Here is a 261,328-nt window from a genome sequence, read left to right as displayed (position 1 = left end):
AGGGAGCTCACCTCTCTCAGCCCTTTCAGTGCCCGGGATCAGAGGGGCTCTCCAAGGAAACAAAGAGTAGCTGGTGCTTAATTTAGAAACACCTGGAGGGACACGACTCATTTATCCTGGTCAGCACATGAACTTTAACTGCTAAAAGCTAATAGACATAAGAACAGATTTCAAAGTGTCAGAGAAAAGACACCTTATGAGGGAGCATTCACAAATGCAGTCATTTTTCTGAGATCTGAGATAAAACAGAAAAACAAAGGTTATTTTTAGGCAAAAGGATCTCTTCTTTCTACACCATCTCTCTCAGAAAAGACTCGGGGCAGAGTTTGAAGAATTTCTTGTGTAGGGAAAAGATGTTTCTGGCCTAAACTGCTGCCAGTATTGCAAAGCAATGAAATGACAGTAACTTACAGATACTTACTAAGAAGTTAGAACTTGTTTCTCCAAGCTTTTTCCAGTGCACTGGTTTTGGCTGGGATAGAGTTAGTTTTCTTCACAGTAGCTGGTATGGTGCTATGTTTTGGATTTGTGACAAAAACAGTGTTGATAACACAGGGGTGTTTTAGTTACTGCTGAATAGTCTATTTCTGTTTTGGAGTTGGAATGAAAGGTAATAATGTCCTGATAGCAGATAGCAACAAGCTACATCCCAGGCCATGAGCAATGTGATGGAGTTTCCTGGCAATTTGACATATGAAAAGTCATCTTTTCTGACATCTTTGAAAGGTATCAGATGGAAGTGTAATGTCTGAACAATCCTGCACCATCAGTGCATCCCTTCTTCCCAGGTTCAACTTCACTCCCAACTTCTCTACCTCCTCCCCACAAGTGGCACAAGGGGATGGCAAATGGGGAGGGTCATAATGCATTGTCTCTGCCGCTCCTTCCTCCTCACACTCTTCCCCTGCTCCAGCATGGGATCCCTCCCACAGTCCTTCACGAACTTCTCCAATGTGGGTCCTTCCCACAGGCTGCAGTTCTTCATGAACTGCTCCAGCGTGGGTCCTTTCCATGGGGTGCAGTCCTTCAGGAATGAACTGCTCCAGCGTGGGTCCCCCGCAGGGTCACAAGTCCTGACAGCAAACCTGCTTCAGCGTGGGCTCCTCTCTCCATGGGTCCACAGGTCCTGCCACAGAAGCCTGCTCCAGCACAGGCTCTCCACAGGGTCACAGGTGGATATCTGCTCCACCGTGGACCTCCATGGGCTGCAGGGGGACAGTCTGCCTCACCATGGTCTTCACCCCGGGCCGCAGGGGAATCTCTGCTCCAGTGCCTGGAGCACCTCCGCCCCCTCCTTCTTCACTGACCTTGGCATCTGCAGAGTTGTTCCTGCAGATTAATACAAGCTGAATACCCTCAGGATGCGTCATTGCAACATCCCTTACTACCGGAATCGCCAAAGCAATGGAAAGTCCCCTGAATAGAGGCGTGATGCGACAGGTTTGAACTGATAAGTGATTGCTTTCTTCTTCTCTTGCGGTTGGAGGAGATTGTCACCTAAGGAATATGATAGCAAGGCAGTGTGAGCTGGTTGAGGATCCAGGCAGGCAGCCCCTGAAGACCAGGGTGGGATGTCCAGACAGAAACATGCTTCAATTTATCTTCTGAGACTGAGACATCCCAGATAAAGCCCTTATATGGCTGTTCCTCAAATCAGTAATGATGCTTCAGTCTCATTCTCAGAGCACAGCAGGAGCAGGCATCTAGGGAACAGCTTTATCACATCATTCGCTACAGCCAGAGGAAGCTGGATTTCTACCGAACTCAAAGGTGAGTTTGGTAGGTGCAGTCACGTCCCAGCTGCATGTTGTCACTGCCAGGTTTTAGCTTTGTGGTGTGCCACTGCTCCAGGTAGGCTGAGGATGTCAGCCCAGCCAGCAAGCCTAGGCATGCCTGCAAGGGGGATGCATCGAGGCAAAGGTAGAAATGCCCTGGGCACTCTCCTGGGTGCTGTGGGGGCCGGTGGAGCCCTCAAACATTACACTGCGATTTTTCCCTCTCCACCCAGAGACCTGAAAGCATATTTACAACCGGTCCGGCGCCTTTTCTGTCTGCCTTTGGACAGGAGAGGGCAGCAAAACGCTCCTTTTAAAGGAAGGGAAAGCGGGTAGAAGAAGAGCGTGAGTTCTCCATTTGGGGATGTTTTGCTGTTTGCTGTGAAAAATTTAAGCCAGCATCAATTTCTGTTGCTCTTACAAGAAGGGCTTACTGCAACCAAAATTTTTGGAGCAGAGCCTCAAACCGTGAATCTGCTCCCACCAGATAGTCCCAAAAGTTGGGCCTTTTAAAAGATGTGATGCAGATGACACTCATGTTTTGGGTGCCAGAGGGAGTCCACAGCTCCCAGCCTGGCAAATACCAGTCCCCTACTTGAAGTGCAGCCTTGTGCTTCCATCTCCACTAGTAAATTAAGGAGCGTCAGATGTTCCTTGGCACAGGGACTCTCATCCTCAGTACTACATCATTTGAACAGTTTCCAGCATGTTTTTGACCATGCCATGCCATGCCATGCCATGCCATGCAAGCCAGCTCTCTGTCAAATAATTTCCAGGCACAGGGGAGGGACTGTTCCCAAGAGGCTCTGGCTGGGGACATCCTACTCTGAAGAGAGTTTAATGGCATAGATACAAACCCCACCATTACAGTTTAGCCTCCATACCTGAGAGTGGTCCCAGGCACGTTTAATTTTCTAATACAGATGTGCTAATCCCACTGCATCCCAGCGCCCATCCTCAGGAGCACTGTGATTCCTAGTCTGCGTAGAGCTGATTTCAGAACCTCAATGCCTCTTGTCACCCCTCCTGTAGGGATGCAGAAGCTCTGCTGAGCCCTCATCACTAGGGCTGTCAAGCCCACTGGTGAGAGTCATCTATCCAAATTTAGACAACCACAAAGTAGATGTCTCCAATGAGCTTATCAGTTTTTGGTCCCTTTACTACCAGTGGCAAGAAACAGGAATGACTCACACAGCAGTAGACTCCTGTCCCAGCATGAGCTGACTCACCTTCAAGAGGTGCCCCTTGCGCTCCACCACTGTACTGCTCAGGCACTGATCTCCAAGGTTTGGATGCTGAAATTCAAGCAGATGTATCCCATTCCCTGGAGCAACATGTCCCAGGATTGCTGACTGCTCACGTCCTTTCTGTGGAGTCTCAGGAACAGTCCTACGGATATGGGGTCCCCATTGACCCCATAACCAGGGCTTAATTTGCCCTCCATGACCCGCTCGGATGAGCTTCCCCAATCACACACCCCATATTTGTGCATACACCTCATTTTCTCAAGACAGGCTAAAAACTAAGGAGAAAATATAACAACCAGAAAGTTCAACTAAAAGTACTGCAAAACCTTTCTTAGATGGTGCAGCTGAAAATAGAGTTGCTCGCACACACAGGCTGCTCATGCTTTTAAAAAATCTTAACTGCCTTGAATGTATTTGTATTTATAGCTGAGAAAACACTGCTTCCCTTGCCGAAAGCCTGTGTAAATGCAACCGTTTGCTCAGTACATGTGATGGAGAAGCGTGAACCCACCAGGTGGCTGTAGCGTTGCCAGCACGTAGAGTTCATTCAACCCTCCGCATTCCTCCTGGGATTTCTGCAAGCGGGCAAGATGCAGAGCTGAGCAGCAGCAAAGACGGGCAGGTTGTATCCAACCCTACAGGGGACAGCACTCAAAACAGAGAAGAGCCCAGAGGTGGACTTTCAAATCCAGGGAAAAGCCAGCCTGAGGCACAGAGGTGGTTGGAAACTCATTCGTGAGGCCAGATCTCCTCTGGTTTTAGGCTGAAGTCAAGCTGATGACTGCAGCTGATCTCTGGATACAGATCTGTATCATACTGCCAGCACAAAGAGGCCAAATTTTCAGATCTGCAGATGAAAATTATGATTAGAGCTGAGACCATGCTCATCCGAGTGCTCTGATGTTTGTAGGTAAGTGCTAGTTCTTTCAGTGTTATTGCTGTTGTCATTTTATCAGCTTGCTGCAATCTGCTTTTTTTCTATATTTGACTGTTTATAATTAGCCCACTGGGTTTGCTATTCTCTCGGTTTCTTTATCTGTTTCCTGACAGTTTTGGAGATGGCTCCATTTTAAATATATACTGTGCTTTAAGCAAAGAAATTCTTCTCCAGCTCTCTTTGAAACTCAGCACTCTGGGGAGAGTGCCAGTAGACAAGCTTTCGACTCAAAGAATATGTGTAATAAGGGACAATTAGGTGGCAGCAAACATTTAATTATCAAATGTATTGGTGCTTCTCATACACTGCCTGAAGTTAAGCAGGTGCCTTATACACAGGATCCTTCAAGTATCAAATGTGAAAAATGTTTCAGAGCAAAACCAAATGAGCTGATGAATACATTTAGGCTATAAATTACACAGAGGTTTTTAGCAAAAGCCTGGAACAGGCTTCACGTTGCATTAGCATCTGCAGGGGGACAGCTTCATAGGTTAACACGGGAGACTGCACACCCTGTCCTGTCATAGAGAGGACCAGCTCCTGCCTGTACTGTGTTTGGGAAATGTACCAGTTAGATGCCACTGACCTCAAGATACCAGTGTCCTGCTCGTACCAGTGGGGTTGCCCAAACCCACTTCACTTCAATGGAGCGGATTAGCTGAGGCTGAAGCCACCAGAGGTGTCTTGCCTTGACCTGGTCATCAGTGCCGCTTGCTGTCTCTCACTAGGCAGCAGAAAACACACCAATTCCTGAGACCCCTAAACTTGTCTCAGCTGTAAAAAGCCACAGGCGCTCTTGTCAGTCTTTACTGATGAAGGGACACACTCCCTTCAGCTTGATGTGTAGGATAGGATCAAACCTGGTGGAGAAGCTCTGAGCAAATCTCCTGCAATCCTTTCAATGCCAGTGGGAAAGCAGGCTTGCTTAGGTGCTGTTCATCTGTTGGACATTCCCCTGAACTGTCTGACCCTCTCCGCTGATGGGAGAAATCCCAGCACCTGGATGGAGAGAAGCAAGCCTTCACCATCACGTGCCACAGATCCACCCCATGTTTTTCAGAGACAAGGCTGACGTTGCTCCCAGGGACAAGCCACGAATGAAAACTGATGTATTCCAGGAAAACAAAGACATGTTCCTAGATACAAAGCAGGAAACTGATTTACAAAACTCCTTGCAGCTCCATTACATGCCAAGTCTTGTACACCTCACCACCAGAGAGAAGGGTCAGGCAGACCCCTTGGAGAGGGGCCACAGCACCACCTTGTCCTTGTCCCTCACCAGCCTGGTCACAGAACAGCTTCTGAGCCTGCAATACTGAAGGCAAGCAGGGTTCTTCCTGAAAGCTTTACCAAGCGCTAGGTAGGAATACACTCTGCCAAAAAAAGGGGGCTTCTCCCGTTCTCCGCCCTCTGTTCTCCCACTCAGCTCTGTTACTCCAGACTCTACCAGAAATGACCATCTGCACTTGGGCCAGTCCAGCTTTCTGAAACATTTGAAAGAAAAAAAGGGTTGATAAACAGACTGAGAGCTGTTAAGGTTACTTCTTAAAACAATTTCCCATACATTTTGTAGTTCATCTAGGATCTTCTGTTCTTGCATCTTGCAAGGAACAGCACATCCCCTGGACAGAGGGACAGGCATTACACTTGCACACCCAGCCTCATAAATCTACACTGGCTCCCAGCGCTTCGTACTTTAGTAGCTCTGTGTCCCTTTCTGCACTTTCTTTTTCCAGTCTCAGGATGGAGATGTACTTCTTGTGCTCCAGCCCAAGCAAATGGTCTCCTCACTCCTTGCAAAACAGTCCCCATGCCTGGGAACCCCAGCTATTTTGACCCATCCCCCTCTCTGATTCTGCCTTCTTCATCATTTCAGGCACAAAACCTGGCCTGCGTGTCCCAACACGGGTGGCATGTAACAGGAGGGAGAGTGTCAGGGAATGCCTGGTGTGTGCCACCTCCCTGGAGCTCTCCTGCTGCTCTTTCATAGATGTCAAAGCTGAAGGCCTCTTTCCAATATCAGGTCTCCTGCGCATTGCGAGACAGCAAATCAAATCACATCCAGATCTTGTGTCATGTGGAGGCAGAGAGAGAGGGGGTTTTTTTCCACTAAGTGTCAACCTGAGCTTTAAAAACACCACCGTGGTGGGGAACACTCACTTACCTCTCTTCTGATGGAGCATGGCTGCTGCTTCCAACGCCTGATCTACCCTTCAACTTTCCAAACCTCCTTCCCAGGCAGCTTCTCTTCACCCACCTCCTAGGAAAAAAACAAACACAAGCCACTGCCTCACAGGTGGTCTCAAACCTTGCTTTTCAGACCCAGGTCCAAGTTGTCTGAGGCACTAAGGCCAAAACGGACTCCTGTTCCCGTGGTGCTCCCCTTGGTGCTGTGCACGCAGCAAGGTCTCTCCTCTGCCTGCTTTCTGCTCATTCAGATACACACAGTTCCCAGAGATCAAAATCCGTTGGAGACGGTGCACAAGGGACACTTGCTTGTGGCTGGAGAGCGCAGCTAAAGCAAACGTTAATTCCACTTACAGGATGAAATTGGCAGGAGAGCAACTGAATTTTCCATCCAGCTCTAAAGTGCTCTCAAAGTGATCTAATTTATCACTGCGGCAGCAGCAGCAGCCATTCAAATGCTCTCCCAGCTCCCCGGCTTTGCAATCAGGTGATAAGATGACTTCATGTTAGCAGATGGGTCCAAGTTCTTTGTCTGTCTCCAGTTCTCGGGTTCTCACCAGATCTTGCGGTTGCAGTTGGCCCTTTCAGCCCTCTGCTGCGCTGGTACACCGTGGGTGGCTCTGACAGGCATAGACTCTGGGCTTCATGGTTCAAACCACCACGCCTGCTTAGAGGAGACTTCTGTCTGCCCAGGGCATGTGGCTGTGGGTTTGGTCTTCAAGGAGAAAACAGCACTGATAGGTTGTGGTGGACTGTGCTTCTTTTCCTGTGCCCTGGTGAGAGAGGAACAGAGAGGAGCAAGAGATCTGCCTCTTTCCTTAAAGCAATAAAGATTCATATGTAGAGTCCCTGTCTCAGTCCCTGGGAGCAGACAAATGTCAAACTAGGAGAGCTGCATCTGTCCATGATGTGCCATACACTGCATATGGAAGAGCAGAGACTTCAGGGCACCTGTGGATACAACCAGCCAAGGAGGGGGCATGTGAGGTGGGAAGAGGGGATGTAGAAGTGTAGGATGGGGGGGGCGGGCAGACAAGGACTGAGTGAGGAAGAGGGAGGAGGCTTTGAACACTGAAGGCTGGGCTTTTTTGTGAATAGTGCATGGACCAAACATCTCAGTCTTTGTCCCTGGAACTCTGCTGATGTCGCTCGCACGCCCTTCAGTGGGAGCAACTGTTCACTAAGTCTAGCTTGAAGTGGGATTTAGCTTGTATAATTTTAAGTGTGGTTCAGCTGATCAGATGGATGTGTCTGACTACCAAGTGAGATGGCTCAACAGGTCCCGCTGACTGACACCCAGCACCCTTGGATATACCTTCATTTAGCCATGCAGAGCTAGATTCAGTTGCTGAAACATCAGCAGCTAGCCTCACTCCAAGTGCCTAAGAGTACCTGAGACATCCCCACCACGACAGCAGCTGGAGGTGTGAGCTGCACCGCTCTTTCTGCTTCTGCCAGACTCCTGCTACCCAATTTACACTGCAAGCTCAGAAGAAACACGCAGCCAATAGACAGGACAGGATAGTCCCTCTCACGCTCACAGGGGACACCAGCAAAATGTACCCACCACGTCCACATAACCTCAGTGCTCTCTGAGCTATGGAGTGAGGATGTGCTGGAAATCCAGTGCATAATTTCCAGCTTTCATCTTGAGTTTGCTCATTTTTACCCATATTTCTGCTTACATCTTTTGCGAAGGCAAATAAATGCCAAAAAAAATGGAGAGACGGATGAGCATTTGGGAGCAGAAACCACCAAAGCGTTAATGTCTGTCTTAGGAAAAAGGCGACTGGAAGAGATACAGAGGGATGATGAGATGCATGCAGACCAAGGGACACATGGCTCTGACTGGAGTCACTGGGGACGGGGTACCTCATCAACCCTCCCCATCCTCTGAACAACCTCCAACATACACACACAGTTTCTTACTCAGAAGTAAGCCTGAGCGTGGTCAAAATAACAGCATCCCTGCAGCCCAAGCGGCAACTGGCTTTTCCTGAGCATTGAACTCAGAAAAAGGATGAGACACAGAGACTACAGCCCTCTGGAGAAGTCTTGAGAAGAACCAACCAATGCTTCTGCCAGAAGTTACAGCAGAGATGAAGCTCCAGCACAGCCATGCTGCTCACACACAGACCACTGAAAACCAGCGTAAGTTTAACCATTGGATCATACCCTCTATGCAGAGCCCAAGACCGAATGCTGTGTGCCATCACTATCTTCCTAACTAGCAGGTAGGACATGTGGCTACCAGCATGGGGCTCACACAACCTAACATCAATCATCAACAGAGCAGACGTGCACATCTGGCCCCGGTGCTGGGGTCCCTTCATTGTATTGCACTTCACCTTGGGATGGCAGGATTCAATGCCTCCTGCGTATCTCTGTTGACTGTCACAGATGTTCAGGGCACAGATGGGGATGCCTCTTCAGTGGACGACTGTGAGCGGAGACATAAACCCACTCTTTCTGTGTGCTCCATCACCTTGAGCTGTGTGCACAACACCTGCAAGTCATCTATGAGAAGATAAGCCTAACTCCATCATCAGCCAGAGCTTTAGCACAATTATGAGCTGTTTAAGCCTCAGGTTCAGGCTTCAGTAATGGCTTTTGAGGGAAATAACGGTATATAACAACATGACTAATGATGCACTGCACTTAGCATATGCAAAGGACCTCATTTTGGGTAGCTACCTACAGCACCTTTTGGCAATGAGAACCTGTGTGACTGGGTATCTTCTACTAAGAGGACAGTATGTCTCTTATTTGTGTCCCAAAAGTTTTAATTTAGCCTACCTCAGAAGAGACCCAAAGGAAGGAGAACATTTTGCTGCCTTCAGGAAACCAAGTACGACCTTTTTGCACTGGTATGAGACATAAGCTCGGTGTGTGGGCGGTTCTGCATTTACCAAAGGCCAGGCATGATGATAAAACACCTGAGAACAGGCCGTGCACTTGGAGAGAGATGTCTTTTAGAGCAGTTTCTGACACGCGTGTAACTCCCTCAAACAGCATCTTGTGCCCTCTGGACACATGGGCCAAAACTCCCAGTCTAATTTCTCCTCTGACAAGAAACAGATAGAGAGGGAGACACTGCTGTGATAAATCACTGCTTCAGTGAGGTCTCTGTCACTGCCACACATGATGTCCTCATAAGCAAACTAAAGGAACAAGATCCAGCCAAAGGCAACACCATTTTATGAGGTCTTCCGGATGCTTGTAACAAGGTTAACCTGCCAGGATAAGTTCAGTGGCATCAGCTCTGCTCTTCCATCAAGATCCGTGACACGAACCGCAGCTGCTCCACAAAGATTAACAGAAATATAAGAAATATGGCATCTCCCTCAGGAATGCAAGAAGTAGCTCTGCTGCAAGACACCAGCAAAACATCCAGAGACAATGACCAGAGGCTTCTAATTATCCTAGTCTATAATAATCAATTGAAATGAGGAAGTACGAATGCAATATGAAAACAAAGGGATGTATTGAGGGGGATTTACCAGGACATCTTCCCCAGCTGTGGACAGGGACAACAGGGGAAAGTCTTCTCCCAGATGAACCATGCCTAGGAAAGGAGCAGGGAAGGAGTCCAGCCTCCAGTGGGAAGAGGGGCAGGGGTGGACCAGGCTGGTGTTACTCACTTGTGACTCAGCCACACTGACAATACAAACAAAAAAAACCCCAAAACCAAAAAACTAAAAAACCCCCACATGGCAAAAGCTGTGAGCAAAAAGCAAAGAAAAAGGGGGAGTTGTGGCGGTCTTGTTTGGAGAACCGAGGAGACGGTCTTCAGGGGACCAAAACCAACCACGAAGAAGATGAGAAGCTTGAATTTGTTTAGATGTCAGCCCCACAGCAGGGCCGGTGAAATGGCCATAAAGCTGTATTTCTATGATATGAACTAATTAAAACCCAACACAGAAGTGCTAGTGCTAAGGCAGTTTCCCTATTTCAGAGCCCCGTAGCAGACAGAGACCGCACAGATGCCTTCTGAAGGCCACAAGCACCATATTGACATTGCACAGCCATGGCACGGGGTGCTTACAGCTGACACAAGGAAACTGGAGGAACACACACATAGCAATGATAAAAGGAGCGTGCTACTCACCCCCATGTGAGGTCAGCTCGAAGTTATGGTGCACAATTCAAATAAGTAACTGTGACACCACAGGAGAATGCTGGAAGGTGGAGGAGACAGCCAGGCAGGACCACTTTCTGTGTGTCCCATTTCTTGCGCTCTTCTCTGGGGAGTGGGGAGGAGGAGAGAAAGATGAAGCTTTATTCAACACATCTTGAAAGTTTTCACAAAGGGAATCCTGTATTTGAACAGCTGTGGTCAAACAAAAGTGTGGGCTGGGCTCAGAAGTAACGCGTGGAAATACAGAACTGAGAAACACTGACCTTTGCTGGGTCCAGTGCTGCTCTTCGTCTTCTGCTTCCTCAAGCTGTTTTCTGTATTGCAGTAGCTGGGTGAGAGCTGCATGGACAGTATCTTCTCTGCACTGGCAGTTTCCAAATCTCTACTTCCTGCTAAATGGCATCATCAGTGCTTTCTTCATCTTACAGTTCTTCAATTTTTTCCTCTCGTTTTTGCCTCTTGTCACACCCAGTGTTGCTGTTGCCCATCCCCTTCAAACACCCATCTAGATTATGAGCGAAGGCAAAGATTTCCTGCTCAGCAGCAGGAGGTGGGAAGAGCACCCCAAGAACTGAGGGCTGGCCCTGGGTAGCAGGGAGAGGATGGCAATTACTGTACTCTTAGGCAGAAAGAAGGTGGGCCAGGCCAGGACGGTGCCAGATGGCTGGGGCATATTTTAGCAGCGATGCATTCCTCATTCTCATCCGTGCACCGTTCACAGCAAGAGCAAGGCATAACGAAACCCCACATGAAAGACCGTAAGAGTAGCTATGCTGGTGCAGAGGAAGATGACATCTCCCGCCATGGCTTCTGCACCTCTCACAGGGAAGAGGAGTAAGCCATCCCCACACCACCATCCCAAGACCTGCAACAACCCATCTCCCGCAGGGTGGGTGCAGCTGCCGCCCCCCTCCCACAGCCTGGAGGGGTGATTCCACCCTTGCACCCCCGGACGGGGCTTCGGAAGGGGCTGGGGGGGGAAGTCCAGCCTCCACCTCTTACTGCTGCTCTGCTACCCACCATGCCATCTCTTCTCTTTCTGCCCCCATGCTCATTTTACTGGGCGCTTTCCCAAGTTTCTCACTCCCCCCGCCACCTCCTTTGCCAGGTTCACCCAGTTTCCACCATCCTCTTCTGCAGTCTCCCTGCTCCTCCCACGCTCTCATGTGCATTTCTTCCTCTCTCCTATTGCCATCTTTCCTCAGACCCCATGTCTGTCCACACTCCCCTCCTCCTGCAGACAGAGAGATGCCACGCCACATCCCTCCTGAGATCTTCCCCCAGATGCTCACCCCCATGGGACACATACCAGCCTTTCTCTGTGCAGAAGCAGGGGAAAGCTGAGGAAAGGGGGTCCCTTACCCTCTTGCTAGCACATCTCTCCACCGACCACTCCTCCTTCAGCTCTGTGGCTGAGATGGTCACTGCCAGAGACCCCTGACAATTGGAAGACATGAGTGTTGGAGCAGAAGCCAGGCTGTGCCTTCCCTCAGGCACAAAGGTGGGACACAGAGACAAGGAACAAGGCTTTTTTTGCAGTAATGATGTGTGGGAGAGATGCGGTGAGAGGGGAGCTGGAGTGTGAGAGCTCAGAACTAGAGATTTCACTGAGGTCCTCCACTAGAAATGTATTCATCTCATGGTGATTCCTCATTTATAATTACACTGAGACCTAGCAGTTCACTGGGCTTACAGTAGTATTGCTGGTGCTCCAGTTGCTCAGTCATGTGATGCTCAGGCAAGTGCCTTACAGAAATTCATCAAATCACACTAAAGCTTTTAGCATTCAAGACTGCAATTTCAACAAGAAAAGAGAATACGCGGTGGATGTCGAAGGACAACTACGCTATCATCAGAGATGAGCCGTGGAGCGTACAGCCTTTGTGAAGTTTTCCCACATGGTGCAGATGAGACTGGATTTATTGTGGACCTTCGCTGCCCTAAGCCTTGTACAATGGCTTCATCCATCCAGACTAAATAAAACAGGTGCAGCTTGCCCTGGCTTTGATGGGGAAAGAGGGAGGTCCCCCTCTTTATTCTGGAAAAATAATGACGTAAGACTGCCAAGGTCCTGGAACAGAGACACCATGCCACAGTTTACACACTAAATACGATATGAGCTAATGTAGAGATTGCCTTCCTGACCTCGCTGACCACACAACACTGACTTCAAATGTCCTCACGTGTGTAAGAGGGTGCAATCATGCCTTCTATATACACCATCACACACCATTTTTCAGCAACGCCCCAATGTACAAACCCATTTTCTCCCTTTATCAACTTGCAATATTGAGGTGAAGTAGGCTCCTTGAGCCCAGGTGCAGGGTTTGGGGCACCCCCAGGTGAGGCTGGTCAGGGCCATTAAGGCCTGTTGGTGCCCTCAGGGCCCTTGCACAGACACGTGCTTTTCAAAAAGGATGGTCGCACAGAAATGCTGCTCAAAGGAAGGCAACAGCAAACATGCATGTCCCTTCTACATATGGCTAATATTTTTCTGCATTGTTATATCTTTTTTTGCAATGTATTGTGAAAGCATAGCTCATCAAACACTTTACATGTAGACAATTTTCAAAAATCCTGTCTGGCATTCACTGTAATGAAAGGCAGGATGTATCTGCTTAAACCTATTGAAACATTTAATCACAGATTGGCTCGTCTGAGAAACAGTATGCAAACTGGAGATGTTCAGATATCTACGCCTGTGTCTATGACAGGACTGAAACTGAGGCTGGGTGTGCACCCTTCATTTTGCCCCTATGTTTGTAATTTTAAACCCAGACAATTTTCATCCCTGTTCTGGGGCTGGCTACATAATCCAGACCTAGAGAAGCTTCCCAAGTCACTCTTAAATGAGGCATTTATCATGGTTCATCTGAAGCAGTTATTTTAGAGACACACCCCAGGGAGTGATTCAATTGGCTGTTTATAGATGCTTAAAATACAGCCACCTGCATTTCATCCAGGCACCCAAAGCTCCCTTTACTGTCAGTGGAGGTAATGGGTGCAGGTCATGTCATCCTAAAGTAGGCAGCTAAAATAGCTTAAATGAATCTTAAATGAACTCCATTCCCAGATGTAATTTAAAGATGCAAAAAGATAGCACATGTATTGCTTCCTTTAGATATGTTCTCCTGATAGATTCCCCTCCTTGTTAAATGTCTGAATCATATTTTGAGCCTGAAATTGCTTAAAATCTTTCATCCCTGAGTCTTAGTACATCTCTGCCTGTAATATTAAATATTCCTCCACTCACATTCTTTGCTAGGTACATAAATAGTGCATGCAGTCAAGTAACTTCCCAGCCTTCCCCTTGCATTGCCTCCTTTCCTTGTCATGCTAAATCCTACAGAGGCAACAGTGCCTGGAAGCTGTTCTTCTAATATGACGTTTCTTAGCTTTTTATTTGTTTGCTTTGGAAAAGTCAACATTGGACATGTAAAAGAAGGAGCTCTGGTCTCCACTACTTGGAAATTTTGCTAGCTACTAGCATTTGAATTGATTGGCCACCAAAAGGAAAAACCTGCCCCAAACCTCACAGCATAGAAGCAGAAGGCCAGAGAACATCTTTTTTTGTGCAAGAAAAGGATTTGCTAGAGGATACGAAGCAGGGGACTTCTTGCACAAGCACAGCTCTACCCTCTAAGCAAGCGTAAAGTCTTCTGTCCCGTCTTGCCTCACCATCTCCAGGCACGTCATATGCCTATCAGTCTGGTGACGCTATAAGATTTTATGGTCTCTGCCCTTGGCTTGGTCTGGGTCAGCACTTTAAATTTCAACTCCAATGCATGTCCATTCAGAGACAAATCATGCTGTTTATTTATGACACCTGGAAACAGGTGGACTGTTCCTGTTCAAAGTTCTAAATGGCTTTGGTTTTTGCCTTTTTTTTTTCCCCCTCCAGGAGGATTACCACAGAGCAATGCTTTCTGTAAGTTTTGATCCACACCAAAAAATTATCTGAATGGAAACCATCGTGCAGCTTTGGAGGAAGCAGACCCTGAGGTCGCTGCAAGATTAGCGATCTCAAGTCATCCTACCAGCCTGAGAAAAGCTGCCTGCCTCCAAAGTGTGGTCCAGCTCCTGCAGCGTTAGGAAATAGCAGCCCACAGCCCAGATGCAAACCTAACTTTGTGCCTTTAAAAAGCATGTGCAAAGAGGGATCAGACTCGAGGAATGCGGAAGGGTTTGGAGAAGAGACAGCAAGATGTCAGACCTTCTGAGAAGCAGGTTGCCATGGAGACTGGCTCATTTAACCCAATAAGGGTCAGGCAACCCTTCATGTTCAAGCTAATTTAATTAAAGAGGTGGGAAGAATGAGCAAAATAAATTGGCACAGACTTCACTTCAGGATGCTGTTCCTCAGGCTGGGCGGGATTCATGATGCCAGACTTTGGTTGGGCATCTCAAGCATCACAGGGCCATTTGTAACCAAAGCCAGCCCCCCTGGACAGGAACAAATTGGCGAGGAAGGACCAGATGCAGAGGACACCCAGGGGGTGGGGGGAGATGGCATTTGCAGTGCCTCTCCTCCCTCCACCAGGCTGCCACAGGCACATCTCGCCCAGCATGAGGGAGCTTCCAGCCACACTAGATGCTCTTCTCAATGGGGTCCTTGCCTGAGCCAGTGGTAATGTGGCTTTATCTCCCTTCTGAATTTGAAATGTGGGTAAAGCAATGCTGGCAAGGTAATTATTCCTCACTGTCAAACACTGCTCTTGGTTTGCTGTCTGCAGACAGCTGGAGAGTGATGAATCCCTTTGTGTTTGCAGCAGCCTTGGATTTGCTCCAGGAAAAGGTGCAAACAGGCAGGGAAGTTTTGCATTAACATGCCCCATCGGCATAGATTTCGCTGTTACTGCATCTAAGCCGGAGAAAGGGGCTCATCTAAAGTGAGAGGGCAGCTAGGGCCCAAGTGCGAAAACAGCTCAGTGCTGAAAATGCAAAGCTTCGGCACAGACTGCTGGTGTCAGACTCTCAGAAGACATCATCAGGCACCCAAAAAATGCTGTGCCCTATTGAAAGCCTGGTCCTTAACGGCATGACTTTGACAGCTTTCTCTGCTATAGCACGGTCACTGGGAGCTTTACATGTTACCACTGACCACGTCCTTCCTGGCATGCTGCCTGCAGCTCTTCACCTTCCATCTGAAGGTGTGCTCCACATACAAGGGTTAGAGCTGCCATCTGCTCATTCCCTCCCCTCCTCTCTGTATCTCTGCCCCCGATACCTGTTTCGGTTCTAGTCTCTACCCAGCAAGGTTGAGGTGGGTTGAGAAAGGCAGGGCACTTCTGGAGATCACCTAGTCCAACCCCGCTGCTCAAAGCAGGGTCAGCTGGAGCAACTGGAGTTGTTCTTGCTCCCAGCATGTCACCAGTGCCATCACAGGGCACAGCCACCCATGGTGGAAGGCTCAGGCATGGTCAAACTGTTTCCATTGCCAGAGTGGAAGGATCACCAGAGCATCTCACTACTGTTTATGGTCTCTGTCCCTCTGTTGATGGCCAGATGGCATGAGGGGATCCTGTGCTCTTGGATGAAAACACACACACACACACCCCCACCAGCTGAGCTCTCAACACCTTTAAACCATCACTAACTGGAAACAGCTCACTGAGTGGCTGAGGCCAGTGTGAACCAGTCCTTCCCGCCCCCCCCCACCCCATACAGATGTCAGCTTCAGGCAGAAACAAACCTGCACCCTCAACTCCAAAAGCAGCCCTGGGCCACCCACACATTTTTAGGGAGAAAAATCCCATCCAATACATACCTCTTCCCATTCATCAACCATAGGATCTAGTTTATTGCTTAGTCCAGTCTTTTGGCAGCTCAGGACCCGTTTCTGCAGCAGGAAAGGCTCTTTCTTGTTTTTTCTGTTAAAAAAAGAAAAATCTCTTTCCCTTTTCTGAATCTTGAACAAATTCATTCACTGGCCCTCTGCCTCTCTTCTGAATGACTCCATGGGAGTCCTTGAGTCTCAACATTATTATATTTTATTTATACAGCACAATAAACATACGTGGCACTTTTCAACATACATCAAACAGCAAGGTCCATTTTCTGATGAGTGTACAATTTGATTCAGAAAAACACTGTATATAAAAATGCAACAGTCTCCTGGCCTGGATAAGCCGAACTGTACTGGTGAGGAGCCTGAAGGCTCTTTGCTGTATTTCCTCAGCCCCTAAAACTGAAACAAACAGAAGAAATCACTGTCTGTAGATGAGCATTTTATTTCAAACGGTCCCTGGTGACAGCACCCCCTGGAGCTGTTCAGATTTACACTGATGTATCTCTCTGCTGCTTGTGCCAGGCATGTCTTTCAGGTCCTGATGGGTCCTCACAAGCAGCAGCAGCGATTCAGGGGTCCTGCTCCAAAGGTTTTCACCAGCCAGACCACATCAGGTACCAAGAGAGCAGCCACCACCAGGAGAAAGCAGAAGAGCACAGGCAGGAAAAAAAATGCAACCAGGAGAAAGAAGAGCTGCATTTCTTGGTGGAAACTGTTAAAAACCACTACCTTGGAAGGGCTGAGCACTCCGGGACAACTTCAGCAAAGCACAAAGCACCAAGCTGGGGAGTCCCTTGAGAGGGAAATGGTGAAAGAGAGGCCAAAAGCAGCTCTCCAAGCACCTGAGTGCTCTCTGCTGTATGCCTAGCAAAGCACAGTATATTCATTAATTAAATTGGATCATTTTGGAATCAGTCTACCTATTGATGAAGGACAAATAATTAGCTGTCAGCATCTCAAGTTTTCCAAAGACTACTTCCTCTGGGCACAGCTACACCTACATAAACAAGTAACAGTGAGTAAATGCAAGGCTCAGATAAACAAATAAGAAATGCAGTGCCTAGAGGCATTTGTGCTTCCCCACAGGTACACTAGATGAGCTTAATCCAAAGCCTTTTCCTCCCTCAAGCTGGTGAAAATCTCTCCCGGGGTTTCAGAAAACTTTAACACTAACCTGACCTCAGCACTGCTCTGAAAGCGCAAGGTGCCAGGAGTCAACTGGCGAGATTGCTGTGGCTTGTTTCCCCTTGGCTATAACAAAAGCTGCGGCATCAGTGCAGTTTGCACCATCGGTAAGATGTTAGTGCTGTGCAGCATCACAGAGGTGACAACGTTACGGCAGCCCTGGGATTGCCTTGCAAGGAATCATGACAGTTGTCCATTTCTGTGCCGTGCTGAATATATTCTCAGAGGTTGAAATGATAAGCCTAAATACATTTACATTTTCTAAACCACTTCTGGGCTGGGGAATTCCATACTTCTCAAATCACAGGGTTCAAATTATCTCATACCCAGGCAGATGGGGGGGGGGGGGGGTATTTTTTTACTAAGTGACCCAGTGTGGAAAGTTCAAAGATCCCCCATGACACAGAATATTCGTGCTGTTTAGGGAAACAGGCTATTGCCCCAGGCAGCAAAACCACAGGGGCTTTTAATGTTTTTAAAAGGACATCATTGATTGATGACTGAGTGTTACCTATAGAGGAGCAATCCTCAGAGGCCATCATGTACAGAAAAGTTATTGTAAGGCTGTTGGCACAAAGCACATGAACACGCTGCAGCAACCTGCCTGAGCAAGGTGTTCCAAGCACAAACGTTCCTTGGACACAACTCAGCCACTGCATCATGAGATTACCTGCACACTTTAGGGCCTCAGGTACCCCAGACTGGGTTCAGTCCTGCACACCTCAGCCATGTGCACCAGGGCATTTTAAGGGGCTCCTCACAGGGGCTGGCTCCCTCCTCTCCCAGAGGCACATTCTGGAGACCTTGCCCCACTACACACATCTCCAGTTGGGATACAAGAGCCCAGCTCAGTCACCTGGCCATAAGATACACTCTGCCAGAAACAGACCTCTCCTGGAGAGTTTTAGCGAAGGAAACTGGAATATAAGCACACTTAGGAACCAATCTGGCTGCTAAGGGACATTCATGCAAAGCTCGACCAGGAAAACCTAGTGCAGGAAGGAAGCCCACAGCCTCTCTTCCCCCACCTCCTTCCATGCAGACAGGGCACTGCTCGCAGGTCAGCCACCCTCACACCCACCCATGGGGAAAGACGTACCTGACCTTCTGCCCACAGAGGCTGCCCCCATAGGTAGAGGGGACCACCAGAACAGCATCCTCACGGACAGGGGGTGCCATTCCAAACAAGGTCAGAGCAGACCTGGAGCAGGTTTCCAGGGTCAGCCACAGCCCAGGGATCTCCAGACAAGTCCAGCTCAGTCCAAGAAGTCAGAGAAGGAAGATCAGCGAGGTGCATGGCCAGACACAGGTATACCTGCAGCAGAGCTCAGGCACAGACCAAGGGCAAGCATCTGAACCTCACTGCAGCTCCTCAGCAAAGGGCAGGAGCTCTTTCTCGCAGCTTATCTATTTTCCCAGCAAGCTGACCCAAGGTTACACAGCTGTGTCGTATTAGAGCTCGCCTTGAACCCAGGCAGCCAAGCCCCCGGGGTGGGCGTGAGGGTGTTACAGAGGCTTCGGTGCACTCAGGGCTCTGATGCTGCAGCTAGATCTGCATGTGAAAATAAAATTAGTGCATCACTACCACACACAATTTCAAACCCACTCTGCAAACCAGCAGCCCCAATCTGACACCAAGCTCCTGCACTGTCCTGCCACTCACAGATCACAGCCAGGCAGGCAGTTTAGCCTGCCACACGCGTCATGCAGCCTATAGGGCTCCTTCCTACTTGTTTCCAATTAAAAATGCTTCACACCTGCTGGACTGTGCAACATATCAACACTGCAGTGCCCCTGCCTGCAAGGTATCCCCCATTTTGGAGACCAGCAGGAAACCTGGGTATTGATCCTTCAGGGCTGAAATGACAACTCCAAAGACAGCTGCATGGCTGCTCTGCCAGTTCATCCCAAGTGCCAGGATGGCTGCTGCCCTCACCAAACAGCTCCATGGACACCCATGGTCACCCAGCATTTCCAGGAGGACCCAGCTCTATCACATTATTCGGGCAGTGCTGTGCTAGGCAGAGGCCACTGAGGAAGAGATCCAGTAAAAAGAGTGAGATGGAGTCACAAGGATCCCTTCCCAATCTTCACAAGTCTCATGGGGACTTCCCAGTGAACACATTTCCCTTTCACATCCACAGACAGGCATTAGCGGCTCTCCCTGGTAGTGGTGTGAAATGGGGTGAGAGCTGACAGCAGCAAGTATCTGAACCTTAAAAAATTCTCTGTTCATCTGGATACCTGGATCTATGCCACCATCCAGAAGGAAAACTGCTCGGACTGCTTGGGGCTGAGACCAGAGTGGAGGCGCCTGTGTCACCACGGTGGCCATTAATCAGGGCCATCTGCTGCTACGTGAACGTGGGACAGCGGTGCTCTCAGCGTTCCAGCAGACTGAGAGTTTGAACACATACTGCCAAATTAGTTACAGAAATGTAATCACATCTATACACCAGAGAGACTGCTAACGGCTGACGAGTACGAGGAAGGCGAGGACTGGAAGTGTGCAGGAATGCAGATGGACTGGGACAGATCTTTAAAGCAGTTCAGCATTAATTGTTGGGAGAACTCCCCAGCTGATCTTTTTACTAGTGCTGTAGAGGGAGCCGGTTAGAGAAGTTCATCTTCAGCAATTGCCACTTCACATCCTGCCTCCTTACTTGAGGAGGAGAAAGTATTTCATTATCTCTGTTATCAGGAAACATCTTCCTGCTGCTTTTAAAATGCAGAACAGGAATACCTATTACAATGCCTGGCTTTCCTCCGCTGAGACTGCCAAGTTAACTGCTTCCATGTGGGACTGAGTCTGTGCCAGTGCTCGTATTCCTGTTATTCATGGTAGAAATAAATAAACAAATAATCTCCCCTCATTCCTCCAGACAGACGACTGCTTCACAGAACTGTCAAGCTGTCACTCTCAGCAGAGTCTTCCAAAAGGGACAATGTCAAGTGGCTACATGCAGCCCCTGATACATTTTTGAGGCCAAACAGCACTGTTTAGCCAGCCACTCTGGGTTCCCAGATCAGAGACAGGGATGCTCCCCATGGAAATCCTTTGTCCTTTCTACAGCCCTGGGCTTAAATCATGATATTAGTGACACGTCGTGCTAGAAGGAAGTCTGTGCAGGAAGAAGGTTCACAGTGAGAACTGGAGCCTACATGGACCATGCATTGACCTCTTCCCCATGCAACCATCACGTATATCTCCATCCCCTTACTGCCACCGCACCATGATAGTAGGAGCTTGTGGAGGGGTATGTGTGTGTGTGTTGGTGCACTACACAACATCCATTCAAGAAGCGCTTGACCTCAGCAAAAGAAAGAGTCATAAATAGTCAAACTGTGTATGTCTCAGTTCTCCTTGCATGATCCTCTGTTAATAGACTTTGCACCTTGGCATCTGTTTGCAATGCTCTTGGGGAACCTCATGAAAAGCAGGGAGGGGAGCAGATGAGTAGCGTCTGTTGACCTGAGGCTCCAGGCTATTAGGAAATGAGACAGTGTTTAACACATTGGAGAAAAAAAGTGTGGAGGACACTCTGTGCAGCAGGATCACTCCCAGGCACACACACGCATGCCCACACATACTCAGATGTTTTATAGGGCAGCGGAATCAGCATTCACTTTACAACTGACCTGGATTGCTAATGCAATGAAGCCAAGGCCCCAGGCACTGCTCAGAGGGCATGGTAACCAGCGCACTCTCGGGGCGATGCACGCTCACGTCAGTCCCGTGTCCGCTCCAGTGTGTGATCTGAATGGGGTCAGACATCAGGTTTGGTGGATTTTCTGCAGTTGGCCAAGTCCTTTAGAAAGCAGCTTCAGAAAAGAGAAAGGAAACAGGATCCAAAAAGTGACTCATGAGGAGGAATTACTAACTCATTAGCTCTGGGGTTTAAGGGGAGAATTTACTGATCCTGTGGACCAGGGCAACATGCAGCTCATACTAATCCAGCCTCTTTCAAGTGGCAAGGGAAACCACCAAAAAGAGAGAAAAAACCCTTTCTGGATGGATTGACTCCCACCCAAGGGTGGGAGCTGCCGCTGGGAAAGCAGAAAGAGATGGTGTGCCCCACTTCAGAGGTTTGGTGGCAGTTGTGATTGACCGAGACACTCAGAGGAGGAATCAATCCTTATCTTTTACAGTATCTCAAGTTCAGATGTACCACGGCAGAGCATGTTCCACCAGCTTGGAGCATGAACTTTGAAATAAACTCCCTTTTTTCATTTTGGACACAGTTTGTTGCTGATGCTGTTGCAGTACTGCAAGTCCATGTTCTCCAGAATTTCTAATGGGCTCTGAAGCATGAGATTCAAGTCAACGAGGCAGGTTGTTGTGGTTATTGCTCTGCTACCAGGGTTTCGGCAGAACACACTGTGTTCAGGGCCAGGCATAAATATCACCTGAGGCCAGTGTAGTAACAGCCCAGTTGGGCTTTTGTTAGAAGTTCTGCGATACCACAGGAGATGCACTGTATGCCTCCCGAGATCACTGCAGGCCAGGCAGGATACTCCAGAGCATCTCAGCACCAAAAGCTTTAGCGTGAGCAGCTGAGCGCCAGACATCAACGTTACTATGAACAAATCACACCCCAAGGTCTATTCATAATATTGACAAGGGGCAGGCACCAGCTGCAGACTCCAGAGCCTTACACTTAGCAGACTGCACAACTGAGTCAAGGCCCAAGACAGTACAGAAGAGGGAGCATTGCATGTAACATAGGTGCAAAAGAAGACATGTTCTGTCTAGTGTCTGGCACTGTGAGCAGTGCTACCTCCCTCCAGCAGCCTGTCCAGAAGGTCTCTGGGAAGTCCTGTCCATAATGACCTTGGGGATGTCTTGGATACCCTCGATTATTTCAAATGGCTCTAAATGCCTTAGCTAATGAAACTCAGTCAGGCCCTGAATCCTCACCCCTCACCAGTGGACAAAAATCAGGTCAGGCCAAACCAGACATGGCATTTGTTGGGCTGAATCACTCTCCAGACCCCAGCAGCTGCATTGACTATGTCTCCATTGACTGCAGTAGAGTGTTCGGACACCCAGCAAACACACAGACAGCCTCAGCTGGGTGAGTGATTATAGGTTTCCTCATCTGCAAACTGAATGTCTCTGCAGAGCTCCCAATTCTGAAGGAAATTTAAGGCATCTACATTTACGTTGCCTACTCTTAGCAAGATGAATCCCTCCTCCAATGCAAAATGCAAGAGCCTTCACCTCTCTGCACGTATCTGCTGTATTTTTCACGAGCAGTCAGAGGAATAAAATGGGAATGAGTCACGAAGAAACTTCTTCCTGTAACAGTAACACATGAGCAGGGAGATGCACATTATTCAGCTTAGTTACTGGCATGCCAATGTCAAAAAAAAAGCAGCCAACCACACAAGCCAGTGTCAAAGGTATTTATGACCCTCACCCAGCAAAGGTTCATGGATGAACCTCTGCAGCATCCTCTGCTGGCTCAGCAGTAGGATGCTGCATGCTATGAAGCTCTCCTGACTCCACCTTTCTGCCCCAAAGCTGGTAATTATGTCTTTCTGCAGAGATATCCTCTATGGTTGCTGAAAACAGCTCTCAGCTATTCGGGATTTGCTTACTGATATCTTTATCAGGCTTTTAATACATTCAGCCTTTCCAAGGGTCTGAGTGTCTCACCTGTATTCCTGATCCTTACATCCATGCAGAAATTGTGTGTATTGTTTGGGATGTAACAAATAATTGTTGCCTGTAGGTATTCACCTTTTGCTAAATGAGTGCCCAGACATGAAATTGCACCAGATTACATAAAATAGTAAAACCATATAGAAAGAGCATAAGAAAGATACATCTTCATGTTAAATCCAATCTAATTCTGTATTTGGCGATCTGCTTTAGTTTTGCAAGTCGTGGTGACTCAGTGTCTGCTAGCCAGATCTAGGCAGATATCTGAGACAGTTCAGTGTTGTGGCACTGTGGGACTGCCTTTTCCAGTGCCCTGTTTTAACCGCATTTTAGTATATCAAAGATTTTTCGTCCTTTTATACAGAGCTGTTTGCTTTGCTGGCTGAATTCAACAGGAGGAGGGATGGAGGAATTTGAACTACTGAGCTTTTACTCAACCCCAGTGTCTCTGAGCCCAGAAAGGGACTTCTCACAGGCTGGTATAAGCAATGTTTCTCTCAGGTTTTAGTTCACTCAGTCTGGCTGCTGCTAAAGTTGGACATCAGCCTTCAGTCCCAAATAGGAGGAGTAAAGTTCTACCACTGAGTAGTTTTAGCAACAGTTTTACTTGTTTTTTTATCTATCCAGTGGTTTCTTTACTGCATACAAACTTGCAAAGCTTTCCCTTGTAATGTTTTTATAGTCAGCCCAAAGCTCCCTGATGTGTTTGTAATGAACCCCACGTATGTATAATTTAGGATATGTTTAATCTCTCTGCCTCTGTAATAAAAAATTTACTGTTTTGGTTGGTTTGGGGCTTTTTCTAAAATATCATCATTTTTGGTTTTTCCAGGCTGACCCAAGAATCGCATGTAGTTGAATCAGACTGCTCCAGTAGGGATAGGGAGTAATTGATGTACCAGAGATGATGACCTTTGCTAGGCTGAGACTGCATCTCTCTGTTATTCCTTTTTTTTTTTTTTGCTTGAAGTCCTATCTGCATGTGGTTTGTTTGCATCCAGCCTGTGATGGATGGTGCACGGATTTAATGAGGTCGTGTTTTCCCACCAGTTCCATTTGTAGCCATTTAATGTTCAGCTCTGAGTAGTAGATTGAGTTACAGGCTATTTAAAAGTCTATGAAGCAGACAAGCATTCTGCACAATTTTTATTCTTTTACATATTTGTTAATAAGCATCTCCAGGGTTAAGGTGAAGCCCATGGTTCACTTCTTGGAGAAGAAGCCAATTTGGTACTCCTGGATTATGCTGTCGCTGCCAAGATACTCTGAGATCCTGCTCCTGACATGCAGAGCAAGTGCCTATCCTGCACAAGGGTAAAAACATCATCACGGCAGTGTCGATGCTGTGAAAATTCAAGCAAACCTGCTGTTCTGCTGAAGCAGAAACATTTTACGGAGACATTGAGAATGGGATGAGCATCAGTAAAGAAGGGTGATTCTTCCCTACGCTGGTCATTGCGCACAGGGAAAGCTTGAGCTCAGGTTCCATCTTGCTGGATCTGAGATGAAAATTTCTGCTTGGTCGCTTGCACAGGATGCAATTCCCTGACTAAATGGAGATGTCAGGAGCTATTATGTACCTGTCCTGGTAGTTGCACAGAGAGAGATCTTCTAGCCAGGAGGCAGCTCCATTCGGATGAGTTTGGAGATGTCTGCATCTCCAGCATGTCAACCTACATCAGCTGTTTTGTAACCTTAAGGGATTTCTGTGGCTACCCTTGGAAATCACCTAGGAAAATTAATTCCACATAGACCTGGGAGCATAGACTATACAGGTGCTGTGTTGTTCCCCCAAGCACTGGCAGCGATGAACAACACGCACCTGAAAATCTGCATGCTTCCCCAGGAGGTTAGTACCTTTGCTGTTGAAACCATGGCTGTGGCAGACAACATCAACCCTCTGATGTTTGCACCATGGGCCCTAGTCTCTCTGTTACTCACATACGCCGGCACAGTCCAGCCTTATGTACTGTTTCACCATAGCAAAAGCATACCAGAAGTCAACAACTCCCAACCCATGCACAGCTCTCCACCTCAAAGCTAACAGCAGGCACCCTGCTGCACACCATACGCACCCAATGCTGCACCCAATGCACCCTGCTCCACACCATAATGTCCAGTTGTCCAATACTTGAGCCACACACCCTCTTCATCCCCCACATGGCTCATGAAAAATTGCACCTACAAATACTCCATGCAAACCCAAAGCACACAGCGTGTGTGGAGAAAGTCAAACGCAGCAGCAAGTGGTACAGTGACATGCTACACCGCTCTGAAAATCCTGACACCTGCGGTGCAGAGCTGAAGTACAGCATCCAGCAAAACACACTGGCATCCAAGCCACGGGGCTGAGGCACTCTACATACCCAGGATACCGCACGTACACACAGTACACACCTCCACACATGCACTCTTCCTACAGGGGAGTCAGGACTGTGAAACCAGCTATGACTATTCCCAGGAGTCTTTCGTTTAAAGGCACCGTAAAGGAAGAGCTCTCTGCGCATCACTTTGGGCTAACTGCCTTTGAAGCAATTTTACTCTAGCTTCCCTTTCGGCTACTGTCAGGTTATTCATTTTCTCTGTCAAAACCTTTTTATTCACTGCGAATCTCAGCAGGGTTCCTCACTTGTTAATATTGCTGATTAAATTTCATAGTCTCTAACGTAAATATTCAAAGAGACTTTCCCTCTTCCCACCATTTAAATAGCACAGACCGTGCATTTACATACGTCTCGTACAGGAGTGAATTGGACGGGACTAAATCAGAGCTGCTTGCACAGGGCACGCACAGCTAAGGACAGACATGATATCCAACATACATTCCCAAGCATGCTGGCAAGAACCCCAGACAGCCCTGCCTGGCAATGCTGTGCTTCCCAACCCCACGGGCACTGGTGACCTGCCTGCTTAGCTGCCCCTCCTGCCCCCTGTGATTGCTACCTATCAGAAAGGATGCAGGAAGCCTTGCGTCTGTCTCCAGGACATCCTGGCTGAACCTCACAAACCTCTGCAGGGAGGAAGCAAAGAAGGAAGAAGATGAGAAAACCCTCCTGTACATGTTGCATTTCATTACAAATAGCAAACCTCTGTGCTTCAAATGATGGCTGCAGGGCAGGTGAGGGCACCATGAATCAGGGCTTGGCACTTCTCCAGCCATTAGCATCTATTTCCTTTGCTAGCTCCAGACTCAGTCTTGGTAGGGGAGACCTGGGAAAGGATTGCACCCTCTGGCCCAACGAGCTGTTCTATGGCTGAGCTGGTGATTTCAGACTGGGGTCTCCTCCCCACCATCACCATCTGCTTATCTTTCTCCATTTAATATTTCATTCGTCTCCCTCCTGTAATGCAAGGCTCTGGTGTGTCTTCCCTGCCCTGAAGACCTGAGGTGGTGGGAGTGCCAGTGGTGGGAGAAGCCAGAGTTCCCTCAGACAGGAGCCAGGACTGCACGGGAGGGAGCCCTGTCCCAGCACTCGCATTGCAGGATTCATTTCTTTGCAGGCTACAGCAATAATTCCTCTCCTGCTTATAGGAGAAAGCTTGCAATCCTTGAAGGGCTTTACCTCTTGTGTTAATAGGAGTTGCTTAAGGAGAGCACTTCTAAAGAGGGACATAAATCTTTGATGAGGATTCATGAACACACCAAGCAACGCCCAGCCAGCTGAGAGTTAAACGGGCAGCAAGGCTGCGGGAAGATTATTTCCTCAGCCCCATCCTACTTCGTTGTTCAAAGTGCTGGGACAACAGAGCCCAGAAAGCAAGAGGGGTACTGAATTGAGCCAGAGCCTGCACCTCTTCTTGTTCCCTTACAGCATCTCATGATTATCATTAGTTTATTATCACCTGATCCAGCACTATATTTTCTCTCCTCTCCTTCACCATCAAGTGTTTCTCTGTTTCTGGACAGAAGGAATGGCATTCTTTTCCCTGGCATATGAGAGACTATAAAACCTGGTAAGTATCGATCTCAGCTTCAACATCATCAGCCAAATACTGACATTGCTTAAACAAAGGGGAGCGCAGGCACAGTGTGTCACTCCTGCTGCTGAGGACAGCCACAGGGAGGTATGGCGAGATGGAGAAAAGCTGTTATTGATTCAGCTCCACGTTGCAAAGCCCTTCCCCTTCCTGCATTAAGGGCTAATTTTAGGCTGGGATGATTTGATAATGTGGTAATGTTCATCATGTAAACCCACTTCATTTCCCATCCAAAGTGGACAGACATGGGGAGCAAGGCTCCAGTGGAGAAGAGCAGCACTGGGTGTTGGGCAGCAGCAGGGTAAGCACAGCTGGATGCCATCACAGCTTCATCTTGTGCCCTGTTGCTTCTCCCCTGGTGTCTCTCCCTCTCTCATCCTGCAGGCGGTCTGGACGTAGGCGATGACGCCTCCAGAAGCACCAGCCCCTCTCCAGCAGTGTTGCCTGGTGCAAGCGAGGCCCCAGGGGCCCGAGCATCCTGGCAGAGGTTGCCCAGACCACGGGGTGAGCTGACGTGCACTGGGGTGCTCTGCAGGTTTGCGGCCTTCAGTTTTCTTTGCACAGCAGCTAGGGCACGAGGTCAGTTACGAACCCAAGGCTTGTCCTGAAACCAAGTTGGGACTTGAATCCAGAGCAAATTCTGTCATCACAGAGCTGATTTCAGTCAATCTGTGTCTAACTAGAACAGCACATGCAGGAGTCTGGAGCCAAGACAAGACTGCCCTGAGCTGTTCCCTCGACAGCTGCGGAAAAGCAGGGCAGTACTTGAGACATTGCTCAATGAGAGGATAGAGCAGCAGAGCAAGCTTATCCCGGGGAGCATGCCCTTCCTTACCCGAAAAGAGATTTCACCAGTTAGAAACACCGCTCAGAGCTGTGCTGACAGTCCATGGTGTGGGTGGCACAGACCAGGCTAGCCACAATGTCCCAGCCCATAGTAGGAGCCTTGGATATCTGTTTATCTATATCAGGAGATGAACAGGTAGTGTTTGCTCCCTCTTTCCTGCTGCCACACCACAAGCGCTGCAGAGCAAATGGCTGCGAGAGATGTCGGGCCAAGAGGAGCTGCACAGAGCAGGAAATTATCCTCAGCCTTTCGCTGGACACACAGAAAAGATGCAATGCTTTATCACTGCAGGACAAATCGCAGTCCTTTCCACAAGCTCCTGGGAACAGCAGGGGAGGGCAATGTTCCCATCCCACCCCAGCATCACACCTTGGAGCCAGTGGAGCTGCAGTCACCCTCATCTGTATGGCTCTGCCTGATGCTGCAGCTCTGATGCCAACTGAGTCACATTCTCATCAGACCCTGACTTAAATGACGGTGCAGAGCCTTGATGCTGTCTGGTCTGAGCAGGGTGAGGCTGCTGGCACAAGCCCAGCCACTGGCCCTGCACACATCCAGCAGAAATACTGCAGATTGCCTGCAGCCAGGCAGGGGAATTAGAGATGATGGAGGAGCAGGGACTGGGCCAGAGCCAGGGGGAAGGGATGCGGTGAGCTCACAGCTACCTGGTGCAGCATCCCTCTGCTCAAAGGGAAGCACCAGAAACATGGGGGAAACATGTCCCTCTCTCATCCTGCCACGCTCACCCCAGCCCTGCTTCCCTCCCCACCACTGTCCTGGTCACTTCCAGCCCACCACCCCTCGAGGGGTACTCATAAGCCCATGCTTCTCCTTGCCTCAGAGGATGTGCATAGTAGGGGGCTGGGGAAACGACTCACAGAATAGACAATTGTCTCAAAAGTCTGTGTGAGCTCATCTGATGCTTTGCACACCCAGAGGTCCAGAGCAGAGCTGCACGGTCATCTCCTGGGCTAGGCTGCGGCTGTTGAGCCTGCATGACATGGGCTGCAGGCAGGCAGAGCGGGGTGGCTCCGCAACAGAAGGTGAGCCAGGAGCCAAGGGTGAGGACAAGGCAAGTGAGGGACTAGCAAGGGGCATGTGCCCATAACAGCCCAAGCAAGAAGGGCAAACCAAGCAGATTAGGGTCAGGACTGGCCGGGTATGGGGCTAGACACAGGCAAACCTGTTGTGTAGCTCAGTCAAGGACCAAGGGCAAGGGCTTGAGCTTAAATGCAGGTCCAATGGGTGCACGGGGAGAAAGCTACCTAGCAAAAGTTTCTTGCAGCTTTTTCTCAGAACTGAGCTGTTTTCCCTGCAGTCAGACCCAGCACAGTATGGATGGCTCAACCCCAAAGAGGGGGCAAAGAGGTTGCCCAGTTCAGTGCCATCCAGACCCCGACCATGGTGGATGCCCAGGGTCTGGAGGTAAAAGCAGGGGAAAGGGGCAGCAGTGGCAAACTGGGGATCCACTGCTGTGCATGTAACAAATGCCTGGCTCCAGGACTGGTCTCAGGGTTGTGGCAGCCCGTGCCAAAGCGATTCAGTCACTTGGACTGCTGTCCAGTCCAACGAGGCTGCACAGTCCCTGCACCCACCACGCTTCTCTCTGGCAACTCTTACAGCTTCCGCCTGCTCATTTACTCCAGTGCTAATGATAATGGCCTTGCAAGCATCACCCCATCTTTGCAGAGCTTTTAAAAATTTGGCATGGGAATATGGAACAAGGAAGAAACATGCAGGACAACTGGAGAGAGGCAGGTTACACCAGCATAGCTCCTTAGTGATCTGGCTGCTATCTTGTCGACACTGGATTGGTGTAGAGCCCATGTTCAGAAACCAGAGCAGTGTGAAGAGCAGCACTTTTTCCCCAGGGCTCTGTCCAGCCCAATCTTCAGCAACCACAGACCTGAGCATCAAACCCAGAGTCAAGTTTCAAAAGCTCTGCATTTTGGGGGTGAAGAGAGATTTGCTTTCATCATTGTTTGGACAGCCTTATTCTCAGCACTGGCTGCCCCAAGACCAACAGCATTTACCTTTCAGCAGTAATCTTCTTGACTCTTGGCATCTGGAGGCATCGTTCCCAGCCCAGGGAAGGTGGAGAGGCAAAAAGCCAAGCCTCTGTGCACTCAGGGCAAGCTGGGAAACCGCGATCTGAGCAAATCTGGTTAACCTGCAGCTACTGCAGGCAGCAGCGAGCTGTTTGCCTGAGGAAGATTTCCAGGACTCTCCCTCCCATCACCTTCGGTGCAGGGACCCCTGCTCAGGGACATCCACCAGCCGACACCATCCTGCTCTGCTCTCACTTTCCTGAGCTGCAAGGAGCTTTGTCCCCGCACAGTTTTCCGCACAGCTCCAGCTCATTGCACATGGGTTTGCAGCCCGCAGACAGACCTCAACCAGGCCTGGCGTTATTTTCAAGCTGAACCAGATTACACTAATGATTTGTCTTTCAGGAAACAGTACCAAATGCTTCAAGTACATTCACTATTTAATCTTCTGTCACTAATGAGCCAGAACCACTAACTTTTACTGTGCTCTGTAATTCCTTCTCCTACAAGTAGTTGCATGGAACAGCTAAGTTTGCAATTCGATATGAGAACACTTAATTATCATTACTGATAGAGCATCATGTGCTCTTAATTTGTGGAAATAACTTCAGAAACAAGCACCTTCTTCAGGGATGAAACAAATCTGCTATTCCAGCTCTTTAAACATGGTAAGAAGGAACATCCTAGAACATCTTAAAGCACATCGTTTGAGTCACGCTTCCTTTAATAACTTTCCCATTTTCAAATGGGATCAATAATTTTGGTTGCCCACCTCCAGCAAAGTGGGATATAAGTCTGCAACTCTTGTGCACAAGGGATCGACTTGCAGCAGGCAGTGGGAACAGAGGCAAACTCTCTGGAAACCCACCCCAGTCTGTTGAAATTTGTGTCCCTTGCCAGAGGCCATCTGAAAATGCAGATCTGTGTGGTGTCCAAACAAGCTCAGATAACATGCTGTCTTCTCTCAAACACTCAGGCTCATTCCTGGTTTTAATCTGATAGAGGAGAAGGAGTTTCACAGCAACAGTGGAAAAAGCAGGCTAGAAGTGAACTGAGCACGACAGGGGCTCCTACAGAGACAAAATTCTGGTTTTGAAGCAGCGGTGGCTCATGAGGATTAGTAACGGACTTGAAGAATTTAAAAACAGGCAGCTCTGGTCTGCCTATCACCATATCCAACAGCAGGCAGCAAGGGAAGGCTGTAAGAACAGGGAAAGCATCCCTGGCATGCTTTCTCATCCCCCAGTGACCTGTGGCTCAGGGATTTCCTAAGCCTGAGATGGTATCTTCAGGTTTAATGGCCCTTGATGCATTTTTCATCCATTAATTTGTCCAGCTGCTTTTGGAATCCACGCAGACTAGTAGCATCCACAGTGTCCTCAACTAACCCCCACACTAAGTCAAGTATTTCCTTCTGCTTGTTTACAAAACCAAGAAAACTTTGGAAACCAAAGCTCCCATCTCTCCTTAGACACCCTGGAGCAGAGCCACAGTGCAGCTCTGGATTCCAGTTTGATAGCAAAAGGGATGTACAAGTGATGGGAGCCAGCCCCTGGCTAAGCAGGGGCAACACGAGGAAATGCTGCTGCTTTAACTGCCAGAGAAATGCAAAGTGATTGCAGAAACACTCACCATTGCCCCTATCCTCAGCTTCGGTCCCCTGCTGCTACAGAGCTCCCTCGGAGGTGAGATTGCCTGGGTCTCCAGCAACGCCGCTCACACTGCATGTCCCGAGGTGTGCCACCCTCTCATGCAGCTCATCCACCCGCCTCCTTTCTCCAACCCACACAGACTTCCCTACATTCCACTCAGGTCTCGTTACTACAGACTCACATGCATCCCTGGAGCTCTCGGTTTCACTGCTGGCAATGGTCCAGACTCCTCTTCCAGCCACACTAAGGCCCCAAGCTGATCATCTCTCCAGTGATTTTGTCCCATAGCAAGGCATGGTCAGGTCTGGCATGACTCCGAGAGTCACTCCTCCTCCCATAACAGGCTTGGCTGAGTCTGCAAGAGAGGGTGTAACATAGCAGAGGACAGCAGGACGCTGGGGCGAGGAGGATTCATTCCCTTCCCTGGTATTTCCTATTGCACACTGTATCTTCCAGCTTTACAACCACCCTGGCTCTCTATTTATGTCAAAGGAGTGTGCAGGCAGGGAGCAGCAAACAGACCTGTTAGGGAGAACTAGGCTACTATAAATAGTCCTATCAGTAATTAGCTGCAGAACTATTCATTAAATAGGAAAGCATGCAAACAAGAACTGGAAACACTAGAGCTGAGGTACCCAAGCCATAGTCCATGCCCCACAAGGCCATGGGCTCTGAAAAATTTTAGAGTATTGCCAGGGAGCAAAAACGAGCCTTGTGTCCCCGATGGATCCCAAGGGGAGCACACAGCAAAAGCCAAGCAAGGAGGAACACACTGCACAGAGCTTGAACGCATATCTTTGGCTAGATGTCCGATTAGGTCCCCTTTCACCACCACCTCCATCCATTTCCATGGGCTGGAGAGCCGTTTTGCTTGTCAGTTTTTGACCCAGTGCATCATTTCCAGGTAAAAAGCCAGCTGCCCTGCTGTGACCCAGGAGCCTCTGACTCTGGGCCCATGCCTACAACAGGCTGGTGGTTATAATTTGTGCCTGCAGAGGACAAAAGTACTCCCCTGACTGATGATCAGCAGGCAGTGATCCCTATAAGCTGCTGTGCTGTCCTGAGCAAGGAGGGATATCTGAGCACAATGTATCCTATGCCCAGCAATGCCAGGACACGTCCCATGCCCTGCAGCAGTGCTGTCAGGATGGGACACGCAGGTAGTACCAGCTCGGACGAACAGTTCGCTCCTTGGCAGGGGCTGCCACCCTACCCTTGTTCCTAGTCGCTTTGCTCTCACACCTTGCTAGGTCGGCCCACAGCCAAAAACCATGCCTGCTCCCACAGTGTGGGACTGTCCACATCTGCTCAGCCCCAGGTTGTGGACATCTCCTTTTAGGTATCTACAAGGCAGGTATCTCCAGCGAGGACAGTTCAGACCGTGGGGAGTGATTTGCTCTCCAGCCCCAGTAAGTCCTAGGGGAGCTCAGGTCTCACGTAGACACGTTTGCTATCCACACTTATGTATTGTTGTCCACACACAAGAGCTGAATCCATCCCGCAACTTTTGCAACAGCTGGAGAAGAGCAGGCTCCCTTCGTGCCTTCATCTCACCCTGAGGTGCTGCCTGAAAGAGAAGGATATGTCACACCTTAGCACAGCATGGGGAGACAGGAGCAATTGGAGGAGTTTTAAGATTGCTCTGAAGCTGAGAAGACCTGCCTGGGAGCAGGAGCAGCCCCATAAGCAGTCACCCACCCTCCCAGCCTGCATGTGCCAGCCCTAGCCAGGCAGTACACAAGGGCCTGACTGTGCCTGAGGCACTGCACTCACTCTGCTGTGCTGCAGTAAATGTACATGTTTGCCTACCAGATTGGCAGCAGAACTGGGCTCCTGTGTGACTCAGACTCCTCTCTGGAAGCAACATGGCCCCAGTCCCCCATGGGCCCAACCCAAAGACCTCCTGGAGCCATTAGCAGTGTCCCTTCTGCGCTCCCCAGCCAGGTCAGCTGCACAGCCCTCCCACTCGTCCTTCCAACATGGGCACCAGCTCTGAAGCCATCAGGGCATAAATGACAGAAGAGACACGTTTGTGTCCTGCTCTTTACAGCCATTTCGTTAGTGCAATTATGGTCCTCAAGAAGACCCAGGATGCATGCAACACTGCTCAGGCAAGCGGGCATGATTTGCTCCCTGGAGATGCATCAGGCAGGTGTGAAGCCCCAGCATGGAGGCTCCCCGAGCCCTGGGTCTCTGCCAGCCCACCCACCACCCAGCACTGCGCTCCGGTTTCCATCCGGCTGTGTGCTCCCGGTTCTGGCCCCGTACTTGCACTGAGCAACAGATTGCTCTGCCCCCTTCCCTGCTGTTCCCCTGCTGCTGCTCCCCAGAAGCGCTGCAAGCATCGGCCTGGCCTGGTGGGGCCAGCTGAGTGATTCATGCTGGCAGGCTCGGGGGCTGCAAATGGGGGCTCTGCAGGGGCTCCCAGCAGACCCACAGGTGTCCTCCGTGAGAACCAGGAGGAAATCGCTCCCGTTGCCCCCCAGGAACATCACCTGAGTCAAGAATCATTGAGGAAGGGTGAAAACATGTGTGTTCAGGCAGGACCTGCCACCACAGCTTCTGTTAAGGCTTTAATTTCCCAGAGCCGCTCCAGACGCTACTTAGCAGAGCAAGCGAGGGAACATCAGCCCAGCTAAGCAGTTTGCATGCCAGCTGGCTGAGCATGTAGAGAGCTAACCTGGGCCAGTCATCTGCAGGACATCATGCTGGGCTGCTCCCCACCCTGCGGGGACCACTAGAGGGGAAGTAAAAGACGGAAGCTACGGCTGGAGAGCAGGCCCCTCATCAGCACTGTTTGATAGCACAAAGACTTTGGTGGAGGAGGACCTCACAGGGACGTGCAACCAGATGCAGGCTGACTGCCTGGTGGCGTAAAGTAGCAGCAGAGTTAAGGACACCGAGGGAAAGCCGTGCTGTACTGCTCCCCCAGTAAACCGTCAGCAAACTTAACGTAGAGACTAAGGAAAATTCCCTGTGCTAAGCAGCCTGACCTGCCTGTAGCCTGTGGACCACTCTGTTGGCTACAGCAAAGGGCTCAGCCCTAGCATCTGCATAAAAGCCAAAAATATCCCACGTGTGATACCCAGACTTTCAAAAATGGCAGGTATCTCCTTTGTCTGCAGGAGTCTGCAGCCCAGAAGGCTTGGAAGAGCCCCTGTGCCTTGCACTAGAGCCCTCAACATGCTTTCTAATGGCTTGCACAGCTTGTCCTCCCATTCCTGGATGGACATCGCTTGGTTCAGCAGTGCTGGACGGTGACACTTGCCTGCACGTGGGATAACTGACAGAGCACACACGTGGGATAATACACCAGAGCATCAGCCTGATGGAGAGACCAACAGGTCACCAAGAGCTGCCTGCTTTGCTGCCGGCTAGAGACAGTCAGGAAACATTTCCAAGGACCACAAGAGACCCACATGTGAGCACTATGAGGCAGAGATTATCTTGCCTGCATTTGGTAATCTTGGCCAGCAGCCTTTGCAATCTGATTTTGCCATTTGTTTTCTGCTCTCCTGTTGCTCTCTCTCTAAGCATGATATCCAAGAAAAGCCAATCCACACAGGCCCTGGGGTAATTTAGCTTCCCTTTAAGGCAACTTTCAACTGAGAAGGGTTTGCTGGAAGTACTGACCCACAAACAGTGCCAGAGAAGATGATGTTTAACTCCCAAGCCACTTAGTTTCATGGCACACTGTGGCCAGGAGTTCCCCAGATCTCCAGCTGTGACAGAAATCATTTCATTCTCTTCATTCCGAATTTGCTCATTTCAATGACTCTTCTTAAGGCACATTGCTTCCCCGTCATGTCAGGAGCTCACATCTTCGCTGTCTTAACTCCTTTCATATTCTCTCTGTCTCAGGCCAGTAATTCCAGTTTCCCGGACTCTCTTCCCCACAGCTTTGGGGAATCCCATGCACGTGAAGAGGCATTTTTGTCACCACCCTTTACAGTGCTCCCATTTTCAATTCTGCCCCCTCACTCTGAATTATCCCCACATGCAGCTCCCTAAAGAGCTCCACTCTGTTTGTCTGAAAGGTTTTCAGGCTCTGAGAGGGGCTCATCCATCAGCCAGAGATTTGGCAGCTTTCCTGGGACTGTCAGTTCCCAAGAACAAACAGCTGCAAAGGCACCATCCTCTTCCCGGAATTGGGGAGAAGCACACATGGCTTCAGCCCATTGCAGAGAAACAGCCAAGCACCAGAACTGCTGCCCTCGAGCCAGCAAAGCTGAGCTTACGGGCCGTTTCTGGACTGAACTGGTCCCCTGCTTGTGTGTGCTCAGCTTGGAGACAGCAACGCTCTCCAGGCAGCAATCTCCATGGCACGTTCGGACCCGGAGCTGAGCCAAGCATGAGATTGTGTGCTCCCATCAGGCACAGCCAAGGACACTGGACTTGTGTCCTAGGGGACACAAATGTTTGAAGCCACATACATGACAAGAGCTTACCCCTTTGTGCATCCCTCTGCACAAACCATCGCTGTGAATCCGTCAGCTGCCCGCCTCCATATGGAGGAGCCTGTATCTAAGGAGCCTCCAATGTCCACACACTTCTCCCATGAGTCCTGTGGCTGTGAACACACCTTGCTGCGTGCAGCAGGCACTGTTCCCACACCTGGCACCAAGCCTTTCACCAGCCCAGCTTTACAGCTTGTCCAGCCAGGATGTCTCTTTGTACTAGTAAATTAAATGCATCCAGGACTGTTCTCCAGCACTGATGTCAGCTGGCATCACCCAGCCCATATCCAGGCTATCAAACTCTCTTCAACCTCCACAAGTAGCTCAACACACAAATTGCTCCTGAGCACAGTCCCTGTCCAGCAAGACCTCCCCATGCTCATCCAGGAACAGTTTGGGAGAGCATGATTTGGCCTGAACCAACCCCATCTAGAGATGATGGCCATCCAGTGACAATCCCTTCACACTGTTTAACTCACTAGAGCAGGCATTTGGCCTCCATATCTGCAGGGAGACAGCCGAGTTTTCCCCCAGGGTAGAAGGGAGAGTGCTGAGCTGTGTCCTGGCAGGGGAGGCAGAGTGCGTATGTACCTCCAGGGACAGGGGATGCAGCCAGGGTGTCAGGGATCGGTGGCTCAGCAAGTTGGAAGCAGGAAGGTTCTGTTTACCTCCTCGTTGGGCAAGAGTTGCACACCCACAGAGGTCTTTAGCAGGTTCTTCTCACGGAGGAGTCATGCTTTTATATATTACGCATTTGACAAAAAACGGCTCGCTGTGTCCTAGAGGAGTACACCACAAGAAGCACCAGTCCCCTTGGCTTGCCTCTTTTCCATCCTTACAATAGCCCTGGTGCCTTGCAGACCCTCATTTGCCTCCCATCCCATTGCACACACTGCAAGCAGGACAGGGCCATTGCTGAGCTCCGCTTTCCAACAGCAGTTTGGTGGTAACAGTTTGCAAGTCCCTCCCTAAAGCACAGCAAAGTGGAGACAGACCAGAGGCCTGACACGAGCTCCGGCCATCGGGGAAGGTTGCAGCTCACAGATTCTCAACACAGCTTTGCCTCTGACCACTGGTGGGGAAGACAAGAGCTCGAGTCACCAAGAAGATCCTTCCTTCACAGCACTTTGCTTCCCTCCAGCTCCTGTTGTGCCTGCCAGGATGATTGCTTTGTTGTTTGGGTTTTTTTTGCATTCAACCCTGAGAAGTCATATTTAGCAGCTCTGTTATTATTCAGAGATTACACAGCAGAAAACTGTGCAGCCTCTTCACTGCTGGCTCACTGTCCGCCAAACACCGCAGGGCTTCTCCCTCCCAACATGAGAGGCCCTTATTTGCACAGACAGCTTGGCACAGTGCAAATGCATTCACAGCAACACCTTGGTCACCTCGAGTTACCGCAACCCCTGGATCTTCTGCACACTCCTGGAGGGCCTCTTCCTCTAGCTCTTCCCTGCTTCCAGTCATCCTCCTTCCATCATCTGGCAGAGGCATCAAGGAGAAGCCAGGCTGTGGTGCTAAGACAGCCAAGGGTGCTCCTGGGCTCTCCAGACAGCAAGAACAGACATCAAGTACACCGCAGACTGCTCTGCCATGGTTTTCTGGGGAGCTGCACCCATGAGTGAGTCAGTCTGGATACCCTTGACAGAAACAACACAGACTCTGGGAAGATGCACCATTGCTTATGGGGAGAGGGAAAAGCCCACAGAGGAAATAAAGGGCTGGAGCTCACTACCTGGAGGAGCTGGGCATGGCCTGGAGGTGGGATGTCCAAGTGTCCTTAGCGAAGAGCCACCACCAGCTCTGAGAACAGCCATGGAGGCTGTACCTGAGGCAGGGCTGGGCCTCTTAAAGGGGCTCCCAGCAGGCTGGCATGGATGCTGTTGAGTCAGAGCTGTTTGGCGAAGGCAGCCCTCACACAAAGAGCATAAGTCCTTTCTTGGAAAGACAGAATGACAGCATCAGCGGGTGGCTTACAGGTGCCCACACTGGGACTGACAGAAAGAGCAGCGTTGAGTAGTATTCCTTAAACACAACAGCTAGACAAATTTCCACCCACCTTTCCCTACATTCAGCCTGTCCATACCTACCCGGTATGGCTATAAGGATACTTCGTGATGTCAGAAGCCTTGCTAAAAATCAATATAAACAATATCCACTGCTCCCCCTTTTTCCATACAGCCAGACATCACATCATAGGAGGTAACTGAGTTGGTCAGGCACACTTGGTAAATCCCTGCTGGCTGTTCCCAGACATTTCTTGTCCTTTATGTGCCTTAAAACGTCCTCCAGGAGGTGAAGCTGAAGCTGACCAGCCTGTAGCTCCCCAGACCCTCCTTGCCCTTCTTGAATGATGGATCTGGGAAAGCAGGATCGCCTGGGGGAAGCAGACATCCTGCATGCACAACAAGCACAAGGGAGAGCTACTGAACCTCACTGAAGGCCCATGAAAGCCCCTTCCCCTCCCCTCCATGCACAGGTACCTCGAAGAAGTCTAGATCTTTTTTCCTGGAGCCTCTCTAGTCTCTCCCTTTGGGAACCAGGAACATTTTGCAGCAGACCATGTGTCGCCAATTGTGAGTATGCTGCAGGGACGAAGCGTCCTTCCCCACCATCCTCACAGACAAATCTTCATTGAAGTTCTGTCCACACTAACACAGGGAATTCAGAGCTGGCTAGCCTCAGCAGATGTGGCAGGAGGTGCTAGGACATCTGCACCATGAGAGCACGCAGAGAGCAGACACTATTGGAAGAGGGAGAAATGTCCCTGGACTCAAAGGAGACCGTGCAGAGTTTTCTGCACCTCAGAAAGTCAGACGACTAAAGACAAGCCTGGAGGCAATACTCTCTTCTGCAAGTGGGCAGGGGAGAGTTAAATTAACCCTTTTTAGTCCTATTCAATCTGATCTGTCTCTTTGAGATATCTCTGTTAAGTATTTTAAGCTCATATTACAATAAAACCTGGCTTGTTTGAGTTTAAAAGCCTCTTGGTTTCTTTAGTTAAAGCTGGCTGCAAGAGATCAAGACGGATCACCACAAAGCTCTGGCCAGTTCTGCCTTCACATTTATTTGAACCAGAGCAATTCGCCTGTCAAATAAGAGGTGCCCAGAGCAAGCTGAAACACTTTTCAGTCTCCAGCAACTGTAAAAGAAGTCAAAACATCACAATCAGCACCCACGGAGATGCCTATCCCTGCACACCTACACACAGGCGGCTTAACCCAAAGCTGACCAGTCATGGGTCAGATCTTCTGGGTGGCTGCAGTGCCTAAATATCAGCACCCAGGGCCACTCGAGATGCCCTGGGGCACTCGAGACCCACCGCTGGAGGAAGGGGCCCAAGACCACGTGTTCCACATCCCAAGCGCAGCCCACGGCAGTGGGCACAGTGTGTGGGGCCAGCCACGTCAGAGGGGCTGGAGAGGGGAGGACAGGGAGCGATGCTGCAGTGCAGCCCAACCCTGGCATGCCCATCACGCCCGTCACATCAGCAGGACCAGTCTGCGCCGTCAGAGGTGTGCTCCGCCGGGACAGGACAGCAGCCTGCCCATTCCTTGCCGCACTAATCCGCTTTGCCTAGCTTCTGACACAGTTTCAGCCTGTTAATTTCTAATGCTCCTCCTGGTTGTTAGAGCAGCCCTGGGATGACAGCAGTAAACACTTGTGTTTGGACAAGCCAGACTTCTCGTCTTCAGCATCTGCCGAGTTTTACAGTTTAAGCTAAAATTACCTTATTTAAAAGGATCCTCTTCTGGAATTACTGCTTGGTTTCTGCCACCTCAACCCATTGTCTCAGGAACAGACCAAGCCCAGCTGAGCTCCTGCTCCAGGGAGCTGCAAATGAGCACGCTACCTACATCCCGTCCCCAGCCTACAGCCCAGTGCAGCGTCCAGCAGTGCCCCTTTTCACAGCAGAGAGCACTGAGCACGATCCCATCTCCTGGAGCCCTTGCTCACCTGCTGATGTTACACCAAGGACCCCCTGCCTCGAGGTGTCCAGAGCCTGATACTAATTTCTACCAGCAGGCAATGGATCAGCTAACGAACAGCCATCTAGGAGTTAATATTTCATTGAGCAATTCCAGCAGGAATTACCATGAAATTTGTAGCTGGCCTAAAGTTGAAGCATCATCAATACAAAGGGGAGTAAGGTTATTGCACAAGAAGGGCTGCCTGATCTTGACATCTGGAGTAACATCACTCCAACGCAATTTAGCAAAGGACAGGCGCATGCTTAGGCGCTGATCCTAAGGATTTCTGCTCAAAAATGGGAGTCCATCAGAAATGACAGAAGTCAGTTTTTTCAACGCAAGAAAGCGAAGGCTAAGGAGAGGCAGAAACGCTTGCTATAAATATGACAGGGAAGTAAACACCATGGAGGGAGAAGACCTATTTAATCCAAAGCACAAATTGGCACAAGAATAAATAAATATAAATTTGCCACGAACATAGGCTGAAAATTAATAGGATTCTAACCACCAGAGAAGTAATGTTCCGAAACAACCTTTTGACAAGCAAGAAACCATACTGATTTCAGGATGGCTTTTGAACCGTTTATAGTTCATAAGAGGACAAGGACAATAGTGGACAACACATTTAATGTCTTCGAAATCTGTGTATACAAACATTAGAACAAACGGGAGGAGCTCAAATTCTTCATACAAAGCAAAATTCTGATTTAATTGGCATAACAGGCTTGTTGGGATAAGTTATGTCTGGAATATTAATATCCAACTGTATAGCTTGTTCAGGAAAGGCAAACAAGGAGAAAAAGGAGGATCTCAAGAGCACAGGTACATCCACTGAGTACGAGACTGCAGGAGGAAATAGTCTCTGAACAAGAATTAAAGAAGGAAAAGCTGGTGCTACCAGAGCAGAGGCATACAGAAATTCAGCTAGGAAGAGAAAACAGACCAGCCATTTTAACAAGTGGTTCACATCATCCAAAAAACAGCATTTGGTGGTAGCAAGGGATTTTAGCTACTCAGAATTGCTTGACAGGGATCCTGTAAATCACTGATTGCTTGGCAAGTTTTATGACTGCATTGGCAGAACGGCTCTTATCCAAAAGGTAAAACAGACAAACAAAAACCCTAAAGCTGAAGTTTTTCTAGATTTGATTCTGGCCAAAAGGGAAGAAAAACAAGAAAAAAACACCCAGCTGCTTCAAACTGGTAAAACTGGTGAGGAAGAGCCCATGGAAGGGAAATCTATGCAGATGCTAAAGAGAACTCATGGTTACTTAGAGAAACAACAACTGAAACTATTCTGATGAGGAAGCAGCAGGAGGAATTTAGTCAGAGACCAGCTTCTCAAAACTAGAAACTTTGCATTGACATCAAGCATAGGACAGAAGTGAAAAGAAAGGAAAAATACTTCCGGTTACTTGGGATGGACAGGTAAGAACAGCACAGGGAATTAAGCACATAGTCAGAGGGTCCGGGCTCCAAGCAAGACACAACCTCAGAGGACCCAAGAGGCACCCACGACCACTCTGTAAGGCACTGGCAGTATGCAGAGGGCGATGGCAAGGGGTGGTCCAGCACTTCACCATGCAGAAATGCTGTTGAGAGCCGACAGTCACAAGCACGAGGCTCTTTTTGCTACAGCCTTTACTCAAAAGGGAACTACTGCGGTTTGTTCCAGTGGCAGAAGTGTGAAATCTTCAGTGATACAAAGGAAGGAGATAACAGATTAGGAAGTTAATTTTTGTATTAGCTGGGCTTGACGACTTTCATCACGGAGGGCTTCTAGACTTGCAGGTCCAGAGCATTCAGCAGTTTTCTCCAAGAATCCTCCTGACATCCCAGAGAAGATGCCATGTACAGGGATTTCCACACAGCTTTTGACACCATCTTGGTATGACATTCCTATAGATGAGGTAGAGAAAGTCATCTAAGTTAAGCTTCTCCAAAACAAGTGCAAAACCATCTACTACTAAAAAAATCTACTTGGGAGACATTTTTAGCTCAAAATGGGAAAATATATCAAGAGGAAATCTGGCCGAGGCCTAGCATTACTCAGTGTTCCATACTGGACTTTCATGATGGCATAAAGACTTTTCTTATTAAATCTGCAGGTGGATCAACTTAGAAGCCAGGATTAGAATTCAAAATAACCTTGACAAATTGGGAGAAATAGTCTGAAAAAAAACAGGCTGCAATTTAGGCAGGACACATGCCCAGAGCCTACATAAAAACAGCTCATTTCAGAAACAGATTAGGGAACAAATAGCTTGATAACAGCTCTAAAATAATATGGACGAAGGTGGATACTATACCAATACAACCATGCCACGTTGGAGTGTATAAACCTGCCTATAAGATGGGGTTGAACAAACATCTGGGAGGAATGATCTTGTCCTGGGCCCTTGACTGCTCCCCTGCATAGGAATATTTTTTCCTATTTCTGGTCCACCCTTCCCTTAATGCAGCTTGTGCCCATCACATCTTGCCTTCTCCATTTTTCCTGGGTATCTTTTTTCAGGGCTTCTTTTTATCCACTACTAGTAATTTTCCTTTGAACAATCCTTTGAATGCATTTACTTATTTTTAATGGCATTATGATGGTCTGAGCAAAGATGTGTTGCATTAACATGTAAATATCCAGCGTATTAATCTCAGCAACAAGGTGGATGCTAGGCATTTCATAAGGATGCTTTCTCCCACAACGATGACAAAGTGTGTTTGTTTCTCTATAATTACAAGCGGGAGTACACCTCCACACTTCACACTTCAGCTCTGCCTGTCTATTTATTGCAGTTTTGGCAAATTCATATGTCACTGAATGGGACCCTCTTGTTTGGTTTCTTGACTTTTTTTTTTTTTGCTCAAATTTGTCTATTTTGCTGTTTTGAGGAATTATTTTTTTTTTTTAGCTTTCTCAAACTTTTGATCAAGCATTTGTGTCCCTTCTTGCTGCAGCACTTCATCATTTATCTGATCAAGGATATTGTAGGGAGCCCAAATTAAGCATTCCTCCTAAGCATTAAACCTGCAACCTATTTCAAAGACTTTCTGTGATATTGCAAGAGGCACAAAAGAAGAGGAATCCTTCATCTTTAAGATCCTGGGAATGAATTCCCTAAAACACAGAGGGAAAAGGTGCAGGGGGACTGGGATGCAGTCCAAGTATCATTCGTGGTATCTATGCATCACATTTGGTCCTAGAGTTCATTGTAGTACTAAGGTGCTGACATACTTGTTAGCCTTTAGGGTGTATTAAATATGAAATGCAATACAAAAAAAGTGACTCTGTGCCCTAGAGAGAGAGAATTGTAAGCATTTATGGTTATGGTGGCAGTGCAGGAGGCCTATCCAAGACTACAGGGCCAGCTCTGGGTCTGTTGACAGACCAGTGGCCCCAGGTGCTGAATCCTACCCTCAGCACAAATTTAAATAGCCTTAACGATTATTTTATTTAAATTGAGCATCCGGTGCATATCGGTGTCTTTAAAGACACCCCAAGCCAATTCTGCAGCTATTGTTGAATATTGGCCCTGGCAAATTTTCTCCAGCGCAAACATGAGGAGACCTGGCAGAGCCCGATACACGTGGTGAGGACTCAGTTTCCTACAGGCCCTTGTCTCCTTACAGATCTCCTTGCAGTGACTTTTTGTCCTGTGATGCTAAATTTGGGGCGCTGGATGCCAGGGCATCAAGTGAGGCCAAGAACAACAAACAGCCATAAGGCCTGCAGGATCTCTTTTAGAGTTAGGACGCAGCCCAAGGACACAGGAGCTGGTGCAGGGCTGCACAGACAGCTTTAGATTTGACTATCCTAAACAATACTGCACCAATGAAAAATACTGCCACTCACAATTATCTCCTTTTCTTGTGAATATGTTGAGCACTGCCAGCTCCAGCACAGATCTTCACACCACTCAACACTCAATTCCCCTTCCCCATGAAAACCAAATACTTATTCTAGTCTTTGGTCCCCATCCTTTAACATGCTGTTAGTTCCTGCAAGTACTATCCCTTAATCTGTGACAGCTAAATTTCCTTTAGAGCTGTCATAGAAGGGCTTTCCCCACACTTTTTGTAAATCCAAATATCCACTATCACCTGGACCCCGTTAGTCAAATAGCTACTAATACCTTCTAGGACACTGCAAAAGCATATCAGGTAAAATCCCTGCCAACACCACAACTGCCCATGTCTCAAGGCTGGTGATGTTTTCTGGCCACCTTTTCCTTTTTGCCTTATATATGAGTTCAGGCAGCTGGAACTGCTCTGACGAGTCTTTCTGCAAGCTTTCAAATCCATCTGTTCCTGATACTCTGTGCTTCCCTTCATATCAGAGCCTCCAGAGTTGGTATTTAACACTCGTTAGCTTTTCCCGATTCCATTTTTATGTAAATACACATTTATCATGTTTGCCCGAGGACAAAGTATTTGTGGTTTCCAATTCCCCAGTGCTACCTTAATGCTTGTGCGCACAGCGTTTAAACGCTGTGACCCTTCCATTGGGAAGACAGCAGAGGTTTTGAGAGGGGTCTAAAGCCAATTATTTTATTTACTGTATACTGAAGGGTAATGAGTTGGTTAAACTTGCCATTTGTGCTGCTCTAATTCCTTGGTTGCATGTCCAGCAGTGGCAGGCACAGAGAGGGTCTCCATTCAGCAGCAGATCTCTATGGAGCTACTTGGGAAAGAGGCAGGTGAGAGGATCACTCACAGGATAAGTGAGGTGAGAAGAGTCAGCAGCCAAAGATACACGTGGGCTGGGACTTGGGCGCAGACCTGGGTTTGCCTATTAATCCTAGCAAAGGGTTTACTAAGCTTGCAGGGAGAAAAATTTGATCCAAGAGAGCCTGAGACTCTCAGCTGGATTCACAAGTTCCAGACTCCAGGCTTATTGCTTCCCAAGAAGATTACAGCGGAGAAAACAGCCAAGGAGCTGACCAGACCAAAACATGAGGAGTGGCCATGCACGATGCACAAGAGAAACTGAGGTAGGCTTGCCAGAAGGACTGATGTGAGCACAAGCCAGGGAGCATCACATCATCAGCATGGATGGACACCACATTCTGCCTGTGTGGAGGGTTGGAAAACTTCTCAGTCTTCACAAGATCATTGTGAGACCAAAGACCTGTTTTCTCCTCCACAAAAGATGCCACAAAACTATTGCAAGTTCCCTTTAGACTGATCTAGTGACGCAGATTTCCTTGCAAATATTGCTTTCAGTAAGGAGGTCACACCCTGCTTCACAGGAAAGGAAGAACAAACCCGGGGTCGGCTTCCCACCTTTCAGGATGGGCAGAAATGTGACTCTCTTACAGGAAGAAATCTTGGAGATAACTGAGAGCTCCTGTCCTGACCGAAGGCAAAAACCTGTGCAGACTGCCTGGGTCTGCTAGTATGAGAGTAGGCCAAGGCAGATCTATGGGTGGAAGTGAGGAAGTGAGAACAGAGCCAGGAGGTCCAGCAGATGGGAAAAAAAGGTAATTCTGTGCCAATATTTAGAAAGGTAAATGAGAAGACTTGGGTAATTACAGGCCTGCCAGTCGGACAGGGAATAGCTGCCTGTTCTACGGGAGTTCACAGAAAATAGACTTTATCAGCATAACCTGTTATCTTGATGGAATGATGATTCTGGGTGATAAAGGTAAATTAATAATTTAATGATAATTAAATGTGAAGAGCATTTCATTTGGTCCCATATGACTTTATGACCGTGAAACTCAAATGGTAAAATCAACATCGCCCCTACAAAATGGACTGAAAGCATCACAACCCACAGGCCTCAGCCTGCACTGAAAATGTGCCACCACCAGGAGGTCTCCAAAGCATCCTGCAAAACACAGCTCTCGGACGGATGTGAACAATTAAAACAGATGCAATCCTAAATCCCATCTGCAAGATTTGTCTCACCTTATCATGGATATACCCAGTGCCAGCATCGCCATCTCAGCTGCCACCTCAGACTCCATTTAGAAAGAGATCACATCCAGCCAGGGAGAGCCAATTGAGGGGTTCAGCTCAAATTTGGGCACCTACAAGGGAGCAGGACGTACAGCTTCCTACCACGGTCAATGGAACTGGATTCAGCTGCGTACGTGTTGATTCATAGTGCTGCTTTGGATGCCTTGGGGTATCCTAGACATCCACACAAGTGCCGAGAGATCAAACACAGGGTCTATAGGAGGCTCATGTCCAGGTGGGGCACCCTGGGGAATCTAAGATGGTACTTAGAGATTGGTATTAAGGTAACCAAACCAAGCCCTGGAGCTCTAGTTGGCAAGGTCTGGAGAGAGATTCAAGTGAAGCCAGTGTCTGCTCTGGCAACCAGAATATGGATTCAGTTGCCCACAGACGTCTGGTGCCATTTGAGATGCCCTGGAGACCCAGCTTTTCCTCCAGCTGTCATTCCAAAAGGGCATGGGACTGCAGTACATCCTGTGTCACAACTTCCATCCCTGGGGTGACTTCTTATCTACTCCAGAACCTCTCACATCCCTGGACATCTCTGTCTGGGCAAGGAAACTCCACCTCACCCCATACAGACATCCCACACCAGCTTACTGGGAGCTGCACCGGCGTAGCTTTGAAGTGTCTTCTTGTGTCAGCTCCACAAGCAGTGAGTTGCAGGGGCCTGTGAGAATGTGATATGCAGCTGCTGCTTCCAGCAGTGCAACCAGGTACCTCTTGTCTTGCAGGCTCTGAGTTTTACAGGAAAAAACAGTCGCTAACAGCCCTGCAGTGTCATCTAGCAGAGCCAGCCATGGGTTGCTCCACCTGTATACATCAGTACGCAGGGCTGGATTGATGCTGGAACATGCAGCACTGCACACTACCCATCAGCGCAATGGCATCCGTGTCTGGGCCAGGCATGTTTTCAGCAGGGATTGAACAAGCTGCACAGTTACCTGCAGGTATGTTCACACAGCATGATGCAGCACCAGATGGATGTTCATATCTCCTGTAGGCAGAAAGAGGCCTGCAGGTATCCCATTTCCTGGGCAGATATTCAAAGCTCTGGGACATTGCACACATTTATCTCAGCTTCCTGTTGCTGTGATTAGGCATGCTCCTAGGGAATCCAGCTTTTCAAGGCACAGGGACTCCAGGCAGCCTTTTTTCTGGTTCCCAGATGGCCTCAGGGAAGAAGTGGTCAGCTCACACAAGCTCCTCCAGACATGCTCAGTAATTAATGCAGTTACAGGCACTGGTGGAAATTTATTCTCCTGAAAGTCAAGGTGCCAGGAAATACAGCCAGATGAAACTCCAGGATCCTGCAATTGCAGGCAGTGGGTAATTCACATGGAGACGTCAACAAAGGGACTAACACTTAGCCAGATGAGACCCTGTCCTGGCTTCTCAGCAAGTCCAGGGACAGCAAAGAAAACACAAGGGCATCACTGCTAGCACAAGCAGGTGCTAGATTACCACACCATCCCCTGCCCAGGTTCCTGCTGTGGTCTTCAAAAGCTGTTGGTTGATGGCAGATGAATGACAAATCCAATGGCCACCGGCAAAGCTCTCCCCCTCCAGAGTCTACCCCAAGAGCTGCACCCAACACTCACCAGCTGACCCTCCTGTGGGACATGCCTCATTTCTGTCATAACTCCTACACAACCATGCAATAAGACATTCAGCAAGGAAGGTGGTGGCACCAGGAACAGGAGTAAATACCTGCCCTCTAGCTTGGCTGCTAGCTCAGACCTCAAGTTAAAATGATGGTAGTAACTGCAAACAATCTCAGATAATAAGCAATGAACCTGTTATCCCTTTTAACGGGATACCATTGATATGTTTTCTAACATGGAGCTCTTTCCCAGTGCAGAGGCCAGAAAAAGCAGTAGATTTAGTGAGAATATAATGGGCTTGAAAGGAATTCGTCAGTGCTGGTTTCTCAGGTCAGCCTAAGTGTCTGTGCTTGAGAATTACTTTGTAAATAGGAGGTTTATAAATGAGAAGTTCATCATCAACACACACACACACTTCAGGAGCTCACTGAGGGTTATACAGGTGCAATCTGGATCCCTATTAAGCTTTGGGCATGGGGTCTCTTACCTCTTACTGGAGGGAAGGGAAGAATAAAATCTCAATTTCTAGTTAGTCACAGAGATTTGATCAACACATTTGTGTTAATGATCTGTATAGTGCAAATTGCATGAAATCCAAAGAGAAGCAGAGAAGATGTTACAGACTACGGGTGCCAAGAGCCCCAATCCCACACTTGGCCTCTGTGCTGCTTTTGGGAAAAGGAGCATTTTTGTTTCTTTTTGCAGCACCTGATATAATAAAGTCTCAGCATAATATAAACGGGGTTCACTGGTGCTGCTGCTGTGCAGATACTAAATAGTCATAAGCAAGTGTGAGAGAACGGTCACATATCCTTACCTGGCAGGGTCAGACTTTGCATACTGTGCTTGCAAGTATACATACTGCATGCTGCGGTTAGTGTAGTTTCAGCAGGGTAATTTTTCACACATCTGCAACAGAACAACAGTGCAGTTAATACACAAGATCCTGTGCAAGTGCCAGCATCAGCAATTTAACTGCAGCACCTTGACTCCATCACCACAGGGCAAGGAAGACAGGCTGACCGAGTGCCTCCCTTGAGGCAGGTCCTACTGCCTTCCCCAACCTTATCCTCAATTATCAGATTTCCACATTTTTCTCCTCTACCACGTGGCAGCTCTTGTCTGGATGTGTCCCTAGCTACTCTGTCCATCTGCTCTAATGCAACAGAATAACATCCCTCATGGGCCTTGAGTAACTGGGGGCAGGTAAGAGTTAAAACCCTTTTTTATCCATGCATTAGGACCTGTCCAGAGAAAGCTGTGCCCCACTCTCTGTGGCCATAGCTCAAAGAGCAGCACAAGAAGGCACAGGCTCTATTACACACTTCTGCTCTAACAATATCCGCTCTCTCTGTACTCCTCAGCAGTACTCAGGGCAGAGTGGGGTTGGCATGCCAGTCCCTTTTCACATTCCCAAAACCCTGTGTAAATCCAGCTGCAGCCAAATCACCATCCACCAAAAGTTTTTTTGCTCAGATTCATGCAGACAGGAATTGGGGAGGGGGTGACCAGGGCTCTGCTGGTGCACGATGAAGTAGTGCTGCTGTGAATGAGGCTGGACACATTACTCACCCACACTCTTACATGCAGTCCTGTTTACTTCATAGCTGCTCCCTTCCTGCCTCAACCCCCTCCACAGACAGTCTTATGTCCAAAATGAAGCCCCATCCTCCAATGTTTGAACAGAAGAAGAACACATCCACCTGTGAAGGCATCACATTTGCAACAAGTTAGGCCTTCACTTTGCCACAAATTGGGCAAAACCCCCCATTTTGCCATCACACCTGCTTTGAGGATTTGTTTCTCAGTCTGGGAATTAAACATAGCAGAAGTTTCTTTAAAAGCTCTCCTTGCTCCATCAGAAGTGCCACTTGCACCATGCTTCCAAGCAGGAACAGACAATCTCTTGTTGGGAGAGTAAATTTGAGTGTATATGTCCTTGTGCATGATGGAGCCACCAACCCTTCTCCACAACCACCTGCTTTCAGCTGAGAGGCACCAGACCCAGCTTGCCCACTACTGCTAACCCTTACAGTGCCCAGCCCCCTGCCTGCGAGGGCCCGCTAGTCCTGATCCATAAAACCTGATTGCTGTCAATCCCACAGATGCTCATTGCCTAGCGCAGTCTATTAATACATTTCTCACAAATGCTCTCACAGGTCCATGCTCCTCTGTAACTGCATTTTTTGCACTGACAACAGCTATACCCCTGCTCTGTATGTCTGGACCAAGCGTACCTCTCACCCACCACTTCCCCTGCACCTTCAGGAGAAGGTAGAAGCCGTCTCTGGAAGCACAAATCGGTGGGATAAGCTGCTGTTAGCTGAGCCCACTGAGCTCCCCTACTTATTCCAAGTGAACTGCTCACTTTGAAGGGATAAACAGTCTGATTAAACTAACAGCTCTTCCTTCCTCGCAGTGATTCTCTTTGAAGGATATAGGCAAAGCCAGAGCGAGCGCAATCTCTAGCAGCAAATCCACTGCTGACTCCTCCTGGGAGAGAGCCCTCTGTGCAGAACAGGAGGAGGAGAGCCAGAGTGGCAAAGCTGGTGGAGCTTTGCTTTATATCAAGTAATCTCGTTATTGCAATTTCAGAGCTAAATGGTAAATAGGCAGGACTGCTGGGCAGTGCAGCAGGAAGCAGGCCTGGGTCACTGGGTAATTTAGCTGATATAAACAATAACCTGTGCCTGGACGATCAGCGTCTGCTGCTGGTACAAACCTTCAGCATCACTCAGAGTACCAGTGGAGCTGTGCAGCGCAGGCAGACAGTCCTGTCGTCTGAGGCCGTATCCAGAAGTCCTGGGAGGGCTGATACAGGAGAACTAAGAAAGATTAACAGCTAATTCATGTCAATCAGTACAGGTGTACTAACAGGCGTTATCAAATGAGTAAGGAAACTCAGCATGTCTGTTCTTGGTCTAACGCTCTCCTGTGTTCATCCCTGATGCAGAAGGGGAACAGTGGTGGGGAGGGCAGAGCAGATACTGAGAACGACTCACACGGTGGCCTGGCATAAACTTGAAGCATCTTTATACAACCTGACAAGACGCAGAAACAACGACGGTGATTTGCATTTTCCAAGGAGAGTCAGCGCTCTCCAGCCAGCTCCGGGGCACAGCAGAGTCTCACGTGGTCCTGCAGAGAAGGAAGAACCCCATATGGGTATAACCTCTGTCGCAGCGGCCAGACTGGGCCTATGTGTTGCTATTTGTGTCTGTTCCCTTGTTTTTCTAGGCTTGAATACAGCATATAAGGGATGACCATCCATCCCAGACTTCTTTCAAGGCAGGATCACACCCAAAACACCACTGCTGCATTCCCAGGCACAACAGATTCCTTTGATAATGCGTCAAAATTCCTTGATGCGTCAAAACTCCTTGATGCTTGCAGCTAAGATTGGAGGAACCATTCCTGCCTTCTTTCTCAATTTGCAGCATTTCTGAGTATCCTCCTGCCAGTGAAGTGCTCAGCGGTTGCAGTGTCCTGGGTGGGTCTGTCTCACTGACCCCACTCCTTCCCAGGCCCTGAGCCTGCCTCCTGGGACAGGACTTCAGGATAACCAAGGGATCAAGCCCAGCCAGCATGGGTTCAGGAAAGGCAGGTCCTGCTTGACCAACCTGATCTCTTTCTACGACAAGGTGACACGCCTAGTGGAGGAGGGAAAGGCTGCGGATGTTGTCTATCTAGACTTCAGTAAAGCCTTCGACACGGTTTCCCACAGCATTCTCCTGGAGAAACTGGCTGCTCATGGCTTGGACGGGTGTGCTCTTCACTGGGTAAAGAACTGGCTGGATGGCCGGGCCCAAAGAGTGGTGGTGAATGGAGTTTACTCCAGTTGGCGGCTGGCCACAAGCCGTGTTCCCCAGGGCTCTGTGTTGGGGCCAGTTCTGTTTAATATCTTTATCAATGATCTGGACGAAGGGATGGAGTGCACCCTCAGTAAGTCTGCAGACGACACCAAGTTGTGCAGGAGTGTTGATCTGCTTGATGGTAGGAAGGCTCTGCAGAGGGACCTGGGCAGGCTGGATCGATGGGCTGAGGTCAATTGTATGGGGTTCAACAAGGCTCAGTGCAAGGTCCTGCACTTGGGCCACAGCAACCCCATGCAACGCTACAGGCTTGGGGAAGAGTGGCTGGAAAGCTGCCCGGTGGAAAAGGACCTGGGCGTGTTGGTTGACAGCCACCTGAATATGAGCCAGCAGTGTGCCCAGGTGGCCAAGAAAGCCAATGGCATCCTGGCTTGTATCAAAAATAGCGTGGCCAGCAGGACTAGGGCAGTGATCATGCCCCTGTACTCGGCACTGGTGAGGCCGCACCTCGAATACTGTGTTCAGTTTTGGGCCCCTCACTACAAGAGAGACATTGAGGGGCTGGAGTGCGTCCAGAGAAGGGCAACGAAGCTGGTGAAGGGTCTAGAGCAGAAGTCTTATGAGAAGCAGCTGAGGGAACTCGGGTTGTTTAGGCTGGAGAAAAGGAGGCTGAGGGGAGACCTTATCGCTCTCTACAACTACCTGAAAGGAGGTTGTAGAGAGGTGGGGGTCAGTCTCTTCTCCCAGGTAACAAGTGATAGGGCGAGAGGAAATGGCCTCAAGTTGCGCCAGGGGAGGCTTAGACTGGATATTAGGAAATTTTACTTCACTGAAAGGGTTATCAAGCATTGGAACAGGCTGCCCAGGGAAGTGGTTGAGTCGCCATCCCTGGAAGTATTTAAAAGACATTTGGATGAGGTGCTTAGGGACATGGTTTAGTGGCGGTCTTGGTAGCGTTAGGTTTACGGTTGGACTCGATGATCTTAAAGGTCTTTTCCAACCTATACGATTCTGTGATTCTGTGATTCTGTGACTTTGCAGCCAGTTTGCTCTGAGCAGTCTCCGTCCATTCTGCTCTGCACACCTCTCACTCAGCTGCACTGGCTCCTTCGTGGAGCTCAGCACCTGCCACACTCACCAATTTCACACTGACGTGGTGCACTGTCTGTGCTCCACATCTTTATTTCCAGACAGATTAACCAGTCTTTTCTGGACAGCTACACATTACATTGTTTTGTGCTGCGTTCCTGCACTGTTCAGTGCAGTTTGTATCTTCATCATTCAGTGTACAGCCTCAGGGCTTGTTTACTACACATCAAACCCTGCTCTGAATAGGGAATCTTTTGCTTCCTCTTGCATTTATCTGTTGCGCTCATCACACAGAGAAGTAAGTCTCGGAAATATCAGGGAGCTTATGAATTCTCACAGTGCCCTATGACATGAGGAGATACAGTCTTCCCCTTCAAACTGGCTCCCAGACATGCCTCTCTCAAAGGCAGTCCTTGGACATCCAGCAGCACCGAACTTTGCTCAGCACTCACACTGCTAATGCAGCTGTGGTCCTGCCCAGGTAGACCCCCTTCACTCACTACATGGTGCTTTGAGTGCAGCAGGTGTTCTCAGAAGAAAATCAAGTTGTCCAGGAAATCAGAGCACGAATAGTACAGTTTGTTTGACGCAGGCAAGGATGAAGTTATCTTATTTCTGGTATTTCCTAAGATCTCAGTTCTTGTCTTAACCCTCTCAAGGTGCTCATAACAGGGTAAGGTTCTTATCAAATATCTCAGCTTTCAAAAACAAGAGCTGCTATACTCTCCACCGAAGTGTCATGTTCTGCTATACTCTCCACTGAAGTGCGCCAATACAATAATCACAAAAATATTTCGGTCAGTGTGGACCCTGGAGGTCTCTCATCCAACCACTGAGCAGAGCAGAGCTGACCTCCTAGCTGAATTACATCACTCAAGGTCTTGTGCAGTCAGGTGTGGAATACCTCCTAAGATGGAGATCCCACCACCTCTTTGTCCCCTGTCCACCACCCTAACGGGGAAGACCGTTCCTCTACGACCAACCAGAAGTTCTGCTGTTCCAAATTGTGACCGTTATCTGTTGTCTTTCAAGAGTCTGGCTTCCTCTCTATGACCATCCATTAGGTAGCAGAAGACAGCAATTAGATCCCCCTTCACCTTTTCATAGCCTCTCCTCATTTGCTGTATGCTTAAACCCCCAGCCATCTTTGTGGCCCTCCTCTGGACTTGCACCAGTATGTTGATCTATCTCTTGAACTGGGGAGTCCAAAATGGGACACTAGATGTGGCCTCACCAGTGCTGGAGTAGAGGGACGCAGGGTCCCAAAAGGAAGCCACTAGTAGCTGGACTTCATACTGCTGACTGCAACTCTTTGAGTTGGTGGTCCAGCCAGTTTTCTACTGGAGTCATCTGTATCTTGTGAATTGAGAGACCACGTTAAACACCTTGCTAAAGCCAAGGTATGCAATATCCATTGCTCTCATCTGTTGTCTCCTCACACAAGGCAATCAAATTGGTCAGGCACAATTTGCTGCTGGTAACTCCACGCTGGAGAAAGGCCAGGTCTTCCTCAAGCAGAACAGGGTTACAAGTCATCAGCACCCTGCAGTCATTGCCAAGAAGAGTCTGCCATTCACGGTAGTGATTTCTTCCTTCTCAGTCTTGCGCACGCTTGGATTCATTTTCATGTGTTTTGCTAACACTGCCTTCTCGCTGGTTCCCAGCTGAAGTTTGGAAGTTGCCCAGTAGCCTCCTCCAGCTTCACTTAACGTAAAGGGCTGTTGTTTGCTACACAGCAATGCCTGGGTTCACCAGGCCTTTAGCACATCTTCACAGAGCTCAAGCTATGACAAGTCGGGCAATACTTACTGACCAACAGGCAACTGTTAAATGCAGATAAAACCAGCTGAAGCCCAAACAAGACCTGAGACTCCACGCTGTCTGGTCAATGCAAACCCCCTGGCCTTCTGCAATAAAGACAATAGGAATATTATTGGGAAACTAATAAAATCCAATGCTCCAAGTTTGGTCCCTGACTGTGGAAGTGCTGTAGCTGCTTACCAGGACTGAAAGCCCTGCCCACCCACAAGGCCAAATGACATATTTGCTCTGCAGTCTTACAGTTGCTTTCCAGTGCTCCATGTGACAGTCCAGAGATGTCCCTAGATGTGCGCTATGCTCCATCATCATTCACTTGTCCATGGGGTCAAGTAGCTCAGCAGGGTCAGTTCAGTGTGGACTTCGTTCTTATTGCAGGTTTTCCTGGCCTGAAACTGAGAAAAAAAATGGTTCTACAACTAATAATAGAAGCTGTGAAGAGTTAAAATGTCCCAGGAGTAGAAGAAGCTTTGATTCATTTTTCCACATAAAAAGTTTCTAATTATACTGAGTGTTATCTCTGTGCTAGAGCGGATTCATAACTCTGCCTTTGTCCTTGATGTGTTCAGCAGCAATGGCTAGATTTCGGACAGTGCAGGGATGACAGTTTAGAAAAGAAAAGCAGTTACCAGGCATCCTTCAAGGAGGAGGGGCCCTCATCCGAAGCCTCAGGAGCTCCAGAGAAGGGTATTGAGTAAAAGCACAATCTTTGATGAACATACCCTGACATGCATAGCTATAGCCATGGACTAGATGACTTCCCGAGGTCCCTGCCCTCCTGAATTATCCCAGGAATATCTGATCTCAAGCAGAAGGGTCCATCCCCAGGAGCTCCCAGTGCTGGGCTAGCACACTTGCACAGCAAGGATTAATGTACAAATGGGAACCTTGTCTTTTCACCATCATCAGAGTCAATAGCAGGCCTATACACTCCAGCTCGGCACTGCATCCCGAACTCCCAGGCATCTCCTGAGAGCTCGCGCAACGGGAGAATGCGCAGGCACTTCTGTTAGGACAAACCAGTCAGCCAAGCACTTAAGCAGCACTCAAAATCTCCTTACATAACTTCCGAAACAAAGGCTGCCCATGCAGCCTTTCTACTTAGGCAATCAAACACACTCCCTCTTGCTCCCTCCCACATAGAGGGTATGTTATCATGACAGGTTTCTGCATCATATTTCCACCTCAGGTTTCTGTGGAGCACGCAGGCACACACATGCACACACACATACACTCTCTCCTTTATTTTTATACAATGCCTGATTTGTAGTTCAATGCAGAATGTAGCAGTTATGAGATACGATTTAAAATGCAAGTTATACATAGCTCAGGTAGTAATAATACCAACATTAACGATGACCAAACCTGCTGCCATAGGCCACATAGACTGCAGGGACCGCAATATGAAACAAAAGCTCTTGCACTCAGCGGTATCAGAGAATGAGCCACTAGAGAGTCCAGTCCTTTCCCCAGACCCTGCACCCCTCGCAGCCTGCCAGGTGGTAGCAAGCTGTAAAGGCTGATTCATACCATGAGCTTTAGAGAGCATCTTCCCAGGAAGAAAGCAGTGAGCAATGGTGATACGGACAAAGATGGAGAGTGAGCAAATGCTGTAGGCACTGGTGCTCAAGCAGGGCAAATATCTGAGGCCAGAAAAGCCACTGCTGTGAATGAAAGTTAGTCCTGCACTGCCCTGTGAACAGTGGCGGACAGGCCACAGAGACATTCCCCTGTGGGGAACTGGCACAGATGAAAAATAAGTGGCAAAAAGTAGTGATTTTGCAGTAGGAGTAATTTCTCAGACCATGTCACCTTACGACCACAAAACCACTTGTGCCAGCTTCTGAGGACAGCCGCTCTGCAGGGTCGGAGGGAGGGGCAGGGAGGGGCAGAGACACCTGCCTTGCAGGGACACATCACAAAGCAGTAAAATCTACAAAGTAAATGCCGTTCCTGATGTACTTCCTCCTCTCCATGTCCTCTCTCTTCGCTTTCAGCCTCTCTCCATAGCAATGCCCACAGAGGAGTGATGGGTTATTCCAGCAAAATCCCAGACAAGGCCATTACACTACCAGCGGAGAGCTGCTGCTAGCACAGCAAAGGAGCCATCTCAAACACCGTGCGCCGTGGTGAAAAGGCTTTTTCTTGCTGGCTGTTGTTGCGCACAGGGGGTAAGGCTGCAGGTAACGGTCTACCATCTGGGGACATGCTTGGCAAACCTATTCAAGCAAAATTTTGCAGTGTGAATTTATCCAAAGAGAGAAGCCAAATGTGGGAGTCGGAGAACATCCCACTCAAATGCACACACACGCACACTTGCTGCCTACATGGCTGATTTCAGCTCTGGATAAGGGCCAAATCCCCATCAGTGCTGTGAGGTCCCAGAAGACCGGAGCAAGGATGCTGCTCAGGGCTGAACGGGTAAGGCTTTCCCTCCAGCACAGAGCAGCTCATACTGAAACGCAGTACAGAAAACTGCTGTAGCTCTCCCAAACGATTTTATTTCCCCACAGAAGGTTAATGTCTAAAAAGGTAGTTTTAAAATCAACTTTCAAAAAGCAAGAATCCTAAGTTTTAGTCATTGATAAATGTTTTGGTTCTAGCTTTCCAACTGTGTCTGCTCCTGCGAGAAAACAATGTTTGTCCTCATCTTGGGGTCAGAGTATTTTGTTAAAAGCACAGTATTTCAAGCAAATCTTGCTTTTCCTCTGTGAGAGTGGCTGAGCGGTCCCATGACAGAAATACTTGCAAGTTCTTTGGCATGAAAGGAGAAGTGGCTTTCCAGGGCAGTGCTGCAGCAGCTGCAGAGATCCCCTTTCTCAGGCTGCCACCTGCGATGCTGCTCACGACACCCTCCAAGAAGCATGTGCTCTGCCTGATCCTCTGGCTGAAAGCAAACTAAACCAAGTGGCTGTGCCAGCCCTTGCGGCTCTTATGGCTCCAAACTTGGGAGCTCCCCCACGTGCATCAGAGATGTTCAGCTAGCCTAGGGTTCTGTCTCTGGCAGAAGCAAAAGGAGCTGCTCTTTAGGATGCACAAAAGCCTGGCCACTCCGCAGGCATCCTCCCTGCTCTTCCCCAGCATCCACAGTTGTTGTATCAGGGATGTTAGAGGGGATATCCCTGCCTGCTGCCTTCAGTCTCTGCTGACGGACCTGTTGCCTCTGAAGTTTCCTGATCCTTTTTTGACCCTGCTGTTACTGTCTTTCCTCTGCCCCCTGGACCTAGGTCTGGTTCCAGGTGAGCTTAGATGTTTCCCAAAAGACCTGGGGTGGTCAAGGACAAGGGGGATTTTTCATATGAAGGAGCAGATAAGACATGTTGGGTAGACACAAGAGTAATTAATTACAGGAGAAGCAAATTATGTCAGCACTACCACACATGGAAGCACAAAACCCGGCTGTAACGGGAACAGTCCAAGCCTCCTCAGGCCATTTACCTCTATGGCAGATGGGGATTAGCAGCCTTCTAAGCCAGGCTAAGGACTCCACAGTTAAGGGTGTAGTTTGCGCTCATTTATAAGCCCGATTTCACAGCCTATATTTCTCAAAAAAACTCTTTGCGTTTGAATTTCACACACGTTATCTGTGGCCAGAGCAGAATTTTAGCAAAATGTGAGTTGAAAGGAGGAGAGAGGAGGGATGACAGAGAAGAGAGAGGGGAGAGGGGAGAGGGGAGAAAGGAGAGGGGAGAGGGTTTCTATTCCAAGCAAATGTCTTCTCTGCAAACAGCTTGGCATTTAATGCTCTTGGAGAGCAATTCCTGATGGCCAAGGATGAGATCAACCCAAGGCTAAGGGAAAGAGAGCCATCCTAATCCCACCAATTTCAGGACAGCTGGGTATCTGCTAAGTAAAGCCTGCATTCATGATACGAGAGTAAAATTGGGACCACCAGCAGGAGTTACTGATGTGTCCTGGATACTAGAGCTCCAAAGGAACAAGCTCATCATTTAGCCCCAAGTCCAGGCCTTCATGGACTTCAGCCGGGGATTCCCCAAGCACAGCCCGCCCCCTCCCAGCTGGAAGGCCACACATCTTTTAGGAACAAAGACCCTAAATGTCAGAGAAGCCTTCACAGCATCCCAATGGTTAATTCTCTGCACAGCTGATATTTTGCACCCTCTTTATTGCTTGAACCTACGCTTCACTTCAGCCACTTGACCTCACTCAGTCTATAGCTGAGATTATTCAGTCTTCCACTGTGAGAAATCTTCCACCCTTCCAGTGAACTGCAGATGAAAATCAGATCATTTTTTGGCCTTTTTTGTAAAGCGCTTCAAGCTCTTGGAACTTTCTCTCAAAAGCAGACTTTCTAGCTTCTAAGTTTTACCTGTGGCTGTTTTCTCTACCATTTCCAAACGGACTTTTTAAACGTGGAAGTACTGTAGCTGGATGCGTATGATAGGGATGAACAAAAAGACAGCTCCTCTTTCTGCTCTTATTCACGGTTTCCTTGCATAAATATCCTTCTGTCCTCGGCCACTGGCTCACATCTCAAGCTCATACTTGTCATTTATACTTCAGGATCCTTAACTTTTTTCTGTGCCTTCTTCTTCCAAACAATAGTCCCCACCATGTAAATGTGAGTGCCGTTTTTCTGTATGTCATTTTGCAATTACCCATACTAAAATGAACACATCGTGCTCAGCAAGTCCAATTCACCAACCAGCCCAGATGACTCCACACAATTAAGTAGTTGCTACCATTTTCTTTTTTACCATTCCACTGTTTCTTCTCTATATGATACAGGCGAAAATAGTCCTGCAGCAATCACCCTCCATACCAATGCTTGTGGTCACCGATAATTAGGGCATCAAAACAAGGCAGGAGTAGCTGTACTGCATCAGACCAGAAGTCTCTCTGACTTACCAGTCTCCTTCCAGCTGTGGTCTCACAGGAACAGTGAGAATGAGGCAGGCATGTGTGACACCTTTCCCGATACCTTCCCAGTACCTTGAGCCAGATGTGTTTTCCATGTATTTGCAACCCTCAGCTCACCTCTCCTGCATTAACTTGTCCAGTCTCTCCTTGAACCCATGGTCTCTGCAGGTCTCCAGCACTCAGAAGGACTGACTATTTACTCCCACCTTATTTCTGACCTTTCAACCAATTATTTATACTTTCCAGCACTTTTCTTCTTATCCTATGGCTGCTTATTTTCCTGATGGCCTTTGGTGAAGGACATTGTCGAAAGCATTTTGGGAATCCAAATACAGTCTATTAAATAAATTGCTCGTCTGCCACATCAGAGAACTCCGCTGCCTCTTCCCCCATGAATCATGTACATCCATTTGCCTACAAATACCATTCTGTGGTATTACAAAAATCAACCAGATCTTTTCTGGAGCTCTTTTTCACATTTTCCATACTACAGCTTTTAGATGCAAAGACGGTTTGAGAAAGCACTTGCACACCACCATTTCTAATTCAGCAGTCTCATTCTTGGCTTCCTTAAGAAGTCTGAAGCAAGACAACCAGCCCAGATGGTTTATCACTGTCCATTTCATCAATCGAATCCATAATCTCTGCTCCAGGCTTTTCAGTTTTGAACATATCCTCTGATGAGTCCTCACGAAGGTTAATTACAGCATGGGAATCTCCATGTTTTCTTCTACAGTCAACAATAATGCAAATAATTGCTTCAGCTTCTCTGCAATGGACTCGTCTTTTCTAATTGCTCCTTTTATACTCTGATCATGTGCTGGCTCTGTCAACTCCTTGGCACACTTTTTGTTTCTGATACATTTGAGGAAAATCTAGTCTCTTCTTCTTTAGCTGTTTCTCAGATTCTTTCAGCGTGCCACTTGGGCCAGGAGCTCAGTGACGCATACCCGATACAGGGATGCAGTACTACCATCGTCCTATCTAGGTCCAGCCTTTCTTTCCACAAGGTTTCTCTGGTTTTTACTGGGATGATTAGCCTGCCCACTTCCTTCAGTTTACAACCCTCTGTCAAACAACATCACTCAGCTTACGGTGTCCCAGGGATTGCTTACCTTGCCCAGGTTTCCAATACGCCTATTGTGTTCATGTCTTCATTTAGGACCTGCCAATCCACTCCCCCGTTTCTAAAGGTTCTTGGAGATATAGAATATACCTGAATTTTAATCCACTGCATAACTTTCTCCAAGGCTGTGCGACGGAGGCTAACTCTGTAATCAGACTGTGCAGCAAAGGAACTCAAATGCCCTACAGAAGCTTTAACATAGAGCATTAATACATTTATATATTTTGAACAGCCAAGTTTGTAATCTGGCCAAGAGATACCACTCAGGTTTGCAGGGCAGAACTTATTTTCCACAGAGCAGAACCTGCAGGCATTAATCATGCTAGCAATCTGTAATCTGCTACAATCTACTGTTTCCAGAGCTCCAGCACACAACTTGGGCAGGAGGCAACCTTCGGTCAACAGCTCAGATACAGGGCAGAGCTCCGCACCCAGCACTGCAGGGTGCTTCAGCGCACGTACCTTTTCTCTGCAGTGCAGCTGAGACAGTACCGTCCTCTGGCAAGACAGCACCCTGGCCACCAGCATCACCAGGACTGGGGCAGTTGGTCATTTAGACCCATAAAAGTGGAGAAGTCTGAGAACATTTGTCCCCAGACAGCTCTCTGTTGTCTTATTTTCTGGTAAGGTTGCTGAGGACCCTGTGTAACCACGCTGCTGGGTACGTAGCCGCTTTAACCATGCAGAAGATGTTACAACAAGCAGAGCTGGCATGTACAAAAACCATCTCATTTCACAGGAAAGCAAAACCGAGATACAGATTTGCCTGTTCAGTGGCTTGAAGTTTGTCTTGTGTCACAGACTCAGTCATTCAGGAAAAAACATGTTGTATTCCTGTTACCTGCCCCTTTGTCACTAGCCTACAGGCATGACCCCAGGCACCACAGAGAGGGTTCCTGCCCTCACACTCAAGGAGTGATTTCATACTCATGTAGGAAATACCACCTTCCCCTTCGGGGGCCAGAGCCAAGAGAAGTTGCAAAACATGGAAAACCAAGCAGAGCAACCAGCATTATCACCAATCCCAATGAGATACAGCTTTGGGGACCAGCTGTGCTGGCAGCAGTGAGCAGAGAGGCCTTCCACACAGACATACTAAGCAACTTTTCTATGTTCCCTCCAGTCCCAAATTCATGTCAATGATTTTGCGTAACTGAATTCGTACCGGTCCTTCACCCATGGACAGGACACACCAGGCTGTTCTGACTAACTCATCACTGGAAATGTAGAAGTCTCCATCCTGGACTGAACTTTCTGGACCATGATTTTTGCCGTGAACTCATCTAATCCCATTTTGAACACACTCTGCTTTCAACCCTCAGCATCATGTGAAGGGGGATTCATAAAGAGATGTGAATGGATCACATCCATCGATGTACCCACTTCTCACGCAGTGGGAAATGGCAAAACATTTCCTCTCTCTCTCTACCACAGATGTCTGCTACACTCCCTTCAATTCACCCCATCCCAAGCTGGGCACTACCCCATAAGCCGTCCTTTATAGAGAAGCCAGCTCTGGCCTCCTTGCCAGAATTTCTGTACCTCCTCCAGTCAGCTCTACTGCCAGCTCCAACAGATACTATCAACACCCTGTACACACCACTCTTTCCTCTGAATTCAGCTTCGCATGTATTGGAATTGAATGTAATCTGCCATTTTATGCAGGAGCATCATGGGACCCTCTTCAGCTTCTTGCATTCAGTCCTAGATTTGGCTCTCCTGAATCATTTTTTCCCTACAAATTTGCCAGCTCGCTATTCAGAGTCTTCTCTGCATCCTCTATGAATGCACTGATCGGCATGAATACCAGCACGGACCTCTGTACACTGCCACTGGCACCCGCTGCCACTGGCACCCACCGCCACTGTGAAAATGGGCTCAATACTCCTGTAAACAGTTATTAATCTACAGACCTGCCTCTTCACCCCTTGAAAAGTTAGTTTCCTTGCAGGTCACTGATGCAGGAACTCGCTCAAAACACGTGAACCCCGATGTACACGTCTACTAACTGTACATCACCCTGGCCCACCAGCTCGCTCACACCTTCAGGGAGGTTGGATATACTTCTGCACTTTGACTTCCTTCTCTAAGGGCCAAATAAAACTCTTCCCCAATATACTGTATTCATTCAAGCATCTAATAAAATTATTCTACATTGTTGTTTCTAACAATATGAGGCTGTTTGAATGCTAACTCTGGTTCCTAAATCAGTCCAGGACTCCTTTCACTCATTGATATCACACTCCTGCATCCCTCGAAGACTGGTTTACGCATTAAAGCACAAGCCCATTAGTAGTTGAATGGCTTCACTACTATGCACCTCCAGCACCATTGGGTGACTGCGGTCGCCCTGGGCAATGTATTGATTTGCTCCAAAACCTCTTTGCCAACGCTTCCGTTGAGAGAGTCCCTCAGCCCCGTCTCCCCCTGCACAGCAAATAAAGGAACCTTCCTGGGACGCCGCTGCAGCGAGCAGTAACACAAGGAACTCATTTGCTTCTGCACGATAGCTTTGTTTTCTTCATGTGTCCTCCCTGCTCCTGATGTGCACACCTCAGGACAGAGCTGCCTGGATGTCTTCCTGAAAATTTGCCTCGAAAAGGACTAACCTCTAAATAGATATAGTGTCAGAATACAAATAAGAACAAAATGTCTCTTGAAACAAGGGAAACTCAGACCGGTGTCCCTGCAGAGTGAATTTGTCCTTCAACCTCAATTCAGCAACTTTGGGTGGCTTCCTGGTTTCTAAAAAACTTGAATCCCTCCTGCAGCTCTGCAAAGGCTCCTTCTTCGTTGTCAAAGCCTGGCTGTGCGTCGGCTCCCCGGTCCCCTCAGTATCTCCTGGTCCCTCGCCACGGATCACACTCTGCCCACTCCAGTTGTCCCTCCGCTCCCGCAGCCCCACCAGCTGCTCCAGATGTCCCCCTCAACCCGCCACTCACCCCCCGAGACCATGCAGTACATCTGTGATAGCAGAGAACAAGGACTATTGACTCAAGACCTCCACACAGCAGCTTTAAATATTCTCCATGGCAGAGCCAAGGATTTTACTCATTTAGCTGTTCCCTTTAATTTCCTTTTAACTGGCTTCCTCTTTTTATGTCATTTAAAGACTTTTCCAAATTCCTGCTGCTGCAGTCAACTTTTTTGGCTCTTCCCCCTCACATGGATGTTGAATTTGAGTACATTACAGTCAGTATAAAAAGAAAGCGTATCTTTGATAGTGATATATTGATCCAGGTTCTGTGTATTACTCTGGAATAAATCAAAAGTTACTTCTCCCCTTGTAAGGTCTTTCACCGGTTGCTTCACGGATTGTCATTTATGGTGTCTAAAACTCATTTTCTCCCCCAAACAGAAGCAGCTTATCCAGCCTCAAATTTTGCCCAGTTGTTCAAGGCATTTCCCCGTAATAACAAAAATCTCATTTTCAGTAGCTGAGGATTGTAAAGCTGGATCTATAAAATGTCAGTGTTTCATGGATTAAACCATTTTAACCAACAATTTATTTCACGTATTACATGCTCAGCTGACTAACTAGTTCCCAGTAACAGAGGAGTTTCTGGAGCTGGTGTTACCTGCCTATAACCAAGCTTTTGAATTCTGCTCTGGAGTTTGAGAGTTACCAAGGAGAAAGTTCTGTTGCATTTGTCTTTTTCTGTTAATTTTTATGCCAGCTTTTCAAAGAACATTTTCTTTTTGACTGGCATTTTGTATTGTTTTGTTTGCAGCTATTTAAATGCATTGTTTTGACATCATGTGCATTTATACTCAATACATCATTAATTGGGACGAATTTCATTCCTTTGCAAAAATAAAATCATCCAGAATAAATTCCTACACTATTTGCAACATTTTCTACACCAAAGCTACGCAAACCCACTGTTCAAACTGCAATGGAGACTACAGGGGGATCTCAGAGAGGACTCAAAAGCTCTGCTGTACCTGGCCTACCAGTGCTTGGAAAAGCAGTCTGCACAACCCACAAAGAGCAAATTGCCAGCCAGGATTTGGAGTCAGCTCAGAGCTGTGCTGCAAGCCAGGAGCTAATAAATGTCACCGAGCCCGCACAGAGTAGATTAGAAATGGCCATTTGGATTTTGGCCATCAGCCTGTGCAGTGCAGCCATAACATCTCTCCGAATTCCTGCTGAATGTGAATGGACTGTGGGAAAAGTTCATTTGTAATTTAAAAATTACCTGAGTGGGTTAATCTGCCTCGGGAAGTCACTCCAATGGCCAGGACCTTATTCCAAATCCCAGCTGTCCTCTGCCAGCTTCCAGCCACTGAATCCTGCTCCAGTTACTGCTGTCCTCCAGACTGGAAGACCTGTTAACAGAGCAGGATTTTTTGCTGAGACACTTAGGTAGCATGGCTAAGTAAGGCCTTAATGGTCTTAGAAATTCAATAGTTAAAGTAGATAAAGGCTATCTGATACTCCAGTGACCTCCAAGTCTTCTCTGGTCACTGTGTCTCCGAACAGCACCATCCATCATTTGTTCCTCAACAGCTAATGCTACATTCAGCCTTATTAAAGCATCTATTTAGTTCCAGCTTAGCAAATCACCAGCCCCACCCTCCAACTGTTTTGTCGTCTGCACAGTGCATCAGAGACATTTCTGCTTTCTTCTGCTAGGCTTTTGGTAAAAATGTTGAATGTAGCCAGACCACAATACAGGTCATTCTAAGACTCTGCACTTTGAATAAAGTGTGAGGTCTAGAAGTTACAGAAACAAAGGACAGTGCTGGAAAATCTGAGAGCTAGTTGGATAAGGGAGATGTTGAGGGCTTGCTGCAACACAACAGACTATGCAGCTGGTGGAAGTCAGGTTGAACCCACCATACAACCCTGCCACATTTGGGGTTTTGTATTTGCTCCCCACTCCTGTCTTCTCTGCTGCTCTGGGCTCGCTGCAGTCAGCCATGAATAAATCCTGCCTTGATGAAAACTGGTTCAAATGAGATAGCCCCTAAATGTACGAAACCCAAGCTCTGGGAGGAATCCCCAAGCATGGCCATCAGGTTCTGGTTCCTGACACACAGCAGAGCTATGATCTGACTCACAGCAACATGACTCAGGAGTAACCACCAAAGCCTTAACAGAAGCAAATCAAGGACAAGATATTTCTGTATAGAATATTTCTGTAAAATCAGCTTAGTTGCAGGTTAACTAGTTCGATAAAAGCCTGCACTGGTCTGGAGCAAGCATTACAAATAACTGGGCAGTATGCAAATGTAGGTGAATTGCCTGGACCTTGATCTTGATATAAAAGGAGTTATGGAAGTCAAAGAAATACCAAAACATCTGGCCGCAAGCTCTGCAGGACAGCTCAAGCAAGCTGCAAAGATAAGCAGTCAAACATCCAGATGCAATCATATCCCCACAAGACTCTATCTCCCCGCCCAGATGGCTGCAGAGAAGTGGCAGGCTCACTTCTTTGATGAGAGAGATCAAAATGGCATGAGACTCCAGCAAAGGTGCGATAACAGCGGATGATAGTAAGGGACTTGAACCACACACATACAAACACGCGGCACAGTGGGACACAGTTCAGAGACAGAGTATCTCCACGTTCAACACACTGCTCTGTGCAATCGCTCACTTGGAGCAAGGAGAGGAGCAGAAAGAAGTGGGGAGGCCATTCTTGACTTAGTTTTAAGTGGCACACAGGAGCGAATTCATAAAGCGATAGTAGCTGAGATGCTGCATAATAGCAGCCCCAGTGCTGTTCCGTTCAGCATTGCACAGGGAAGCCAGGACCAAACAGCAGCGAGTGACACTAAACAGAAGCAAATGCTAAAAATCAGTGTGAGGCTAATTAAGCAAAGCCTAAAGGGGTTTTGAAGAGCAAATCAGTAAAGGTATAAAAACAAACAACAGGGCTGAGCATGTCAAAAAGCCACCAGGAAAACATGGGGCCGTTAGACTCAGAGGTTAAAGGAAGCAATTATGGTAGATGAGGATATTGCAGAGATGCTAAATGACTCTTCTCCTTCCATCTTCCACACCTTCCCTGGAGATATCTATGCCTTTGCAGGGCCTCCAGGGAGATACTCTCCATGGCTGGGGCAACAGCAAACATGGGCTAGGAAACATGACTGTTTAAAGGGAAATATGTTATTGAGCCCATTTGATGATTTAGAAGGCTTCATTCTCACTCCATCCTCCAACCCCACTTCCACAGAGAGTATCCATTGGAGGGACTGCAAAGGAAAGGCAGGAGCTTCTGGTCTGATCCTGAGAGTCAGGAGACAGGCAGCAAGACACCAGAAAAGGCTAAATTCAGATAATCAGAGGGGAAAATCTTCTCCAGAGGTGTGGTAAGAGAGTGGTCAAACACACTGGATTTTTTAGATTGGGGGGTGGGGGGATTATAACTGGCATTGCTAAGGTATTTTGGAAAGTGTTTTAGCTCTACATTCCAGCTGGTCCCAGGTGGAAAGTTAACACCAGGGTGGTTTATTCTTCCTCTGTAGCATTAATATTAGCTGCAGCCAGGACATGGGGCTGGAAGGTTTTCAGAGATGATCAGGGCTGGCAGCTCTTAAACTGATGTCAGTGGGAGGTGAGCGAGATCTGGTTGCTTCTGCCCAAGGGTGCTATACCTAAGTGGTGTAGCTGAAAAAAACGGTCTTGCACCCGCAGCCTGTATGCCTGTACGCTGCACAGTCCTTTATACTTGTCTGAAGGATGCTGCCAGACCACTGCAGGAAAGTCTGGAGGACTTGAACAGCCCAGTTCAAGAGAGGCACGTGCTCCCAGAGAGCAAGGAGACCCGGAGGCCAACACTGCTTTGAATGTAACACCCACCTTCACAGCCCTGCATTGTCATCAGCAACAGAGAACCAGAAAGATTTAGGCCGGCAGGGAATTCTGGGGTCTCTCAGGCAAAGCAGAGCTGAGGAGCACCACCCTTCCCAGGCATGGCAGAGTGAATCCGTGCAGGGGAGCTCCGGTTCCTGGGGGCTCTGGGACGCCTCGGCAGAGGCGGCTGCGTGACATCAGCCCCCTCGACCGTTTGTTGCCGTTTGTTAACGTTCAGTCCCCGGTGGTGGCAGATGCTCTGGGGCTGAATCACAGGGATTTGCTGTGGCGAGCGTCGCCTTGGCACCTGCTGCACACTGAATACCTCCTCTTCCTCTGCCTCCGGCCGCCCTGCCCTTCACCAGCCATCACCTCTCAGGAGCCACCCGCGTGATGGAGAGTGTGGGTGCTGCACCCACAGAGGCAGGGGACAGCTGTCTGCTGGCAGCCAGGCTCTCTGCAACGTACCTACCTTGCAGGAGACAGCGAAAGGGTTAAAAGCACTGCCTGGAGCTACAAAGCCTCCAGCCTGCGGCAGGGAGAGGGGACAGGCTGGGGAGGCAGGGGGCTCAGGGAGGGGGCTCAGGGCTCCTGCACTGCGATTATCTCCAGTGAGGAAGCCCTGCCACGCTGTAGCCAGTGCTGCAACAGGCAGGCAGCGTGCCCTCCCAGCCTCCCTCCTCCATCGAAGGAACCGCAGCAGAGGCACGACACTCCCACACGTCCTCCTCCAGCAAAGACATCTGAGGAGAGGCTGGGGGATCATGAAAGGCCCTAAGAGACCCAGTGTCACCTGAGACCCTCCTCTCCGGAGGAAGCTGCCCCCCCCCCCGACTGCCACGTGCAGTGCCAGGAGCCACCCACACCCTCCCAGGCCCAACTCAGCGTGGTCCCCTTCCACGAGCCATCCCATGAGACCATCTCCAGCTTCCCTGCCCCATCTCACCCTCCCACCAGAGCCTCCCTCACGCACGAGGCCACGCTCATGCCTCAGAGAGGAGCCGTGCTTGTATTCACTCTGCTTCTGCGGGAAGACCTCATGTGAGCTGCTCTCACACCCCCCGGCCTGCTAGAGCCGTTTTCCAATGGCAGCCCCTTCTCCAGCTAAAGACCTGGGGAGAGCCTCCCACGGCCTCACTTGGCCCACACTGTCCCCAGATCTGCCCCACGGGCCACAGCTCTGCACCCTGCACACTGAAGTCACAGCTGAGGCCAGATGCAGCTCCTCTAAGGTCAGCTGGACAAGGCCATAACACAAGCAGCATCACCTTTAGGGACACGTTCAGACACAGGATGAAAATCAAGGCAGAGCAGCGATCTGATCTGACCACCAGAAAGCTGTTCCTCCCACAGCCCCTTCCCACGGAGATTATGACTAACGGAGACATCCCTCTTGCACAGCATTTGTGCAGGGGAGCAACAGGGTGCGGAAAAGCTCAGCATAAAAGCACGTGAGAAGGAGTTTACACTGATGTGTGAAATGAATGTACACATTTGTTTCAGACCTACTAAAGCAAAAGGGGTTAATTTCTCCTCTAGGGCTGCAGGAGGGAGTCCGAGCTAGAAATGTTTGGGCTGGCATGAGCGAGCACTCGGGTATTGACATCTAATGGATGATAACATGGATGGATAACAGTGAATAAAGGAGTTGCCTGGGAGATGCCATGGGATAGCAAGGGCTGGACACTGACTTTTAGGGACTGGCAGCCAAGGACTGGAACAAACGCAGACTTCACCCCAAATCCAATTCGGCTGCAAGGCTGAGTGAGGACTGGTCGTGAGACGGGGTGGTACATGGGCTGCTGCAGAGACAGAGAGGAAGTCCTCAACCCTGAGGACCAGAGACAGTCTGAGCCACCCTGATGAGCATGGGTCACACCCCAGCATTTCAGCTGTAGTCCTTCTGACCCCACAAAGCACTGAGGAGATCGTCCTGCATTGATCAAGCTGCACGCTGTCTGCTCGCCCATGCTCAACAGGCTGGCCGCAGGAGTGAGAGGAAAGCCAAAGCCGGGCCTTCAGCCGCAAGAGCCATGGAAGTTGCTTTGCAAACTGACATATGCCGAGCACATGGCATAGAAGAGAGCGATCCCAGACCGAGCAGGGCCAACTACCCTAGAGAGCAGCAATACATGGCAGCAGGCAACCCTGCCTGCTGCTGCCTCCATCCAACGGCCACGCGAGCCGCCCATCGCTCAGTCTGGGGCTCTGCCACATGCTTCCCAGACCACAGATCCCAGACCCACCTGGAGAGCCACCGCGCAGAGGGTCCCGGCCTGGCAGGCGCCCTGATCTGCCCTGGGGACACCGTCTGGGTGGCTGTGCTCCCCGCGGGCGGGGCAGCGCCACGGCGACACAGCAGCTCTCCGCGGCCTGCCCCGGGCGCCTCGCTGGGGGCAGGCGGGACGCGGTGGGCTCCGACAGGGACAGGGCCGGGCCCCGAGGGAGCTCCCGGGCCCGCCGAGCCCCGGGGCCGACGCTCGGGGAGGACCCCTCTCGGCGCCGGGCGAGGCGGCGAGGCAGGCGGCTGCGATGCGCTTCGCGGCGGGGCCGGGGCCGGGACCGGGACCTGCCGCAGGCCGGCACCCCCTCAGAGCGGGACGCCCCTCAGCCCGGGATCGGGACCGGGGGCGACACTCTGATAAATCGCGACTCTGCTCGGACCGGGCCCCCTCAGCCCGGGGGCAGAACGGGGACCACGGGGACTACCGGGAGCCCCCCCCCCTCCTCCTCCGCCGCCGCCGCCGCCGCCCCGCGCCCACCTGCCTCCCGCGGGGAGCCGCGCATGTGGAGCGCACCACCGCGCCTCGGGGCGCGGGGGGGACCGGCGGCCGGAGCGGGCATGTTTACACGGGGGCCGAGGGGGGCGGCATCGGCGCGGCCCCCCCGCCCTCCCCCGCCGCCGCGGCACGAATGGTCTCTTCCTCGCGCTCTATTTAATCCCGCCGCTGCCGCACCACCGGCTCCAGTCCGGAGAGCAGCGCCGAGCCCGGTGCCGCCGCCTCCGCGCTGCGGCTCGGCTCGGCTCGCCCCGGCCCCGCGGGCACCCGCCGTCACCACCACCATGCTGCCCCTCGACCTCCTGCTGCTCCTCGCCTGCTTCGGCGCCGCCCGGGGAAACCTCTCCCGCGACGGTGAGTGGCGGTACCGGGGCTGGGCGAGCCCCCCCCCGCCATCACTCAGCCCCTCGCGGCGGGGCGCGCCCCTCCCTCCTGCGGCCGGGGGTGCCGGCCGCGCGCGGGCCCCGCGGGGAGGGGCGGGGCACCGGGGGACCGGCCGCGCGCGAGCGACAGGTGTGGGCGGCGGCGGCGCGCGGGGCCGGGCCGCGCCGTTATATGGGTCAGGCGCGACGGGGCCCGACAGGTGCCGCCCGCCCCGGCGCTCGGGTCCCGCCCGCGCCGCCGGCACCGGGCGGGTGCGGCTGCCGCGGCCCCGGGCGGCCGGCGGGTCTCAAGGTCACGGTGGCGCCGGTGCTGCCCGCCGTGTCCCCCCATCGCCGCGTACCGCCCGGGGCGGGGCCGGGGCCGGGGCGGCGGAAGGTTCCAGACAGGCCCCGGCGGGCGGCGGCGGCGGAGCCCGGCCCCTCCCGGCGGTGCCCGCGGCGAGGCGGGTGGAGTCGCGGGGGGGGCCCGACGGGTGGAGACTCCCCGGTGGGGTATAGCCGCCCCCCCGGGAGGATGGCGGGGGCTGGTGGTGACCCCGGGGAGGAGGCAGACACCCCCGCGGGTGGGGGATGGAGCCCCCGGGGGGACGGCGGTGACCTCCCCGGGGTGGGGAGACCCTTCCCCGGGATGGGGCGGTTTCCCGGTTCCCCCCAGCAGAGCAGCAGCCCACGGTAGGAGCTGCGTGGTCGGAGTCCCCCCCTCCCAGGGGCGGTGGGCTTGGAGAAGGGCGACTGCTCCCCATCCTGCCGAGATCCCGCCGCTGCCGGGATGTCTAGTGGCATCCCAGCGCCTGGTCGATCCTCGGTGGCTGTACGTGGGGCCACAGGGCTTGGCTGGAGCATCAGCCCTTGAGACAAAGGGTGTTTACTTGCCGTACGCCACAGCGGCGGGCAGCGCGCTGCGGGGTGAGGCAGCTGGTAGTGATGTGCCGCAAAGCAAATGTAATTTTGGTAAGGGCTCTTCAATGGCAGCACCTTGTTTTCCATAACCATTCAACTGCGGAGTCCCTGTTGGATTGCCGGCGCTTGCTGCTTAGGGCCTGTAATTCCTTCCAGGTTGCTGGCAGCCGTGTTTGCCATGTCAGGAGTCACTGGTTGTGATAAAATCACTGCTGTGTGTGTTTGCATGGGGAGCAGGTCGTGGGGAGACGCAGCAGCCGTCTGGGGCCTGGCCTCTACCCTTGGTCTGCGCGTTGTGTTTCGGGGGGTGTTGCGGAGGCTGGCAGTGGGAGAGGGTCCAGTCGCCATCTGAGTCCCTGCCTGTGGCTCATTGGAAGCAGGGAGGTAATTCTGGCATGAGTACGTGGCCCTGGGATCAAGGGTCCCAAGGGCTGTTGTGGCAGAGGTACAGAAGGTAAGAGGTCTGAACCCAGCGGCCTTCTACCCACAGCTTAGTCTGCCTGTGCTGGAGCGAGGAGCAAGGCTCCCACCTGCCTTCCCCAGCAGGTGCCTTTCCCGTGGCCTGTCCCTTTGCTGGAGGAGGTCGCTGTCACAGGCAGAGCTGCTCTGGGGGCTGGTGTGGGTTCGTGGCTGCGTTCCCATCCACGAATCCCAGGATTTATTCTGGTTACGGCCACAGTCCTCCCACAGGAGCCTGGAAGAGTCACTTGGGTGTGGGTGATGCTCAGTCCCACCACGCAGGGATGTCCTGGAATCCTGTGTGTGGTGATGCTCAGCGCGTGGGTCGGAGCTGGGCAGGAGCGGGCGGCTGAGCAGCCTGGCAAGTGCTCACATGAGGAGGGGTGGCCGTGACCTGAAGTTGTGTGTAGTCCTAGGGTAGGATACAGCCTGGATGATGACACTGCAAGATTTCTTCCAGGGCTGGCCTGCTGCTGTGGCCCAGCCCTGGCCATGAGCTGCCAAGCTCTCTGTTGTCCGACGCAGTGGGACAAACGGACCCCCAAAAAGCCTTTGGAAGCAGAGGAGACGGATGGCTGGAAGCTGCTTGAAAAGAAGCTGCTGGCATGCCTTTGCGGTTAGTGCCTTACCCTCGTGCCCCTCAGCCATCAGCTCCCAGCGTGGCTCTCTGGCTAGGAAAGCCCTTCCACAGCACCCTTCCCAGGGCATGGATGGAGTAGCTGTCTCCTCTCCTTGAAGAAACGCTCCTCCAGGGCTCTGGATTTCAAAGCTACAACTGCAGCGGGGCCCGGCAGAGCCCCTTGAAACTGCCTGGGTGCTGGAAATGCTGGTGCTTCACGCCGGGGCCGTGTTTGTGCACTTGGCTGGTGTTGTGCTGCTGTCGGCAGATTTCTGAGTGTTTGGGCTGGATGCGTGGTTGTCCTTGCTGCGAGGATTATTCCCCCCGCAGAGTTATTCCACTCTAGAGTTGTGTAACCCTTTTGTTTGAACAGTGCCCTACTGTTGTCCCATGGGAAGCCGCAACATGCCAAAACCAGACTTCTTGGGGCTGTTTTTCCCTGTGCTCGGTAGCAACCTCATCCTGCTGTGGCACCAGCATTGCGGGCTCTGAGCAACCCTCAATGTGCAGCACAAGGAGCACCACCATCCTGCGGCAGCAAGAGGGGAGGCTGGGCAGCTTCAGTGGCACAGCGGGGAGCTGAGCTCAGGTCTGCATCCAGTTACCTCCGACTGTGCCAGAGCTGCTCCGCTCATCGTGTGTGTTTCTTTTGCTGGGACAAGCCTCAACATTGAGGGTCTTAGAGCTGGGTCTGCCTGACCAGGTATAGATGCCATAGCAGGGGGGCCAGGGCTGCCCTGTCTTCTCCTCTAGGTGCTGAGGTTTGTTCCCATGCCTCTGCGTTGGCTGAGGAGAGCCTGGGGACCATCTTGAAATGTCTGAAGCCAGGCGACATGAGCTCCCTGTCTGGCGTTTGCAGAGAGGCAGGTTCAGGAGACTATCCCCTTCCTGGAAGGTGGCTTCATCTTTCTGAAGCTGGTGGACGTGTCTGTTTGGCCAGACCACGCAGGAGGAGCTTTCTCTGTCTTGGGGAAATGTCCTGTGCTTGCAGCTGGTGTCCTTTCTGTAAGAAGTCATCCACCCTGCCCTGCCTGTGTGGGAATGGTGTCTAGTGGTAGGAGCCTAGGGCTGGGAGAGAGGTTTGGACTCCCATGGGGCTCTAACCATCTGTAGCTGTAGAGGAGATGATGGCTGCAGGTCCTGTAGTCCTGCTCCCTCAGGAGAAGCTTTGGGGAGATGTCAGCACTGGTCCTGAGCCAGATTGCAGGAGGCTGTGTGTGACTTCCAGCCTGTAGCATCAGCCCCGGGCCTGCGGCAGGGAGACCCTGGGGAGGGAGCCCTGGTGTGCAGAAGTGCGATGGTGGAAGCCCGGTAGCTGTCTGAAGCTAATGTAATCCTTTGCTGCTTATGGTAGTGCTTTTACCCAACTAATGTGTGCAAATGCCCTGTTCTCACATGTCATTAGGGCTCACCATATGCTACAAGTTTATTTCTGTGGCAGCACAAGCCCTTGACACTAGAGTAGAGGAAGCAGTGACATCCCTGATGAGGTGGTGGTGTGCAGGCACAAGAAGAGGGAGTGCGACCTATCTGCATCACTCGATACCTGGATGGCCTGATTTTGGATGACTCTGATCAGCTGCCTGGGGGAAGCGAGCTGTTCTCACAGCAGCGATGCAGCTGGGATCAGCATGTCAGCCGGAGGAGAGCATCCCTCTGTGAGCAGCCAGGCGGAGGGAGCTGGACAGGGAGCACGAAAGCCACCACTCAGCTGTCTGGCACAACGTGTTAGGCTCAACAGGCAATGCTGGATTTTAAGACAATACACGGGATCAAGTGCTGTAGGGCTGCCCCGCCACATACACAGACGGTGAGGAGATGTGCTGGCACTGCTGCTGTGGGACAGGAATTTTGCTGCTGTCTGAATAATGCCTCAGGTTTTGGCATAGTCTGCAATGCTGAGGCCGAGGTATTTGCTGGGAGTGTGGTGGCTTGGTCTGCTGGCTGGAGGAGAAATCCCCAACAGACCAGGGTGTTGCTGCTGAAGCACAAGTTGAGCACCTCCCAAATGTGGATACCTTTTCTTCTCTGGAAGGAGATGGAGGGAAACACCCTGCTTGCCCAGGATTCCCTGCTTGTGAGGACTCCTGCATGCTAGACGCTACCTCTTCTCCCTCTGCCTGACGTTCTCGCCTCACCAGGGGTGTTGGAATTGCCAGAGTAACTGGAGGCGTCTGCATCTGGGTAGTCACCCTAGTGCTGGCACGGCCAGGCACTTAGCCAGATGGAGGAATCTGCATTAAAGCTAACATTCTTGTTTGTTTTCACTAGGTTGGTTTAACCTAGTTTTACCCCAATCCAGGGTGTCATGTGACCATTCAGGTCCTCGCAGGAGAGGGAGCAGTGTGAGGGAGGAGGTGGTGCAGGATGTAACACGTGTCCAAGGTGCCTTTGCTGGTGGTAGTGCCAGTGTGGTGGTCTTGGAGCTTGGTGGGCTCTGCTTGTGTGCTGCTGGGCTTGTTCTCCTGGTTCCCATGTGTTTGCTGCTGTGTTAGAGCCATGGCGGAGCATGGTCTGCTTGTGCAGATGCCTTCTGGGAAGTGCTCTGCTCCCTGTGCTGGCATTTGGTGTGGTACCCCCAGTGCCCAGCCTTGTCTCCATCTGAACTGCTCTCCAGGCTCCTTTTACAGCACAATGGCTTGGCGATGCAGGTCATCTGATGCTGTGTCTGCACAGATTGAATTGCCTCCTCATTGCTTGGCTCTTCAGTGACTCCATGAGACCTTGAAGGTGATGCCAGTGCTGTAACACCCACGTAGTCAGATGTATCTGATCCTCCTCCTCTGAATTACTGGCTCAGCTCAGCTTGAACCATCTGGTCCAGTTCTCTCCCCTCTGCTCTTCGCCAGGCACCTGCAGCCATGAAGTGATGCAGCAGCAGAGCCTTCATCATGCAGTAATGGTGAGGTGTAAGTGATCTCCCTGGTGCCCCAGCTCCTCCGTCTGCCTGTGAGGGCAGGTGGGGGATGAGGCTCTCCATCCTGCTCTGAAACAGCTCCTGCTTTCACCCAGGGCTGTTTCAGCCCCTCTGCCGTTGCAGCCAGCACTGGGCTGGGCTGTGCAGTTGCTGTGGCAGAGGGAGGGCCGTGCTGGTTGGGGGGAGAGGAGAGAAGCCAGGCAGGAGTCGGATGCAGTAATGCTGTGTGTTGTGTTTGGGCAGCCCTGATGCCAGAAGCACTAACCCAGATGAGGCTAGCTAAAATGAGCAGTCAGTAACAGTGGAGGGAGGCGGAGAAGCCGAGAGGTTTGAGGGCTGGGCAAGAATGTGCTTAACCATTCCAGTCACCTGCCTGGCGTCACGCTCTGCCTCCGCTGTAATGCGGACTGAGGGCACAGGGACTGGTGTGCACACGGGCAGGCATCGGACGCTGCAGCTCCCACTGCTCAGGGATTGCGGAGGCTCCCTGGTGTCACAGGGACGTGCTGGAGGGCAGCAATACTTGCTGTGGAGCCAGACAGCAGCATCTTTCCAGGTGACCCTGGAGTTTGCCTGTGGCTGTGGAGCAGCAGAGCTGCAAGCTTCCCCTTGTTGCTGCAGGGTCCTGCTCAAGGGCACCTGCCCCTTCCTCAAGTGATGCTCCAGGCAGCGCTCCATCTACAGATGCTCTTCCTCGCCTTACAACGCTTCAGATGGCATATTTACTGGCAAGCCCAATGTGGAGCATTAGTTTTTCCAGACCACTGCTTTTGCTGCTGCTTTCAGGCCATCGTTTCCAGGGAAAGCGAGTTCTGACACTTCTGGTCTGAGTGGTCAGCAGCACAGAGCAGCAGGCTTCCTGGGCCACCTGCTGTGCAGATGCTCCACAGGAGCAGGATTCACTGTCTGGACACAAGCGCAGGGCTGACTGTGCCAGAAGACCGGGCTTGTTGGGACGCCATTGCCCCATGCACCCTGGGGACCTGTTTTCCTTAGGTGGGATGTGTTTGGTATCTGTGCCAGTGCTGTGCCCAGGGCAGCAACTCCTCATGCTCCTTTCTGCTGCCATCAGGCTTGCACTCTGCTCTCCTCCCAGTCTGATGCATGGCAGAAGCTGTGGGGAGATGGGCCCAATGGTGCTCCTGCCATGGCTGTGTGCTGCAGGGCTCTGCTCTTAGCTTGTCTTCAAACACCTTCAACCCGAGCAGATGAATGCAGTAACAGGTTGGCATTGTGGCACTTTCCTGGGGGGCTCTGTTTTGCCTCTCCATGTCTCACCAGCTTTGGTTTCTGGCTTTTTTGTCTCCCTGTGATGCTGGGGACTTCATGTCCAAAAGGGACAGACCATGCAACAGCAGAGATGACCTGGTGGGCCGCAGCCAAAGCTGAGAGCGCTTCATTCTCCCTGAGCATCCATTGGGATGTCAGGACTCCCTGCTGCAGCTGGGCACAACAGAGCATCCACCACAGTCACCTGAAGGACCAGCAGGATTGAACCTGTATTTTAATCTTTTGAAATTGCTCTTCCCTCCTGTCTTTCTGGGAAGTCAGGAGGAGGCGTTAGTGTGTGGTGCCCATTGGCAGGCATGCTGTCCCCTAGGAGGGGAGCAGAGCTGCCAGGGTTTCCCCATTTCTTATTTCTGTTATAAATATCCTCTTACACAAGCTTGTGTGTTTAATCCTCGGACAGTTGGGAGTGACAATTTCTCATGCCAGCTTGGGCAGAGCTTTGCTGCAAGTGTTTAGATGCCTGCAAAGCAACAAGCGATGTAACAGGGCATCCGAAGCAACCATTTCTGAGACACCTCGCTGGGCAAGCGGGAGATCCTTAAAACAGAACTGTCAAAGCAAAGAGCTTGTTCCCTTGGAAACAGTCATGTTGGAGATTGGCCTTAGGGTAGGAGCTAAAAAACATGCTCAAAAAAGTAGTTAGCAGCTGTTTGCTGTCAAACTGGAGGAGGGCGCTGGGAGAGGGGTCACCCTGCCTGGCTCTGCTTGCTGCTGCCCTGCACCGGAAGGAGGCCTGAGATGGGAGGGTCTGGGTGAGCTTGCCCCTCGTTCGCAAGGGAATTAGTCCCCTTTTGGAGGGTCCCAGGAAAGCTCTGACACTGGGGATGGCTGTCATGGTGCTTGGATGATTTGCGGTGGCCCAGAATGAGGCTTTTCCCCCTGATCTCTGTCCTGCCTCCTCCAAGGACTTGTCTGTACTTGGCAGGCTTGCGTGCAGTGTGTGCCTGAGCTGGGGTCTCGGCTCTCCCCGGGCAGGCTGCAGCTTTGGGCTTTGGCCAGTGACTTCTGGGTCAGGGTGGCAACAGATCTGCTCAGCCATGGGATTACCAGTGGCCTTGGAAGGAGGAGATCACTATGCCTGGTGCCGGGATTCCCTGACGATGCTGGTGCCTTTTGCTGAGCTAATTGGCCACCAGACCAGCGTGAATGTGCAAACACGACTGAGCAGAGGTGCCAGCAGCAGCCTGTGTTTGTGTGGCTGCCAAAGCTGCAGGCAGGAGCTGCTGCTGCCATCAGAGGGGTTCCCCGGCTCCCTCGTCCCCCGACCAGCCTGCTCCTGTCCCAGCTCTCTGTGGGGGCTTGTCTGGCCCTGGGGCAACTGGAAGAGCAGTTGATGTCTGGGGGGAACCAGGCTGTGTGTTTTAATAGGGTTGAAAGCAGAGTCCTGCTGATCCCAGAGGAGAGGCTGCTTCCCAGCTCTGCTCTGATGCATGGCAGCAGAGGAAGGTGTGTGGCGAGAACATACCGAAGGCACTCAGGAGGGGCTCTGTCAACTTGCTCTAAAAGCAGCCAGCCAGGGCTGGAGAAGGAGAGCATCCTGTGATCTGAGAGCTTCGGTAGTGCTTGCAACCAGCCTCTCTTCAGCTGCCTCTCTTTCTTGGCTGCTGATTGATTGCTAATTGCTGGCCATGTTTCAGTTGCTTGACTTTGGTCAGGAGTCACAGGCAGCTGTCAGCTTTCACCATACCCTTGGTCAGGGTCTGTCAGGGAGGTGACCGCATCCCCACACCCTGGGAGAAGGATGCAGCTCTGCAATTTGCTGGCTGTGCTTGGGGCCAAATGTCAGGGTGCCTTGGACCAGGACCCTGTTGCTCTTGCCTGCAGAGGTCTCGGGGCTGCTGGAGAGCGTCAATGGGGTTCTGGAGGCTGTGACCAAAGCCTCTAGTGTGGTCTTGGGAGAACCCCAGCAAAGACCCAGGGTTCAGAGCAGGCTGTGACGAGGAGCTGGGTCTTCTTGCTTTGCCGCTTCCCAGAGAATGCTCATGTGCACATCTGCTTTCAGAGAAATGATACAGAACTTGGTGTTTAGTGTGGGGAGTCAGGGTTTTTCATGTGGACCACACTTCAAGGCACGAAGACCCTGCACTCAGCTGACCGCTTCACTTGCAAGGAGCGAGCTCCCGTCACGTTGGGAGCTTGGACAGCAGGTCCCCTTGTCGCTCCCCCCATTAGCCTCTGGATCTCACACTCCACATCACAAGCCGCCCGAGCAGAGGGCTTGGCTGTTGCAGAGTCAGCTGTTGAAGAATGACATGTCACAGCATCCCTGTCCGTAAGAGATCTGGAGTTCGGAGCAGACTCTTAGGGGTTGTGTGTTTTCTACTTCTAGTGAGCATTTGTGTTAATGTGACAGTCCTTTGTCACCCCGATAGCAAATCCCTTGCTTTGTGGGGAGGATGGGTCAGAGAGGCTGGCTGTTGTGGGCTGCAGGTACAAGGGTGGGAGCTGGCGGAGGGGCCAGAGGGAGGTTTTGGCACCAGAGGGTACAAATGGGGATCCTAGATGGATTTGTCCCTGTGAGGATGAGGAAAACCTGGGAAACTTCCCGAAGCGCCTGGGTGCCACAGCCTCTGTGGCCTTGCTGTGCCGGGGAGAATTGCCTGCCCAGCCTGAGGGTGGGATACCTCTGCTCACCAGGAGAGCAGCTGGGTGATGGCACACAGGCATGTCGCCGCTTCTAGTCCTCTCCTAGATCAGCTTGGCTTCTTGCATCCCTCCCACCACCACCTTTTGATCTGAGCCTGCTTCAGCCTGCAGCCTGGCCCTCCATCTGCTCCCTTCACCTCCTGCTGCCCATATCCTCCTCTGCCTTGCTCTTGCTTGTCTGGCACAGAGCCGTCCCATCTTGCTAGCAGCCTCTTGGTGACAGCACTTGGTAAAGCCTTGCAGCCACGAGAGATGTCTAAATGCTGTGGGACTGACTGGAAAAGGAGCCGGCCCTGGAGGTGTTGCAGGAGGGCCCCTTGCCCTGCAGCTCCCAGAGGGACACGTCCTCTGTCTGAGGGCTGGAGCATGCTGGTGAGGCTGGCAGTCACAGGCAGGCATGCAGGGAAGAGGAGCACAGGGTGGCATTGAGCAGATGCACTGAATCAAGAGCAGGTTTCCCCCTCTAACAAAATCTGGAGCAAATCAGCTGCCGGTGAGGAGGAGCCTGGAAGTTGGGCTCTGGGTATCCCAGACTGTGGATTCACACACTGCTGAAATCAGCTTGCAAGCAAGCTTGCACAGCAGATGTCTGAGCCCGCTTGGCCAGGTTCACAATCCGCCGAGTTCAAAACTGCCACCTTGGCCAGGCTGCTCTGGTGTCACCATGCAGGAAGGATGCCTGTGGCTGGAAATGGAGCTTTGCAGTTCATGGCTGCTGAGTGAATTATTAAAATACAGTCCTCGGAGAGGGGAACTAACCTTAGAAAATCTCTGTGTCTACAGAGATAAATTGGATCTTTATGATGACAAAACTAGACTAAATAGAAAAGAATGAGAAAAATGGCAAGTGGTGTTTTTTGGGCCACAGTTGCAGACCAGAGGTGTTTGAGGGATTCGAGCAGTGGTTGTTTTCCTCTGGGGCTGCTTCTGCTCCAACAGAAACGCTTTTGCAGGCTCAGATGGGCATGGTGCGGACGTACCCGGCAGAGGCTGGGAGAGGGTCCTGCTGGCTCCAGCTCCTGCCTGTCTTGACCTTGGTAGCCGCTTGAAGTGCCTCCAGTTGTTGGCGTGCCTCGGCAAATGTTCTGCCCTGCCGAGGTTGGTGTGGGCTGCAGGGTGTCCTCCAGATGCACTGTGAGGGCTGTTGGGCTGCAGTGCTCTTCCCAGGCATCGCTTGCTGCTTCCCTGAGGATGCTCCAGGTGAAACTGCTCCTGGAAGGCAGAAGGCATGCCATGGCGTTTTGTTGCAAAAGCCCCCAGAGATGCAGTGCTGCAGAGGATTTGTGTGTCTGCATGAGAGTGTCCTGGGGCTCGAAGCAGCAGAGCTGCAGACCTTTTTGAGAAGGGTCTGTGCTGGAAGGGGACATGTGTGCCAGCAGGTCCTGCTGCTGGGCTCAGGGAGCCGGGAGAGATGTGTACATTGTTTTTCCCCTCATAATGCAGCCCCCCTGCAAAAGTGCACAGGTTTAATTAATGAAATATTGATTTTTGTGGAGTGCTTCTCTAATTTCAATGTGCCGACTGGGATCTGAAACAATCAAGGGCAGCAGCTCTTGGCCAAAACCAGGGGACCTGGTGAAGCCTTTGCTGTGGTGTTTTGTGGGGTGCCCGAGGTTGCTCTGCCTGTCCCTGTGTCTGAGGCAGTAACTGAGCCTTCAGTGTCCCTGCCTGTGGTGGGTTGGGCCTCTTCCAGGAGGGTCCTGTGGAGGGAGAGCTGGGTCCTATGCCTGCCAGGACACCTTGCTGCTGGCTTGCCATCTGCAAAACAACTTTTCACCCTATTGCAGGATGATAGCAAGGGGCCTGAAGTGGCCAGCAAGGCTTGGGTGGCCCCTGGGAGCTGGGAGGCGTAGATCTGAGGGATCTGCTTCCCCCTCCTGGAGAGGAGAGCCATGAGCATGGGAGGGTTGTTGGCCATGCAGGCAGCGGGGGTCCTGGGCTGGCTGTACCTGCCTGAGCCCAGCATGGCGTAGGGAAGGCTGGATTCAAACACGGCATGCTTCTCCTGCCTCACCCCATCCCTGTGGAGTGATGCTGGCATCCCTGGGGCTGTGCACTCGCCTCCTTTGCCCTGATATGAGAGCGGAAGCTGTCCTCCGGTGCAGCCTGGGGCCAAGCCCTGCCAGTGTGCTAGGGCTGAGGCTGCGCAGCCCCTCAGACCATGGTGGCGGGGCGGCCCCAGGGGCTCCTTTGGCCATCGAGCAGTGTCCCAGAGGGAGGGCGAGGGGACTGTGCCAGCCTGGGCTGTCAGGTGGCAGCAGCTCCGTGCTGGCAGCAGTCACTGGCATGGTGAGGGCGGATACTTCCCTGAGCGTCCGGCACCTGTCCCTGGGCTCGTAGGGGCTGTTCTAACCAGCGTGCCAAGAAGACCTGAAAGCTTTTGCTGCAGCCAGCTTTCCAGAGCAATCGGGCTCTGCTCCCCCTGATGCCTCCGAGCCCCTGGGATGCTGCCCAGAGCCCCCTGGGGGCCTGAGACCCCTGTGTAACGGGTGCCTGCTTTCTCATAGCAGCATCCCTCGTGATGCTGTTGAATGGCTGTTGCGGTGTGAGCAGGGTGGCCTAAGCTGCCCTTCACCTTCCTTGGGAACCCCCAGGATCTGACCAGAAGGATGCGCTGGGCTGTGCCGGGGCTGGAGCTGCTGGTTTTGGGAGCAGTCATGGTACGTGAGGCATCTTCCTTCTCAGTATGCCGCTGTCCCCAGCCATGGGCTGGCAGCTTTGCCCCTGGTGCCCCCCGCGTGCCCTGCCAGAGGGGGTCTTGCCTGTGAGGGTGGCAGTGAGGCTGTGGAGGGACAGGGACCCTGCAGGCCGTGCCTTGTTCCTCATGGGCCGTGGCAGGAGTGGGAGGGGGTGAAGCTCCCCATGGTGGGACTCGGTGCTCCTGGGGTCCTGCTGCCCTCTCCTCTCCTGGCCCCACAGCAGCTCCCACGGTGGCTCTGCCCCTATTCTGTCAAGGGCCAGCAGGTTACAGCCGCGGTGGTTTTTAATTAAATCAAGCCGCACTGGCGCAGCGGCCCAGCCGTGCCCATCTGTTCCTCCAAGCTGTCGGGTGCGTGGCGCGGAGGCGAGCCGAGTATCTAGGTCGTGCCGGAGGGTGCCGTGCAGCGGGCTGGAGGGGCTCTGCCGCAGGGGCCGGTGCAGGGCTGTGTCCCCCACCCCACATGAGCCGCGGGCAGGAGAGCTGGATGCGGCTTTGCAGCTCTGGTGGAAGCATGGTCTCCAGGGGGGTTGGAGACACATCTTGGTGGTCCTGGCTGTACAGCTGTGAGCCAGGGAGGGTGAAGGGAGGTCGTCAACAAGGCCCAGCTGGAGCTTTGATGGGTTTCTTCGGTGCCCTGTGTGTCACCCAGCCTGGGGGTGTGGGTGGCATTGCCTGGCCCCTGCCCCTGGGGGAAACACACCTTGCTCTGTTTAATGTCTCCCTACACTAATACCTTAATGAGGCCAGTGCTGTGGCAGGTGATGGTAATTGTGTTAAGAGATTGGGTCTGTTCTGTGTGGGTTTTAGACCCTGTCCTCAATTGCATCCCACTTGGAGTGATGTGAGTTTGGACAACAGCGGCTTGCAACAGCCTAATCCTCTAATTACGGTAGTAGCAGCACAAAGGCATCGTTAACCAAATTAAAACAAGCTGACAGACAGATCTCCCCAGTTGGGAGGAGCGGACAGAGAGCTGTGGCCTCCACCCCTGGCTGAGCTGCAGACCCCAATATGTGACGTGGCAGAGACGTGTCCCCCACGGCAAAGGGGGCAGTCCTGCTCCCCCAGTGACATCCCCAGCATCGAGGGTCCCAGTGGTCCTGGCCGGAGCTCCCACTGTACCCAGGCCTTGAGCAAGCTGGAGACGCATTGGGGAAGAGTCTGGGTTGTGATCAGCACCTGGGAACATGCTGTGGAGCGAGGCTCAGGTGCTCTGGCTGGTGCGTGGGGAAGGTTTGATCACCACCTGTAAATATCTGCAGGGAAGGGAGATGTGAACCAGAGGCTCTTCAGCTGTCAGGGCAGGAGTGTAGTGATAGCTGAGGGCTGGCCATCAAACCCAGGCAGGTGGAGAGGAGCAAAACTTCAATAGCAAGCATGGAATATTAGCATTAGTGATGGGGAGTTTCCTGGGGCTTGAGAGAGTCTTCACCCTGGGAATATTTTGAATCTGAATTTGATGCATTTCTGGTAATCGTGGCTGCTGGGAGTGGGCAGGGAGGGATTCATGTGCTTTCCAGCCCAAGCTTTCCTGGAGTTTAACACAAGCCAAGCGGTCCCTGGGAAGCCTGGCAGCCTTGTCCTCCTGCCCTCCTCCAAAACCTCTTCACTCCTTCCTGTTCCTTGCAGTAGCTTTGGGGAATTTGCAATGTGAGCAAAGGAAAATATTTCCCTTCACCATCCTGAGTGGAAAATGGGGAAATTCAGACAAAGCTGCTTCCACCCCTCTCCTTCCAATAACTGGAGGTTCTCCCAGGCAGTGAATATCACACAGGAAAACAAGCCTGTGAAATCAGGACTGTGCTGCAGGCTGTGTGGGCACACAGGCAGGATCACCCAAGGCTTGGGGGTCCTGAGGCTGAGTCCCTGCCTAAACATGAGTAACATGGGCTGAGATAGAAGACAACACTTTGTGAAGCCCTGTGTCCAGCACACGAACAAAGTGCAAATAGCAGCAGCAGCAGCATCTGTGCTCCTCCCTCTTGTCCATGTGGCTGCCTGTGGACCCAGCTGGGTGAGGAGGGTGTGCAGCCCCCAGGCTGGGAGAGCCAGCGTCCCCCTTCTCCCTGTGCAGCTCAGCTCACTGGCACATCAGCTTTCCCAAAACGTCTGTCCTTGGGGGCAGGCAGGGGGGTTGTCTGATCGTGTTGCTGCTGTTCTCTGCCCTTGGGATGCTCGGCAGTGTGGAGCCCTCCAAGGAGCCTGAAGGAAGCAAAGGACAATGTCTTAGCTGAGGAAATGCAGTCTGGGAAGGGATATGCACAGCCCAGGAGCAGCATGAGCAAGAGAAAATCCTCTTAAGGAATGACGTGGAGAGTGGGCCACTGACTGCACCCCACAGGCCACACTCAATGGACTTCGGCTGGTTTGCTGGAGGCAGGGGTGGAGATGACCGGTGGAGCATCCCACTGCGTGGGATGGCACGGAGGGACCACGGGGTGAGCCCTGGCTTGCTAGCACTGCCAGGGCAGTGGAGCAGAGCTTGCTGCCTCCCCAGGCGCCTTCAGCCGGTGGCTGTGCTAGTGCCAGGCTCTCCTGCTGCCTCCTGGCATACCCCTGCTCCTGCCTGGATCCGCTCACGCCTGGCAAGCACCAGCTGCCTGTACCTTCCAGCAGCCCCAGGGGCTGTGCTCAGAGCCAGGCCTGACACCAATGTCTCTGTGCAGATTGGCATGGAGCTACTGCCTGGGGACAGCAGGGTCCCGGGAGCTGCTGTCCCAGCAGGTGCTGCAGGTTGGGCAGCAGGACGGATCCTGCCTACTGGTCCTTCCTTCTGCAGCTGTAGTGGGGTCATTCCCTGCTGGGGAATGGGATCGCAGTGGGAGACCTGAGCTGACGCAGGCCCGTGAGTAGGTCCCTGTTGTCCCCAGGGTGCACAGGATGGCTCTGCTCCAAGCATGCTGCCTGTGCGATAGGAACCCCTTGTCCCTGAAGAGGGACACACACCCACGAGCACACGTGTGTGCACACATCCATGCTCAAGGGGCTGTACACATGCTCCCAGATAGACACACATGCACACTGGCATACACTTGCACTGACGGTCTCTCTGGATCCAGCCAGACCTCTGCTAACACCTGCTCCTCTTCCCCATGCCCCTCCATGCTGCCACCCAGAGCAGCTGAGCCAGGGTGACCCGGTCCCCCTACCCCAGTCTGTGTAGCCCAGCCATCCAGGGCTTGGGGTCAGCTGGAAAAATGTTTGTCCCAAGCAAGCTGTATTTGCCCCAGCACTGGACCTGTACTTATCCTGGGGGTTTTGGGGATGCTACTGTGTTCCTCCCACCCTTCCCTTGGTTGCTCAGTGATGCTCGTGCACACCTGGGGAGACGCGATGCCCAGGGCCTCCACTAATCTCTCCTGTCTGCATCCAGAGAGCCAGCCCACGACATCAGATGAGACCGTGGTGGCCGGTGGTACAGTGGTGCTCAAGTGCCAGGTGGAGGATCCCGATGACTCCTCACTGCAGTGGTCCAACCCTGCCCAGCAGACCCTCTACTTTGGGGAGAAACGAGGTACGTGCACAGGAACTGGGGATGGGAGAGGCTGCCTCATGGATAGGAGCCAGCTCCAGGACTGGAGTGATGGTGGGGCAGAGGGAAAGTGGACCAGGGCAGATAGTGGCCCAGAGGGTGATGTTCCCTCCTGCTCCCCACCTACAGTGATGCCACCGGGCAAAATATGAGCTAGCAGAGGAGTGTGGTGGTACTGAACCTGTCTGTCACCCTGTTGTCCTTTTTCTCCCAGCCCTGCGAGATAACAGGATCCAGCTGGAGAGGTCCACACCCAACGAGCTGACCATCAGCATCAGTGACGTGGTGCTGTCGGATGAGGGGGAATACACCTGCTCCATCTTCACCATGCCCGTGCGGACTGCAAAGGCCCTGGTCACCGTGCTGGGTAAGCCACTGGTGGCAGCCCCCTCCCCTGCTCCCGGCCTCCTGCCTGCTACTGCCCTGCCTGCAAGATGCTGTCTAGACAGCCGTTCATCTCTGCTGCTCCCATATCCCTACCCGTTAACTCATCCTTGCTGTGTTTATTGACGTGTCTCTGCATGTGCATCCATCTCTGGGTGGCAGCACGCACACAGCTAATAGGCCGGTTTATTTCTTGCCTCCTCTTCTACCAGGAATCCCCCAGAAACCCCAAATCTTTGGCCATGAGCAGCCCATCGATGAGGAGAAGATAGCCCGGCTGACCTGCCGGTCATCTGGCAGCAAGCCTGCGGCCCAGCTCCGGTGGAAGAAGGGCAACAAGGAGCTGAAGGGTGGGTGCCCAAGCAGTGGGGCTCTGCCCTGAGGGACTGGGGTGGCTGGGGAACTCCATGGAGACAGGTGAGGCACCAGGGATTGCAGATGTGCCCGGTGCTGGACCACACTGGCATGCTATGCTACTGCCAACAAAGGGATGGGGACAGGGTCTCCCCCATTCAGCACGCATGTCGGCCTCATGCCTCTGCTGGGGTACTGTGTCCATCAGTTCTAACAGTCCCCTGTCCCCACAGACGAGGGCACCGAGGTGGTGGAGGACCCCAATGGAAAGACCTTCACCGTGAGCAGTCGGGTGGAGTTCCGTGTCACCAAGGAGGACAATGAAGCCGAGGTGACCTGCACTGTGGACCACGAGTCCCTACAGAACTCCGAGAGGTCAACCACGCAGAAGCTGCAGGTCCACTGTACGTGGCGCATGGGGATGACGGGACAGGGCCGCATGGGGAAGGGGACAGGGCTGTGGAAGGGTGGGAGAGATGGAGGAGGCCTCAGCATCACCACAGTTCAGCAGACATCACACATATGGCCCTCCATTTACATGTACATACAGCCATCACATACATGCATACAGGCTCATCAACCTGCGTGCACAGCAGTCCTGTCACACATAGGGGTATTGCACGGTGACACTTCCCTGCACATGCATGCCCTTGGTTTCCCCTGTCTGTCCCCATCTCTCTGAGACTTGTCTGTGCCACCCCCTGCTACCTGACTGCACCACCTCCCGTGTCCTGCCTGTCCCCATTCCCCTTGTCTTGTGTGTCCCCTGTGATGTCAGGGTGAAGGATGTGGGAGCTGCACTGTGCACCCCCAGAGTGCTGACCTCCGCTCCAGTGCACCCTACCACCCACAGGTACACTCACGCTGCACACGCAGAGCTGGGACAGGGTGCAGGGGCAGGGTTTTGGGGTGCTCGCAGGCCCCTGCGTAGTGTGGGGCAGGGACAGGCAGTCACCCAGCCGTGCCTCTCCTCCTTTTTCAGACAAGCCGACAGCGAAGATCGAGCCACATCCCCAGTACCCGCGGGAAGGCGAGAAGCTCCAGCTGCAGTGCGACGGGCAGGGCAATCCCATGTAAGGCCCTCCCTCGCCTTCCTCCTGCTCAGCCCCACCAGGCCCTGGCCGACTTGTCCTCCTGCTGCCAGGCTCCCAAAACCACCACTTAGCCCTCCCCAGAGCTCGGGCAGGGCATCACAGGTAGCACTGTGTGGGCTCAGGGCCGGGCACGGGCCTTGCATTGATGCCAGGTAGGGCCAGGCGCCCCACAGAGAACAGGCAAAGCCCCTGCCCTCTCCCTGAAGCAGCAGACCCATCCAGGCTCATCTCTAAATGGCATATTTCCCTCCTGCTTAAATACTCCTACACCTTCGTTGCCCCCTCCACTGCCCCTCGAGGGACTCCGCTCTGCCCCAGCCCTCCCAGGGTGCTGGGGAGGGCGGCGGTGCCTCACCGCCATCCCGCTCCACAGCCCCCAGGAGTTCCTGTGGGAGAAGGAGGGCAGCGACGCGCCCCTGCAGCTGAGCTCCGACAGCGTCCTCATCTTCCCCTTCCTCAACAAGAGCGACAGCGGCACCTATGTCTGCACGGCCACCAGCTCCATGGGCAGCGTTGTGGCCAAGTACAACCTCGATGTCAGCGGTAAGCGGGGCCACAGGGCACCCGGCATCACCTGGCTTCTCCCAGCAGCTGCCGGTTGGTGCAGCCTCCTCCATCCTGGCTGCGTCTCCCTGTGAAGGGGTGCACGGATCCAGAGAGCGCTGTGGTGGGAGGGGGGCTTTGTGGCACAGGGTGGGTGCATGCATGCAGCTGGGCCCTGGCGCGCTCGCTGGCAGAGCGCTGCATCCCCAGCTCCTCCAGCCACATCCAGCCCCCCGTCCTTCCGCGCACTGCAGGGCTGCTGCCTGGGGCCGAGAAAGGCAGAGAGCAGTTTGGGGGGCTCGGGGCAGGGACACGGCACAGGCCCAGGCTGAGCTCAGTCCATGTTGCCTCCAATGGTGAGCGGGAGAGGGTGTGATGAGGGGGCTGCAGGCAGGACTCTGCTGGAGTCTCTGGGACAGGAGGAAAGCCCAGTGCTCCTGAGCCTGTCGCAGGCAGGAAGCCTCTGCATGTCACTGCCATGAGCCAAAGAGGATTTCCAGATGGCGCCGACCCCTCCAAACCACAAGGTGCCCTGGCAGCCCTGTCCCAGGCTTCTGGAGACGGGCCCCATGGCTTGCCCTGAGCCACTGGAGCCGCAGGCTTGCATTGCATCCCATGTCCCCAGGGTGTATCACCACTCAACACCCATCCTCGTGTGGGAAGAGGCAGCACCCGCCGCCTCCCCGCACAGTGCTATCCCCTTGCTGCCTCCCCCTGCCCCAGCTGTGCTCTGCCACCATGTTTGCTGTCGTTGTGCCCTGCTATGTCCAAGTGCCGTGTGTCACAGGTGGAGCAGAGCTGTGTGCTGCGTGGGGCTGCAAGCACTTCTCCAGCCTGTCCCCATCTGGTGGCGGTGCTGCCCTAGCTCCTATGCTCAGCACCCAGGCCCTTGCTCAGCAGCTTTCCCATGTTGGTAGGAACCTGTTTCCCAGCAGTTTTGGCCTTGGATTTGGGGTTATCCTCCTCTTCTGCCAAATCTCTTGCCATCTCTTTCCTTTCTACCAGCCTTGGACTTTCCATCTTCCAGCACTCCTACATGCTTCAGCTCTTCCCTTTCCCATCCCCTTTCCCTCCCCTCCTGTTGTAGGCACTGTTGGCATCCTTCCCCTCCAACGTGGCTGTGGGTAGAGGGAGCGTGTGGCAGCAATGGCACCTCAGGCACCCTGTCCCCCTGAGTCCCTCTACCTGCCCAGGATGATCCCCTAAATGCCCAACCCTGTGCAGTCATTCCTTCATCATCCCTTGTGTGTCTCCTGTCCCCCTGGGTGTGGGGTCTGCACAGGGAGCTGGTTCCTGAGCCCAGCTGTGAGCACACAGCAGCACCCAGAGCCCTCCACATTCATTCAGGAGCACAGCAGCCCCCAGGGTGCTTAGCACCCATCTACAGGTGGCATCCGGGGTGCTTGACACCATCCACGAGCACACGGCACCCAGAACACCAGTGTCCCTAACCTGCTTGGTGTCACAGCCCCCGGCAGAGGAGCTCCACATCTAGGCTTGGTTCCCCCTGTCAAATCACCCCTGCCGCAATGGCCACCTTGCTCAGCAGTGAGGGAGAGTGGGGATGGAGCGGTCCCTGAGGGTGTGCATAGGAAAGTGTAGGTGGCACCTCACAGTGGGTGACGCTTTCCAGCCACCGCAGTCCCAGGGCTCCCAGGCAGGAGGGTCCCAGTGGGGTCCCTCACAGAGGAAGGGGTAACCAGGGGTGCTGGCAGGGTAGGAGATGGGGGAAGATGTTCACAGCAGTATGTCCTAGAGGACGGTGGCAGGAGAAGAGGAGAGGGGGTCATGGAAAGAGCTGCTGAGAAGAACAGGTCCTATCAGGTGGGGGGGAGCTGGGGTCCCCTCCGATGGGCTCTCTCATGCCTCACTGGCACCTCCTGGGGTTGATTTGTGTCCCTGTGTTTTTGTTGTCCTCCCCAGATCTTTCCCAGCTCCCCACCCCACACGTTCACTCCACTCCAGCCCCTCCGCCAGGCCCTTCCCAGCCCATCTCTCATGCTTCCATGGCCACCGCTTCATCCTTCACTCCAGCTCCCATCCAAGGTACCGTAAGCTCCTTTTCTCTCTCTTTACGGACCCACTGCTCCCCAGCCCAGCGGGAGAAGTTCCACAGGAGGATGGTGGCCCAGCCCTGGGCCAGGGGCACCCTTGCCACGTCCCAGGTGCCCAGCCAGGCTCCAGTCCCTGTGCAGCTGCTTGTTGGCGTGTGTGGACTGCAGCCACCATCTCGGCACTTAGGGGTGGTGGTATGCAACAGAAAGAGCTGAGGCCCCAGAGCCTGGGCTGCATAATGGTCCTTCCAGCTCTTCCTGGAAGGCTGTGGCAGCAGCTGCCTGTGAGCTGCAACCTGTGCCTTGTGTCCATGTGAGATGTCGTCCCTCTGTCCTGTCGCCTCCCCTGTTGTCTTTCCCACCCCGTCCTGTCCGAACGCCTCCTCTGAATGTTTCTGTCCCCCCTGAGCTGACGGGGCACAATGAGAGTGGAGTGGAAGGAGGATTTGTCCCTGTGTACCAGGGCTAATGCAGGATCCCAGCGCAGACTGCGCTACAAGATGCCGCTGACTTGGGACTGGCCTTGGGGTCCCACTTTCCTTGGGGTGCCGTTTCCTCCTGGGGTGCAGTGTGTGGCCGTGCCAGCCTGCACATCACCTTCCTGCTGGCACGGTGCAGGGGAAGAGTGAGCCAAGGCTGGCTCCCCCCTGTACTCAGCCTCCCCTTTTGGGGCAAAAATCCCACTGTGAAGGATGTGGCGGTGGGATCGTGGCTGTGCCTGAAGGCAGAGGTATCATGGGCTGCACAAAGTATGTTGCTGGTGCTGCTTGCTGGGGCACATTGCAGGCAGCCGGGCACAGGGATGAGTTTGCTCATCACAGCTCTTCTCAGCTGCCTCTCACCCAGGCAGGGTTCCCAGAGCAGTCGTCGGGCCTCCTCTCAGCTCACTCCCCACCGGAGCCGGCACTGATGGCCGTTGCTTTCCCCTCCTTGCTTCCCCCACTGCCTTCCCTTTTCTCGCTCCCCCCTCAACAGCTCTCGTCTGCAGCAGGATTGAGCTGATGGCACTGAGCCGAGCAGGATTGGGCCCTCCAAGGTGCCCACCTGCAGCCCTGGGCGGTCCATGGGATGAGCAGCAGCCTCTGCCATGCAGCAGGGTCCGTAGCGTCTCCTTCTCTCTGTTTTCTTTCTCTTTGCTATCTGGGCAGATGCCAGTCCAGTACCCTCGACTTCCAGCACGTACCATGCAGTGATCGGCGGGGTGGTTGCTGTCATTGTCTTCCTTCTGCTCAGTCTTCTCATCGTGTTGGGACACTACCTGATCAGGCACAAAGGTACGGGGGGGGGGAGCTGCATGGGGGGACACAGAGCCAAGACCCCCATGCTGCGTCAGAGCAGGCAGCACAGGGCGTGCTCCCCGCTCGATGGGTCTCTGGGAGCAGGGCTATGTCCCTGAAGTGAGCGGGCAGCATGGGGCAGGGGTGAAGGGAGGCAGCTCCCTGTCCTGCAGACCTGCCCCATGTCCGGAGAAACCCAGCGCAGCCAACGGAGCTCTCCTGGGTTTAGGGGCTGCTGCCTGTGCCCGTGCTGGCACCGACCCTAGTGTGGAGATGTCCCAGTAAGTCCTTGGAGCAGGGCAGCACCAGGTGGACGCAGCTCCTGCCCCATTTCTCCATCTCTCCTTCATGGCTTGGTACCCACCGCCCTGGGACTGTCCGTGCCACTGTCCCTGTCTGTGCCTGACCCCACCTCTTCCCTCTCCCTGCCCTCTTCACCATCCCTCGAGCCCTCTGCCTTCCTCTTCCTCCTTCCCCTCCACCATTTCCATCTCCCCATCCCTGGACTTTTCATCCGCCCGGCAGGTATGTGCATAAGACACGGGGAGACGGTCACATCCAGACATCGGCAAAACCCAGCAGAGGTGATGTGTGAGTAAGAGCCCCCCACCCCTGCCCTCCAAGCCCAGCAGAGCTGCTGCCTGTGCCCCACGCCATGCTGGCTCTGGGGGCAGCCAGGAGCTGGAGGCTCCTTGCAGATGGCACTTTTGCAGAGACACCCTCCAGTTTTCTGAGGGGGAACAGGGACAGGGATGCAGGGAGGGGCAGACAGTGGGGAGGGCAGGAGATGTGCCTGGAAATGCAGGCAAGGGCTGCTGCCTGCAAAGAGGGGGAGGCAGTTTCACTCTCTGGCTAGAGACGACTGTGAAAGCCTTGAGCAGCCTAGGTGAGGCTTGGTTCCCAGGCAGGGCTTGTCCCAGGGAGACCGGTGACTTTTCCATTTCAGGCCAAGCCCAAAGGACTTTCCTCTCACTTCTGCTTTCCAGCCAGCCCTCGGGCTCTGCCACCGGGGCCCCTCCAGGCAGCCCAGCCTCCCACTGCTTGCGTGGGAGCAGGGTGCCAGCAGGGCCCCCCCGTGACGCTGACCCGCTCTCCCCACCCAGGTACCTACCTGACCCACGAGGCCAAGGGGTCGGATGATGCCCCAGACGCTGACACGGCCATCATCAACGCAGAGGGCGGCCAAGCCGGCGGCGACGACAAGAAGGAGTATTTCATCTAGGGGCATTGGAGAGAGTGAGAAATGGAGCCAACAGACCCCGATGGAAACGGAAACCAGACCACAAACCCCACTCAACCCAACAGATTTTCTCTCGCGCCCGGCACGGGCAGACGGACGGACAGAGGGATGGCGGGACAGAGAGCAGAGAGCGACCGGCCTGAGACATGATGCTTCTTCTTGAACTTGTACAAAACGTTATTACTACGAACAGCGAAAGCCCTGGCCCTGTTTGCTTGCTTGCACCTCCATCCCCACGACCGGCGCTCGCGCAAAACACAGACCAACCAGTGAGTGAGCGACTTTCCTTCTTCCTTTGGACCTTTGCTTTGGTTTCGTGGCTGCTCTTTGCTTTGGGCCCTTGGTTGGGATGTTGGGCTGGGGTCGATGTAGCTCTTTCCTTTGTTTCCCTCCATTTTGGTTTCTTTGACATCCAAGGATAAAATCAGCTCCAGGCTCTGGTGCAAGCTTGGGGCAGCTGGACGGCCCCTCTGTCACGAACACTTGCCCTATGCCTCCCACTGAGAGCCGGGACCCATGTTCCTATTGCTCTCCCCAGCCTCGACTGCTGCGTGATGGCCCCAGCCCCAGCTGGGACAGGGAGCACGGCCAGCGGGACAGGAGCAGGACGCCAATGGGCAGCATCTCTGCCTCTGAGGTCTTGGCACACGGCTGGGGCCAAACGGGGAGGGACCCCAGGCCCCTGCCCTGATTTTATCCTTGGTGGTTCTTGTTGAACAGTGTCCATTCGGGAGGAGAGCTGTCCTCGTGTGGTAGATGTGTGAAGGGGAGTGAGCTTCCAGGGTGGGAACCGCTGAGGCCCCCAGAGAGACTGGGAGCTGCTGGGCACTGCAGCTCCCTGGTCCCACCCCAGCGGGAGGGGGGAGGGCAGAGGTTTGGGGGCAAATCCAGAGAAAAAGCCCCAACTTTACAAATTCTCAAATTGGAAATGTCAATTTAAACCATCTATTGAGATGTTCAGTGCAGGAGGCCACCTGTGCTGGGAGCACCGGGCAGCGCCGGGAGAGCTGGTGGGCCTGCGGCCATCGCCAATTCCCTCTTCACTTGGCTGGCTCTGGAGCCCCCGGAGCCTCTGGAAAGGTAGTTTAGACTCGGAGGGTGGCTTCAACCAGAGCTGACACAGCTGGTGGCACCACAGGAGCTGAGCTGAGCTGGAGATGACCTGCTCCCTGGCGCAGGCAGCCCAGAGCGGCATGACGCCTGGGATTCCTCTGGCCGAGGAGATGTGCAGAGGGGCTCCACTGGGGTCTGCTTCTCGGAGCTGTCTGTCCTCCTTCCCTCCCTGGGCCCTTCCCAGGGCAGGTGTGAGCTTGGAAAAGGCTGTTTCCCTCTCGGCTCCAAGGGCTGCAGCCAACAGCGGCTGAAATGCCTGGGTTTAGTGTCTAGGTAGTTCGGGGGCCTCCAAGGAGGCTTGGGAAGCTTGTCCTACCCCCTACCTGTTTCACTATCTCTTCCAAGACAAAAACAAGCAGCTTTTCCAACCTCTCCAGCATGTCCCCAGGGTCCGCTTGGCCCACCCCAACCACACACCCACAGGGTGGGGCTGCAGGGGGCTATGCACTCCAGCATCTGCAGGACACCACACACCCCCCGGGGAGCCAGGCCCCATCCCTCACCCTTGGGATGAGGTTTTCCACCTTCCCAGGATCCCAGCATCTATTGGTCTGGACACAAGGGGTTTGCAGGAGCCGCCCTTCAGCTGGGCACCCTCTTGATTTCGGGTTGTCTGGAGGAGGAAAGCCCTTTGGGAAGGAGCCAAAGCCTTCAGTGATGTGCATAACCTCACTTTGGAGGCAGAGGAAGAGCTTGCGTCCTCCACCGTGGAGTACCAAGTGCCCGTGGGACAGGTGGTGTTGCTCCCATCCAGACCCTGCGAGCACGTGGCACAAGGAGGACGCCCGCGGGGAAGCCATCGCAGAGCGAGTGGGGCTGGAAGGGGGCTGGGGACAAGCAGACGAGGAAGAAGAGGCATGGCTCGGTGGCAGGCACAGGGTGTGAATGAGTGATGCGTTTGTGGCACGTGCACAGATGTGACTAGGTTGATCGTGGCTAAATCGTGTGTCAGGAGCACACAGGCAGCGGGGTGTTAGCACCTCGAGAGAAGTGCACGAAGCCTTCGTGGTACATGGCGAAGAAAACCTGCTGTTTTCTCCATGTTGTTAGTCCCTTCCCATCTCTTTGGAGGAGGATGTTGGCCTGGAGTCCCAATGGTAGCTCTGAGCTTGTTTTGAGGGATGCAACTGTTGCTGGAGATAAAGCTTCAGATGTCGATGCTGTTAACTACTCCACTGCACACTGAGCGTGTATGAATGTGTGACCTGACGCTTCGCTGAAGATCTTTAACATCCACTATCGAGCAGACATAATTCCTTCAAATGAAAATGCAAGGACGTCTTTTGAAGTACAATTTAATCTCATTGTAGGTCTACGTGCTGTAGATAGTTACAAAGAAAGCCCCAACACTGGGGTGTGGGAGGGAAGGGGGTTAACTAGTCCCTAGGGAAAGGGAAGTGGGAGCTGAGGTCAGACAGGGAGGTTTGTGCTCCTTCAAGGCAGCACAGGCACAGCCGTGGCCGGTTTCTCTCCAGCGCTGCTGCTTCAAGGGTGGTGCGGGTGGTCAACGCCTTGCCCTGGTGAGAGAAGTCAGGATTTGGCCTTTCTGAGATACTGCATGGTATGGGACCTGGCAGGATGCAGCACGGGGAGGACCAGGCATGGGCAGGGCATCAGGGTGGGACCTGCTGCCTGCAGCAGATATCAGCAAAGGATGGGCTGGGTCTCGCCCTGGGTGGGCCCATTGTCCTGCCATGGCGAGAGGCAGAACTTACAGCCCCAGGCATCACAGGTCCTGGGAGCGGTGGGAGCATGAACATGAGGCTGCGTCTGCAAGCAGGAGCCAAAGGGCTTTGGTAGATGCAAGGGAGCAGTAGACCCACTGCCACAAAGGTGGGGGAGAGCTCGTGTGAGGGGTGACAGATACACCAGGTCAGACGTGTGAAGAGGGAGATACTGTGGGATGAGCGCAAGGGGTGAGGGGGACACGGCCATGAGGCTGCAATGGGGCACGTCACGGTGTGGGAGGGTGCAGCGATGGTGCACCCACCGTGCTGCCGGTGGAAGGTATGATGGGACACGCCATGTCGTGAGCATGATGGAGAAACCACTTCGCGAGTTTGAGGCCCTCATGAATAGACCGTGTCATGGGTGTGAGGTGTGGTGGGAAATGCCATTTTGGGAGCCCAGCGGCATGGGTGGGGTACACTGTGTGTTGAGTCTTTTGGGGTGATGAATACACCATGTCACACGTATACAGAGGAACAGGTACACAGCCATGAGTGGGGGCATGATGAGTGTCAGTTGTGAGCTGCACCACACCACAAGTGTGTTAGGGTGATGTGGGGGCGGTGATGGGGTACACCCTGTGTTGGGTCTGGGGCACATCCTCTTGTACATGTGTGCAACGCTGTGGTACACTGGGTCAGGGCTGTCAAGGAGGGTTGGGTACACCATGTCATAAGTACAAGAGGTGATGTGGGTCGTGTGAAGGGGCGAGAAGCTACACCTTGATGCTGGCATGGGGGTGACACCACACCCCATCAGCGGCGCAGCAGCAGGGTACATGGTGGCACTGATGTGGCTGATGGTGGATGCGCTGCATCATGGAGGGAAGAAGTGAGGGGGCAGGCGGTGCTACCGGGGCGGTGACATGAGAGACACGCTGTCACATGGGAGAGGGGACACTGAGCTCCTGTCCCTCCCTGCTGGCGCCCAGCAAAGCCGGGTGGTGTCATTGCGTGGCTGGGAGAGCCCAGGGCACCAGCCACCTCCTTGGGCCTCAGTAACCCGTTTGGGAGCTGGGGGCTCCTTGTTGGCCACGTGGGCAGGGGACCTCCAGCCCCATGTCCAACCTGTGCCACCAAGGTGACCCATGCTGGGCCCGGGGCATCCAAACCAGGACGTGGCCAAGGCCAGCACTGGGGGAGCAAAGAGGATTTGGGACCCTGTGGCCCTCATTTGCAGCCAGGCCTTGTTCAGTCCCACTCACCGGCCCTGGCGAGGCTCTGTCCGCTTCCCGGCCGGCACTGAACTCTCAATAGACACAAAAGCCATATTTGTAGGGAGCTCTGGAGACGCCGTGGGGCGGCAGCGGGGCAGGGCAGAGGACGGTCTGTGTTGTTGTGCTGTGTTCTTGTATGTACATAAAAGGGAGACAACGAACGTCGATGTGACTTTATAACCTTTCTAATATCCTGTGCTAATCTCGGAAAATAATCCTATAAATATATCTGGATTACACACGTTACCTGCCTGCGTGTCTCTGCTTCTGCCTGTGCGTGCCGGACACTGCCGGGGCCTGGGAAGCGTCGTGGCTGTGACCCTCCCCAGGGTGAGGGGGAGCTTGGGGGCACCGAGGCCAGGGGAGGGGACAGAGCTCAGCCTGGTGGGGGATGCGGCTCACCCCAGTGCACAGCACAGGAGGGATGCGGCTGAGCCCATTGCACAGCCCATGGAGGCCTAGCTCAGCCCTCCTCAAGCCCTTGACCCCTGCCCCCCCTCAGCCCCCCAAACCACAGTCTCCATCAGCTGCCTGTCCCTAGACCCCCTGTGCAGACCTCCAGCCCTTTCACCCCCAAATACCCCCACCTAGTCCCCCAGACCCCCACTGCAGACACCCAGCCCCTGACCTGCAGCTCCTCCCAAATTACCAGCCCCCCCAAATGACAGTAACCCTCAGTCCCAACCCCCTGAGCCTTCTCCAGCCCCACCACCCTCCAGGGATGCTCCCACCAGGCATGAGGGCCACCAAGTGTCACCAGCCCCTGCTGGTCCCCTGCCAAGCTGGGCTTGCTGCCCACTGCAGCCTAGGGAGCCCATGACTCAGCCCCGGTGCCACAGGGTGACCCCACAGGATCCGGCCTCCCATTGGGGCGTCCCGAGGAAGAGCTGCAGATTTCCTTGCTGTATGGGAGCTGGAAAGCACCATGTGCCCAGGCTGCACGCACCGCAGGGTCCCCTTGGCAGCTGCCTGCATCCTGCACCTCCAACACCCACCCTGCACCGCAGAGCCGGGCTGCACCCCAGAGCCGGGCTTGCACGCAGCCAGCATCCCTGGGATGAAACTACACACATGCCTGGGCTGGGGACAGCAATAGGAGCATCCACACAGCTGGGGTGCCTGTAAATACAATTCCTAATTAATTTAAGGTGTTCTGCCAAGAAGTGATTGTTTCCTGCTCGAGAAATTGCAGGCTTGTGCTGGCGGCTCAGCGGCTTTACCGGCAGTGGTGGCCCGCCTGTTTCCTTCAGGCCCGGGCAAAGGGGATTGCCAGGCCAGGAGGGCTGCTATTAACGAGGCAGCTCTTATCTCGCTACTGCAGTCCTTCGCCTCCCTTTTGAGTGGGAGGAGTGCAGCCTAAGGGAGAGCAAGCGCAGCGGGCACTACCGTGCAACGTGGCTCTTGGAGAGCGTGTGCCACTGTGCGTGGTGCCCATTGGAGAGCGTGCACCCCTGAGTGTGCACCGGTGGGCACAGCACCCTGCAGTGAGCATGCGGGGCTGAGTGTTGGCTGCCACGCACAGCACCCATTGGAGATCCCAAACACAGAGGAGCGGGTGCCGTCCTGGGACACAGATCATGGGCAACTGCATCCCGGTGGTGAGTGCCTCTCCCCTCCCCTGCCACTTCTCCCCAGCGATTTCCCATCCTGCTGGATGTGAGGGCTGGGGCTGCGCGGGTGCACGGTGGTGAGCAGGGCCATGGCTCTCAGTGGGTACTGCTGGCAAACACTCACTTGCAGACTGCTCAGTGGGATTTGCACCCACCTGCTGTGGGGTTTGCATGCACCCACTGGGGGTCTGCAACCCTCCTTTGAGGCTGTAAGAAAATTTGCACTTTCATGCACAGAGGGGCCAGCCCAGGACAATCCCACACCCCCAAGGTATCAGCTGCAGGCAGCCTCCCCTCTCCCCGCAGCGCGTCTCTCCCTGATAAATTGCCCTGCTTAACCTGCACCAGGGCTGTACATGAATCCCCCAGCACCAGCAGGGCACAAGCTCCATGGCAGGGAGCAGCGGCCCATCGGAAGGGATGTCTCAAGTGATGCCATGGGATGCAGCCACCTGCAGTCGGCTGGGTATGTCCCTGCCTGATGCCCACCGGTCTCATTTGCAGAGCCCCAGTGTCTTGGAGAGCAAAAATTCCCTGGACTTGCTGGAGATCATGGGCAACCTCTCCTACGACGACAGCAATGTGACCTTCCTGGACTACGATGCCGCACCCTGCCACAACCAGTACTGTCCCCTCTTCCAGCACATGGCCCCCACCTTCCTGGCCATCACCTGCGCCGCGGCCACCCTGGGCACTGGGGCACTGGTGGTGGCACTGGCCAAGCGGCCCCATGCTTGGGGCTGGCCCCAGAGCCGAGCGCTGGTGGCCCAACTGGCAGTGGGAATGGGTGTCTTCACTGCCCTGTTGCCGCTGGTGGCAGTGGGCATTGGGCAGGGCTGGCGGCTGGGCACAGGGCTGTGCAGGCTCACCCACCTGTTGTGGCACTGGAGCCTCTTCGCGCAGGGGCTGCTAGTGGGCAGCAGCTCCTGCAGCACTGCCTGGTGCCGCTGGGACCCCCAGAGCCGGCGGCTGGCTGTGGCCGTGTGGGCTGGAGCGCTGCTGCTGGCAACGCCAGCAGCTCTCGCCAGCGGCACGGTGGCAGCCTCGGAGACAAGCTGCCTTCGCCGGAGCGTGGACATCCTCTCCCCAGCATACCTGCTGCACCTCGTCCTCTGCCTCTGCCTCTTCCTACTGCTGCCGGCGGTGCTGCTGGTGGCCACGCTGGCCATGCCACGGCTGAGGGCGGGCTGGGAGCCAGGCGTTGGCGTGAGCTGGCTCTTTTTTGGGCTCTGGGTGCCTTATGGCGTGGGGCTGGCTGTGGATTTCCTCCTGCACGCCCAGCTGCTGCAGCCCACCTGTGGCACCTTCGAGCACTTTGACTACGTGCTGGGGCTGAGCGAGGGGCTGGGGGTGCTGCACTGCTGCCTGGGGCCCGCAGCGCTGCTCACCACCCGGCTCTGCCGCCATGGGGCAGGTGCCAGCGGCAGCTGCTGAGCTCCTGGCAATGCAGACGAGGTCCTCACGCCAGGCCCGGCCCCCAGCACCATCCCCTCTCCCCACAATGTCCCCACCAGCCCCGCAGTTTCTGCCCCACAGGCAATGCTCCCCCAGGGTCCAGGGAGGGCAACGTGGGCCCGTTATATGCCAAGCTTGGTGCCTGTCCTCCCTCTGTCCCTTTCCTTGGGGTCTCAGCCCCACTGTTTGGAGCCGGACGCCTCGATTTGCTCAATGGAGATAGCCCTGGGGTGCCTCAAGCATGTCCCCAAGCTCCTGGAGGCGTCAGCCCCAGGCTCCTACATGACCGTGAGGACCCCCAAGACTCAGCCCTGGCCCCCCCCAGCTCCACAGGGAGATTTCAGCAGGCAGAAAGGGCAGCGGTGATGTGAAGGAACAGGGGATTTTTCACTCCCTCCTGACAAGCCAAGATAAGCGTCATGTCTGAGATCAGCCAGTGGGAATTATATACAATATATATGTCTGTTAGAGCTGCTCGCCGAGCTCAATTAATGGCAGGGGCTGGGAGGTGCAGGGGGGCACGGGGGGTGACATCCATCACCTCTGGCCAGGCTCCTGACAGCTGAGGGACGGGAAGCGAGAGGCGTGTGCTCCTCGTGCTTCCAAATTAGCAGGAAAAGTTCATAATGAAGCTCTGCAGTGTATGAGCAGGAAGTGGGGTGATTCATATCCAGCACTGGAGGCATCTGAGCCATGTTCCACGAGGGACGGCCGCGTGCAGTCACAAGGCACACAGGATGCGAAACGGGTGTGGATGGAGAGCTGGGAGGGCGATGGAGGGGCATGAGCCTGTGGCCGGGAGCTGCCCGCCCACGGGGTCTGGGGCTGGCACGGCAGCACACAAGGAGCTGCCCCGGCTGAGCCAAGTCCTGTGGAACCTCGGGGCTCATTCCTGGTAAACTGAGGGACTGACTCGGTGGGGAGCAAGCCCACATCATTCCCAAAAAGGGGGTGGCCACCCACAGCCGAGAGCATCCCACTGTTGCCCTGCCACCCATCCCCCCCATGCAGCGGCTCCACATCCCCAGCCCAGACCCCTTGCCCAAAAGCCAGCCCAGCACCATCACTACGGAGCCCAGAGCAGATGAAATCCTCCCCCTTCCCAACCAGGCTGCACCCGGGTGGGGGGCACAGCGTGCTGTGCACTGGGCCCATCTGCTCGCAGGACACGTGGATGCCCTCAGAGGATGCCCAGGCCATGGACATCCTCAGGGAACACCAGACCCTCAGCCACTCAGCTTTGCTGTGGGTTCTTCTGCCACCTGCTGCTCACGGCTCCAGCTTCGGGCTCTGCCTCTTTGGCCAGGACTGGGCGAGCAGAGCCCGGGGGCATGCCCGAGAGCCGCGGGTCAGGGTGGGGGGGCCGGGTGCAGCTTCCCCTGTGCCTCTCAGACAAGCCAGGATCAAACCGGGTTGCTCCCACAGGGGGGCTGCCTGGGGGGGGGTGAGACAAGAGGACCGAGGTGAAGCCCCGCGGCCAGGGTGGGCACATGCCTGGGGCACAGCTCCAAGGGGAGCCCCGTGCAGGCAGGCGACCTAGGGTCTTGTGGCACGGCCGCGTGACAGCATGAAATCGCTCCTCCCAGGCATGCCACGCTGCTGGGGACAGGACTGGGGGGGGATGTGGCTCCCCTCCCACCCTCCAGCCCATAAACCCAGCAGGCAGCAGCCCTGCACCGAAGCAGCTCCTCTCCGGGCACTGACTGCAGCACCCAGGACCATGGGCCAGTTGCAGCTCTGGCTTGCTGTCCTGGCTGGGCTCTCGGGGATCGTGGCCCAGGAAGGTAGGGGCAACAGTGGGGGACAGGAGCCGGCACAGGGTGGGGCAGGTCCAGGGGGGATGTGGCAGCAGCTCTCAGAGCCTTCTGCTTCGTGCCAGAGCCACGTCAGCAGGGCTGGAGGATGCTGGAGCAAGGCTGGGGTTAGCAGAGGGGATGTCAGGGATGCGGAGTCACCCAGGGAGGACAGAGGAAGGGTCAGAGGCAGTCAGAGGGGGCTGCAGGACACCCCAACCTCCCGCCATGTCCGCTCTCTTGTCCCCCAGACCTGTACCGAAAGGTGTTCATCTTCCGGAATGACCCCAGCAATGCCTATGTGGTGCTGAGGGCCAAGCTTGAGCAGCCGCTGCAGAACTTCACCGTGTGCCTGCGGTCCTACACCGACCTGACCCGGCCCTACAGCCTCTTCTCCTACGCCACCAAGGTGCAGGACAACGAGATCCTCCTCTTCAAGCCCAAGCCCAGCGAGTACCGGCTCTACGTGGGCGGCAAGTTTGTCACCTACCGTGTCCCTGAGGGCCGCGGGGACTGGGAGCACGTCTGTGCTAGCTGGGAGTCGGCCACTGGCATCACCGAGTTTTGGCTCAACGGGAAGCCCTGGCCCCGCAAGGGGCTGCAGAGGGGCTACACGGTGGGGGCGGAGGCAGCCATCCTGCTGGGGCAGGAGCAGGACACCTTCGGGGGTGGCTTCGACGTCTACAATTCCTTCTCGGGCGAACTGGCTGACATCTACCTGTGGGACGTGGGGCTGTCCCCAGACAAGATGCGAGCCGCCTACAATTCCCTGCGCCTGCCGCCTGCTGTCCTGGCCTGGAAGAGCCTGAGCTACGAGGTGAAAGGTGATGTGGTGGTGAAACCCCGGCTCCGGGAGGCGCTGGGGCCATGAGAGCCGGCCGGGTCCGGGGCTGGGGCGGCCTCAGCCCCCATTCTTCCCTCCCCGTCCCCATCATCCCTTTGCCTCTACAACCTGCCAAGAAGAAAGTGCCGTCTGCATGCCCCAGCCAGGGAGCTCCAGTTGGGACGGGGCTCGGACGGAGCTGGGGAGGGCTGGGGGCACCACTCAGCCTGGCAGGGTCACCCCGAGCACCAGCACCCGCCACCAACCCATCATCGACACCTGGGGCACCCTTTCCCTTCCCCACACCCCCCGAGCTGCCCCATGGCTGGCTCCCACATGGGCAGGATATGGATCCACCAGCTCCAGCTCCCAACCACACACGAAAAGGCAGAAGTAATTCTGGGACGAGCTGGCAGGGGCTCAGCACGAGCCCTTGGGGACGTGCGACCCATCCCTGATGGCTGTCCCCATGCACACCTGCCAACCCTGGGCTCCCTGCTGGTCCGCTGGGTCTGCAAGCTCCTGGGCAGGCAAACTGGCCCCAGGCCCCTCACCAGATTGCCAAACAGCCCTGTGGGTCAGTGTCCTCCAGGCACTTGGGGATGAAGGTCGCGGGCGAACGTCACCGTTGCGTAGCCACGCTCACCCTGGCACAGACCCTGAGCAGCCCCAGGGCCACGGCACAGTGGGTCTGCAGTTCCCCCTCACCGCAGAGGTGCCAGTAGCCAGGCTCTGCAGTGCCATGGGGCAGCTGTGGCTCTGCCTCCTCGCCCTCGCAGTGCTTTTTGGCCTCACTGCCCCACGAGGTAGGGATGGAGGGGCTGTGCCAGGACCCCCTTCTGGGTCCCATGGGTAGAGCAGAAGGTGCAGTGGGGAGCAGTGGGGAGCAGTGGATGCAGTGGGTATAGGGGGACATGCAGTGGTGTTGGCAGTGGGGAGCAGTGGGGCACCCTGAGCACTGCAGAGGGGCACAGCAGGCGCAGGAAGAGGCGTGGGGGTCACGCGGTAGCCGTGCAGTGGAGGAGGCACCCAGAGCTCTGGGCACAGCGCAGTGCGCTGGGGGTGCAGGGGAGTGCAGCAGGGGTGGGAGGAGGAGATGCGACAGCAGTGTAGTGAGAGCTGAAAGGGGCACCCTGAGCGCCGCAGCAGGGGCAGTAGTGGAGGGCGGTAGGGACACAACACTGGGCGCCACGAAGAGCGCCAGAGGGCTGTGGTGGGGGCAGTGGCAGGGACACGGGGCTCCCACAGGCTGGTGCAGCTGGGCCCATGGGTGGGAACAGGGAGACCCCTCCACCCAGCCTGGCCCTTTCCTCTGGGTGCTGCAGAAAAAGTCACCACCCAGATCCAGGCTCATCCGCTGGCGCCCACGCTGTACCACCAGCTGATGCTCTCCTGTGAGGTCACGGGGGACCCCGGGTAAGGTGCTCCCCACCCTCCCACAGCCTCTGGCACAGCACCGGCATGGGGCAGGCAGCTCCGGCATCCCCAGCCTCATGGGCAGCAGGAGAAGAAGGGGCTGGGGAGGGAGCACCATGGTCCCTCCATATCCCCCCATCCCTTGGCATGGCCACCCTGGGGTATCCACCCACCTGAAGTGACACACAGCCCGGCTCAGCCCCCAGGAGTTCCTGTGGGAGAAGGAAGGAAGTCACAGCCCCCTGCAGAAAGGCCCCAACAACATCCTCCTCTTCCCCTCCTTCAACAAGACCCACTTGGGCACCTATGTCTGCACAGCCACTGGCTCCCTGGGCGCTGCCGTGGCCACCTACAACCTGCGGATAAACGGTAGGGAGGGGACCAAGGGGATTGCTGGGGACAAGGGCTCTTCCCCTCCTTCCCACAGCTTGTCCTCACCGCTCCGTGCCCATGGCACCCTGTATCACAGCCCACGCATGGCTGGTCTTGGTGGTGGAAGCCACCTCTGGGTCTGATGCTGGATGCCACCTCCAGGTCGGTGGTGGCTTCCTCGCTTGCACGCTGCAACCCTGTTTCCCCTTGGGGGACTTGGCTGGATGCCTTTGCCGTGGCAGAAGCAGCCACCTCTTTCTCGCCTCTCCCAGACCTGGTGTACAAAGCGTTCGTGTTTCCCCAAGAGACCAAAGACTCCCACGTGCTGGTGAGGGCAAAGCTGGATCAGCCGCTGCAGAACTTCACCGTGTGCCTGCAGTCCTACACCGACCTGACCCGGCCCTACAGCCTCTTCTCCTACGCCACCAAGGTGCAGGACAATGAGATCCTCCTCTTCAAGCCCAAGCCCAGCGAGTACCGGCTCTACGTGGGGGGCAGGTTTGTGTCCTTCAGCATCCCTAAGAGCTTTTTGGCGAGCGAGCACGTCTGCGCCAGCTGGGAGTCCACCACCGGCATCGTGGGCTTTTGGTTCAATGGGAAGCCCTGGCCCCGCAAGGGGCTGCAGAGGGGCTACACGGTGGGGGCGGAGGCGACCATTGTGCTGGGGCAGGAGCAGGATGCCTTCGGGGGTGGCTTTGACACCCAGCAGTCCTACATGGGGGAAATCTCATCTGTGTATATGTGGGACACAGGGATCTCCACCTCGGGGGTGAGGGCGGCCATGCACAACAGCCCTGACAAAGCCCCCGTCTTCGGCTGGAGAAATTTCCCCTACCAGATCGTGGGTGAGGTGTACCTGAAGCCCTGACACCCGGTGCATGGTGTGGGACTGGTGTGCTCCTGCACTCTCACTCGTGGTGGCTGGCAAGCGCTGGGCGAGCCGTGCTTGCCCTGGGGGCTGTGTCGCTCCCCTTCCCTGCTATGTAACCCCCCCCCAAAGTCACCTGGCATCACATAAATGAAGAAATGTGTTTAAAAAGCAGCAACAGTCTTTGCTGGGCAAACTGAAGGCCACCAAAGCTCAGTGTGGCCCAGGTAATTGATTCGGGTTCAGAAAACTCATTAGGGCCAGGGTCAGCAGGAGAGAAGGAAGGGGGACAAGCCGTGGGACGGGGCTGCCTCCAGACCAGGGGCCCCACTCCCGTCCCAGGGACACCAGGGACACTGGGGCCGGGGACGAGTCGGGGGACAGAGGGGGCACTCCTTTGCCCAGGGCTGGGGGACATACACCCCCGCCAGTCCCCAAGCACAGAGTGGGGCTGGGGCCGGGAGGGGCAGCCCCGGGACAGCCCCGTGTCCCAGGGCCCCGGGGAGCACAGTCCCGGTGGCCCCGGGGGATGCAGTCCCGGAGCCCCCGGAGGGTGCAGTCCCGGAGCCCCGGGGGATGCAGTCCCGAAGCCCCGGGGGGTGCAGTCCCGGAGCCCCCGGAGGGTGCAGTCCCGGAGCCCCGGGGGGTGCAGTCCCGGAGCCCCCGGGGGATGCAGTCCCGGAGCCCCGGGGGGTGCAGTCCCGGAGCCCCCGGGGGATGCAGTCCCGGAGCCCCCGGGGGATGCAGTCCCGGAGCCCCGAGGGGTGCAGTCCCGGAGCCCCCGGAGGGTGCAGTCCCGGAGCCCCGGCGGGCGCAGTCCTGGAGCCCCCGGGGGATGCAGTCCCGGAGCCCCCGGAGGGTGCAGTCCCGGAGCCCCGGGGGGTGCAGTCCCGGAGCCCCCGGGGGATGCAGTCCCGGAGCCCCCGGAGGGTGCAGTCCCGGAGCCCCGGGGGGTGCAGTCCCGGAGCCCCCGGAGGGTGCAGTCCCGGAGCCCCGGCGGGCGCAGTCCCGGAGCCTCGCCGGTGCAGCCCCGGAGCCCCCGGGGGATGCAGTCCCGGAGCCCCGGCGGGCGCAGTCCCGGAGCCCCGGCCGGCGCGGCCCCGCCGCTGGCGGACGGTCCCTGACTGCCTGCGCCGCCGCTCTTTGCAGACGCTCTCCGGGCCCCGCTCCGCTCCGCCGCCGCGCGGCCTCCCCGGTACGGCGGGGCGGGAGGGGCCCGGGCCCGCTGGGGGCGGCCTGCGGGGATCGGCCGGGCCGGGGCGGGCCGGGGAGGGCGAGGCAGGCCGGGCCGGTGCGGGGCCCCGCTCGGGGGCAGGCCGCGGGGGCCGGGGCCGGGCGGTGAGGCCTGCGCGGGGCTCCGGCCGGTGCGGGGCTGGCGGGGCAGACGGGCCTGGGCGGCGGAACGGGCCGGGGGATCTCGGGGGCCCTGAACTGCGGGTCCTGGGGGCCTGGCCACGTTCTCCGGGGGGGGTGGTACTGGGGGGCCTGGGGGCCTGGCCAGGGGGTCCCAGGGGGCCTGAGCTGAGGGTGTCAAGGGGTCCTGGCCAGGAGTCCTGCCCTGGGGGTCCTGGGAGGTCTGGCCATGGTCTCCTGGGGGGCCTGAACTGGGGGTCCCAGGGGTTCTGGCAGTGGTCTCCCAAGGGTCTGGCCCAGCCGGCGTCCCCAGAGCAGCCCCGTCCCCAAGGAATGTGGCAGCGCAGGCCCATGGTGTCGGTCCCCGCAGGCAATGGGGGCATCCGAGCCCCCCAACTTCTCGTGGGTGGCGGAGGGGCGGCTGGCGGGCCTGGCCATGCCGCGGGAGCCGAGGCACTACCGGTTCCTGCTGGGCCAGGGTGTGCGGCACCTGGTGTCGCTGTCGGAGCGAGCACCCCCACACCACGGCTGCTGCCCCGCCATCCGGCTCCACCGGCTCCGTGTGCCTGACTTCAGCCCCCCGACACCCGGGCAGATCCAGAGCTTCCTGCAGCTGGTGGAGGAGGCCAACGCCCACGGGGAGGTATGGCAGGGGGCACGTCACACCGGGGAGGCAGCGCTGAGAGGGTGCGACACCGCAGGGGGGTGACACCTCAGAGGGGCAGGAGGTGGCACCCAGGGAGAGGTTACACCGAGGGGGTAACGCCAAGGGAGGCAACGCCTGTAACACCAAGGGGTGATGCTGGGGAGCGCGGGGCGGCTGCAGCAGGGACACCCGCATTGCCCCGTGCCAGTGCCAGCTGACGGTGCGGCACTGCTGGCCAGGCTGTGGCAGTGCACTGCATGCTGGGACACGGCCGGACGGGCACCATGCTGGCCTGCTACCTGGTGAAGGCGCAGAAGATGAGTGGTGGTGACGCCATCCGGGAGATCCGGCGGCTGCGGCCCGGCTCCATCGAGACGCGGGAGCAGGAGCAAGCCGTGATCCAGTTCTGCCAGCACGTTCGGTGGGTGCAGCCCCATGGCGGGGAGTCCTGTCTCTGTGTCACTCCCCTCCCCAGAGGGGGTCCCTGCACTGCGCTGGGGCCACGGCCCGTGGCGTTCTGGGCGCAGCGAGCAGGAGGGGAGCTGCGGGTCCCAAAGCCCCGCTCACCAGTGGGATCTGCCCCACCACAGCGCTGGAGAGGACGGCAAGGACGCATGAGCATGACCGTCTCCCTGGGGCAGCGTGTGCCAGATGGGTTCGATGGAGACAGTTGCTGCGAAATGGTGGGGTGCCTTTCCCAGCCCCAAGGTGCTGCCATCTGTCCCCTCCTGCATTAAAGGACTCTCCTGTGGCTTCTCTCCAGGGCTGTGTGTGGGGAACCGGTGGGCGGCACACGCGCTTGCAGCTTGCAGGGCTCCCTGCTATCCCGCTGCGCCGCCCAGCTTGGTCAGGAGCTGCAAGGGTCCTGGCTCTTGGGTCTCTGCCTGGCCTTGGCCCTTGGGGAACGTGAGCGGCTCCGCTTCGGACACCGGCAGGCAGGCCCCAGAGCTGGTCGCCCGCCAAAGCGGTGACGCTGCCTGGAGGGTGGCAGCCGTGTCAGCGCGTGGGGGCCGGCCCGGGACGTTAATGCTTAAAGTAAAGCTTAGACGGAATTTAGGCATCTCTGTCCAAAAGTCCAATCCTGAAAATCTCTTCTCAGCTGCTCCTAACCTTGGTGGCATTTAAATCCTAAGTGCAAGAAGTGTCACCGTCCCTGTTCCTGGGCATGTGGCACATGGCTGGGAGTGTCTGGCACTCACTGGGCACGAGCACCGTGTCCGCACCCTGGGCTGGTGGGGCCATCGCCCCTGCCAGGCAGCTTGACAGCCCCCAAACATTGCTCTGAAACCCCAAAATGTCATCGTCTTCCCTCAGGAACGAAGTACCCGGGTGGTGGCACCGGGCACTGCTGACAAAAAGGCTGTGCCCTGCTGAGAGCCGTGGCTGGGGGCGACTGACTGTCTTGGGACGGCTGTAGCACCCTGGCGTCTGCCCCTCTCCTGGACCCTGCTCCTCCCGCAGGGCTTGGGATGGGACCAGCAGGGATGGAGGAGGTGACTGGGAGGGGTCTTCACTGCAGGGTGTGGGGCACCCCAAAAAGCAGGATGAAAGCAGCCCCCAGCTCTGCCCAGTGCCCCGTGGCCCTTCCCCGGTGGGGATTCAGGAAGCACCCGTGTCCCATGAGCGATGCCATGGCTCTGGTGGGCTGTGACATGACACCAGGACATGGGGCTGTCCGGGGGTGCTCAACTCTGCCTGCACCCCTTGCCTGGGGCACGAGTGCCTGGTGGGGGCCCCAGCCCTTCGCTGGGGGACAGGGACGGGGACTATGGGGATGGGGACGATGGGGACGGGGCAGCGCTGTCCAGCTGCAGTGCCTAAGCCCGCAGGAGCCGCAGGACTCACATGGGCCCGTGAGATGCAGGAAAGCAGCTTAACCGCAGAATTATTTACTTTAACTCCTCTTGCTTTAGCTCTGTCCTTAATAGTCCCCCAGGCTCAGGGGGCTGGGCCAGGCCGGGCCGACGAGGGGACCACAGACCCCCCTGCCCCAGGGGAGGGGGGCCAGGACAGGGGGCTTTGCCCCAGCATCCCTGACCCAGTGCTCGGTGCCGCTCCTGGGACTCGGTTGTGCCACAGAGCAGGGCCTGGCACGGCGCATGCGGTCCGTCATGGCCACGCTCAGCCCTGGATGCCAGGCTCCATTGTGGCGACGGGACGCAGGGGATGTCCCCTCCCTGGCCAGCCCCTGTCCCAGGAGGCCTTCCAGAGCCCCCTGCCTGGCGGGCAGCCCAGCTCCAGCTCAGCCTGGCGGGATGGTGAAACCGCACCGGTGGCCGTCCCCGCACCGGGGATACATTTAGGATGGGATTAGAGAGGTGACGGCCGAGGTGGGGACGGGCAGGTGGGGAGCCCTGGCATGACGGCGGTCATGGGGGTGCCCCATGCTGGCACGTGCGCTGCCTCCCGGCTGCGGGGCTGGGCACAGTGTGGTATGGCACAGCTCGGCATAGCATGGTGCAGCATGGCATGGCATGGCTCAGCACAGCATGTCTTGGCATGGTATGATATGGTGTGGTATGGCAGGGAAGGGTTCGGCATGGCACGGCTTGGCATAGCACGGCACAGCTTGGCACAGCAGGGCTCAGCCTGCAGCAGCCCCGCGTAGGCACCGTACATTGCCGATGCTCCCAGCCTGGCAGCGTGCAGGCACACCTGTGTCACACACGCCTGTGTCACGCACACGCCCCGTGCCCGTGTCCCACGGGTGTATCACACCCGTACCCCGCAGCAGCGTCCCACCCTGCTGCCCGCCCCCTGCCCACCCGTGCCCCTCCCCTCCCGCCGGAACTACAACTCCCAGCAGCCCTCGCGGCTCCCGCTGCGCCGCTCCGCCATTGGCCGCCTCGGGGGCGCCCGGCGACGGGCTCGCGATTGGCTGTCCCCCTGGCAACGGGCGGGGCGGGGCGGGGCGACGGGCGTGGCCCGGGGCGGCCCCTCCCGGCGCCGCGGGCTTGTTTGCGGCCGCCCGGCGACAGGCATGAGGAGCGGCGGGACGCGGAGCCGCCAGCGCCCCCCGCCCGGGGCCGGTGCGCCGTGGGCAGCTCGGCGGAGCCCGCCGGTCCGCGGGCCCTGAGGCGTCGGTCCCCGGTGGCCAACTGCTGACCCCCGGCCGCCCGCCGCCGCTCGGTCTCTCGCCGCCGCTCGGTCTCTCGCCGCCGCTCGGTCTCTCGCCGCCCGCCCTCCCCGCCCCGTCCCGCCGGGGCCGCCGCGGGAGCCGCCTGAGTGGGGACCTGGGCTATGCGGTGGTGGCTGCGCGCCGCCGTCCTCAGCCTGCTCGCCGGCGCTGAGGGTAAGGGGCCGCCGTCCTGCCCGCGGCGGAAGGGCCGAGGCGGGGCGGGAGCTCGAGGCCGGGGCGGGAGCGGCCGCACTGCCGGCGGGGCCGGTCTGGCCGGTGCCGGGCCCCCGGAACGCGGGCGGCGGCGGGGACAGCGCGCGTGGCGCCGCTCCCGACGCCGCGGGGCCGGGGGCGGCCGGTGCTGCCGGCTGGGAGGGGGTCGGCGGGCGGGGGGGCTCGGGGGGAGGACGGCCTCCCGTCCCGCCGGCGGGGCTCACCCCTCCCGCCTTGGTCCCGGCAGGCAGCGGCCAGAGCGAGTCCCAGGTCGTGGTGGGGCGTGTCGGGGAGAGCACGGTGCTGGGCTGCGACCTCTTGGACGCCCAGGAGGCCCGTCCCCCTCTCTACGTGATCGAGTGGGTCCGCTTCGGCTTCGTCCTCCCCATCTTCATCAAGTTCGGGCTCTATTCGCCACGAGTGGACCCGGAGTACATCGGTAAGTCCTGTGGCCGGGGTGCCACAGCGATGGGCGGTTGTGGAGTCCTGGGGGGCTCTCCTGGCCCCAGCCCCTGGGCTGGGACTGGCCTGGGGCAGCACGCGAGGCGGGCCGGGCTGGCTCCGGTGTCTTGCATCCCCGCTCTCCTTAGCTGGGCCCCAGCTGAGGGCTGCTGCTGTCAGACCGCATTAATCACGCTCCTGGGGCAGTGGGGAAGCGCAGGGCTCTCCCTCTGGCCCCGAGTGGCAAAAGGGGACGTTGTGGGGCTGGGGAGGTCCCTGTGGGCAGGGCAGAGTCCCCTCCTTGCGCAGCAGCTCCAGGGATGGCCGGACCAGGAGGCAGAAGGCCTGTGGACACCCAGCAGACGCAGCCCTTGGCCCAGCTCAGCAGCGGGAGGGATCCCCGCCGGGATGGAGGGTGGGAGAAGCTCTCCAGGCAGGAGGCTCCCAGCATGCCAGCCGTTGCTCTCATCACCTTCGCCTCTGGCTGCTGGGGCCTCCTCCAGCACTACCCACTTGAGAACGGGGACAGCTGAATGCCCACTTGCCTGTGCCTGGGCTGCAGCATTGTGGCAATGCCTGCTGCGCTGCCCTGGCTCTCCCATCCTGCCTGCTGTGCCGGACCGGGGCTGGTGACACCAGGGTGCCCCGTGCCAGAGGCCTTGGGTGCCCAGGCACTGCCACGCTGCTGCCTCAGCCCATGCTGGTCGCTTGAAGGTTGAGCCTGAGGAGGGGATTTTGGTGAAGATGCTAATTGGCGGTGCTGGGCTGGCTGGGATTTGGAGCAAAGCTGTGCTAGGGAAGGGCTGCAGCGTGGGAGGGGGATATTCTCCTCTTGACGGGATATTTAAAGTGAAGTGGTGGCAGACCTTGAGGGATCCCTGTGAGCGTGGAGGTGAAGACAACAGAAGCGTCCCTCGAGGATGGGGATGGCTGGGGAGAAGGGGAACGGCTGGCAGCTGGCCGGTGTTTTGGGCTGAGCCTGGCCCCGACAGCCTGTGGCAGGGGCACACCGAAAACCCTTCCACAGGATGGGATGGGGAGGGCTGGAGTGCCAGACTGTGCCTAGGTCAGGAGCTTGCCCCTGCCGCCGAAACCGGCCCTTGCCTAAAAAATGCACGGCAGGCTGAGGTTTGAGCCAACCCCTCTCCTGCCTGGCCGCGGGCAGAGCAGTGCTGTCTCTTCCCGAGCTGCACAGAAGACCGATTTCGGGGCACGCCTCGGCCTCTCTCCGCTGCCGGCCCGTGCACAGGGACATCTTTGCTCTGCAGCCAGCCCTGAGCTGGCTCCGTGGGACCTGTGGTGACAACAAACCCTCCAGCGATGACAAGGCACCTGCTTTCCCTGGAGGCCCGGGCCGGGCTCCTGTTACCTGAGCCCCGGCATTGCAGGGCCCCTCAGCTGCAGGAGCTCGGGTTACCCAGAAGGGGCCCGGCAGCACCCTGCCTGCTCCTGCCTGCGCTGCCCTCAGCCCTCCCCCTTGTCCCTGCTGCCAGCGTGGCCCTGGGGGGCTGTGGGAGCAGGTCGGCCTGCTCTGGGATCAGCACTGGGGGGGGGTGGATCCGTGCTGGGGTTATGTGCTGGGGGAAGGGGTCTGGTGGCAGTAATGAGGACGAGGTGGGTGGGCAGGGGGGCTGTCGGCTGTCACCATGGCAGCGGGGTGGCTTGTTTTCAGTCCTCTGGGGGACTGGGAAGGCATGGAGGGAAGGGCAGGGGCACAGGGTAAGGGCGAGGGCAGCCCCTCCTTCCTGCCCTTCCCAGGCAGAGCAGATCAGGTGTCACCCAGAGGGGCTGGGGAGCCCCTGCTGTCACCCATATCCCTCATGGGGCAGTTTGGGGCGTCCTGGGGATGGGGTGGGCTGCAGCCACCTCCGTAAGAGCCCTTGGGTTGCTTGGGGGAATGGGGTTGGCTCTCCCCCAGGTGCCACCATCCCCCATGGTGTCATGGGCCACTGTCCCCTGCTGTCGGCTGGCCTGGAGCGGGGCCGGTGGTCCCTGGCTTGACTGCCTGCTCAGGCACACCATCCCCGGTGGCAAACGCAGCGGCTGGGGCTGCAGCCCCCTTTGTGTCCCTCTGAATGGCGGTTGCCAGGCACTGGGGGATGCTGGTCTGGAGGGCAGTGGCGGTTTTGTTATCGGCTGGCTGGTGGAAGAGGAGGAGGGGGCTGGGGCCAGCACGGGGGATTAGGGGGAGGCTGGGGGATGTCCCCACGGAGCACTCTGATCCCTTCCAAAGGGATCTTTGTTTTGGAGCCTGCTGCTCCTGCCCTGCTCCTGGGGCTGTGAGCTGGCAGCTGCAGGCAGGGATGGGGTTTCCTGGAGCTGCCCTGCTTCCCAGGGCTTAATGTGGGAGCTGGCTCTGGGGTGAGGGGTGAGAGGACCCGTTGTCCCACAGGTGTTTTGCCCGTGGGTGGCTCCCATCCCTCTCGCTGCTCCTGCCACTCCCCTCGTGTTCGAGGTTTGCCTGGGCCGTCGCTTTGTGCTCCCAGTGAGGAATGCTGCCAGTGGCACCTGGATATGTCTCCTGCTGCAGGAGATGCCGTTGGGTCTGTGGTAGAGCTGGCCATGAGGAGGGGTGGGAGATGTGGTGGATGGCTGCAGTGGCCGGAAGAAGCTCCGAGTGCTGTTGGGAAGGGTTTGCGTGTGTTTGTGTGCTGGGTTCACACAGGGCTGCATGGCCCCAGCACTTGGCATGCCATCCTGTCCCTCAACTGCCTAGCCTCTGTGCCCAAACCAGCCTGCCTGGGTCCCACTGCTCCTCTTCCTCCTCCTCGCCAGGCTGGTCTGGCAGGATGCAGCCTCCCACTGCTGGTAGCACCAGCACGGTGCCTGGCCTGGGCTCCGGTGGCTTGGGCAGCACATGGGGACCCACCTGTGACACCGAGCTGATGGAGGGGGGAGGTTTAGCAAAACTTGCTTTGTTGGAAACACTTCAGGAAGATGCTGGTCCCGGAGAGCTCTGGGATGTTGACAGGAGCATCATGGGCCACGCCAGGGCCGAGAGCTGCGTGCAGTGCTGCCACCGCTGTGGCTGTGGCCCCGCTGCAGCATGCTGGGAGCGAGGCCACCCTGGGCAATGGCATGCCTGGGGCTAAACCCTCGTCCCCAGCCCAGAGCAGCTCTCCGGGCCGTGGGTGTCTGCAGTGGGGTCGGGGGCGCGTAGCCCCATGGGTGCCAGGGCAGTGGATGCTGCTGGCTGTGTACCCTGGCCGGGGCTGAGCCAGTTGCCTGCTGCACGCCTGAGCCGATTATGGCTCTGATAATAGCCCAGGGGATTAAAGGGCTGTGCTTGCTGTCGCTTTGCGCCCTTATCCTTCTCCTCATCAAAGAGGGCATGGGGCGTGGGGCCGCTGCCTGCTCAGCGTGAGGGCCCCACAGCCCAGGAGAGCCCCCCCACTGCCATGCCCCTCGAGGGGTCTGTAGCGCTCGTCCCTGCAAGGTGGCCGAGGGGTTTGGCCTCAACCCCCCCTGTGCCACAGGGAGAGGGGATGGTGTGGGGGTGCCCAGGGCTTAGGAGGGCTCCTAAGGGTGAGACGGCCGGGGGGTCTCCCTGGGGAAAGGGCAGCTGAGGCTGCAGGGGAACGGTCCCTGAAAGGCAAGGGGGAAGGGTGAGGGGAGGGATTTTGCAGGCAGGCTGGCAGGTTGAGGGGGAGGCAGAGGGGGCGGTGGGACCAGCTCTCTTGCCCAGCTACTGGGAGCAATACTCAGGGTGCAGGGACACGCCTTGCTGGGGGTACCTGCCGAGACCACCCTACACAGGGGCGGGTGGCAGAGCCCACTACCACGTCCTCCCCTGTTTCCCCGACAGTAGCAGAACGTGTAGTGCTAAATGTCGGTGTGACCAACTTCCGCTGCAGCGCGGCTGCCCTGGCTTTTGTCCCAAAGCCGTTCCCAGCCCCCTGCAGTGCTGGATGGAGGGAGAAGAAGCCCGAGCGTGGCCTGGCCACACGGGAAGACCCTGCTGCTGCCAAGTGGGCCAGTCGGCCCCGTTCCCCAGGGAAGCTGCTGAGCCTGTGGCAGGGGCAAGTGCTGCATGGGTGGGCACCCTGGGGAAGCGGGTGGCCCGGGGACACGGCTGCCCCTAAGCCAGCAGCACTGGCTGTGACAGCTGCTTCTGGGTGTGCAGGTCGTGTGCGGATTGAGGAAGGCGCCTCGCTGCGCATCGACCTCCTGCGTGCCGAGGACCAAGGCTGGTACGAGTGCCGCGTGCTCTTCCTTGACCGGCACAGCACTGACGCCGACTTCCAGAACGGCACCTGGATCCACCTCACCGTCAACGGTACCGTTTGATGCCACCCTTGGTCGCTCCTCTGCCCAGCACTAGCCAGGATCTCTCACGGCTGGGACTGGATCCACCGGTCTTCCAAGACCAGTTGAGCCACACCTAGGGGTGAGGGTCTGGACTTGTCTTTACAGCACCCCCCACCTTCCTGGAGACCCCTCCTGCATTCGTGGAGGTGCGGGACCGGGACACGCTGAGCCTTACCTGCACAGCTGTCGGCAACCCCCAGCCTGTTGTCATCTGGAAGAGGAGCGACCTGACTGTCCAGAGTGGGGACACAGTGCAGGTGAGGACGGCAAACCACCGGTTACCCCGCCGTGATGTGTCCCCCACCTTGGCCAGGGTCTCATGGGGCAGCCAGGCGTACAGAGCAATGCGACTCTGCTTGGCTGGAGTGGGCACCCGTCCCCACCGTGGTGGCACCCACCTCCTGCATGGGCCCTGCCCACAGCACCACGTTCCTGAGAGTGTCCTGTCCCTTGGTGGCCGTGCCACGCGCCCGGTGCCATTGCAGGTGCGGAACGGGACACTGAGCATCGCTGTAGTGGAGCGCACCAGCGCGGGCACCTACACCTGCCATGCTTCCAGCAAGGAGGGCACCATCACCCACACCACCCGTGTGCTCGTGCAGGGTAAGAGCGGGTGCTCTCCCAGCCCTGGCCGTGTGGGCCACCCCACTGGGTGCTGCCGCAGGGCACATAGGGAACCACGTCATCGGGGTTGGTTTTGGGGCAGGTATGATGGGCTTTGGGAGCAGCTGGGGCCATCCTCTGTCCCCATCCCTCACCGTCCCCTCTGCCCCACACTGCAGGGCCCCCCGTCATCGTGGTGCCACCCCAGAACATCACCGTCAATGTCTCCCAAGATGCCTTTCTGGTATGCCAGGCCGAGGCGTACCCGGGAAACCTCACCTACACCTGGTTCCAGGGCAGCAGCAACGTCTTCCACCTCAGGTACAGCAGGGACGGGGATGGCACTGAGGCAGCCACGAGCTCCCGCCTGTGGTGCTGGGGCCAGCAGGCTGCTGTGGCTCCACGAAACCTGGATCCGAGCACAATGGGCTGGCTGGGTGCATGGTGGGGGGGGTCACTCATCCCAGGGCGCTGGGGACGGTCCCAGCCACACCACTCGCCACTGCCCTCCCCTTCCCTTGCAGCCACCTCCAGGCTCGGGTCCGCATCCTGGTGGACGGGAGTCTCTTGCTGCAGCAAACAACCCCGGATGATGCCGGCAAATACACCTGCATCCCCAGCAACGGGCTGTGGAAGCCACCTTCTGCCTCAGCCTTTGTCACAGTGCTGTGTAAGAGTGCTGCAAGCCCAAGCCATGCTGTCACCGGCTCCGCTCATGGAAAGGCCCTGCTGGGCCAGCCCGGGGGGGGTCCCTGCAGGCCATAGTGGGAAGGGGGTGCCCCTTCATCTGCCACGGGGACCCAAGCTCCCTGCTGCCCTCACGCAGGCTCGGGTACCCTGTTTGTCCTCGCAGATCCAGCGCAGGTGACCACCATGCTCCCAGAAACCCACCTGCCCAAGGGGATGCAGGGTGTGATCCACTGCCCCACCAGGGCCAACCCCCCTCTGCTCTCCGTCAGCTGGACAAGGGACGGGCACCCGCTGGAGCTGGACAAGGTACCGCCGCTTGTGCCCTCCCCTGCCTTCCCGCCCCCCCCCGAGCCCCTCATCCTGACCCCATGCCCCCATTTCCCAGCTCCCTGGCTGGTCCGTGAGACCGGATGGCTCCATCGTCATTGCAACGGGGAACGACGATGTGCTGGGAGTGTACACATGTACCCCGTACAACAGCTATGGCACCGCTGGCGAGTCCCAGCCCACGCGTGTCCTGCTGAAGGTAAGACTGGGCGGGTGGGCACACTGCCCGAGCCCAAGCTGCTCCCAGCCTGCTGTGCCAAGCAGCCTGGGTGCAGCGCGTGCCTGTCGGCCTGCCCTGCCGTGGGTCTGCACCCCGTCCTGCCTGCCACCCAGCCCCGCACTGTGTGTGCCTGCCTTCCAGGATCCCCCCGCCTTCACCGTGCGCCCCAAGGAGGAATACTTCCAGGAGGTGGGCCGGGAGCTCATGATCCCCTGTGTGGCCCGTGGGGATCCCCCCCCAACTGTCACCTGGCTGAAGGTAGGAGCCAGCACTCCGGGGGACCAGCTGAGCCCTCCTGGGAGGTGGACGCTGCTTTTGGCCTCTGGGGCATCACTCTAGGGCAGTCCCTGTGGATGTTGCAGGATCGCATCTTTCCTGGTTCCTGTGGGAGAAGGGGCTCAGGGCACTTCACTTGTGTTGCCCTCTAAGAAACCAGGGCAAAAACCAGCCCCAGGGTGGTGGATCACATCAAGTCCTGTTTTCCCCGAGGACCTGGTGTTGCAGGGCCCACTGCAGAGCAAGCGTCCCAGCCCTGCGGTTGGGTGGGCTGGGTGGTCGCCCACCCCCAGCATGTCCGTGCCTTGCCATGCAGGTAGGCAGCGTGGGGAAGAGTGGTGCCCAGGTGGATGGGAACAGCAGCCTCGTCTTCCGCCCGCTTGTCAAGGAGCAGCACGGGGTCTGGGAGTGCACGGCCACCAACCAGGTGGCCAGCGTCAGCACTGCCACCTCTGTCCACGTGCTGGGTGAGTTGCCGGTCCCTGGTGGGCAGGCATTGTCCATGGGTGCTGGGCTGCCCTGGGGTGGACAGTACTGGATGGAAGGGGTGGAAAGGCCCCTTCACGGCTGTTGGCTGATCTGCCCGGTCTGATAGGTCTTCTCTCTGCTTCGCCTGCCAGGTACCAGTCCTCACGCTGTCACCAATGTCTCTGTGCTCCCGCTCCTGCTGGCAGCCAACATCTCCTGGGAGCCGGGGTTTGACGGAGGTTATTTCCAGAGGTTCAGTGTCTGGTACACACCACTGTGAGTCCCTGATGTGAGCAGGGTCTGGTGTCCCACCTAGGGGCCTTGGCTCTGGACTTACAGGTCCCACGTCTCCTCAGGGTGAAGCATCCACCCCGGGCCCATCATGACTGGGTGTCGCTCTCGGTGCCAGTAGGGGCTCAGCACCTCTTGGTGGAGAATCTGCAGCCAGACATGAGCTACCAGTTCAGCGTCCTGGCCCAGAACAAGCTGGGCAGTGGTCCCTTCAGCCAGATTGTCACCTCCATGCCCAAGGGTAAGAAGGGGCCCATGCACTCCCCAAAGCATCACCCGTCCCCCCAGAGCCCTCAAGCACCTGGGAGGCTCCTGTTTCTGCCCTGCTGCCCTCCGCATCAGCTCCCACACCAGTGTCCCCTTTCTCCTCAGGCTTCCCAGTGACCACAGTGCCTCCAGAGCCGCCAGCCATGACCATGCACGTCTTCCTGTCCCCGCCGCAGGCTCTGACTGCCAACGAGACTGTGCGCGGGGTCCTGCTGCAGTGGGAGCCCCCGGCTCAGTTCTCGGTGGCGCTGAGCGGCTACGCGCTGGAGCTGCGGCAGGACAAAAGCGGCTGGGAGGTGCTGGACCGGTCCATCCCCAGCACGAAGACCCAGGTCCTGGTGCCAGGACTCATCAAGGTGAGAATCTCACCGCGTGCTCCCTGGCTGCAGGGTAGCTCTGGGGGGATGCAGCAAGGGAGGGGGTCAGATCTGCATCGCTGCTACCTGGAGCTGGAGCATCTGGCGATGCCACAGAGCCACTCGGCTCTGCAGCCATGTGGGTTTGGCTGGCCACCGTGCCAACAAGGCTAATGGCCCTCTGCTCCCCCAGGACGCCTTCTACGAGTTCCGACTGGTGGCCTTTGCTGGCAGCTACATCAGCGATCCCAGCAATACAGTGAACGTCTCCACAGCAGGTAAGGCCTGGGCTGCCACCCACTTGCTCTTCCTGCCCTGGGGACAGAAGCCAGAGGTGTAAAGTGCCCAGCATGATCTAGGATCTTCCCAAACAGAAACCACTTCATGCTGCTCCCACCCCCAAGTGTCCCTGCTGCTAGACCAGGGGACACAGCACCCAGAGCAGGACACCCAAAGCTAACGCCACAGGAACACCCATCTCCACATGTGGATCTGGGGTGACTTCAGTCTCACTGACCAGGTAGCAGGAGAGCTCTGCACAGAGCATCCCTGCTCCTGGCATCTGGCATGGCGGAGGGCACGGGTCTGCGCAAAGGCGGACCAGCCCCAAGGGGCGAGAGAGCCGAGGCTTTGCTGTTTATCCCTGTGGTGCTGGCGACGTGAGGGAGGCTGTGCCTGCTGTGCTTGGCACGCTCTTCGGGTAACTGAGCCTCTGATGGTGTCTCCTGTCTGGCCCAGGCATGGAGGTGTATCCATCTCGCACCCAGCTGCCGGAGCTCCTGCCGCAGCCAGTGCTGGCGGGGGTCATTGGGGGGATCTGCTTCCTCAGCGTGGCTGTCATCTTCAGCACCATGGCTGCCTGCATCATGAACCGCCGGCGTGCCACCCGCATCCAGAAGCGAAGGCAAGGTAGGAGCTGGCTGGCTGGGTGCATGCACCTGGATCCCAGGGCTCCCAGAGAGCTCAAAGCACCGTGTGCAGGGCGGCAGGACACAGTGCCCAGGGAGGGGACAGGCCAGCCTGTGGCTGGGGGCCTCACCAGGGGCAGTAGTAGGGCTGAGTGGGTGCCGCCATCTCCTCATCGTCACTTTAAGTTGCTTGCCATGTGATCCCCTTGTGTTCTCATGACCTTCCAGATCCACCACTCGTCTTCTCCCCCAGCAAGAAGCTTCCACCTCCACAGTAAGTCATGCCATGCCATGCTCCCTCCCCATCCTGCTCCCTCCCTGTCTCACTGTGCTCCCTGTCATTCACTCGCTGCTGGCTGGGGGCAGAGGGACAGGCTGGGGGCAGCCACCCCCCGCCCCCACTGCCATTGGCCGAGGGCTGGCCGCAGAGGGGGTGTTAGGAGCGGGGTGCTGGGGTCAGGGTATGCCGTGGGGTAGGGCTCCCTCTGGGTGCTCCCTCTGGGGAGTTTTGGCTGAAGAAAGGATCAGAAAGCGCAGGAGCAGGCCTGTCAAGCCTGCAGCAGTGATGCAGGGTCACAGTACCTGCTGCCAGATGCAGGCACGCAGCCCAGGGGGCAGCCAGACAAGCCTGGAGCTGGGACAGGGGTGCTGCAGCAGCTCCCTTCTTCTTACAGCAATTCTCATGGCTCTGGTAGCCCAGACAGCACCGTGAAGCTGAAGCTGCAGCCATCTCCCTACCGGAGCCTGCGCCGGACGCTGCTGTGGGGTGAGAAGGCTGGCACCAGCCTGGGTCCCAGCATCGCTGGGACCGGCTCCCGGTACACTGTGTACGAGAGCCACGTCGGGGAGCACATGCCCCTGGAGCGGATCTGCCGCGGCCCCGATGGGCGCTTTGTGGTGGAGACTAACACGCGGCTGCAGGAGACTGGCTTCGAGGCGCTGCCCTACGCTGAGCCGGAGCCATACCCCCAGCGGGACCCCCCGGTGCCGCAGCCTGAGCCCTACCTCCAGCTGCCCGCAGAGGAGGAGGAAGAGCCTGTCTGGCACAAGGGGGTCTCGCTGCGCCCCCAGCCCGTGGCGCAGGCCCGCTGGGGAGCCCGGGCTGCCAGCTACCGCCGGGGCCGCTACTTTGGCTACGGCAGCAGCAGCCCTGTGGATGAGGCTGCGGCATTGTGCATCATCAACGTCAGCCCTGTGGCCTCTGCCACGACTCTGCCTTACAGCACCATGGAGGAGCTGCGTGACAGCCCCGGCAGCACCGGGCCCTGCCAGAGCACTGCCAGCGCCCTGTGGGACTCGCTGCCCCTCGAGGGCTCCCCCAGGCCGCCCCTCGGCCCCCCAGCCTCCCCCAGCCTCGGGTGCAGTCAGCAGCTGGCCGGCCCCCTGGCCCAGAGCGGGATCCTTCAGTACCTGAGCCTGCCCTTCTTCAAGGAGATGTGCGTCGACGGCGACTGGCCGCCCCCAGAGGAGCCGGCTGAGCCCAGCCATGCTGGCAGCCAGACGGAGCCTGCCGACAGCCCACCACCCACCCCGCCAGGGGCTGGGGGCTCCCTACAGCACGCAGGGCGGACGCTGTGCCCAGACTGCATTGACACGTGTGCCAACGCCACCTCCCCCCCAGCCACCACTTTCCTCAAGCCCCCCAGACTGCCGGTGGGTCCTGCCAAGGCCTCGCTGCCCGGCACTGTCACCTGGGCTGGCTCCCCCACCCCTGGGGCTGGCCCACAGCCCCCCACCCAGCTGGCTCACCACCTCCCCGCTGGCAGCGGCAGGACTGAAGCCATGCCCTCAGCCGCCACCGCAGAGCCCGGCTGGGCACCGGGCCGGCCGCCGGATCCTGCCCCCCTGGAGAAGCTGCCACGGGGCAGTTTGACCAGCCAGAGCAGTGGCCGGGGCAGCGCCTCCTTCCTGCGGCCCCCCTCACTGGCACCGTCCCTGGGGGGCAACTGCCTGGGCACCCCTCTCGGGGATGGGGGCAGCTGGCACAGTGGAGGCTCGGCGGTGGAGGAGGGCAGGGCAAGAACGGATCTGGCCCTCGGCGGCACTGGAAAGAGGTGAGCCGTGGGCAGGACGCCGGGGACGAGCCGGCTCATGCTGGGGCCGCTCCCAGCCTGTGCCACGGGGCTTGGCCGGGGTGTCCCAGCATGGAGCCGCCCCACTGCCTCCCAGCCCTCGTGGCACACCAGCCACTGCTCCTTTGGGACACCCCCCTATGGGGCTCCCAGCATCCCTGCCCCTGGGACCCACCCTAGCTCTCCCCACATCATCCCTGCCTGCCCTCACACACGCTGCCTGCTTCCCGCTGCGTCCCCACATCCCTGGGGGTGCCTGTCTTGACACCTGTCCCCACAGGAGGAACACCTCGGTGGACGAGAACTACGAGTGGGATGCCGAGTTCGCCCTGGAGTCGGACATCCTTGAGGCACTGCAGCTCTACCGCAGCGGGGACCCGGCACGGCCCGTCTCCACCATCGCCCTGCGCGACCTGGAGCGGCAGAGTGAGTGCAGCACCCCCGGACCCCCCCGACCCTCACGGCCCTGCGGGGCTGACCCCCGCCCTCCCCAGGGCGGGGCCATTGGAAAAAGGGGGTGGCGGGGCCCTTTGGCACCCACATCCCTGGGGGTGGACGCGCGGGCGGGTGACGCGGCCGGGCTGGATGCTGCCTGTCTCCCCGCAGAGCCCGGCGGCGGCTCCTCCCCGGTGAGCTCGGTGTCGGCGGAGGCGTTGGCAGCGGCGGGCGGCCCCCCAGAGCGCGGCACGGCCTTGCGCCAGGAGCTGGCGGCGTCCCGGCGTCGCAGGGAGGTGGCCCAGCAGCGGCGGCAGCGCCCGGGCCCCCCCAGGTGCTGTGCTGAACGCTTGGAGCTGGCCACGCTGCTCTAGGGACCCCCGGGCCCCCCCGGGCCGAGGGAGAAGGATGTTGGCGTGGAATAAAGAGGCGTGAGAGCAGCGCTGGCTCGTGTGTGGCAGGGGGACGGGTGCCCGGCACCCCAGGGCACCCACCACCCCCTGCCCCAGGGCTCCCAGGCCCCCTGCCCCTCCAGGGTCCTGCCGCTTCCTCTCCTGCACCTACCCCCTCCTGGTGCTCCTGCACCTCTGCGGGGACCCGCCCCCCCCCCCGCATCCCCTCCGTGTCCCATCTCCTGCTCCCACTGCGTCGCCCCCACCCTCCCCGCTGCCCCCGGCCCCCCGCATCGTCCCAGGCCCCACGCTTTGCGCAGGCCCCCTTCTGGCGTGCCCCCAAGGGTCTCCCACCCGCTCCCCTCCCCGTTCCGGTACACACCGCCCCACCCCCACTCCTCGCAGCCCCTCCCTGCCCGGTTTCCTCCCCCCCGCCGGGCTGCGGGCGGGGCGGGGTCTGGCGGCGGCTCCGCGCGGGGCGGGGCAGGGCCTGCGCGCCTCGTTCCCTTATATGGCCATGCCGCGGGAGCGCGTCACGGCGGCGGGGTCTGGAGCGCACTACGTCACCCCCGCCCCGCGGTGCCCGGGGGTCGCTCGGGGGCTGCGCCACGGGTCACGTCGGGTCGCCCCAGGCTGTCCCCGCGGTCACCCCCGGCCCCCCGGGGTCCCGCCCGTGTGTCGCCCCCGCCTGCCCCCCCTACGTCCGCTCGTGTCACCCCGCCTGTCCGCCGTGTCCCTCCGTTCTACCCTTCACGGTCACCCCCGGCTCTGTCCCCCCAGATCTGCCCCGCGTCGCATCGTGCCCCCTCGCCCTGCCCTGTATCCCCGGGTTTCCCCATGTCCCCTGCAACAGCCCCACCCCTGTCCCCAGGTCCTTCCCCCTGTCCCCTAGGGGTCCTGCCTGTGTCACCCCGCATCGTCCCCGGCTGCATCCCCGAGCATCCTGCCCTATACTACTCCCTCACCTCTGTACCGTCCCCAGCCCTGTCCCCCGCCGACCTGTCCCCGTGCCACTCCCCTGGGTCCTGCCCTGTGCCACCCTGTTCCACCCCTGGGAGTCCTGCCCCATGCCACCCTGGCCCTGGGGATCCTTATTGCCCCCACACTGCCCCCCAGGGGTCCTGTCCACAAATCGTCCTCTGTTACCCCCTGCCTCCCCTGGCCAAGTCCTTCCAGGATCCTGCCCCTCTGTCACTGTTTTCCTGATCTCTGTGTCACCCTTTGTCACCTCCATGGGACCTGTCCCCCCGTATCATCCTGCTCTTGCTCTCTGTGTCACCCTGGGCCTTCTCCCTCCCCCCCCCATGGGTGCTGCCCCTGTGTCACCCTTAAAGCTATTCCCCTGGGTACTGTCACCGTGCAACCCTCATCCTGTCACCCCTAACCCTGCCCCTATTCCTGCACCCCCATGTCACCCCCTGACTTTGTCCCCCCTATGGGTCACCCCAGTACCCTTGGTCATGTGCCACCCCCTGTCCTGGTCCCCTCAACTGCGTGTCCCCCAGCCATGCACCCATGTCACCAAAGCCACAGGAAACCCCACTGGAAATCCCCGGGCAACACCCACAACGCGGAGGGGGGGGGCTATAGGGGATGACGAGGACAACACACAACCCCCCACTTGTCACCCACGGGTGCAGGAGGGGCACTGGCCGCTACAGGGCAGGGCACTCCAAGGATAGTCCCCACCATGACAGTGTCCTCACAACCGAGCTCCCGGGGACAGTGGCACCTTCAGCTGGCTCAAGAGGGTGGCTGCTGAGCCCAGGCCAGATTTTGGGTGCTGAGGGGTGGGTGGGGCTGCAGGGACTCCGTGGTGGTGGCCCTGCCACCCATTCCGGAGGCGGCCAGTGGCTTCGGGCCGAGGTTTTGTTTGTTGTTTTGGTCGTGCTTCCCATGGAGACAGGACTTGTGCAAGCGCCGTCGTCCCTCCCTGTGCCACCAGGGACAGCGCGGGTGCTGGGGACACTGTGTCCCTGCAGGGCCTGCAGCCCCCCGAGCTGTCCTCATGCCACCGTGCCCAGGCCCTGGTTGTCCCCACCACCACGTTCCCTGCCACCATGGTGACTGTGACCCCTGCTACCACAGCTGGGCCCTGTCACGATCACAGCCTTGTCCCCCACTGCCACCATGCCAGGCTCTGTCTCCACCATGGTCACCACAGCCCCCATATCGCCCTGCCACTACAGCCACCCTGTCCCCACCAAAACCCTGACATTGCCTCGAACACTATGGCCAGCCTGTCCCTACCACAGCCACTCTGTCCCTGCCACCACAGCCCCCCTGTCCCCACCACAGCCCCCCTATCCTCACCTCGGCCACCACAGCCACCCTGTCCCCACCACAGCCCGCCTATCCTCACCTCGGCCACCACAGCCACCCTGTCCTCACCAAAACCCCTCTGTCCCCCTGCCACCACGGCTGCCTTGTCCCCAACACAGCCCCTCTGTCCCCCTGCCACCACAGCCACCCTCTCCCCCACTGCCACCATGACCCCCTATGCCTCCCCCCCCCGGCCCCACTGCCCATCCCGGCCCGGGCCGGAGCCCTCTCCCCGCGGGGCCGCCGGGCGGGGCGGGGCGGGGCTGCCCGGGGCGCGGTGGCGGCGCGGCCCCGGCCCCGGCCCCGGCCCGGCGGACCCGCCCCGGGAGCGGGCGGTACCGGGCCGCCCCCGGCCGCGCTGACATCAGCCGTGAAAAGGGCGCGGGCGGCGGCATCCGCCACTGCCGCACCGGGACCGCGGGATCGGCGCCGCAGGTAGGGACGGGCGCGGGCAGCGGGCAGCGCCCGCGGGCACCGGGCGGCAGGTGGGGACAGGGACCTGGGATCGGGATGGGGACCGGGATGGACATGGGGACCGGGACGGGACCGGCCAATCTGCCCTAAAATGGCCGGGGCTGCGCTGCCCCGGGGGCCCGGAGCGGGACCGGTCCCCCGTGCTGCCCCCGCCCCGCCCCGCCGGGGTAACGGCTCCGGGCAGGGCCGGGCGCGGCGCCCGCGGAGCCGCCGGGACACGCGGCCGCGCCCGGGAAGCGGGACCCGGGTGCGGCTTCCGGCCTCGCCGCTCCGGGCGCCCCGGGGGCGCGTCCGTCCCGGGGCTGCGGTCCCTCGGAGCCGGCACAGCGGCCCCGGCGCCGGGGCTGCGCCTCGTCCGAGCCCCGGTGCCCTCCTCGCTGGCCCCGGCGTGGTCGTGTCCCGGCCAGGCTGGGTCCAGTCCTCTCCCCGGTGCCCCCCTGGTGCCTGCGGGGTCCCCAGGGCGGCTCTGTCCCAGCCGGGGGTCCCCTCCCCCCTGGTCTTAGGGGTCTTTGGGACCCCACGGTGGCCGTGCCCTGGGTGCAGTCCCCTCCCTGCTGCCCCCGGGGTGTCTCGGGGGTCCCCAGGGTGGCCCTCTGCCGGCTGGGGTCCCCTCCCTACTGGCACTGGGGGAGGGGGTGTCTATGGGGTCCCCAGGGTGGCTTGCTCCCAGCTGGGTTGGGTATAGTCCCCTCCCGGATGGCCCTAGGAGATCTGTGGGGTCCCCAGGCTATCTCTGGGGGCACCCGGGTGGCTGTATCCCAGCTGGGATCCCCTCCCCGCTGCCCCCGGGATGCCTGGAGGGTCCCCAGGTTGGCCGTGCCCCTGCTGGCCTGGGCATGGTCCTCTCCCTGCTGCCCCCGGGGCTGCCGTGGGCTCCCAGGGTGGCCGTGCCCCGGCCGGGCTGGGTGCAGCCCCTTCCCGCGGTGTCCCTGGGGTCCCCAGCGCGGCAGTGGCGCAGCTGGGCTGGGTCCGGCCCTCCCCTCCCGTCTGGGCAAGCCCCAGCTGTGTCGGGAAATCAGCCCTGTCTGCACGAATTTCAGCTCCTCTTTGTTTCCCAACCGGCTTGGCCCCTGGCCGGGCGCTCCCCACGCTCCGGGGAAGCCGGCTCCCTCCCTCCGGGGGCTGCCCGCACCCCAGCCCTCACCTCGGGGAGCCCATGGCAGCTGACAGCTTTGGGGGGACGTGCAGCTGGCCCAGGGCGGTCTGCGGTTGCAGAGTGGCCACAGCACTGAGGCTTCGCACGGCTGTCCCGCTGCTGCTGCCGGCTTCTCTGGGGGCTTGGGGCTGATTTTCCTCCTGTCCTGAAGAGCTGGGGTGGCTCGTCCCCTGGCTGCTCCTGGTGACAGGAGCCCCGAGCCTGAAGCCAAGCATGTGACAGGGTCGAGCTCTGTCCCAAACTGAGCCTGGTCCCCCCCCCGGTGTGGGCTGGGCTGCCCCAGGCCGGCAGCTGCCACATGTCCCCAGATGTGGCACAGCACTGGGGCTGGCAGGGGCATCCGCACCCCTGGGGGGAGCAGCACATGCTCCTGCTTCTGCATGCCAGGGTGCCCCCCAAACGCCAGGGGTGCGGGACTGGGCGCGGGAGGCAGCCCCACGTGCCCACCACATCGCTGATGGGCAGAGAGGGTCCAGACCACCCCAGGGTTTGGAGCACCCCAGCTGCATGGGCAGGGCAGAGCTGATCCACTCATGTCCCCCCCGTGGGCACCTTGCACAACCTCCATCCTTCCCAGCATGGGTGGCACCAGCTCCAGTGGCACCTTGGCAAGGGCAGTGCCTGGCCACGGGACCCGCCAGGTCCAGCTCCCCTGCCAGGGTGGGGGCACTCCTGCCGGCAGCCCCGGGCCCTGTCCCGGATCTGGCACCCGGCCCGAGCAAACGGGTGAGCTTCGCAAACAAGCTTCGACTGGCAGTGAGTGCCTGCCAAGTCCGCGTGTGCCTGGCAGGGCCGAGCCGCGGGGACAGGGATGCTTGGGGCAGGGGGTCTGGCCCCAGCACTGAGGGGCCACGGTGCTGCTCGCCTTGCCCAGAGCCAAATTGCCCCATCGCCCTCGGGTGGGCACAGGCCTAGCACCCGCTCCTGGCTGGCTGGGCAGGAAGCAGGCAGGGCAGAGCAGAGCCTGGGCAGTGCCTGGCACGGCCGATAAGGCTCTGCACCGGACGTCCAGACAGCCTGGCCAGGCAGGATGGGGCTCTGCCACGCTGCTGGGGAGCAGCTACCGTGCCTGCTGTCACCCGCTGTCCTGAGAGGCTCCACCACACTGCAGGCACGGGTCCATGTCTGTCCCGTGCCGGATGCCCCGGTGGCACCAGAGCCACTGATGGGGGTCTGATCTCTGCAGACCCCCCCCGCCGTCAGCATGGCAAACCGGGGACCGTCGTACGGCCTCAGCCGGGAGGTGCAGCAGAAGATCGACCGGCAGTACGACCCCGAGCTGGAGCAGGTCCTGGTGCGATGGATCCTGGCGCAGTGTGGCGGGGATGTTGCGCAGCCGGCACCCGGCAGGGACGGCTTCCAGCAGTGGCTGAAGGATGGCACCGTGAGTACCCCCAGGGCTGGCTGGTGCTGGGGGCTGCCGTGCCACACCACCTGACCCCCGGCTCCCTCCCGGCCAGGTGCTGTGCCAGCTCATCAACAGCCTGCACCCGCGGGGCCAGGGGCCGGTGGCCAAGATCCAGGCGTCTGCCATGGCCTTCAAGCAGATGGAGCAGATCTCGCAGTTCCTGCAGGCAGCCGAGCGCTACGGCATTGCCGCCACCGACATCTTCCAGACCGTTGACCTCTGGGAGGGTGAGCGGCTGGGTGGGTGTGGGCGACGGGGATAGGGATGGATGGGGACGGGACTGAGCCTGCCTGGGGCCTTGCAGGGAAGAACATGGCATGCGTGCAGAGGACCCTGATGAACCTGGGCAGCCTGGCTGTGGCCAAGGGTGACGGGCTCTTCGTGGGAGACCCCAACTGGTTCCCCAAGTAGGTGGTGGGTGCTTGGGGGGGGTGCCAGGCTGTGGGGTCCCACAGGGATGCTGACACCCGCCGTGCCTGCAGGAAGTCACAGGAGAACCGGCGCGTCTTCTCCGAGGACAAGCTGAAGGAGGGCCAGAGCGTCATCGGGCTGCAGATGGGCACCAACCGGGGCGCCTCGCAGGCCGGCATGACAGGCTACGGCATGCCCCGCCAGATCCTCTGAGCACCCGCACTGCCCCCCGGCTGCCCCCAGCACGGTCCCCCAAGGGCCCTGTCTGCGAGGGGCCCCCCGGGGCCGGCCCCCAAACTGCCTTAGCCCCCCCACCCCCGCGGACCAGCTGGGTGCCCCCCAGCCCGGGCACCCGCCCCCCTGCCAGTATTTCCAGGACCAAAGTCTTTTTTTATTATTATTATTTGGCTGGGCACGGGCTGGGGGGGGGGCTGCTGTGCTGCCCCGCGTGCCACTGTGCCTGCACAACCCTCCCCCCCTCCAGTGCCTTGGAGGCTGCGGTGCCCCCCCAGCCCCGCCGCTGTGCTGGGGGGGCACCCCCCCCCCGCACCCCAATAAACGGCTCTTCTTCTTTCCATGCCTGGGCAGTCGTGATGGGGGTGGCCCCGGGCTGGCGGGGGGGCACGGGGCATCTCGGGGAGGGGAGGCCCCGGCAGTGAGGGGGGTGGGGGGACCCGGGCCCGGGGGTGGTTGGGGGGCCCCAGCCTAGGGGTGCAAGGACCCCCCTGCCTCGCCCCACAGCATGGCGGCAGGAGGCCACGTGGAGGGGCGGGGCCAGCATGAGGGGGCGGGGCTGGAGGGGCGGGGCCGTGTCTGGGAGGGGCGGGGCAGTCTCTGCTGACTCCCTGCCGGCCCCCGGGAGGGGGGTGCGGGGGGCGAAGGGCGTGGCTGGGCACGGGCCACGGCTCTGCCTGGCTCCCCGCGGCAGCCCCCACGCGTGTGGGACGGCCCGTGTGCACAGATACGTGCCGGTCCGCGCGAGCCCACCCGTGCGCACACGCGTGGGCCTCAGCTGTCGGTGCGCACAGGTACGCGCGTTAGCCTGCGGGTGTGCGCGCGGGGTGTGCCCGGCCACGCGGGCGGCCTGCACGCAGCCCCCGCGCGCACCAACCCGCGCGTGGACACACACACCCCCCCATACACCCCGCGCCCCCCACCATAGAGTGCCCTCCCGCCGCCCAGCGCGGCCCTCCGGCCTCAGCCCCGCCCCCGTGCGCACGCTCGAGAACGCCCCGCCCGCGCGGCGGTTGCCAGGGGAGCGGGGGGGGGGGGCGTTGCCATGGCGGCGGTCGGCGGCCGCCGAGCGGAGCGGGATGGTGAGCGCGGCCTGTCGCGGTGCGCTGGGCCCGGGCCCTCCTCCCGGCGTCCCCCCCGCCGCAGCCCGTTCACGGCCCCTCTCCCCCCGCAGCCCGCCAGCGTCCCCGCACCCCCCAGGCGTGCCCCCAGCCAGCCCCGCCGCCGGTACGGGAGGAGGGCCCGGAGCACCGCCGTGGATGAGCTGCTGTTCGGGGAGAGCCGGGTAAGGGGGCCGGGATACCGGGGGGGCACCACCGGCTGCCCGACCCCCTGCACCGGCCGGGGCCACGGCGGGGGTTGGGGTGGCCGGCACCTCCCTAGGCCGGAGCCAGCCCCATCCCTCCCGGGCACTGTGGTGCTGGGGTCCTGCCCGGTGCTCCTCAGCCCCGGCTCGGGCACCCTCCGGGCAGGGAGCTCCCGGTGCCTCGGCGCCCCGCATCTCTTCTGCCGGCCCTCATCCCGCCCTGCTCACACTGGCTGGATCGCCGGAGGCTCTTCTCCACCGTATTGCCTCCATGGTCCCTGTTTTCCAAACCTCCCAGGTGAGGGACGCTGTCGCACCCTTCGACAGCCCTCCCCAGGCCCTGCCACCTCCACGCTCTTAATTCCTTGCCCTGCTGTGGGAGCCTGAGGTTCAGTTCCTTCTGGGAGGGTGCAAAATCCATGCCTGCCTCCTGGGAGGATGCCAAGGCCAGCAGACCAGGGGCTGCATGTGCCTCCGTCCTCCTTGATGCCGCAAGCTTCCACTTTTCACAGGGTAATTAGTTAATTAGTGAGATAAAGGAGGCTCAGGAGGTGAGACACTCGGTAAAGGAGAGGAGCTGGTGCTACGGAATCTGTGCGTTAGACAGCAGTTATTTCATGTGGGGTATATCATTGGAGTCCTTGGAGCAGGGGCTGGAAGCTTCCAGAGCAGCTCATTGCCAACATATGTAGACTTTCATCAGGGAGCTACGAAATCAGTCCCCTTGGAGACAAGGCAGAACTGCAGCAGGTCTCTGACCTCCTGGCCGGATGCCCTGGCCATTGAGAGAGGAGATAAACAAAGAGCAACAGCTCTTTCCTCTCTGGTCTTGGAAGGAAAAGGCTCGCTTCCTCCACACTGTCCACGGCTCCCACAAGAGAGCCCAGGGGAGAGCTGCAGCTGCTGCCACCGTGGTGGACGATGGCATTTTCCAGGCAAGGGTGATGTTTTGGACGTCCTTCCCCTGCTGCTGCTTCCCCCACCTCCTTTATCGACTCTCCCAGGTGCTCTCCCCATGGCAGGTTGGGTTTATGGCTGCAGCCGCTGGCTCTCCCCACCCTTTGTGTCGTCTTTGGAACAGATCAAGGTACAAGGCCCAAGCTGGACGCTGCTGGGAGTTTGGGCCATCTCGCGTTTGCTGTCTCTTCAGCTGATAAAACATTGGGGGTATCTCCGCTAGGGCTGTGGTGGGTGGCTGGCTGCCATGAGGGGACCTTGCTGTGTTCAAGGCACTTGTCCCTCCGCGGGGGTGTGTGTTTGCGGCTGTAATTTCCTCTCCTGGGTCTTGTCGCTTGAAACAAATCTGTCCAAAGAGACTTGCCAAAACCCTTTGGCTTTTCAGAGGAGAGGAAGGAAGCATGTAATGAAGATTACCTCCGCTCCCAACTGGAGGCTGTGCGGACAGTTTGCCTTGTGGGGACTGGGTTGGGAGCACTCCCAGCAAGCGACCTGCTCCAGGGCTGCCAGGTCCGTGTGCCTCGGATGCCCTGCGAGCCAAGGAGCCCCGGGCAGGTTTATGATCTGTTATCTCAGAGGCCTTCAAGGCAGTTAGATAAAAATGTCGTAACGCTCGTATGGGTGTTAATTGAGTTCCTTGAGATTAATCCAGGTCTAGTCCAAGGAGTTCTCCTGGCTTTGGGGACAACATGCAAGCTGGCTGCGGTGAATAACACTATTATCTTTGTTTGCATGGGTGTTTCAGTGCCAAACCCTTTAATTCAACAGCTCACACTTGGGGCCCACAGTGGCTGGGAAGCTGCTCTGGTAGCTGCCGTGCTGGGCTGCGGGAGAGCCCGTGGTTCGGGGTCATCAGACCCGTAAAATGGAAATATTGCCAGCAGCAAGTTCCCAGGGAACTGCTCAGCGCCTGGCCGGCTGTAGGATTTGTTCCAGCAGTCGCTTAGGATTTTAAAGCTGAACTGGCAAATAGAAGTACAAGGGAAACCACACATCTGTGTGTACCTTAGATTAGCTCTTGCGGTTCCCTGACCCGGGTGAGGATTTCGCTGGGACGCCTACGCTGTGGTTGGGCTTGGGGAAGCAACCTTGGACTTGGGAAGCCAAACCTGTCCTCCTGGGCTCGGGTCTTCTGGCCGGGGACTGTTCCGCTCAGCTGCTGGCGCTTTGCTCTGCAGACCAGGGCCTGCTCCGAAATGCTCCTTGCCATGGGATTGTCAGCGGCCCCGGCAGGGCTTCACCCCAGGGTGGACGGAACGCCTGCTCCTGTCTATTGGAGACCCTGCAGCCCGATCGCAGGTTCCCGTGGGGTGGCCCCACGCGTGTTCAGGACATCCTTCTGCTGCTCCCACCCCTCCAGGGGCACCCAGCGCCCACCCTGCCCGGGGGGTGCGGAGCGGGGTCCCCGAATCACCCCGCAGCCAGGGGATGCTTCACTAGGTGGCAGTCTCGACTCGAGCAAAGGGACCAGCTGTACTGGGAGGACTGGTTTCTGCCCAGTGCCGTGGGCCGGCTGATCGCCCTGCAAGGCCAGACCTCGAGCTGTCCCCGCTTCCTCTTCCCCAGGACACCCCTGCCAGCCCCCAGCGAGTTTGGGTCAGTCTGGGTTGGTTTTGCCTGAGTCTGTGGGGCTCAGCGGGACAGAGGTGCCGGTGGCCACGGGTGAGCAGGGCAGGGGCAGCTGCCACCAGCTCAAGGTAGCCAAGATGATGCTTGAGCATTTGTGCGGTCTTGCCTTGAGCAAGCAGCTATCAGCTCATCATGTAGTTCAGATCTGGGTGAGAGACTGATGCCCAGATTTTTATAGTGAAAACAGCTCTAGAGGTATTTTTGGTTCTCCCCATGTCCTCTCCCCTCACTCATTTGGAGCTGGGGCTGCTGAGGCAAAAAAACCCTTCCAGTGCCCAGACTTTGCTGGTCTTGGTGGTGTGAGAGGGTGTTTGTCGGAAAGCATCCCGAGCTCATGGGAACCTGGGGCCTCTCGTGCACAGAGCACCTCTGTGCCCAGGAGCCGGGGGCAGAGAGCTGAGCACAGGGCGGTGGCAGGAAAGCCGTAGGAAACACCGTCCTTTCTTGCAGAGCCTGCAGCAGTCGCGCTTTGGCAGCCCCATTGTGATCCTTCAGGATGTGCAGACTGCCCCGAAAGTGTCACCTGCTGGCAGACACAAGCCCGAGACCATCCGTCTCGTCACCAAGGACTTCATCCGTGACCTCGTGTAAGTCTGTGCCCGAGCAGCAGCTCTGAGGAGCTTTTGGGACCTGTTGTGTCTGTCACAGCACTGTCTCGGTGCACAGAGCTTGTCCTGCTGTTTGCCGGGACATCTCAGGGGAGGAGGGATGGACAGCAGCACTTCAATACGCCTGGCTTGGGTGGCAATGGAGCCAGCGAGTGCTGAGCACCAGGCATTTCACAGAGGCACTGAATCATCATAAGAACCAGTAAAAAGCAACATAAAACCTTCTCAGCAGCTAGAAAAGCTCCTTCTGGGCTGAACAGCCCCCCAGGGTGGCACCTGCCCCCCATCACATATCAAACGCTGCCTCCCATGCCCCGACACTGAAAAGCCCCGTGTGAGAAAGGCAGCGGAGCATCGCCTGCAGCCCCTGCGCACCAGGAGCTGTGTGTTTCTCTACAGGGATGTTTTATAAGCAAGGTTGAACTGTAAGAACCCTGGCCCTAATTACTACACCTCGTTAAGAGCCTGCAGCACATAGACGAGAATAGGGCCATTATCCCAGCCAGCTCCAATTTAGCCTCATTTTGACCTCCCTAAATTTTCCTTGTAGTTGTCGCTCAGTGCGAGGTTCATCTTCGTTTCCTGTTTTGAACCTCCGAGTAATGCTCTTACACCCCATAAAACGTGACACCCGCCCCGCAGATGGTTCGGGTTTGGGTTTTGTGGAGAGTGAAATGGCACAGAGGCACTGGTTCAGGCTTTCGAGGCTGGCACCTGGTTTTATACGTTCACGTTCTTACTTAGCCCTGCTGACGAAGCTGAGGGCCAATTTCCAGATGTGTCGCACGGCCACAGCTCCAGCTGAAGCTAATGGAAACTGTTTGTGCTGGTTTAATTCCTGAAAATCAGGCCCTAGACATCCCAGGCTGGTCACCCAAATACTGAGACGACTAAAGCAGTGGCCACTGTATCATTACATTTATTAGTGCCGTTGTGACCATTAGCCATTCTTTAAAGCGTCCTGGAATCCGATGCTGTGATGCAGCTCTTGAACAATCATTATACAGGTATCTGTTCATATTCACAAGGGTGGATGAAAGGTGACACGCAATAATAATGAGTAAATTCTTAGTCCTGAACATCTTCAAAGTGCTCTATGCATTTGGTTAATATATGCTCCTACACCACACGCGTCACCATGGTATCTGAGTAATACAAAGAGTAATTAACTCCTTACAACTCCCCTGGAAAACAGCCCCATATTATTATCCACATTTTTACAAGTGGGGAAATGGGGGCACCAAGAGCTTCGGTGATTTCCTCTAAACCACAGCGTGAGTCACGGGCAGAGTTCGTAGCTCTGCAGTGTCCTGCAGAGCCGGGGTGACGGCTGGAGGGACACCTGCCAGTGCTGGGAGGGGAGAGGGTGCTCTGTGTTTGGGCAGTGTGGTGTTTCTTCATCTTGTGCCGGGTGGATTCCCGGGTCAGCAGACCCAAAGCCGAGCTGTGCTGTGCAGATCTGGAGCTGGATCAGGCTGAGTGTCGTTAAGCAGAGTGAAAAGGCAGCTTCTGCTCCCCAAAATCTGTCCGCATGGAGCAGAGGTTTCAATCCGGCACGCAGGAGCAGCAACAGTCAGTCTAAGGGCAGGGATGAGCAGCATGTCACTGGAAAAGGGGTCAGGGCAGTGGTCAAAATTTTCCCAAATGAGGGCTGGGAAAGTCAAGTCGGACTGAAATACTTTCAGCATTTTTTTATTGGGGCTGACTAGGCCCATGCTGAACATTTTGGGGTTTTCCCGGGAGGCCCCTGGCCACCCTGCTGAGCATCCTGTCCCCGTGCATCACAGCGTGGTGCTGCTTTCACTGCACTTTCTGTTTCTTCCTGCCCCCCCGACCGGGAGAGTCGGGTCCCCACAGCTCAGGCGCTTCCTGCATTGCTCTCCGGTGACTCCTGGTCACGGAGCTGCCCCTGGTGAGGGCAGCCCAGGCAGGTCCCATGGCCAGGCAGGGAGGTCAGCGGGGCAGGGAACGGAGGGAGCTGTCGGAGACTCCACGCCACTGACTGCTCTCTCTCTGTGCTCAGCATCCCTGCAGAGAACCCAGCAGCATCCCTCATTATTGGCCAGGAGGATTTCCAGCGCATTAAAGAAGCAGCTCGAGTCCTGACCAAGGAGGAGCGTGAGGCCAAGCTGGCAGCCCTCAAAGCAGAGAAGGAAGCCATTCTCGTAGGCGCTTCCCCTCCTGCCCCTTCTTTCCCTGCTTGCTGACAGGTCTTGGGCTGTGGGTGGAGATGGATGCATGCAGGTAGAGCCAACCTTGTGGATGAGAGACATGCCAGCTGGGGCTGTCCCCAGAGCTCTGCTCAGGGGCCACCACCTTCATCCCTCTTTCACTCACGTTTTGGTGCGCCCATTGCTGCTGGGGCAGCGTGCAGGGGAGGCAGCATGGCTGTGTGTCTCGGGTCTCCTCTGATCCCTAGCCCAGGAAGGGCTGTGTGGGATCCCTGGGCTTGCCCAGTCCATGGGTGGGGAAGGAATCCCACACTGGTTGCATCCAGCAGTCCCTCACTGGTTGCTCCCCCAGCCCGCGGTGACCCTGGAGGCTGTGATGAAGCCTCTGTGTTGCATTTCCGCCACCCTGCAAAGGGAGTGGAGTGTCTTAACAGGGGTGTGGGAAGGGGCTACGCAGCCCCTGTGCCACAGCTGGAGGAGCCTGCCGTGCCCCTCAGCTCCATGCCAGGGACGCAGTGCAGTGGAGAGTGCCCCTCATGAGTGAGGTCGCCCTGCAGCACCCTCGGGCAAGCTCAGCCTCGCAGGGCTGCCCCGGGAAGGCATCCAGCTTTCAGCAGCCCTGCCTGTCCCCCCAGGAGGCAGTGAGCGAGCGCAAGAGCGCGGTGAAGCAAAAGGCTGTCCTGCAGCAGCAGACGGGGAAGCTGAGTGAGCTGGAGGAGGAGGCGCGGGAGCGGGCCCAGTACCTGCTGCAGCGGGCGAGCAGGATGCGCTTGGAGCAGGAAGATGAGATCAAGGAGTTCAGCGAGGTAGGGCCAGGGGCTCCCTCGTGTCACCCTGCACTGCAGGACCTTCTGCAGATGTTAAGACCTGCCTGAGCTGCCTGCTCAGACAGGCTGCTGAGAGCCCCTGTGAGCTCCACCTGGCCACTCTAGACCTAAACCCTGCTCTACTTGTTGCTGCCCAGGGTCTTCCTCTCCTCCCCTTTTCCCCCTCCTTGTCTGTGTGTCTGTCCCTGCTGCCGCTGCCAAGTCTGGCTCAGAGACCAGGGAGACCTTTTGTCCCCACAGCTGATCCTCGGTGCCAAGTGCCACATGATCCGCGACATGCAGATCCTTGAGAAGCAGCTCATTGCAAAAGAGCTGGCAGAAGAAGAGAAGCGCCTGGCCAAGATGATGGAGGTGGAGAGGAAAAAGGCCGAGGAGATGCAGGAGGAACTGGAGTGCAGGAGGAAGCAGGAGCTGATCAGGTTTGCAAAAGGGTCCCTCTTCCCCGCAGAAGCATCCGTCCTCTTCCCAGGCCTCGTGCAGGAGCTGGGATAACCTATGGCTGCGAGCTTCACACGGCAGCACACCTCCCCGTCACAGTGACTGGACTGGGCAGCATAAGGCAGCAAAAAGACCATCCAATGTCCGTGCTGGCATTTCTGCTTCTGGGAGCGGGACGGAGACGGAGGGAAACCTTCCACTCTCTTCTTTCCAGAGGGAGGCAGGAGCTTGTGAAGCAGATGGAGCAGAATGCGGAGGAGCAGGCTATGAGAGCTGAGCAACGGGACCAGGAGGCGCAGGAGCTGCTGGAGTATTTGGAGCAGCTGAAGATCGAGGACCTGAAGGTGCGACCAGTGACCTGCTGGGGAGCAGAGGGGGCTAGAGTTAGATTTTTCACCTTGTTGGAAGCATGACCCAGTGCTGGGTAAGTCAGACTTGGTGTGTGGAGACAACAGTCGACAGAATTAAAGCTCTGGTCTTTTGGGGAAGTTCAGGCACGCTCAGAAAGTGACCCAAGCCGCTGAGCCCTCCCTCACCCTGAGTGTGCTGGTGGTCCCTCAGGAAGACACACAGGGAGGAGCAGAGGGAGCGCTCTGTGCTGCGGTGCTTGTCCTGTCACTCTTGGACCCTCTGCACTGTTTTCAGGACTTGGAGCGGAGACAGGAGCAACAGAAGAAAATCCAGGCTGAGATTAAATGCATCAACGACGAGAACCAGCGGCGCAGGGAGGAGCAGCGGGAGCAGGAGAAGATGGCGGACGAACGAGTGCTTGAGTACCAGAGACAGAAAATGGTAATAGACTGAGTGTGTGCAGCACTGGCATAGGTTCAGCAGGCAGCAGAGGTGCTGCAGGGAGTTGTCATGAGGCTCTGTCTGATGCAGGAGCGTGAGGCCGAGTTCGAAGCTGAGCAGGAGAGAATCCGTCGGGAGAAGGAGAAGGAGACGGCACGCTTGAGGGCCATGCAAGAGAGGGCCCAGGACCACCAGGCAGAGCAGGTGAGAGGCTTGCTGACACACGATGTGCTCCCGTGCTGGCTCACTGGCCACCTTCCTTGTCGCCACCTTCCTCGTCACCACCCCAGCAAAGTGGAAGCTCTCGTGGATGTGGTGGGTCTACTGGGACGTTGCAGGTCTGGACCAGCACCTGGAGCCAGGTGATGTCCTGGAGCAGGACTGGCCGTAGCGCTGGGAGAGAGGCAAAACCACAGTCATGTGCTTCCATACTTACCCCCCCTGAGGGAAGCCCTCCACGACCCCTCCGGCGTCACCGCTGTCGCTCTTTGGCAGGACGCGCTGAGGGCCAAGCGCAGCCAAGAGGCTGCTGAGCGAGAGTGGCGGCGCAAGGAGAAGGAGGTGGCGCAGAGGAAGGCCGAGATGGAGCAGATGCTGAAGCGGAGCCGCCTGGAGCAGATTGCCCAGCGGGAGCACAGCATGGCCATGCAGGTGCAGCAGGACCGCCACGAGTTCGAGAGGATCCTCAGGTGAGAGGGACAAGTGCTAGGAGCTCACCGGCGAGATGGCCGGGCCCTGCCTTGCGAAATGGGGCCAAGGGATGGGTGAGACGGTGGCAGGGGGCTTTCAAGGGGCAGCGACAAGTCAGCACCGTCGGTGGCTCTGGTGCTGGCCGAGGCCCCGTGGGCAGGTTATTGGCACATACAGGGGCTGAAGCGGGGCCTTTCATCTGCCCTGAGCTCTCCCACAGGGCCCAGCGGGAGCAGATGGAGAAGGAGAAGGCGGAGGAAGCACGGAGGGCAGGTCTGCAGCTCGCCCATGCTAATGATGTCCGGCGCCAGATGCGGGAGCGTCAGCAGCAGCTGGCACAGGAGCGGGTGGCCACCTTCGAGGAGTGCCAGCGGCTGGAGGAGGAGGCCCGCCAGCGCAGCCAGCGCATCGCCCAGCTCAAGCAGCAGAAGATGCAGGAGCTCAGGTGATGTGCTGCCAGTGGCCACTTATTTCCCTGGTTCCCTGCATGTCCCTAAGTCCCTCCTGGCTTCCCACCATCTCCTGACCCCTGGGCCACCTCACAGGTTCCTTTGCATCCTCATCAAGCAGGACCTGCTCCAGGGCCACAGTCCTAAAGCTTGGCTCCGGTGTAGCAGAGGGTGCCTGATGATTTCTTTCCTCTGCAGAGCCTCCGGCATCCCTGAGAAGTACTGCGCCCAGGTGGAGTGGAGGGCTCTGAGCCGAGCAAGCGCAGCTCCTGGCCAGGCTCAGCCCCATGAGGAGCAGAGCTCCAGTTCCCCAGCGACTTAGGGGTTTCCATTTTCTTAGGCTGAATTTTCTATGAACAGAGATGTTTATGGAGCAGATGGTGTCTTTCATCCTTCTCTCACTTTGGGTTTGCAGGCCGGGAGCTGCCCTTGGGGCTGGAGTAGCCCAAAGGCTCATTGTCTGACCTGCCCCGCTCCCAGGACAGAGATCACCCCTTGCTCATCTCCCCACATCTGCTGGGAGAGAGATGTCAGAGCTGGCCCGTGTCATCGGAGGGGCCAGGAGTGTCTCCAGGCCCTCGGCACAGCTCGGTGTCACCACCGAAGCAGCTCGGAGCAGGGTGGGTGTTCCCAGCCTGCACAGGGTGGTTCAGGTGGGGTCCCCATGAGCCAGGCGGGCTCTTCTCCACACACACAGCCCTGGCCCTGGCTGCCCGCAGCTGCATCAGCCCTGGCCGTGCTACCTTCTCGCCGAGATGTCACCTCCAGGCCCTGTGGCAGTGGCCTTCTTCAGGGGCAAAGCAAAGAGACTGGAGCATGATGCAAACATTTAAAATCCATTTGGATAGGGACTGGCAGCTTCAGAGGGCCAGGATCCCGTAGGAGTGGCTCTGATTAATTGTCAGAGCAGCTGAAAAATAAGGAGAGCCAGCAAAGGAGACTGCCCAGGGCAGGGGGACAGCTTGGAGGACTCTGCTGTGAGCCCTGAGCCTCCTCCAGGCCGGGTTAGTGGGGAGGACGAATGCTGTAGCCTCTTGTTATCTCTTCCCTGTCTTCTCCAGCTGATGTGTTTCCCCATGTTGTGACGGAGCCAGGCACTGCGGGGCTGTGCCGTCCCTTTTGGGGCAGGGGCTGAAAGGCATTGCTGGTGCTGCAGGGCGTCTGTCACCCAATCTCAAGCAAGCCCCTCGTGGCCACCGAGCTCTCTGGATCCCCTGGGGCCTTGGCACCCATGGCCAGCCCAGAAAGAATCTGCGGTGCTCTGCGCCAGGCTCAGCTGCCCACACCTCCATCCCCGGTCCCCAGTGGCCACGTGTGGGCCATGTCACTCTTGGTTACCACTTCGGCCAGGCAGTCACAGCCTTGTTCTAGGCCAGGCTCAGCCCAGAGGGTTTCAAAGCCACCGTGCCGGCCACGCTGAAGGGGCTGTGACCACCAGCGGGCAGCCAGCCGGGGTGGAGTGGCTTCCCCACCCTTCCTGTGTGAGTGGGGCTCCCTGTGCCGAGGAATGCAGGAGTCACCAGCCAGGGAGCCAGCGCTGTGCCGGCAAGGAGCCCCAAGCCACGGTGAGCCACAGCCCGTCACGGCAGGAACGGCCCCTGTCACGGTGGGAATGGCCCCTGCCACGCGGGAACAGCCCTGGCAGGCGGCACCCCTCGCCGTGCTGGTGCTGCCCCAGGGCCAGGCAGCGCACGGGGCCCCGAAATCACAGATGCAGCGAAGCATGTGCTGGGCTCAGCCCCGATTCCCAGCACGGGGCCGGTAAGGGTTAACTGGCAGCGGTGAGCTCAGCTTGGGGCCAGTAAATGGAGCAGCTCTTGGCCCCGGGGAGTGTTTGGGACCGGCTAGGCAGTGCTGCCAAGCCGGCTGGGGCAGTCGCGGTCTGGAAAGCACCAGTATGGCAGAGCTGTGCCACAGGGCATTGCACGGGTGAGCCAGACATGGGGCCTGACCCTGGCCCACAGCACCAGAGCAGACCAGTGTGGGGGCTCAGCCCCTCCAAGGGATGCAGGCATGGAGAATGCCCACAGCTGGGGCTTCCCGTGGGGCTGAGCATCCCCAGCATGGCCCCAACACCTGCTGCTGAGCATCCCTGTCCCAATTCCTCCACCCACTGCCAAGCATCCCTGTCCCCAGCTCCTCCATCCACTGCTGAGCATCCCTGTCCCAATTCCTCCATCCCACTGCCAAGCATCCCTGTCCCCAGCTCCTCCATCAGCTGCAGAGCACCCCTGTCCCCAGCTCCCGCCCTCAGATCCCAGCAGGTTTCGGCCCCTCTCCTCCTCCCCTCCAGCTGTCCCAGCCTCCTCCCACCGCACTGTACGTCCCCCTCCGCTGTGCTGAGCATGGCCCAGGGTGCGCTGCTCCTCCTGCTGCCATGCCACCATGTCCCCGTGCAGTGAGCCATGGCTTGGAGCACCAGCCAGGCCTCTGCACTGTATTTCAGCGGTGCCACCAGCATGGGCTCGGTGGGTGCCACTGCCCCCACATGGCTCGCTGAGGGGGCAGGACTGGAGGAGGGATGTGCAGGAGCTTAAGCCCATGGTCAAACCACACCTTTAAGCTCTTCCCCGAGTCCTGCCCCAAGACCAAACTCCTTTCAGGACCTGCGTGGGGCCAAGATGGCACTTCCATGCGGCTGCAGTACTCAGCCAGGCTTGGGCTGCTCCCGCAGGGTCCCAAGCAGCCTTTTCCCACTGGCCACACTCATCCGGCCAGTGCCCACACCAGGGTAGCAGCCACCAGGCACCATGGGGTCCACAGCCCCCCTGATCCCTGCTCCACTGCTCTGGGTGCCCCAGGGCATGATGGTGGCCCCTGCCCACGCTGCCTGCAGTGGTCTCTGGCCCGGGTCTGGCTGGATGGGAGCCCATAGCATGGCGATGCTTAATTACCAGGTAGGGAGTGGAGCAGGGCGGCATCGCTCACGCACAGCTTGGAGCCACTCAGTCATCCCAAAGGCATCCGCCCCACAGGGAGGAGCACCCCGGCCCAGCATGTAAAAGCAGCCCCGAACACCGGCTGCCTTGTCGCCTCAGAGCCTCCTCCGCTCCCGCTCCTCCTCACTGCCCGGCACGGCTGCAGCGTCATGGCAGGGCACGGCGCCAGCCTGCTCCTGCTCCTGGGTCTCATGCCAGGTAGGCGCTGATGGATCTCTGCACTTGGACCTGCTCCTGCAGCAATGCCGCCAAGGATGGAGGGGTCCCTGCCCAGCCGCAAGGCACCCCAGGGTGCCGGATGCACCCCATGGTCAGCAGAGCACCTGCAGCTGGGGCTGGTCCTGCCCCAACACCCATCTGTGTTGGCCAGAGCCGGGTGGGTGGCACTGAGCCCACCACATCCCTTTGTCCCCGATGCAGCTTCATAGGACCCAGCGGGTGCCAACCCTGATGAGTGCTCAACCCCATTGGGACACCCATCCCCTGCGGGTGCCCGACCCTGGCAGATGGGTCCCTGCCCCATCCCTGCTCCCTGCTGTTAGGGTGCTGTGTGACATGGGGTCAGGGTGCATTGGGGCGCAGGTTTGGGGTGCCCCTGTGCTCCCCGGCCGGTGTGACGGGTGCCGTTCTTTCCCCAGCTCTCCTCCTGGCCGTCAGGATCAACAGCAAGGGCCGGGAGGTGCTGTACCTGGCCAAGGGTGACTCGGTGAAGCTGGGCTGCCCCTACATCCTCGAGCCTGAAGACAACGGTCCCCAGGGCGTGGGCATCGAGTGGATCCAGATCACGCCCGAGCGGACCAGCCCCGAGAACGTGGTGAGTGTCACTCATCCTGGCAGCTGCCATCCCACCATGCAGGCAGGGCTGGGATGGACCAGATGGAGCCCAGCCGAGCAGGCAGGGCCAGGCAGGACAGACAAGGTCTGGCAGGGCAGTGAAGGACCAGGCAGGGCAGGGAAGAACCAGGCAGAGCAGGCAGGACTTGGAAGGACCAGAAAAAACCCAGCAGAGCAGGCAGGACAGGCAAGGTCTGGCAGGGAAGGGGAAGGTCCAGCTAGGGCAGGCAGGGCCAGGCAGGGTCTGGGAGTGCTGGGCTGGGAAGGACCAGGCAGGGCAGGGAAGGACCAGGCAGGGTCTGGCAGGGCAGGGAAGGAACAGGCAGGGCAGGCAGGGGCAGGCAGAGCCAGGCAGGCACTGGGCAGTGCATTTCCCTCCCCAGCTGGCAGCCCCGGGTCCCCTCACCCAGCCCAGTCTCCCCACTTGCTCCCCCCAGTTCCTGTCCTACCATGACCACCACGTCAACTACGGCAGCGGCTCAGGTCTGCAGGACCGGGTGGCCTTCGTGGAGAAGGACCCCAGCCAGTACGACGCCTCCATCCGCCTGGCCGACCTGCAGGTCTCTGACACCGGCACCTACCAGTGCCGGGTGAAGAAAAACACTGTGGCCGTGCATGAGGTCATCGTCACTGTGCAAGGTGAGCCCCCCGCCCTCCCCTCCCCCCTGCCGTGTCCCCTTCCTGGGCACCCCGGCTGGCCCCCAGTGGCCCTGGTGGTGACAGTGTCCCTCTCCCTGCAGAGAAACCAGCCACCCCGCAGTGCTGGACCGAGGGGGAGATAATAGAGGGGAGCAGCATCCTGCTGCGGTGCTACAGCCGGGGGGGCACCTCCCCGCTTGCCTACCAGTGGGCCAAGCTGGCCGACGGCTACGGCGGGGGACGCCTGCCCTCCGGCACCATCCAAGGTGGGTGCTGGCGGGACTCTGCCCACCCAGGGGGAGGAGGGGAAACCTGGGTGTGGCAGATGCTGATGGGGGGGGGGGGGTGTCCCTGTCTGTGGGTGCCCATGGCTGTGTGCACCCAGGTACGTGGGTGTCCGTGTGCACCTGTGTTCATGGGTGTCCACGTCTGTTTGTGTCCTTGTCTGTGTGCACCCATGTCCCTGTGCACCCATGTCCGAGGGTGCAGGTGCTGGCAGGGGTGCGCTGGTGGGGCTGATGAGGCCATCTCTCCCCGGTGCAGGACGTGCTCCCGGCGACCTGTTAATCCGTAGCCTGTCAGAGGTGCACACCGGCGTCTACCAGTGCCGCGTCACCAACCGTGTGGGCTACTCCGTGTGCCAGATCAACCTCAGCCCTGCGCCAAGTAAGTGCTGCCACGGGGGGGGGGGGGGGGACAGCACAGGCAGGGTGCTGCCGGGGGCTGGCTCTGCATGTCAGGGTGCTACCGCGGGCATGGTGACCAGTGGGCAGCCGGCGGGGAGGCCGGCGGTGACAGGCTGTGCTCCCGCGGCAGGAGGAAGGCAGGCGGGCATCATCGTGGGCTCCATCCTGGGCTCCCTCCTGCTCCTCAGCCTGCTTGGGCTCCTCATCTGGGCACTGATCTGCCGCTACCGTCGGAAGGAGTGCCAGCGGACCTGCAGTGACTGCAGGTGAGGGCCACGGGGGCAAGGGACAGGCACAGGGCCAGAGGGCACCAGCAGGTGCCACAGGGCACTGATGAGCATCACTGGGCACTACTGGGGACCGATGGGCAGCCATGGGCGCTGCTGGGTGCCACCAGGCAGTGATGGCCACCACGGGTCACCTGTGGGTACCACCAGACAGTGATGGGGACTGACGGGCACTGATGAGCACCAATGAGTGCTGATAGGCACCCCTGGGAACTGTCAGGTACCAGTGGACCCTGATGAGCACCGGTGGGTGCCGTCAGGTACTGATGGGTGCCAGAAGGCACCGGCAGGTGCTGATGAGTGCCACTAGGCACTGTCTGGCAGTGGTGGAAAACAGTGGGGTGCCGACGGGTGCCACTGGGCACTGCCAGGCACTGCTGAGCATTGGTGGGCATTGATGGGTGCTGAGGAGGGCCACCGGGCACCGCTGAGCACTGACGGGTGCCGCTGGGGCTCCCCTCTGCCCGTAGGAGCAGCACAGGCGGCACCATGACCCGCACCTGCAACGTCTGCGCCCACCACAGCTACTCGCCCCATGGCATCAGCTACATGCAGTGCCAGCACGGCGACGGCGATGAGCGGGCGGCCGCCCTCATGTGCAACGAGGGCATCCGGCACCAGGTCGCCTGCCCGGCGCTGTAACCCCCCGCCGGCCTCACGCCCGCCCCCGATTCGGCTCCACAGGGGGAGCGACCGCGAGCCCAGAGCCGGTGGCACCCCCGGGATCCGGTGCCAAGTGGCGCAGGGCTGCACTGCCGGGGCTTGCCCTGCAAATTGAAGTCAGGAATCCAGCTCCCTCCTTTCCCCCGAAACAGCCCCGGCTTCCAGCAAACTTCGTTTGGGTTCATCAGTCTGTTTTGTTGCTTTTCTTTTTTTTTTTTTTTGGCCCCTTTTTTTGTATGTCCCCCCTGCCACAGCCCGGCTCTCGGGGCGGCTCCCGGCCCCGCTCCCGGAGGCATCCCTCGCTAATGCAGCAATATTTATTTCTCTCCGGCCCGTCCCCTCGGTGTCGAGCTGGGACGCGGCAGCCCCGCATCGCCCAAACCGGCTGCCCGGCAGCCTCCCGCCTCCGGCCCGGTGCCGCCGGCACCCCCGCATTGGCTTTAGCAATTGGGTGTTATTCGAGATGAGACGCCATTGGCACCAGGATTTGCAGTTTGGAACAAGAGAAAAATGAAAATAAATAAATTAAAGTGAATTCAACGCTGTCCTGTCGTGCCTCGCCTCCCGCCGGCGGGACAGCCCAGAAAAGGGGCGGCTGCCGGCCCCGGCACCGCGCTCGGGAAGGTCCCGGGGAGTCGGCAGCACCAATTCACCGGAGCGGGGGAGGAAAGCTCATCCCGGGACGGGTCCGTTAACGCCACGGCAGCGGCAGGGCACCCAGCGCGCTCCTGGCAGCGCCCGTCCCGGCGTCCCCATGCGGACGCTGCTGACACAACCCCGCAGCACCCATGGGTGCTCTCTGGGGCTGCTGCCAGGGCACGCTGCCATGCGGCTGCGGCTGCCCCACGCCAGCCGGGACGCCGGGCGAGCCAGGACGTGTCGAGGAACCGTCGCCTGGGAGCTGCTGTGAGGGATGGCAGAGGATGGGCGGGGGTGGGGGGGGGCAGCCACCGCAGCCCCGAGCACCCCGCAGCGGGAGGGAGGGAGGGAGGGAGGGACTCGAACCGGAGCGAGGGCAGCCCCGAACGGCAAAGGTGCCCAGGCCCAGGGTGCCCTAAGCCTGACTGTCACCCTAACCCTAACGCAATGCTGCCCATAACCCTAAACTTAACCCCCAGCCTGACTCTTGCCCTAAGGCTGACCCCAGCCCTAACCCCAATACTAACCCTACCCCAGCACTAACCCTAAGCCTTACGGCGGTCCTAACCCCAACCCAGGTGCTAACCCCAGCGCTAACCCAGCCCCTAACGCTAACCCCGACCCTAACACCACGCTGGCGCCAGGGCTGCGAGCGAGCAGGGGCGTCCCACGGGGCAGGGCTCAGCCCTCACCCCCCCGCAGACCGCCCCCCCCGCCCCGGCCGCTGACCCTGACCCCGGCCGTAACTCCGCTCCCGCACCCCGCCACCGCTCCAGCCCCAGCCCGGGCTCCCCCCGCCCGGTGGGCGCCGGCGCCGGCACCGGGACCCGCCGCGGAACAGCTGGCGCTGACGTCACGGGCCCCGCCCCGCCGGCAGCGCCCGTCGCGGCCGCCAGGGGGAGCGCGCGGCGCCAGGTCACGCGGGGCGGTTGCCAGGAGACGGCGCGCGCGGCCCATGGCGGCCCGCTACGGCGCGGGGCAGGTGGGGGCGGGGGGGGCCGGGCTCGGTCTTGGGCTGGGGCTGGGGCTCGGCCCGGGCTCTCACCGGCCCCGCTCCCCCCGCAGTACGAGGACGCCTTCGGCCCCCGCCGCCTGCAGAACTGGAGCGTGGCCCGGCCCGGCCGGCAGGTACCCCCGGCCCAGACACACCCCCCCCACCCCCGGTCCGCCCCCCAGCCCCAGCCTAGACCCTCGGGACGCCCCAGGACACCCCCCAGCCCCGGCCCGGAACGCCCCGGGAGCGCCCGAGCCCTGGCCCGGACCCCCCCCCCCAGACCCCCCGGGACCACCCTAGCCCCAGTTCGGACCCTCCCCGGCACCACCCAGGACCCCTGAGCCCCGGCCCGGAACCCCCGGGACCCCCCTCAGCCCCGGCCGGGACCCTGGGACTCCCCAGGACCCCCCAGCCCCGGTCTGGATCCTCCAGGGGTCCCCCAGCCCCCGTGACCCCCCGGGACGCCCCCAGCCTAGACCCTCGGGACGCCCCAGGACCTCGCCCCCGCCCCATAGCGCCGGCCCGGAACCCCCGGGACCCCCTAGGAGCACCCAAGCCCTGGCCCGGACACCTCCAGACCTCCCAGGACCACCCTAGCCCCAGTTCAGACCCCCCCATCCCCGGCCCAGACCCCCGGGACCCCCCGGGACTCCCCTGGCCCAGACCATCGCAGGACCCCTAGGACCCCCCCCAGCCATACATCCTCCCCAGCGCCCCTCGCTGCGGGAGGGCTCCACGCCGATCGTTGCCGATGACCGGGGGCACCTGCTCCCCACCGTGCCCCGCTCCCAGGTGAGCCAGATCCATGGGCACCCATGGTGGGGCCGGAGGTGGCCGCTCCTGCCCCTCAGCCGGCACGGGGGCTCCCTGGGGCTGCAAGGCCCTCGCCAGGCTCCGCTCCCCCTCTTCCTCCCAGGCGTCCCCATGGGGCAGGTTTGTGGGGACCTGGGAGATGCCGCCGAGGATTCCCCCGGCCAGGCTGGATCTGACCTCCCGCTCGGCCGCCGCTGCTGCACGGCTCATGGATTGGATCCGCCAACCCACCGCCCTGACCCGTGCCCGCAACGGCCTCCGGACGGAGATCACCGGGAAGGTAGGTGCCCCTCTCCGGGGGTCCAGGGACACACCCCGGCCCACGAGCAGATTTCAGGGGCGTTTTGTATCACCCCAGGCCCGTGCCAGGCTGGGGAAGGGCAGGAGAGGGGAGAAGGCAGCAGAGACGGAGCCGCACGGGGACAGTCGCTGCTCCCTGTGCCGCCTCCCTCTCTCCCACGGGATGTTTCAGACTCGTTCCTCCCACGTCCCCAGTTTGCACCCGCTGGTAGATCCGACCGGGTGCACTCGGCCCGGCAGCACCCAGGGCTTGGGCCACCATCTCCCCCTCCTCTCGGGACGGGGCTCCGTCGGCTTCGCCCCAAATCCAGGCCCGTCTCCCTGCTGCTGGCCGGGCGCCCGCCCTGCTGTGCCGGCAGGAGGAGCTCACAAGCTGCCGCTCTCCTCCCGGAGAAAAGCATCCGAGAATAGGGGCTGCCCTGGTGCGCAGAGGTTCCCAGAGCCCCCAGCACCCCTTTTCCACTCCCTGCTTCTCCCCGGGGACCGCTGCAACGGTGCCTCGTCCCCAGGCAGAGCAGCCCCCGGCCCAGGGGCTGCGGTGAGCCCAGCACAGAGCCCAGCCCTGCAGCGAGCCCCTCCACAGCAGCGGGGGCTGGCCCAGACCCACCTGCCCCAGCGCTTCTGTCCGGTTCATTCGCCCCCCATCCCCATCTTTGCACCATGAGCATAGCACACACCTCCCTCCCACAGCCCCAAGAGCCTCAGTCAGACACGCAAACGGCCAAGGAGCCTTCCCGAAGGAGTAGTCAGGCATCCAGCGAGGGCATCCAGCCTGCCAGGGCCTCTCCCAGGGCACCACTGGAAGAGCTGCCTGGTTCCAGAGCAGGAGCCACGGCTGCAGTGCCACTCTCCCGCGAGCCTGGCTGCACGGAGGTCCAGCTGAAGGCAGACACGTCCCCGGAGCCCCCGGCTGCGTGCCAGCCTTTCTCCCAGCAGGCCAAGCACTGGGGACAAACCCCACGCTCCCACCAGCCTGCTGTGACAGACCTCCGACACGGGGGCACCGGCTCGCCCAAAATTCCTCAATGCACCCCGCTCCGAGGAGGGCCAGCCCTCAGCAAGCCACCCCACTGCAGGTCTCCACTCCCAGCCAGGGGCTCCACGGAGGCCGAGCTCCAGGGGGGCAGAGCCCCCCGGCTGAGGGCATCACCTTGTGCGGGACAGGGGAGGCTGGTCCTGGAGGAACAGCCACAGGCGTGAGAGCCGGGCGGCCATCTCCTGGAGTGCTCTCAGCTGGCTTTACTTCTCCCTTCCCCTCCCCAGCAAACCATGCACCTTTGGGACATGCAGACCTTCCTACCCCCAAGGGTGAGGAAGGGGAACGTGTCAAAGAAGCCTGAGCGAGGCCAACGCTGGGACAGCACCACTGGCCCGCACGTGTGTTTTCATGGCAATTGGAAAAATACAAGTTTAAAAAAAAATAAATCCCCATGTTTGGTTTCAGTAGCTCAGGGCAGAGTCCCGGGCAGGTCCGGGCTGCGTGAGTCTGCGCAGCGCTTTGGTGTCGGACATGGTGCCCTCTCCGGGTTGTATCTTGGCTTGTCCCATTTAGTAGCGTCTCGTGCTGGAAATGTGGGACCAGCCGCAGACCTGGAGCCGCTCACGGCTCGCCCGGCCTCTCCCCACGCCGAACAGCAGAAATCCCATCGCTGCAGGCTGGTTTCATCCATTCCTCGACCAGTGTCTTGTGGGGGGGGAAGAGAGGCAGGTCTGGCCTCGCTTCCCATCACTGGGAGAGCAGCAGTGGTGGGTTTGCCTCAGCCCCCTGCCACTGCTCACAAAAGGGAAATAAAGTCTGTGAAGCGCAGCTGAGAGGCACAGCAAAGTCTAACTTCATTAGCAGCTGGCATGCACCACAGAATAGCTCATTAGTGAGCAGAAGTGGGTTCCAAATAAAAGCCATTTCAGCAACCGCAGGAAGTAATTGGTTTAAAGCTAATACACATTCATTTTTACCCAGGAGAAGCTCTCTCCTGCTGGGGCATGTGGCTACACCAAACGGGATTCGGCAGTAAGTCTTCTCCCTCTGCCACGCTGACAGCAGACGGTTTTTCTTCCTTTGTGATTTCTCATCTCCAAGGCTCCACGTCCCCTCAGGGCTGCGATGCCTTCTGCTAATTAAAGGAGTGGCAGATTTGTTAGGTCCAGCAGGCAGGCAGAGGAGCTGAGTGAGTGGGAGGGACGGGGCTTGGATCAGTGGCGGAAGTAAAAGCAATCGCATGGAAACAAGCCTGGCTGGCGTGAGGGATCTTGGAGTACGTTATTGGACCGGCTCCCCTCCTGCCACTTCAGGTCTCCATCAAAAGCCCGATGAAGAGAGCAGATGTTCCCCATAAAGCTGACATTTTGCTGGCAGATGATGTGAACGGGAAGGAGGATCCTTCCTGAAACAGAGCCGAGACCCTCGCTGGGACAGGAAAGCGGGACAGAGCTCCTGATGGGAAGCATCCTCTTCGCAAAGCTTTGCTCCCAGTGGCAAAGGCTAAAAATTGGCCATTTTGAGAAAAAAAAGCTCCTGGACCTCGCGCAGGCATTTGTACCAGCGCAAACAGCCGCAGTCCAGGTAGGAAATTCCTTTCTGCCAGGCTGGCAGTGTTTCACAGACAAGTCAACCCTGCACCCTCCAGCTCCAAAGGTCAGGCGCTACACCTGCCTCTAAACACTGCAAACAGTTTGTTTTTCCATTGCCCGGCTCCTCTGGGAAGTGGTGACTCCCTGGATCTCAGAGCAAAACAACCCCTCCCGGCCGACTTCGCCTCAGTGAACAATGTCGAGCACAGGCGACAAACTCAGCGGCTCGGTGTGAAGGATCAAGGCTGCTTTATTGCAAAGGTGGACGAGTGACAAGTGCTGAAACGAGAGCTGGTGGCAACACACGACTGGAAAACCACCTCCCTCCCATCGTGCTAGAGACAGAGTAACTTCCTAACAGGGGAAAATCGGATTTTTTCACTGGCAGGGGCTCCAGGGCCCCAAAGCTAGCTGAATCACGACATTTCAAGGATAAGGAGTGGGGACTGAACCTCTGCAGGTCTGAGCACCCCATCCCAGCTGGCTCACACTGCCAGGCTCAGAAAGCGCAAGGTCCCGCGGCCAGCGTGGCACCTGGACGGCGCTGATCTCCCATTGCCCCCACTGGTGCCGACGTTGGCAGCTCTGCCTGCTCTCCCTGCCCTGGCACAGGCTGCCTCAATGGAGATGCTTGTCCTGCGCTGGGCCTACACACGCACTACCAGCCATCCCCGAGCCCACTCAGACCTGCGGGGACACAGATTCAGCATTGTCTCAAGTTTGGGGACAGAGCAGAGAAAAGAAACGCCCTGGAGTTTGCCTGGAAGAAGCTAGGCAGCCCTCTGCAAGCGACTGAACATGCCAGGATCGGCTGTTAATTTGTGCCCAGCTTTCTGTGGCTGCTCGGGCATGTGGCATGGCAGGAGACAGCCTGGCCTGTCCCCCCACCACTAAGAGGGGGTTAGCACATCACCCGGGCGAATGAAAAGCAACTCTGATCATCCACGAGATTTGCAAGGAGAGGAAGCACCACCTTCCCCAAAGATTTGTAGTTACTCGGGAGCCTGTCCTCCCACCTCCCTCTCCATGCACGTCTTGAGGTGGGTGAGGACGGAGCAAATCTTCCAAAAAAGGGGAGGCCATCAACTGGGAGGTACCTTCACATCGCCGCAAGGCCCGCAGAGGAGAGCAGGGTCAAGATCAGGACCAGCACCCCGGACTGGTTGACCTGGGGGATCTTGAACCCCTTCCCCAAGTCCCATGCCTGCAGGAGAGAAGAGACACAGCAGGGTTAATTCAACAGGGCTGGGACGGTCCCTGATGGGGGATGTGCCAGACACAGGCAGAAAGACACCATCTTTCTGATAAAAGCTAGCAAGACCACCCTAAAAACCAGCCTTTGGACCACCGGGTACAGACCAGAGGGAGGGCTACAAGCATGCATCGCGGCAGGGCAACGTGCAGGGGTCTCCCTGGGCGCAGGCACACGTGTGCCGTGCCAGAGGAAGCTTATCCCCCACCAAGCCCCTGCATCTATCGGCAAAGCCGCCCATGAGCTCTCCCTAATCCCCAACAGCTGCAGCGCACCAGGTTCACTTCAAAAGCAGCAGCTGCTCTCCGCTTGCTTCTCTCCTGCTGACAGAAATAGGTTATAAAGCACGGTGCAAGCCGCAGATCTGAGGCAGCGCTAACATCCCCGCGGGCAGAGCTGAGCGGCTGGGGATGAGCCTCAGCCCCCAGCACCTCTGCATACGCCCCTGGGTTCGGTGTGAGCCGTGGAGGCCAGGCTGAGCCCAGATGGCAGGGAAGGATGATGGAACAGCAGCCCAGAGCTGGGTGTCCTCGGTTCCCAGGTATCGCAGTGGGTTTGCACCCCTCACCTGACTTTGGCCAAGCGAAAGTGGGGTGGCTGAGAGCAGCCTGGGGAGCGCGTGCCTCCTCCCAGCCTGCCAGCAAGCTCCTAGGGCTCAAAGCAGAGAAACACCTGGGGCAGAGGCACTAAACTGAACCTGCCTCCCGGTTGACTCCCCTTCTGTCATCGATGGGCTGTGCTGCTGAGCGCAGCCGGAGGCCAACGCTGATGGTTTCCTTCTCGGACAATTTAATTGGCATCCTAATATATATGTGCAGTCAGAGACTTCAGCATGCATTCGACTCACGATGCCCTGAACAAGCAGACGGTTATGACTGCTCCATTTGCCCGACAGCGTCTCCACGAACGAGCGGGGCTCAGCCAGCTGCAGGCCCTGTGCTCTGAGACTTCCTCTGACACTGACTGTTTGAAAAGTGGGTAACAAGCACTTGCATCACTGCCGGCTGGCCACCGTCCACCCCGAGGACCCGTAGGGAGGGCTGCTCTCACAGCACACTGCTGGTTGTTCACCCCAACAGCTCGGCCAGGCGCCTCCCGGCACTCTGACACGAGCACCTCATAATGGCTGCTCTCAGGTACAGGATACAACGTCCAACAGTGCTGAAGTCCCGTGTTTCCATGCTGGAAACACTGGGAGCCATCAGCGCCCGCAGGGCGAGCCCACGTCTGCAGCACAGCTCTGCACGTGATGCTCCCCCCGCCCAGAGCAGAAGGATCGTGTCACGCTCTGGGCCAGCTGCCTTTGCAATTTGCTCCCATAAAACCTAACCTATCTGGAGCTACAGAAAACACAAAATCAACTACAAAAAGCAGCACATCTTGTACTGTTCCCAGCAAGAAACTCTCAGCTCTCCAGCTCCCCCTCCTTCATCAAACACAGGAAGCTCGGCTGAACAGAGCTGCATGTCTCTCACTTCAGCCCAGGACAAACATCACAGGTTACTTTCTGTGCAGGCAGCGCCATCTCCAATCCTCTGCCGCAGGTCTTCTGGGCTCATTAGATACTGTAAAGCACTTGGAAGATCACAGCACTGCATGACGAGGGTGAGATAACGAGCAATGGGTGGCACTTCTGCAGGGCTCGAGCCTGCGGCTCTGCGGACACGTCCCCCACCTGTAACGCTGCTCCTGCCACCCCTCGTCCGTCTCCCGCAGCCAAGGAGACGGGGGGGATGCTTCAGCCAGCTGTGCCACCCAGTGAAGTACCAGCATAGAGATGCTCTTTGCAACTTAAATGTACCCAAAAATAGCACCGAGGTTCTGAAGCACTTGAGGTGACTAATTCCCATTTCCAAGGGCACCTTCACAGATGCCGCACCCGGCGCTCCCACAGCCGGCAGACACTTCCCTTCCCTCGCACCCCCAAGCACACGCACGGCCCCTCGCAGGGGCTACTCACAAGGTGTCGGACTCCATTCCAGGTGTGGTAGGAGAGGGGGAAAGCCAAAGCGAACTTAGCAGAGTAGATGAGAGCAGGCCCCAGGCTCAGCGACTTCACCATGGCCAGGTAGTGGGGAAACTGTTCTGGGAGCAGCAGGGCAGCCAGACCGAAGAGGGAGACTCCTGAGAAAGACAAAGCCCACAGGTCAAGCCAGCAAAAGCGTTACCAACCCCTCGCTGCCTGCAAAGAGCCCCAGGCCACCTCTATGTCTCTGGTTTGGTGACACAGCCCCAACCACCATCAGCTCATGGTGGCCTGCAGAGGAAGGAGGAGGGAGAAGGGCTCTGCCCACCTGGTGGCAGTGCCAGCTGCACTGTGACAGTGTACCCTGGGGTGCTGAGGACTCAAACTGGGGCAGCAATGCACCGAATCTGGGTCCTGCACCGGGGGCTGCATTACTCATACAACACCCAGAGACCAACTGGCGTGAGCTCATGCAATTGCAGCCAAACCAGCCCAAATTCAAGCTTAAAGGGACGAAGAAGTTTTGAAATGTAAGGTGGCAGATCTTCAACAAAGTCCCCAGATCCACATCTCGGGTCAGAAACCCCTCTGCCGCCAGCCACCGACACAGGCAGCGATGTAGCAAGGCTGCCTCGGCAGGGACCAGCAAAGGAACCAGCAGACAAAGAGACAGCCTGACACGCGTGGCTGCGCTAGCTGCAGGAGCCGCGGCAGCTTCTCCTCCTCATTTCTAGGCCAAGAGGGTTTCTCCAGATGGTGCTGCCAAAAGAATGGGAACGATCGCAGCCAGCAGTCAGCCAAGTCGCGATTCACCCTCCGCTCAATAGCGCCTGATTACACTGCGGCACGCTAGCTCGAGCACCTCGGCTGAAGCCGGCGCTGCCAGCGTGAGTCAACCAGCTGCTTCCTCGCTCAGCCACTTGTCTCCTCAATGGCCTTTGTGTTCACCCTCCAAGAAGCGCAGGAAGTCAGAGGCTCCTGTAATTACAGGCCTTGACGGAGAGGAGTTGAACACTTCCCCTTCCTTCTGCTGGCTGCTGAGCTGTGGTCAGCAGAAGCAATGTTCCTTCATGCTCGATCGGCCTGGGAAGGGGACAATTTCCTCTCTGGCAGAGGCTGACGGATCGGAGCAGGAAGGCAACAGTGAACCTGCCAGCTCGGCCCGTCTGACAGCAAGCTGGATGGGGACCACAGCCCACAGGGCCAGGCACATCCCGAGCTCCTGGAGATAAGATCCCAAAGCTGGGTGGTGCCAGCATGGCTGCCATGCAATGCCCTGGATTCGCACATGGAGCAAGGCACGCAGCCACCCCGAAGGAGCCAGCTGGGCTCACAGGGTGCACGCAGGCAAAGTCACCTTGCCGTGCTCAGAGCAGGCAGCCATCAGCTGCTCTCCTGCAGAGGATGTGTGCTGCTCTTCTCGAGGCAGAGCTGGGGACAAGCCAGGTGGCCTGGGAGGAGCAGAGCCTGGGGGCAGAGCCGAGCCCTCACCAGGGCTCTGCCATACGGATATGGGAGCAGGAGGGCACATGGGTGTCCTTTTCTAGGAGCCCAACTCCCAGGCCCTCACCGGAGGCCAGGCTGGGAAGGGCAGGCTGCAGCCCTCACTGCTCCCTCTCACTCTGCTGAGTGAAGAACACAAGTCCTCAGTCCTGCGTGTCTTTGAGTCCCTTCACTCTCTGCTCTTCTGCAAACACCAACCCAGCTCCCCCCCTCAACAGGGAGCTACCAGAGAAGCACCTTCCTGCTGCCATGAGAGGGCATTAATGGAAATAAAACAGCCTTTCACAGTTAGATGTCCTATCACTTAGTCAAACCATGCAAGTCAAATTGCTGGAGGGAGTTCATCAGTTTTGATGCTGGCACCGCCTTCTCCCCCCACCAGGATCTCTGGGAAAGCAGCAGCCACTCCCAGGAAGCTGAAAAACTCCACCTATGCTAAGGAAAATCCTCTGAGTTCTGCCTGCCTGTCAGTCTTTCCCTCGCACAGGGTCTCCTGTAAGGGTAAACCAGCAAAAAACAGCCCCAGAAGACAAGAGCCGAGAACTGGAGCAGCAGATCGGCCTTCTCCAGGCTGGGGAAGGCCCCAAAGAAAGCAGCCAGGCCAGGCCAGGCCACAGTGCAGCAAAGGCTTCGAAGGCTTTCACGTACAGGGCAGCATCGCTGCCTTTGCAGGACTGGAGCCACTCACAGTACACGAGGACCAGGGGAGAGAGAAATGGAGACGGGGAGATATTCAGGGGACGGAGGAATGGAGAGGACAAAGCACAGGTTTCCCAGGAGAAAACCCATTGCTGAAGCTGGGGACAGAGGAGAGAAAACGTCCACCTGGAGTCACGTCTCCAAATCAGTCAGAGGGCTCTTCCCTCCGCAGCCCCCGCCCTCTGTCGCCACAAGCAGGTGGGAGATGCACGCACCTAAGCTCAGCGCAACGCCGGTGCCCCGGTGCGTGATGGACATCGCCATGGGCAGGGACCACCTGCAAAACAACAAACCTCATCAGCAAAACAGGGAACAACACCGGGGAGGCCTCTGAGGCCGCGGGACAAAGCACAGCCCGTCTATTCCTAGAGAGCTCCGTGCTGCTGGGCGGGTATTTCTGCACTTGGAGTTATTCAAGGAATCCAGCCAGAGCAAAAGGGGAGAGACAGGGGAATTTGCAGAGGCAGCTTGGGAATGGCAAATGCCACTGGCACGGGTTTGGGAAGGGGAAGGGCGTCTGCTGAGAAAGCTTAAAGGGAGATGAAACAGGAGAAGACTGTAATGCTCCTGCAGTTGAGTAACAAAAGGGCAGGGTTTGGGAATCCAGGCTCACGGATAAATGAGAGAACCTGGAAAAGTGATGGAGGCGGCCCCAAAGAAGCCGTCACCTTTCTGAGGAGGGAACCTGAGAGGCCCAAGTTGGCCTCCTGCCTCCACCCCCAAGGATCGCCAACTCTGCAGCGGGACGCGCCGTTCTGCGCAACCACCCTCCCTAGAGGCAGCTGCCTTTCAACAGCACATCTGGAAACACTGCCCTGCCCAAACACCCCGAGGTGCAGCTCTGGGGGTACTGTACCCCTCCACAACACCCCGTATGAAAACAATGAGCATCATCAACTCCGTGAGGGAAGCTGCGATTCCCACACACAGCTCAGACTGTTCACAGCACAATGTAGAGGGTCTCCCTGTCCTCCACCTGAAGTGACAGTGGGAACGCGCACAACCCTCCCACCCGAGGGTGCCTCTGGGGACAGGGCTGTCATCTGCCAGAGCCCAGAGGTGCCCCAGTGTGAAGCTGAGGAGGCCAAGAGGCTCTTACTTGTAAATGGTGATGTGAGGGGACAAGGGACGATTGGACTTGGTGTTCTTCTCCCAGAAGCGGGTCATCTCCTCCTTGGCCGTCGTGCCCATCGGGACAACGCTGCAAAAGAAGAGGAGATGGGAGGTGTGGAGAGACGGGCAGTGTTTCACCCCGCCCATTCCACCAGGCTTTGCTGCGGCAGCTTTCCATCTCGCAGGACGTGATCTCCCAGTTGACTTTGGCTACAGCAGTACAAAGAACGGCTCCAGCTGTGCACAGACACAGGCAAGGAGAGGATCGCTGCCAGCTCTTCCGAGTGAATAATAATAATAATAATATGCAGAATGGGAAGCCATTGCACTGAAATCCACTCAGCCAGTGGAGCTGAGCCACCACCCCCCCCCCCCCCCGAGCACCACCCAAATCAGGGTATAGGATATCAGATAACACATTATGTAATACTGATAACGTGCAACCTGCTCTTTACTGCCACGGTAATTGCACACTGTACCAAATAAAGAGCTTGTAATTTAATGTTCCCGAGATTACACAGCAATTACACTTACAGCCCAATTTAGCAGAAAATAACTATTTCTCCCTAAGCCCGGCAGCAGGAAGCACAGGAACAAGACAGCTTCTGCAGCTCCCAGCCCTCCTCAGGTGCAAAGCTGCCACACAGAGCGGCACAGAGAGCTGACAGGGGTACCGCTGCCCCTGCGAGAGACTGAGGCCCGCCTCAGCAGCCAGCCAGGCTCCCCCTTCATCCCTGTCCGCAAGCCCCAGCCCCTCTGTAAATAGGCCGTGCCCTCGTGGTGGCATGAGGCGGTAAGTGTCCAGATAACACATGGCTTTGATTGACCAGAATTACTAAGTGGATGGAGCGCATGCATGCCCCAAAGCCTCAGAGGGGATCCCTTGGGGAAGAACTTAATCCCATTACTCTCAGTAAAACCTCAGACTCACTGTCGCACAGAAAAGCCGGGGCCAAGCCGAGCCAGCAGGCACCGCCGACCGACACATCTGCAAGAGAAAAGATAGAAAGGCTTTGTGAGTGCCAAATAAACGCCTGAAAATGCTAGCAAGATGGGGCCAGGGAGGGGATTCACCACTTCAGCGGTTTGTATCTTAAAACCAGTCTTAACAGAAGAGGATCTGGGGTGTTCCTCCACAAATCTCTCTCTTACACTGAGCTCTTAACTAGAGTCTCTAGACTCTGCCTGGGGGTTCATTCTTTACAACACCCTGTAATTAGTCTGCTCAGTTGTAATACCTTGTTTGTAAGACAGACATAAACAGCACTCTAAGCTCACAGCTACTCTGAGGCAGTCCATTTTTCACTCTCACTACAGCAATTATCAGGGTGGGCGGCACAGGTCCCAGAAAGGCACATCTGCCAAGCTCCACGGAAAGGGCTGGTTCAGGCCACCGCTCTCCACACATCCAAGATGAAGACATCAACCCCCCCTTCCTCCAAACACTTGTTTTCATTACGATGTTTCACCACTGCCATTCGTTAAGCTCTGAGCACTGGCAAGATGGGAGGTCCCTGTCGCAGCCCAGCGCACGCAGCGTTTCAGCCGCGCCGAGGCTTGGGGCGGGAGGTAAAAAGAGATTTTGTGGTGCCCGAAGGAGTGGGTGCCGCTCTCTGCAGAGCAATTGTAGTAACCACGACTCTGACATTCAAGGGCATCTCTCCAGGAACGGGGAGGAACAGGCCCCCAGCCCAGCACAGCTCAAGCGTTTGCAGATGTGGGCTGGAATCTGCAGCGCCCGCTCCTCTCCAGGACAAAGCGTAACAGGCAGCACTGCCTCTCCTCACGACACGACGAGAACGAGGTGTGTAATAATGTTTGGCGTGCTCATCTGCAGCACAGCGACAAACACTAATCGTCTTCTCAAACGCACAAGCATCTGTACCAGCATCTCCTGCTGTTTCATTAGCAGCAGTAGATAAATGAAGCTCTGCTGCTCTTCAGTTGTCCTACAGCCGGTCTCGAGGACAGGGTAGGAAAAACATCTGGAGGTCAGCTCTTCACCAGGTGTAAATCCAAAACAAAAGTCATTATTATTAACCACTCTGAGTTCCTGTGTAAATGATCGTTAGGATGTTTCCTTTCAAAATCCTCTCTCGCACTCAAAGGCTGGACTTGAAACACCGCAGGTTTTTAGGAAGGCGTCCTGGCTGGATGCATGAATTTTCGGCAATGCAGAATCCACCCCATGCTGCAGTGCAACATTTCCGATCGAAAACCCTTCTTCGAACCATCTCTAGTTTATCAACGCCTTCCCTGAAGTGCGGCCTGACAGCGAGACCAAGAGCTTCAGGGGGACACAGCAATGGCTGAGCCCAGCCAAACCTCCGCCAAGCCCGCCATCATGTCCAAGAGCAGCCGACAATGGATCCCCGGAGAAAAGACACACAGATCCCCTGAGAGGAGACACACAGGAGCACCCCCCACCACGTGCAGCTCACGAACCGCCCAAGCCAGAGGGTTTCAGTTCGTAATATATGTCTTTTTTCACCATGAAATCACATTGCACCTCCCGACTCCCCCAACTTCCAGCACGAATTCTCAAGGCTTAACCAGACACAGAGAACCAGCTCCCAGCTTGTCCGCAGCCTCCATGGACCAGCGCCCGCCACCACCTCCCGGTTCTTGGGCAGGGGAGAGGAGGTGAACGATAAATCTCTACCCGCAGACCATTAATGATTTATACACCTCGCTCATACCCGCCTCAGTCTACTTTTCCAGATTAAAAGGCCAAACCTACTTCATCTCTCCTTCTACGGAAGCTGCTCAACACCTTTTCTGGGGGCCGGGGTGCTGGAAGAGGGAGGGCTGGCTCCGAATCACAGGCAATATTCAAAACAAGAATAGAATCCACAACACGTTTGCATTTTTTCAAAGCTAAACTCCCCAGCAAGAATTCCTCATGCTCTTGGCTCAATTTTAATATTTTTTTAGATGCAAAGCATTACATCTTGCTTCAGAGCAATGACTACTGCTTGCAAAACACAGCCCTCCAGCTAAGCAATCAAGGCCACTCTGTACCAAGGACCTGTCCTCTTCATTATTTATCATTCTCTAAGTTGTTGCATCTTCTCCAGCTCTTCCTCCATTAACTTACATTTTCTTCCAGATCACTGATAAACATGTTTTTTTAAAAAGAATTAGCCCTAAAAGAGGATCCTCCGGTCCCCCGCTGAGAGCTTCTCACAGCACCCCAGCCAACTCCCACTCTGCCCCGCGCCCGAGGAGGGTGCAAAGACTCAGGGGACCCCTGGAGGGTGTTAATTATCAGGGACCTTACAGAGCACAGCCACTCGCACAAGGCTGGAAAAGAACAAGTGAAAAGCGGCAGCTCAAATGAGACGTCTGTAAACGCCCGGCAGTGGAACAGCACTGGCTGCACACACCCCACCACGCAGCTCCGTTCGCTCAGGAGGAGAATTTCGGGAGTCGCGGGGGACAGCTCTGGCACAGCATCAGCTCAGTGTCATGTCGATAGACGTCATTAACATTTATCCTGCGAGGCAGGTCTATAAAAATCACTCGGATTTTGCCACGAAGGAGGCAAATGAGAAGCGATTATATATGCTTTTTCATCTGACAAGCAGAAGCAGACACGAGATGAAGTTATCAGGCACAGGCTTCAAACCAGAGCGAGCGACTCCTCTCTTGTTTTCCAAGCAGCAGCTGCGGGGCGCCCGCCCAAGCAGGTATCGGAGCCCCCCCGCCTCTCCCGCTGCCGGCAGATCCTGCCTTTAAACAAACCCGCACACGCAACAAAGAGCTTTCCACAAAAGCACGGCGGCTCCAACTGCCGCTAGAAAGAGAATAAATTAAGATAATGAAATCCCAAACACCGTCTCCAGGCTGATATCAAAGAGGAGAACGTCAGAAACAGGGGCCGGGAGGGGGATGGTCACCGCCTCGAGGAGGCACAAAACTTTCCAGTGGGGGTGGTAGATGGGAAGAGGCACCTTCAGACCAAGCAAATATAAAGCCCTTCCCCATTGCTGCTCAGCGCCACAGGCATGGCGGGACGTTCGCCCACACGGGACCACCGAGCTCCCACGAAGCCACCAGCACCCGGTCGGGTGGCCCTGCGAGGCGGGGGACACCCCCCCAGCGCCGGCTGGGTGGCAACACGGACGTCTGCGCACCCAGTCAAGGCCACCAAGAGCCAGAGCAGCGAGGGACGGGGCGAGGCTGCACGCAGGGAGCGGGAAGGCGCAGGACGGCCCTTCTCAGCAGCAGCAAGCGCCAGCCTCGCCCACAGCCGGGCTGATCCCAGCCCCGCAGAGCGCCCAGGCCTCGGCTCCCCCCCCCCCCGCAGCCCAAGGGGGTCCAGGCTCCTGCTCTGCCCCAGCTCCGCACTCCACCCTTCGCAGCCCGAGGGCCGCCCCGGGGGCTCGCTGCGGCGGCGGGGCAGCGCGGTTCGGCCGCCCGAGGGGGCCCTGCCTCACCGGCAGCCGCTGGAGCGGGGAGGGAGGAGCGCCGGGACACGGGCCCCGTTCCCCGCCTCGAACGCGCCGCGGGACGAGTCGCAAAGCGTCGGCGCTTCCAGAGCCCCAGCGAGCCCCGGGGAAACGGCCGTGCCCGAGGGCGCAGGGACCGGGGCGGGACCGGGCACGATCGGGGGTGACCGGACCCAGGGGCTGTGGCAGGCGGGGGCCGTTACCCACAGCCGGGCCGGGGGCAGGAACCCGTCCCGGGACGGGGCACCCCGCGGCCCGGCCCGGCCGGGGCTCCGTGCGCGGCTCTGGGGCGGCCCCGGCGCGGCGACGCCCCCCCCGCCGGGCCGTCCCCGCCCGGCGGCACCGCGGCCCGGCCGAGCGGCGGGACCCGGCCCCGCCGGGACGGGACAACCGGCCCGTCCGCCCCGGCGCCGCGCGGCCGCTCCCGGGGCCGCGGGTCCCGCCACGGCGCCCGGCCCGGCCCTCCCGGGAGTCACCTCAACGCCAGCGCCGCCATCTTGGAGCGCCCCGCACGCCGGAAGCGGCCGTGACGCACTTCCGTGCCCGCCGCCGGTGGCTGCCCGTTACCCTCTCGTTATCCCCCCCGTTACCCCCGGAGCTGCCCGTTACCCCCCCGGGGCTGCCGGCGGCAGGACGGGGGCTCCCCGGCTCCCCAGCCCCCTCTCCCCGCAGCTGCAGCCGATGGAGGACGTTGAAGGAGGAAAATCTCGCAGCTCCCGGGCGAGTCCTGTCCCCGTCCCGTCCACGTCCCCGTCCCCGTCCCCCGCCCTCCCTTCCCCAGCCGTGGACTCTCTGGGTCACAAACCTGAGGAAAACGCCACTTTGGAGCTTTTCACCCCAAAGCACCACTTGCCCCTCAGCCGGCGACAAAGCCGCCGGGGGATCGCTGTGCGAATTCCTGCCCTGGGCTCTGCATGGGGCGGTGGCACTTTGGTCGCCCCCCACCCCATGGGGACGGATGTGCCCCTTGTCCCGCGGCCGGAGCCGTGCCCAGGGAAACGTCCAACAACACCTTCTCAAAGGTGTGTTTTCACCCCAAAATGGAGCCGGAGCAGAGGCTGCTGGGAGTGCGCTTGGCCGGAGCTGGCAGGGCCAGCTGAGGAACCCCACGCCGTGGGGCTGGAGGGGGGACCACACCGGAGGGTGCCAGCAGCCGGCCCGCGGCCACGGGACAGGAGGGGACGCACCGGTGGCCCGTGGCGCAGTCGGCATGAGACCCCAAGCCCCGCCAGGCAGGTCTGTCCCTGGGACCAACTGAGGGCCACAGCCGTGTGCCGGCGCCCTCCGGCTCCGGCCGCATTCCTGCCGAGCCGCCTCCACCGCGGGCGGGAATGCGGCCGGACAAAGGCTGCTGTGTGCCTGGCCCCCCCGGCTGCCTGCTTCCCCCTCCTCGCCCATCGCCAAACTAAATGCCCCCTTTCAGTCCGGGGTGCCCGGCACCCCCTGGCCCCCACCGCCCCGGCTGCCCGGCGCCCATTGGCCCGAGGCCGGGGCGCCGCTGGCATCATTCAGCGCTGCTTGCTCTTAAACCTCGGCCCCCGTCCCGCCGGCACCCTTCGGCACACCACCGGGCCCTGCGCACCGCCAGCCCTCCATGCGGCTCGGAGCCGGCCGGTGACAGGCAGCCACCATGTCGCAGGGTGCCAGGGGCAGCAGCAGCCTCCTCCTCCTCGCCGGGCTCCTCTCAGCCCTGGGTAAGCTGGGGACGGGGACGGGGAACCAGGGCTGCTGGTCCCAAAAACCTGATCCTGGATGCTGGGGGGGGGCACCAGGGGGCTCCAGACCCCTGGGCGGTGGCTGTGGGGCTGGCGGCCACCCACGCATCTGCTTTTGGGACTGTCACTGGTGGTGGCAATGCTCTGGGGCCGTATCTGTGGCTGTGCCCTGGTCCCCATCACCGGGCTGCAAGGAGAATCCCAGCACCAGCCACCTCCCTGGGGACAGGACAGGGGTGGGACAGGACAGGACAGGTGACATCCCCGGGCGTCAGCTAGGGGACACGGTCCCCTTTGAGCCAGCCGTGGGGACGCCAGAGCGGAGGCTTCCCACAAAGGCACCCGCGGTGGCACAAAGAGCCGCTGTCCCCCGCCAGTCCTTGTGCTTTCTCCAGCGCCAACAAAAGCCCTTTGGTGGCAGCATGGGGCTTGGCACAGGGCCAGCGTGGGGACACAGACCAGACGGTGGCCCCAGTGATGGGCACCGTCCCTGTGCCGGGGTCCCCCATGGGGCTGACAGGTTTGTGCCCCCTGGCAGGGCCGTCCCCGACGTCCTCCATCCACGTGTACACGCAGCGGGAGGTGTACGGCACCGTCGGCTCCCACGTCACCCTCTCCTGCAGCTTCTGGTCCAGCGAGTGGATCTCCGAGGACATCTCCATCACATGGCACTTCCAAGCTGAGGGATCCCGCGACAGCACCTCCGTAAGCGCCTGCTCTGCTTCAGGGCGCGGGGTGGCCCTGCCGTGCCCGGAAGCACCGTGACCCCGACACCCGTGTGTCTGTCCCATCGCTAGATATTCCACTATGCCAAGGGCCAGCCCTACATCGATGACGTGGGCAGCTTCAAGGAGCGGATGGAGTGGGTGGGCAACCCCCACCGCAAGGATGGCTCCATCGTCATCCACAACCTGGACTACACCGACAACGGCACCTTCACCTGCGACGTCAAGAACCCCCCCGACATTGTGGGCAAGTCCTCCCAGGTCACGCTCTACGTCTTTGAGAAAGGTACAGCGCCAGCGGTCCCCTCCCTGCCTCAGTTTCCCCACTCCAGCCGGGGGGACTGACGGGATGCTGGTGTCCCCACAGTGCCCACCCGCTACGGCGTTGTGCTGGGCTCCATCATTGGCGGGGCTCTGCTGCTGGTGGCCGTGGTGGTGGCCCTCGTCTATCTCATCCGCTACTGCTGGCTGCGGCGGCAGGCAGCCCTGCAGCGACGGCTGAGGTGAGCCCCGCTGCCCGATCAGGGCAAAACCACTCCGAAACGGGGCTGCCGGGCGGGACCGGCGCGGGGTTTGGCCTTTCCGAGACACCTTTTGCCTTTCCACCCCAATTTTAGTGCCATGGAGAAGGGGAAGCTGCAGCGATCGGCCAAGGACGCGTCCAAGCGCAGCCGGCAGGTGAGCGCCGAGGGGTTGGAGGGGGCAAAATGGCCTGGCCGTGGGGGTGCAAACTCCTCTCCTACCTTTTGGGGTGGGAGGAGAGGCCGTGGGGCGAAGCCCCCGGGGCGGGGGGGTACCACAGTGCCGATGCTGCCCCATCCCCGCAGGCGCCCGTGCTCTACGCCATGCTGGACCACAGCCGTGGCACCAAGGCGGCGAGTGAGAAGAAAGCCAAGGGAGCCCCGGGAGACTCCCGCAAGGATAAGAAATAGCGGTTAGCGGGCAGGGAAGGTACCACGGGGGCGGACGTCGGGGCCCCCCGGGCCCCCAAAGTCGTCATGACCATCGAGATGGAGCTGCGGGGGGAGGCCGCTGAGGCCGCCCGCCCCTCGCCCACCGTCCGCTCCCCCAGCAAGGGCAGCCTCAAGAGCGCCCTGATGCACATCATCAAGCCGAACTCGGGGACCTGACGCCCGGCTGCCGGCGGAGGTGGGGGGCCAGGACGCAGCCCCCCCAGCTCCGGGAAGCGGCCGCCCCGGGGTGCGGGACCCGGCGAGGAGCGGGGTGTGGTCCTCGCCCCGGGTCCCCCGGCCTCGGGGACGCCCCGGCGTCCCCCCACCCCATCCCAAAGTCCCTCGGTCGGTACCTTCCTCTGCGCAACCGCTGCCCTGCCCAGCCCTGGGCACTGATGTAATTTTTCTATCTGAAGACACAACCACTGAATTTTGGGTCTGTCCACCCCCCCCCGGGCTGCCTCGGTCCCCCCCTCTCCAGGGACTTGTGGGGTCCCCGTGGGACCGTGCTGCCCCCATCCCTCCCCATGTTCCCCCCAAAACCAGTCTCCGGGAGGGTTTCTCTGCCCCCATCGTTGCTCCTTTTCTGGCCGTTTTCTCGTCTCTCCCCGCGACCGAGCCCAAATGACGTTGCGGGGTGGCCCCCGCCCTGTCCCCTCCGTCCCACTCCTGTCCCCCATTAACCCTCCCGCCCTATAACCCCTGGCCCCCCCACGCCGGCCAGAGCCTCGTGGAGGAGGAGAGGCTGCGGCCGGGCTGGAGGAGCTGCTGGTGCCCATCACCCCGGAGCCAGGCGCCGCTCCTTGACGTGTTTTTCTACGCCCTGTCTGTGTCCCCCCATCCCCATGGTGCCATTAATAAAACTCACATCTCCAGGACCCCAGTGTCTGCCCTGGCTTGTCACTGTTCCCTGCTCGGGGGGGGGGTGTCTCGGGGGGGGGGAGGAGAAAGAGGGTAGCTGAGCACTTGTGAACTCGTTGCATGGAGGCCCACCTGCTCCCACAGAGAAAGGGGCATTGCTGCCGCCGTGCCTCAGTTTCCCCAGGGGTGAGGTGATGTCTCAAGGGCATCCTTGTGGCACCCCAGGGACCCCCCTCAACTGGTGGGGGCTGTCCCTGAGGCCACCCATCATGGCTGCGCCCCACCCTAGGGCCACCTTCCCCCTCGTACCCACCAAGCCGTTGCGTTTGCGTTAATTAAAGCTCACCCCAATTAAGGCAGAGGCCAAGTCTCAGGTCCCGCCCTGGGTGCACAGCCCCAGGCATGGACATGTCGTGGGTAGGGGTCCCCCCTGGGGCGGGCAGGGGTCTCCCTCCATGGCCATTGCTCACCTGGGAGCAATGTCACCGTCCTGGCAGCAGGGCTCAGGGAGGGACCGCAGCCCCAGCGTTGGTGGGGGGGGGGCAGTTGGGGCGACGGGCTGACCCTGTGATGGAGCGGAGCAGGAGCGCTCCCACCCCAGGGCTCGGTGCCAGCCTGCAGCCCCCTCCCACAGCTGCACCATCCGACTCCGCACGGGAGCGGACAGGGAGCACTCACTCCCGCACCGACACAGCCGAGGCTGCGAGGGACGGGCCCCTGCGCTGCCCCCCCGGCCCCACCACCGGGGCTATAATTGTCTTTTCCCTAATAAGTCTGTGGAGCGAGTGGGGGCCAAGCCTGACCCCAGTGTCCCCGGGGCGTCCCCTGGGCCCTGCCTTTCCCTTGGCCACCGACACTGTTTTTCTTTCCAGGGAGCTATTTCTGCCAACACACTGCGGCTCCGCACCGGGTCCCAGCATCCCCAGTCACCCCACAGCATTTGGCCCCGCAGCCACCTCGCATCTGAGCACCAAGAAACCCCGGTGCAAATCCCCCAAATGGCTTTATCTTAACCACCGGAAAGCACTTTTTTTTCTCATCACCAGCAGCAGCCCAGGTTCCTCCTGTGGCTGCTCTCGGTGCTGCTGCAGTGGGAGCTGGGGCTGGGAACCACCACTGAAGCTGGCCCAGAGCAAAACTTTGATGCCTGGAGGGATGCAACGCCACAAGGCATTCGTCCCTCGAGGAAGAGGAGCAAGTGGTGGCGTCTTTCATCACCGCTGCAAAGAACGGCACAATGGGAAACGAGGCCACGGCTCCGGGGGCTGAGACCGATAAATTAAGCAGAATATCATGAGGAAAACCCCAAATCGGAGAGTGACGGGAGATCCCAGGGTGGGGATGAAGCCATTCCCACAGCGCCAGCCAAGGGGCCCCATCCCAAGGGGGGAACCCTCCACCCACATCCTGGGGACGCTCCTGCCTGTGCCCCCCCAGGCAGGGACAGCCTGGCCCCGGGGGCCTGCAGGGCTGCTTTTAACAGGGGCCTCCACCCCACCTCCCCAGAGAACGGGGATCTGGGGGTCCCACCAGGTGGGGACCATCCCCACACCCGCTCCCACAGACCAAGCATCAGCCTGGCTCCTCTTCCCCATGGTTTATTCTTTACACATGCTAAAAGCCCCCTCCCCCAGGGGAGGGGACAGTGACAATGACAGGAGCGTGGGGAGGGGGCAGTGCGAGGATGGGGAACATCCAAGTGCCAGGGGAGCCCCGGTTTCCCCATGGTGAGCTGCAGTGAGACCTGTGTGTCCCCCCCCCCGGCTCAGTGTCCCACGCACTGGGGCAGGACAGGGGTTTCCCTCGCTCAGGGGACACCGATGTCTCCCCACCCCGCACGTCCCCAGCAGCCAGCATCGCCACGGATGGGGAAGTGGGGGCTGCCCCAGGGAGAAGGGCGTTTCCACGCCATTCCCTTGCACAAGGGCCACTTCCACACTGGGGGACACAGGACTCAACCGTGTCCCCCCCACATCGACTCCCCAGCTTCACCCAGGGTCCTGGCTCAGGGGTGGGCGAGGGGTAGGGAAGGGCTGAGCCCCCCCCGGCCCTGCTCGCAGAGGACAGGGCAGGCCCGGCATGGTGGAGGTCAGGATGGGGCCATGCCCACGTGCAAGAGTGGGGCGCCCGCCGTGGGCAGGGGGTCGCAGGACCCCGCAGCCGCTCAGGGCCCCGACTCCTTCTTTCGCTTCTGGAAGCGGCGGAATTTGCCCTGGATGGCGAGCGCGGCTTTCTCCGTCTCGGGTGCGCTCAGGTCGATGTCGATCTCCTCCTCCTCCTCCACCTTCTTGGGGTCGACAGCTTTGTCTGGGAGGGGGGGACAGGACAGGGGCTGACCTGGTTACAGCCTGGCACCCCAGACTCACCCCAGCACCCAGGGAGCACCCTGAATTGCCCCCCCCCCCCAGCAGGGGACACCCGGGGGGCACCCCATCACCCCCCATCTCAGGTGAGGGACACCCGGGGGGCACCCCACCCTCCCCAAGGGAAGGACAGAGCAGGTCCCCAAATCCATCCAGGTGTCTCCCCCCTACCATGGCAGGGACACAGATCCTGGAGGCTCCAGGGATGGGAGCAGCCAGCAGGGTCCCAGGCACCGGGGCAGAGCAGGGGTCCCAGGAGGGCATGGGACAGAGGTGATACTGGTGACAGGGCACCCCACAGGGTGCACCCTGCCGGTGCTGGGGGTCCTCACCTTCCTCCTGCCCGCCGGGGGCCTCTGCCGCAGAAGGGGACTCACGGGGGCTGCGCTGCAGAGAGAAGGGGGTGCCCGGGGGTGACGCGGGGCCCCCAGCAGCAAACCTGCACCAGGAGGGCACGGGCTCTGCTTTGCCGGGGGCCCCCCCAGCCACCGGGGTCCCCCCCCGCCTCCAGCCCCCCCCCTCGGGGTGCAGCATCCTCCCCCCGCCATTCCCAGGGCAGTTCCTCTCCCGGCCCGTTGCTAAAAATAAAGAAAAGAGGGAAAAGCCCTTGTTCTGCCGGCACCGAGCCCTCACCTCGCTCATGACCGCTCCGCTCCCACCGCCGCTCCCGGTGTGCGGCGCCCCGCGCTCGCCGCTGCCTTTATAGGGGCGCGGCTGAGTGACGGCCGCAGACAGCCAATGGGGCGCGGGGGTGGGGCGTCTGGGGACACGCCCCTCCGCGTGTCTCACCCGCCCTCCCCCCCCACCCGAGCCTCGACGCCCCGCGGGGACGGACCCGGGGGGGGGGACCGGGGGGAGCCAGGGGGACCGTGGCTGTCATGGCCATCGTCACCCCCCAAGCTGCCACCATCCCGGGCCACCCCAAGGGTGGGAACCGCGGGGGATAGGCCCTGCCCGGGGGTCCTGGGACGGGGACACCACTGGCAGCGGCCAGTGACAAGGACCTTCCTCCAAGGTCACCAGTGGCAGGACGGCCACCGCCACAGTCCCCGTCCCCTCTGGGCTCTGCTACCCCGAATGCCTCCCCCAGCACCCCCGTGTGTCCTCCTGCCTGCCTGTCCCCCGTATCTGCCATGCCTGTACCTGCCTGTCCCCGCCTGTCCTTCCCGTGCTGCCTGTCCCCCCCCACGTGCTGCCTGTCCCCGCCTGCCGCAGCCTTGCTCAAGTTCAAGGTTCAAACTCCACAGGGCTCCAGCTGGGAGGCAGCGGGGACGAGCCGGGGTGGGCCAGGCAGCCCCTCGCCGTGCAGCGGCGAGCAGCAGGCACCGGCCACATCGGTGGGCACCAGGTCCCAGGTACCGGCACCAGCGGGCACCGGTCACCTTCGGGGGTGTCACACGGGCGGTTCGGCAGTGGCTGAGGCGGGAGGTTGTGGCGGTGGGTGGGTGCATGAGGGCGATGCACCGCAGGGCCGGGGGGACACGGTGGCTCCTGGGGACATGGCGTGGAAGCTGGTGTCGGGGCAGCAGCCGCGGGACCTGCAGTCCTGCCTGCAGGGCACGGTGCCGGGTGTTGCTCAAGCGGGAGCCTCGGTGTGTGTACGCACACGCACACCCTGCACACCCGTGCTCACCCACCCCATCCTGCAGGCTCTGTCCTCGCTGTGGTTCCCCCCAGTCCAGGCACCGTCACCTGCATCCCCGGCCATGTCCGTGTCGAGCGCCTCGGACACAGAGAGCAGCCCCCACCCGCTGCGGGGACGCCGGGTCCCCGGAGGGGAGGACGCGGAGCCCGGGGAGGAGAAGGTCTGCGCCGTGTGTGGGGACCGCGCCACCGGGTACCACTTCCACGTCATGACCTGCGAGGGCTGTAAGGGCTTCTTCAGGTGGGGACTGCCACCGCCGGGGGACCAGGGCTGCTCTGCGGCACCGGGAGGGAGCCAGGGACAGGGTGGGATAGGACAGGGTGGGGTGAGATGGGATGGGACAGAGCGGGGGGACAAGATGGGATGGGGCAGGACAGGATGGGAAAGGACAAGATGGGCTGAAATGGGACAGGATGGGACAGGATGGGATGAGATGGGAGAAGGGGACAGGGCAGGACGGGACAGATGGGATGGGACAGGACAATATGGGATGGGATGGGACAAGATGGGCTGAAATGGGACAGGACAGGATGGGATGGGACAAGATGGGATGAAACAGGACAGGATGGGACAAGGGGACAGGGCAGGATGCGACAAATGGGATGGGATGAGACTCAGTGGAGTGGGATGGAACAAGGCGGAGGGGGACAGGACCGGGCTGCTGCCACCCCATGTTCAGGCCACTCGGCTTCTCGAGGGCACAGTGGTGACAGGGTCCTGGGGGCCAGAGGTGGCCCCTGCCCCAGGACATCCTGTCCCCCAGCCCCTGCGGCCCCTCTGTCCCCCCGGGGACACACAGTGACAGCCCACAGGGTCTCACAGCTCCTGTGTCCCCCCAGGCGCTCCATCAACAAGGGTGTCCACTTCACCTGCCCCTTCGCCCGGAGCTGCCCCGTCACCAAGGCCAAGCGGCGGCAGTGCCAGGCCTGCCGCCTCCAGAAGTGCCTCGACGTGGGCATGCGGAAGGACAGTGAGTGTGGTGGCACGGGGGGAGCAGGGGGAGACCTGGGGGGAGAGGGGATGGGCTGACACAGGGGAGACCCGGGGAGGACGAGGGGGACATGGAGCAAAGGGGAGAGGGAGGGCCTGGGTGGGAGAACACGGCGGAAAAGGGGATGAGGGGGACCCGGGGGGAAACGAGGGACAGAGAGGACCAGCCTGGGTGGGATGACAGGGGAGGACATGGGGGCAGAAGGGACGGGACAGCCCAGGGGCGTGGGGACAGCAAGGGGGCGCGGGACAGAGGGGACAAAGGGACAGTGGCGTCTCCGAGCACCTGGGGGGCCACGGGGGAGCTGTGCTACCGGTGACCCCCATCCCTGGTCCGGGGGTGACGGCGGGGTGGCAGTGATCATGTCTGAGGAGGCGCTGCGGCGGCGGCGGGCGCTGCGGGGGCAGCGGCGGCTGGAGCGGGAGCAGCCGGGGGGGCTGACAGCGGAGCAGCAGGAGCTCATCAGCATCCTCATCGTGGCCCACCAGCGCACCTTCGACTCCAGCTTCTCCCAGTTCACACACTACTGGGTGAGTGGGGACCCCTGGGACGCGACTGTCCTCGCGGGCACCCCGGCGCGGCACTGACACCCCGGCTGCCACCGCCGCAGCCTGCCGTGCGCCTCTATGTCCCCAGCCCGCGGCCACAGAGCCCGCCAGAGCCGGGCGTCCACGCTGCGTGGCCGCTGTCCGTGCAGCCAGACTGCCTGGACGAGGACGTGCTGCCCGACGTCTTCTCCATGCTGCCCCACTTCGCCGACCTCAGCACCTTCATGATCCAGCAGGTCATCAACTTCGCCAAGGAGATCCCGGCTTTCAGGTCTGCGGGGAGGGGGCACGGGTGGGAGACCCCCGCTGCCACCCCGGCCCTGACGCCTCCCCTCGCCCCCCCCGGCAGGACCTTGCCCATCGACGACCAGATCTCGCTGCTGAAAGGGGCCACCCTGGAGATCTGCCAGATCCAGTTCAACACCGTCTTCAACGTGGAGACCAATGCCTGGGAGTGCGGGCAGCACTGCTACACCATCCAGGACGGAGCCCTGGGTGAGGGGGGGGGACGGCGGCACTGGGGAGCAGGGGACAGCCACGTCCCCATCCCGGCTTGCCCATCACCACCGTGCTCCCCCAGCCGGCTTCCAGCAGATCTACCTGGAGCCGCTGCTCAAGTTTCACGTCAGCCTGAAGAAGCTGCAGCTGCACGAGGCCGAGTACGTCCTGCTCCAGGCCATGCTGCTCTTCTCGCCAGGTAGGGACCGTGGTGGCCGCGGTGGGTCATCCCCTCGGCCCTGCTGACGGCTGCCCACCCGTCCTGTGCCCCCAGACCACGCCGGCATCGCCCAGCGGGACTTCATTGACCAGTTCCAGGAGAAGGTGGCCCTGACGCTCAAGAGCTACATCGACCACCGGCACCCCATGCCCGAGGGGAGGTACGTGCCGGGGGGGTTGGCACGGCCGCGGTCCCCTCCACCGTGGGGACAGCCACCGGGTCTGAGCCGGGCGCTTCCTCCCTGCCCCAGGTTTCTCTACGCAAAGCTGCTGCTGCTGCTGACGGAGCTGCAGACGCTGAAGGTGGAGAACACGCGACAGATCCTGCACATCCAGGACCTGTCCTCCATGACGCCGCTGCTCTCCGAAATCATCAGCTAGAGCCCGCGCCAAGCCCTGGCCCCCGGCTGCAAGCACTGGGGCTCGCCAACTACCAGTGCGCTTTACAGGGCAGAGTAAAGCTCCTTTATTTTTCCAGGCTCCACAGGTGCGTGCACATGGGCACCGCCGGCACCTCCAGCCCCCGCCGCAGCCCGGAGCCACCCCCTGCGCTGCCGGAGGGAAACCAAGGCAGAGCAGCAGTGGGAGCAGCGGGAAGCGTGGCACAGGGGCGAGGAGGGCGGCGCGGGTGAGCGCCGGGGGGATGGAGCCGCTCCTCAGCCCAAAGGCGCTAACAGCCACCACGCACTGTCACACAGTGTCCCCCGGCCGTGAGGGACCGGGTCCCCCCTCTGCGGGCTCCCTCGGCACCGCAGCACGGCACGGCGCGGCGCAGCGACTCCCTGAGCAGGACGGTGGCACGTGCCGCCTGCCCCTGCAGCCCCTCAGCCCACGATGACGCTGAAGCCGCAGTGGAAACGGTTCTTCCAGTGGTTGAGGAAGGCGCCCAGAGCCAGGGTGACGGGCAGGGGAGGCAGCTTCTTCTCCAGCACCCCCCCGACGCTCCAGTTACTGTCCAGGAGCCCTGTGGGGGGGGACGGGGTGAGCGCCCGGCCTGCGCCAGGGGTGCCGGCGCAGCTCCTCGCTCACCTCTGAAAACCACGTTGGCCTGCGGCAGGTTGAGCTGGTAGCCGAAGGCGAAGGTGGTGTCCTGCAGCCGCGTGTTGGCCTCCAGCTCCACCCCGACCTGCACCTGGGGGGCAGAAAACGTGAGGCCCCAGGGGCGCGGGGACACACAGGGGACGGGGACGCGTGGGGGACGCTCACCTGCTCGTTGGCTCGGTGGTAGTAGCTGGCGTGGGCGCCGCCGTACCCCACATTCAGTGTCGCCACCCACTTCAGAGCTGGAAGAGAGAAGCAAAGCGGAGGGCGAGGGGAGCCGGGGCGTCCCCCCGGGGCCAGCGCAGCGGGCAGGACCCCTGGGGCCGTGCCCGCGGGGCGCCCGCGTACCCGTGTATTTGCCTGCCAGCGTCAGGATGGCTCCCTCCTCCCCCGGCCGCCGGTGATAAACCATCTCCCCGCCCAGGACCAGGCGGGAGGTGACGCTCTGGAGGAAATGGGCCACCAGGATCACTGCGGGGACAGCACAGCCCTCAGCGCTCGGCCGCCCAGGGCGCAGCAGCCGGGAGGGGGACACCCCGCTCACCGGACTCGCCGAGGAGGTCGGGGTTGCCCAGTGTGAGGGTGGCGGTGCAGTCGTCCCCCCGGTACTCGCCGTCGAACTGCCACGTCACGAACTTGGCCTGGTGTGTCTGCAAGAGGACAGGCGCTGCAGTGGGTCCTGCCACCACCCCTGCCACCGCCTGGCCGTGACGGAGACACCCCGGCACCCCCGCCCCGGGGTCCTCTCCCGCCCAGCCCCACCTGGAAGACGGCTTTGGTGCGGATGCGCTCGGCCACGAGGTGCAGCACTTGGGCGTTGAGGCTGCCACTGTTGTCCATGTCCCCGACCAGCGTGGGGAAGGCCTGGGGACAGGGGGGGACAGCTGGAGGGACAGGGACCCCCCGCCCCCCTGACCCCGGCTTGAGCCGCAGGCTGGGACCCCTTCACCCCCGGGTAACCCCCACCCATCCTGGTGCCACTTCAGAGCCTTGCGGCCACCCCGGGGCCATCCACTGTCCCAGGGCCACCCCACGGCCACCCCGGGGCCACCCCAGGGTTCGGGGCCTCACCTCAGTGGGGCCGAGCTGCCGGTCCCCCACGAAAGTGGCGTTGAAGTGGTAGCTGGAGGGGCCGAGGGTGCTCATGTGAACCGTGTGTGTCACCTGCGGGGACGGCGCGTCAGCGGGGGACAGGGGGGTGGCCCGGGGGTGGCAGCAGCCCCCTGCCAGCACGGCCCCGCGGGCCCCTGTGCGTCCCCCTCACCTGGAAGTGGCTGCTCAGGGTCTTGGTGACGATCAGCTTCACCCCCTCCATCTGCTGCGGGAAAACCTCTGGGGGAGAGCGGGGGCTGAGCGGGGCCCCCGCTGCCCGTGTCCCCCCCGGGCCACCCGCCCGCTGCCCGTGTCCCCCCCGCGCCAGCCCGCCGGTGCCATCCCACCTCTCCCAGGGCCACCCACAGGCCGACCCCCCGTCACCCCGGTACCAGCCCGTCCCCCAGCGCCACCGGGACCCCCCACTGCTGCCGGGGCCACCCGGGGGACCGGCCCCGGTGTCTCCCCCGGCCCCGATACCCTCCCGAAGCCGGCGCCCCCCCCCGGCCCCACCTTTGCACTGCCGGTGCAGCTCATCGAAGCTTCCGGGGCTGCCGAGCGGCTCCCCCCGGCGCGGGGCCCGGGGCGCGGCGGGGCCCAGCACGTTGCCCATGGCCCGGCCCGGCCCTACGGCCGCCCGCCCCCCCCGTCCCCACCGGGCGCCGCCATCGCGGGCGCGGGCGCGGGCGCCGCCGCCACCGGAAGCGGCTTCGCGAGGCCGCGCCCGCCCGAGGCCGCCGCCGCCATCTCGGGGGCGGGCAGCGCTCGCCGCCCATTGGCTGAGCCGGCGGGGGCGGGGCCGCGCCGGACCCGGCTCCCCGGACCCCCGGCCCCGCGCGGCGCCGTTCCGGGGCCGCCGCGTTCCGCCCCCGCGGGCTCAGCCGGGGCCGCCCCGCGCCCCCCGCCGTGTCCCGTGTGTCCCCACGCGTGGCCCGTGTGCTCCCCATCTCCTCCCTGTCCCCGCCCTCCGCATCCCATTTCCCCCCTCGCGTCCCGTTCCCCCCATGTCCCCTCCCCGCTTCCCTGGACCCCCTCGGCTGTGTCCCAATTCCCCCCCCCGTGTCCCCGCGATGCCCCCTCCCTGTGCCCCCCCCATCTCAGCTCCCTCCCCGTTTCTCCTGCCCCGATCCCTGCCCGGCATCCCTCCTTGTCCCACGTCCCCAGTCCCACATCCCCCTCCTTGCCCCCTGCCCCGTGTCCCTGGACCTTCCCCATGCCCCCCGCCCCATCCCCTGCCCCTGCTGCTGTCACCAGCAGCTTTCCTGGAAAAGGCCTGGAGGCAAAAGGGCCCCGGTGGCCCCACTGGTGACCTGGGGGATGGAGAGTTTTTGTCCCCAGTGCCACCCAGGTACCCTTTGGCCGTGTGTCCCCACACAGCACCAGAGCTGGCCCCCAGCCTGGCCCCGCGGCGGCATGTCCCCAGGGTCCCCCCCCCACGGGTGCCCCCTCTGGGACCCCATGGGGACAGCCCCTGCCCGCCCCGCGCTGAGTCACGCCGTCACGTTGGCGGCCGAGGGTCAGCGATAAGGCGGGCAACGACCTTTGCCCCCGCGGGTGCTGGCGGTGGCCGGGGCTGGGGCTGGGGTGTGCAGCCCCCCAGGGTGCCCCCACCGAGCCGGGGCCCCGGGGTGGGGCGGCCACCGGGACCCGCGGGGCTGGGGCAGAGGGGCTGGCGGGTGCTGGAGCGGGGGTACGGGGGGGGCCTGGGGCTACTCTGGGAGTCCCGCTGTGCCGCAGGGCTACAGCCTGCTGTGGGGCTGCAACATACCACAGGGCCACACATGCCGCAGGGCCACCAGGTGCCACGGGGCCACCGCTTGCTACAGGGCTCCAACATGCCACAGGGCGACCATGTGCCCCAGGATACCAACAAGCCACGGGGCCACCCCATGCCACAGGGCTACCAGCCAAGCCCCCGCTGTGGCACCCCCGGCCCCCAGGGCCCCCCACAGCCCCAGTCCCTGGGCCATTGTCATCCACGTCCTGCCGGGGCCACGGGGCATTGGGCACACACAGACAGGACCCCGGGGCGCGGGGCCATCCGCCAGCGAGGACGAGGAGGGGCCGTCCCGTCCCCCGCAGCGACCCTTACCCCTGCCATGTTTACCCAGGCTGTGGCAGGGGCCGGCACGGCCCCCTGGCCCAGGGGCGGGAGCTGGCCTGGGGGATATAAGCAGCCCCCGAGGGGGCACCCGCAGCCCCGCACCCCCGGAGTCCTGCCCAGGTGAGCGGCAGCGCCCGGGCAGGACGGGGCTGTGGGGCAGGACGGGGCTGTGGGGCCGGGAGGGGGCAGGATGGGGATGGAGGTGCCGTGGGGTGGGATGGGACAGGAGCGGCGCAGGACGGTGCCAGTGGAGCCGTGGGGCTGGGATGGGGTGGGACAGGGCAGTGGGGCTGGGATGGGGTGGGAGCGGGATGGCAGGGCTGTGGGGCAGGGCTGGGGCAGGGCTGTGGGGCAGGAAGGGGACCGAGGTTCCATGGGGCGGGATGGGGCAGGGACGGGGCACGACGGGGGGGCAGCGATGGGGCAGGGGTGTGGGGCGGGAAGATGCCGCGGGGCAGGAAGGGACAGGAGGGGACAGCAGAGCCGTGGGGCGGGCCGGCCGCCGCTGACCCGGCCCCGCAGGCCCCCAGCCCTGCCGAGATGAAGGTGCTGGCGGCCGCCCTGCTGCTGCTGCTCTGCGCCTGCCGCCTCCAGGCCGCCCTGGTGAGGCGCGAGGCCCCACCCGAGGAGGCCCCCACCCCGGCCAGCGACCCCATCACCCACCATCTGCAGTCCTTCTCCTCCTTCATGACCAAGGACCTGCCCCAGAGGCTGCAGGTGGAGGAGCTGCGCAGCCAGGCCGAGTACGGGGGGACGATGGGGGGATGATGGGGGGACGGGGGGCGTCCCTTGGCCGCCCCTCGGCCCCCCCTCACTGGCCACCTCTCCCCCAGGGCCTACCTGGACCGGGCCAAAAAGCAGCTGGTGCCGCTGGCCCAGGAGCTGCAGAGCAACATTCTCGGCCTCTTCTCCTCCCTGCTGGAGCTGGGCGAGGGGCAAGCCTGAGCCCCGCCATGGCGGCCTCCGCACCCCCCGCCCCGTGACAATAAAGCCCTGGAGCCGCTGCCGTGTCCCTGGTGCTGTGGGGCCGGGGGGGTTGGGGGTGGCGGTGGGGAGCCCCGGGGGGGGGGAGGAGTCGTGGGCGCGGCTGAGACCCGACAAACTCAGCTCTGCCAGCACTAAAGATGGAGGCGCCGTGGCGGCGTCGCACCCTGCCCGTGCCCCTCGTAAAGATGGCGGCGCCGGCCCGCTACACCCCGCCCCCGCCGTCGCGTCACGCCCCTAAGCAAGATGGCGGCGCGGGGCGCAGCGCCTCCGCGAGCGTCACTTCCGCCCCGAGCCAAGATGGGCCGCTTCCGGCGGCGCGGCGATGGCGGAGGAGGCGGCGCGGCGGGCGGTGGCGGAGCTGCCGCTGCTGCGGACGGCGGCGGGGCCGCGGGACCGGGAGGGCTGGGCGCCGCGGCTGAAGGAGGAGTACCGCGCCCTCATCCAGGTGCGCCGGGACCGGCCCCGCCGCTTCGGGCCCCCCGGTTCCTTCCCCGGTCCCCCCGGCTCCCCGGGCTCGGGGCGGCCCCGCTCACCCCCGCTCCCTCCCGCTCCCTCCCCCAGTACGTGGAGAACAACAAACGTGCCGACAACGACTGGTTCCGCCTGGAGTCCAACGCCGAGGGCACCCGGTGGGTGAGCGGGGCCGGGGCGGGCCGGGCCTCCCCCCGCGCCGGGGCCGCTCCGGTGTCCGGGGACCCCCGGGATTGAGGGGGGCGGGGGCCGGGCCCCCCCCGTGTGTTGCAGGTGGTTCGGGAAGTGCTGGTACGTCCACGAGCTGCTCAAGTACGAGTTCGCCATCGAGTTTGACGTGAGCGGGGGGCTCGGGGGCGCGGGGGCCGGGGGCCGGCGGGGCCGCTGACCCCCGCCACCCCCCCCCCTCCCCCAGATCCCCGTGACCTACCCGTCCACCGCCCCCGAGATCGCCATCCCCGAGCTGGACGGGAAGACAGCCAAGATGTACAGGTGGGGGGGCTGGGGGGCCCGGGGCCGGGGGTGCCCCCGCGCCTGGGGGGAGCCTGGGGGGCTGACGGCTCCCCGCTCCCCGCAGGGGCGGCAAGATCTGCCTCAGCGACCACTTCAAGCCCCTCTGGGCCAGGAACGTCCCCAAATTCGGCTTGGCCCATCTGATGGCGCTGGGGGTGAGTCGGGGGCGTCACCCGGGGACGGGGGTGTCACCCGCGGGGCCGCTCACCGTCTGTCCCCGCAGCTGGGCCCCTGGCTGGCCGTGGAGATCCCCGACCTCGTCGCCAAAGGCATCATCCAGCACAAGGAGAAGTGAGCAGCGGCGGTGGGGGGCCGCTGTCCGCGGCCCCTCCCCCCCTAGCTGCTGCCGCCGCCCCCCCCCCGCTGCCGCGCTGCTGCTCCCCAATAAACTCTTCAGCCCCGGCCTTGCCCCCGCCTGCTGCTCTGGGGGGTCCTGGCGGGGGTCGGGGGGGGGAGGTCCTGGCTCCCCCCTACAGCCCTCGGGGGTCCGGCCGCCCTGCGCGACCTTACAGTAACGCTTTAACCGGGGATGCTGTCGCTTTAAGGAGGACGAGCGCGGCGGCTGTCGCTTTAAGGAAGGGGGGGGGGGACGCCGCTCGGGCGCCATGGCGACGGGGAAGTGTCAGGCAAGGGGGCGTGGCGCGGTGCCGGCGCAGGCGCGTTGTGGCGCGCGAGGCCGCCGGGGGCGGGGCGGCGGGGGGGAGGAGCAAAGATGGCGGCGGGTGCTGCGGGAGTTGTTGCCATGGCGGCCCGCGGGAGGTGCGGCGGCGGCGGGCGGCGGCGGGCGGGGCGAGGGCACCGGCTGCACCGGAGGGGCGCGGGAGGCGGGCGGCAGGCGGGGAGGGGCTCTGCGGGGCGAGCAGCGAGGCCGGGGGGGGGGGGGGCACTGACCTCCCCATCCCATCGCCCCCCCCCTCCCTCCGGTGTCCCCCGGTACCGGGCAGGGGTGGGATGCGGGTGGGGGCAGGGCCCCGGGGGGCGGGGAGTGGTGCCCGGGGGGTGGGGAGGCGGTGCCCAAGGGGAGGGGGGTGACCAGAGCAGGGGACAGCGGCCGGTCGGGCTGTGGGGCGGGGGACGGTGCCTGGGTGGGCCACGGGGCTGGGGACAGGCCCGGGCGGAACGGGGGCTGGGGGCCTTTGCCAAAGCGTGGGGCCCCGCGGGGCTCTGCACCGCGGCCGCAGCCGAGGGCTCGGGGCTCTCGCCGTGCCACAGCCCCCGCGGCTGCACCGCGGCCGTCGGCCCCCGCCGGCGCTGCGCCCGCAGCGGGAACGCCGTCGTCCCCCCCCTTCCCTGCCCGCCGGGGCCGAGCTCCCGCAGAGCCACTCCAGCCGCTCTCTGGGGACGGCCACCGCCGCCGGGCCCCTCCCCGGGGCGTGCTGAGCGCCGGCAGCCTCCGCAGGGCCTGCACCCTCCAGCGCCTGGTGCCTCCGCGGAGCAGGAGCCGGGGGACGGCTGCCTCGCCACCCAGCCGCACCGAGCGGTGCCTCGGCAGAGCCCGGAGCGGGCAGGCGGGAGGAACAAGCTCCCGGTGGTGCCAAGCGCCTCCGTGACTCGCCCACCGGCTTGGGCAGCGCGGCACGGCGCTCGCCTCCCGTCGGTGCCGTGGCAGCCGGGCGAGGGGGGGGGCAGTGGGGTCTTGCCGGAGCCGCGCTGTCCCCTGGTCCCGTCTGGTGACCCGGAGCGTTTCTCCTTGTGCCACAGGGCCCCCGCTGACGGGACTCTCTGGCCGGCTGCTCGCCGCGGGGGGCTGTGAGCGGTGCTGGCGGGAGGAGGCGCGGAGAGAGAGGTGGGTGCAGGCCCCGGTGCCCCCATGCACTGGCCCGGCACCGCCGGCATCAGCCCGATCCCTCTCCCTGCAGGGCTCCCCTCTCGGCCGTCCCCACGATGCCCCAAGCCTCGGAGCACCGCCTCGGCCGGGCCAGGGACCACGCCGTCGTCACCTCCCAGCCCAAGGCTGCTGCCAAGCTGCCCAGCGGGCACCGGGCCCTGAGCCAGGAGCGCCATGCCGCTGCCCTGGCCTCCGCCGCCAATGGGCTCTCCCCGGCCCCCAAGCTTCGCCTCCTGCCGCCCCGGCCCGGCCCGCTGGACGACCGCAGCAAGAAGCTGGAGCTGGACCGGGGTCGGGCCTCGAAACGGGGGGAGGCTCTCCGCAGCTCGGCGTGCCGGCGGGGGCCCGTGAAGGCGGACCACGCGGTGCGGGTGCCCGGCTCTCCGCAGGCGGCCGCCGTGCCGGGCAGCGCCTCCTTCTCTCTGCCCGCCGGGGCCTCGCTGGCGGGGCGCGAGGCGGAGCGCCGACGGAGCAACCTGGCCCGCTCCAAATCCATCAGCATCGGGGACCTGAGCCAGGGCGGCGGCGGTGGCCGCACCGAGGACGTGGCGGCGGTGCTGAGCCGCCTGGTGCTGAGGGACTGCGGCCACCAGCTGAGCGCTGGCTCGCTGGCGCTCAGGAGGAGCTCCTCTCTCCGGAGGGTCAATGTCTCCCCGGGGCTGGACGGGAAGCCCGCTGCCCCGCTGCTCTCCGTCCGGCCCGAGGGCTGCCCAAGGACTCGTACTGCCCCCGACTCCCCGTACGCCCACAGCCCCAGCGTTCCGGCACCCGGCAGCCCTGCCCTGGGCAGAGCCCCGGCACCCGGCAGGACCGAGGAGAAGGCGGCAGCCGTAAGAGCCCTCAGGATTTGTCCTGCTGGCGGGACATGCCCTGGCCCCCACGTTGCCCCCAGTCGCAGGGCAGCAGCTTCACTCCTGTCGGGGTCGGTGACGCCGCTGGGGTGGGACAGCGGTGCCGGTCTTGCCTCTCCCCGCTCCGCTCCTCTTGGGGGACCCCCGCTGCAAAAGGGTCGAGTCCCCTCGGCTCTGGGGCTGCTGGGGGCTGGCCAGTACCGTGCCCGTTTCCACATCCGCCTTCTCGCTGTGGAGCAGCCGGGCCCTGTCCTCCACTCGCCCTGGGCCACACGTGGGGATTAGGTGCCCTGAAATCCTGTTGCCGGGCCTGCGCCAGCCAGGGACGAGGATGTGCCTCGGCCCCCCGCGGCGTGTCCCCCAAGGGCAGTGCAGGGGCTGCCCCCGGCCCCGCCAAGCTGCCCTGCTCCCCGCGCCGCTCTCCCACACCGCACCGCGCCGGCACGGGACGGGCGGGCGTGTTTGCCTCCGCTCCCCGTTCTCCTGGCGCCCGCTGTCCCCGAGGTGGCTCTCCCGCTAATTAATCCCCCCGAGATGAGCCTCCAGCAAGGCCCAGAATAGCTAGGGGAAATCGGATCAGCTAATGAGCTGTGGCTTAGAGAGGCAGAGGGGGCCCGGCAACGCCGGTGCCGCAGTCCCGTCCCGGTGCCCGGGCAGTGCCGGAGCCGTGCCAGAGCCATGCCGGGGCTGCAGGGAGCCACGCTGGTGGAGCTGCCGCGCAAGCTGCACCGCACCCTGCTCACCAAGCGGGAGCTGCAGGGTCGCGGCGCCGACATCTCCGAGTCGGTGGTACACACGGCCGTCATGGGGCTGCTGCTCGTCAGCGGCGAGGTGAAGCCTCCACGCCTGGGGGACTGTCCGTCTGTCCGTCCGTAGGAAGCCGAGGGGCGGCCGGAGGGGTTTGCTGCATGGGGACGAGTCTCACTCCTGCCCCTTTGTGTCCCTGCAGACCCATCACACCCTGCTGCTGGGCTCGGGCCACATCGGCCTCAGGAACCTGGGCAACACGGTAAGCGCCTGCGTCCCCATGTCCCCCGAGCCCACCCGTCCATCTGTCCTGGGGCGTGCAAGGGACCCGGGGTCCCCGTGGGCTTGCAGTGGGCCATAACCAAGTGGTTCCCTCCCGCCGGGGCCAGCATGTCCCCAGGGACCCCCAGCCCCTCCGGTGTGCCCACGGTGCAGCAGGGTACGGTCAGGGTCGTGAGGGGACGGTGGGGGACATGCGGAGGCCCGGTGGCCCCCCAGGTCACTGCATCCCCACCGCTGTCTCGCAGTGCTTCATGAACGCCGTGCTGCAGTGCCTGAGCAGCACCAAGCCGCTGCGGGACTACTGCCTCCGCCGGGACTTCCAGCAGGAGCAGCCCCCCGGCCCCCGCGCCCCCCAGGAGCTCACCGAAGGTGGGACGGGAGCCCCCCGCAGCTCACACACCCCCCCCAGGTCTCATGTAAACCCCGCTGGCGCTGACACCCACCGCATCCCCTGTCCCCGCAGCCTTTGCCGACGTCATTGCCGCCCTCTGGCACCCCGAGTCCTCCGAAGCCGTCAACCCCGGGCGCTTCAAGGCCGTCTTTCAGAAATACGTTCCCTCCTTCACCGGATACAGGTCAGGCTTCGCCCCCCCCACCCCGGGGGACCCCCGGCAGCTCCCCTGCCCGCTGGGCGTCCGGGGGCCGCGGTGGCCGCGACGGGTCCGTCCCGCCACAGCCAGCAGGATGCGCAGGAGTTCCTCAAGTTCTTCATGGACCGGCTGCACGTGGAAATCAACCGCAAGGGCCGCAGGACCCCCAGCATCCTCTCGGACGCTCGGCGGACCCCCGCGCTGGAGGACCCCGAGACACTGAGGTGAGGGGGAGAGGGGTCCCGGCAGGGGGGTCCCAGCCGTGGAGACGCAGCCCGACCCGCCGCCTTTCCCCGCAGCGACGACGAACGCGCCAACCAGATGTGGAAGCGATACCTGGAGAGGGAGGACAGCAAGATCGTGGGTGAGCACTGACGAGTGGGGGCAACCCCCCCCGGGCCCCCCAAACCCCTCGGGGTGCCCCTCTCCACCCAGCCTCACGCCCCCCCTTGCCCCCAGACCTCTTCGTGGGGCAGCTGAAGAGTTGCCTGAAGTGCCAGGCGTGCGGCTACCGCTCCACCACCTTTGAGGTCTTCTGCGATCTCTCCCTGCCCATCCCAAAGGTAGTGATGGGGCAGAGTCCCCCGCCACCCCTGTCCCCCCCCAGCCACCCCCTGTTCCCCTTGGCCACCCCCCGGCCACCTGCCTGACCCTCTCCCCCTGCAGAAGAGCTTTGCTGGTGGGAAGGTCTCGCTCCACGACTGCTTCAGCCTCTTCACCAAGGAGGAGGAGCTGGACTCGGAGAACGCCCCGGTAAGAGGCCGGGACTGATGGCTCGGCACCCCGGGTTCGGCACCCCCGGCCCTTTCTCACCGGCGCTGTGCCGCCAGCAGGTCTGCGACAAGTGCCGGCAGCGGACGCGGAGCACGAAGAAGCTGACGATCCAGCGCTTCCCCCGCATCCTGGTGCTCCGTATCCTCTGGGGACCAGAGGGTGGGGGGCCGGGGCAGAGGCCTGGGATGCCCGGAGCTGCCGGTGCTCCCCGTGAGGGGTGTGGGGTGTCCCGGGGAGCGGGGTGCCGCCCCTCTGGCCTCTTGGGGCTGCGTTTCCCTTGACGCTGCCCAGACCTGAACCGGTTCTCCACCACCCGCTACTCCATCAAGAAGTGCTCCGTCTTTGTGGACTTCCCCTTGCAGCAGCTCAACCTGCGGGAGTTCGCCAGTGAGAAGGCGGGTGAGGCGTGGCGGGGGGGCGCGGCAGGGGGACGTGGTGGGGGGACGCGGCGGTGGGCAGTGCTGAGCCCGGCCTCCCGCCGCAGGCAGCCCTGTCTACAGCCTCTACGCCCTCTGCAACCACTCGGGCAGCGTCCACTACGGCCACTACACCGCCTTCTGCCGGGACCCGGCCGGCTGGCGCGTCTACAACGACTCCCGGTAGGTGTGTCCCCCCCCCCCGACGGCCCCCCGCCCCCGCCCGGGCCCCGCGCCCCCTCCCCCCCCCCCCGCCCAGCCGGGGCGGGCGTGGGCTGAGGGTGCCGCCGCAGCGTCTCGCCCATCAGCGAGAACCAGGTGCCGTCCAGCGAGGGCTACGTCCTCTTCTACGAGCTGGAGGAGCCCCCCGGCAGGAGGCCCTGAGCCGCCTCGGCCCCCCGCGGCGGGGGCTGCCCCTCCCTGGGCCTGGTCGGCGGCCCCCAGCCCCCGCGGGGGGGCGTGGACAGAGGGCGGGCTGCCGCAGCCCACGCTGCCCCGGGCGGGGCTTTTGTGAATAAATTTACTAAAAAAACCCTAAAAAGCCACAGTTCAGAGGTGTGAAGGGTTGTCCCTGGCTGGGGTGGGTGCGCTGCGGGGGGCAGTGAGTGAGGGGCGGGGCTTGCGGCAAAGGGGCAGGGAAATTGCGGAGGGGCGGGGCTTGTGGTCGAGAGCCGGTGGGGTGGGTAGGCTTGAAGGGCGGGGCTTGCAATCACAGGAGGCGGGGCTAATTGCAGAGAGGCGGGGCTTGCCGTGGGGTCTGGGGTGGGCTCTGCGTGAGGGGCGGGGCCTGATCATGGAGGGGAGGGTCTAGAGCTGATGGGCAGGTGAGCTGCGGGGGCGGGGCTCATTGCTGGAGGGGCGGGGTATCGAGCGCATGGGCGGGGCGGGGCGCGTTGCCGGCCGTTCCGCGCTGCCGCGTGGCCCTGCCCGGCCCCCGTAGCGTGCCGGCGGGCGGTCCCCGCGCCTGTCCATCAGGGGACAGCGCCGTGCCATTGGCGCGCCGCGCAGTTTGCCCCGCCCTCTTCCCCTGTCAGTCGCGGAGAAGGGGCGGGGCCTGCCGAGCCCGGGCTCCGGGAGAGGCGCGGGCGGGAGGAGCCGGGGCCGGGCCGGGCCGGGCCGGGCCGGGCGGGTCCGTGGGTGCTGGTGCCCCGGCGCTCAGCACGGCCCCGCTGCCCCGCCCGCCCCAGGTCCCTCATGGCGCCGACCGTGGCCGTCGTGGGGGGCGGCATCAGCGGCCTGGCCGCCTGCTACCACCTGGCCCGCAGCCCCCGCCCGCCCAAGGTGAGCGCGGGCCCGTGTCCGCGGGGGCCGGGCTGTCCCGGTGGCTTTGTCCCCTCCCTGGGGGGGCCGGGATCCCCGGCCCCGGTGTCCCCGGGGTGACCGCGCTGTCCCCAGGTGCTGCTGCTGGAGGCCAGCGCCCGGCTGGGGGGGTGGCTGCAGAGCACCCGCACCGCCGACGGGGCCGTGTTCGAGCACGGGCCCAGGGGCATCCGCCCCGGCGGGGCGGTGGGCGCCGACACCCTGCGCATGGTAGGGGGGCTCGGGCGGGGGTCGGGGGTCCCTGGGGCTTGGTTCGGGGTGCCAGTGGGGCCCCAGGGTGCTGGGGCCTGGAGGGTCCCTGGGCTGGTCCAGGCTGCTGGAGTCCGGGGGGGGGGGGGGGGCGGGTCCCTGGGTGGGTGCTTGGGCCGGGGGGGGGGTGTCCCTGGATGGATCCCGGGGTCCCTGGGGGCACGAGGGCACAGGGGTCCCAAGGTGCAGTGGGCCGGGGAGGCCCCGGGGCTGGCTGCAGGGTGCCGGGGGTCTCTGGGTGCAGGGTGCTGGGGGACAGGGGTCCCTGGGTGGGTGCCAGGGTATGGGGGGGGGGTCCCTGGGTGGGTGCAGGACACTGAGGTCCGCTGGCTCCCTCTGTGGGTGCCGAGGTCTGGCCGAGGCTGCCCCAGGGCAGGTCCTGTGCCCTCTGCCGTGCCCCCCCCCGTCCTGCCCGTGTCCCCGCAGGTCTCTGAGCTCGGCCTGGAGGGTGATGTCCTGCCCGTCCCCGGGGACCACCCAGCCTCCAAGAACCGCTTCCTCTACGCCGGCAGGGCCCTGCACAAGCTGCCCTCGGGCCTGGGGTAGGTGCCCACCCCGGTTCCGCCCCGGTGCCACCCGTGGGCCGCCCTCCCCTGAGCCCTCGGTGTCCCCAGGGGCCTGCTGCGGCCAGTGCCCCCCTTCTCACGGGCGCTGCTCTGGAGCGGGGTGCGGGACCTGCTGGCTCCAGCCGGGACGGAGCCCGATGAGACCGTGCACGCCTTCGTTCATCGCCGCTTCGGCCAGGAGGTGGGCGCCTGCGCCGGGCGATAGTGCTGGGGGCTTATCAGGGCCCGGCACGGGCCGGGTGGGGACCGGCCTCACCCCACCATGTCCCTGCAGGTGGCCGACATCGCCGTGGACAGCCTGTGCCGGGGGGTGTTCGCCGGGGACTGCCGGGCACTAAGTGTCCGCTCCTGCTTCCCCACCCTCTTTGAGGCCGAGCGGCACCGGCGATCCGTCCTGCTGGGGCTGGCGCTGGGTTCCGGTGAGCACCAGGCAAGGGGGATGCGTGCAGACACACGCACCCCAGTGCCGCCGCTACGGCACGTGCGGACACCGGTGTTGTCACCCACAGGGAAAGAGCGCGGGGCCGAGTCCCAGCTGAGCCGGCGGGCACGGGCCGAGCGCTGGAGCCAGTGGTCGCTGCGGGGTGGGATGGAGAGCCTGGCCGAGGCGCTGGTGGCCTTCCTGCGCCCACGCGGCGTCGAGCTGCACTGCCACGCGCCCCTGCGCCGCCTGCGCCGCTGCCCCGACGGCCGCTGGCAGGTAGGGCCCTGGGGTGGGGGGGTAAGGGGTGCTGACACGCCTGGGTCCCCTTCCCAGTGCCCCCCCCCACTGCTCTCCTTCCCCCAGCTCACCCTGGCAGATGGCACCGTGATGGCCGACCACGTGGTCAGCGCCCTCCCGGCCGCAGGTAGGGCTGGGGGTGCCCGGGTTCCCCCGGGGCAAGGAGGAGGGGGGGAACCCCCCTGACATCCCCTCTCCTCCCAGCCCTGGCTGAGGTCCTGCCGGCCGAGGCCGAGCCGCTGGCACAGGAGCTGCGGTGCATCCCGGCCGTGTCGGTGGCCGTGGTGAACCTGCAGTATGAGGGCGTCGCGTTGCCTGTCACGGTAAGAGCGGCGCCCACGGGTGATGGTAGCACCCATAGGTGTCTCCTGGCACCCACGGGTGTCTCCAGCGCCCACAGGTGACTCCATCCCCCTCATGCTGCTGCTCCTGCCCAGGGCTTCGGGCACTTGGTGCCCTCTTCCGAGGACGCCTCCCTCCTGGGCATCGTCTATGACTCGGTGGCCTTCCCCCAGCACGACGGCACGGGGGCTGCCTCGGTGCGGCTGACGGTGAGCCGCTGGGGATGGGGGGGGGGGAACACAAGGATGATCTGGGGGGGGCTCACGGTGCTGCTGGTGCCGTGTAGGTGATGATGGGAGGCACCTGGTTTGGGCAGAGCTTTGGGGACCCAGCGGCAGTGGCACCGGCACTGCTGCTGCAGCGGGCGCAGGCGGCCGTGCGGGAGCAGCTGGGCCTGGAGCCGGCCCCGACGCGCTCCATCGTCAAGGTGCACCAGGTGGGTGACAGCACCGTGGGGCGGAGGGCTCGGGGGCGGGGGGGGGGCGGGGCGGTCCTGAGTGGTCCCACAGGGCTCACCGGCTGCTCCCCCCCACCCAGGCCTGCATCCCCCAGTATACGCTGGGCCACTGGCAGCGCACAGGTAAGTGGGGGGGTGGGGGGCTGGGGGCCCCCAGGCCCCCATGGAGGCACCCACTGCCCATCCCGGTCCCCACAGAGCGCATTAGCTGCTTCCTGGCAGAGCAGCGGCTGCCCCTCAGCCTCATTGGTGCCTCCTACACCGGTGTCTCCGTCAACGACTGCATCGCCAGCGCCAAGGCGGCCGTCGGGCAGCTCCTGGGGCAGCCACGCTGAGCCCTGGCTTCCCCACGTCCCCACCCGGCACCCAGCAGCCCCACGGCAGTAGGACAAAGTGGTCTTTTTAATTGAAAAACCCTTATAAAGGTCCAGGGAGCAGCTCATAAATAGAATAAATAACCGTGTGCTGGCAGCGCAGCCTGTGGCCGTCTTTGGGCACCCGCAGCCCTTGGGGTGGTGGGGCCGGGCAAGTCCCTAGCTCTCCCTGCACCCCATTCCCAGGGGGTGCCCCCCGGTACCAGGCACCGGCCCCACGGCCAGCAGCTCCCCAGCGTTTGCCCATGGGGCTCGTTGCTCCCCTCAGTCTCTCCAGCGAGGCCACAGCGCCACCAGCCTGGCCGTGGCTCCCCCACCCTGCATATGACAGGGGTCCCTTCCTGGTGCCAGATCATGGCAAGTAGAGTTCGTGTGGGTCCACAGTGGCCAGCGGCTAGCGGGCACCCTGCGGCAGGGTCTGGTTGTCCCCACGGGTGGGCAGGGTCCCCTCCTCCTGTGCTGCAGCCGCACCAGCGCTGCTCTCCAGGTGGGCATTGCCATCCCTGGCAGCCTTGGGGCTGTGCTGGGTGATCCCCGGTGCCGGTGGGGAGCCGGCACCGCCCTGGGTGCCATTACCGGCCAGCGGCTGCTGCATGGTGGCCATGGGCAGCCGGGGGTACAGCGACAGCCCCTGGTCCCCCCATCCCGCAGCGTCCCGGGGCAGCTTGCGCAGCATCTCCTCCCGGAAGAGGCTGGTGCTGCTGCGGTACCTCTGGCCCTCGTGGCCCGGCACTGGCCCCCTGCGGCCCCGGCCGGCACGGGGATCCGTCCCGATGTCCACCGTGATGTTGGTGTAGAGCGGGTGGAGGTGCTTGGCCAGCAGCGTGTAGGTGAGGGAGTTCATCCCGTCCTGCGTCCACATCCGCTGCGTGCGGATCAGCAGGTCGAACCTGGAAGGGACAAGGGAGGGGGAGCGTCACCACCGAGCCCCCCGTTGGCCCCTCCACGCCCCCCGCCAGCCCCCCGACCTGTGGGGGTTCTCCTCATTGCCTTTGTCGCTCTTGTGCTTCACCATCTTGTAGTGGCCGATGGACATGGGCGGGCGGGCGATCTTCATGCCGGCCAGGCGCACCCTGCGGACGAGCCCCCATGTCACCCGAAGGTGCCAGGACACGGGGACGCCGTCTGCAGCCCCCCTGGTGCAGCAGCAACAGCCCCCGCACGCTCGTCCTGCGCAGTGGTGCCATCCCAGGGCCCGGCAAGTGGCTGGTGCCTCCTGGCAGGACATGGACGTGGGTGACGGTGAGACCGGCAGGTCCCCACAGCGTCCTACCTGGTGGCGATGTCGTCATCCTCGCCGCCCCAGCCCCAGTACTCGTTGGGGAAACCGTTGATCTTCATGTACTGGTCGGGGGTGAGAGCTGAGACCCCCCCGAAGTACTGGGGGTACGGCAGGCTGCGAGAGGGGGGGCAGACGCTGAGCCCAGGCCAGGGCCCATCCCCTCGCTCCCAGCTCGCTCCCCGCCCCGGTCACCCACCTGTATCCGAATTTGTTCATGGCGACGGAGACATGTCTGGGGTTCCAGGGGTCGCAGGTGTAGAGATTGTGGTCATTCTCGGGGATGAGATCAACATCGTGGAGGAAGAGGCAGTCCCACTCCTCGTCCTTCAGCGCCTCCTTCACCCCCACGTTCAGCAGCTTGGCCCGGTTGAAGGTGGAGTTGCCCGCCTGCGGAGAAAGCCGGTTGGCAGCAGCAGCCCCCGGCACGAGCCTGGCGCCCGGCAAAGCCCCTGGTGCCCGCCGGACTCACCTGGTGCACGACGTAGATGCCATACTGGAGCTGCTGGCGCTGCAGGAAGGGGTGCAGGTAGTAGAGGAGGTGGCCCAGGTGGGTCTCGCGGTTGCGGTGGGGGATGATGACAGCGGTGCGGGACCGGGGCTCGCAGGTGGAGGGTTGGTACCGGCCACCCTCCTGCACCGCCGGGTTCTTCGCCCGGATCTGCTCCAGCGTGGGCACGCGGCTGAAGCTCACCGTCAGCGGGCCGACTGCGCGAGGGGAGGCAGGGGGCTGGTGTGGGCCGGCACCCGCGGGGGGGGTGTGGATCCCCGGGGCCGCTCCCCCCTGCCCCGAACCGCGGGAGCCCCCCACCCCCCGGGCCGGGACCGGCCCTGCCCGTCTGCCCGGTCAGTCCGGTCTGGCAGCTGCGGGGCCGGTTCTTCCCCGGGGCGGGCCGGTCGCTGCCCCGCCACCTCCCGGGGTCACCCCCCGCCACGGCCGCCTTCCCTGCTCGACCGCGGCGGGCAGGAGCCGGGCGCGGCGGGACAAGGCCCGCCGCGCCGGGCGAGTCCCGTCTCCCCCCCCCCAACCCGCGGCGCCCGGGACGGCGGCCCCGCACTCACCGAGGAAGGGCGACCGCTCGGGGCAGAAGGGCAGGGGCTGCGCGGGGTCGGGGCGGGCGGGCTGGCGGGGCAGGAGGCGGCTGAGGTTGGCGTAGACGTCGTGGGTGCGGGAGTAGTCGAAGACGGGCCCGGCGGCGCGGCCGAAGAGGGAGGTGAGGTTGCGGAACCCCCCCAGCGAGAAGTAGGCGACGAAGGCGAACTGGCAGCCGACCAGCAGGGCCAGCGTGCAGGGCCGCTCCAGCAGCCGCCGCAGCATGGCGGGGCCCGGCCCGGATCACCGCGGGCCCGGATCACCGGGGGCGGCTGGGGGCGTCGAGGGGGCCGGGCCGCATCGCGGGGCGCTGCGGGAAGGGAAGGGTCAGGCCCGCGGGGGGCGGGGGGGGGTGGGGGGTGAGCTCCGGCCGCGGCCCCGCCCGGACCCCGCCGGTACCTGCGGGCGGCGGGAGCGCCTCAGCCCCGCCCGGCCGCCGCCGCCGCCATCTTGGAACGGAAAGACAGAGAGTGCGGGGTGGGGCGTGGCACGTGTGGGCGGAGCCCCCTGACGTGACGGGTGTAAGGGGGCCGGTCCTGCGGCGGTTCCTGCGAGCGGGGTCGGGGGGGGAGGGAGGCAGGAGGGGGCGGTGCCACCCGGGCCGTCGAGGCGGGCTGGGCCCCGGGGGTCCCGGCTGGGGGTGGCAAAGGGCGACGAGGTTCCGGGTGGCGGGGAGGGGAGCGGGCGGGGACCCCTCGGGGTGCCGGGTGGGGAGGCGGGCTCCGGGCGGGGTGCGGGGTCCCGGGGCCGCGGCGGGCGGCAGGACCCGGGGGAGCCCGAGCCGGCGGCGGGGCGGGGGGGGCGGAGCTCCGCAGGGGGCGCGTCCAGCTCAAGCCCCGCCCTACCCCGTCGCCGCGGCAACCGCGCACGCCGCCGCCCCCCCCTTCAGCGCGTCGGTCCTGCCCCCGCTGTCGGCGTCACGGCGGGAGCGCGCTCCGATTGGGTGCGGCGCGCGGCCGGAAGGGGTGCGGCGGCCCCTGCTCCCCGCCGGCCCCGCCGTGCGGGCCCGCGTCCTGCCGCGGCCGGGGCCGCCGGGCCCCGGTGCCACGCGTGTCCCCTCCCCGCGGCGCCGTGCTTCCTCCGCGCGGCCCCGCCGCTCCCCTCCGGCCCCCGGGGCTGCTGGGGCGGAGCGGCCCCCCCCCCGCGTACTGCGTGTGTCGTCCCCCCCCGATCCCCGTGGGGTCCTCGCTCCCCGTGGGGCAGCCCCGCTCCTGGGTCGCTGGCCGGGCTCTGCGGGCACAGGGCTGGGGCTCAGGGGGACGGCGGCGTGCCCAGCCCCGTAGCAGCAGGCGGGTGGGTCGAGGGGCCACGGTGTGGGTCGGGGGTGCTCGCTGCCTGCGGCCCCGCCACTCGCTCGGTGCCAGGGCTGGCCGGTCTCCACGCCGCGGGGCGGGCGCTGGCCGCCTGGCCGGGACCGGCGGGCAGGAGCCCGCAGTGGTGGCGGCGGGAGGAGACATCGCCAGCAACCGCGTCCGGACGTGGGCAGCGCCGGGTCCCGTCTCCGTGCTCTGCAGAGGAGCTCACCTCGGGAGGGGAGGACCGGGGTGGCAGCGCCGTGGCGGGACCCTGGGCCTGCCTGGGTGCAGCGGGGACGGGCTCTGGGCTGCCCCGCGTCGGCCCCAGCCCCCGGCCCTGCTCTGGCCCGCAGCCGCCTTCCCAGGGCTCGTCCTGCTGTCGGAGTCCCTTCTCTTCGGGGCCTTCATCACCACCGTCGTGTTTTATGACCGGGTTAGGGGGGCCGTGGCGAGGGCATTGGGGCAGGTGGGGGTGGCTGCGTGCCAGCGGTGACATCCCCATCGCCCCCAGGTCACGTCGATCATCACAGACGAGACACCCCCGGAGCAGCTCCGCAATTGGGGGCTGAAGGAGACGAGCCCCCCAAAACCCAAACTGGCGCTGCTGCAGGAGGTGTTCGGGCGAGGTGCGTGGGGCCAGGCAGGTCTGCGGGGCCGGGGCCCAGGCCCCCAGTGCAGCTCGCAGCTCTGCCCTTCCCTCTGGCCGGGCTTTGTGCTCTGCTGGCTCTTCCCCTGGAGCTGCAGCCCCCCCCCGGGCGCAGGCCCCGTGTACAGCCCCCCGCCCAGCCGCTATGGCTGAGTTCCCCACGCCTGGCGTGCAGGAGGATGCTGGAAACGCGCCGACGGCAGCTTCGCGCCAGGATGCGAAGCCACAGTGGAGCTTCACCGCCTCCGTGCCTGGCAGCATGAGCCCTCTGCCCCCCCCGGGGGTGAATCTGCCACCCCCAAAGCCTAGGCACCCGCCTGGCACCACCGAGCCGGCACGGTGGTGAGATCCTGGGGCTCCCTGGCACAGCGGGTTCCTGTCCCCACCGTCCCTGGGGTGCAGGGCTCCACAGGGGCTCAGGGGGGGATTTTCCACCCCGGGACGTCTTTGGGGTGGCCTGGCAGCGTGGTTGGGCCCCGTGTGCCCGTGGTTCCGGCTGCAACTTCGAGAGACAGGTACAGACCTGTGCCCGCCCCGAGGGGCTGCGGACGGCTGGGAGGAGCCACCCAATAAAGTCCCATTCTGGGCAAGGCTGGCAGTGCCCTGTTCTTGGGGGACGAGGGGGTGCCAGTGGCACCCTGGGGGGCAAAGACGCCAGGGAAAGATGCTGGGGATGTGCTGGGAGCAGTTAGGGAGGGTTAACGCAGCCGCAGCTGCGCCCGAGGGATGTTGCCGTGCCTGGCACCGCCGCGCTGATCACCACACACCACGCCAGCAAGCTCCATAAATAGCTTTAAATAACAGCGCTGCAATAAATTACAGCTGGGCGGCTGCGCCGGGGGGGCTGCAGCCGGGGTGGCGTGGGGAGGGGGGCCCCTGGGGCCTGCCCAGGGGGTCACCCCGCTCTGCCCACGGCGGGGCTGAGGTAGACTTGGTTACCTGCACCGGGGCTCGTCCCGTGCGTGGCACGAGCCTGCCGGGGCTCTGCCGAGGGGCTGCCCAACACCGTCCCATGGACGGTGCCCCCGCTCCTGGCGGGCAATAAATAACCAAATAAATAGGCGCTGCGGGGCCACCGGGATTGCTCCCTGGCAGAGCTGCGTCCTGGCCGGGCTTGTGCCACTACTTGTCACGCCACCGGCTCCTGAGAATCTCCAGGATCTCGGCTTTCTGCTTCTCCCAGGCCGCCGATGGGCGACTCTGCGCCCGGGGCACGAAGAAGCTGTATTTCAAGCGTGGCGGGTGCCGCTCGTCTACCACCAGTGCCTGCAGCACCAGGGGCTCACGCAGCGGCCCCCGGCCCACCAGCGTCTCGGTGGCCGCAGTGGCCCCGCTGTAGCGCAGGGTCACACCGCCTGCTAGCACCACGTCAGTCGGGGAGGGCACCAGAACGTAGCCCCCGTTGAGCAGGGAGCCGCCAGCCGGCCGCCGCAGCGCCAGGAAGACGTCCTCGCCGCCCACCGCCGAGATCTGCCGGACCAGGAGGTGCGTGGCACCCGCTGGGATGGTCACCACGTCGTTGTAGCCATAGCTGTGGAGCACAGCGGGGTTGGAGGGGGGATGATGGCAGCCTGCAGGTGGCATCCCCCCCACCCCACCATCGCTGTTGGGGTGCATACCGGGGTTTGGTGAAGGAGCCGTAGACCTTGGTGCAGCCGGAGCCATCACCGCCACATGTCATGCACTTGTCAAACTTCTTCTTGGAGCCGATAACACGGTCGCAGCCGGCAGGGATGCAGTGGCCCTGCACACACACCCCCGTGCTCTCGGGGGAGCAGGGCGTCCCGTCGACCACCTGCGGCATGGCACGGCCTCAGCACCCGCCGGTGGCACCCCGGGGTGCACGGCGGGCAGGGGGACACTCACCCTCGGCTGCAGCACGTGGTAGTAGCCCAGGGTTTGGGACTGGCAGGTCAGCTTGCACCGGTCCCGCTCGGGGACGCCGCTGTAGCGTGGCACCCAGTCCAGGGGGGCTGGGAGCCCCTTGACGAGGTCGGGGCGGTGGTTGTAGGCGGCACATTGCTCCTCCCGGAAGGCGAGGGCTGCCGGCAGAGGTGAGGCACAGTCAGCACCGGCGGCAGCCCCCAGCCCCCCGCAGCCTGTGCCGGGGCCTGGTGCCATCCCCACTCCCTGCCCCCCACCGGCCCCACTCACGGGTGCTGCCGGGACACTCCTCCACGTTGCAGGACTGGAAGCGGGTGCGCTTGCCCTCGCAGTACCGGCCACCATGGAGAGGTGCCGGCGCAGTGCAGTTGCGGTGGGAGAGCTGCACGCCACCGCCGCAGGTCCGGGAGCACCCGCCCCATGGCCCCCACGGCCCCCAGCCGCCATCCACGGGCGTCTGCAGCCAGAAAACAGTAGGGGAGTCAAACCGGTGCTGGTGGGTGAGCGCCCACCCCACCACCCACCGTGCTGGCCCGCCGGGACTCACGGTGAGCTCCTGCATGCGGTCGATGCTGACGCAGAGCCCGTCCATGCAGGCTCTGCCCGGCGCACACGGTGTGCCATCGGCCCAGGGGAAGTGCTTTGTCTGGCAGACGGAGCGGCCGCCGGCGTGGCCGGTGCACCACAGTGAGGCGCAGGGCGGCTGCAGGTCACCGCAGTGCCGCGAGTCGGGCCCAAAGGCAAGCTGGCATTGCCGCAGCAGGGGGTAGACACTGCCCGGCAGCGCCGAGGGCAGCTGCAGCCACTCCGGAGGCTTGTCCAGGAGGCAGTGACCTGCGGGGAGGTGACACCGCTGCACGAGGGGTTCCCCAACGGCGCCAGGACCCCCCACACCGGGACCCCCCAGGCCGGGTCCTACCATGGCCGCTGTCCAAGAAGTCGGTGATGAAACGGGCGCTGCATGGGGACCACATCTCCCCTGGCTCCAGTGAGGAGAGGACGGGAGCCATCACACGGCGGGTGGCTCCGGAGTGGCTGTTCGGCTCCCGGCAGGGCTGGGAGGTGTCGTGCAGCATATTGAAGACGTGACCTGTGCCAGGGGATGGTGGCATCAGCCCCAGGGGGGCTCACGGGTGGCAGCGGGTCCCCCCCTCCTCCCCGCTGGTCCCCACCACTCACCCAGTTCATGGGCAGCCGTGAATGCTGACTGGAGCCCATCGTCCTCCACGATGGCGCAGCTCCGCTCAGGGTCACAGACGGTGCCCACATCGGCCATGCCCAGCGTGGCGCAGGTGGCTGCCCCGCACAGGTCCTGGGGGCAGGCGGGGTGTGGGAGGAGCTCGGAGCACCCCCAAACCCAGCCAGCCCCCAAACTCCCTGGGACGGGCCCTGGGGACCCCGCCAGCCCCCAAAACCCGTGGACACCCCAGAGGCTTAGCCAGCACCCAAGCACCTTGGTGGTTACCTAGTCCCCAACCACCCTGCAGGGACCCCGAAGAGGCCTGCACCTCCCTCCAGACCCCCCAGCTGTCCGTCCCCCCCCACCTGCCGGGTGAAGAGGATGGCCGTGTCGAAGTGGAGGGGACTGTCCTCATCGGGGACGTTGAGTCCCTTCTGCCACTGGCAGAAGTTGCGGAGCATCTGGGCAGCGTTGGGGGTGGCGGGGGGCCCGGGGGTGCCCTGGCCCAGCACCACCAGCCGTGTCACCCGCAGCTCCACTGGGTTGCCCAGGCTGCCGTGCCGGAAGGACCGGGCGGCTGCTGCCAGCACCGTCAGCAGGTACCGCCGGAGCCCCGTGCCGTGGAACCGGGCCATCGACTCGTCCGCCACCACCAGCATTTCCACGTACCGCGGCACCGAGGCGAAGCGCTGCCGGGAAGCAGGGCGTTGGGGCAGGGGACCGGCGCCGGCCAGTGTCCCCCAGCGCCGGTGGCACTGTCCCAGTGCCCCCCGGCACCCCCCACCCCATGCCGGTGCCCCCCAGCACCGTGGCCGTGCCAGCCCAGTGCACCGCACCGCCTCCGGGCCCCGCACCAGCCCACGCCAGTGTCCCCCCTCCCTCCCTGCAGGGTCCCGGCTGCCCGCGGCCCCGGTCGCCTCCTCGGGGCGGGTCCTGGCCCTGCTCCGGGAGGCGGAGGGGAAGCCCGGCCCGCCCCTGGCCCAGCCCATCCCGGTCCATCCCGGTCCAGCGTGGCCCGCCCCATCCCGGTCCATCCCGGTCCGGTGTGTCCCACCACATCCCGGTCCGGTGTCTCCCGGTCCATCCCAGCCCATCCCGGTCCGGTGTCTCCCACCCCAACCCGGTCCATCCCGGTCCAGTGTATCCCGGTCCATCCCTGTCCATCCTGGTCCGGTGTGTCCCGCCCCATCCCGCCTCATCCCGGTCCATCCCGGTCCGGTGTCTCCCACCCCATCCCGCCTCATCCCGGTCCATCCCGGTCCATCCCGCCCCATCCCGGCCCATGCCGGTCCGCCGTGTCCCGGCCCGGCCGTACCTTGGCTCTCCTCGGGGCTGGCCCCACGCGGGACCGTGTCCCGGCTCCGTCCGCTGCCGTTACGGGACACGGGGGGCCGGGGGCGGTCCCGGCAGCGGCGGCAGCGGCGACAGCAGCGACCAGGAGCGCCAGGAGCGCGCGGCGCATGGCCCGGGCACCGCGACAGCACCGCGACCCACGACAGCGGGACCCGCCGGCTCTGCCCCCGCCGCCGCCTTTTAACGGGCGGGAGAGGCGGCCCTGGGCGGGCGGGGCGGAGCGGGGCAGCCCCGGCGGGGGGAACCAGCCCCCCCGGGCCGTTCCGGGAAGGCAGAGCCGGGTCCCCAGGGAGCGGGGCCGGGCCGGGGGACCCCCCTCGCCGGGATCCCCTCACTGGCATCCCCTCGCCGGCCCCCCCCGCACCGGGACCCCCCTCACTGGGATCCCCTCACCGAGACCCTCCCCCACCAGGACCCCCTCACCGGGATCCCCTCACTGGCATCCCCTCACCGGGTCCCCCTTGCTGGGACCCCCTGCACCGGGATCCCCTCACCGGGATCCCCTCACTGGGATCCCCTCACCAGGACCCCCCTCACCGAGACCCCCCCTCACCGGGACCCCCTCACCGGGGCAGCTGTGGGGCACCCCCGGGGCGGCAGGGGCCGGGGTCGGGGTGGGCGTCTGCTGGGGGCAGCCTTGGTGTGGCCGGGGTGGGCGTCGGGCTGGGGGCACCCCGGGGCTCCCCACCCTGCAGCCCCCGCTGCCCTCTAATACCCCACTGCTCCCCCCCAGCCCCTCCATCCCTCTTCATCCTCTTCATCCCAGTCTCTTCCCTCCCCTCCATCCCCGTCTGTTCCTTCCATCCCTGCCTGTCCCCTCCAATCCTCCTCATCCTCTTCATCCCTGCCTGTCCCCTCTGTCCTTCTCCGTCCCCTCCATCCCAGCCCGTCCGGTGTCAGCCCCTACGTCCCTTCCCCATGTCCGCACTTCCCAGCAGGGCAACCCGCTGTGTCACTCCCCGAGTCACCTCCTGGCCCCCAGCCCGGCCGGGCAGGACGGGCCGCATCCTGCTTCCTCCCTTCTCGGAAAGGGGGGGCTGGGCCCGGCCGCCCTTCCTGCCCTGGCACCCCCAGCACCCAGCACCCCAGTCTGGGGGAGCCCCGCGTGGCCCCGGGGGCCGCCATGCGGGTGCCGGTGCCGGTGCCATCCCCGCTGTCCCTGGGAGAACAACAGGGTGACGCGGCCCACACAAAGGGAGCCGGCAGCACCCGGCGCCGCTGCACAAAGGACCTCTGTGCCGGTGCCGCAGCGGTGCTCGGCTGCACCCATGGGACCCCGCCGGCACTGCAGCTGAGCCTGGCTGGGACAGCACCTGCCCGGTACCCACCCGTGCCCGGGCGTGGTGGAGCCGGCAGAGCCCACCAGGAGCCCACCACCGCCCTGGCACCTGCTGCGGCCGGCACATGCAGCATCTGCTGGGCTCCAGCATCTGCCACAGTCAGCATCCGGCACAGCCAGCATCGCATGGGCTGTGGCATCCGCCAGCTCCAGCATCCGGCACAGCCGGCATCCCATGGGCTGTGGCATCCGCCAGCTCCAGCATCCGGCACAGCTGGCATCCCATGGGCTGTGGCATCCGCCAGCTCCGGCATCCGGCACAGCCAGCATCCCCGGGATCTGGCATCTGCTCTGGCTGACATCCGCCACCTCCGGCATCCACCACGTGCAGCATCCACCACCTCTGGCATCTCCAATATACCCCAAATCCAGCACCTCCAGTTCCAGTATCCCCAGTTCCAGCACCCCCAGCTCCAGTATCCCCGGCTCCAGTATCACCAGCTCCAGTACCCCCAGCTCCAGTACCCTCAGCTCCAGTATCACCAGCTCCAGCACCCCCAGTTCCAGCACCCCCAGCTCCAGTATCACCAGCTCCAGCACCCCCAGTTCCAGCACCCCCAGCTCCAGTACCCCCAGCTCCAGTATCCCCAGCTCCAGCACCTCCAGTTCCAGTATACCCAGCTCCAGCATCCCCAGCTCCAGTACCCCCAGCTCCAGCATCCCCAGCTCCAGTATCCCCGGCTCCAGTATCGCCAGCTCCAGCACCTCCAGTTCCAGTATCCCCAGTTCCAGCACCCCCAGCTCCAGTATCACCAGATCCAGCACCCCCAGTTCCAGAACCCACAGCTCCAGTACCCCCAGCTCCAGTATCCCCAGCTCCAGCACCTCCAGTTCCAGCATCCCCAGCTCCAGTATCCCCGGCTCCAGTATCACCAGCTCCAGTACCCCCAGCCCCCGCACCCCCAGCTCCAGCACCTCCAGTTCCAGCATCCCCAGCTCCAGTATCACCAGCTCCAGTATCACCAGCTCCAGCACCCCCAGCTCCAGTACCCTCAGCTCCAGTACCCCCAGCTCCAGTATCCCTAGTTCCAGCACCCACAGCTCCAGTACCCTCAGCTCCAGTATCCCCAGCTCCAGCACCCACAGTTCCAGCATCCCCCGCTCCAGCATCCCCAGCTCCAGCACCCACAGCTCCAGTACCCTCAGCTCCAGTATCCCCAGTTCCAGCACCCACAGTTCCAGCATCCCCAGCTCCAGCATCCCCAGTTCCAGTATCACCAGCTCCAGTACCCCCAGCTCCAGTATCCCCAGTTCCAGCATCCCCAGCTCCAGTATCCCCAGTTCCAGCACCCCCAGCTCCAGTACCCCCAGCTCCAGTATCCCCAGCTCCAGCACCTCCAGTTCCAGTATACCCAGCTCCAGTACCCCCAGCTCCAGTATCCCTAGTTCCAGCACCCACAGCTCCAGTACCCTCAGCTCCAGTATCCCCAGCTCCAGCACCCACAGTTCCAGCATCCCCAGCTCCAGCATCCCCAGTTCCAGCACCCCCAGCTCCAGTATCCCCGGCTCCAGTATCCCCAGTTCCAGCACCCCCAGCTCCAGTATCCCCAGTTCCAGCACCCACAGTTCCAGCATCCCCAGCTCCAGCATCCCCAGTTCCAGCACCCCCAGCTCCAGTATCCCCAGCTCCAGTATCCCCAGTTCCAGCACCCCCAGCTCCAGCACCCCCAGCTCCAGTATGACCAGCTCCAGCACGCCCAGTTCCAGCACCCCCAGCTCCAGTACCCCCAGCTCCAGTATCCCCAGCTCCAGCACCTCCAGTTCCAGTATACCCAGCTCCAGCATCCCCAGCTCCAGTATCCCCAGCTCCAGTATCCCCAGTTCCAGCACCCACAGCTCCAGTATCCCCAGCTCCAGTATCCCCAGCTCCAGCACCCCCAGTTCCAGCACTCACAGCTCCAGTATCCCCAGTTCCAGCACCCCCAGTTCCAGTACCCCCACTTCCAGTATCCCCACTTCCAGCACCCCCAGCTCCAGCATCTCCCACGGATCTGGGGTCGGGGCCGTGGGGCACCCTTGGGTGCTGGCAGGGGCTCAGGGCAGGGGGGCTCCTCCTGGCTCAGCCTCCCTGCTCGGGGCTGGATCCAGCCCCAGCAGGGTGGCCCTGCGCCAAGGCGGCCAGGCTGGTGGCCAGCGGCCAACATCTGGACGGCATCACTGCAGGCAGCCACCGTGACTCACGCCGGGTCGGGAACAGCCGTGACGCGGGGGCCGGGCGGCCACTGGCGTCACCGGAGGGTGACGCAGGGCAAGGCCACGGGAGCTGCCGTGACCCCACGGCTGTGGGGACACGAGGGGGCAGGCCGGGGACACGGAGGGTCCTGGCACGGCTGGATGGTCCCCGTGTCCCCTGGGAGGAGGGACAAATGTGGACGCTGGAGCCAGGGAATGCCCAGGCTGGGGGGCTGGAGGTGCAGTGTGGGCAAGGGGGGACACGGGACAATTTTGGTCACATCTCCCTGCCCCAGCACCCACGTGGGGACACCGCGGGTGTCAGGGGAGGGGACATGGGCCACCTCTGGCTGCAGCAGTCCCCAGGTGGGTAGGCCTGGGGACACGTGTTCCCCTGCCATCACACCGGGAGACCCCGCTCCTCCTTCACCCAGCGCGTCATGCTCGCCCTGTCCCCTCCATCCTCATCCCTGTCCCCTCTGTCTCCATGTCCCCACGGCGCCGCCCCGTCCCGCATCAGCCTCTGCCCGGCACAAAGATGGCGGCGGCCTCAGCGGCCGTTTCCCGGCTCTTTCCCTTAGTAAAGATGGCGACGAGCGGCCCTCACTCAATATGGCGGAGCGGCAGCGCTTCACCTGCCTTCTCAAACATGGCGCCCAGCCCCGCCCCCGCCGCCGCGGTGAGGGCGGCACTGCGCATGCGCAGTGCCAAGGGCAAGATGGCGGCCCTGCGGGCGCTAGGGCGGCTGCGGGCACCTTCGGGGCTGCGGGCGGCGGTGGCGGCGCGGCTGGGGCCGGCCCCGGCCCGGTGAGAGCGGTGGGGGACCGGGGGCGGCGGCGGCGGGAGGCCGGGACCGGGGGTGGCGGGACCCGGGCGGGGGGCGGCGGGGCCTGGGCCCGGGCCTGGGCCTGGGCCTGGCTCCCCCCCCTCACGGCCCGGCTCGGCCCGGCCCGGCCCGCAGGGCGGTGCGGCAGTGGCAGCCCGATGTGGAGTGGGCCCAGCAGTTCGCCGGCGCCATCATGTACCCGAGCAAGGAGACAGAGAAGTGGGTGCCGCCGCCCTGGAACGGTGAGAGGCTGTGGAGGGCGTCAGCGGGCGGGGGGGACCCGAGGCCCAGGGGGAGCCCAGGACGGGTGAGGGCGAGGCCCTGGGGGAGTTTCGGGCGCCGTGGGGGTCCTGGAGAAGCCCTGAGGCTCTGGGAAGGCCCCTCGGGGGGAGGCCGAGGCCCTGGGGGTTGTCAGGTGCTCTGAGTGGGAGTCGAGGCCCTGGGGGTTCCCTGAGGCCCTTGGTGGGGCCCGGGGGGGCCTGAGGCCCTGGGAAGGGCCCTGGAAGGATGTCAGGTGCCCTGGAGGGGCTCTGAGGTCATGAGGGGGTGTTGGGGACCCTTGGAAGAGTCCTGGAAGAGGGCTGGGGGCCCTGAGCACCTGGGGGGGCCCTGGGAGGGTGTTGGGTGCCCTGGGTGGGCTCTGGGGGGGGGGGGGCAAGGCCCTGAGGGAGCCCTGAGGGAGTGTTGGGGGCCCTTGGGGTTGTTCAGTGGGCTCCAGAGCCAGACTGGGGCTTGTTGGAGTCTCTGTGGGTGCTCAGAGCTGTCTGGGAGGCACTCGGGGCCCCGTGGGGGCTTGCTGGATGTCAGGTTGGGGTTACATGGGGCCAGAGGGTGCCCTGGGTCAGTCTGGGGCTCATTGGATGCCTGCTGGAGCCCGGGACTCAGGGGGGGGTACCGGCCCAGTGGTTCCTGTGGGGGTCTGGGGGTGTCCCTGGCTGCTGGGTGCCCAGGGGTGCTGCTTGATGGGTGCTTGGGGCCAGACTGGGGCTCACTGGGTGACTGGTGGGTGCTCTGCAACTGGTGGGTGCCCAGCGAGGACTCAGTGGGTGCTTGGGGGGGTATTGTGTTCTCCTGAGTGGGTGCCTGGGTCTCAGGGAGTGCGGGTGTACAGGGCAAGTCCCCTGGGAGCTTTAGCCCCATCCGTGCCCCCCCGAGCTGCTGCGAGACGCTCCTGCGTCAGGCCCCGGTCAGGCTCTGAGCTTCTCAACCCTCGTTTCTTCTTGCTGGCTCTGCAAATCTTCCTGTGCCCAGGCTCTGCCGTGGCCCTGGCCCTTCCGCCTGCGCAGCATCGGGAAGCTGCCTGGCTCCCCGCACTCCGGGAAGAGTGGCCAGCCCAGGCTGAGCCTCCCGGGAGGCCCTTGGACCTGTCCCAGGGGTCTTACGTTGGGCCAAGACAGGAGCTGGCGGTGGGGACGCCATGTTCCTGATGTCCGGCCAAGCCCTGAGCTCAGCTTGGACATCTGTCCAGTGTCTGCTCTGCATGTCCGTGCTGCTGGAAAAGGCTGAGAGTGCCGGGGGCAGCGGTGCTGCTGGGCATGGATGTTCCTCCCTGCCCGACTCTGCTCTTTCCTCCCCTGAGCAGACAAGGACCCTCTGGCTCACAAGAAGGTCTCGAGTTTGACCATAAACTTTGGGCCCCAGCACCCGGCTGCCCACGGGGTCCTGCGGCTGGTCATGGAGCTGAGCGGGGAGACGGTGAAGAAGTGCGACCCCCATGTTGGCCTTCTGCACCGAGGCACTGAGAAGCTCATTGAGTACAAGACGTACCTCCAGGCAAGGCACAGCGGGCTCCCAGTGCTTCCCCATCCCGGGGGTTGGTGTCTGTCCGTGGGGAGAGCGAGGGGTGTCCTTTTGGGGTGAGAACACTGGGAGGTGAGGGGCTGTTGGTGTCTGTCTGTCTGCAGGTGTCTGATCGGATACATCAGCAGTCTCCTCGGCGCGCTGGGAGGGGATTTATTTGCCTGTCGGGGTTTGCAGCAGCGTTTGTAAACAGACCCTGCTGCTTTATTGTCCCGATCGGGTTTAACTTTTCCGCCGGCGGGAGACACAGAGCTTGAAATAGCCCAGGGCAGGGGGGAATGCCGCCTTGGCTGGCCTCTGCGGCTCGGGGCAGCGCCGAGACGGCTGCGCTCAGCTGTGCGGCAGAGACGGTTCTCAGCTGGCGTGTGCCGAGGCTGCAGGATTGAGGCCCTCACAGTGTCTGTGGGTTGGAAAACTTTCACAGAGGGATGTTATCTGTCTTCCTTCGCACATTATCTCAAGGCAGGGCTGTCTGCTCCAGCCTGGGGCCGGAGCTTTTGGGCTGCCTTCAGGGCTGCTGCCGTGCTCAAAGCACCCCAAGCCAGGAAGATGCTGTGCCTGGGGGCCGCATCCCAGCACTCCCCCGTGTCCCGGCGCTCCTCAGCTGCGGCGAAGCCTCTGAGTGCTCCTGGCAGTCCCAGGCCTCCACTGCCCGGCTGCAGGTGCCGGCAGCTGCCGCTGAAGGCTGTTTCTTTTGGCAGGCACTGCCCTATTTCGACCGCCTGGACTATGTCTCCATGATGTGCAACGAGCAGGCCTATTCCTTGGCCGTGGAGAAGCTGCTCAACATCCGTCCACCTCTGCGGGCTCAGTGGATCCGAGGTGAGGGCGGCCGCACGTGTCCCTGTAACGTTTCTGCGGGGGCTCCAGCTCCCACCTGCCTGCTCTCCTGAGGGCTCGTAGCTCTCAGCTTTCCGGGGGCTCAGACCCCGTTCCCCCTCCCCAGGGGGGCTGGAGGTGCCCACCCCCCCGTGCCCCCTCTACCCCCAGTCCTCTTTGCGGAGATAACCCGGCTGCTCAACCACATCATGGCCGTGACCACGCACGCGCTGGACATCGGGGCCATGACGCCCTTCTTCTGGATGTTTGAGGAGAGGGAGAAGGTACAGGGCAGCGCGGCAGTACTGGGGGATCGGCATGGGGGCGGAGCGGGGGCTCGGTGCTGCCCGTGGAGCCGTGCCGGGACGCAGTGGGATCTCCTGTGTCCCTGCAGATGTTCGAGTTCTATGAGCGGGTCTCGGGGGCGCGGATGCACGCTGCCTACATCCGCCCCGGCGGGGTGCACCAGGTAAGGACGGCCGTGCCGTGCCCCGGCTCCCTGCAGAGCCCCTCTGGTCTGGCGGGGATGTGCGGGGTGTCCCCGTGTCCCTGTGTGGGCGATGGCCCTTCCGGTGCCTCCCCGCCCGTGTCCCCGGTGCCACCGGCTGTGTGCGGGCTGACCTCCCTCTGCTCCCGTGCAGGACCTGCCCCTGGGGCTGATGGACGACATCTACGAGTTTGTGAAGAATTTCTCCACGCGGATAGACGAGGTGGAGGAGGTGAGGTGGGACGGGAGCCGGGCTTCTGCCTGAAACCTGGGAGAGAGGGACAGTCCCCGACAGTCCCCGTTTCCCAGCACCCTGAGGGCTGGGGTCTCGCGTTGCCTGTGCCCCGGGCACGGCCAGCGTGGGGTTATTTGTCCTGCGGTGACAAGGTGACACGGGTCAGGAAAGGGGGTGCGCAGTCGGGGAGAGGCAGCCGGCGCGGGGGACAGGTGACTAATGCCCTGCTGCCCGCAGATGCTCACCAACAACCGCATCTGGAAGAACCGCACGGTCGACATCGGCGTGATAACGGCGGAGGAGGCTCTCAACTACGGGTTCAGGTGGGTCCGGTGGCTCCCAGGGACGCTTGTGGGCGGCCGCACCACCCAGCTGCGTCGTCCCCCCGAGAAGGATCGGGGTTGAGTCCAAAGAGCTCAGCCCTGACTGCAGGAGTCCTCAGGGCCGATCGGAGCCGTCTTGGGGACCGATGCCACCAGTGACTGTCACGGCAGTGCTGCCCGGTGGCCGCAGGGTGGCAGGAGCTGTGACACCGTGTCCTGCCTGGTTTCGCCCGCCTGATGTCCCCAGGCTGTCCTCCCGCGGCCGCTGCTCAGGGCTGTGGGGTGTGCACAGGCGGGGGATGCGTGGCCGCTCTCCCCCGTGTCGGGGTCTGCTTTGGGGTATGGGGAGGGCCCGGAGCTGGCGTGGGGCTGGGCCCCCCCCGGGTGGGCTGCTCACCCGCCTCCCTCCGCCCAGCGGGGTGATGCTCCGGGGCTCGGGGATCCACTGGGATCTGCGCAAGACCCAGCCCTACGACGTCTATGACCAGGTGGAGTTCGACGTCCCCATCGGCTCCCGGGGTGACTGCTATGACAGGTACGGCACGCCCCGGCTCTGCCGCGGGCCGTGGGGAGGCCTCAGCAGGGTCACGCCTCCGTGGGCCTGTGGGGAGGCCGTGGCTTCCCCATGGGGTGCCCACCACGCAGGGCGGGGGTCCTGAGCGGCGTGGGGGTCCCACAGGTACCTGTGCCGCGTGGAAGAGATGCGGCAGTCCCTCCGTATCATTCTCCAGTGCCTCAACAAGATGCCTGAGGGGGAGATCAAAGTAGATGATGCCAAAATCTCCCCTCCAAAGCGGGCAGAGATGAAGGTAAAAGCGCTTCCTTCCCCCTCTGGGCCTCGCTGCTGGCTGCATGTCAGTGCCCAGCGAGCAGGAAATGCGGTTTGGCGTGTCAGATGCTCGCGCTGAGGATTTTGCCAGTGTTATCTGCTGCCGTATCTGTCCCGCGGCTGGGCTGGGGACTGCCCGGCCTCCCATGTGCCGCCCCTGCCGGGTCTGGCAGCGCGTGGGCAGGGAGCACGGCTTTGTGCCGGGGCGGGAGGTTCGCTGCCTGCTGAAGCCGCTCCTGAGCCCTGCAGCGGTTCGGCCCCGCGCCGTGGGAGGGGATCTCCCTTCCCTGGCTCTGCCAGGCCTGACCCAGCTTGGCCAAAAAGCCACCCTGGGGAAGGCAGGGGCTGGCAGAGCAGAGACCGGTACAGAGGAGCCCCAGCAGCTGCCCTGCCTCATCATCCCACGTGCTCGTTACGGCCAGTGGCTGTGTGAACGCGGCCACCGCCCCGGTTCCCACGCTTTGCTCCCTGTCACCAGCCACCGAGGCGCAGGCAGGAGACGGGCAGCGTTTTCTGCCCACGCCCAGCCGCACGCCCTCAGCGACGGTGCCCCCCTCTCTCCACAGACCTCCATGGAGTCTCTGATCCATCACTTCAAGCTCTATACCGAGGGCTACCAGGTGCCCCCCGGAGCCACCTACACGGCCATCGAGGCCCCCAAGGTGCCACTTCTCACTGCATTACAGGGACAGTGGGCTCTGGCGTGGCTGGTCCCACCCCAGCCAGTGCCTGGCTCTGTCGGGGGGTGGGAGAAGGGTGTCCCAGCTGCCCTGTGCCACTCTTGAGGACATGATGGTGCTCCTGTCCCCGCCTGGGTGGGCTGTCCCATCCCCAGGACTCTGCTCTCGCACCAGGCTGGTGTTTGAGGGCTGGACACTGCAGGTGGGAGACCGAGCCTCAGCCCCCTGACAGTGTCACCACGTCAGCAGCTCCGTCCCCGTGTCCTTGCAGGGCGAATTCGGTGTCTACCTTGTCTCGGACGGCAGTAGCCGCCCCTACCGCTGCAAGATCAAGGCGCCTGGATTCGCTCACCTGGTAGGAGAGGCTGGGGTGGCCGGTGGCATCGCCGTGCCAGGGCCCGCGGCAAGGGTGGGATTTGGGTTGGAGGGGACAAGCGCAGCCTGGGACGAGGTTTCTTTCCCTCACTCCTCGCTGGGCTCGCTCCAGTGCAGCCCCAACGTGGCGGGCCAGGGCAGGGGTCTGTGGGCCACTGCCTGCGTGTCCCCCAGAGTCCCTCTGGGACCCCAACTCGCCTCGTGTGCCTCTGCTCTTAGAGCCGGCTTCCTTTCTCTGCTGATAACTGACCACTTCCCCCCCCTCCCCTCCGGGCCCTGCTGGTGGGGGCAGCACCTCCTCCCCTGCCTGTCCCCAGCCGCAGCGGAGGAGCGGGCCCCCTGCCAGCACGGCACCCGCTCCGGAAGCGGTGAGCCAGGCTGGGCCCTGCTCGGCCATGCCGGGGTTGTGCAAGCCTGGGAGGCAGAGCCGTCCCCCTCCCACCTCAGCAGGCCTGGGGCCAGGGTGATGGGTGCTCAGGGGGCTCCGGAGCGGGGGCTGCAGGCTGATGGGGGTCCCTGTGCTCTGCTTCAGGCCGGTCTGGATCGGATGTCGCAGGGCCACATGCTGGCGGATGTCGTGGCCATCATCGGTACGTTCCTTCCTTGGGCTGGGGGCTCCCGTGGCTCTCGGGGGGCTCCTTCCCCATGCCGGGGGGCCGATCGTGCCCTGACCCCTCTCTCCCTCCCCCAGGCACGCAGGACATCGTCTTTGGGGAAGTGGATCGGTGAGGCGGCCGCCCCGCGGTGCCCGTCTCCTGCTGTGTGCTGCTCGGGGCGGGGGTTACCTCCGGTCCCCCCGTGTCCTCTCCTTCATCCGGGTCAAATAAAGACTAAACAGGGTCCTGCCTGTCTGGTGCCTCTGTCTGCGCCTCAGGCCTTCTCCTCCAACCGAAACCCAGTGAAACCGTGCTCTTCCTCCCATTCCCATGCGAGGCTTGTGGTCGAGAGCTTCCTCTTCCTCTGGTCACAGCCCTCCCCCCCCGTGGAGGATCCTCCCTGGCTGGGGGGGAGGCTGGAGGGACCCCGGGGTTTTGCCTCAGCACCCCGCATTTGGGTGCTGCTTCTGCCCTCAGCCGGCGGGCCTTCCCCGAGAGCCTTTGTCCCCCTGGGGCTGGTGGGTGCTCCCGCAGTCCCCCCGGATGACCGCAGGCAGGGCCGGGGAGCCGGGGTACCACGAGGGCTGGGGCGGGCCGGGCATGGGAAGGATGGGTGACGCCTGGGGACAGCTCGCCTTGCCCTTGAGCAACGGCGCGCAGCCCTTTTCGGGAAGAGGGGACAGCTGCGCCAGCTGGTTCCCCGCTGGGCCAGAGGAGGGGGGAAGCGAAGCTGGGGTGGTGTGAGCCGGTGGGGAGGAAGGCGCTTGCTCTGCGGTCGCCGACTCCGGCACGATAGCCCCGACCGCCGGACCCCGCTCGGGGCCGCGCGGAGGGATGGGTGCTCGTCTGCTGCTCGCCGCTGCCCTGCTGCTGCTGTGGACCCCGGCGGCAGGTGGGGACGGGGAGTGACCGGGTGGGCGCGTGGCTGTGGGGCGGGGTCCTTCGGCGGCGCCCTCACGCCTTTGGGACGAGCTGGGATCTGTTGAAGCCCCTGTGGGGTGCTTGTAGCACAGAGGGGCACCCCAGGGTGAGTCCTGGTGGGCTCTGGGGCTCTCCAATGCTGTCCGAGGGGACATCAGCGCCACCTGCGACCTCCCGGGACCCTCTGCCGTCGCCAATGTGCGGAAAGGGGTGACACTTGGAGGCGGCGGAGCTGAGGTCTCGGTGGCCAGGACGGGTGCAGGATCTGTCCTGGGGCGATGCTGACCCAGAGAACCCTTCCCGCCTCCCCTCTCCATCCTCCCCAGAGGCCCTGATGGAGCCGCAGGTCTGCTACATCCTTGACGCCATCCTCTTCCTCTACGGCATCGTCCTCACCATCCTCTATTGCCGCCTCAAGGTGAGTGCCAGGATCTGGCCTGTGGCTGCTGTCCCCAGCTCGGGAACCCAGCTAAACCCCTGGAGGGACACCCGGGGAGGCCCCAGGGCTTCCCTGTCTGCACTGGGGCTTTTTCCTCTTCGTATTTCTTATTTCTTTTTTTTTTTTTTTTTGCTTTTGGGTGACCCCCTCTCCCCCCTACAGTTCCTGGCTCACCGAGCGTCACGGCAGGCAGCCAGTAAGAAGGTAACGGCGCTGTCGGCAAACGGCCGGGACTGGGGAGGTTTGGGGCTGGGGTACCCCGGGAGGGACAGGCCCCCCCCAGCCAGCGCCCATCCCACATGGTGCTGCAGCCATGGAAGGGGAAAGTGACGGGGAGCTGGAGGGGGGACACAGGTTGTCCCAGACTGGGGGGAAGAAATCCAGGAAACCTCATGGCTTCCCCCCACTTCCCCAGGGAGTGAGAGGAGGGGTGCAGGGGGCTGGGGGGGGTGGGTGGGTGTGTCTGAGTGTGCCCCCCATCCTGCACCCCCCAGCTCTTTCTCTTTCTCTTTCTCTTTCCTGCAGCAGAAGGAAGAAGCCATCTACACCGTAAGTCAGCCTGGGGGTGACGCATCCTGGGGCGGCCCTGTCCTGGGGGGGCCCTACCCACGGCTGCTGTCCCTGTGGGGTACGGTGTCCCCTGGGGTGCCCACGTCCCACTGGGTGCCCCATCCCATGGGGGTCCCCCACCCTGCAGGTGCTGTATCCCATGGGTGCTGTAACTTGGGGGGTGCCCTGTCCCGTGCCCCCCCTTGGGAGCACCCACCCTGGGTGCAGCCCCCCACGACAGCCCGCAGCCTCCCTGGGACCCTTCTCTGGGGCACGTGTTGGGTGGGCAGCCCCCGCCGTGGGGTGACAGTCTGGAGGGGGGGTGGCAGTTGGGGGGGACAGACACCCTGTAAACCCCTCTCCCACGCAGGGGCTCAGCGGTGAGGGCCAGGAGATGTATGAAACCCTCGAAACCCTCCAGACCAAACACTCCTGACCCCGTCCTGCCGCCGTGCTGCAGCCACCCCTCGTCCCCCTGTCCCTCCTCAGCAGCCGAGGACCCCCATGGCCCCCCTGCTCCCCCCTCCTGGGACTGTGATGGAGAACTGGAGCTTTTTTTCCCTGGAAATGGCTGGTTTCAGACCCAAAATGCCTCTGGCCAGGCACAGGCACAGCCTGAGTGCCGCTGTGGGGCCGGGACCCCCTGAGGCTGGGGGCGGCTGAATCTGCCTGGCATGTGTGGTGCTGCCCCTCCTTCTGCTGCCCCCCCAATAAAGCGGCACCATGTGCAAACAGGGCAGGAGGGTTTCTGTAACAGCAGGGCGAGAGCTGGTGGCGGTGACGATGGCACTGGCTCCTGGTGGGGCTGGACGTGGCGTGGGGACAGGGATGACGGCACCAGCTGCCACCAGCACCATCTCCTGCTGGGGACAGGGACCCCCTGGGCACAGTGGCACCATCTGATGGGGACGGAGCCCATAGGGACAGGGACGCCATGGGGCTGGGGACGGTGGCACTGGCTCCCGGTGGCAGCTGCTGTGTGTTTCTGGGTGGAGGAGACGCTCCCGGGACAGAAGCACCATTGCCCCTGTTGAACCCAAAAGCTCCATTTTGGGGCCAATACCATGGCAACGGCTCCTGTGCCCCCCGGCTCGCAGAGCACTGGGGGCGGGGGGACCCCCAGCACCCTCGGGGGTCTCGGCACCTTTCTTGAGATGCAGGCGGAGCCCAGCACCCCCGAGCCTGGGGGTCCCAGCAGGGCCGGGATGGGGAGAGCCCCGGGTGTGGGGGGACCTGCTGGAGGGAGGGGGCTGAGGGGCAGGGGAAAGGGGGGCAGGGGGATGCTGGGAGCACTGGGGAACCCTGGCAGGACTGGGGAACCCCAGGGAGCACTGGGAGGTGGGAGTACTGGGAGCGCTGGGAGGGGGAATGGGGAGCACTGGGAGCGCTGGGAGGGGGAGTGGGGAGCACTGGGAGGGGGAGTGGGGAGCACTGGGCGCCCTGTGTAGTCCTGGGGCTCCTCCACTCGGGACCCCCCCCACCCGGGCTGGGCTCTGCTGATCCGGATCGGGCCCCGGGCGCGCCCGCGAGAGCCGTGGGTTGTGTGTTCGGGGGTTTGCCGGGGGGAACACCAGCGTGCACCAGCGCAGGGGCGGCGTCCCCAGTCCCGCCCAGTGCCCCCCAGTCCGTGTCACGGGACGTTCTCGTAGGTGTCGCTCGGGAGCCGCAGCCGCGCTTGGGGACCCGGCAGCACCGCGTAGGTGACGGATGGCTCCCGCGGGGCCCAGGACGTGGAGGTGCCTGGGAGAGAAGCCGGTTCGGGGACCCGGGCTGGGGACGGTGACACGCGTGGGCGGCGTGTCCCCCCCGCCCCGTACTCACCCCCGCCCCGCTCGGTGACCACGACGTGGCTGTACAGCACCTCCCCGTCCCCCGGCGCCCCGGGGGGGGCTGTGGGCTCTGGCTGGCGACCCTTGGGCTCGGGGGGCCGTGGGGTCCCTGCGGTGACAAGGGGATACCTGGGGCAGGGGCAGACCGGGGGGGGCTGCTCGTCTGGCCCCAGGGAAAGGGGCTTCGCGGTCGGACCGACCCCTCCCCACCACTCACCTGCCCCGGCTCTTCCCGGCGGCTGCAAGGCAAGGGGGGGTGTGAGCGGCCCTGGGGTGACAGCGGCGAGGGACCCCCGGGACCCCTGAGACCCCCTGGACCCCAAGCCAAGGGCCCCAGGCTCAGCCCTGCATGCCCAGGAGGGAGGGGACACCCCGGGACCCCTAGGACCCCAAGCTGGTGGTACCAGGGACTCAGATGAGACAGGGGACGTGGGCTGCAAGCAGGGAGACCCCCCCAAGTCACTCCAAGACCCCCCAGAACCCCCCGAACCCCAAGCCAAGGACCCTGGGGCTCAGCCCTGTGTGCCCAGGAAGGAGGGGAGACCCCCAAGACCCCCCATGACCCCCAGGACCCCAATATGGCAGTACCAGGGACTCAGCCCCACACACCCAGATGAGATGGGGTAACAGAGGCTGCAAGCTGGGACGGTCCCCAAGACCCCCCAGGACCCTCCAAGATCCCCAGGACTCCCCAGGACCCCGAGCCAAAGGCACGAGGGACTCAGCCCCAGCCAAGATGGGGGACGAGGGGTGCAGCCCCACGGCCGGTATGGGGGGCTTTCACCCCACCCAGGATCACCGGCCCAGCCCCCACTGTGGGCCACCCACCCGTGCGGTGCCGGCATCGGAGGTGCCAGGCCACGGCAGCACCGAGCAGGAGCAGGAGCAGGAGGGACACGCTGAGCCCCACGGCTGTGGCTGGGGACAGAGCAGGCACGAGCCCCGGTCAGTGCCGGACCCCCGCAGGGACCCCAAGGAGGGGGCGGATGAGCACGGCCCCCACCTGTGCCCTGCTGCCACCGTCCCTGTTCTGGCTGCGTCACCAAGAGGGCCAGCGCTGGGCTGCGTGCCCGGAAGATGCGGTGGGTGCTGAGGCGGTTGGTGGCCAGGCACTGGTAGGTCCCGGCGTGCGCTGGCCCCACGGTCCCCAGGGACAGGACGGGCCCTGAGCCCAGCTCCTGCCCATCCCGCAGCCAGGTGAAGGTCACTGGCGCGGTGCCCGCCTGCACCGAGCAGCTCAGGTTGAGGCTCTCGCCTGCCGGCACCGACGGCTCCGTCCTCGCCATTGCAATGGTGGCACCGGCCACTGGCACTGCCAGGCAGAGAGATGGTGCCGGGGTCAAACCGGTGGCGGTGGCCGTCCCCCGGCATGGGATGAAGTGATGCTGGGGGGGGGGGCACCCGAAGCTGGAGGGTCCCACTCACCCAGGACGGTGACCCACAGCGGTGGGCTGTTGGCCGTGGTGCCGCCGTTGGTGGCCGTGCAGTGGTAGCGGCCACTGTCCTGGTGCTGCACGGCACGGAGCTTGTAGCGGGGGCCCGTGGCCAGCGGCGCAGCCGAGCCCTGCCGGTGCCAGGAGAAGGAGAGGGGGCCCGTCCCTGCGGCCACCGAGCAGCCCAGCACCAGGCTGTCACCCTCCACCACGTGTCCCCCGGGGGGCTGCACCTCCAGGGACACCCCCGAGACCGGGACCCCTGCAGGGAGGAGATGGGCAGGGACAGGGGACCCGGGCAGGGGTGGGGACACCTGGGGAGGGACAGGGGGACCTGGGGAGGGATTGAGGGGACCCCAGGGAGAGATGAGGGGACCCAGGCAGGGCTGGAGCGGCCTCAGGGAGGGATGTGGAGTCCGGAGAGGGATGGAGGGACACAGGGAGGGGTGGAAGGAGCTGGGGAGGGATGAGGGGACCCAGGCAGAGGTGGGGGGACCTGGGGAGGGATGGAGGGACCCCGGGGAGCATGGAGGGACACAGGGAGGGGTGGAGGGACATGGAGAGAGATGAAGGGACCCCAGGGAGAGATGGGGGGACCCAGGCAGGGATGGGGGGGACTCAGAGAGGGGTGGAGGGACCCTGGGAGGGATGGAAAGACCCCCGGGAGGGATGGAGGGACCCCAGGGAGGGACAGAAGGACCTGGCGAGGGATGTGGGGACCTGGGGAGGGATGGGAGGACCCGGGCAGGGATGGAGGGACCCAGGGAGGGACCCGGGAAGGGATGGGGGGACCTGGGGAGGGATGCAGGAACCCAGGCAGGGATGGGGTGATCCCAGGGAAGGATGGGGGGACGTGGGGAGGGATGTGGGGACCGGGGAGGGCTGCAGGGCCCCGGTACGTCCCCATCCCTCCCACACACTCACTGCGCACTGTGACAGGGACCGGGGCGCTGCGTTTCCGCACGCTGGCCGCCCCAGTCTGCACCTCGCAGGAGTAGTTCCCTGAGTGGGGCAGCCCCACGGCCGGCAGCCGGAGCTGGGGGGAGCGCTGGGGCCCCCCCACCACCACCTTGTCCCTGTAGAAGAGATGCTGGAGGAGGGTGAAGGGCCGCAGGGGGCTGGGGCGGCTGAGGCAGTCCAGGGCCAGGGGGGCTCCCTCGGGGGGCTCGGCCAGGCCCTCCAGGCGCAGCACCGGCACCGAGAAGAGCTCTGGGAAGGAGCCAGGGGGTCAGAGACACCGAGCCCGCTGGGGAGGGGGGGCTGCACCCCACCGGGTGGGTGCTGGGGAGCGGGTGCTCACCTCGCACCACCACCATCGCCAGCGCCGATTCCTTCCATGTCGGGAAGAATTGGCCCACCATGGCCTTGCACCAGTAGCGCCCGCTGTGGTGCAGCTGCAGGGAGGGCAGGAGCAGCTCGGTCCCCTGGGAGGGCCCCCCCAATGCCACCTCCTCACGGAAGAACTGCACCTGCGTGACCTGATTGTCCTTCCAGCCCCGGCAGCGCAACAGCAGCGTGTCCCCCTCCAGCAGCGCCTGCGCCGGCACCTGCAGCACCAGCCAGTCTGCAAGAGAGGGCCGGGGTGGCCGGCACGGGGGGATGCAGCCGGGGGGCTCCCATTGCACGAGGAGGCACCGGTGCACATGGGGATGCACCAGTGTGCGTGGGAATGCACTGGTGTGCGCAGGGGATGTACTGGTGGGCATGGGGATGCACTGGCGCTCACGGAGATGCACCAGTGTGCACGGGGGTCGTACCGGTGTGCACAGGGATGCGCTGGTGTGCATGGGGATGCACCCAGTGATGCACAAGGATGCACCCGTGTGCATGGGGATGGGCTCCGGTCACTCGGGGGGCAAGGGGCTGCGAAACAGAGCCCACCCAGAGCCCTTGGGGCACCCGCAGGTGCCAGGGTGGGGACACCCATCCCACCCCTCACCATTTGAGAATTTCAGGGTGAGGGGGGGGCTGAGCCCGGCGCTGGGTCTGCTGCACTGGTAGCTGCTGCTCCCAGGCTGATATTGGGAGACATGGATGTGGTCGGATTCTGTCTTCTGCCAGAACTGCTTGTTGATGTACCACTCGGTGGGGCCGGGCATGCCAGCGCCCTGGCAGGTCAGCGTCACCTTCTCCCTCAGCAGCACTGTCATCCAGGGGGGGTCCACTGTGAGCTGGCTGGGCTGGACACCTGCGGGGTGACAGGGGACACCAGCCTGCCGGGGCCACCGGGGGTGTCTGCGGACAGCGGGGCTGGGGACAGGCAGCGAGGACTCACCAGCGAGGCCGAGGGCTTGGGCTGGAAGGGAGAAGGGGAGAGGGGCTGAGTGGGGGCTGCTGCCACGGGGACACTGGCACCTCGGGGACAGGGTGCAGGGGCTGTCCCCAAGCTGCCCCCGCGGGGACACTGGCATTTGTGGGAAAGTGCGTGGGGATGGTCCCCAGCACAACTGGGGGAGCCCAGGGGACACGGCTACATCAGAGCCGCCCACGCGCTGCATCTGTGTGGCGCAGCCACCCCAGGCTGACGCAGGGCTTGGGGACACCGCAGCCACCCTGGGCTGATGCAGGGCGTGGGGACATCGCAGCCACCCTGGGATGGCGCAGGGCTTGGGGACACCGCAGCCACCCTGGGCTGACACAGGGCATGAGGACACCTCCGCCAGCCCCATGGCACTCATCCCCATGGCCCTCTCCCCATCCCCACAGCCCTGTCCCCTTGTCCCCATCCCCACAGCTGCCCCAGCCCCATGATGCCAGTCCCCACATCCCTATCCCTGCGATGCCCTGTCTCCACGTCTCCATCCTCACAGCCCCGTCATTGCCCTGTCCCCAACCCCACAGCCCTGTCCCCATGTCCCCATCCCCACAGCCTCCCCAGCCACATGGTGCCAGTCCTCACATCTCCATCCCTGTGATGCCTGTCCCCGCATCCCTGTCCCCGCATCCCCGTCCCCACAGCCCCATCCCGATGGCCACCCCAGCCCACGGCCCCAGGCACACCAGGGGTACAACCCCGTGGGCTGGCTCTGCTGGCATTTGGGACCTCGGGGATTCCCGCTACCACCCTGCGCTCCCTCCCCGTGGGCCAGCCAGTGCCACTGGGCTCTGCCTCGACCCACTGCTCCCCAAAGGGGGGAGAGGTCTGGGCGCCCATCCCCATGGCATCACGCCCCCTGCCAGCCCCACGGCCTGCGCCCAGGCGCTTACCCCAGAGGAGCAGCACCACGGTCCTGGCCATCCCGATACACTGCCACGCGCTGGTGGGGCCACCCGCCCTTTGCAGAGCAGCTATTTGGGGAAAGGGGAAGAAAGCGACTTCCGCGTCCCCGGAGCTTTGCCCCAGCCCCAGGGGACACGTGCCTGGTGGCGTGTGACGGGGACGTGATGGGCACCGGCAAGGGACGGGCTTGGGTCTGGAGGAGCCGTTGGCCCCTTCGGCCAGGGGCGTCCCTCCAGGCACCGGGACCCTCCAAGGACACGGGGCACGAGCGGCCCCTGGGTGTCCTGCACTCATGAGGGGCTGAGAACCTGAGGGCTGGGACCCCGAGGGTTGGGACCCCAAGGGGACGGGACCCCGAGAACGTGGATCCCCAAGGGCTGCGACCGCGAGAGCTGGGACCCCGAGGGGCTGAGACCCCAGGGACTGGGAATCCGATGGGCTGAGACGCCAAGAGCTGGACTCTGAGAGCTGCGACCCCGTGGGCTGGGACCCCCTAGGGGCTGGGACCCCCACGGGGCTGGGGCCCCGAGGATTGGGACCCTGAGAGCTGCACCTCAGGGACTGCGACCCGAGACGTGAGATCCCGAGAGCTGGGCTCCCCAAGGGGCTGGGACCCCGAGGGGCCGGGACCCCGTGGGCTCTCACGGCTCCCCGGCCCGTGGGCGGGGTCACGCCTCCCCGCTTCAGGGGGTCCCGCCCCGCCCCGCCCCGCCCCGCCCCGCCCCGTGCACTGCGGCGCCGCCTGGCGGGCGCACGGCGGAACTGCGCCGCGAGGGGCGGTCCGCGAGGGGCGGGGGTCTTTGGAGGGCGTGGTCTCGGTAGGGGCGGGGCCGCCGAGCCCCGCCCCCCGGCGGAGGCGGAGCGGCGCCAAGATGGCGGCGGAGCCGGGCCCGGGCCCCGACCCGGAGCTGGAGGAGCTGCTCGACAGTGAGCGGGGCCGGGGTGACGGGTGCGGGGCATTATCGGGGTGCGGGGGCTCTTGGGGTGCCGTGGGGCCGGGGGGTCTTGGGGTGCAATGGGGCGGTGGGTTCTTGGGGTGCGGTTATTGGGGTGCAGTGCGGTCGGGGGTTATTGGGGTGCGGTTATTGAGGGTGCGGTGGGGCTGGGGGTTCTTGGGGTGCGGTTAGTGGGGTGCAGCGGGCCTGGGGGTTATTGGGGTGCGGTTATTGGGGTGCAGCGGGCCTGGGGGGTTATTGGGGTGCGGTTATTGGGGCGCAGCGGGGCGGGGGCTCTCAGGGCAGGGCCCCCAGGGCCGGGCAGGCGTTGGGGTCCATGGGCGCAGCGAGGCGGGGGGAGCTGGCGTGTGCCGCGGGGCGGGGGTCATCACGGGGTGCAGGCGGCTGCTCCGGGGACGGGGGGTGCCCGGGGGGTCCCCCTCAGCCCGGCCCCTTCCCCAGGTGCCCTGGACGACTTCGAGAAGGCCAGGCCCGCCGCCCCCCCGCCTCCGCCGCCGCCGCCGCCCCCCGGGGCACAGCCCTCGCCCAGCGCCGCCGCCAAGGTGCGACGCTGCCGGGACGCGCCCACCGCCCTCGCCCCGGCCCTCGGGGTGGGGAGACACCGTCCCCGCGGGGGGCGGGGGGGGCTGACCGTGCCCCTCTCCCCAGGCCTCCCTCTTCGCCTCGCAGGAGAGGTTCTTCCAGGAGCTGTTTGAGGGGGAGCTGGCCTCGCAGGCGGCCGCCGAGTTCGAGCAGGCCATGCAGGAGCTGGCCCAGGAGGAGCCGCACTTGGTGGAGCAGTTCCAGAAGCTGTCCGAGGCGGCGGGCAGAGTGGGTGAGTGGGGCCGGCACGTGGGTGTCCCCGCAGCCCCTCGGCACCGCTGCCGGGGGAGTTAAGGGACGCGGCAAAGGCGCACGCCGAGGGGCAGCCACCCCCCGTTCCTGGCCGCCGGATCGGTTGCGCCAGAGACGGAGCGTTGCAGCCCGGTGAGCCCTTGCCTTGCCGGGAGTGCGCCGGCGTCCGGATCGGCCCCGGCAGCTGTGGGTCTCGCCGACAGCCAGGGTTCTGAGGGCGCGGCAGAGTGAGCGGCATGTGCCGGCCCCGGGTGGGACGGGGCTCTGGGGGCACTGGCGGCAGGGGCTTCCCCACCACGCCAGGCGGTCTCGGTTTGGCTTGGGGCCGGTTGGCACCTCTCCGGCGTTGCAGTGCCAGGCGTCCTCCCGCATGCCCGGAGCTCCCCCAGCCTTCCCGCCGCGGTGGAGCGGGGTGGGGGAAGGTCGGGGGGCAGTCCCGCTCCTGCGGGCCCCTGGGACCCCCATTTAGGAGCGGGGTGCCGAAAACAAGACCCCGACCCTTGCCGAGCGGGGTGCCCCGCTCTGCCCGGCGTCTCCCCGTCCCCAACTGGCGTCCCCCGGTCCCCGCAGGCAGCGACACGGCGTCACAGCAGGAGTTCACCTCCTGTCTGAAGGAGACGCTGAGCGGCCTGGCCAGGAATGCCACCGACCTGCAGGTATGGCCGCCTCCCCGCCAGCCAAGCGGGGACCCCCCGGGGGTGCCCCCATCCCACAGGGGGGCTGACGCCGTCCTTGCAGGGCTCCTCGGCCTCGGAGGAGGAGCTGGCGAAGGCGCTGGAGGGGCTGGGGCTGGAGGAGGGCGACGGCGAGGGCAGCGTCCTGCCCGTCATGCGGAGCATCATGCAGAGCCTGCTCTCCAAGGACGTGCTCTACCCCTCGCTCAAGGAGATCACCGAGAAGGTGGGGGGGCTGCCGGCGCCGAGGCGGGGGGCGGGAAGGGGCGGCGGTCCCGGCCTGACCCCCGCCGCCCCCCGCAGTACCCCGAGTGGCTGCGGCAGCACGGCGAGGCGCTGCCGGCCGAGCAGTACGAGCGGTACCGGGCGCAGCACGGCGTCATGGGCCGCATCTGCCAGCAGCTGGAGGGCGAGCAGCCGGGCGAGGGCGAGGAGGAGCGGCGGGCGCGCTTCGAGACCCTCCTCGACCTCATGCAGCAGGTGAGCGGGAGGCGGGCGGACCCCCCCCGGGCCCCCAGTGCCGCCCTCACCCCCCTCTGTCTCCCCCGCAGCTGCAGGACCTGGGGCACCCGCCCAAGGAGCTGGCCGGGGAGTCGGTGAGTGTCCCCGGGACCCCTGGGCGGGTGGGGACCCTGCCCGGGCCCCCCCCCCCCCCAGCTGCCTGGGACCCCTGGCTCACCCTCCCGCCCCCCGCAGCCCCCCGGCCTCAGCCTGGACCTGCCAGCCGCGGCGGGCGGCGAGCAGTGCCGCCTCATGTAGCGCCGACGGCGGGACGGGGGCGGCCACGGCCCCCCGGTGCTGCGCTGCCAGGGATGGCCCCCGCCTCGTTACCGCCTCATCGAGACCCCGGCGAGGACGAGGACAAGGACGAGGAGGACGAGGAGCCGGAGCTGCCGCCGCCGAGGAGCGGGGCTGGACACGGCAGCCCCAGCTCTGCCATCCCGCACCGTGGGGGTGCCGGGGGCGGCTGTGGGCACTGGGGGGGCCCAGCGGGGGGGTGCGCAGGGACCCCGGCCCTGGGACGCGCGCGTCCCCCCGGATGTCCCCAATAAACGAGTTGGCAACTAGACTGGCTCCCAGCTGGGGAAACCGAGGCAGGGGTGGCTGGCAGCACCCTGCCGAAATGCAGGGGTCACGGCGTGACCCTGCAGTGACGGGGGGGACCCCGAGTAGCAGGGCAGGGGAGGGGCGCGTGCGGCCCTACAGTGACATGGGGGGGGACATGGGGCGACCCTACAATAACATGGGGGGGACATGGGGCAACCCTACAGTGACATGGTGGGGGACACGACAAGGTGACCCTACAATAACACAGAGGGGTGGGTGGCCCTAAAATAACAAGGGGGGGGACACGAGGTGACCCTACAATAAAACGGGGGTGGGTGGGCGACCCTACAATAACATGGGGTGGGGGGCACGGGGGGACCCTACAGTAACATTGAGGGGGCACAGGGAGACCCTACAATAGCACGGGGACACACACGAGGCGACCCTACAATAACATTGGGGGGAGGGGGCACAGGGCGACCCTACGATAACACGGGGTAGGGGTCGCCGCTGCCATGGCGACGGCGGGGCCGGGGCGGCGCTGTCGCGCGCTGTCGCGCAGCGGCCGTTGCCGTAAAGCGCCGCCGCGGCGCCGTAAAGCGTCCCGCGGAGGCGGCGCACTAAGATGGCGGCGGCTGGGCCCGGAGCCGGTGGCGGAGGAGCAGCCGGCGGCCGCGGGGCCCGCGCCTGAGCGACGGCCGGGAGCTGCCGGGAGTCGGGTCGGTGCGGGGCCTCCCCTCCCTCCCCCTCCCCGTCCTGACCGGCGGTTCTAGCCCCGGCTCCGGCCGCCCTCCCCTCCCCCACCCGCTGGGCGGCGGGGCCGGGGGCGGGGCCCGCTCGGGGCCGGGCCGGGAGGGCTCCTCCGGGGGGGCCCAGCCCGGGGGGCCCCGCCGCCCCCGCGGGGTACCAGGCCTTTGGGGGCGGCTGGGGGGGCCTTGATACCCCCGTGGGGTCATCGGGCACCGGGGGGTCCCTGCTGCCCCCCGGGAGTCGTTGTGCCTTTGGGGGAGGGGGGTCCCTCCTGTCCCCCGGGAGTCGTTGTGCCTTTGGGGGGGGGGGTCCCTGCCGCCCCTGTGGGGACGTTGTGCTTTGGGGAGGGTGTCGGGGTGGTCTTTCTTGCCCCCAGCGCTGGTCCCTGTTGCCCCCGCGGTGTCACCAACCCTTTCAGGGAGCGCTGGGGTCCCTTCTGCCCCAGGGCTGATCCTTGTCGCCTCCATGGTGTCATCGTCTCTTTGGGGGGACACTGAGGGGACCTGTGCTGTCCCCAGGGTGTTGCCCTGCCTCGGGGGGCTGCTGAGGGCCCCCTCCCATTCCCAGGGCTCCTTCCCTGTTGCCCCCATGGTGTCACGGTGCCTTGGGGGGACACTGGGGGTCCCTTTCAGCCCTAGAGCTGGTCCCGCTGTCTTGGTCACGGGGGGGAGCTCGGCTGAGGGTCCCTCCTGCCCCCCAGGTCCAAACCTCATTGTCCTTGGGCCTTCCTCATCCCCTCCCTTCCAGGACAGTCCCCATTGTCCCCAGGGGTGTCCCCAGGGAGCAGGGGTCCCCGGGGCAGGTGCGGCCGGACCCTGCGCTGCCGGGCTTTAACCTGTTGTTTCCGTCAGCTGCCAGCGAACCTCCAGCCCCGGCCTCGGCGCTCGCTGCCCGCGGCACTGCCGCCGCTGCGCAGGTGAGTGGGCCACCCCGAGTCCGGCAGCGCTTGCCTCGTGTCCATCTGTCCTGCGTGCGGCAGAGGTGGACGTTTGGGCTGCATCTGCCTCAGTCTCCTTCACGATGCCAAATTATTCATGTCGGTGGCGCGGCCCTGGGCTCCTCCGGCTGCTCGCCCCTTGGCTCCTGTGGGATTTCTCCTGCTGGCCGGCTTTCCTTGGCCTCGGGACCACCGCTTCCCCTGGGGAGCCAGGAGCCTCCCTCCTCCTGGGTGCTGGACGGGGAAGGGGCAGTGCTGCGTGGTGAGGCAGCCAGTGCTCGTTAGCTGCAGTTAATTAGGGCCTGCCTGCACTGGGAGTGGGCTCAGGCCATCCCACGAGGCACTGGGGGAGCTGGGGCTGTGCCGTGGGATGGCTGGGAAAAGCGGTGGGGAGGCGGGTGCTGCGTCCCCCAAAGAGACGCTTCTGTGCCCAGGATGCTCCAAGATGGGGATTCTGGACCTCCATGTAATTGCAAACGGGAAGCTGCTTAATTAGCGTCGTCACTAGGACCTGCCAGGCTCCCGGGTAGGTTTGTAATTAACCAAGGCTCTCCTGAATGCGGCCCACTGGCAGGTTTCTGCCCGCGTCTCGGCAAACCGGAGGCACCCGGCTGGCCTCTCCCCCGCGAGGGGCATTCGGGGTGGAAAGCTGCTCGTCACAGGAGGCTTGATTGGGCGTTTAAACCCCCCAGCACCATCTCGGGGGGAAGGAAGGCTCCTCTGCAGCGAACAAACGAGGTTGCCTCCGTCCAGGTCCGATGAGAAAACTTTCCTTAAATAGAAAAGGCTCAGCCGAGCCCAGCGCAACACGTGCGCGGGAGGGACCCGGCATAAACGCAGGCATGAGGCCGCGCCACGGTGTCCTGTGGGCGTCTCGGTGTGCCGGGGCGTTGGAAACTGAGGTGAGGGGCTCTCGGTGGGTCGAAAATGCCTCGCGCTCGCTTCTGGCCCCGTTGCTCCTCCGCTTTATGTAGCGCGGCCCAGGTGCTGAGCACCCGCGGAGCCTGGCTATTTGGGTGTTTATATAGCTATGTAAATATTTTAATGACAGATCGTTCAGGGACAAAGTGGCTGTGAGCGCTGGGTTTCCAGCCGTAAAGCGGCTGGGTTGGTGACACCGCGGCGCGTGGCCAAGTCCTGTGGGCGCTGCGGAGGGGCACCAAGTGCCGACGCAGATGGATGGCGGATCGGGGTGGCAGCAAGGGCAGCTGCCGCGTGGCCTGTGTCCCGCTGGCTCGTGGCATTACAGGTTGGGGTCACAGCTCAGGCCGGAAAGGACTGTCTCCTGGGCACAACTGTTGGAGTTGCTGACCGCTATCGTGCCGGTTTGGGGGCGTGGGGCGGCGCGGCGGCGTGAGCCCCGGCGCGTTTTGCCAGCAGTCCGCTGAGCCCCAGGCGCTCGCTCGGTGGGTCAAGGCCATTCATGCTGCAGGGGGAGGAGGCAGCAGCGCTGTGGCAGCACCCGCAGCTCGATCCCGGTGGCCGCGGAGGCAGCCGGGAGGCTGTGGCATGTGGAGGGATATTTTTAGGGCCCTCGCAAGGGTGCTGGAGAGTCAGGCTTTGAGCATGTGAAGCTTGGAGCAGTGATCCTGTCCAGATGTTGGCTCCAGGGAACTGCAAAACCCACGTGTCGGCTCCCGGGGTTGCTCTGCGTGGTGCCCTGAACCGGGCTGGGTTTGCTGGCTCTGGCCGCCTGCCCCGAGGCGTTGCCGCCTTGGCAGGGAGACCCGGCCTGGCGCTGGCAGCTCGGTGACGGGCTCAAATCTCTCGATGAGGGCTCGGGGCTCTCTGCAGGGCTGACCGTGTCCCATCTCCCTCCGGTCCGCACCGAGCAGTGTTTCATTGCTTCCCTCCACCAGTGCTCCCCAGTTTGGGGAGGCGGAAGTGACACCTTCGGTGCCGTCTGCATTTCCAGCCGCCCGTAACTCGAGTGCGGGGTTCCCCCGTGTCCGCCTGCTGCCGGTTTGTCCCTGCCTGAGCCCTCGAGTGCCGACGGCGCGCTGTGCCGTGCTGTGCTGGTCGACGCGCGCTTTAATCTTCCTGCCATGCGAACAGCTTCGGCGCCTGCGAGCAGAGCTGGTGGGTGGCCGGGGAGGCTGATGCAGAGCTGTTGGAGCCGAGCGCCCAGCCCAGCTATCCATCGGTACCGGGCAGCCGGCATGGGCTGGCGTCATGCTCCCAGGCGTAGAAGATGGCTGGGGAGCCCGGTGTCCCCCACAGTGTCCCTGGCGCTGGCAGAGGCCACGTCTGTCCCTGCAGTCTGCTCCCCCGAGGCAGCTGAGGGCTTTTTTTTCTCAATTCTCTTAATTTCCTAGCCAGGTTACGGTCCTCCGGTGTGGGTGGATGAGACGTGAAGTCAGGCTAATTATTTGGTAATGGATTCCTCTCCTCTGAAAGTGTGTTCCTTGTTCCTCACCTTCGTGAAAAGGCTGCCGTGAAACAGTGTTAATGACAGATCTGAATAGGTAATTTGGCAGAGGAAAATAACTACCAATGAGCAAAGTCCAAACCTGATTCCTTTTGTACGTGCAAAGACTCTTCCAGCCCCTTGGATTAATAATGCTGCCGAAGGCAAAATAACCAGCGGAGGGGAAGTCGACCTGTTGACGGACTTTCCAATCTCCTAACGATTCAGGTGGCGGGGGGTTAAGTCACAGCTGAGCACTGTGGTGTTTTGAGCCCATTCCTTAGTCATCCAGCGTGACAGGCGCCGTACAAGGGACGGAGTCGCCTCGCTGCTTAGAGCAGTAAATTAAAACCAGTCCTGCCCCAGCTCCTGCCTGGTCCTGCCCGTGTGCCCGCAGCCCCCGGGGACAGACCTGGCCGGGCACAGGGCACCGTCTGCGGCACTGCGAACTCGCCGGCTGAGCGAGCACAAGTTGCCCCCGCCGCGGCGGTGAGTAATTCCCTCGTAGGACTGAGCCTTGGCGCTTTGGGGGAGGTGAACACCCGCTCTCCTCCCCGCCGTGCTGCCAGCACGAAGCCTTCACGTGCGGAGAGCTGCCGGCACTGGAGGGACTGGCTTGGCACCGCGTCTGGCTGCCGGCGCAGAGCGGAGATCCGGTGGGTTTGGGCCGGGGAGCAGAGGGCATAAACTTGGTTTCCTTACAAACGCTCCTACATTGTAAGAGCTTTTATCACGCTTCAGCCAGAGCCAGGCCTTCCCCGGGCACCCCGGTGGTGCTGTTGGGCAGCGACAGCGGTGGCGGCCCCTGCTCCATCGCCCTGCAGCTGTACCTGCGGGTTGGCAGCTTCAGCGAGCCCCACTTGCCTCCTAAATCACCCATTTCTTACAGAGGAGCCGTGCTCGGGCTGGCAGTGAGAGACCCAGCCTGGGCAGAGCCTTTCACCTTCTTTGGCTCTTCAGGGTTCCGCTGGTGTTAATTCCCCATCTAACCAGGATTAGTCTCCGGAGTGTTTGCTGTAATCAGTGCTAATGATGTTCTGGCTTTGGCTTTTCCCTGCGTGTAAACGGGGAACTTTTAGCGGACTCCCTGACACTGGTTAAGAGCAAGCAGCTAAACCAAGTATGAAAAAGTCTAACTAAAAATAGAAGGAAAGTAAAGAATGAGCAAAGCATAAATAAAATGGGTTTGGTTTTTTTTCCCTCCACCTTGGCAAAACCTCTGCTGCTCGTGACTCCGACATGTTTTCCTCCCATGTCTTGGTGTAACCTGGCAAGGCGGCTCTGCCGGCAGGTGCTCTCACCAAAAGCCACGTGTGACCACCAGCAAGTGATGGGCACCGCGATCCTGGGGGTGGCCTGCAGCCCCTGGGCGTGGAGGCGGTTCCACTTGGCAGCCAGAGCCCCGCAGGAGCTGCCCCTGCGGCAGCGGGGAGCCGGGGCTGCTTTGGACGCCGTCCTTGGATGCAGCGGGGCTGTCGCCGCTCCTGCAGCCCCTGCCTCCCCTCCCCGTGGCAGCCAGCTCTCCAAAGCAAGGGCTGGGAAATGCCTGGGAGCTGAACACGTGGTTGCCTTTGGTTTTCTGTGTGCTCATGAGGAATTGGTGAACTTCTCCTGGAGCAACTGGAAATGCCAGGGAGCTCCTGGCCTCGTCTCCTGGCTCTGCTCTTGCCTGCTCCCCGGGAGGAGCAGAGTTGTTGGGGGTGCCAAAAGCCAAAGTTTGCTCTTGGGGGAGGCTGGGTGGGCTTGCCAGGTGTCCGGGGCCGCTGTCCTGTCCGTGGCGTGGAGGAAAATGACCCCTCAGCGATGCCGGGAGGATTTTGTGCGTAGGAAAGTGTTTAAAATTTTGTCGCTGGGGTTAAAAAAAACCTCTTGAGCAGCTTTTAACTGCCTGCAGTCTGCAGGTGCCAAGAAGTTTCTTGATACCGTGACTTGCTGCCTTCCCAGTCACCTTGCCTCGTCTGCCTGCGATCCGAGCCCTGCTCCTGCCTCCCTGCCCGCCCCGAGCCAGAGATGTGTGTTGTGCAGCCGCCCTGCTGCAGCAATTGCTGCCAAGCTGGAGTCAACGCCGCCTCCTTCCCCCGAGCGTGGCTGGGGATCGCCAGCCGAGAAGCGCCTGTCTTATTGCGAGAGGTGAAGCGGGGTCCAGGTGCAGGCAGTGGAAGCTGGGAGCCATCCCGCAGGCAGGAGGAGAGGCAGTGTGGCGGGTCGCAGAAATGCTTCCCTGCTAAGTCGATGGCGTCTGAGCAAATTGGAAACTGGAGAGGAGTTTGGGGGATGGTGGCGAGCAGCCCTGTTACCCATCCGCAGGTGCCTCGGTGGGGGCCAAGGGACATTACCGTTCGCTCTGCTCTTGGCAATAGCTGATGAGCTTTTGTTGTCGTGCATCGAGTGTGGTCGCCAAGCCTGTAGCCACTTCGTGCGGGCCACTTCCTCCGCTGATTGCCTTTTCCCTTAGAAAGTGGTGCTCTCCAGACCTGCCCGTGATGCCATGGGTGTGTGCGTGGCTCCACCGACATGGGGACAGGCCAGCACGTCCCCGTCTCGGCAGACTGGCTGTGGCAGGGATGCTCCAGCTTCTGCTCTCTCCCTCTCTTGTACGCAGGGTGAGCGCTCTGGAAAACACGATGTCGGATAAAGGGAGCAGCATGGAGGGGAAGACGGACATAGTGAATGGTAAGGGTGCTGGCGGGGACGGGTCTTCCTGTGCCTGGGGTCTCCTGTTGGGGAGGCTCATGGCCTTGTCTGCACCACGCAGGCAGCTTGTCCAGCAGCCCGGAGGAGATGTCAGCTGAGGAGGGCCGAGAAACCTCCTCCGGCATTGAGGTGGAGGCCTCCGACCTTAGCCTGAGCCTCACGGGAGACAACGTGGGGCCCAACCGCACCAGCACGGAGAGCCGGGACACGGACACAGAGAGCTCGGGGGAAGAGAAGGACTCTGACAGCATGGACGACACGGGCCACTACTCCATAAATGAGGAGAACCGTACCCTGGACCGGTCGCACTCGGAGGAGGAAGAGGAGGAGGACGAAGAGGAGGACCAGCGGTCCCACCGCCGTGCCCAGCGCAAGCGTGCCAACCACGACCAAGACTCCTCTGACGACGAGCAGGCCCTGGAGGACTGGGTGTCCTCGGAGACCACGGCGCTGCCCCAGCCCCGCTGGCAGGCGGTCCATGCCCTCCGGGAAAGGGAGCTGGGCTCCAGCGCCCGCTTCGTCTACGAGGCCTGCGGGGCCAGGGTCTTCGTGCAACGCTTCCGCCTCCAGCACGGCCTGGAGGGCCACACGGGCTGTGTCAACACCCTGCACTTTAACCAGCGTGGCACGTGGCTGGCCAGCGGCAGTGACGACCTCAAAGTGGTGGTGTGGGACTGGGTCAGGAGGCAGCCGGTGCTGGAGTTTGAGAGCGGCCACAAGAGCAACGTCTTCCAGGTGAGGAGCATGCGGGGAGGGTTCTCGGAGGGCTGGGGGTGATAGAAGATCCCCCATGGTGGGCAGGTGCCTGCTCTAGAAGCGCCTAATTTCAGCTGGACGATGCTGAGCGGGGCAGGAGAAACGTGTTGTTAAAGCTAAGGGCTGCGGGAGGAGCCCAGCTGCTGTGCGGTGCTAACGAACCATCAAAACCCACTGGTGTGCCCTGAACTCCGCCGTCTCGCAGAGCCCTGGCTGGGGACGGCGGGGTGAGGTGACCCCGTTCCCTGTAGAGCTTCCCCCTGCTGCTCCTCTGGCCCCGCTGAGCAGCAGGTTTGGGAGCGGCCGTGGGCGTTCGGAGGAGGCCGTGCCGTGCCGTGCCAGGCAGCCCGGTGCGTGGGCAGTGCCGTGGCTCTGCCACCGCCAGAGGGGCCTGGAGGGCCAGGCACAGCCCATGCTCGGAGGGACACTGGCACTAGCAGTGTCTCTGCCAGGCTCCCAGCTCCCCGTGCTCGCCAGAAAGGGCCGAGATGATTTCTTGGAGAGTTCAGCCCATCGAGCCAAGGCTTTGCGGTCGCTACCTGCAGATCTGAGCATCTGGGGCTCGTTGGGGTCTGGCAGGGGTGCTGCCCTCGGTTTCTCTCCTGTTTCACCCCGTTTCCACCCACGCGTACACGAGCCCCTGCCCCGGCGTTGAAAGCCGCCCCTCTGCTTGCTCTCTTCCAGGCCAAGTTCCTCCCCAACAGCGGCGACTCCACTCTGGCTATGTGTGCTCGGGACGGCCAGGTCCGGGTGGCCGAGCTCTCCGCCACGCAGTGCTGCAAAAACACCAAGCGCGTGGCGCAGCACAAAGGAGCTTCGCACAAGGTGAGCCCAGACCAGCCTGCGGAGGGGGCGGGCGGCAGTTGGGGACCCCCGAAACACCCGGGGACCGTCCTGGCTCACTGGCTGCCAGAAATAGTGAAGGCAGAGCCACTGCCGTGGAGGGACCGATTCTTAAATGCTTCTTTATAATCACTGTCACCTCTGAGGGTGACGAGGAGGGTCTCTCTGCCCTGCAAAGCAGTGACGTGGGCACTCAGCCGTGGGCATAGAGGGCTTGGTGCTGCGTCGACTCCTGTTAATAGCCAACAGTTTACTGGGAGAAAGGGATCTTGCCACTCTGTTGGGTAAAAAGGGAACCAATGCCCAAGTATTTATCTTCCAGCTGGCCCTAGAACCGGATTCTCCATGCACTTTCCTATCAGCAGGTGAAGATGCTGTAGTCTTCACCATTGATCTGAGACAAGACCGGCCTGCCTCGTGAGTATTTCTCTACCCGCTCCCACTGCCAGGACCGGGGAAGCTCCGGAGGGAGATCCGGGGTCCCGGGGGGCTCCCCTGCGAGCGGGTGGCACTCGGCTGCGTAGGGCTGAGGGTCCCACTTATGCCGCTGCGTTTCCACGGCAGCGCATGCCTGTTCCATGGGCATAAAGTGGGAAAACATATTTTTTGGCTTTCAAGCAGTGTTGTCTTCCCTGAGGTGCAGGGGTCAGACCAGAGAGCTTTTCGGTGGCTGGTCGGGAGCTGGCCATCTCGCGCGAGGATATGATATGAACCTTGCTTCAGACAAGTGCAAAACGCAGACAAGTGTGTTTGAACCCTCATCCTCGCTGGGATGGGGCCCTGCTCAGATAGGAAACAAATAATACCGGCGCGGCAGGTCCGTGCGCAGGCGTGGCTGCCATGGCGGCTGCCAAAGGCTGCCCATCTGGCGCCCATTTACCCATTCCAGGGGCCGCACCGAGGGTCCTGTGCTCCTTCTGCGCAGTGAAGTGGCTGATTAATCACAGCACCAAAATCTCTCCACGCTGGCAGCAGCTCGGAGCTTGCGGTTCGCCTGACTCGCTTGTCGCGTGAGCGCTATTGCAGTTAATTGAAAAACAATAATTAGCAAGCAGCCGGGTGGTGCGTGCTGGATCTTAACCCGTATCGCCGAGAGATCTGTCGTTTCTGACAAGCTTCCAAAATAAATCTGCGGCGGGTGTTCAAACAGACGCCTGGTTTTGGTATCACGGTACTTTTCCAATATAGCGGCATATTATTTTGAAGATGATCCTGCTTAAAACCGAGGGCTTTGGCGCTCGTCTCCCAGTGGCTTGGTTTTATTTGTATGTGCGAGTGCTTTTGGCTACAGCCTTAAACCCATCTGTTTCATAACCAGGACAAAAACTGCCGGGGCGTTTCAAAACAGCCGCATTTAATCCTCATCCCCACTCCCCCCCCCATTTGCTGGGTCCGTTTCGAGCACAGTCTGTTGGTCAGTAGGCTGGCGTGGGTCTGTCCCTCCTCCTCCTCCTTCGTGGGGATCCACGCTGCTGTTTGGGTTTGATGCTCGCATTGAATTGTCACCCTGCGAGTGTGAAACCGCTCTGGAGGCAGGGGTTTGCAGGCAGACTGTAGGCAGCTCCCATCTTTCATTAAGCCGAACGGTATAATTAGAAGAAAGACAAGCGCTTGAGCTGGCTGTTCCTTCTTGAGTATGCTGCCTCAGTTTGTATTCGTGTCTGCAAAGCCGAAATATTGAGCCCTTGGGGGAGGGGGGATGGTGTGTGTGTCGGATTTCGTTAAATCTGGGCCTTATTACAGCGAGACGGGTAGGGAAAAGTAACAGCAGAGCGTTTCTGCTCTGGAGTTAATCCGATTCTGCCCTCACCGCTGCCTGTCCGGCTCCGTCAGGCTCAAGTTTGGGCCCTGAAACCTTTCAGACATTTCGGAGGAAAACGCCAGGGAATGATTTCACTCTGCGCCGCTTGAGTCGCAGACGGAGCATGTGCTAGCTTCAGCTGGGAGGCTGAAATGGTTGGGTGGTGGTTTTTTTTGTTGTTATGTGTTTTTTTTTCTGGGAGTGAGTAAGAGACTCGCGCAGCTCCTGCTTTTCCCATCTGGACCCTGTTTTGAATTCGAGGTGGATTTTTTTTGTTGTTGTTATTTTTCCTCGTCTCTTAAAGGAAACTGGTTGTGACAAAGGAAAAGGAGAAGAAAGTGGGTCTGTACACCATCTACGTGAACCCAGCCAACACCTACCAGTTTGCTGTAGGAGGCAGAGATCAGTTTGTCAGGTGAGTCTGTGCTGGGGACCCAGACCGAGTCCCCAAAGTGGACTTGAACATCCCTGTGTGGGCTCAGTTGGTACCCCCGCGAGCTCTGAAATCTCTGATGTCCCCCCCCAGAAACGCTTGTGGCTTCGATCATTAATGCCTCCGCAGCCTGTTCTCCCATAAGCAGCAGGAACACAAGGGGGATTAATAGCACAGGATTTGGATCCTTTGAGGTTTAGCCCTGGGATCCGCTGTCCAGCCTGCCCTGAAGCCGGGAGAGCCTTCCCTCAGGAGCTCGTAGTGCTCTTAACGAGCTTCGATGAACCTCCTCGCCGCCTCCCGCCTGCGGATGGTGCCCAGTGGGCATTGGAGATGAGATTAAGGCTCAGGGAAGGTCTCGGTTTCGGCGAGACCAAGCTCCTTAAGTGACAAATGCAAGCCCCCCTGGCCTTCGAGACACTCGGGGCAGCCCCCCACATGGGACCGGGCTGTGTCCGTGTGTCTGGCCCCTTGGCTCCCTGCATCAGCGCAGAGCTCCCCTGGAGCCAGTGGATTTTAAGGTGCGATTTGTGTAGCGTCTGTTTTGGGCAGAGGCGAGTCGTGCATGCACCAAGCCTGCCCGCTTCCCAGCTCCCCGAGAGCGAGCAGAGCTGCGGCGTCGCTTGGCTCCCCGAGGATGCGTAGGGGCCGCTCCTCGGGGAGCGGGGGGACGCCGCAGCCCTGCCGCTGGGATCGCTTGCGTGGCATCAGCTCCCCGGTGTGCCAGCCACGCGGGTGTCTGGCGTGCAGGCAGCCGCTCCTGGGGCGCTGGGCATGGAAACAACACATGGGCTTGCAGACTGCTCAAACAGCAGCGCCGGTGCCTCGCTAGCTCGGTAGCTTTCGGAAGAGGCCAGGATCGTTGCTCAAAACACAGCCTCCCTTCCTTCCCCCTCTCTGCTGCTCTCTGTCCTCGGCCCGTATCCAGGTGCCTCCTCTCCCCCTGGCTTCCCCGGCACTGGGCAGCTCCTGGTGGGCTCCCGATTCAGGGAGGCTCGGGGAGGTTGGGGACCCGGAGGAGCCCAAGCCAGCTGAGGGACAAGCGCGGTGGCAGTCACGTCCCCCTTGCAGAGCAGCCTCCGGGCTGACAGCCCCGAACGCAGGTCACAGCCTGTGTGCACGCAGGCTTTGATGTTGTCACGTGCCACCCAGCAATGCCTCCGACTAACAAGAGGTGACGTTAAGCTGCTTTGGCCGAGACTCCTGCCGGTCTGGGCCTGCTCGCAGCTCCGCAGATCCATTGGCGAGGGCCGGAGCCTCCGGCCAGCGTCGGGGCAGGCCGTGGTTTCAGAGCTGGCTCAGACATGGCGTCTGCGTGGTCAGGGAGAGCTGCTGCTCTGCCGGTCTCCTCCTGCCCTGGCCCGCAGAGGCGGGCAGCGCCGGCCCTCCGTGCCCATCAGCTCGGTATCCCTCGTGTCTCGAGTGAGTGCCAGATGCCTGCCATCCTTCCCCCAGGATTTACGACCAGCGGAAAATAGACGAGAATGAGAACAACGGCGTACTAAAGAAGTTCTGCCCTCACCATTTGGTAAGCAGCTCAATTTCACAGCGTATCGGCGCGATGGGTGGCACTGCGGGTCCCTCCCCCGCGGGGACGTGGCGTGGGAGAGCTCACGGGTGGGTGGACTGGCAGAGGACATCCCACGGTGGCCATCAGCTCTCGGCTGCCTGCGTGGGTGGGCGGCAGCCCTGCCGCAGCTCTGCGGCTCGCGTGCCCATCTGTGTGCCAGCACGGAGCAAAGCCGAGCCTGGTGTGGGGTGGGCAAACCTGGGGGGGAACTCCCTCTGCTGCGGGGTGAGTGACAGGCAGCCAGGTCTCCTGCCGGCAGCAGGGCTGCCTGTGCCAGCCTCACCAGCAGGACCGGCCTTTGCCCAGCTCCCGTAGCCGGGCTGGTGCCGGCAGCGCTCACCACGGAGCAAGAGCCTGGGATGAGGCCTGGGCAGACCTTGCCGTCCAGATCTGCGGAGCGCTCCCTCGGGAGCCTCGTGTAGGAGCGGCCGAGAAGCGCTCGCTGGCCAAGTCTCTCGCCGGCTTCCTGCCTGGAAAACAGCTCGAGAGGATGGACAAACTGCCCGGGCTTTGTTTTTTTTTCCTTGACCCAAATCTTCCACTGTCAGTAAAGTCCCGTCTTGGTGTAGGAAGAGGCAGCGTTTTTATGCTCTGACTTTAAAGCTCTTGCAGAGCAGTCACTCGCACACCAAGCTCTCTAAGCGGGTACATGGCCGGCGTAGGTGTGCTGGCACGCTGCGGGAGGAGGAGATGGGAGCAGAGCTGTCTGTGCTTTCCATAGGTGAACAGCGAGTCCAAAGCCAACATCACCTGTCTCGTCTACAGCCATGACGGCTCGGGTGAGTGACCCGCAGCGGGGCTGATGGACGAGTCGCAGGTGCCCCGGGCTGCGGCGTTGTGGGGCGGAGCCGTCCTGGCCTGGGGAGGCACCGGGGACGGGAGGGTGCTGGAGGCAGTGCCGGGCACCCGGGGGGCTTGCGGCACACCCACCCCCAGCAGAGAGACCACGTCCACCACATGCTCCCTGCTAACGCCCGTCTCTTCCATCCTACGCCAGAGCTGTTGGCCAGCTACAACGATGAAGACATTTATCTCTTCAACTCCTCTCACAGCGACGGAGCGGAGTACATCAAGAGATACAAGGGACATCGCAATAATGCCACTGGTAAGGACCAGCTGGGACGGGTGCTGGTACAGACCCCCCCCTCCCGCCCCGGCAGGCTGCATCCCCTGCTGCGGGGGGCTCGGAGGCTCTCCCCAGGTCACTGTCAAACTCCCACCACCACCACATCCCATTCCCGGCAGCCAGCGGGTCCAAGCTCGCTCCGGCTTCCCCCTCCTCACGCCCGCAACCAGGCTTTGGGGCAGTCTGGAGGTGGGGGGCCGTCCCCAGAGCAACCCGGAAGAATAATTGCCTGCTTTTAGCTTACTTCTGCAGCTCCCTGTGTTTCATCTTCCTCTCAAAGACCCTTAACACAAACTCTTGGGCTTGCAAAGAATGAGCTATTATGTGTCTGGGGACGGAAGAGATCCATGCCGGTAACCCTGGAAACTCGCTGGCTGCCAGGCAGGAAGCGAATTCATGGCAGGGAGCGCTGCCCGGCTCCTGATGGCCTCGGGCTGCTTGTTTCTCTCCTTTCAGTGAAAGGCGTCAATTTTTATGGCCCGAAAAGTGAGTTTGTGGTGAGCGGCAGCGATTGCGGCCACATCTTCCTGTGGGAGAAATCGTCCTGCCAGATCGTGCAGTTCATGGAGGGTGACAAGGGAGGAGTGGTGAGTCCCAAGGCCGTGCTGCCCTGCTCCTCTGCCACCTGCGAGCTGGGGTTTATGTCCGCATCCAGCACAAGCTGCTTCCACGTGCCCGCAGGAATTTGCTGCCGCTTTTCGTGCTTTTTCTACCGAAAGCCAAGCGGGGTCCCTGTGGGCTCCCGGTGCCCCACGCGCGGAGTGCTTGGCACCGCTCCTGCCCGGGGAGCGGCAGCGGGGACGGCTGAGGCAGGCTGGCCAGGGCCACAGCACCTCGGAGGTCTTCTGGTGTACCAAATCCCACGGGGATTTCGCCCAGATGCCCACGGGGTGCCTGTCACCGAAGGAGGGGTGGGGACATCGGAGCTGCTGCCGTCCAGGACTGGGCAGCCCCCTACCCTTCCCCCTGGGGCGCGGGGGGGTCTGTGGGGAGAGCTGTGTTCTCCCGGGCCGGATCCGAGCGCTGCTCCCCGCTGGGCGCGCAGCTGCGTCCTCACCCAGTCACATCCAGGAAAGGGACGCAGCTGCACCGGGGCCGGCCCTGCGCCCAGTTTCCCAGGCTCCGGACGACAGCAGTCCGGTCCCGAGCGGCCGCTGCCTGCGCTGGCGGGGGATCCGTGCCCGGTTTCGGCTCGGAGCCGGCAGACGCTCGGTCTCCCGTGCCGCCCCGGCAGTCGGTGCCCGTCCCCCACGGGCACGGGTCTGGGAGGGGACGGGATGCGCTGGTGGCACCCCCGGCTCCTGGGTCGGGGCAGGCGGAGGGGGAGCAGGTTTTGGGCCGGCGTCGAGGGGATAGCAGGTTCCTTTCTGGCACGGGGACGGGTGGCAGAGCCCTGCCCGCTGCTCCCTCCCGCTCCCGGCCGAGCCGGTCCCCGCTGTGCCGCTCCTCCGCTGGCCCCACAGTCGCCTTTTGTCTGGGTGGCCGCGGCCCCGTGCCAGCTCCTGGCAGCTGCTGGCACCGCCACCCCCAGCCGGCAGAGCCGGTGCCGGGCCGGATCCAGCCCCAGGACCTCCCTGATGGCCGAAGCTGGGCTTCAGCGCCCTGGGATGGACGCAGCCCCTTTCCTGTTGGGTTTGCTGTCGGGGTGGGGGCTCCCCGCCTTCCTTGCACCCGTTGCCTCTCAGGGTGCACTGGGCTTGGTGCCCCGTGAAGTACTCGGGGGCACCCCAAATTTTGGTGTGTGCTTGTGGGGGGTGGCGTGTCCCCCCCTTCCCAGAGCCAGAGCACGGGGATGCTGGGGGTGGTAGCCCCTCTCCCTGCCGGGGGGTCCTGTGAGAAGCCCACCTCACCGAGCCCTACAAGGGCTCCCCATCTCCCCTCCCGCTGCTGTGCAAGACCCTGACCTGAGGCCAGGGTGACGGGCTGGGCAGCCACCGGAGAGCTTGTGGGTGCCAGGGTCAGTCCCGGTGCCCTGTTTGGGGTGACCCCCCACCTCTCTCACCCCCAGGTGAACTGCCTGGAGCCCCATCCCCACCTCCCCGTCCTGGCCACCAGCGGCCTCGACCATGATGTCAAGATTTGGGCACCCACGGCGGAGAATCCCACCGAGCTGGCCGGCCTCAAGGAGGTGAGACCCGGAGAGTGAGGTGGGGGGGTCGGGGGGCTGCAGGGCCGGGGGGAACTGACCCCGCAGCCCCTGACCCCGCAGCCCCTGACCCTCCCCACCTCGCCTGGCCCCAGGTGATCAAGAAGAACAAGCTGGAGCGGGATGAGGACAGCCTCCACCACACCGACATGTTCGACAGCCACATGCTCTGGTTCCTCATGCACCACCTGCGACAGAGACGCCATCACCGGGTACGTGCCGGGGTCCCCTCTGTGTGTGTGTGTGTGTCCCCCTTTGCCTGCTGCTCCCCCAGCCCCTTTACCCGCTTTCTCTGCACCCCCCCCCCGGCAGCGCCGAAGAGAGCCGGGAGCGCCGGACGGCGACTCGGACGAGTCTCCCAGCTCCTCCGACACCTCGGATGATGAGGAAGAGGGGCCGGACCGGGTGCAGTGCATGCCGTCGTGAGCCCCCCCGGCCGGGGCGGGGGGGCTCCGGGCACACATCATCCCTACTAACACTTTGAGCTTTGTATTGACTTGTTAAGGACCCCCCCACTCCCCGTCCCCTCCCTCCTCATCCTCGCAGCCCCCCCCCAGACCATCGGAGGCGGCACAGCCTCGGCCCGGGGGTCCCTTCCCTCCCCAGGACCCACCCAGAGATGGGGTGGGGCGGGGGGGGGGGCAGAGGATTTTTGTACTAACATGGCCCCCTGGTCCCCTCTCCTGCTCTTCTGGGGGGGCCCCGGCCCCCTCCCTGGCGCCAGCCCTCGCACCCTTCAGGGCTCCCTCTTCCCTGGGGGCTCCGGCCCCCCCGGGGGGGCTGCGTCCCCACCTCCCTCCCTCTTCCCCCCCCGGGGGTGTTTGCCGAGAGATGCTTGTCTAGTTTGTACATATCAGTGATTTGCACTTGGTTTGGCCCTTCTCCGCCCCCCCGGCCCCCCGGGGCAGCGGCCGGAGCCCCCAGGAGCCGGGAAGGTCCTTTAATTTTCTTTTACTTTTAAGGAGATCTCTTCTGGGGGGGAGCGGCGGCGAGGGCTCCCCGTCACTGTTAGAGGCCTAATTTTATATGTATTAAAACCAAATCGAACTTGGATGTTATCAAGTTAAAATTATTGTAAAAGTTTGAATATATATTATATATAAATGCAATAAAAACCAACGGAGAGAGGCGGAGGGCTGCGTGTCCCCTTCCCCCTGCCCCCTTCCCCAGGCTCCCCGTGGCCCCAGCCCTGCGGCCAGCACCTCCCCAAGCCCCCCCCTTCCCCAGGGGGGTATTTTACCCCTTTTTGCCATGTTTTCGCCCAAACGTCCCCCTCACAGAGCCACGCGACCCTCCAGAGCAGCTTTCATCTCCATCTGTTTATGAGAGATCTGTACACAGTCAGCACGGTCAGGGGGTGGGATGGGGGGGGGGGGAGCAGGGAGGGTCCCCCAGGGGCTGGGGACACTGGGGTGTCACCTGTCCCCCTCCCCCCCCCAGGATCTCACTGGGGGGAGTGGGGGGTCCCGAACAGTCATTTTGCAACAAGAGACACAGTTTTTGGGGGAAATGAATGTGGTCCCTGTCCTGGAGACAATAAATAGGGGGGGACACGACACACAGGGGGACACAAGAGCCGGCGGCCGCACACAGGCGCTCTGCGGGTTTTAGCTTTTATTAAATAAAATATATTAACATATACTCTCTCCAGTGCCCCCCCTCGCTAGCCCTCCCCCCTGGGTTAGTAGCTAGAGCTGAACCCCAAAGCCCCCCCATGCACACACTAATGGGGGCTGTGCCTGTTTTCCCAGTCCAGTGCCCCTCCCTCCCAGTATGGCACTGGGGGAGGCTGGAAGGACACCCCCCCCCCAATCAGTCTGGCTGGTTTGGGGGCTGCCAGTTCTGCCCGCCCCAACCAAAGTGTGGGTTTGGGAGCTCCTTCCGACAGATTTCCCCAACGCCTGGGGGGGGTCTGGGGTGTTGGGGGGTCTGGGCCCCCCAAACATCACCCCCTGCACAGGGGCTCCTGTGTCACCCCCTGTGTCACCTCCTCATTCCCCATCCACTGCAGCCCCCCGGGGCAGGGGACACTGCAGATGTGCCCCCGCCCTCCCCGCAGGGCTGAGGCCTGACAAACTCACACCATCCTCTATCCTGCCTGGGGGGTCAGCAAAGACACCCCCCCCCCCGCTCAGCCCTGCTGCTCGCCTCCCTCCCGACCTGCCCTGTCCTTCGTCCCTGCGTCCCCCCCCCGTGACCCTCACTGGGGTCCCTGTTGCCAGCACTGCCCCCCCCGCACTGGGCCAGGGGGTGGTCCCGGTGCCTGTCACCCCCCCAGCCACAGCTTGGACCGGGGGAGGGGTCCCTGTTCCTGTCGTCCCCCCTCCCAGTGAGGGCTTGGGGGGGGGTCCCTGGGAATAGCAAAGCGCCCCGCACACGCACACCCACACGTGCACACCACGCACACGCACACGCACACGCAGAGCCGCCCGGCCCCCGGCCCCGGCGGGGGGGGCGTTAAGACTTTGTTAGTGACCGTGCCGGCCCCCCCCGCCTGCCCGTGTCCCGGGGCCGGAGAGGTGGCAGGGGGACACGGGGGGGGGGCACAGCTTTCCTCCTCCTCCTCCTCCTCCTCCTCCTCCTCCTCCTCCTCCTCCTCGCCCCCCCCTCAGGCTTTCTTGGGCGGGGGGGCCAGTTTGATGATCTCCTCTTCCGAGGGCTGCCGGATGATGTCTGCCGAGACACGGGAGGGGTCAGTGGGGGCCTCTCCCTGTGCGTCCCCCCCCATCCAAAGCGATCCTGGGGGTCCCTGTCTCTGCCCTGGGGGTCCCTGTCCTTGCCCTGGGGACGGGGGGGTCCCTGTCCCGGCGCGGGGGGGCTCACCCTTGTACTTCTTGGCGCTGGGGATGCGGGTGAGCTTGGTGTCCACCTCGTCCTCCTCGGAGATCTTGAGGACCTGGGTGCGGTACTGCACCACCATGGTCAGCAGGTCGGGGCGGCGAGAGATCTCGAAGATGTGCTCGATGTACGACAGGTTGTCTGCGGGAACGGGGACAGGGACGGGGACACATGTTGGGCCACCCGCGCTGCATTGCAAAGGGTGCCCGAGGACAGGGACGGTGATGGGTACCACAGCAGGGGACGGGGAGAGGGCAGGGAGAGGCCAGCACAGGGGACAGGAGCTGGGGACGGGGAGCAGGCAGGGATGGGGACCAGGGCAGGGGACAGGGGACAACAGTCCCAGGGGACAGGGACTGGAAGAGGGGACAAAGGACAGGGACAAGGGTTGGGATGGGGACCAGAGCACGTGGCAGGGGCCAGGGTGGGGACAGGAGCAGGGGACAGAGACAGGGACCAAGGCAAGGGATAGGGATGGGGACGGGGACTGAGGCAGGGGACAGGGACGGGGAGCAGGGCCGGCAGCAGGTGACAGAGATGAGGATCAGGGACAGGGACTGGAAGCGGGAAAGGCGACAGGGACAGGGATGGGGACCAGGGCAGGGGACAAGGACAGGGACCGGTAGAAGGCACTGGGATGGGGACCAGGACAGGGAAGAGGGGAGGGCCGGGGCCGGGGTCATGGACTGGGGTGAGGACCAGGAGAGGGGACAGCGACCAGGGGCCAGGCATGGGACCAGACCCCAGGGGACAGGAATCAGGAGAGGGGACAGGGACCGGGGCAGGGGCCAGGGCTGGAGACCAGGACAGGGATCAGGGGACCAGGACGGGGACCAGGAAAGGAGATGGGGGACAGGGCTGGGGACCAGACCAGGGGACAGACCAGGAGCAGGGCAGCGGCCAGGGCTGGGGACCAGGGGAGGGACAGAGATGGGGATGGGGGGGGGGGCCAGGGCCACCCCCGGGGGGGTCTCACCTCTGTCCAGCTTGCTGTGCTTCTCCAGGAAGGCGAACCAGTGGTGGCTGGTGGCGATGGCCTCGCTCTCCTCGCTGGGGATGTCCTCCTTGCAGGCCGACTTCAGCTGCTCCAGGTCCTCGGCCGTGATGTTCTGGGCCAGCTCCTCCAGCAGACTGCGGTACTCAGCCATGGCTGCCACCACCCGTGTCATGAGCTGCCCGGCCTCAGCCCCTGCCCCCCACTCCCTCCCCGGCCCCCCCCACGCCGCGGCGCCAGCCGGGCTCCGCTGGCCCGTGACTCATGTGACGCTCACGGGATGTGACAGGGACGGGGACGGCGGGTCCCGCCGGGCGCTGGTGGCGGCTGCTCTGCTGCGTGTGTCCCCCTGGCGCGGGGGACCCTCGCACACAGGCCCTGGCCTTGCGCAGCCCCCCCCCATCGCATGCTGCTGCTCGCACCCGCACCCCGGCTTTGCAGTGACCCCCCTCTCTTCACACGCGCACGCGGTGCTTGCACTGATCCCCCCCGCATGGTCTGTCCCCCTGGCACGGCACAGCCACCCCCCCTACACAGGCCCCCCCCGGCACAGCCCCCACTCACCACATTCCGCCCCCCGCAGTGGCTCTGGGCGCCCTGGGGTGGGGGGTGGGGGGACCAGGGGCACCCCCAGTGCCAGGCCCGGGTGGGCGTGGGGCGGTTGGGGCTGGGGGGGTGGGGGGGGTGTCACACCCTGTCCCCATCTCCTGTTGCACCTCGGTTGCCATGGCGACCGCTGCCACCCACCCCAGGGATGCGGTTGCCATGGCAATCACAGCACCCCGGCCGCCCTTCCCGTGTCCCTCCCCGGTGGCGACACCCGTGGGTGCTGGGGGGGGGACACGGGACCCGGGCACCCCATGCGGGCTCCACAGACACGGGGGGGGACGCGGATGGGGACACATGGGGAGAACACGGGACACACAGACACGGACACGCCGCTACCCACCGCGCTGCTCACCCCCGGCACGTGCACGCATGCGCATCCCCCCCCCGCCCCGCACACGCACACTCGTGCCTACACCCGTAAACACCCCCCCACGCAGACACCTGCACCCACAGACACCGACCCACACCCGCACTCCCACGTGCGCACACGCGTGCACCCACACTCACTCACACACACACACGCTCCCGCGTGGTGCCCCCCCGAGCGCACACGCGTGTCCCCGCCGTGTCCGGCCCCTTTAAGGCAGCCGATGACTCAGCCCTTGGCCCGGACGCCCGGGTCCTTCCGGGCGGGGGGGGTGAGGGGTGGGGGCGGGGACCCCCCCCCCCGCCGGGGCCGCCTGCCCGTTCCCAGGCCCGGCGGGTCCGGCCCGGACCCCTGGGCCCCGCCGCGCCGCGGCCCCGGGGGGGGGATGCCCGGGACCCCCCCCCCGTGGGACCCCCCCCATTCACGCTTCCCATGCAAAGCGCTCCATGAATATGCACGAGGGGCGTGGCCCCACGGGGGCCCATTCACAAGGGCGGGCGGGGGCGGCGGGGGGCGCGTAATCCCGCCGCGGGGGAGGCAGGACACGGGGGGCAGGACACGGGTGGGCCGGTTCCTTCCCGCCTTTGTCTGCCCCGCTCCGGCCAGGTGCGGGGGGGGGAGGGGGGGGTCCTGCAAACACTGTGTCCCCCCCCCTGATTTTGGGGTGGGTGGCGATAGCGGGACGGGGAGGAGGGACCCCCCCCGGCCCCCCCGCAGCCCGGGGACAAGGGGCCTTTGTGCCGCGGGGAGCAGCGCAGCGCTGGCCGGGGCCGTCCCCGCCCCCCCCCGGGAAACCGAGTCACGGCCTTGGTCCCACGGCCCCGGCCCCACGGACACGGCCCGGCCCCACGGACACCGCCCTGCGGGCATCCTACTGCTGCGTGGGCACCACCGCGCCCCACGGGCATCGTCCTGCCCCACGGGCACCGCCCTGAGCCACGGGCATCGTCCTGGTGCGTGGGCACCGGCACCGTCCTGCCCCGGGGGGGGTCCCACCCGTGTCCTGGGGGTCCCGCCCTGCCCACGGCCGGAGCAGCATCCCCGGGGCCGCCCATCCCACATCTGGGGCACATCTGGGTGCGCCCCCCCCCCCGCCCCGCCCCGTGCCTCAGTTTCCCCACGCGGGGCCGTGCGGACGCTCCGTGGGCCGGAGCACGGTGCGGGGGGAGGCGATGACTCGTGGTCCCCCCAGCCCTCCCCGTCCCGGGGCCGCGGGGCGGAAGAGGCGGCTCCGCCTCCGCCACGGCCCAGTTTGGCCCCAGTTGGGCCCAGTTGGGCCCAGCCCGGCCCAGGGGCGCGTGACCTCCTCACGCGCCCCTTTCCACTCGTGTTCCTCAGGAGTCCGGCCACGCGCACCCACCCTCCCCGGCACCCCCCCGCGGGGGGAAGCACCCTGGCCAGGGGAATGGGTGGCATCCCGGTGCTCCGCTGGTACTGGGCGGCACTGGGAGGACTGGGTGGCACCGTGGGGATGGGGGGCGCGTGGGGGGACCCCGCGCCCCACGGGGACCGGGTAGCACCCACGGGGGATGGGGGACACGCCGGGTCTCGGGTGGGAACGGGGGACCCGGTGGCACCGCGGGGAGCGGATGAGGATGGGGGACCCCGCGTGGACCGGGTGGGCACGGGGACCGGGTGGCACCGCGTGGACTGGCGGGCCCCGCCGCCCCCCCCCGCTCCCCTCGGGTCACGGGTTCGGGCCCCCCCACGGGAGCGAAAGGGGAAGTGAAAGGGGCCGGCGGGACCCGCGGGGGATTACCGGGGGTGTCTAGTACCGGGGGTCCACGACCGCGGCCCCTGCCCGGCTGAGGGACCGGGATCGGGACCGGGATCGGGACCGGGGCCGGATGGAGGCGGCGGCCGCCGCCTCCATCCGGCCCCGGTCCCGATCCCGGTCCCGGTCCCGATCCCGGTCCCGGTGGCCGGTCGGAGCCTCCGGTCCCCGCGTAGCCCCGCACTTACCGGCCGGCTGGGGCGGTGCCGGTGGCGGTGGCGGTGCCGGTGCGGCCGCTCGGTGTCTCGGTGCTGCCGCTCTGAGCGGCGGGGCGGGGCGGGGAGGTGGGCGGGGCGTAACGGGGCGGGGCTGAGGGGCGGGGCGGGACGCCGGAGGAGCCGCCCCGCCCCACGGGGGACCGTGGGTGGGTGGGGGCTGGCGCGGACACCCGTGGGGGGCTCCCACGCACCGTCCCGTGGGGTGGGGCCCCTCGTGTCTCCCCCATCCCTTTGGGGTCCCCCCGCCCAGGGACCCCCGGCTGTCACCCCGGGAAGGAGCCACGGCGGGGGGCACCCACGAGTGTCCAAGTCCCCCGTATGTGTCACCATTCCCCCCCCAGGAAGCCCCAAGGAAAGTCCATCCCCCCCCGGGGTGTCGCATGGGGATCTCCCACGGGGATCTCCCATGGGGATCTCAAAGGGGATCTTGCAGGAGGGATCTCACACGGGGATCCAGCACAGGGGATCTCCCCACAGCAGCGTGCAGAGGAATCTCACGGGGAGGGTGGGACATGGGGGAGCTCCCACGGGAGCTTGCACGGGGAGGGGTCTCGCATGGGGAGGGGTCTCGAGCAGGGGGATCCTGCGCGGGGCTTTCCACGGGGGGATTTGCACCAGGAGATCCCCCGGGAGCCGCCACTGGGATCTCACGTGGGGGGGGTTGGAGGGGGATCTTTTAGGTGGTGATCTCGTGGGGTGCTGCGCGGGGGACGGCGCACGGGGGGTGACAAGGGGAGATCTCATGGGAATCTCCCACAGGGATCTCGCCTGGGCCTGGAGCACCTCCACCCCCCGTGTCCCCTCCCCGGTGACACAGCCTGGTTCTTTGGGGACTTTAATGGCTCGCACAGGGATGGGGCCAGGAGTGGAGGCTCAGCACAAGGCCTAGTCGTCGTCGTCATTATCATCATCATCATCATCGTCATCGTCGTCGTCGTCGTCCTCGGTGTTGATCTCTCCCGCCAGCACGTCCTCGAGCCAGTCCTCCAGCTCCGCCGGGTCGGGGAGGTCATCCTCGTCCGCCATCTCCAGCCACACGCTGTCGGCCTGGGGACACCGGCGGGGGGACGTGGGACGGGCGGGGGGGACACCCGCTGTGGGAGGGGGCGGGGGACACCGGGGGAGGGCGTGGGACCCCCCCTGAGGAAGGGACAAGCTGGGACCCCGGCTCCCAGAGGCTGCCCTTGAGGCCCACCAGTGTGATGAGCCCGTCAGGACTCAGCCCTAAGGCTGCCTGGGGGGGGGGGGCCATGCCGGGGGTCCCGGCGGGGGGGGACACTCACGTCGGTGACGTTGACCACCCCGATCTGGGGCCGGGACAGGTCGATGCTGAAGGTTTTCTCCCAGTAGGGGATGAGCTGGGGGGAGCACACACGGGTCAGCCCCCCCGAGCCCACCCCACACTGCTGGGGGGGTCGTGGTGGGGTGTGTCCCCCCCGGGGGGGCCGGTACCAGCGGGAAATCCTCAGGGTCGATCCAGAGGATGCTGAGGTCGGGGTTGTCCGTGTTGTCCCGGGCCACGTCCTTCAGGATCTCCAGGAACTCGAACCCATCTGGGGGGGGATGGGGAGTGAGGGGCGCCGGGAGCCCCCCCGGACCCCCTGACCCCCGCGGCCCCCTCCCTCACCCGGATCATCCTCCTCTGCAAAGGCCACGATGTGGATCCCGTCCATGTCATCCTCCTGGGGGGACACGGCTGATGTCACCAGTGAGGGGGGCACCCCGAGGGGGCGGGGAGCGCCCCGAGGGGGGTCAAGGTGAGGGGGGCAGGACCCCCCACCCCTCTCCCCCTGCACTCACCCAGGTCTCGTACATGCTGTCGGGTTTGAGTTTCCGCAGAGTGGCCCTGCAAGATGGGGGGGGCGGTGAGGGCACCCCCAAACCCGACCCCGCCCCCGAAGCCGCTGCCCCCCCCGGGCTCTGCCGTGCAGCTGGGGGGGGGGGCTGCTTAGATATGGGGTGCAGCGGCTGAGGGGGGCGGGACACCGGGGCTGGCTCGGGGCGGGGGGGGCACAGGGCCGGGGCTGAGCCCCCCGGCACCGCTGCACCTCGGGGGGGGCCGCGGAGGGTCCCCCCATCTCCCCATCGCCCGCGGGATTGAGGCCGCGGCGTGGGGGCGGGTTGATCCGGGGGGATTAAGGCTGCAGGAACATCCCGGCACGCCCGGCGCTTAACCCCGCCCTGCCCGCCCCGCCGGACCCCGGCCCGCCCGGGGGGGCTCGGCTGCCCCACGGCCCACGGACCCCGGGCGGGCCCAGCCCCGCGCCCGCTGAGGCCTGGCACACTCGTGTCGCCCCAGGGGCCGCGGCCAGCAAAGCGGCGTGGGGGGAGGGGCTGGCGGGGCGGGGGAGGGGCGGGGGTGGGGGCAGGGCGCGGGCCTCGCTGCGCTCCGGGGGCCCCTCCGGCCCCCCCCCGCCCCGGGAATCCCCCAGCGCCGGGGCTGCGGCTGCCCTGGCAGTCACCTCCCATGGCAACCTGTCCCCATGGCAACCACCTCCCCATGGCAACAACCTCCCCATGGCAACGGTCTCCCGTGGCAACCACCTCCCATGGCAAACACTTCCCCATGGCAGCCATCTCCCCATGGCAACCACCTCCCCATGGAAAACACCTCCCATAGCAACCATCTCCCCATGGCAACCATCTCCCCATGGCAACCACTTCCCCATGGCAACCACTTCCCCATGGCAAACACCTCCCTTGGCAACCATCTCCCCATGGCAACCATCTCCCCATGGCAAACACTTCCCATAGCAACCATCTCCCCATGGCAACCACCTCCCATAGCAACCACTTCCCCATGGCAACCACCTCCCATGGCAACCACTTCCCCATGGCAACCACTTCCCCATGGCAACCACCTCCCATAGCAACCACTTCCCCATGGCAACCACCTCCCATGGCAACCACTTCCCCATGGCAACCACTTCCCCATGGCAACCACTTCCCCATGGCAAACACCTCCCTTGGCAACCATCTCCCCATGGCAACCACCTCCCATAGCAACCACTTCCCCATGGCAACCACCTCCCATGGCAACCACTTCCCCATGGCAACCACTTCCCCATGGCAAACACCTCCCTTGGCAACCATCTCCCCATGGCAACCACCTCCCATAGCAACCACTTCCCCATGGCAACCACCTCCCATGGCAACCACTTCCCCATGGCAACCACCTCCCATAGCAACCACTTCCCCATGGCAACCACCTCCCATGGCAATCACTTCCCCATGGCAACCACTTCCCCATGGCAACCACCTCCCTTGGCAACCATCTCCCCATGGCAACCATCTCCCCATGGCAACCATCTCCCCATGGCAACCACCTCCCATAGCAACCATCTCCCCATGGCAACCATCTCCCCATGGCAACCACCTCCCATAGCAACCATCTCCCCATGGCAACCATCTCCCCATGGCAACCACTTCCCCATGGCAACCACCTCCCTTGGCAATCACTTCCCCATGGCAACCACTTCCCCATGGCAACCACCTCCCTTGGCAACCATCATCTCCCCATGGCAACCACCTCCCATAGCAACCACTTCCCCATGGCAACCACCTCCCACGGCACCCCGGTGCCCCCAGCAGCCCCCATGGGGAAGCCAAGGCAGGGCCGGGGGCGGCCGGGCGCCCACCGCTTGTGCTCCTCCACGAAGGCCACGATCTCCTCCTTGCTGTTGGGCCGGTCGGGGATGGTCAGCGGCTCCTCCATGAAGGGCTCGTAGAAGTCGATCTCGTTCATCTTCAGGGTGAGCTTCTTGGCCGCCTGGGGCAGGTTGGGGTCCCTGAGCCACCCACGGGTGCTGGCAGGGGGTGACCCTGCCCCGCCAGGACCCTCGCCCCTACCTTGCTGTCAAAGGTGGCGAAGAAGGGGATGTAGGGGTGAAACTCCTCCGCCGCCTCCTCGAAGGCCTTGAAGTCTGGGGGAGGTGGGATGGGTCCTGGTGCCGGCACTGGGTACCGACACTGGGGACCGGCCCCGCACCGGCACCGGGTGCCAGCACCGGCCCGCCCAGCCCAGGGCCGTCCCGGTGGCTCTGGCTCCAGAAGGACCCCCCAACGCCACGGTCCCAGACATGCCCGGGGCTGGCCGGATCGGTCCCCGGTGCCCTCGTGGAGGGAGGGAGGGGTGGATGATGGATAAGGAAACGCATGGATGGAAGGAAGGCTTGGGGGCTGTGGCTGGGGTGCTGGGAGGGGACGGGGGGACACAGCGGGGACACAGGGGGACACAGGGGGACGGGAGGGGCTGCCCCAGCCCCACGTACGCTCCGAGTCCTCGTTCTTGAAGTAGCCGATGAGTTTGGGGTCATCCTCGATGTTCTCGAAGGCCTGGAGCTCGTGGTCGCCCTCAATGAACTCCACCGGGTCCTCCAGCACCTGGGGGGTGGGGGACAGCACCGGGGTCCCCAGGGACCCCCAGGTCAGGGAGAGCTGGGGGGGGGGGCAGGTCAGGACACTTGGGTCCTCCCCAGCCACGCAAAGGGAGGGTTGGGGGCCCGGACTCCTGGGTTCCCTCCTGAGATACTGGGGGGGGGGGGGGGGGACGACGGACAGGGACAGGAGTTGGGGGGTCCTGGATGCCTGGGTCCCCCGGTGGGGGAGGGGCTCTCACATCCAGCAGGAACTCCACCAGCGTGTCCGCCGCCAGCTCCCCGTCGTACTCGATCACCTCGTCCTCCTTGAACACGTAGATGCTGTCCTCCTCCGTCAGGCCTGGGGGGGCAGGGGGCTCAGCTGGGTGGCTGGGGGGTCCCGTGCCTGGTTTGGGGTCCAGTGGGGTCCCTGTGCCTGGTTGGGGGATCCTGTGCTAGATTTGGGGGTCCAAAGGGGTCTTTGTGCCTGGCTGGGGACACGGGGGGGTCCCTGTCCCGGATGGGGAGGGGGGGGCTCATGGGGATCCCTGTCTCAGGCTGGGGGATACAGAGGTCCCTGTGTCAGGTTTGGGTGGGTCCAGGGGGGTCCCTGTGCCTGGCTGGGGGGATGCAGGGGGGACCTGTGCCAGGTATGGGGATCTGGGGGGGTCGCTGTGCCTGAGGGGTCCCAGCAGGGGGCAGGGTGGGGAGGTCACCCTTACCCAGCTTTTTGGCGACGGCCGCGTCCTTCTCGGAGTCGACGAGGCCGAAGCCCACGCCCTTGTCCTCCAGCACCTGGGCTGCCAGCTGGGGGGACACCACGCTGGGGGCACCGGCCACCAGACCTGTCCCCCCTCCCCAGCCAAGGGTCCCCCAGGGTCCCCCAGGGTCCCCAGCCTGGCCGTGCCCCCCCCATCCCTCCATCCATCCATCCCCCTCCACCCGTGCCGGGGGTCCCGGCAGGTGCTGGCTCATGGGGACAGGTCCCCCCCAGCAGCCGGTGTCCCCACAGCCAGTGGCACTGGCAGCATGCCTGGTCCCTACCAGTGTTCCCCGTGCCACAAGGTTGCAGCTGCCCGTCCCACCAGGGTTCCCTGGTCCCCCCCAGTGTCCCCAGTGCCATATGGGTGTAGTTGCCCATCCCACTGGTGTCCCCTGGTCCCCCCCAGTGTCCCCAGTGCCACACAGGTGCTGGCACCCCAGCGCCGGTGCCCATCCCACCAGCATCCCCCGGTCCCTACGTTGTCCCCAGCGCCATGCGGGGTCCCCTGGGGTGTCACCCCCCCGTGCCCACCTCCAGGACGAGCTCCTCCATCTCGTGGTGGCGCTGGGCCGCCCGGTCGCCCTGGCCAGGGCGGTGGTGGAGCAGGGCCAGCACCGGGAACCGCTTCAGCATCGCCTTGTAGTTCTTCAGGGTGACGGGCAGCACCCGGTCCAGGCCGTCGTAGGTGGGGAAGTCCAGGCCCTCCCCGGCCACCCCCGGGCCCCGGGCCCCCAGCGCCAGCAGCACCAGCACCCACCCCCAGACCCCCATCGCCCACCGGGCGGACCCACGGACAGGGACGGACACACGGACGGGGACGGGCGAGTGGGCGGATGGGAGCCACGGACAGAAGGGCAGATATGGACCCGCAGAGGGGGACGGAGAGACGGACAGCTGGGGATGGGACTCACGGACAGAGGGGGACGGACAGACAGACAGATGGGGATGGGACTCACAGACAAGCAGGGATGGACACACAGCCCGGGAACGGACAGACAGCCCCTGGGCTGGACAACAGCCGGAGGGGGACAGACAGACGATGCCTTTGCGTCCAGGGAAGGACAGACAGACACAGCCCGGCTGGGACCAGCACAGGGGATGGACACGCAGCCCCTGCCTGGCCCCCGGGGGGGACGGACAGACACGGCCCCCGGGGGGGGGGACACGGGCAGACACGGCCCCTCTGGCCCCACCAGGAGGGGACAAACGGACACAGCTGCGGGGGGACACACAGACGCGCGGCCCCTTCCCAGCCCCGAAGTGGACGAAGGCACAAAGGGGGGGCTGTGGCACCCTGGCCCCCCTGCACCCCCGGCCCCCCACCACGGCCCGGGGGGGCTCAGGGCCCCGGGGGGCGCAGGGTCCAGCCGGGGGGGCTCAGCCCCGGCCCCTCCCGCCCCGCCGGCCCCGCTCCAGCTCCATATTAAGCAAGGAAAGAGGAGCCGGGGGAGGGAGCCGGGGGGGCCGGGGGCTAAAAATAAGGAGCCGAGCATGGGGTCACCAGCGCCGGGCCCAGGGACACCGCGGGGACGGGGGGCCCCGGGTGGCTGCTCCCCACCCCAGCCTCGGGGTCCCCCACGGGTGTCCGGGCCCCAGTGGGTGCTGGGGACCCCTGGGTGGCTGCTCCCCACCCCAGCCTCGGGGTCCCCCATCCCCCAGAGTCCCTGGCTGGGGACAGGGACATCCCAGAGCTGGCCCTGCGGGCAGCAGGATGGGGTCCGGGTACCCCCATCCCACCCCCCGGCACTGGGCACCCACTCCCCAGGACTGAGGGGACCCAGGCCTGGCTGGAGCCCATGGGGACCCCCCAGCCTCGCGGCCGCCAGCTGCCCGGCTCCGTCAGGGAGCGGAGACGCGGTATTTTGTCACCTCCATCCCGCTCGGATCGGGTGAGCACCTGCTCTGCTGACCACTGAGAAGTGGATCCCCCTGGGCTGGGGGGGGCGGACCCCCCGTGGCCACCCTCAGGGATGGGGGGCCTTCTCCCCAAGTCAAGAAGCCATGGGGGCCAGGCACCCCGTGCCAGGGGAGGTGGGTGCCCAGGACCCCCATGAAGGAGCTGGGGGTGTCCAGGACCCCCATACTCGGGGAGGTGGGGTGCCTGGGACCCCCTCCCCATGCCAAGGGCTGTGGGTGCCCAGGACCCCCATACCCGGGGAGGTGGGGTGCCCGAGACCCCCATGCCAAGGGCCGTGGGTGCCCAGGACCCCCATGCCAGGGCTGTGCGTGCCCAGGACCCTCACACACGGGTGCCAGTGGGCGCAGGGGGGTCCCCCTCCCCCCGCCCTGAGCCCCCTCCATCCCCAGCCCCGGTTTCGGGTGACCCCGACTCGGAGCCTCCTTATTTTTAATCCCGGGTGACACCGAAACCCGGCGGCGAAACCCGAGCAGGGCCAGACCCTGTGCCCCCCCCGCGCTGCTGACTCAGCAGGGCCGGGGCACCCCAACCCCCCCGCGGGACGGCGACCCAGGCAGCCGGGGGGGGGGGGGTTGCACCCCCATGCTGATGCACAACCACATGCACACACGCCTCACACGTGCTGCACACCCACACGTGTGGCACACTCACGCGTGTGCCCCGTGAGGCCCCAGCTGGTCATCGGGTGCTGGGGGGGCCCAGGGTGCCAGGGGGAGCTGGGGGGGGCAGCGGGTTGTTGCTACCCCCAGCTGCCCCATTGCGGAGGCTGAGAAATTATTTTGGGGGGGGGGTGAGGGGTGGCAGAGGGGGAGTTGCCCCCGGGGCTGGGTTCTGCGGGGGCAAATGCCCACAGAACTGCCCCCCGGTCCCTCTGCCCGCCCCCAGTGCCCCCCATGCCCCCTCCCAGCACAGACGAGGGCACGAAGGGGTTAAACTCTTTTATTGCTTTGAAGGTGTGCGTGGGGGGGGTCTGGGTGCCCCATGGGGGGAGCAAAGGGTGCCCCCCACCCGCACTCCTGGGTCCCCCCGGGCCGGGGGGGTCCCGACCCCCCCACCGTGCCCGGCAGCGCCAGCCCCCGGGGTTAGTATGGGGGTGCAGGGTTGGGGTGAGGGGGGGCCGGGGGGCCTCGCACGGGCTCCTAGTAGTAGGTCTCCTTCTCCACCCAGCCTGCAAGGGGGCAGGCGTCGGGGGGGGCGAGCTGGGGGTGTCCCCCACCCCCTGGGTGTGCCCCAGCCCCCCGAGTGCCCCCCACCCCTTCGGTGCCCCCCACCTCCTCCTGGGTATCCCCCTCTCTCCTGGGCTCCCCACTTCCCTGGGTTCCCCCAAACTCCCTTGGGTGCTCCCCATGCCTCTTGGGTGCCCCCCCCTTCCCTAGGTCCCCCCCCAACCCCTGTGGGTGCCCCCACCCACCCGGGTATCCCCTAACACCCCCTCCCACCCCATGCCCCCACTCCTTTGGGTGCTGGTGCCAGCCCTGAGGGTGGTTTTGGGGGCAGCATCTCCTGTGGGGGCAGTGGGGGGCGGGGGAGCAAGACGGGGGGCTCAAGGGGCTGTGCCAGTCTGGGGGGCAGTGGCCACTTTGGGGGGCAGCGATGACTTTATGGTGCTCAAAAGGGGGTTTGGGGGCTGTGCCCCAAACGGGGAGACAGCAATGCTCACCCTGGAGAGGGGGCAATACCCATGGGGGAGGTTTGGGGGGGCCATGCCAGGGGTGGGGAGGGGCCACGCCGGGGGGCTTGGGGGGGGTCTCACTCACCACCGGGGTAGCGGCGCAGGATGAGCTTGCGCACCTCGTCGTAGGCGAAGATGAGGAGGCTGTAGGGGAAGGCGCAGAACCACCAGGTGACCCTGGGGGGGGGGCAGCGTTAGTGGGGGGGCACCCCGGGGGGGGGGGCAGGGTCGGGGTGTGCCCCCCCCCCCCCCCCCTCACTTGAGGGGGTACATGCGCAGGGCCACCCCCATGCCGGGGCAGTAGGAGAGAAACGCTGCCAGCGCCGTCTCCTCCAGCAGCCCGAAGATCAGGATCTTGTTCCTGTGGGAGAGCGGCGTGGGCGCGCGGCACGGGGGGGGCGGGGAGCACCCATGGGTGCTGGGGGGAGCGGGGGCACCCACTTCATGCCCTGCTGGAAGACGGAGTTGCGGCGGGTCTTGCAGATGATGAGATCGGCCCATTGCACCACCACGATGCTGGCGAAGAAGGCCGTGTGGCAGGTGAACTCCACCACCTTGCGCTGCTCGTAGGTCTGGGGGGGGGCACGGCCTCAGTGCGCGCCCGCGTGCCCCCCGCTTCGCACACCCGCGTGCCCCCCGCTTCGCATGCTCACGCACGGGACGTCACGCACAAGCATGCACCGTGCAGGGGTAGGTGCAAGAGCAAGCGTGCAAGAGGATGTGCAGAAGGACGTGTGGGACGGCACGTGCAAACACACCCACGCATGAGTGCGTGCGTGCAAGGGCTTTGCACAAGTGCAGACGTGCAAGGACGTGTGCCTAAGCATGTGAGAGCACACACACACACACGAGCGCCATGATGCAGGGGCACGAGCAAGTGTGCAAGGGGATGTGCAGAAGGACGAGCGTGGGATGGTATGTGCAAACGCGCTCACATGTGTGTGCACGCGCGCAAGGGCTTTCACAAGCACAGGCGTGTGAGGGCGCACACGCCTAAGCACGTGTGAGCACACGCTCACGAGCACAGCCGTGCAACGGCAGGTGCGTAAACGGGTGTGCGCAGGTCTGCAAGGGCACATGCAAACACACGCGCGTGCGCGTACACACAAACACCCTGCACCCGCACGCTCGTGCAAGGCCGTTGCACAAGCCCCGGCGTGCGTTTACACGTGCACAACCACGGGCAGGTGAGGGCACAGGCGTAAGCACACGCGGAGCAGAGTTGTGCCCAGCAGGTGCACAAGCGGGCGTGCAAGGGATATGCGAGGGGCGTGCGAGGGGCGTGCGAGGGGCGTGCGAGGGCCCACTCACCCACTCCTGGCCGTAGGAGTCCTCCAGGTCGTTGGTGGAGCGGTCGTCCCAGGCCAGGCGGATGCCCACCAGCGTGCCGGGCAGGAACCCGTTCTCCGCCAGGATCACGAAGTAGGTGAAGAAACCGCCCAGCGCCTGGATCATCCCTGCGGGAGCCGCACCCCGGATCAGCGCCCCGGGGTCGGGAGGGGCACCCCCAGAATCGAGGATCGGCACCCCCGGAGCAGGGATCGGCACCCCCAGAGCAGGGACGGGCACCCCCGGAGCAGGGATCGGCACCCCAGAATCGAGGATCGGCACCCCCGGAGCAGGGACGGGCACCCCCGGAGCAGGGATCAGCGCCCCGGGGTCGGGAGGGGCACCCCCAGAATCGAGGATCGGCACCCCTGGAGCAGGGATCGGCACCCCCAGAGCAGGGACGGGCACCCCCGCGGCAGGGGGCGGCACCCCACAATCGAGGATCGGCACCCCGGAGCAGGGACGGGCACCCCGGAGCAGGGATCAGCGCCCCGGGGTCGCGAGGGGCACCCCCAGAATCGAGGATCGGCACCCCTGGAGCAGGGATCGGCACCCCCAGAGCAGGGACGGGCACCCCCGGAGCAGGGATCGGCACCCCAGAATCGAGGATCGGCACCCCCGGAGCAGGGACGGGCACCCCCGGAGCAGGGATCAGCGCCCCGGGGTCGGGAGGGGCACCCCCAGAATCGAGGATCGGCACCCCCAGAGCAGGGATCGGCACCCCCAGAGCAGGGACGGGCACCCCCGGAGCAGGGATTGGCACCCCAGAATCGAGGATCGGCACGCCCGGAGCAGGGATCGGCACCCCCAGCATCAGGGACCGGCACCCCCGGGATCAGCCCCCCAAGGGCCACGGGGGTGTGGGGTCAGGGCACAGCTGATCGCGGCACAGCCCGGTGTCACTCGCTGTCCCGGGATCACAGGTGGGTGCTCCACTGTCACCAGTGGGTGCCCCAGGGTCACACGGGGCTCCAGATGCCAGCTGGGGGGACGCCACTCGGTATCACCAGTGGGTCCTGGGGTGCCCTTGATATCTCAGGTGGGTGCTCTGGGGTCACCCGTGGGTGCTCTGGGGTCACACTGTGCCTGGTGCCAGCTGGGGGAGACACCCCTGGTGTCACCCAGTGGCCATGGTGCCAGCCGGGGGGACGTCCCCTGGTATCTCTAGTGGGTGCCCTGGGGTCACTAGTGGGTCCTGGGGTACCACTTGGTGCCCTGGGGTGACAAGCAGGTGCCTCTTTGTCACACAGTGCCCCTAATGCCGGTTGGAGGGGACCCAGTGTCACTAGTGGGAGTCCTGGGGTCACCGGTGGGTCCTGAGGTGCCACTGGGAGCCCTGGTGTCACACAGTGGCCATGGTGCCAGCTGGGGGGGATGTCCCCTGAATTGTCTAGTGAGCGCCCGGTGTCACTGGTGGATCCCAGGGTGCTGGTGGCACCCATTGTCCCCAGTGCCACCCAGGGGGGTCCCGCGCCCCCACCCCTCACCGATCTGCCCGTAGGCCATGCTGATGAGCCGCTCGTTCACCAGCTTGTCGGTCCGGGGGTTCCGGGGCTGCCGCTTCATGATGTCGCTCTCGGCCGCCTCGTAGGCCAGCGAGATGGCGGGGACCTGCGTGGTGGGGGAGTCCGTCACCCCCTGTCACCCCCCGTCACCCCCCGTCCTCTCGTCCTCCATCACCCCCCGCCCCCTCGGCCAGCCCCGGTCTCACCATGTCGGTGCCCAGGTCGATGCAGAGGATGGTGACGGTGCCCAGGGGCAGGGGGATGTTGGCGATGATGAAGAGGAGGAAGGGGGTGATCTCGGGGATGTTGCTGGTCAGGGTGTAGGCGATGGACTTCTTCAGGTTGTCAAAGATCAGGCGTCCTGTGGGGGACGGGGGGTGGTGGGTGACGGGGGCGGCGGGCGCCCATCCCGGGGGAGGAGGGTGATGGAGGGGCTGGCACCAACCTTCCTCCACGCCGGTGACGATGGAGGCGAAGTTGTCATCGAGGAGGATCATGTCGGCCGCCTGCTTGGAGACGTCGGAGCCGGCGATGCCCATGGCGATGCCGATGTCGGCCTTCTTCAGCGCCGGGGAGTCGTTCACCCCGTCCCCCGTCACCGCCACGATGGCACCCTGGGGACGCGGGGGTCAGGCACCGCGGGGCACGGGAACGGGGCACCACGGGGCACGGGGATGGAGGTATCGTGGGGCACGGGGATGGGGACGCCATGGGGCACGAGGATGGGGATGGGGACACCGCGGGGCATGGGTACAGCAGGGTACCTTGGGGTAGAGGGAAAGGGGCACCATGGGGCACAGGGATGGGGACAAGGTGGAGCACGGGGACAGGGCACGGCAGGGCACAAGGACAGGGGCACCACAGGGCACAGGGATCGGGACACCGTGGGGCACGGGGACAAGGGCACTGTGAGGCAGGAGGATGGGGACATCGTGGGGCACAGGGACGGGGCAGCAGGGGACACGGGGACGGGGCACCTGGCGCTGGCAGCCCTCCACGATGATGAGCTTCTGCTGGGGGGACGTGCGGGCGAAGACGATCTCGGTGTGGTTCTTGAGGATCTCGTCCAGCTGCTCCGAGGTCATGTCCTTCAGGTCGGAGCCATGCACCACGCAGGCCTTCGCCTCCCTGCCACACCGCAGCCTGAGCCGGGGCCGCCGGACCCCCCGGGACCCCCCCCCGGCACCGGCACCTACCGGGGGTTGACCTGGCTGACGGGGATGTTGAGGCGGGCGGCGATGTCCTCCACCGTCTCGTTGCCCTCCGAGATGATGCCCACCCCCTTGGCGATGGCCTTGGCCGTGATGGGGTGGTCCCCGGTCACCATGATCACCTTGGGGACGGACACACACACAGAGGGGTGACCCCTGCTGGGGGGGGGGAGAGGGGAGCCTGGGAGGATCAGGGGGTGCACGGGGGGGGGTCTCACCTTGATGCCGGCGCTGCGGCACTTGCCGACGGCGTCGGGGACAGCGGCGCGCGGCGGGTCGATCATGGACATCAGCCCCACGAAGCAGAGGTCGTTGGTGGGGAAGTTGACGTCGTCAGCGTCAAACCTGAACCCGCGGGGGAACTTGTCCGGGGGCAGGTAGAGGTGGCAGAAACCTGGCAGGCGCCGGCGGGTGACGGGGTGCAGGCGCCCACGGGCACCCCCTTCCCTCTCCCGGTCCTCCTTATCCTGGCCACGACCCCCCCGGTGCCACCTTTGCCCCTGCGTCCCTTGTGCTCGTGCCCCCCCAGTCCCCTTCACCAGTGCCCCCCGTGCCTCCCTGCCCCCCATGTCCCCTGTCCCCCCACGGTCCTACACCCCATGTCCTCCACACACCGTGTTCCCTTGCCCCCTGTGTGCCCCGTCCCCCCACGTCCCCTGTGTCCCTAAGCCTGACCCCCCCACGCTGTGTCCCCGCGTCCCTCTGCCCGTGCCCCTGCCATGTCCTCCATGTCCCTACGTCCCTACGTCCTTCGCACCCCCCGTCCCCATGTCCCTTTGTCCCCACATCCTTCGTAGCCCCCTGCCACCACGTCCCCCATGCCCCCCACGTCCCCTCGCCCTGTGTCCCCCACATCCCCCGTCACCCCACCCCATGCCCCCGTGTCCCTACACCCCACGCCCACCACACTGGTGCCCCCACGCTCCTGTCCCTGCCCCATCCCCCGTGCCCCCCGTGGCCCCCACACCCTTCATATCCCCCTGCCCCCGTGTCCCCCACATCCAGATGCCCCACCTCGCCCCGTCCCATCTCCCCCATACCCCCGTCACCCCACCCCACGCCCCCACACCCCACGCCCACCACGCGCTCGTGCCCCCACGCGCCCCTCCCTGCCCCATCCCCTGCGCCCCCGCGCCCCCCGCGCCCCCGCCCTCACCCAGGACGCGCTCGCCCAGCCCCCCCAGCTCCAGGTAGGCGTTCTGGAAGGCCTCCCGCATCTCCTGGTCCAGCGGCACCTCCTGGCCCTGCAGCAGGATGCGGGAGCAGCGGTCCAGGATGCGCTCGGGGGCCCCCTTCATCACCAGCAGGTACCCCTGGGGGTCTTCCTCCCGCTCGTGGATGGAGAGCTGCGGGCACAGCGGGCGCGCTGGCACCGGGTGGCACCGACCAACTGCCCTGGGGTCACCGCCGCCGCCGCCACCCCGGCAGACCTGGTACTTGTTGGTGGAGTTGAAGGGGATCTCGGTGACTTTGGGGTTCTTGTCCCGCATCTTCTTGACGGAGCCGCAGGAGAGCTGGATACACTTCAGCAGCGCCGACTCCGAGGCGTCACCCGCCGTGTCCCGCTGGCGTGGGGAAGGGTGCTGAGGGTGATGCCGGCGGCGCGGGGGGCACTGGGGCCGGCACCGCCCCGGCTCTCGGTAGGATTCGGGGGGTTCTGGGGGGTCAGCACCTACCTACCTTGGAAATGGAGATGTTTTCCTGGCCTGGCTTGAAGACGGCGCGGTTGCAGAGCCCGGCGATGCGTGCCAGCGCTGCCCAGGTGGGCGAGCGCTTGTCGAAGGTGGCACCTGGGGGACCCCCAGCCCCATCAGCTGCGCTGGGGCCCCCCATCTTCTCTGGGGACACCTCCTGCGCTCCCAGAGGTGCCCTGGGGACCCAGGGAAGGAGGTGCCCAGGGAAGGGGGTGCTGAAGGCAAGGGGGTGCCAGGGGAAGGGGTGCCAGGGGAGTGACATCTGGGTGCAGGGGCAAGAAAGGGGTGCTCCTGGGGTCGGGGTGCTCGGGGGGCCAGAGTGCTCAGGGGGGTCAGGGTGCCAACCACCCACCCGACTGGTCCTCGGTGGTGTCGGCCTCGTGGATCTGGTTGTCGAACCACATGTGGGCGACGGTCATGCGGTTCTGGGTGAGGGTCCCCGTCTTGTCGGAGCAGATGGTGGAGGTGGAGCCCAGCGTCTCCACCGCCTCCAGGTTCTTCACCAGGCAGTTCTTCCGCGCCATGCGCTTGGCCGTGAGCGTCAGGCACACCTGGGGGGGCACCGCGGGGCTCAGCGGGCACCCACGGGGCTCGCAGGGCACCCATGGGTGTCGGCAAGCACCAGGCACTAGGCATTGCTGGGTGCACCAGGGCCAGCCCAGCAGAACCAGTCCCCAACAACTCCCTCCCAGTAGAACCAGTGCCCACCGCCTCCCTCCCAGTGAAACCAGTGCCCCCCCTGCACCTTCCCACCCCTCCGCTCCCCCGGTGGCTCTTACGGTGACGGTGGCCAGCAGCCCCTCGGGGACGTTGGCCACGATGATGCCGATGAGGAAGATGACGGCCTCCAGCCAGGTGTAGCCCAGGATGAGGGAGAGGATGAAGAAGGAGAGGCCGAGGAAGACGGCGACGCCGGTGATGAGGCGGATGAAGTGCTCGATCTCCATGGCGATGGGCGTGCGCCCCACCTCCAGCCCCGAGGCCAGCGAGGCGATGCGCCCCATCACCGTCCGGTCCCCCGTGGAGATGACGATGCCGCGGGCGGTGCCTGGTGGGACAGGGAGGGGTGACGTGGCCCCGGGGGGTCCCGGGGACACCCCCCTGCCCCGCACGGGCGGGGACCCCCGGGGACCCACCTTCCACGCAGTTGGTGGAGAAGAAGCAGATGTTGCGGGTCTCCAGCGGGTTCTCGTGGGTGAACTCGGGCGAGCGGGTCTGCGGCTCTGACTCCCCGGTCAGCGACGAGTTGTCCACCTGGCGCCACGGCACGGGTGGGTGCCGGCGGCACCGGGCACTGCCGGGCTCGGCTGGACTCGGGCCAGCCCCGCTGTCCCCATGCCAGCCCTGGTGCCCACCCGGTGCCCTCCACGGTGCCCACCCTATATAAGTCATGGTACCTGAGCCATACTGGTCCCCGTGCCCACCTCATGCTGGTCCCAGTGCCCACCCCCTGCTACCCGCGGTGCCCACCCCATGCCAGCCGCGATGCCTGAACCACGCCATCGCTGCTGCCCACCCCATGCCCCTCCTGGTGCCCACTCAATGCCAGTGCTGGTGCCCACTCCATGTCACCCATGATACCCACCCCACGCCAGCCCCCGTGCCCACCCCATGTCACCACCGGTGCCCACCCCACGCCAGCCCCAGTGCCCACCAGTGCCTGCTCACCTTGCAGCCGTGGGAGGAGATGATGCGCATGTCGGCGGGCACCCGGTCCCCCCCCTTCACCTCCACCAGGTCGCCCACCACCACGTTCTCCGCGTTGATCTGGATCTTCTCGCCCTCGCGGATCACCAGCGCTTGCTGCCGGGGTGCAGGGCACCCTGAGGGATGCCCGGGCACCCCCACCCCACCCGGGACCCCCGTGCCGGCTGCCCACCCGGGGCTCCTACCTGGGGCACCATGTTCTTGAAGGAGTCCATGATCTTGGAGCTTTTGGCCTCTTGGTAGTAGGAGAAGCAGCCGGTGACGATGACGACGGCGGCCAGCACCACCCCCAGGTACAGCTGGGACCCAGGCGGTGCCTCAGCACCCAGCACCCTGGGGTGCAGGGTGGGACCCCCCAGGTCCCCCCCACCACAGGGCGCTACAGAGGGGACCCCCACGCCAGCCCGGCCCATTTGCCCCCCACATCCAGACCCCCCCAAGAGCTGGCACGTGGTGGCGGGGGGCACACGCCTGTGCCCATGCTGCCCCTGACCCCCCACGGTACCTGTGCCCCCCAGGGTGCCCGTGCCCCCTCCAACGCTCGTGCACCCCAGGGTGCCCATGCCCCTGCAATGTCTGCCCCCCACCATGCCCATGCACCCCCTGATGCCCGTGCACCCCAGGGTGCTCATGAACCCCACGATGCCCATGCCCCATGATGCCTGTGCCCCCCCAAGGGTGCTCGCCCTCCCCAAAGGTGCCCATGCCCCTGCAGTGCTCGTGCCCCCCATGATGCCTGTGCCCCTGCAATTCTCGTGCACCCCCGATGCCCGTGCCCCCCCGATGCCCGTGCCCCCCCCAACACCCTCACGTTGTCGTTGGAGGGCTCGTCCTCCATGGCAGCCTGGATGCCGTAGGCCAGGAAGCAGAGGATGGCCCCGATCCAGAGCAGGATGGAGAAGCCCCCGAAGAGCTGCCGGCAGAACTTGACCCACTCGGGGGTGGTGGGGGGGGGCGTCAGGGCGTTGGGGCCGTCCTGCACCAGGATCTCCGCCGCCCGCGCGTTGGTCAGGCCCTGCGGGACGGGCACACGCTGCCACCCCGGGGACAGGGGGCGGGAGGGGACGGGGGTCCCACCCAGGGGACACCCTGTGGGTCCGGGAGGGCAGGGTGCCACAGCCAGGGCACCCTGGGGAGATGTGGGGGCTACAGGGGGCATGGCCGGCGGGACCCGTGGGGACAGGAGGGGACAGGGGCCATGGCTGGGGGTCACCCATGGGGACAGGGATGCAGGGTGCCAGGATGGCACAAGGGGCACGGCTGGGTGTCACCCAGGGGGACGGGGATGCGGGTGCCAGGAAGGGACAGATGGCACAACCAGAGGGTCACCCATGGGGACAGGGTGCCAGGAAGGGACAGGGGACATGGCTGGGTGTCACCCATAGGGACAGGGATGTGGGATGCCAGGAGGGGATGGAGGGCACAGCTCGGGGTCACCCATGGGGACAGGAGGGATACGGGACGCTGGGAGGGGACAGGAGGCACGGCTGGGTGTCACCCACGGGGACACGAGGGATGCGGGATGCTGGAGATGGCATCAAGGGTGGGACATGGGGACGTGGGGACAGCTCACCCGGGACAGGTCCACCTGGTACTTCCTGCCCAGCTCATCCAGGGACAGCTTGTGGTCGTCCTGCCGGGCACACGTCACCCGCGTCACCCCGGCCAGGGAGGCACGGTCGGGTGTCCCCGGCGTCCCTGGTGTCCCCCCGGTCCCCTCCTCACCAAGTTGACCTCCTTCTTCAGCTCATCCAGCTCCTTCTCCTTCTGCTTCCTCTTGCCCCCCCCGTTCTCGGAGGTGGTGGCAGCGGGCGAGTACTCCCGGCCGGCCTGCGGGCGCAGGACCCCGTGGGCACGCTGGCACCGCCGGCGTGGCTGGCACCGCCGGCGGCACGGCCCTCGCCGTGGGCACGGGCATTACCATGGGCATGGATGTCACCGCCAGCATGGGGGTCACGGTGGCCACAGGCATCATCGAGGGTACGGGGCGTCACCGTGGGCACGGGGGGGGCTGCAGGCACCGGTGGCAGCGTGGGCATGGGGGGCACCGCAGGCGGGGGGGGGGCCAAGTTAGGGAGGCACCGGGGGTGGGGGTGGCAGTGAAGGTGGGGGTGGCACTGTGGTGACGGGGGTGGCTCTGTGGCTGTGGGGGTGTCCCCAGGGCCATGGGGGTGTCGCTGTGGTCATGGGGGTGTCGCTGTGGAGGGGGTCCCCAGGGCTGGGGGAGGGGGCGTCACTGTGGTGATGGGGGTGACACTGTGGCTGTGGGGGTGGCACTGTCCTTGGGGCCATAGGGGTGGCACGGTGGTCATGGGGGTGTCCCCAGGGCCACGGGGGTGTCACTGTGGCCGTGGGGGTGTCACTGTGGCTGGGGGGGGGGTCCCCACAAGCTGGGGAGAGGAACACACCACCAGCACCGAGGGCGTCACGGAGAGGCAGAGGTGCCGCTGCAGGCAGGGGACGGGCGGCCCTGCCCGCTCTCCTTGTAGGGGGGGACACGGCCCCCCCCAGACCCCCCGCTGGCAGCGGCAGGGGGTCCCCAGGCTGGCAGGGCCCGGTGGCACGTCTGCGGCAGCTCGGCCCACGAGCCGGGGCTTGGCAGGAGCGGGCAGGGGCCGGGGGGGCAGCGGGTGCCCCAGCGTGGGGCCGGGGGGGGCCGGGGGGGCCGATGCGGTCATGGAAAACGGCCCCGGTGCCAAGAACAACGGCCGGGAGCGGAGGGGTCATGTTACCGCGGGGACGGGGACACGGGGGCACCCACACCCACCCCCTACGGGGCACCCCCACGCGTGGGGGCTCTGCTGCCTGCCCCCCCCATGGACTTTGGGGACCCCAGAACCCCACGCGGGGAGACTTTGGCTTTGCACGGGGGGGTGTCCCACTTGCTGTGGGAACCCCGGGATTTGGGGGGGGGTGTCAGGAGGGTGGCAGTGGGTGGGGTGGTGGGTGTCATGTCATGTCCGTTCTCCCCCCCCCCCCGGCATTTCCCTGGGGGGAGCCTGCCAGGAGGTGATGGGGGGGGACACCCGAGGGGGGGCACCCCCTGTCCCACATCCTCCGGGGTCCTCCCCACCTTTGGGTGGGTGCCCAGGGGCCGGGGGGTCCCGGCGTGGGGGGGTCCCGGCTGTGCCAGGCGGGACGGGGGGGCCCGGCGGGATGGGGGCTGCCGGGCGAGGCGCCAGCCCCGGCTCAGGGCCCCCCCGCGGCCGTTGCCACGGCACCGGGGACCCTGGCGCTGAGCAGCCGGGGCCACGGGCACGGGGCCACGGGCACGGGTGGGGGACGGGCATGGGGGGCGTTCCTCCGCGGGGGCACCCCGGCTCCGTGCCTCAGTTTCCCCACCATGGGGGACTTTCTCCCCGCCCCTCCCCTCGCATTCCTTCCCCGAAGCGGGGGGGGGACCCAGGCGTCCGGGCAGCTGCCCACCCGTGTCGGGGGTCACTCGAGACCGGGGAGGGGTGGCAGCGGGACTCTGGGGGCGGGGTGGGGGAGGGGGTGGCACTGGCATCGAGGCAGGGGCAGGGGTAGCAGTGGGACCCTGGGGGTGGCGGCGGGGAGCATGGGGGCCGCGGGACGCCCGTGCGTGGGTGCTGGTGCCGGGGGCAGGGCCCGGCGGGGAGAGCGCCCACAGGCGGCAGCGGGTGGGTGATGTGGGGGCCCCGCGGGGGTGGGTGCCGCCTGGCAGCGGGCGGGTGTCCGCACGGGTGGGTGCCCCGGGAGCGGGTGTCCCGCCTGGGCGGGTGCCGGCTGGCAGCGGGTGGGTGATGTGAGGGCCCCGCGTGGGTGGGTGCCCCGCGTGGGGGGGGTGCCGCCTGGCAGAGGGCGGGTGCCCGCACGGTTGGGTGCCAGGGTCGGGTACCGGGTGGCAGCAGGCGGGTGCCCTCAGGGCTGGGCGCTCCGGGGGGGGAGGTGGGTGCCTCGCGTGGGTGGGTGCCCCGCGTGGGCGGGCAGCGGGCGCCCCGGGCCGCACCTACTCACCCCTCTGCCCATGGCGCTGCCGTCGCTGCTCTCGGCCCGGGGCACTCGGGGGCGGCGGCGGCGGCGGCCGAGAAAAACCCTCCCGGGCCCCGCCCGGCCCTGCCCCCGCCCCCGGCCGGGCCGGCCCCCGCCCCCTCCATCCCCCCGGTCCCTCCTGGCCGGACCCGGACCCCCACCTCGCACCCCCTCTCCGGTCCCCCCCGTTTTGGTGGGGGGTGGGGGGGCGCTCCTCCCGCCCCCTCGGCCGTGCCGGGGGTCTCCGGGCCCCTCCCGGTGCCAGCCCCCCCCCCCCCGGAGGTGGCCGTGGGAGCCGCGCGTCCGGGGCGGTGGGGGGTCCCGGCCGAGCGCTGGGAACCAGGAGTCCGGGCCGGGGGCCGCCCCTCCTGACCCCCCCGCTGACCCCAAGGCTGGGGCCCCCATGCCGACCCCACGGACGCCGGGGTCCCTCCCTGCAGCCTCCCCGCCCCGCCCCGAGCAGGGGGTGACCCGGGGGGGGGAGGGCAGTTTGGGGTGGGGGCTGGTCCCCACTCCAGCGTGTCCCCAGTTCTCCCAGTGCGCTCCTGCCCCGGCGGGGGACGCTGGTGCCACCGGGCAGCAACCGGGAACGTGGGACGACTAAAATTAGCGGGGAGCGGCCAGGGCCGGGGGGGCTGGGCCGGGGGGGGGCTGTGCCGGGGGGGCTGAGCCCGGGGCCGAGCGTGCCTGTGGCCGGCTGTGCCCGGGCTGGCTGTGCCCGGGACCGGCTGTCCCCAGAGAGCTGGGGCTGTGCCCGGGGACACGGTTGTGCCCGGGGACCGGCTGTGCCCAGGGCGGTTGTGCCCGGGGACCGGCTGTTCCCGGGGTGGCTGTGCCCGGGGACCGGCTGTGCCCGGGGACCGGCTGTCCCCAGAGAGCTGGGGCTGTGCCCGGGGTGGCTGTGCCCGGGGACACGGTTGTGCCTGGGGACACGGTTGTGCCAGGGCGGTGCCCAGTGTCAGGTCCTGACACCCCCAAACCCCCCTCAGTGCCCCCCCCAACCCTCCAGCCCCCCGTCCCCCCGGCTGCCCGGTCCTGCCCCGCAGCCCCAGTGCCCCCAGTCCCACTCCAAGGTCACCTCCCAGTACACCCCCCCGGCCTCCCAGGGTCCGGCTTAGTCGCCATGGCAACCGTCAAGGGCAGCTCAAGGGCATGGGGGGGGCACGGCCGTGGGGCCCACAGCCCCCTGCACCAGTGCCACCAGTCCGCACCAGTGCGCCCAGCATCCCTGCAGCCCAGTCTGCTGCACCAGTTCCCCTGGTCCAGCCTCACGCTCCCAGTGTAGCCCAGTATCCCCAGTCTGCCCCAGTCCCACCAGTCCAGCCCTGCACCCCCAGTGTAGCCCAGTATCCCCAGTCTGCCCCCAGTCCCCCCGTTCCATGCCAGGGCCCCATCTGTCCCAGTACCTCCCAGCCTACCCGT

At 61.8% G+C, this 261,328-nt stretch overlaps 29 protein-coding genes and 3 long non-coding RNA genes across 57 annotated transcripts; 20 read left to right on the top strand and 12 right to left on the bottom strand.

Annotated features, from left to right (window-relative positions):
* Positions 1-4,374: 4,374 nt before the first annotated feature.
* LOC140644175 (uncharacterized) lies at positions 4,375-6,882 on the bottom strand. Its single transcript, XR_012039748.1, has 3 exons — positions 6,704-6,882; positions 6,124-6,219; positions 4,375-5,443 (listed from the first exon to the last, which is right to left on the bottom strand). It is a non-coding gene; the product is annotated as an uncharacterized lncRNA (long non-coding RNA).
* Positions 6,883-16,294: 9,412 nt separating this feature from the next.
* On the bottom strand, positions 16,295-31,535 carry LOC140644174 (uncharacterized). The gene is made up of 4 exons (XR_012039747.1): positions 31,428-31,535; positions 20,897-21,079; positions 18,357-18,809; positions 16,295-16,471 (listed from the first exon to the last, which is right to left on the bottom strand). It is a non-coding gene; the product is annotated as an uncharacterized lncRNA (long non-coding RNA).
* Positions 31,536-41,616: 10,081 nt separating this feature from the next.
* Positions 41,617-50,274, bottom strand: LOC140644047 (uncharacterized). The gene is made up of 4 exons (XR_012039726.1): positions 50,157-50,274; positions 49,007-49,137; positions 48,252-48,343; positions 41,617-41,774 (listed from the first exon to the last, which is right to left on the bottom strand). It is a non-coding gene; the product is annotated as an uncharacterized lncRNA (long non-coding RNA).
* Positions 50,275-69,929: 19,655 nt separating this feature from the next.
* On the top strand, positions 69,930-96,439 carry CADM3 (cell adhesion molecule 3). 5 transcript variants are annotated; one of them, XM_072846726.1, is made up of 11 exons: positions 69,930-70,099; positions 85,034-85,174; positions 85,407-85,559; positions 85,789-85,926; positions 86,164-86,334; positions 86,913-87,003; positions 87,398-87,567; positions 89,491-89,613; positions 90,770-90,895; positions 91,424-91,482; positions 92,002-96,439. In XM_072846726.1, exons 1-11 carry the CDS (start codon positions 70,030-70,032, stop codon positions 92,011-92,013), a joined length of 1,254 nt encoding a protein of 417 aa, XP_072702827.1. In that variant the 5' UTR covers positions 69,930-70,029; the 3' UTR covers positions 92,014-96,439. The 5 variants fall into 5 exon arrangements, with proteins under 5 accessions (XP_072702827.1, XP_072702825.1, XP_072702828.1 ...); XM_072846724.1 differs by having other exon boundaries at positions 91,424-91,489; XM_072846727.1 differs by lacking the exon at positions 89,491-89,613 and having other exon boundaries at positions 91,424-91,489.
* On the top strand, positions 92,285-99,820 carry ACKR1 (atypical chemokine receptor 1 (Duffy blood group)). Of its 2 annotated transcripts, none has more exons than XM_072846729.1 (2): positions 92,285-92,407; positions 98,310-99,820. In XM_072846729.1, exons 1-2 carry the CDS (start codon positions 92,285-92,287, stop codon positions 99,237-99,239), a joined length of 1,053 nt encoding a protein of 350 aa, XP_072702830.1. In that variant the 3' UTR covers positions 99,240-99,820. The 2 variants fall into 2 exon arrangements, with proteins under 2 accessions (XP_072702830.1, XP_072702831.1); XM_072846730.1 differs by lacking the exon at positions 92,285-92,407 and adding an exon at positions 97,632-97,793.
* A 1,160-nt stretch (positions 99,821-100,980) lies between these two features.
* Positions 100,981-101,924, top strand: LOC140644041 (serum amyloid P-component-like). Its single transcript, XM_072846503.1, has 2 exons — positions 100,981-101,044; positions 101,305-101,924. Exons 1-2 carry the CDS (start codon positions 100,981-100,983, stop codon positions 101,922-101,924), a joined length of 684 nt encoding a protein of 227 aa, XP_072702604.1.
* Positions 101,925-102,724: 800 nt separating this feature from the next.
* LOC140644040 (serum amyloid P-component-like) lies at positions 102,725-104,662 on the top strand. Its single transcript, XM_072846502.1, has 4 exons — positions 102,725-102,778; positions 103,048-103,292; positions 103,492-103,661; positions 103,937-104,662. The coding sequence occupies exons 1-4, from the start codon at positions 102,725-102,727 to the stop codon at positions 104,530-104,532; spliced, it is 1,065 nt and encodes a 354-aa protein (XP_072702603.1). The 3' UTR covers positions 104,533-104,662.
* A 905-nt stretch (positions 104,663-105,567) lies between these two features.
* DUSP23 (dual specificity phosphatase 23) lies at positions 105,568-107,536 on the top strand. Its single transcript, XM_072846722.1, has 4 exons — positions 105,568-105,727; positions 106,256-106,528; positions 106,771-106,952; positions 107,122-107,536. Exons 2-4 carry the CDS (start codon positions 106,259-106,261, stop codon positions 107,147-107,149), a joined length of 480 nt encoding a protein of 159 aa, XP_072702823.1. The 5' UTR covers positions 105,568-105,727; positions 106,256-106,258; the 3' UTR covers positions 107,150-107,536.
* Positions 107,537-109,463: 1,927 nt separating this feature from the next.
* On the top strand, positions 109,464-121,964 carry IGSF9 (immunoglobulin superfamily member 9). 2 transcript variants are annotated; one of them, XM_072846792.1, is made up of 20 exons: positions 109,464-109,823; positions 110,110-110,301; positions 114,427-114,579; positions 114,717-114,868; positions 115,097-115,214; positions 115,394-115,535; positions 115,739-115,884; positions 116,068-116,210; positions 116,290-116,430; positions 116,593-116,709; positions 117,044-117,194; positions 117,348-117,471; positions 117,552-117,727; positions 117,859-118,109; positions 118,303-118,387; positions 118,848-119,018; positions 119,246-119,291; positions 119,692-121,071; positions 121,370-121,515; positions 121,696-121,964. In XM_072846792.1, exons 1-20 carry the CDS (start codon positions 109,772-109,774, stop codon positions 121,896-121,898), a joined length of 4,089 nt encoding a protein of 1,362 aa, XP_072702893.1. In that variant the 5' UTR covers positions 109,464-109,771; the 3' UTR covers positions 121,899-121,964. The 2 variants fall into 2 exon arrangements, with proteins under 2 accessions (XP_072702893.1, XP_072702894.1); XM_072846793.1 differs by lacking the exons at positions 109,464-109,823; positions 110,110-110,301; positions 114,427-114,579; positions 115,739-115,884 and having other exon boundaries at positions 114,729-114,868.
* A 2,550-nt stretch (positions 121,965-124,514) lies between these two features.
* On the top strand, positions 124,515-128,260 carry TAGLN2 (transgelin 2). Its single transcript, XM_072846803.1, has 5 exons — positions 124,515-124,673; positions 127,055-127,252; positions 127,329-127,503; positions 127,581-127,683; positions 127,759-128,260. The coding sequence occupies exons 2-5, from the start codon at positions 127,073-127,075 to the stop codon at positions 127,898-127,900; spliced, it is 600 nt and encodes a 199-aa protein (XP_072702904.1). The 5' UTR covers positions 124,515-124,673; positions 127,055-127,072; the 3' UTR covers positions 127,901-128,260.
* A 716-nt stretch (positions 128,261-128,976) lies between these two features.
* On the top strand, positions 128,977-138,619 carry CFAP45 (cilia and flagella associated protein 45). Of its 3 annotated transcripts, XM_072846658.1 has the most exons (12): positions 128,977-129,003; positions 129,096-129,206; positions 132,264-132,400; positions 134,445-134,586; positions 135,228-135,398; positions 135,660-135,838; positions 136,072-136,201; positions 136,503-136,649; positions 136,740-136,853; positions 137,145-137,338; positions 137,560-137,784; positions 137,987-138,619. In XM_072846658.1, the coding sequence occupies exons 1-12, from the start codon at positions 129,001-129,003 to the stop codon at positions 138,108-138,110; spliced, it is 1,677 nt and encodes a 558-aa protein (XP_072702759.1). In that variant the 5' UTR covers positions 128,977-129,000; the 3' UTR covers positions 138,111-138,619. The 3 variants fall into 3 exon arrangements, with proteins under 3 accessions (XP_072702759.1, XP_072702762.1, XP_072702760.1); XM_072846661.1 differs by lacking the exons at positions 128,977-129,003; positions 129,096-129,206 and adding an exon at positions 129,222-129,525; XM_072846659.1 differs by lacking the exons at positions 128,977-129,003; positions 129,096-129,206 and adding an exon at positions 129,540-130,314.
* Positions 138,620-140,876: 2,257 nt separating this feature from the next.
* Positions 140,877-144,314, top strand: VSIG8 (V-set and immunoglobulin domain containing 8). The gene is made up of 7 exons (XM_072846501.1): positions 140,877-140,925; positions 141,234-141,541; positions 141,999-142,200; positions 142,302-142,466; positions 142,744-142,866; positions 143,017-143,152; positions 143,644-144,314. Exons 1-7 carry the CDS (start codon positions 140,877-140,879, stop codon positions 143,813-143,815), a joined length of 1,155 nt encoding a protein of 384 aa, XP_072702602.1. The 3' UTR covers positions 143,816-144,314.
* A 1,100-nt stretch (positions 144,315-145,414) lies between these two features.
* On the top strand, positions 145,415-148,417 carry CFAP126 (cilia and flagella associated protein 126). The gene is made up of 5 exons (XM_072846571.1): positions 145,415-145,457; positions 145,541-145,603; positions 146,181-146,261; positions 146,386-146,562; positions 147,273-148,417. The coding sequence occupies exons 1-5, from the start codon at positions 145,431-145,433 to the stop codon at positions 147,780-147,782; spliced, it is 858 nt and encodes a 285-aa protein (XP_072702672.1). The 5' UTR covers positions 145,415-145,430; the 3' UTR covers positions 147,783-148,417.
* Positions 148,418-149,385: 968 nt separating this feature from the next.
* SDHC (succinate dehydrogenase complex subunit C) lies at positions 149,386-160,675 on the bottom strand. The gene is made up of 6 exons (XM_072846572.1): positions 160,614-160,675; positions 156,618-156,674; positions 155,673-155,774; positions 154,789-154,850; positions 152,366-152,529; positions 149,386-150,357 (listed from the first exon to the last, which is right to left on the bottom strand). Exons 1-6 carry the CDS (start codon positions 160,631-160,633, stop codon positions 150,253-150,255), a joined length of 510 nt encoding a protein of 169 aa, XP_072702673.1. The 5' UTR covers positions 160,634-160,675; the 3' UTR covers positions 149,386-150,252.
* Positions 160,676-160,688: 13 nt separating this feature from the next.
* Positions 160,689-164,388, top strand: MPZ (myelin protein zero). Of its 3 annotated transcripts, none has more exons than XM_072846569.1 (6): positions 160,689-161,159; positions 162,391-162,557; positions 162,650-162,863; positions 162,945-163,080; positions 163,195-163,255; positions 163,405-164,388. In XM_072846569.1, exons 1-6 carry the CDS (start codon positions 161,096-161,098, stop codon positions 163,507-163,509), a joined length of 747 nt encoding a protein of 248 aa, XP_072702670.1. In that variant the 5' UTR covers positions 160,689-161,095; the 3' UTR covers positions 163,510-164,388. The 3 variants fall into 3 exon arrangements, with proteins under 3 accessions (XP_072702670.1, XP_072702668.1, XP_072702671.1); XM_072846567.1 differs by having other exon boundaries at positions 160,689-161,831; positions 162,429-162,557; XM_072846570.1 differs by lacking the exon at positions 160,689-161,159 and adding an exon at positions 161,632-161,831.
* Positions 164,389-165,984: 1,596 nt separating this feature from the next.
* PCP4L1 (Purkinje cell protein 4 like 1) lies at positions 165,985-167,288 on the bottom strand. The gene is made up of 2 exons (XM_072846500.1): positions 167,087-167,288; positions 165,985-166,698 (listed from the first exon to the last, which is right to left on the bottom strand). The coding sequence occupies exons 1-2, from the start codon at positions 167,286-167,288 to the stop codon at positions 166,556-166,558; spliced, it is 345 nt and encodes a 114-aa protein (XP_072702601.1). The 3' UTR covers positions 165,985-166,555.
* Positions 167,289-168,253: 965 nt separating this feature from the next.
* Positions 168,254-171,036, top strand: NR1I3 (nuclear receptor subfamily 1 group I member 3). Its single transcript, XM_072846499.1, has 8 exons — positions 168,254-168,639; positions 169,239-169,369; positions 169,748-169,920; positions 170,001-170,209; positions 170,288-170,433; positions 170,519-170,635; positions 170,711-170,816; positions 170,907-171,036. The coding sequence occupies exons 1-8, from the start codon at positions 168,254-168,256 to the stop codon at positions 171,034-171,036; spliced, it is 1,398 nt and encodes a 465-aa protein (XP_072702600.1).
* Positions 171,037-171,107: 71 nt separating this feature from the next.
* Positions 171,108-173,523, bottom strand: TOMM40L (translocase of outer mitochondrial membrane 40 like). 3 transcript variants are annotated; one of them, XM_072846888.1, is made up of 9 exons: positions 173,302-173,516; positions 172,961-173,028; positions 172,768-172,860; positions 172,459-172,560; positions 172,241-172,346; positions 172,045-172,167; positions 171,862-171,938; positions 171,685-171,787; positions 171,329-171,619 (listed from the first exon to the last, which is right to left on the bottom strand). In XM_072846888.1, the coding sequence occupies exons 1-9, from the start codon at positions 173,399-173,401 to the stop codon at positions 171,480-171,482; spliced, it is 912 nt and encodes a 303-aa protein (XP_072702989.1). In that variant the 5' UTR covers positions 173,402-173,516; the 3' UTR covers positions 171,329-171,479. The 3 variants fall into 3 exon arrangements, with proteins under 3 accessions (XP_072702988.1, XP_072702989.1, XP_072702990.1); XM_072846887.1 differs by having other exon boundaries at positions 171,108-171,787; positions 173,302-173,517; XM_072846889.1 differs by lacking the exon at positions 172,459-172,560 and having other exon boundaries at positions 173,302-173,523.
* Positions 173,524-175,431: 1,908 nt separating this feature from the next.
* APOA2 (apolipoprotein A2) lies at positions 175,432-175,837 on the top strand. Its single transcript, XM_072846498.1, has 2 exons — positions 175,432-175,635; positions 175,726-175,837. Exons 1-2 carry the CDS (start codon positions 175,433-175,435, stop codon positions 175,835-175,837), a joined length of 315 nt encoding a protein of 104 aa, XP_072702599.1. The 5' UTR covers position 175,432.
* Positions 175,838-176,150: 313 nt separating this feature from the next.
* On the top strand, positions 176,151-177,267 carry UFC1 (ubiquitin-fold modifier conjugating enzyme 1). 3 transcript variants are annotated; one of them, XM_072846688.1, is made up of 6 exons: positions 176,151-176,324; positions 176,441-176,508; positions 176,624-176,641; positions 176,766-176,842; positions 176,928-177,018; positions 177,087-177,267. In XM_072846688.1, exons 1-6 carry the CDS (start codon positions 176,177-176,179, stop codon positions 177,156-177,158), a joined length of 474 nt encoding a protein of 157 aa, XP_072702789.1. In that variant the 5' UTR covers positions 176,151-176,176; the 3' UTR covers positions 177,159-177,267. The 3 variants fall into 3 exon arrangements, with proteins under 3 accessions (XP_072702789.1, XP_072702790.1, XP_072702787.1); XM_072846686.1 differs by having other exon boundaries at positions 176,164-176,324; positions 176,624-176,687; XM_072846689.1 differs by lacking the exon at positions 176,624-176,641.
* A 308-nt stretch (positions 177,268-177,575) lies between these two features.
* Positions 177,576-182,787, top strand: USP21 (ubiquitin specific peptidase 21). Its single transcript, XM_072846955.1, has 13 exons — positions 177,576-177,622; positions 178,723-179,521; positions 180,492-180,551; positions 180,817-180,940; positions 181,035-181,146; positions 181,248-181,385; positions 181,461-181,525; positions 181,621-181,724; positions 181,828-181,914; positions 181,995-182,073; positions 182,227-182,334; positions 182,420-182,534; positions 182,645-182,787. Exons 1-13 carry the CDS (start codon positions 177,576-177,578, stop codon positions 182,733-182,735), a joined length of 1,929 nt encoding a protein of 642 aa, XP_072703056.1. The 3' UTR covers positions 182,736-182,787.
* A 611-nt stretch (positions 182,788-183,398) lies between these two features.
* PPOX (protoporphyrinogen oxidase) lies at positions 183,399-186,476 on the top strand. Of its 5 annotated transcripts, none has more exons than XM_072846749.1 (12): positions 183,399-183,632; positions 183,747-183,881; positions 184,347-184,462; positions 184,535-184,667; positions 184,761-184,905; positions 184,996-185,186; positions 185,244-185,334; positions 185,412-185,530; positions 185,645-185,758; positions 185,836-185,985; positions 186,087-186,129; positions 186,205-186,476. In XM_072846749.1, the coding sequence occupies exons 1-12, from the start codon at positions 183,546-183,548 to the stop codon at positions 186,339-186,341; spliced, it is 1,461 nt and encodes a 486-aa protein (XP_072702850.1). In that variant the 5' UTR covers positions 183,399-183,545; the 3' UTR covers positions 186,342-186,476. The 5 variants fall into 5 exon arrangements, with proteins under 5 accessions (XP_072702850.1, XP_072702851.1, XP_072702849.1 ...); XM_072846751.1 differs by having other exon boundaries at positions 183,400-183,632; positions 185,274-185,334; XM_072846750.1 differs by lacking the exon at positions 186,087-186,129 and having other exon boundaries at positions 185,274-185,334.
* Positions 186,390-189,270, bottom strand: B4GALT3 (beta-1,4-galactosyltransferase 3). Of its 3 annotated transcripts, XM_072846753.1 has the most exons (7): positions 189,152-189,270; positions 188,722-189,062; positions 188,132-188,367; positions 187,859-188,049; positions 187,654-187,776; positions 187,349-187,453; positions 186,390-187,270 (listed from the first exon to the last, which is right to left on the bottom strand). In XM_072846753.1, exons 2-7 carry the CDS (start codon positions 188,975-188,977, stop codon positions 186,775-186,777), a joined length of 1,407 nt encoding a protein of 468 aa, XP_072702854.1. In that variant the 5' UTR covers positions 188,978-189,062; positions 189,152-189,270; the 3' UTR covers positions 186,390-186,774. The 3 variants fall into 3 exon arrangements, with proteins under 3 accessions (XP_072702854.1, XP_072702855.1, XP_072702856.1); XM_072846754.1 differs by lacking the exon at positions 187,349-187,453 and having other exon boundaries at positions 188,722-189,214; XM_072846755.1 differs by lacking the exons at positions 187,349-187,453; positions 187,654-187,776 and having other exon boundaries at positions 188,722-189,215.
* A 2,215-nt stretch (positions 189,271-191,485) lies between these two features.
* Positions 191,486-195,381, bottom strand: ADAMTS4 (ADAM metallopeptidase with thrombospondin type 1 motif 4). Its single transcript, XM_072846640.1, has 9 exons — positions 195,073-195,381; positions 194,123-194,446; positions 193,757-193,889; positions 193,497-193,667; positions 193,125-193,411; positions 192,848-193,034; positions 192,560-192,735; positions 192,313-192,488; positions 191,486-192,224 (listed from the first exon to the last, which is right to left on the bottom strand). Exons 1-9 carry the CDS (start codon positions 195,217-195,219, stop codon positions 191,816-191,818), a joined length of 2,010 nt encoding a protein of 669 aa, XP_072702741.1. The 5' UTR covers positions 195,220-195,381; the 3' UTR covers positions 191,486-191,815.
* A 3,763-nt stretch (positions 195,382-199,144) lies between these two features.
* On the top strand, positions 199,145-205,835 carry NDUFS2 (NADH:ubiquinone oxidoreductase core subunit S2). The gene is made up of 14 exons (XM_072846910.1): positions 199,145-199,428; positions 199,583-199,689; positions 201,030-201,220; positions 201,949-202,069; positions 202,238-202,350; positions 202,461-202,535; positions 202,708-202,785; positions 203,026-203,111; positions 203,527-203,646; positions 203,791-203,920; positions 204,507-204,602; positions 204,892-204,975; positions 205,528-205,585; positions 205,687-205,835. The coding sequence occupies exons 1-14, from the start codon at positions 199,160-199,162 to the stop codon at positions 205,722-205,724; spliced, it is 1,566 nt and encodes a 521-aa protein (XP_072703011.1). The 5' UTR covers positions 199,145-199,159; the 3' UTR covers positions 205,725-205,835.
* A 470-nt stretch (positions 205,836-206,305) lies between these two features.
* Positions 206,306-208,194, top strand: FCER1G (Fc epsilon receptor Ig). 2 transcript variants are annotated; one of them, XM_072846912.1, is made up of 5 exons: positions 206,306-206,483; positions 206,839-206,930; positions 207,114-207,155; positions 207,480-207,500; positions 207,871-208,194. In XM_072846912.1, exons 1-5 carry the CDS (start codon positions 206,426-206,428, stop codon positions 207,934-207,936), a joined length of 279 nt encoding a protein of 92 aa, XP_072703013.1. In that variant the 5' UTR covers positions 206,306-206,425; the 3' UTR covers positions 207,937-208,194. The 2 variants fall into 2 exon arrangements, with proteins under 2 accessions (XP_072703013.1, XP_072703012.1); XM_072846911.1 differs by having other exon boundaries at positions 207,477-207,500.
* Positions 208,195-209,130: 936 nt separating this feature from the next.
* LOC140644035 (Fc receptor-like protein 2) lies at positions 209,131-214,013 on the bottom strand. The gene is made up of 9 exons (XM_072846496.1): positions 213,970-214,013; positions 212,702-213,058; positions 212,063-212,326; positions 211,687-211,971; positions 210,755-211,024; positions 210,333-210,641; positions 209,547-209,568; positions 209,322-209,458; positions 209,131-209,240 (listed from the first exon to the last, which is right to left on the bottom strand). Exons 1-9 carry the CDS (start codon positions 213,998-214,000, stop codon positions 209,131-209,133), a joined length of 1,785 nt encoding a protein of 594 aa, XP_072702597.1. The 5' UTR covers positions 214,001-214,013.
* Positions 214,014-214,794: 781 nt separating this feature from the next.
* On the top strand, positions 214,795-217,507 carry PEX19 (peroxisomal biogenesis factor 19). Of its 3 annotated transcripts, none has more exons than XM_072846619.1 (8): positions 214,795-214,909; positions 215,380-215,480; positions 215,608-215,752; positions 216,343-216,428; positions 216,511-216,672; positions 216,750-216,926; positions 216,998-217,042; positions 217,143-217,507. In XM_072846619.1, exons 1-8 carry the CDS (start codon positions 214,855-214,857, stop codon positions 217,203-217,205), a joined length of 834 nt encoding a protein of 277 aa, XP_072702720.1. In that variant the 5' UTR covers positions 214,795-214,854; the 3' UTR covers positions 217,206-217,507. The 3 variants fall into 3 exon arrangements, with proteins under 3 accessions (XP_072702720.1, XP_072702721.1, XP_072702719.1); XM_072846620.1 differs by having other exon boundaries at positions 215,587-215,752; positions 216,849-216,926; XM_072846618.1 differs by having other exon boundaries at positions 215,587-215,752.
* Positions 217,508-218,063: 556 nt separating this feature from the next.
* DCAF8 (DDB1 and CUL4 associated factor 8) lies at positions 218,064-234,097 on the top strand. Of its 2 annotated transcripts, XM_072846804.1 has the most exons (14): positions 218,064-218,212; positions 219,095-219,159; positions 224,190-224,260; positions 224,343-225,016; positions 225,722-225,862; positions 226,203-226,297; positions 227,986-228,096; positions 229,570-229,642; positions 230,406-230,463; positions 230,682-230,789; positions 231,267-231,397; positions 232,819-232,938; positions 233,052-233,168; positions 233,269-234,097. In XM_072846804.1, the coding sequence occupies exons 3-14, from the start codon at positions 224,212-224,214 to the stop codon at positions 233,380-233,382; spliced, it is 1,791 nt and encodes a 596-aa protein (XP_072702905.1). In that variant the 5' UTR covers positions 218,064-218,212; positions 219,095-219,159; positions 224,190-224,211; the 3' UTR covers positions 233,383-234,097. The 2 variants fall into 2 exon arrangements, with proteins under 2 accessions (XP_072702905.1, XP_072702906.1); XM_072846805.1 differs by lacking the exon at positions 219,095-219,159 and having other exon boundaries at positions 218,069-218,212.
* Positions 234,098-235,502: 1,405 nt separating this feature from the next.
* PEA15 (proliferation and apoptosis adaptor protein 15) lies at positions 235,503-239,819 on the bottom strand. The gene is made up of 4 exons (XM_072846778.1): positions 239,727-239,819; positions 236,771-236,944; positions 235,780-235,935; positions 235,503-235,629 (listed from the first exon to the last, which is right to left on the bottom strand). The coding sequence occupies exons 2-4, from the start codon at positions 236,940-236,942 to the stop codon at positions 235,565-235,567; spliced, it is 393 nt and encodes a 130-aa protein (XP_072702879.1). The 5' UTR covers positions 236,943-236,944; positions 239,727-239,819; the 3' UTR covers positions 235,503-235,564.
* An 822-nt stretch (positions 239,820-240,641) lies between these two features.
* CASQ1 (calsequestrin 1) lies at positions 240,642-245,648 on the bottom strand. The gene is made up of 11 exons (XM_072846495.1): positions 245,409-245,648; positions 244,837-244,921; positions 244,375-244,475; positions 244,028-244,139; positions 243,606-243,679; positions 243,395-243,525; positions 241,557-241,602; positions 241,384-241,438; positions 241,209-241,309; positions 241,040-241,114; positions 240,642-240,803 (listed from the first exon to the last, which is right to left on the bottom strand). Exons 1-11 carry the CDS (start codon positions 245,646-245,648, stop codon positions 240,642-240,644), a joined length of 1,182 nt encoding a protein of 393 aa, XP_072702596.1.
* A 2,286-nt stretch (positions 245,649-247,934) lies between these two features.
* On the bottom strand, positions 247,935-259,912 carry LOC140644186 (sodium/potassium-transporting ATPase subunit alpha-2). 2 transcript variants are annotated; one of them, XM_072846777.1, is made up of 23 exons: positions 259,892-259,912; positions 257,639-257,743; positions 257,487-257,546; positions 256,725-256,928; positions 256,099-256,212; positions 255,875-256,009; positions 255,343-255,460; positions 254,986-255,254; positions 254,559-254,757; positions 254,193-254,302; positions 253,943-254,077; positions 253,669-253,858; positions 252,731-252,906; positions 252,498-252,634; positions 252,279-252,429; positions 251,747-251,915; positions 251,508-251,662; positions 251,284-251,407; positions 249,779-249,924; positions 248,909-249,039; positions 248,727-248,828; positions 248,553-248,644; positions 247,935-247,963 (listed from the first exon to the last, which is right to left on the bottom strand). In XM_072846777.1, the coding sequence occupies exons 1-23, from the start codon at positions 259,901-259,903 to the stop codon at positions 247,935-247,937; spliced, it is 3,063 nt and encodes a 1,020-aa protein (XP_072702878.1). In that variant the 5' UTR covers positions 259,904-259,912. The 2 variants fall into 2 exon arrangements, with proteins under 2 accessions (XP_072702878.1, XP_072702877.1); XM_072846776.1 differs by lacking the exon at positions 259,892-259,912 and adding an exon at positions 257,835-257,888.
* Between the last annotated feature and the right edge of the window lie 1,416 nt (positions 259,913-261,328).

Source organism: Ciconia boyciana, chromosome 26 (assembly GCF_034638445.1).
Source record: "Ciconia boyciana chromosome 26, ASM3463844v1, whole genome shotgun sequence".
Classification (NCBI taxonomy): domain Eukaryota; kingdom Metazoa; phylum Chordata; class Aves; order Ciconiiformes; family Ciconiidae; genus Ciconia; species Ciconia boyciana.
The sequence above is the reverse complement of the archived record's forward strand: the minus strand, read 5'-3'. Positions and strand labels throughout refer to the sequence as shown.

Excerpts from the sequence above, each read along its gene's own strand:
- DCAF8 (XM_072846804.1), top strand. The coding sequence starts at position 224,212 with ATGTCGGATAAAGGGAGCAGCATGGAGGGGAAGACGGACATAGTGAAT. Across the intron at positions 228,097-229,569 it reads GGCAGAGATCAGTTTGTCAG|GATTTACGACCAGCGGAAAA; the intron begins GTGAGTCTGTGC and ends TCCTTCCCCCAG. Across the intron at positions 230,464-230,681 it reads CTACAGCCATGACGGCTCGG|AGCTGTTGGCCAGCTACAAC; the intron begins GTGAGTGACCCG and ends ATCCTACGCCAG.
- FCER1G (XM_072846911.1), top strand. The coding sequence starts at position 206,426 with ATGGGTGCTCGTCTGCTGCTCGCCGCTGCCCTGCTGCTGCTGTGGACC. Across the intron at positions 206,484-206,838 it reads GCTGTGGACCCCGGCGGCAG|AGGCCCTGATGGAGCCGCAG; the intron begins GTGGGGACGGGG and ends CATCCTCCCCAG. Across the intron at positions 206,931-207,113 it reads TCCTCTATTGCCGCCTCAAG|TTCCTGGCTCACCGAGCGTC; the intron begins GTGAGTGCCAGG and ends TCCCCCCTACAG.
- LOC140644186 (XM_072846776.1), bottom strand. The coding sequence starts at position 257,888 with ATGATGCCTGTGGCCACCGTGACCCCCATGCTGGCGGTGACATCCATG. Across the intron at positions 255,461-255,874 it reads TCTCCTCCCACGGCTGCAAG|GTGGACAACTCGTCGCTGAC; the intron begins GTGAGCAGGCAC and ends CCGTGGCGCCAG. Across the intron at positions 249,040-249,778 it reads ACTCCTACGGCCAGGAGTGG|ACCTACGAGCAGCGCAAGGT; the intron begins GTGAGTGGGCCC and ends GCCCCCCCCCAG.
- B4GALT3 (XM_072846753.1), bottom strand. The coding sequence starts at position 188,977 with ATGCTGCGGCGGCTGCTGGAGCGGCCCTGCACGCTGGCCCTGCTGGTC. Across the intron at positions 187,777-187,858 it reads ATGAACAAATTCGGATACAG|CCTGCCGTACCCCCAGTACT; the intron begins GTGGGTGACCGG and ends CCCCTCTCGCAG. Across the intron at positions 187,454-187,653 it reads GATGACGACATCGCCACCAG|GGTGCGCCTGGCCGGCATGA; the intron begins GTAGGACGCTGT and ends GCTCGTCCGCAG.
- MPZ (XM_072846567.1), top strand. The coding sequence starts at position 161,547 with ATGCCCCCTTTCAGTCCGGGGTGCCCGGCACCCCCTGGCCCCCACCGC. Across the intron at positions 161,832-162,428 it reads CGGGCTCCTCTCAGCCCTGG|CGGGAGGTGTACGGCACCGT; the intron begins GTAAGCTGGGGA and ends GTGTACACGCAG. Across the intron at positions 162,864-162,944 it reads GCTCTACGTCTTTGAGAAAG|TGCCCACCCGCTACGGCGTT; the intron begins GTACAGCGCCAG and ends GTGTCCCCACAG.
- USP21 (XM_072846955.1), top strand. The coding sequence starts at position 177,576 with ATGGCGGCGGGTGCTGCGGGAGTTGTTGCCATGGCGGCCCGCGGGAG. Across the intron at positions 181,147-181,247 it reads CCCTCCTTCACCGGATACAG|CCAGCAGGATGCGCAGGAGT; the intron begins GTCAGGCTTCGC and ends GTCCCGCCACAG. Across the intron at positions 182,074-182,226 it reads CCCCCGCATCCTGGTGCTCC|ACCTGAACCGGTTCTCCACC; the intron begins GTATCCTCTGGG and ends GACGCTGCCCAG.
- VSIG8 (XM_072846501.1), top strand. The coding sequence starts at position 140,877 with ATGGCAGGGCACGGCGCCAGCCTGCTCCTGCTCCTGGGTCTCATGCCA. Across the intron at positions 142,467-142,743 it reads GCCCTCCGGCACCATCCAAG|GACGTGCTCCCGGCGACCTG; the intron begins GTGGGTGCTGGC and ends TCCCCGGTGCAG. Across the intron at positions 142,867-143,016 it reads CAACCTCAGCCCTGCGCCAA|GAGGAAGGCAGGCGGGCATC; the intron begins GTAAGTGCTGCC and ends CTCCCGCGGCAG.
- ACKR1 (XM_072846729.1), top strand. The coding sequence starts at position 92,285 with ATGATGCTTCTTCTTGAACTTGTACAAAACGTTATTACTACGAACAGC. Across the intron at positions 92,408-98,309 it reads CGCAAAACACAGACCAACCA|AGCCCCAGTGTCTTGGAGAG; the intron begins GTGAGTGAGCGA and ends TCTCATTTGCAG.
- ADAMTS4 (XM_072846640.1), bottom strand. The coding sequence starts at position 195,219 with ATGCGCCGCGCGCTCCTGGCGCTCCTGGTCGCTGCTGTCGCCGCTGCC. Across the intron at positions 194,447-195,072 it reads CAGCCCCGAGGAGAGCCAAG|CGCTTCGCCTCGGTGCCGCG; the intron begins GTACGGCCGGGC and ends GCTTCCCGGCAG. Across the intron at positions 192,489-192,559 it reads ACCACGTGCTGCAGCCGAGG|GTGGTCGACGGGACGCCCTG; the intron begins GTGAGTGTCCCC and ends GCCATGCCGCAG.
- APOA2 (XM_072846498.1), top strand. The coding sequence starts at position 175,433 with ATGAAGGTGCTGGCGGCCGCCCTGCTGCTGCTGCTCTGCGCCTGCCGC. Across the intron at positions 175,636-175,725 it reads GAGCTGCGCAGCCAGGCCGA|GGCCTACCTGGACCGGGCCA; the intron begins GTACGGGGGGAC and ends CCTCTCCCCCAG.
- CADM3 (XM_072846724.1), top strand. The coding sequence starts at position 70,030 with ATGCTGCCCCTCGACCTCCTGCTGCTCCTCGCCTGCTTCGGCGCCGCC. Across the intron at positions 85,927-86,163 it reads GGGCAACAAGGAGCTGAAGG|ACGAGGGCACCGAGGTGGTG; the intron begins GTGGGTGCCCAA and ends CTGTCCCCACAG. Across the intron at positions 89,614-90,769 it reads CACTCCAGCTCCCATCCAAG|ATGCCAGTCCAGTACCCTCG; the intron begins GTACCGTAAGCT and ends CTATCTGGGCAG.
- LOC140644040 (XM_072846502.1), top strand. The coding sequence starts at position 102,725 with ATGGGTAGAGCAGAAGGTGCAGTGGGGAGCAGTGGGGAGCAGTGGATG. Across the intron at positions 102,779-103,047 it reads GGGAGCAGTGGATGCAGTGG|GGACACAACACTGGGCGCCA; the intron begins GTATAGGGGGAC and ends GGAGGGCGGTAG. Across the intron at positions 103,293-103,491 it reads GAGGTCACGGGGGACCCCGG|CCCCCAGGAGTTCCTGTGGG; the intron begins GTAAGGTGCTCC and ends AGCCCGGCTCAG.
- IGSF9 (XM_072846792.1), top strand. The coding sequence starts at position 109,772 with ATGCGGTGGTGGCTGCGCGCCGCCGTCCTCAGCCTGCTCGCCGGCGCT. Across the intron at positions 117,472-117,551 it reads AGTGTCTGGTACACACCACT|GGTGAAGCATCCACCCCGGG; the intron begins GTGAGTCCCTGA and ends ACGTCTCCTCAG. Across the intron at positions 121,072-121,369 it reads CTCGGCGGCACTGGAAAGAG|GAGGAACACCTCGGTGGACG; the intron begins GTGAGCCGTGGG and ends CTGTCCCCACAG.
- UFC1 (XM_072846686.1), top strand. The coding sequence starts at position 176,202 with ATGGCGGAGGAGGCGGCGCGGCGGGCGGTGGCGGAGCTGCCGCTGCTG. Across the intron at positions 176,325-176,440 it reads AGTACCGCGCCCTCATCCAG|TACGTGGAGAACAACAAACG; the intron begins GTGCGCCGGGAC and ends TCCCTCCCCCAG. Across the intron at positions 176,509-176,623 it reads TCCAACGCCGAGGGCACCCG|GTGGTTCGGGAAGTGCTGGT; the intron begins GTGGGTGAGCGG and ends CGTGTGTTGCAG.
- LOC140644035 (XM_072846496.1), bottom strand. The coding sequence starts at position 214,000 with ATGGCCAGGACCGTGGTGCTGCTCCTCTGGG. Across the intron at positions 210,642-210,754 it reads GCTGTGGGTCACCGTCCTGG|TGCCAGTGGCCGGTGCCACC; the intron begins GTGAGTGGGACC and ends TCTGCCTGGCAG. Across the intron at positions 209,459-209,546 it reads GCCGGGAAGAGCCGGGGCAG|GTATCCCCTTGTCACCGCAG; the intron begins GTGAGTGGTGGG and ends CCCCTGCCCCAG.
- TAGLN2 (XM_072846803.1), top strand. The coding sequence starts at position 127,073 with ATGGCAAACCGGGGACCGTCGTACGGCCTCAGCCGGGAGGTGCAGCAG. Across the intron at positions 127,504-127,580 it reads GACCGTTGACCTCTGGGAGG|GGAAGAACATGGCATGCGTG; the intron begins GTGAGCGGCTGG and ends GGGGCCTTGCAG. Across the intron at positions 127,684-127,758 it reads GACCCCAACTGGTTCCCCAA|GAAGTCACAGGAGAACCGGC; the intron begins GTAGGTGGTGGG and ends CCGTGCCTGCAG.
- NDUFS2 (XM_072846910.1), top strand. The coding sequence starts at position 199,160 with ATGGCGGCGGCCTCAGCGGCCGTTTCCCGGCTCTTTCCCTTAGTAAAG. Across the intron at positions 202,351-202,460 it reads TGTTTGAGGAGAGGGAGAAG|ATGTTCGAGTTCTATGAGCG; the intron begins GTACAGGGCAGC and ends GTGTCCCTGCAG. Across the intron at positions 204,976-205,527 it reads CGCCTGGATTCGCTCACCTG|GCCGGTCTGGATCGGATGTC; the intron begins GTAGGAGAGGCT and ends GCTCTGCTTCAG.
- SDHC (XM_072846572.1), bottom strand. The coding sequence starts at position 160,633 with ATGGCGGCGCTGGCGTTGAG. Across the intron at positions 152,530-154,788 it reads CGGCGTTGCGCTGAGCTTAG|GAGTCTCCCTCTTCGGTCTG; the intron begins GTGCGTGCATCT and ends TGTCTTTCTCAG. Across the intron at positions 150,358-152,365 it reads GGAATGGAGTCCGACACCTT|GCATGGGACTTGGGGAAGGG; the intron begins GTGAGTAGCCCC and ends TCTCTCCTGCAG.
- PEA15 (XM_072846778.1), bottom strand. The coding sequence starts at position 236,942 with ATGGCTGAGTACCGCAGTCTGCTGGAGGAGCTGGCCCAGAACATCACG. Across the intron at positions 235,936-236,770 it reads GCACAGCAAGCTGGACAGAG|ACAACCTGTCGTACATCGAG; the intron begins GTGAGACCCCCC and ends CCGTTCCCGCAG. Across the intron at positions 235,630-235,779 it reads CAGCGCCAAGAAGTACAAGG|ACATCATCCGGCAGCCCTCG; the intron begins GTGAGCCCCCCC and ends GTGTCTCGGCAG.
- LOC140644041 (XM_072846503.1), top strand. The coding sequence starts at position 100,981 with ATGGGCCAGTTGCAGCTCTGGCTTGCTGTCCTGGCTGGGCTCTCGGGG. Across the intron at positions 101,045-101,304 it reads GGGGATCGTGGCCCAGGAAG|ACCTGTACCGAAAGGTGTTC; the intron begins GTAGGGGCAACA and ends CTTGTCCCCCAG.
- CFAP126 (XM_072846571.1), top strand. The coding sequence starts at position 145,431 with ATGGCGGCCCGCTACGGCGCGGGGCAG. Across the intron at positions 145,458-145,540 it reads CCCGCTACGGCGCGGGGCAG|TACGAGGACGCCTTCGGCCC; the intron begins GTGGGGGCGGGG and ends CTCCCCCCGCAG. Across the intron at positions 145,604-146,180 it reads TGGCCCGGCCCGGCCGGCAG|CGCCCCTCGCTGCGGGAGGG; the intron begins GTACCCCCGGCC and ends CATCCTCCCCAG.
- TOMM40L (XM_072846887.1), bottom strand. The coding sequence starts at position 173,401 with ATGGGCAACGTGCTGGGCCCCGCCGCGCCCCGGGCCCCGCGCCGGGGG. Across the intron at positions 172,561-172,767 it reads GGCAGCTCGGCCCCACTGAG|GCCTTCCCCACGCTGGTCGG; the intron begins GTGAGGCCCCGA and ends CCCTGTCCCCAG. Across the intron at positions 172,347-172,458 it reads GCACCAAAGCCGTCTTCCAG|ACACACCAGGCCAAGTTCGT; the intron begins GTGGGGCTGGGC and ends GTCCTCTTGCAG.
- CASQ1 (XM_072846495.1), bottom strand. The coding sequence starts at position 245,648 with ATGGGGGTCTGGGGGTGGGTGCTGGTGCTGCTGGCGCTGGGGGCCCGG. Across the intron at positions 244,476-244,836 it reads GGCCGTCGCCAAAAAGCTGG|GCCTGACGGAGGAGGACAGC; the intron begins GTAAGGGTGACC and ends CTGCCCCCCCAG. Across the intron at positions 243,680-244,027 it reads CAAGAACGAGGACTCGGAGC|ACTTCAAGGCCTTCGAGGAG; the intron begins GTACGTGGGGCT and ends CACCTCCCCCAG.
- PEX19 (XM_072846618.1), top strand. The coding sequence starts at position 214,855 with ATGGCGGCGGAGCCGGGCCCGGGCCCCGACCCGGAGCTGGAGGAGCTG. Across the intron at positions 214,910-215,379 it reads GCTGGAGGAGCTGCTCGACA|GTGCCCTGGACGACTTCGAG; the intron begins GTGAGCGGGGCC and ends CCCCTTCCCCAG. Across the intron at positions 216,927-216,997 it reads TCCTCGACCTCATGCAGCAG|CTGCAGGACCTGGGGCACCC; the intron begins GTGAGCGGGAGG and ends TCTCCCCCGCAG.
- CFAP45 (XM_072846658.1), top strand. Across the intron at positions 134,587-135,227 it reads CAGAGAAGGAAGCCATTCTC|GAGGCAGTGAGCGAGCGCAA; the intron begins GTAGGCGCTTCC and ends CTGTCCCCCCAG. Across the intron at positions 136,650-136,739 it reads AGTACCAGAGACAGAAAATG|GAGCGTGAGGCCGAGTTCGA; the intron begins GTAATAGACTGA and ends TGTCTGATGCAG.
- NR1I3 (XM_072846499.1), top strand. The coding sequence starts at position 168,254 with ATGGCGTGGAAGCTGGTGTCGGGGCAGCAGCCGCGGGACCTGCAGTCC. Across the intron at positions 169,370-169,747 it reads CGTGGGCATGCGGAAGGACA|TGATCATGTCTGAGGAGGCG; the intron begins GTGAGTGTGGTG and ends GCGGGGTGGCAG. Across the intron at positions 170,817-170,906 it reads CACCCCATGCCCGAGGGGAG|GTTTCTCTACGCAAAGCTGC; the intron begins GTACGTGCCGGG and ends TCCCTGCCCCAG.
- PPOX (XM_072846748.1), top strand. The coding sequence starts at position 183,546 with ATGGCGCCGACCGTGGCCGTCGTGGGGGGCGGCATCAGCGGCCTGGCC. Across the intron at positions 184,906-184,995 it reads GGGGCTGGCGCTGGGTTCCG|GGAAAGAGCGCGGGGCCGAG; the intron begins GTGAGCACCAGG and ends TGTCACCCACAG. Across the intron at positions 185,531-185,644 it reads GCGTCGCGTTGCCTGTCACG|GGCTTCGGGCACTTGGTGCC; the intron begins GTAAGAGCGGCG and ends GCTCCTGCCCAG.
- DUSP23 (XM_072846722.1), top strand. The coding sequence starts at position 106,259 with ATGGGGGCATCCGAGCCCCCCAACTTCTCGTGGGTGGCGGAGGGGCGG. Across the intron at positions 106,529-106,770 it reads AGGCCAACGCCCACGGGGAG|GCTGTGGCAGTGCACTGCAT; the intron begins GTATGGCAGGGG and ends ACTGCTGGCCAG. Across the intron at positions 106,953-107,121 it reads CAGTTCTGCCAGCACGTTCG|CGCTGGAGAGGACGGCAAGG; the intron begins GTGGGTGCAGCC and ends GCCCCACCACAG.
- PCP4L1 (XM_072846500.1), bottom strand. The coding sequence starts at position 167,288 with ATGCTGCACCCCGAGGGGGGGGGCTGGAGGCGGGGGGGGACCCCGGTG. Across the intron at positions 166,699-167,086 it reads CCCCGGCGGGCAGGAGGAAG|ACAAAGCTGTCGACCCCAAG; the intron begins GTGAGGACCCCC and ends CCCCCCTCCCAG.